This window comes from Myotis daubentonii, chromosome 18, assembly GCF_963259705.1.
Source record: "Myotis daubentonii chromosome 18, mMyoDau2.1, whole genome shotgun sequence".
Taxonomy (NCBI): domain Eukaryota; kingdom Metazoa; phylum Chordata; class Mammalia; order Chiroptera; family Vespertilionidae; genus Myotis; species Myotis daubentonii.
In genome coordinates this window covers 1,150,498-1,392,832 of record NC_081857.1, presented here as the reverse complement: position 1 = coordinate 1,392,832, position 242,335 = coordinate 1,150,498, and the positions used below count along the sequence as shown (strand labels likewise).

At 52.4% G+C, this 242,335-nt stretch overlaps 6 protein-coding genes, 1 non-coding gene and 2 pseudogenes across 13 annotated transcripts in view; 1 reads left to right on the top strand and 8 right to left on the bottom strand.

Moving 5' to 3' along the window:
* Positions 1-20,568: 20,568 nt before the first annotated feature.
* Positions 20,569-42,109, top strand: OLFML2B (olfactomedin like 2B). 2 transcript variants are annotated; one of them, XM_059675473.1, is made up of 8 exons: positions 20,569-21,121; positions 22,890-23,153; positions 24,491-24,598; positions 31,239-31,418; positions 35,530-35,761; positions 36,977-37,483; positions 40,416-40,592; positions 40,993-42,109. In XM_059675473.1, exons 1-8 carry the CDS (start codon positions 20,948-20,950, stop codon positions 41,592-41,594), a joined length of 2,244 nt encoding a protein of 747 aa, XP_059531456.1. In that variant the 5' UTR covers positions 20,569-20,947; the 3' UTR covers positions 41,595-42,109. The 2 variants fall into 2 exon arrangements, with proteins under 2 accessions (XP_059531456.1, XP_059531457.1); XM_059675474.1 differs by having other exon boundaries at positions 20,570-21,121; positions 35,536-35,761.
* An 11,391-nt stretch (positions 42,110-53,500) lies between these two features.
* ATF6 (activating transcription factor 6) lies at positions 53,501-200,640 on the bottom strand. Of its 4 annotated transcripts, none has more exons than XM_059674200.1 (17): positions 200,521-200,640; positions 199,479-199,771; positions 181,651-181,727; positions 176,394-176,481; positions 173,195-173,302; positions 171,041-171,172; positions 170,044-170,244; positions 161,673-161,791; positions 151,645-151,830; positions 150,945-151,036; positions 134,115-134,246; positions 121,577-121,690; positions 119,359-119,458; positions 112,945-113,012; positions 110,851-110,965; positions 68,362-68,446; positions 53,502-53,894 (listed from the first exon to the last, which is right to left on the bottom strand). In XM_059674200.1, the coding sequence occupies exons 2-17, from the start codon at positions 199,528-199,530 to the stop codon at positions 53,689-53,691; spliced, it is 1,875 nt and encodes a 624-aa protein (XP_059530183.1). In that variant the 5' UTR covers positions 199,531-199,771; positions 200,521-200,640; the 3' UTR covers positions 53,502-53,688. The 4 variants fall into 4 exon arrangements, with proteins under 4 accessions (XP_059530184.1, XP_059530183.1, XP_059530182.1 ...); XM_059674199.1 differs by having other exon boundaries at positions 53,503-53,894; positions 110,851-110,962; positions 161,571-161,791; positions 171,041-171,170; positions 173,196-173,302; XM_059674198.1 differs by having other exon boundaries at positions 53,504-53,894; positions 161,571-161,791; positions 171,041-171,170; positions 173,196-173,302.
* LOC132221038 (uncharacterized) lies at positions 84,295-89,624 on the bottom strand (annotated as a pseudogene).
* On the bottom strand, positions 114,982-115,910 carry LOC132220422 (TCF3 fusion partner-like; annotated as a pseudogene).
* A 1,686-nt stretch (positions 200,641-202,326) lies between the features above and the next one.
* Positions 202,327-208,697, bottom strand: DUSP12 (dual specificity phosphatase 12). Its single transcript, XM_059675358.1, has 6 exons — positions 208,383-208,697; positions 205,769-205,882; positions 205,569-205,687; positions 205,101-205,197; positions 204,714-204,900; positions 202,327-203,569 (listed from the first exon to the last, which is right to left on the bottom strand). The coding sequence occupies exons 1-6, from the start codon at positions 208,631-208,633 to the stop codon at positions 203,408-203,410; spliced, it is 930 nt and encodes a 309-aa protein (XP_059531341.1). The 5' UTR covers positions 208,634-208,697; the 3' UTR covers positions 202,327-203,407.
* LOC132221440 (small nucleolar RNA SNORA42/SNORA80 family) lies at positions 204,387-204,519 on the bottom strand. Its single transcript, XR_009449989.1, has one exon. It is a non-coding gene; the product is annotated as a small nucleolar RNA SNORA42/SNORA80 family (small nucleolar RNA).
* A 16,328-nt stretch (positions 208,698-225,025) lies between the features above and the next one.
* On the bottom strand, positions 225,026-228,996 carry FCRLB (Fc receptor like B). Its single transcript, XM_059673375.1, has 6 exons — positions 228,889-228,996; positions 228,162-228,182; positions 227,609-227,863; positions 226,323-226,589; positions 225,622-225,894; positions 225,026-225,486 (listed from the first exon to the last, which is right to left on the bottom strand). The coding sequence occupies exons 1-6, from the start codon at positions 228,917-228,919 to the stop codon at positions 225,086-225,088; spliced, it is 1,248 nt and encodes a 415-aa protein (XP_059529358.1). The 5' UTR covers positions 228,920-228,996; the 3' UTR covers positions 225,026-225,085.
* A 2,721-nt stretch (positions 228,997-231,717) lies between these two features.
* On the bottom strand, positions 231,718-236,706 carry FCRLA (Fc receptor like A). The gene is made up of 5 exons (XM_059674971.1): positions 236,652-236,706; positions 233,896-234,138; positions 233,366-233,632; positions 232,800-233,084; positions 231,718-232,143 (listed from the first exon to the last, which is right to left on the bottom strand). The coding sequence occupies exons 1-5, from the start codon at positions 236,704-236,706 to the stop codon at positions 231,842-231,844; spliced, it is 1,152 nt and encodes a 383-aa protein (XP_059530954.1). The 3' UTR covers positions 231,718-231,841.
* A 2,932-nt stretch (positions 236,707-239,638) lies between these two features.
* Positions 239,639-242,335, bottom strand: part of FCGR2B (Fc gamma receptor IIb) — a 10,644-nt gene continuing 7,947 nt past the window's right edge. The window contains exons 5-8 of one of the 3 annotated variants that reach the window (XM_059673274.1): positions 242,226-242,335; positions 241,508-241,555; positions 240,043-240,083; positions 239,639-239,970 (exon numbers count right to left, since the gene is read on the bottom strand). The exon at positions 242,226-242,335 is cut by the window's right edge and continues 13 nt beyond it. In XM_059673274.1, coding sequence (XP_059529257.1) covers positions 239,884-239,970; positions 240,043-240,083; positions 241,508-241,555; positions 242,226-242,335 — 286 coding nt within the window. In that variant the 3' untranslated portion in view covers positions 239,639-239,883. The remainder of the gene's footprint in view (positions 239,971-240,042; positions 240,084-241,507; positions 241,556-242,225) is intronic. The other 2 variants (XM_059673275.1, XM_059673276.1) reach the window with 2 other exon arrangements.

The window sequence follows — 242,335 nt, the reverse complement described above, 5'->3', positions numbered from 1 at the left end:
GGAGCTGCTCGGGCACGGCTGACTCTGACTGTCAAAGGGGTTTTAATATGATCACAAGGCGCTCTCCAAACCTGGCCCAGGGAGCCCAGCCGCTCAGGGGCCGCTGCACCGAGTAACTGCTCCTTCCCTCTCACGCTCCCCCCGGAACCCAAACGGCCTTCTTCTGGACTGACCTGGGTCCCCTGGACTGACCTGGGTCCCCCTGGACCGAATTGCCACAACTTCTGACCGAAAGCGACACAGTTTGCTGACCAGACACACAATCAGCGGAGCCCGGAAGTATGTCAGGGTCTCATACAGAGGCGCCCACGTAGTAGACACCCAATAACTCGCTGTGCTTTGTCTGTGGCGGGCATTGTTCACCTCAATTAACATTCACAACAGCCCTAACGTTAGCTCCATTCTTTTTTACATTTTTTAAATCCTTACCCAAGGCTATGTTTTTATTGATTTTTAGAGAGAGAGGAAGAGAGAGTTTAGAAACATCGATGTAGAGAGAAACATCAGCTTCCTCCGTATGCATCCTGACTGGGGATTAAACCCACAATCTAGGTGTGGATGAAAGGGGCCACATGCTAACCTGACTAGTTCAGGGAAGGCCTGCATGGCGGTTGTGCAAACTCAAAAACCACAAAAGATGGTCTAAAAATTAAATATTTAACTACAGACAGGTTATAGTGGGTAGTCATATCCTAGGCCAGTGATGGCAAACCTTTTGAGCTCGGCGTGGCAGCATTTTGAAAAAACCTAACTTAACTCTGGTGCCGTGTCACATATAGACATTTTTTGATATTTGCAACCTTAGTAAAACAAAGACGTATATTTTTGATATTTATTTTATATATTTAAATGCCATTTAACAAAGAAAAATCAACCAAAAAAATGAGTTCGCGTGTCACCTCTGACATGCGTGTCATAGCTTCGCCATCACTGGCCTAGGCCAGTATTTTCCCTGACAAAGATCAACTTAGACCTTTAGTGAGCCCATTTGTCTTTTTGCCTCTAAGATAACACATCAGTGAAATGTCTGGGTAACTTGTAACTTCCCTTTTCTCCAGACCCCCAGGGCACAACAAATGGCATCTGGACATTCCCTCATTGTTATTGTTATCAAGTTAATTGACTTGGTAACAATGAACTTGATAACAATAACAATCAGTTGTTGTTAGTTATGGAAAACTATCCTGTACCCATCTGTGTAAAAGAAGCACATGTCCATCATTTCACTTTTTATCCAAACCCAGAGGTTTCCCCCCTTTGCTTTCTCCCGCCTCCCTAATCCATCACCAATGGAGTTCATGTAACCCACCTACGTCCCTCCTTTGACTGCAATGTATAAATACAGATGTCACCCGCCATTCTCCGGAGCACTATCTTACTTCATTGAGGTTCTGCTTCCCGGCATATGTCAACAGTTTGGCTCAAATAAACTCACAAAAATTCTTTACAGGTCTCAATGGTTTTTTACTTTAACATAGGTATGTGCCCTGACTGCAATCAAACCCGATACCAACTGAGCCGATTGGCCAGGGCAGGTTAGCCCCCTTTTTTTTTTAAGAAACTGAGCACAGGGGCGTTACATAACTTGCCCAAGGACACACAGTTAGGGAGAGAAATGAGCCAGAATTCGAACCCAGCTCTGCCTAAAGGCGCTGCCCCCAGGCCCGGGGTGCCATGAAAGGCTTCTTGCTGTGGCCGAGGTGCAGCCAGACTCAGGGACGGGGGTGGCCCAGGCGCGTGTTGCTGCTGAGCTGTGCTCGTGCCGCTTCAGCTGGACGGAATGTTCCAGAGGAGACGCCTGCTCTCCGCTGGGGCCTCCATCTGCTACGATATCCTTCTGTGTTGTAAACTCTGTACAATACAATTTTAATTTGATTAAAACTGGTTAATTTGCCAAAGCACACAATACTTCCTATGTTAAATTTTATTAAAACTTTGTGTTAAAATAAATTCAAAAAATCATAAATCGCAGAACTTGACAACCGGAAATTGGTCAGAATGGCACAGGCGCAGAACGCCCTCCTCCAGGAACAATGGCATGTGGAGTCATTTCCTTTTCCAGCAGTGACTCCAATCTTGTTTTTGCACCTTTCAATATAATTGACCATTTCGCCCAAAGCATTTTCAAATCTATAAAAAAACAAATCAAGTTTTATTTCTTTTTTTACATGTCTTTACTGATTTCAGAGTGAGAAGGGAGAGAACACTGATCAGCGCCTCCTGCACGCACCCACTGGGATCGAGCCCACAGCTCAGGCAGTGCCGGGACCAGGACCCAACCGGGACTCCTGGTTCCTGAGAGGATGCTCAACCAACTGAGCTACACCAGCCAGGCAAGATTTATTTCTTAAAGCGAATGACAAGTATATATATCATTTTCCATATCCTCTTGTATTTTAAACTTTATATAATACAATTTTATTTGAAGTTAACATTTGGTTAAAATATAAATTGCCAAAGCACACAATACTTCCTATGTTAAATTTTGTTAAAATTTTTAAAAATCCTAAATCACAGAACTTGGCAACTGGATGCTACTCCGTCATCCTCCAGCTCCTTCATGATAAAGACAGAAACGAGGAAACTCGGTAACTTTCCTGGACACTGGGCTGGAGTCCGACCTTGCAGTCTGTGGTCACAGCGATGAGCTATAAACTCTTCGGCAGCACGCTCTACTTTTCGCCCATGTTGGCGTGAGAAAACAAATTCACCGTTTAGCATAAAACGCCTGCTTTGCTGGCTGAGCACTTCCGGGCAGGGCACGTGACCACATGAGGCCGGTACACAGGGTTCCACTTCCCAGAGGCGGACACTGGGACTGTGGAGGTTTCAGAGCAACAAGCCAGAGGGACCTGCCAGGGGCAGGACCAACGAAGAACGAAGAGTGTGTCAGCTGGCTGATCCCCCTCAGACACTCACGAAAGAGCTCACATCTTTTTATAAACAGTAGTTTTAAATGTTAACAAGCTGTAATGATTTCCTCCCGTTAGATAAAACATAGCCCCCAAAACTTCAAATTTTTATCTCATGGCATCATTTATACCTGAGTCACAAGAGTGAGAGTCATGAGCCCATTTGAAAAGGTGGCACTAAAACTATTAAGTGATTTCTCTGCAAAAATAGGTAGGTAGGCAGGTAGACAATAGATAGATAGATAGATAGATAGATAGATAGATAGATAGATATCTGGATGGATGGACAACGGAGGAACAGACAGACATAGGTAGATAGGTAGATAGATGATGATAGATAGATAGATAGATAGATAGATAGATTTCTGGATGGATGGACAACGGAGGAACAGACAGACATAGGTAGATAGGTAGATAGATGATGATAGATAGATAGATAGATAGATAGATAGATAGATAGATAGATTTCTGGATGGATGGACAACGGAGGAACAGACAGACATAGGTAGATAGGTAGCTAGGTAGGTAGGTAGATAGATAGATAGATAGATAGATAGATAGATAGATTTCTGGATGGATGGACAACGGAGGAACAGACAGACATAGGTAGATAGGTAGATAGATGATAGATAGATAGACAGACAACGGACTAACAGGTAATCATAGGTAGGTAGGTGGACAGATAGACAGGTAGATAGATAGACAGACAGGTAGATAGAGAGCAGCCCCTGTCACTAAAGGTCTCTAATCAGAGTTTGGTTGATTATGGAATTTTATTACATGAGCAACAATTTGGGATGTCCTCCCCACAAGAAAGATCACGGTAAAAGGTATTACAGATTCTGATGCTCATGCTGACCTACATGCTTTTTCACATATTGACTGAAAAATAGAAAGAAAGAATGTTAGATAGGTAGATGATAGACAGACAATGGACAGACAAACAAGGGGATGGGTGGATGGATAGATAGATAATAGATAGAATGATAGATAGATAGATAGATGTTAGACAGATGGACAGAGAGACAGGTGGGTGGATGGATAGGGAGATAGACAGATGATAGATAGAATGAGAGATGATAGACAGACAGATACATAGGTGGGTGTGTGGATATATAGGTAGACAGCTGACAGATGATTGATAGGCAGAATTTTATTAAAATTTAATTTCAATAAAGAACACAGTAGCAGCAGCGCAGAAGAGGTGGAGACAGGGTCTGCAGAGACACGAAGCTACACAGGGTTGGGGGCAGGATGGAGGGTTCTGGGCCAGGTGGTGCAGGCCAGCCGCTGGGGACTGCAGGCAGCTTCATGGCGAGACATCTGCCCTGCGTGGGAAGTGTCTGTCCTGCGTGGGAGGTGTGTGTCCTGCGTGGGAGATGTGTGTCCTGTGTGGGAGGTGTGTGTCCTGCGTGGGAGATGTGTGTCCTGCGTGGGAGGTGTGTGTCCTGCGTGGGAGATGTCTGTCCTGCGTGGGAGGTGTGTATCCTGCGTGGGAGGTGTGTGTCCTGTGTGGGAGATGTGTGTCCTGTGTGGGAGATGTGTGTCCTGTGTGGGAGGTGTGTATCCTGCGTGGGAGATGTGTGTCCTGTGTGGGAGATGTGTGTCCTGTGTGGGAGGTGTGTATCCTGCGTGGGAGGTGTGTGTCCTGTGTGGGAGATGTCTGTCCTGCGTGGGAGATGTCTGTCCTGCGTGGGAGATGTGTGCCCTGCGTGGGAGGTGTCTGTCCTGCGTGGGAGGTGTGTGTCCTGTGTGGGAGATGTCTTTCCTGCGTGGGAGATGTCTGCCCTGCATGGGAGGTGTGTGTCCTGCATGGGAGATGGGTGGAGGATGACTAGGTCCTGATTCAGAAAGATGACCCGCCCACGCCAACCCTGAAAAAAACAGAGAAAAGGAAAACAACATTCGTTCCAATTATTTCAGTTACAAGTGAAAAGTGTCGGCTCTGAAGCCGCCGATTGGAGCTCCCGAAGACGGAGAGGACAAGCCCGCCCTCCACGGCGCTGTTCCCGCCCACAAGCGCTCGCCATGGATGGAGACTGGGCAGCCTCAGTGGCCCCGTCCATGGTCCCAGGGCCCCGCCGCCGGCGCGCTCTCTCCCTGCTCTCCCCCCCATGCCCAAAGCCCCCTGGCCTGGGCCTTCTCCTGGTGACAGCTACACGGTCAGGGCCGCCGGGCACAGAGCTTGCGAGGAGTCTCCCACGGAGCTGAGTGTAGGACCTCCCTTTGCTCCTCCGCACTTAGCTCTCTATTCTGAAATCTGGGACTATGTCCATTTCTTGTCTATTTAAAACCCAAAGCGAACCCAGCTGTCGGAGCTGGAGCGCCTCTGCTCAGCTAAATCTGTCCCGTCATGGCAGGGGGTCCTGGCTCCTCGCTCTGCACCCCACATTCTTGAGGCATGAGGGTGGTGGAAAGGCGATGGAGACACTGGGAAATGCGCCCTAAGGACAGCTTTTATTTTCAGATCTCTCTTTGGAGATATAAAGCTCTGTAACTGCTTAAAAAATAACGCTTCCTTCAGAGCCTCCACTAGAGGCTTACAAAGAAACAAGAAAGAAAGAGAAAGAAAACCACAGACGTGCGTGCGCGCAGGTGTGCTTGGGCATCGGGTGCTCCCGCCCAGGTCCTGGGGCGCGTTCCGGGAGCGGAGTTCCAGTTGCCCGGGCTCCAGTCAGCTAACAGATCCTCTCGAGGCTCTGACCTTGACCTCTGAACCCACGGAGTGACACAAATGTCATTTAAGAGTGACAAGCATTTCAGGACGACGGGCGACGTCAGCGCTGCCTTCTCCAGACCGGCTCCGAGGTTTTCCTCATGCGCAGCTTGTCTTTCCCGTAAAAGGTCTTGACATCTCTGCTCCGCAGCCCTCGGCATCCGCTGGCCCTCTCCATGCCCTCGGAGCGCCTTTCCGAAACAGGGCACAGCGCCTCCGAAGCGCCCGCCTCTCTGAGCAGCCTCGGTGCCAGCGTGGGCAGAGGCGGCCTCCGTGACGGGCGCTCCACACACAATAGCACTATCACCACAGCCAAGTCTGATTCAGAAGAAAGGTTTTCCAAGCCTGTGCCCTTGTGGGAACGCAGTCGTCGAACAGCGAGAACGGAGCGGTGGGGTTTCTTAACCAAATCTGTTGTCCATACTAACGTGCTGGCCTGTCACTCCCGTGCCCCAGGGTCCAGCCATGGGCTACCTGCTGGCCTGTCCCTCTGTGAGAGGGGGCACCGTCCCCATCACTGACTAGGGTGCACCCACCACACGTTCCCAGGAAAGTCCTTCATCACCAAGCTGTTGTCCAGCTGTCCGTGTCCTGCTTGTGGGTTTGCCGATGGGAACAAGGAGTCTGAGCGAGCCTGCTGCTGACCAGATCCTTGTCCACCAGTGTCCGCAGCAGCAGGGGTCCCAGGCGCCAAAGGTGAAAACACTCAAATGTCCATCGACAGGTGATGGACAACAAAATGGGGTCCATCCGTTGGTGGACTATTACCCGGCCTTAAACAAGGGAATTCTGACCAGGCTGCACCACGGAGGACCCTCAAGGACATTATGCTGAGTCACAAAAGGGCAAATGCTGTGTGATTCCCTTTGTCTAGGACACCTGGGCTGGAGGAAGGTGGGGGTCAGGGTTTAGTGAGGGTGATGAGAGAGTTCTGGAGACGGTGGTAATGGTTGTTACCAACCATGTGAATATGTTTTGTGCCATGAACTGTACATTTTTAAATGGTTTAAATGGACCACATAAAAATTACCACCAAACTACAGAACAACCATCATTCAGAACTGCCTGAAATCTGGCTGAATGGAAGTCCTACAACTAGAGAATTAAAGAAGAAGCCATATTGAGACTGGTAGGAAGGGCAGAAGTGCCAAATGTGGCGTGTTTTTAATCAGGAGGAATATCTTGGCTGTGGAGGTCTCCTGTGAGGAGCCACGGGTCCCAGCCACATACCTCCCCCAGCCCAGGGTTCCAGAACTGGGAAGAGAAGTCCCCATAACTTCGGGCTATAAAAACCAGTGGGGATTGTGGCTGAGTGACATGGAGGCTGCTGGCGCCCCAGGCAGTTCCTCTTAAAAGGCCAGCACACAAACTTGTTTTCTCTGAGCTCCAGCGCTGGGGCAGCAGCTTGAAAGGATCCAGGAACATACAGGAAAGAACTGGATTGTCTGGCATCAGGGCAAGAACCCAGGGGCAGCTTTTTCCCAAACAAAAGTGCTCGCAGAGATCACTGTTCCTCTGCTGAGGCCTCCCCATCACAGAGCTGACTGGCAGGGGCCAAATCTGAGTCACCATCAACCTGGCTCACACTGTTCATCCTGCCCTAGTGACTCACTGAGACACCGCTCCATTCAATTTGCAGCTCCACCCAAACTGTTTCCAGTGGTCTTACCATGTGAATGGCCTGTCCTGACTCAGGCTTTAGACTTTCCTAAAATCTCTCAAACAAGTAGCAGCTGGCATCAGTGTGCCCCATACCTCTCAATAAGAGACCCAAGCAAGACCTGGCACTAGCAAAAGCCTGCCTTGTTCACAGCTTGGCCTCTCCTGGGCACCTCCAAGCCCAACATAAGGAGCAGCCATCTGCAGATCGCTCTGTAGCTCCTGACAGGTGGCCCCAGGCAGTGGCTGGCTTTGCACCTCCTGGGAGGCCTCAGAGCCAGTGCACCAGGTGGTCAGACCACACCAGATCACAAGTCTACCACCAGTGACACACTTGAGGGGCAGACCCAGTGAGCACCAAAGCCCTATTGAAGCAAGTCCTGTTCCATAGGAGTGTCTCCTGCACAGCAGTTCTTTCAGTATAGACACAGCTGTCCTCACAGCCAATTAGCCTGGAGGTCAATTCCTCCCAGTGACACCATCAGCAATCAAGGCTCAACTAAAAGACTGTGCACACAGTCTACACAGGGTGCACCTAGAGTGCCCAGCTCAGGTGACTGGGGAGGCTGAGCCACTGGGTCTTATAGGACACATACTTCACAAGGCCACTGTCCCAATTCCAGGAGACATAGAGGCTCTACCTAATACATAGAAACAAACACAGGGAAGCAGTCAAAATGTGGTGACATGGAAACAAATGAAAGAACATAAGATATCTCCGGGGAAAAAAAACAAAATGAAATGAAAGCAAGCAAACTACTAGAAACAGAATTCAAACAATGGTTATAAGGATAATCAAGATCTTAACAAGAGCTTCAAGGGCCTCAGTGAGAAAGTCAAAGACAGGAAAAAGGACCAGTCAGCAGTGAAGGATACACTAACTGAAATGAAGAATAATTTATGGGGAGTCAACAGTAGAGTAGAGGACACCACAAATCAAATCAGCAATTGGGAGGAAGCAATATGAGGAAGCAAAAAACACTTAATCAGAAGAGAAAAAAGAAAAAATCCAAAAATATAAAAATAGTGTCAGGAGCCTCTGGGACAGCTTCAAGCATACCAACATCCAAATTATCGGGGTGCCAGAAGAAGAGAGAGAGCAAGATATTGAAAACCTATTTGAAGAAATAATGGCAGAAACTTCCCCTACCTGGTGAAAGAAATAGACTTACAAGTCCAGGAAGCGCAGAGAACCCCAAACAACTGAAGAACCCAAAGAGGACCACACCAAGACACATCATAATTAAAATGCCAAGAGCAAAAGACAAAGAAAGAATCTTAAAAGCAGCAAGAGAAAAACAGTTAGTTACCTACAAGGGAGTGCCCATAAGACTCAGCTGATTTCTCAACGGAAACTATGCAGGCCAGAAGGGAGTGGCAAGAAATATTCAAAGTGATGAATGCCAAGAACCTACAACCAAGATTACTTTACCCAGCAAAGCTGTCATTCAGAATTGAAGGTCAGATAAAGAGCTTCACAGATAAGAAAAAGCTAAAGGAGTTCATCACCACCAAACCAGTATTGCATGAATGTTGAAGAGTCTTCAGAAGAAGAAGAAGGAGGAAGAGGAGGAGGACAAGGAGGAGGAGGAAGAGGAGGAGGAGGAGGAGGAGGAGGAGGAGGAAGAGGAGGAGGAGGAGATAGAAAATATGAACAATAAAGTGGTAATAAATATACATCTATCAACAATTGGATTTTTTAAAAAACTAACAAGAAATCTACTGAACAAAATAAACTGATGAATAAAATAGAACCAGAGACATAGAAACATGGCAGAGACTAAGGAATTTCAGAGGGAAGGAGGGGGGCGGGTAGGAAGAGATTAACCAAAGATCCTACATGCATGTACGCATTACCTATTGATACAGACAGTAGGATGGTGAAGGCCTGGGGTGGGGCGGGAACCAGGTGGAGGGAGGAATGGGGAGGAGACATTTGTAATACTCTCAACAATAAAGATTTAAAATTGGAAAAATAAAATAAAATGGTTTTTAGAAAATATATTTCTCTAGCTATCGTAACACTCTGCATAAGGTGTTTGTTTCTGGTGGAACTAAAGGGTCACTGGTACAAATATCAGTAATTGTTCTGCTGGTGATCGGAAAAGGTCTGGGTAATCCCACGTTCAAGCAGGATGAACCCATGTGACGCACGCGCTCCGCTCTGGGAGAGGTCAGGGTCTCTGGGACGCTGCGTGCTGTGGCCAGTGGAACTTGCACTGCCCTCTGAGGCCATCTCATAGCGACCCCAGGCAGATTCTGCAGTTATTTCCATGGGTGGCCCACACTTTTAGAACGTGAGGGTCATCTGATTTCCATCGGAATTTCAGGGTAGGGATGGGGTCTTACATGTGCCAGCTGCAGGGACAGGTGTCCTGTCCCTGGGTGTGCATCTCCCGGGTGCCAGTGCTGTGAGGTCCTGCCTCCTCCCAGCAGTGCTGGCTGCTGACTGCGCATCCTGTGAGCAGCTCTACACAGTAGAAACCAGAAGCCCTGTTCTCAGGGCTCACTAGTCTATCAGGAGTTAAGATAGGCATTCAGACGTGAAAAGAAAAAGCAATAAGGTGCCTGACACCACGAGGGCTCTGAGTGAGGGAACCCCTTTGTTTGCAGGAGGGGGTGCTGGTGGAAGGTAGGACAGGCCAGGGCAGCTTCCTCGAGGAGGCCCTGAGACTTGGCGCCAAAGGCATCTGTTCCTTCCGTGGGTAGGACTGTAAGAGGACAGCCAGGCAGACCCCCAGGCCAGACTGCTGACCACACTGCCACAGGGCCCCATCCTCTGCTGGGAGCCTGCTGGGTTCTACAATGGTGCCAGGCCCTGAAGTGAGCCTCCACACCCACCCTCCCCTCTGCAAGGGGAAGCCCGTGCCTGCACTGCCTGGGGAAGGGCCGCTCTTCCCGATGGTCCTCAGGGAGCAGGCTCCTCCCCCGTCCTGGGCTGGACTGACCCAGGTCCCACAGGCTGCCCTGAAGGCCAGGCATGAGCGTGCCCACGTGCCCAGCAGGACAATGAGGGTTCCAGCCTCCCACACCTCCTGCTGCCTCCCTCTGCCTCCAGGCTTACAGCTTGGGGCCACCCTCCCCCTGCCCACGGGTCTCTTCAGAGGTCTTGGAGGCGACCTCTGGGTATCGCCGGCCTGCCAGCAGCACCGGGGCCAGTGGACTGGACCCCAGTGACCAGCCACCACGTTCTCCCTGCCCAGGAGGAGACCAATCCTCAGATGAACCATGTGCAAGTCAGAGGTGCCTTTCCTGTCCTTGCAGCCCGACACCCGACTCAGAGCTCGCTCCTTAGTCATTCGTTCCTTCCTTCCTTCCTTCCTTCCTTCATTCATTCAGGGACAATGCTACCTACATGCATGTCATGTCCCACCCCAATGAGTGGGTGTGAAACAAAACATCACGCACGATGTGGATGTGGAAATTGTGAAGGAAAGCGCACCTGTGCCTCAGAATACCACGGAGACCACGCCCCGGGCCACTGAGCCGCGCCCACACTGCTGGGTACGTCTGGGTCATGCTGAGCTCAGAGCCACAGCTTCATACACAGCAGGGCGGCTTGAGAGCCCGTTCCGGCTACAGAGAGGCTGTCCGTGCCCCCAGAGCCTGCTCCCAGTGTTGGTTGGGCTCCTGGGTTCATGATTCAGCATGGCAGCGGGGCTGAATCACTGGAGTGGGGAGGCATTTCCCCACCTGAAAAGGAAGCATTAAATTGAATGTTTGCTGCCAGACAGCTCAGGGCATCTTAATCTACATGTTATTGCCTCCCACTGGCCAAACACCTGAACAGCCGTAGGCAATTCTTCCAATCTGACAATGGACTCTGTATAGAAACCCTGACCCTTTGAAGTGTATATCTCTGCCTCCTCTCAGGACAATTTGTGTTAATAAAAAGCATGGGGCCCTGAGACAGGAGATCTTAGTTTCTTTAGCTGGGCTCCTCTGACCCCCAAATGCCTCTCAAAATTATGCTTCGTCTCTGGACTCTTGATTAAGTTACACACAGCCCTTCTCCAGATTGCTGAACCTTCTAGACGCCGGAACGAGAGCCCCCGCAGAGCCCCCATCCCATTTCTCTCCTGGGCCTCATTTCCCGCCTTGTTACTCACGGCCCTGACATTACCTCCGGCCCTGACATTACCTCTGGCCCTGCTTCTTGCTCCTGGTCATGCTGGGGCCTGTGCCTGGGGGGGTGCACTTTCAAGGTTCCAGGATATAAGGATCTCTAGTCTATCGTGTCTCTGTTTCCCTTTGCATTTGGAGCAATTCAAAGCACTGAAGGGCCCGGACAGCATGGCTCAGTGGTGAGCATCGGCCCATGAACCAGGAGGTCACAGTTCAATTCCTGGTCAGGGCACATGCCCAGTTGCGGACTCGATCCCCAATGGGGAGCGTGCAGGAGGCAGTCGATTGATGTTCCTCTCTTGGATGTTTCTATCTCTCTGTCCCTCTCCCCTACTCTCTCTAAAATCTCTCTAAAAGTATGTATTTTAAAAAATCACTGAAGGAAGACACGTACTGGACCAGCTCCTTCCACACCATCCTTTTCCAGAAAAGGAAGTAAAACCCAGAGGCTGAGTGACTTCCGAACAGCCACACAGCAGCTGACAGCCCAGCTAGAGCTTGAACTCAGGCTCCAGTTCCCGTCCTGATTCCAGGAACACGCTGCCCTCCACCTGCTGTGCAGAGCTCACCAGGGCTGAGCCACGGCCGAGCAGGCGTGGGCTGCTCAGGGTCACACAGCCACCGCCACCGCCACCCCCAGAACCTGTCTGGTTTCCAGCGTAGCCTGGCAGCTGCAAAAAAGCGGTCTCTGCTGCCCTCAGCTGGCAGAACCGAGTCATGGCGGACTGCGCCGCCCACAGGCAGGAACCCCATCCATGCTCCGGCACCCACTCCCGCAGACGGCCCCCTTTGTTTTAAGTGCCGTGGAGGTGCTGGCGGGCACCGAGATGTGTCTGAACACAAACTGTCCTGTTGCTCCCAGGGCCTCTCCACACCTGAACTTGAAATATGTGAGCGGAGGAGGCTGTGGCGGGATGGCTGTGGGAGACGGGATGTGGGCGTCCTCCCTCTGCTCCCGGACCCCAGCGCCACCCTCTGGTCAAGGACAGGAGGGGACCCTGTCAGGGCACAGAGGGCAGAGGGGCCAGGAAGGGGGTTGCTGGCGGGCGGGCGGCCGGGGCCGCTGGAGGACTCAGGAGACCTGGGAGTCCTGGGAGCAGCTGGGGCCGCAGGGACACCCACGCTGGGGGCTGTCCTACCTGCGGCCCGGCTGTGCTTGTTGTGAGCGACAGCCGGACACTGTGGCCTCTCTCTGCTGACCACCAACATGGGCGAGTTGTCGTGTACCTGTTCCCACAGCCGTTTGCACACTTACCTATGTGGCAGCTTCTTGCCGATCAGGTTCTCAGATTCCCCACTTGGACCAGATGTATCCAGTGCCTCCACGGCCAGCGCTGGGAGAGCGGTCAGCACGGAGCTCCCGGCCAGCAGGACCGTGGGCAGGGCCATAGGGTGCTGACTGTGTCAGGTCTGGACTCCTGGCACCAGGCTTGCTGGTTGGGAGTGTTGTCTCTCAGGTGACCGGCGGGCTGCCCTCGTTGGCCCCCCGTTGGTCCTCACTTCACTCTGAGGAGGAGGCTGCACGAGTCGGCGCAATTGAGTAGCTGCTGTAACAGCCCTCGGTCGCCAGGCACCGGAGAGGCGGTTCCTCAGCGCGGAGCGGGCGCTCCCCTGGCAGGCCCGGCAGCTGTCTTCTGAAGGGCTGGCGCGGCCCAGGCTCCTCCTGTGTGCAGCCAGGAGCCGGTCAGAGAGCCCACGCGGGCGCATCCTCCCGCTGCCCAAGGCCCCTCCCCGCCCTCCGGGGGCTGCGGCCCGGGTCTCTGCTGGACGCTGCGTGTTGGCAGGAACTCGGAGGGGAGCACGAGGGGGGCTGGCCACCGCTGCCCCACAGCACGTGAGGCTAATTAGGCATTGAATGTGTTTAACCGTGATTGTTGAAAGTATTGCATCTGTCCCCTTTCTTTCCCCACTGACCCCCAGCGCCCTCCCGCCCCTGCCTCAGGCCCTCACCACCCTGTTGTCTGTGTCCATGGGCCATGCATATACGCACACAAGTTCTTGGGTTGATGTCTTCCCACCCGCCCTCCCCCGCCTTCCCTCTGAGATTCTGCACTCTGTCCCCTGCTTCCATGTCCCTGGATCTACTTTGTTCATCAGTGTATTTTGTTCATTACATTCCCCATGTGAGTGAGATCATGTGACACTTGTCTTTCTCTGACTTATTTCCCTTAGGATAATGCTCTCCAGGCCCCTCCGTGCTGTCCCAAAGGGTAAGAGATCCTTCTCTTTTACTGCTGCATAGTATTCCCTGGTGTAGATGTACCACAGCTTTTTATCCACTCATCTACTGAGGGCACTTGGGCTGTTTCCAGATCTTAGCTATTGTAAACTGTGCTGCTATGAAAACAGGGGTGCATATATCCTTTCTGATGGGTGTTTCAGGTTTCTTAGGATATATTCCTAGAAGTGAGATCCCTGGGTCACATGGCAGTTCCATATTTAATGTTTTGAGGAAACTCCGTACTGTTCTCCACAGTGGCTGCACCAGTCTGCATTCCCACCAGCAGCGCACGAGGGCTCCCTTTTCTCCACATCCTCGCCAGCACTTGTCGTTCGTTGATTTGCTGATGGTAGCCATTCTGTCCATGCATTGAGTTTCTACTATGAGAGATAACAAAATAAAAGGAACTGTTGTCCGACTTATAAATTCTTAATTCTGCAAAGTCTAGGAAACAACGGGTCCTGGGAGTGTGTGCAGGTCTGGGCGCACCCAGGGCCTCAGCCACCAGCACCCGAGAGCTGCGCTCAGGGCCACCACACGATGAAGCTGGGACCTGGGCACCAACTGAGACGGGGAAGGACAGACTGAAAGGAGCTTGATGGCCGACAGACACTCCCTGTGCTGCCCTGGCCTGTCAGCAGGAGCGTGCCCCCTCCTTCCACCCCTGAGCCTTGGCCTCCTCTTCCTCCGCCTCCTCGCCTCTCTCACCCCGAGGGGCAGGGCAGCAGCAGGCTGGCGTCCAGCTGACGGAGGTGGGGCCTCAGTGTCCCTGTCTGTAGTGGGTCAGCGGCGGTGCCCACTGTGAGCTGCGGGGAGGGCGCTACTCCTTGTGAAGCAGAGCCAAGCCTCCGCCCTGGCCGCTGCCCTGCCCACCCTCAGCCCCGCGCTGGACAGTCTTCATCTCTGTCCATCAAAATGATGGTAGCCATTTTCTCTCCTTCTCTCAAAAGAGTGGTCCATGCGAGAGGAGCAGGAAGCCGGCCGGGAGGGCAGCCTGGGCCGGTCATGGGCTGGCTGAGGCCATGGCCTTGGGGAGGGGCTGTGACCACGGGCAGAGGATCGGCGAAGCCGTATGGCGGGCACATTGATCAGGCAGTTTCGGGCGAGAACATGGGAGAGATGAATTTCGGAGCCAAAGGGAGTCAGGACACACAGAGTCATCACAAGTGCAATGAGCGGTTTGGCGGGGGTCGGGCCGCAGGAGAGAGAGGCTACTGGTGACGCCTGGTTGCAGGCTGTCTGTGCCCGGACAGGGGAGTCCGAGAGGCAGCGCTGGTGGGACGGAGAGGGGAGCTCAGGCGGGCCGGCAGGGTTGGAGGGATGGCACTGGACACCAGGTGTCACTGTCCTCCCTCTCTGAACATCGTCAGGCAGCCAGGGAGGCACGGCCCCAGGAAAGCTGAGCGGCTGCTGTGTCCTTGCTGACTCCTGTCCGGGCCCCACGCCTCGGAGCTGGCTCGGAAACCCACACGCAACAGGCCGGTGTGAAGACATCGCTGGGCCGGCGACCCGGGAGCTCTGGGCTCTGGATTCCCACCACCAAAGGCCCGTGCTCTGGGCCTTTAAGGGCTCTCATCGTGGGCAGGTAAGACCTGAACCAGGGGTCACCGGCCTTCGTGCCTTCAGAGGCCTGGCGTGACCAGGATGGCGTTATGTGGAGAGGCCAGGGCTGTGCACACACTCAGAGATTAAAACAGCCGCTGTGCTGGCCAAATTGAATGCACCTGCAGCCAGACAGTGTGCAACTGTCCTGTGAGCTTCTCACGCAAGGACAGCGACGGGTGCGGAGAGCCGTGCGGAGGAGCCGCGGTGGCGGGCGGTGCTGGGGGAGCCAGGCCCTGGCCAGGAAGTCTGTGTACACAGCCGGCCGATCGGTCAGTCGGTCTCCCATTGAAAGGGCTCCGAATGCCAGAGAGCTGGCTGTGTGCTGCGCGCTGTGGGACCGCGGCGTTCTCTCTGACTCTGGTCCCTGACCGCAGGCCCCTGTGAAGTCCCCACCTCCACAGCTCTTGCCAGATCACCTGGACTGACTTAACGCTTCCCCTAAACACACCTTCAATCAATGCACCGTTTACTTGGACATTCCCGAGGCAGTCTCCATGACACAGCGAGCTTTATGTGTCGTGTTTTTCTTTTCTTTCTTTTTCATGGAGAAATGATATTTTTAACGGCACCCTTGAGAGCGGGCGCCCAGTGAACAGGGTCACCCATGGGGCAGGGGACACAGCCTGTTTATTTAGTCCCTCCCCCGGCTCCTCATTGGCTGAGGACTATTTGGTCACCTGTTTTTTTAAATTTCTTTTTCTTTATTGATTAAGATATTACGGGTGTGTTATTACTGCCTCACTGCCCCCCACCCCCCACGCATGCCCTCCCCCTTCCCCCGGTGTCTGTGTCCATTGGTTATGCTCATCTGCACGCACACAGGCCTTTGGCTGATCTCTCCCCTCACTCCCACCCTCCCCCGCCTCCCTCTGAGGTGTGATGGTCTGATCGATGCTTCTCCGTCTCTGGATCTGTTTTTGTTCATCAGTTTATGTTGCTCATCATATTCCACAAATGAGTGAGACCATGTGATATTTATCTTTCTCCAACTGGCTTATTTCACTTAGCATAATGCTCTCCAGCTCCATCCATGCTGTTGCAAATGGTAAAAGTTCCTTCCTTTTTACTGCAGCATAGTATTCCATTGTGTAGATGTACCACAGTTTTCTAACCCACTCATCTGCTGATGGCACTTAGGCCATTTCCAAATCTTAGCTGCAGTGAATTATGCTGCGATGAACATAGGGGTACATATATCCTAGGATATGTGTCCTGCTTTTCTAACACACTTTAAAATAAATAACTATTAACATTGATGACTATAGTGTAGAGGAATGTGCCATGGAAATCACAGACTGTCTCCCCTTTCCATGTCTCACATATCAACACTGTCAGTGACTGGGGACTCCCGGCGACACACAGAACCACTGCTTCCTGTGGCAGCTCCGCCAGAGCTGTGTCCCAGAGCAGAAGGACCAACCGGTCACACTGCACGGTCAAACCGCACGGACCGAGGAACTCAGAGCGCCAGGGCTCCAAGCCGCACCCTGGAACCCCTCATTCAACCACTTCTCTTGGCAAACAGAAGCGGAGGCCGCGACTTCCCGGAGCGGCAGGGGCTCCCAGCTCCCGGGCAGCTGCACTGGCAGCGCTGGGACTGGATGCCAGGCCACCCAGGTGGGACCTCCTGCAGCCTGGCTCTGAGGGAGGGTTTCCCGCAGGCGTGCAGGTCCTGGGGGACAGGGCGGGGGGAGCGGCTGATGCCGGGCTATCGGAGTGAACTGTGGGAGGAGGCTGTGACTAGCAGCCTGCGTGGTCGGACCGGCCTGCGTCCGCGCCAGCTTGGCCCTCGCGGCCGAGTGCTTTTTGTCTTTGGACACGCTGGGCAGCCTCGCTGCCTGCTGCCTCCGGGGCCTCCCTGCAGCCCGAGGGTCACCGCTTCACTGCAGGATGGCTGCGAGGACCAGATGACCCCAGACGCTCGCACCTGGCTGTAGCGGGTGCTGACCCTTCTTGGCCCAGGGACACCACTCACATGGGACGGTCCCCGGGGCCACAGGGGCAGAGCTACAGGACACTCGTCCCAGGTCGGGAAGGAGTGAGCTCAGACACAGACTTCCTGGGGAGGAGTGGGAGGCGTGAGCAGCCGGCGGTCAGGGCCCACACCCATCCCTTGCAGGTTACAGCTTCCTCCTACCCGAAGGAGCGGGGCGGGGGGAACAGGGCGGGCGACAGCAGGGAGGTGAGGCCGGTTAGGGACCACGGCAGCCGGCGGGAGGGCCCAAGGTTACCTGGAACAAGCTTGAGGGGTTTAAAAGGCAGAAGGCAGCTTTCAGAGGAGGGAAGTGTCGGCAGGAGCTGGGATGCGGGGGCTGGCCGCCCTGTCCGTCACACTGCTGTCTTAGGGTGTCCTCCCCCCATGGGAGCGGGGCGTCCTCCCGTCGGAGAGGTCCCTTGGGTTTTCACTTGGGACTCCATGTCAGGCCAGGGGTTGCTCCAGACGGTGCCACCTGTCCTCCCAGGAGCCTGTCCCGACCCCTCCCCACTCAGGCAGCATCCCCCGGGCAGGCGGTGCCCGGCGGGGCCCGCAGTGGCGGAAGCCCAGTGGCCACGGGCACCTCCGAGCTGCTCGGCTGTAGGCTGTTGCCTTGCTAAAGTTTAGCTCCTGGAACACAGCAAACCCCCAACATTGAACACCTTGTGCACCTAAGTCACAGGAGCAGAATCAATATGGCCATTTCCTCTTTCAGGAAAGGGAACCGAGGCTCTGAGAGAATTCTAAGCTCATAGCAAGTCAGAAACAGGAACAGTGATGCCCTGTTTGATAAATGATTAGTCTCTTACGTCATTCAACATTCACAGACACGCGGCAGTGGGACAGGAGTGTGCACATCCCGCCTCCACAACAGCCCGTCGATCACTGAGGCCCGTGGGAGAGAAAGGCCCGATCGCCCGCAGACCAGCGGCCGAGTCCCGCTGCGGATGGAGGCGCCGTCGAAGCTAGGACAGAATCCTCTCCTGTTCCCAGTGCCCTCACCTTGCGTGCGTGTCTCGATGCTCAGCCCAATGGCCCTTTGTGAAGCCTCCTGTGACCTTTCCATGCTCACAATCTGTAGCCTCGGGATTGGGGGCCGGGTCATGCACGGGAGGGTAAGGAGAGGACGCGTGGTCACACACAGCAGCAGGGATATTTGTGTGGTCCCCGTGTTGGAACAGAGAGACCGAGATTCCCAGAAGTTGAGTGACTCACCCAAGTTCCACAGTAAGTATGGTAAAGCCAGATCCCATAACCAAGCTGTCTGATCCCAAAGCCACGGCTCCACCGTGGCTCCAGGCTGCCTGACGAGGCTAAATTTAATTGACATTGTCAACTCATGGTGCTTGGCGCTGATTCAATGCCAACAGGAACCCCCAGTTTGGAGAGCTGCAGAGAAGGAAATTTTGTTCAGTGCAAACAGCTCAGTTGTGACAGAGCACAATTATGAGAACAGCACGGCTGTGCAGCAGCTCAATAGTGCTCCAGCTCAGTGACGAAGCAGCAGGGCTGTGAGGCAGCCGGGCCAGGTGGCCCTCTGGCTAGACAGCTCTGCTCTGCAGTCCAATCTCTCCACTCTGCTCTGCCCTGGGCTGCTCTGCCCTGGACTGTCTGCCCTGGGCTGTCTGCTCCACTCTGCTCTGCCCTGGGCTGCTCTGCTCTGGTGAGAACCGTCAATGTTTCAGCTCCAGCCGAGGGAAAGGGAGAACACTGAAGGAGCCAGAGGAGAGCTGGCTTATGTAGAGAGAAATCTCCGCCCCTGGTCCCTGATTGGTTTGCCCTCATGCAAATGAGGACTCTAAATATTCACAGTTTGATTTGTCCAAAGGGGCCATCCTAATTGGTCCAAATGGAGCCACTCTGATTGGCTGGTGAAGATGCTGATGGCGATATAGCTGTGCAACTCCAATTAGATGGGGAAAGTCTCCATCCTATTGGTTAAAGTCCAATTCCAGGAACTCTTTTATAAGAGCTTGCTCAGATGGCAACTAGCATGTGACTTGTACTCAGCCAGCATTCACCACTTAATTGAATTGAAAACTGTATTTTACAGATGTTTACCCCCATCCAGTTTCAGAAAAGATTTGATAGCTTACATGGGGAAGGGAACGTGGCGGGGGGAGGACATTTCCACAAGCCGGACACCCAGATCTTGGGTTATTAATTCTGTCAACTGTGATCACCTATTTGAAATGAAGTCTCCTTCAAGTAGGTCAGTGGTTCTCAACCTTCCTAATGCCGCGACCCTTTAATACAGTTCCTCATGTTGTGGTGACCCCCAATTTCATTGTTACAAATTGAATATAATTAAGCATAGTGATTAATCACAAAAATATGTAATTATATATGTGTTTTCCGATGGTCTTAGGGGACCCCTGTGAAAGGGTCATTCAACGCCCAAAGGGTCGTGACCCACAGGTTGAGAACCGCTGGAGCAGGTTCTCACAACCCTGTTCTTTTTTTTTTTTAATATATATTTTATTGATTTTTTACGGAGAGGAAGGGAGAGGGATAGAGAGTTAGAAACATCGATGAGAGAGAAACATTGATCAGCTGCCTCTTGCACACCCCCTACTGGGGATGTGCCCGCAACCAAGGTACATGCCCTTGACCGGAATCGAACCTGGGACCCTTGAATCCACAGGCCAACGCTCTATCCACTGAGCCAAACCCCTATTCTTGAGCGGAAGAGGCAGGTGTTACACTCCCTCAAGGATCCGCAGTGACACCTTTCACATCTTTGAAAGTGTCTGTTCAGTGCCCCCGGGTGGCGGCTGTGCCCGAAGGGTGCTGGCCATCTCGCAGTGTTGACAGTGGGCACCTTGAAGATCGCCTGGTGGCAGAGACCCTGAGGCTTATCAGGACCAGGCTGTTCCCTTTCGACCACCCTCTGACGGGCGCAGTGTCGGGTTTCCCGCGAAGCCGCCTGTTTCATCCTCATCCGCCGCCAGCGGGAGCTCAGCAGCTGTCCTCTGGGCGGCGGTGCCACCAGGCCCGGAGCTGCACTGGACAGACCGCGGCAGCGCCAAGTTTAAAGCTGCGAGTCCGGTGGGAGCAGAGGCCCCTGCTTCCCCGGCTGCGCCAGCAGAGCTGCCGGCCTTCGGACCCCTCTCCCCACAGTGGGTGCCGGGGCCCCACCTGGAGAGCCGGCTCACGGTCATTTCTCTCCCTTCTTCATTTGCAGTCAGATGAAGGAAAGGGCCCCCTTCCGACGCCACCCCACCCCCGGGGCGAAGGCCAGAGCCCCAGGGCGAGTCAGGGCACCCGGGCTTCTGGGTCCTCCTCCCTCCCTCCCTTTCCTCCTCCCCCTCCGCTGTCACTGGCTGCACCTCCGAGGCCTGCACAATAGAGGCTCCGCCCTCCCTCTGCGAGCTCTTCGCCCGGTCCGCTCCCAGCAGTCGGCCCGTCCTTGCTCCCCAGGTTCCCGGCAGCCCGCGCTGGGCGACCTCGGGCTGCCCGCTGCTGCCCGGTGCACCGCCGTTGCTGTCGGACCCCATCCTCCCGCCTGAGGACGCCGGGTCACCTCCCCCTTCCCTGCGCCCAGGGCTGCTCGCGCCCATCCGGACGGAGATGACCAGGGTCTCGGGGGCGCCTGGGCCACGCGCGCTCGGCTGCACCCGGCAGGGGAAGGCCCTCTGAGCTCCGCCCTCGGACTCCAGCCAGGAGACTCTGGCCCAGTCGCCGCCCGGACCGTCCCCAGACGTTCCAGGCTGAGCCCCTTCTGTCTCGCCCTCATGGCCCAGCCTCTGCTGCTGGTTCTCTGGCTGGCTCTGGGTGTGGCCCCCGGCGGCGTGGTCGGTGTGGCCCCTGCCGGAACCAGCGAGCCCCCTACCGCGCAGACAGTGGCACCCACGGAGGCCGAGACCCTGCAGAACGAGGCAGACAACCAGGAGAACGTCTTGTCTCAGGTAGGCGCCATCTGGCCACCTGCCTGCCGCACCAGGTGGGCCAAGGCCAGGAGGGCACTTACCTCTCATCCATCGAATGATTCCTTAGGGGCGTGGGTCCTCCTCTCGAAGTCGGGGTCTTTCAGGCGATGGGACCAGGAGAAGAGGAGGCAGGGGAAGAATGGAGACCCTGGCTCAGGGCTGGGAGGAGACCCCTCTGGTCTGTGCGGCTGTTTGTGGGAGCCGGAATGTGACCCGGCGCGTGCTGGGCAGAGGCGGGTGGCGGGACCCCTGGCAGATGTTCCACCACAGGAGTGAGAGGCCGGAGCAGATGGGGTGAATGTGGGCAGTAAAGGACTGTCCTTGCTTCAGGGCTCAGCCCTCACGCCCTAGTCCCAGTTTTCAGCGGAGGACCATCAGGCGACGGTTAGAGCGGGGCGGGGGGGAGCGGGGCAGACCCCTCTCCTCTCGGGGCTCTCGGGGCTCTTTATTCCATGACCCGTGGCGGACGGACGCCGAGCCGCTAGCTGCCCGCACTCCACAAGCCTGCACTGGGCTCGCAGCGAACACGGGTCTCCTGGCCTTCCCGTCATAGCTGTGCTAACACAGGCCGAGTACCAACCTCAGCCTCACTCGGACCCCGACATTAAAGAGACAGAAGCGCCTGACGTCGGAGCCCTGCGGGGCCATGGGCACAGCTTCCCGAGAGCCGAGCCTTGGGAAGGAGGGCTGCAGGGGTCTCCGTGCGGTCAGGGCGGGGCGGAGGGCAGGCGGCGATTGCGGTCAGCCCAGCCGCTCCGTCACCTTGAACTACGACGCCTTCGTCGCTGGGTTTGATCACAGCCCTGAAAAAATTAGTGTTAGAAGAAACCCACCCTTTGCAGGAAAAACATGACAGCCTGTTCCCCGCCAGCACCCAGGAAGGCTCCCCCACAAGCTCATGGCCTGCCAGCGGCTCACAAACTGGACGAAAGGAGCCCCTCTCGGTGCCCAGAAGGGAGCTGGTGCTGGGGGTGCAGGGCCTGCTGGAGAGCAGCTGGGAGAAGCCTGTTCCCCCAGCAGGGGGGCTCCAGAGGCTGCCCTGTGAGCTGGCAGACTGAGGAGGAGCAGAGAGGCTGCCAGTGCGCGCTGAGCTTTGCCTGGACTCTGGGTCCAGAAGCTGCTCTAGGAGCCAACTCAATCCTTAAACGGAGGAACCCTTACCAGTTTCTCCCTGCAGTTCCCTTTCTCCAAATCTAACCCGTGCTTCGAAGCCCTGCGCAAACACCCCCTCCTGGAAGTCTTCCTGGTGCACTGTGGGCTGCGGCCGTGGGAAAGCCACCTCACCTCGCTGGGCGCTGGGTGCGGGGCGCGGGGCGCGCCCTCTCCCTCTGCACTCTGCCTGGCGCATGGGCCCCCAGCGCGGTCCCGGGAGGCGCTCACGAGTGGAGGGTGGTAAGTGGCGATGGGAAGGAGCATCTTCAGGTCCGAGTGTGGGCAGCGGCCCCAGCAGGCCGGTCTCCTTTCCTTCTTTACTCTAAACCCGGGCTCCCGCTGGGGCAAGGCCTGCTGGGAGGATGCTGGGGCTCACTGGTTTTCCTTAAAATGAGGAAAGGCTGAGGCCCCGAGAAACACACAGCTTCCTCGGACAAGAGGCGGCGGCCCGCGGTGCCTGCAAGGAAAGGTCGCGGCCAGCAGGCGGTCTTGCGGTGACCATGAGGGCGGTCAGGCGTCTGAGGTCTCCGGCTGAGCGGTCCTCAGGGGCCTGTGTCCACACGCTCTCCCATCCTCTCTCTGTCTGTCTGTGCAGTTGCTGGGAGACTATGACAAGGTCAAGGCTGTGTCCGAGGGCTCCGACTGCCAGTGCAAATGTGTGGTGAGGCCCCTGGGCCAGGACGCCTGCAGGAGGGTCAACGCCGGAGCCTCCCGGAAGGAGGACTTCTACACCGTGGAGACCATCACCTCCGGCTCGTCCTGCAAGTGCGCCTGCGTCGCTCCGCCCTCCGCCCTCAACCCCTGCGAGGGGGACTTCAGGCTCCAGAAGCTTCGGGAGGCTGACAGCCGCGACTTGAAGGTGGGGCCTGGTGGGGCGATGCCTTGGGTGTGGGGGTGCCCGGGGACCTCAGGCCTTTGAGTGAGGGACCTGCTTTAGCCTTTACGCAGTTGGTCACTTTCAGCCCCGACATCCAAGGGGCTGGTGAGAGCCAAGTCTGCCCATCTTGCCAAGGGAGCCAGGGAGGCCGGGCTGGGGCAGCTGCCAGGCCAGCAGCTAAACGTGGCCCGCAGGCCCACCGGGGCGGCTCGTCTGGCTCTGGCCGCCGGGCGGTGGGAGGAGCTGGGTCTGGGAGTCAGACGACGGTTCCGGTCATCGCTCGGCACCACTTGCATCATCGACTGCGGTGACTCCCTTGTCTGGCCGCGTCCCCTGAGCGCACAGCGGGAACGTCTTCCCGGCGGATTGGCCCGAGCGCTGGTGACGGCCGTTGAGAGTGCGGGCACCGCCTGGACGCGTGCTGCGCAGTGACTGCCCGTAACGTGCCGCTGGCGGTCAGGCACCGTCGGCAGAGGGGCGTTTAACAGGCAGCGAGCGACCCCGCTCAGCCCACCCCTCGGAGCCGACGCTCTGCCCTGAAGCTCGTTTCTGGACGAAGGCACCGCCCGGCCGTAGGATGGGGTGCCGGGGCCCCTGGAACGGCAGCAGAACTTCCTACCAGGAAGCGAAACGTCATCACAGCACAGAGAACCGACCCCTCCGCGGCCCGGCCCCGGGGTCGCTGCCGGCGCCGGTGGGAGGACGGAGGCCTCGCACACAGGTTCTGTCTGACTCGAGGCTGGAGCTGGCGGGGCAGAGGCGCAGACCGGCGTCCAGCAGGCTGTGCTGGGGCCTCAGCAGGAGGCTCCGGCGAAGCACCGGCCTTCTGCCCGCTCCTGCCCCCCGGCCCGGGATGTGTCAGGGCCGCGGCCTCCTTCCCCTGGAGGACCTGAGGCTTCGGTGCCCCTGCCAGCTGCACCTCAGAGTGGGGTCCCAAGGCGCTTTCCCGCCTGGGCCGGTGCTCTCAGTGCGAGGAACCCACGCCGCCTCCAGGGCTCTCCGCAGGCGGGGGGGCGCCCCAGGGCAGCGTGCCAGGGCCGCATGCACAGGTACTGAGGCTCCAGCCACCCCCCTGGGTGTCCACAGACCCCGCCGGGCAGGTGCTGTGCTGACTGACAGGACTGACAGCCTAGGAGGAAAGACAGACGAGGGAGCTTCACCAGGGTCCCCGCAGGCGGGTACACTCACGCATTGCGTCTGCCTGCGTGGCTGCCAAGACAAGTGCCACCTCTGAGGCCACCTCTCAGTCCCTGGGGTTTCCCTGTGGGCTCGCCCTGGTCCGTTGGCCTAGCCCTAGACTAACCTGCCCTGTTCCGCAGCTCGCCACCATCATAGACATGCTGGAGGGCGCGTTCTACGGCCTGGACCTCCTGAAGCTGCATTCGGTCACCAGCAAGCTGGTGGGGCGCGTGGACAAACTGGAGGAGGTAAGGCGCATGCTGGGTCTCCGTGTCTTTCACCTGACCAAGCCCAAAGTGTATCGAACTTCCCAGCGTGTTGACAGAAGACACATTGCTGGTGGCCAAGAGGACCAGTGAAATGTAATGTCATTGCCTTCTTTCCATACAGAAGAACCATATACCCCTGTGGCTATAGCGCAGAGGCCTGTGCTCCAGGGCACAAAGGTCCCAGGTCGCAGCCAGCACCTGGCCCGGGCTAGATGCTCATCAGCCATCTGCTTGGGGAGCAGCTGGCCTCGGCAGCTGGCGGGTCCGCCCAGGCCGGCTGCCATCTCTCAGCTGTGGTCAGAGGGACGGGGCCTCGTCCTGCCTGTGCTGACAGTCTGAACACCCGCTGCTCTGGGGGCTGGAGACAGCTGCCCGCCGGGGTGGCTGTCCCTGCCCACCTGGTCCTCGATGGGTCCTGGAGGGCTTGGAGTAGGGGGAGGGCAGGCTGAGCTACCAGCCCTCCCCCGGGGTCCAGGGGCCCCACGCTGGTTCACGTCACTCCCACAAGGAAGCCTGCTCCCTTCACCCAGGCCCTACCGGCTCCCGGAGGGGGGCCCACAGCCTGCTGCCTGCCTGGGGCTCCAGCTGCGGGGTAGCATGGCCTCCTCCATGGCTCGGGTCCCCACCCTCTCCCTGCCCCCGGGGGGCCCTCCCTCCGCTTCGCCCACAGCTGCCAAGCTGCAGCCTCACCATTGTCCTGCCCAGGCCTGGGGAGAAGGCAGGTGTCATCACTCCTGCTTGTCCGGTGGGCGCCAAGAGGCCGCCTCTGCCTGTGCCGGGGTCGCCCCTGGTCTCTAAAGAGCACCTTCCGCACCCCCGCCTGTTCCTGCTGTACCCTCACCTCCCCCAGGTCCCCACACTTCGGCTTAGACTCAGCCAGGCATGCACACACCTGTCCCGCCGCCGGGCGAGGTCAGACAGTCTCCACCAGCCTTGGACCCCAGGGCCACTACATCCAGTCCCCTTGCCCGGCAACCCTGCCTCATCCTCACGCTTCCTCCCTCCCGAGGGGCGTCTGTGCACAGGCCCCCAGCACCTGGCACCTGTTCTGTGCACACCTTCCTGCCCCTGCTGGGCCTCACCCAAGGGCTCAGAGCAGACTGCCCAGGCCTCCCGGCCCATGGCCTGTGCCAGCCCGTCGCTCTCCTCCTGGCTTCGCACACTGCTCTGCCCAGGGATCCTCAGCAGGGACCGGGGAAACGCTCACCCCGCCAGATAGGCCCCCACAGCACCGCGTGGCCCGGGACCCAGCCGCACACGCCGTACTCGTCACGGCCCCAGCTGTGCCGGGGAAGAGCCTGAGGAGGAGTCATGGGGCCTCCCTCTGCCAGGGGAGATCGAGAGTGCCCGTGGGGGTCATCCCCAGCCCCTGAGAAGTGCCCCACATAGGCCCTGGGTAGGAGAGGACTGAGCCAGGGAGGAGACCTGGGGGCGGCTGACGGGTGATGCCACTGCAGCCTGGCATTTATTTAGGTGGTGGACAGGCTCTGCCGTTCCCGTGAGGGGTGACCTCTGCCGCCCTCTGGGCTCTGGGGGCCGGGCTACCTCCATCCTGCCCTGTGCAAACCCAGACGGGCCCCTCACCGGCCCGAGGGGCACCGAGGACTACAGATCAGTGCGGGGGCATCCAGGGGCCCAGCGACCCACGATGGGGCCCCGCCAGCACATGGCAACGCCGCCTCTGGCTGCCAGGAGCGTGAGCCTTGTGTGGGTAATGAGGCGACTGAGGCCGCGCCACTGGGGTGCCCAGTGGAGCCCTGGGCCCTGTGGGCAGGAAAGGGACGCACCTCAGTGCCCCCAGGCTGTGCGCTGGCGGGGGAGGGTCAGCACCCGCATCGGCCACGTCACCTGACGCACTGTTTTCCTGGGTGGACCCTTGTGGCTCATCTGCTTCTTGCAAACTTCCCCTCCCAGGAGGGACGTCACAGAGCAGGGGCCTCCTTGGCCTGGCTGACCACTGGCCCCTCACAGAGTGCACTAGCGATGCAGCGCGTCACACCAGACCCGCGGCCACAGAGACGCTGGGCCGCTCTCCAGAGGTGCGCACCGAGGCACAGCCGCCCGAATCCACCAGGACCTTTCTGTCCGTCCCGGCAGCTTGGCCTGCCCCACCGCCCGGCCCAGGCCCCCCTGCCCGGCCCCGGCCCCACCGCCCGGCCCCGGCCCCCCCGCCCGGCTCAGGCCCCTGCCCGGCCCAGGCAGCTGCAGTCCCTCCGCGTGAAGAGCGCCTGGGCTTGCCAGGAGGCAGCTCGGATCACAGGGTCTCTAACCAGCTTCCTGGCGGTAGCACCTGCTGCTGGCCTCTGGACCGACTCAAGCAGCAAGGATACCCTCCCTGTCCCCGCTGGCGTCCTCTGAGCTGTGCAAGAGCTGGCTGAGTTCTTAGGGATCCAGGAGCCAGGAGGCTGGGGCCGGGCTCCACTCTGCCATTTGTGGTTGTGTTTCTAACCTTTATGTTGAGAGTATTACAGATGTCCTCCTTTGCCCCCCTCACCCGGTTCCCAACCTGCCCCAGCCTTCACCCCACTGCCTGTGTCCGTAGGTAAGATCTTTGGTTAACCTCTTCTCGCCCCTACCCCTTCCCTCTGAGAATCGTCAGTCTGTTCCATGTTTCCATATCTCTGATTCTATTTTATTCACCAGTTTATTTTATTCGTTAGATTTCTTGCTCATTTATTTTGATTTTTAGATTCAATTGTTGATAGATATGTATTTACTGTCATTTTATTGTTCATATTTTTAAACTTCTTCTTCTCCTTAAAAAATACCCTTCACATTTCATATATTACTGGTTTGGTGGTGATGAACTCCTTCAGCTTTTCCTTGTCTGCGAAGCTCTTTATCTGACCTTCAATTCTGAATGATAGCTTTGCTGGATAAAGTAATCTTGGTTGTAGGTTCTTGCTATTCATCACTTTGAATATTTCTTGCCATTCCCTTCTGGCCTGCAAAGTTTCTGTTGAGAAATCAGCTGACAGTCGTATGGGTATTCCCTTGTAGGTAACTGACTGTCTTTCTCTTGCTGTTTTTAAGATTCTCTCTTTGTCCTTTGCTCTTGGCATTTTAATTATGATGTGTCTTGGTGTGGGCCTCTTTGGGTTCCTCTTGTGTGGGGTTCTCTGCGCTTCCTGGACCTGTATGTCTATTTCTTTCATCAGGTAGGGGAAGTTTTCTGTCATTTTTTCTTCAAATATGTTTTCAATATCTTGCCCTCTCTCTTATCCTTCTGGCACCCCCATAATGGACATGTTGGTACGCTTGAAGTTGTCCCAGAGGCTCCTTACACTATCTTCATTTTTTTTTCTTTTTTCTTCTTGCTCTTCTGATTGGGTGTTTTTTCCTTCCTCATATTCCACATCGTTGATAGGATCTCAGATTCCTCTGCTCTACTATTGAATCCCTGAAAGTGATTCTTTATTTCAGTTAGTGTAGGCTTCATTTCTGATTGGTCCTTTTTCATATCTTTGACTTTCTCACTAAGATCGTTGGAAGTCTCATGAAGATCCATGAGTAACCTTATAACCATGGTTTTGAACTCTGTATCCAAAAGTTTGCTCTCTTCCATTTCTGTCGTTTGTGGCATGTTTTGTTGTCTCCCCATGTTGACGCTTCCCTGTGTTTGCTTCCATGTATGAGGTAGAGCTGCTATGTCTCCTGTGGCTGTGAAGTATGTGTCCTGTGGGGCCCAGTGGCTCAGCCTCCCCAGTCACCTGAGCTGGGAGCTATAGGTGCGCCCCTGTGTGGGCTGTGTGCACTGCCTTGTAGTTGAGTCTTGATTGCTGTTGGCGTCGCTGGGAGGAAGTGACCTCCAGGCCAATTGGCTATGAGGACCAGCTGCGACTACAGTGGAAGAGCAGCTGTACAGGAGACACCCCTATGGAGCAGGACTTGCTTCAGTGGGGCTTTGGTGCTCACTGAGTCTGCCCCTTGAGTGGTCGCTTATAGGCGTGTAGAGTTGTAATTGGCTATGGTTGAAGCTGCCCACTGGGTGCACCGGCTCTGGGACCTCCAGGGAGGTACAAAGTCAGCCACTGCCTGGGGCCACCCCGCAGGAACTACTTGTATTGGGCATGGAGGTGCCCAGGTGAAGCCCAGCTGTGAAGCAAGACAGGCTCCTACTAGTGCAGGGTCTCGGGCCTCTTGCTGATAGGAATGGGGCACACTGACACCAGCTGCAGCTTGCTTAAGAGGTTTCAGCAAAGTCTGAAGCCTGAGTAAGGACAGGCCATTCATATGGAAAGGCCACTGCAGACAGGTTGGGCGGGCTGCAAATTGGATGGGGCAGGGTCTCTGGGAATCACCAGGGCAGAGCAAACAGATATTACCCCTGCCAGTCAGCCCTGCAACCAGAGAGGTCCCAGCACAGCAACAATGACCCCTGTGAGCACCTTCATCTGGGAGAAAGCTGCCCCAAGTTCCTACCCGGATGCCAGACAGTCCACTTCCTCCCCGTACCTGTCTGGGCCCCCCAAAGCCACTGCCCTGCGCCGGAGCTCAGAGGAAGCGGGACCTTGTAAGTTCATGTGCGGGGCCCCTTTAAGAGGAACACCTAGAACTCCAGCAGCCTCTGTGTCACTGACCCCAACCCCCTCTTTTACAGCCCAAAGTCATGGGGACTTCTCTTCCCAGCTCTGGGAGCCTGGGCTGGGGTCTGGGGGACCGGACCCCTTGTGCCTCACGGGCGGCCTCCGCAGAGACAACCTCCCTCCTGTTTAAAAAATGCCACCTGTGGGTGCTGGTCCAGCCAGTCTGTGCCTCCTCCGTCTCGGTGTGCTGTCTTTAATTCTCTAGTTGTAGGCCTTCCATTCAGCCAGATTCCCGGCAGTTCTGGGTGCTGGTTGTTCTGTATTTAGTTGTAATTTTGACGTGGTTGTGGGAGGCAGCGAGTACAGGCGTTTTCCTACGCCACCATCTCGGCTCTTCCTCTGACACTTGTTTTAAAAGGTCCTCAGGCAAGTCGCCTCCTTGCTGCGGGCCTCCATGTCCTCACCCTGCAATGAAAGGTTAGGCTTGAGCTGTGGGGTCCAGGCCAGCTCTAACCTTCTATGAAAACTCACAGCCACTCACATGAACTCGTTGACCCACCGTAAGAGCCACAGGGAAACTGCCAGGACTTCCCCGTTCACATGTGGACGCTGGTCTGGCAACAGCCGTGGGCCAGGAATCCACTCTCCTAATGGGGCATGTGGCCGCCCCACCCTGTCAGGACTGACCCACCCAGAGAGAGGGCTCGCTCTGGGCCTGAAACAAGACCACTTTCCCACGGGCTCTTGCCCGCACAGTGAGTTCTGCGCAGTCAGAGAGGCTGCGTGGCCTGCGCCCGGGGACCCCGAGCCCTCCCACGGCCACACGTGGCCGGATCGGCCGGAGCCCACACCAGGTGTCTGTGTCCCGCCCCCCCCCCCACACCCCCGGGCTCCTGACTTCCCTCCAGGACACAGCCTCATCACAGGCTGCCTCGTCTGTGTGTCAAAGAAAGACAGGAAGCAAATCCGGCTCCACCTCACCTGCTGGCTGCCCCTGCACACACACGGCCTGGCCCTAGGCCAGTGATGGCGAACCTATGACACGCGTGTCAGAGGTGACACGTGAACTCATTTTTTGGGTTGATTTTTCTTTGTTAAATGGCATTTAAATATATAAAATAAATATCAAAAATATAAGTCTTTGTTTTACTATGGTTGCAAATATCAAAAAATTTCTATATGTGACACGGCACCAGAGTTAAGTTAGGGCTTTTCAAAACGCTGCCATGCCGAGCTCAGAAGGCTCGCCATCCCTGCCCTAGGAGGACAGAGCGTGGGCAGTTCAGAGGCTCGTGGGAACCTAGAAGTGGCCAGAGTGGACAATGTGGACCGCAGTGCAGCTCAGGGCTCTAAACTGAGGGGGGAAAGGGCGCCTCGGAGCCGGTCCATGGCTGCCCGTGACTCAGACCCCACGGCGCCACCCCTCAGGAAGGGCCCCTGCTGCCCGGTCCGCGCCCCTCCTGGGCCCTGGGCACTCACAGGTGCCATGCCCAGAGCTCCTCTTCCCCCTGCGTGTGGCCTCCCTCCAGTGGGGGTGTCCTCTCCCCCCTCCCCAGGACGAGCTCCCAGGAGTACTCAGTGCCTTTCTTTCTGCCACACTTGACCTTAATCACACAATTAGGTTGGGAAAGCCAGGCTCCAGTGGGGCTGCTGGAGCCAAGCATCAGAAATACTGCCTGGGACCCGGGGCCTGGGATCTGGGGCCTGGGATGTGGGATCTGGGGCCTGGGATGTGGGATGTGGGATCTGGGACCTGGGGCCTGGGATCTGGGGCCTGGGATGTGGGATCTGGGATGGGGGATCTGGGATGTGGGGCCTGGGATGTGGGATGTGGGGCTTGGGATGTGGGATCTGGGATCTGGGGCCTGGGATGTGGGATCTGGGATGGGGGATCTGGGATGTGGGATCTGGGATGTGGGGCCTGGGATCTGGGGCCTGGATGGTTCCTCAGCGCAGGGCTGGACACTCAGGGCCCAGTGGCTTCTGGGCCGGTGCCCCGCCTGCCTGGCAGGCCTGTGCTCTGAGCAGATGGCAGCGCCTCCTGCTAGTCTTCAGTGCAGTGGTGAACCCTCTTTTTAAATGTTTTCTCTCAGGAAGTTTCTAAAAACCTCACCAAGGAAAACGAGCAAATCAAAGAGGACGTGGAAGGAATTCGTGCCGAGATGAGCCAGCGCGGCAAGAACTGCTCCCGGGACGCAGCAGCCGGGCTCCCGGAGGCGGAGGCAGGCTCCGCCCTGCAGAGGGACGCGGCCGCCGCCTACGCCCACCCCGAGGTACCGTCCCCCCCCCAGCATGAGCGCCTGGCAGGTGCACTGAGCTCATCCCATCCTGTCGCAGGCCGGTCCCTGTCCCTCGGCTCCTCTGAGGCCCAGAGAGGCTGCGGGTCAGTGTTGAGGGCAGGACTCCGCTGGCACGCGGGCCGGGCCGGCAAGGAGCCAGAGCCAGGAGAGCTCGCAGTCGCCCTGGCTCAGCGGGAAGTGGCGGTGGGGGTCCCAGCACACCGTCACCCGTGTAACGGACACTGTCTGACGCGACTTGATCGACATCCAACGACCCACTTGTTTCACGTTCCTCCCATTTGCGACCCGTTTGCTCCGGCTTCAGTTCCTACGCTGCGTTCATGTGCTGGGGTGACACGTGATACCATTTAATGTGTCGGGTTGTCCCCTAAATGGATGACCAAGAAACAGCATGAACTAGGAAGCCCCCCTGAATGAGTGGGGGACCAGCGGGTAACGGGTGCAGACGCCGCCAGGCCCAGGGCAGCGGGGGGAGGCGCTGGCCCCGGGAGGGCGGCCGTGACAGCGCCTCACGTGCTTCCTGGGGCCACGCCAGGTGGGCGGCAGAGGGATTCCAGGTGCACCACGCAGGGGCTCCCCAGGCAGCCAGGCGGGGCGTGGGCGGGGCAGGGCCGAGGCTGCGGTCACTTGGGAGGGCCGGGCGGCATTGTCCATAGGACGCTGCTGCCTGGGTCGCTCACCCCCCCGGCCTGGGACTCGTAGGCAGAGCAGCTCCTTCAGGGGTGCTGGGCGGTTTGGGGAACCGGGCACATGTGCTCCGAGGGCAGGACAGCAGCCAGCTCAGCCCTGTGGACAGTATGGCGCCTGCACCCTGCCCAGTTCGTGACTCAGAACAAACCCGTTCCAAACCAGAGAACAGGGATGAGGAAGGCCTCTCGTTTCCTGGCTTTGCCCGTGACGACTGCTGATGCTTGGGGAAGTATCACATTCCTTCAACCATCACACACACCCCATGTCGGGCCGACGTGCTGCTGCTGGGCCGCTGGAGCGGGTCTGAGCTCGGAACCCAGGGGAGGACGTTCGGGCTGGAAGAGAACCTGGGGGCACCTCCGTGGCCCTGGGCGCCCCCGCCCGCCTGCTGCCCAGTGTGGGCTGCTGCCACCCTGCCCCTGCCCCGGCGGCCAGGCTGAGCTCTGAGCTCGCCGTGGTCTCGGTGACACATCGTGTGGTGTGAACCAGCTCGGGTTTCCTGAGGGCAAACAGCAAACCAGCCAGACTCCCAGATTCCCTCCTTGCTCAGCAGAGGCCTGTCCCCCGCAAGGCCCAGTCATCACACTGCGGTCAGCACAGCCGTGGGGACAGAGCCAGGACCAGCGAGGGAGGGGCCCCGCTGGGCTCGTCCTCTCTCACCCGCCCCTTCAATGAGCCCGGCTGAGGGGTCCATTGTAGACGATTCTCGGCTTCTCAGAATGGGGGGGCGGGGGAGGCAGTCGGGAGGCCTCTCGCCAAGAAGGTCCTGGCCTGGAGGTGGTGAGGGCTCTGGGCGCGGGCGGGGAGAGGGGACAGCCAGACGCCAGGAACTGAAATCACACGCAGAGTCTTGGATAACGGATGAGGGAACCACGGCGGCCTGAGGCCTGTGCCAGGAATGCAGGGGTGACGCTTTCTGGCCGGGCCAGTGCGAGGTCGTGCTCTTCCCCGCAGCTCCCCTCAGAGCCCGGAATTAAAGCCGCTCCGGAGGCTTGCCCCAGGGGGACGGGGGCTTTTGAGATGCAGAGGGCACCTGGGCCCAGCGATACAGGGGCAGCTCGCAGCGTCTGAGTCAGGGGTGGGGCAGCACTGGAGTCAGGCAGCTCTGTCCAATGGAAACAAGGGGTTCCCCAGGCCTGCGGGCACCGGGGATGCGGACCAGGTTCTGGAGTCCGGGGTCACGCTGCGGGCCTGTGGGTCCCGCAGGCAGAGCCTGGCTCCGGGGCAGCCGCCTGACCTGCGGAGGCTGTGGACTCAGGAGCCCCACAGCCTCTGACTGGCTGGCGTTGGACCAGACGGCTGCTCGGCCGGCGCCCCCCAGAGCGAGCACGGTGCCGCCTGCAGAGCGGTGGTGAGACAGACACAGGGCACGTCTGACCTCACGAGGTGCTCACGGAAACGTAGCCCTGGCACCTCTGGTCCTGACTCCCCGGTCACCTCGACAGCCAGAGACAGGAGGCGGGGCGGCAGGGGCAGTGCCTTCCAGGGCTCGGTCTCTTCATGCCGGGAGCCAGGGCGCGTGTCTGTGGCTGGGAGGGCCCAGCCTCCTCCAGGCCAGACCTTAGTCAGCAGAGGCCTCCTGGGCAGTGAGGCGGTGGCCGCCAGCCGCTCAGTGACTCTGAGGCCGCTCTGCCCCTCGGGCTCAGGCATCTGGGGCAGAGGCTGGTTTCCAAGTGGCTCTGCTCTCCCTCCGCGCCGCCTGACGGGCCCCAGGGGACGGGCCGTGCCTCCTCTTCGGAGGGGCCTTTTGGGGCTTCAGTGGCTGAGAGCAGGGCTGGGCCACACCCCGAGGCCCCCACCACCTCCTGGATGGGCCACTGCCCTCAGGAGCGGGAGCCCTGGGGCCCTGATTTTGAGCGCCCTGGCCCCAGCCCAGCTCAGGAGCCTGTGTGCCTGTCTCCTGATCCGTGAGTGGGCTGATGGCCCAGCCCCTGCCTCGGAGGAGCCACCAGGCGAGTGAGCTGGTCACGGTGCAGAGACAGGAGCCCTGGCTCTGAGACGAAGGCTGAGTCTGTCCTTGCTGTTGCCTGGGCTCCAGTGCTGCCCCACCTGACCTGCCACTGTGTCCCCTGAGCCTGACCGGTGGCCTGGCCGCTGTGTCCCCTGAGCCTGACCGGTGGCCTGGCCGCTGTGTCCCCTGATCCTGACCGGTGGCCTGGCCTCCCTGTGTCCCCTGAGCCTGACGGGTGGCCTGGCCGCTGTGTCCCCTGATCCTGACCGGTGGCCTGGCCTCTCTCTGTCCCCTGAGCCTGACCGGTGGCCTGGCCGCTGTGTCCCCTGAGCCTGACCGGTGGCCTGGCCGCTGTGTCTCCTGATCCTGACCGGTGGCCTGGCCTCCCTGTGTCCCCTGATCCTGACCGGTGGCCTGGCCTCCCTGTGTCCCCTGAGCCTGACCAGTGGCCTGGCTGCTGTGTCCCCTGATCCTGACGGGTGGCCTGGCCGCTGTGTCCCCTGATCCTGACCGGTGGCCTGGCCGCTGTGTCCCCTGAGCCTGACCGGTGGCCTGGCCTCCCTGTGTCCCCTGAGCCTGACCGGTGGCCTGGCTGCTGTGTCCCCTGATCCTGACCGTGTGGCCTGGCCTCCCTGTGTCCCCTGAGCCTGACCGGTGGCCTGGCCTCCCTGTGTCCCCTGAGCCTGACCGGTGGCCTGGCCTCTCTCTGTCCCTCTGAGCCTGACCAGTGGCCTGGCCTCTCTCTGTCCCTCTGAGCCTGACGGGTGGCCTGGCCTCTCTCTGTCCCCCTGAGCCTGACCGGTGGCCTGGCCTCCCTGTGTCCCCTGAGCCTGACCGGTGGCCTGGCCTCTCTCTGTCCCCCTGAGCCTGACGGGTGGCCTCGCCTCTCTCTGTCCCCCTGAGCCTGACCGGTGGCCTGGCCTCCCTGTGTCCCCTGAGCCTGACCGGTGGCCTGGCCTCCCTGTGTCCCCTGAGCCTGACGGGTGGCCTGGCCTCTCTCTGTCCCTCTGAGCCTGACCGGTGGCCTGGCCTCCCTGTGTCCCCAAGCCTGACCGGTGGCCTGGCCTCTCTCTGTCCCCCTGAGCCTGACCGGTGGCCTGGCCTCCCTGTGTCCCCTGAGCCTGACGGGTGGCCTGGCCTCTCTCTGTCCCTCTGAGCCTGACCGGTGGCCTGGCCTCCCTGTGTCCCCAAGCCTGACCGGTGGCCTGGCCTCTCTCTGTCCCCCTGAGCCTGACCGGTGGCCTGGCCTCCCTGTGTCCCCTGAGCCTGACCAGTGGCCTGGCCTCTCTCTGTCCCCCTGAGCCTGACCGGTGGCCTGGCCTCCCTGTGTCCCCTGAGCCTGACCGGTGGCCTGGCCGCTGTGTCCCCTGATCCTGACCGGTGGCCTGGCCGCTGTGTCCCCTGAGCCTGATCGGTGGCCTGGCCTCTCTCTGTCCCTCTGAGGAACAGTATGAAGAGAGGTTCCTGCGGGAGGAGACCGTGTCCCAGCACGTCAACTCCATCGAGCTCCTGCGGACACGGCCACTGGCTCCACCCGAGCTGGTGCGACCACAGCAGCCCGTCCAGAGGCAGGTGTCCCTGCGGGGCCGGCCGGCCTCCAAGCCTGCCATCATCCGGGGCATCACCTACTACAAAGCCCAGGACCCCGAGGACGAGAACGACATAGAGGAGCAGCGTGAGTGGGGCCAGCAGGGCTGGGGCCGGGGGGCAGCCGTGTCCCCCGAGAAGCCGTGTCCCCCTGGGCCGTGGGCAGGTCCCTGACCTCACGGGCTTTCAGAAGACCGCGTGGCAGCGAGGAGTCACTCTCCTGCCTGCCCTTCCCCGGGCCTGGCCTGCCTGACACGCGGCGCTCCCGCCTCTGACTCCCGGAAGCCCTGGCTGTCCCCGGTCTCTCCTGCTTCCTGAACCCTGTGCCCCTCCCCGCCCTCCGCTTCCCACACACCGAAGGGTCCAGTCCGGCTCGTCCCCAGCTCTGCTCACCCAGTTGCTGTCATAAGCCTTTTGCCCATTTTTAACTGTTGTCTTTTTGTCATTGATTTGGGGAGGCGGGCGTATTTGGGGACAAGTGCCTTGTCAGTCACGTGAGCTGCGATGCCGTCTCACTGCCTGCGGCTGCACCCGGGTGCCTCGATGAGCAGAGATTCACCAGCTCACCCACCAGTTCCGTGGGGCCACACCTCTGGTCCCTAGGAAAGCTGCCTCCCACCTTCCTTCTCCACTCAAACCCTGCTCACGCGCCCATTTCACTCAGGATAACAACTGAAGTCCACGTGCAGCACCCAAGCCCCCCCCACCGGCTCCCATGTCCCTCTCCCTCACCTCCTGCTACCCCCACCTCGAACCCTCCTCTTTGTCCACATCGGCCTCGCAGGCATGTTCCGGCCCCAGGGCCTTTGCACGGCTGCTGTTTCCCCCAGCGCACTCTTCCCTGCAGCTGCTCGGCTCCCTCACGTCCTCAGGCCTCTGCTCATCTCCCTTCCAGCGAGTAGAGCTGACCACTGTACCCATCACGCAGGTCCCTGCTGCTGCTCCCCGACCCTCCACACCCACCAGCTTCTCTCCATACACTGCCATGTGCCCGGCCCGTGTCTGCTGTCAGTGTGTCCCTCACTAGGTGGCTCTGGGGGGCAAGGACCTTACTCTGCTCACCGTTGTCTGTGCCATAAACACGGGATGAGTGGGCGGATGGGTGGGGCCCGGGTCCTGGGGGAAAGCCTGTCGGGCAAGGCCTTCGCTCTGTGCCCCCTCCCGCCTTCCTCTAAGCGCCCATCCCTGACTCAGTGCGTCGTTTTGGGGGAAGAAGCCTTCTTATCAACCCGCCACGGGTTGTCTGCTCTGGGTCCTGCGCTGGCCGTTCTCTCCGAGTCACGTGAGCCTGTTTGCTCCCCAGAGGACCAGTTCTTCAGCGGTGACAGCGGAGTGGACTTGCTGATTGAGGACCAGCTGCTGAGACACAACAGCCTGCTGCCCACTGTGCCCCGCAGGCCGGCAGCCACCCGTCACGGCGCTGCTGCGACCACGGACGTGGGCCCCGCGGCCACGGCCCCGTCCTCCCCATGGCCTCAGGCCTCCCCCCCGGCCCCCCATGTCCCTGCCGCCTCTGCCTCCGCCCAGCCAGTCCCCACACCACCGCCAGCCACCGTCCCTCTTGCCCCCGGGGGAGAGGCGCTCCTCCCACCTCCCACGCGGGCCTCAGCCACCACCACGGCCCACACGGCCACCCCCCCTCTCCCGGCCCCAGCTGCCCTGCCGGTGGCTCCTGGGGACACACACGCGTCCCCCGTGCCTCCCACCGCAGTCAGGACAGACTCCCTGGGGAAGGCCGCGCCTGCTGAGGGCACAGCCTCCGCCAGCCCCACCCTGCACCCGGAGGAGGACGACATCCGGAACGTCATAGGTGAGCTCCCGCCACCTGCCCGGCCGGTCCGCTCAGGTGAAAGGCTGAGCCTCGCGACCGTGGGAGCCGGAAGCTCGGGCTGAGCCACAGGAACGGGCCTGTGTCGTGCCCTTGGCTGCGACCAGCTTTGCACCCGGGTCCATGGACCCGAAGGGCCGTCCTTGGTCAAGTGCATGGGAGCCAGGGGGGCCACGGCCTGGCTCCGCGAGGTCTGCAGCCACGTGCCCGGCGCTTCCTGTCCTGGGCTGTGCGGGGGCAGTGGCGGTGGCAGTGGGTCTCGGGGCCTGAGGTTTGCGGAGGCCCAGCAGGTGAAGCCTCCGGGTGACGGCCGGACGCAGTGGGGGGCCCAGGAAATGCCGCTTTCTTCTCCCCTTCCTGCGGGGGGGGGGTGGGGGCGGCAGCTGGCCGTAGCTGGGCCGTCCCTCCGCAGGGACAGCGTGAGGCTGCACCTGCTCAGCTCCTGCAGGATGCCGGGACCTGAGGGAGGCCATGGCCACCCCGGCCGGGGGCAGTCCCTGAGCCCAGCGCCCACAGTCCCTTCTGCCATGGAGTGAGCGCCCGGGCCCCCTTCTCCACCGCGTCACCTTCAGGCGGAGGGACAGTTTGCCCCTGGGCCTCCGCCGCGGCCCTCGCCCGGCTGATGGTGTTTGCCGCCTGGAGCCCCTTCCGTGGCCGCCGTCTCCGCCACCCGCCCGGCCTGGCCCCACCCGGGCCTCTGCCCGCCCCTCCCTGGGGGTTGCCACTTGTGGGTTTTCTGGTGTGACCCCAACTGGGTCCTGGGGCTCTCCGCTCCCTCCAGCAGTTTGGCTGTCAGGGCCGCGGTGAGCGGGCGGGAGGGGACATTCTCTCTCGTTGGTCAACGCTCTGTTCAACTAGAGGGGCCGCTCCAGGACCGCCCGCCCGCCCGCCGCCGGCGCTGCCTCCTGCATCTTCCGTTTCCCTTAACCCGAGGGGAGGTCGCTGTGGGGGTTGGTTTCTGGAGTCACCGTTCACTGCCCGTCCCTGTCGAGTGCCCATCGCTGGTGGGGGTGACATTCCCTTTCCAGAACCTTCTCTGCAGGCCCGAGCCTGTGCCTGGCTGCTTCAGACCACCCGGGCTGCAGGCCCGGCGCCTCTCACGTGGCGTCATCTGGTGGCAGTGGCAGTGGCCCGGCCACTGGGTGCTGCGCGACGGCCGCTGGCAGGCGGCGAGCCCGGCGGTTCTGACTGGGGCTGGGCGTGTGGCTACCATCCTGTCCCCGGTTTCCAGGCCGACCCTTTCCTCAGGGAAACTGAAACCAGAGAAATTCCAGAACCGGCCTCGGCTGTTTAATGAGCGTCAGGCGGAGCCCGGCTCCAGGCGGAGGGGAGGCCGTGGGCACAGGTGGGGGCTGCGTGGGCGACGCCGGAGGAAGCGGCTGTGCCCGGGGCCCAGGCAGCGGACAGACCGGGAGGTCGCCAGCTCCTGGCTCGGTGGGGCCGGGTAGGCGGCGCAGAGACAGTCGGCGTGACAACAGCAGGGCAGCCTGGGTCTCCACAGGCTGGGAAACCCCATGACCGTGATCTGGGGAGAAAGTCTCCCCACCAAGCACCAGCCTGGGGAGGGGGGTACGCCCGGACAGGGACCCTGCTGGGCACCCAGACCAGAAATGCCCTCGTCGCTGCCTAAGTCCCCTGCCCAGCAGCTCCTCTGGACCCGGGCTCGCCTGGACACCTCACGGCCCCGCGAGCCAGGCGTTGCCAGGCGAGGATGGCGTGTGAGCAGTGCCCTCCCTGGAGGGGCTCACCCCAGGGCACAGGACACCTGGCTTCCCCGCTGGCTGCCAGGGAGCCATTTTACCATTTTATTGTCGAGCAGATGAGCTCGGTCGGGGGACGAGGCTTCGGCTGGTGGTTCTGCTGATGGTCTTAGGGGGGCGGGCCCCTCTCCACTGGCCTGGCTGCCCCATCCTGGCCGCGGGCTCCTTCCTGGACCGCTGGTGGGGAGCAGAGCCACGGAACAGACGGGGGGGGGGGGGGGGGGCAGCTTGGAAGTGGGCGTGGCCTGGAGTCCTGAGAACCTGGAGCTGAGTGTCAGGGAGCAGCTGTCCTGCCCCGGCGCCGCCGTGGCCCAGCCCTGGTGGCGGGTGAGGCGTCCTGGGTCTGGTTGCCAGGCTGGCAGTCTGACACCGGCTCTCCACCTGCCTTTCCCCGTCGGCTCAGACGCACGGGTGCAGCACAATGAGCGTGTGCCTGTCATCATGTGTGCCCTGTCACGTGTGCTCTCTGTCATCATGCGTGGCCTTGGACATTCAAGCTTTTCAGGCTTTCGCTTGGCCCAGAGCCAGCTTGTCCTCGTGCTGCGAGGCCTCGATTGGGCCCCAGGCTGCTCCAAAGAGCCGCGCGGGGCATTGCTGAGCTGCTGGCCCATGGAGGCAGACTGACCTCAGCAGGAGCCCAGCCCAGAGCAAGCCGCTGCCCACTCCCCGTGCAGAGCACAGGCTGGAGGATCCAGAGGGCTGGTCTCTGGGCCCCAAACAGCCTGGGCCGAGCCTCTGGGGCAGCTCAGGGGCTGTGGACGGTGCTCCTGGCCACCATAGCGTCCTCGCTTGGGGCACCGTCCTGCTGCCCTGTCCTCACCGAGCCCCAGGTGTCGGCCTGTGCGGGGCGACCTGCCGAGATGCAGGTGCCTGTAAGAGGAGCACCCCGCGCCGTGGGAGAGGTTCTGGCATCGGGAAAGGACACAGCGAGGCCCACAGGGACGGGTCTGAGGGGAGAAGTCGGAGGCAGCGGCAGCGAGCGCTGGGGACAGCGGCCCGGGAGGCACAGGCGCAGCAGAGCCCGAGCGGAGCCAGGCAGAGCGCGTCGGGGCCGGTGACTCGGGGCTGAGCCGGCTCCAGAGTCCAGACTCCAGGAGGAACTAGCCACAGGCTTGGGGGGCCTTCTGCCCTCACCCGACCTCTCTCTCCCTCAGGAAGGTGCAAGGACACGCTGTCCACCATCACGGGGCCCACCACCCAGAACACATACGGGCGGAACGAAGGGGCCTGGATGAAGGACCCGCTGGCCAGCGACGAGCGGATCTACGTGACCGACTCCTCCTACGGCAGCACCCTGGTGGAGTTCAGGAACCTGGAGAACTTCAGACAGGGTGCGTGCGGGCCCCGCGCTCTCCCTCCTCTGTCCTCTGCGCAGTCACGCTGGCCTGGGTGTGCCGTGCACGAGACGGGGCCTTCTCCCCCCACCTCCCTCCCCCCCCCCCCCCCCCCGGCCTCAGATCTCACGTCTGCCCTCCCTCACGCCCTGGGACGGGGCAGCCTGGAGTCAGGACCTCCTTTCCCGCGGCCCTGAGAGCTCGCCACCACGCTCCCCTGGGGCCGAACCTGGGCTCCTGGAGCAGCATGAGGCGAGTGGCCAGAGCCATTTCTATGGGCCGGATGAGGCTGCTGGGCCGTGAATGTAGAAAGTGGGGGAGCAGACAGACCGGGGTGCAGACCCCTGCTCGTCCCGCACCCTGGGCACCGCATGCTGAGCCCGCCTGTTCCCCGCAGGCCGCTGGAGCAACTCGTACAAGCTGCCCTACAGCTGGGCGGGCACGGGGCACGTGGTGTTCGGGGGCGCCTTCTACTACAGCCGCGCCTTCACCCGCACCCTCATCAAGTACGACCTGCGCCGCCGCTACGTGGCCGCCTGGGCCCTGCTGCCCGACGCGGCCTACGAGGAGGCCACGCCCTGGGGCCGGCAGGGCCACTCGGACGTGGACTTCGCCGTGGACGAGAACGGGCTGTGGCTCATCTACCCCGCCCTGGACGAGGAGGGCTTCAGCCAGGAGGTGATCGTGCTGAGCAAGCTCAATGCCGCAGACCTGAGCACGCAGAAGGAGACCACGTGGCGCACCGGGCTCCGCCGGAACCGGTACGGCCACTGCTTCGTCATCTGCGGGGTGCTGTACGCCGTGGACAGCCACAACCAGCGCAACGCCAACATCTCCTACGCCTTCGACACCCACACCAACACGCAGATCGTGCCGCGGCTGCTGTTCGAGAACGAGTATTCTTACACCACCCAGATCGACTACAACCCCAAGGACCGGCTGCTCTACGCCTGGGACAATGGCCACCAGGTCACCTACCGCGTCATCTTCGCCTACTGACACCCGGCCGGAGCAGATGTGCCCGGGCCACTGCACCTTGTATGTGCATGTGCACGTGTGTGTGCACTGCACGTTTGTGTGTGTGCACGAGTGTATGCATGTATGTGTGAATGTGTGTGCGTGTACATGTGTGCACGTGTGTGTGCGTGCAGATGGGTAAGTGCTGTTCAAAAAATATATATTATTTTGTATAATGTAAAGTGACAGTTTGGGTCTATTTTTTTATATGGATTGTAGATCAATCCATACATTATGTGCTGGCCTCATCCTCCACAGTTTATATTTTTGTGCAAATGAACTTCTCCTTGGACCAGTGACCACCTTCCTTCGAGCCTCCGCCCCTCTGGCTCCCGCGTCTCAATGGCGTGGTCTCCATGTGGGTCTTGCGGCCGAGGCACCTGCAGCGGGAGCGAGGGAGGCAGGAAAGAAGTGCTAAGGGGCAGGAAAAATTATGTGCTGGAGAAGTTTTTAAAACCCAGAAAATGCTTTTTTAAATAAAGAAGGAATTTAAAATGGCCCCAGTGCGTTTCTGTTCAGCGCTGATGTCTGTCCGGGGCGGGGCCCTCCGGGGAGAGGCATCCACCACGTGGGAGCCTGTTCTTCCCGTCCGTCCGCCCCCCCTCCCCGGAGGGAGCTGGTGCTCGCTCGGAAATGCACAGCTGAGCAGTGGGGCCTCGTCCCTGCACCCCCTAAAGCTCGCCACCCATCACTCACTGCTGGTGTCCCATAGTCCCCTCCTCACCTGACCCTCCGCCAGGCTTTCCTCCCTATCCCCTCCGAGCAAGACGCCTGCTGCCCTCAGGCATGCCCCGTCCTCCAAGTGCACAGACCGGACAGAAAGGGACTCCTGAGGCGACGGGAGGCCAGGCATCGCGTCCCCACGGCCCCGCGGCCCCACTCCCTGCGTCCTGCGCAGACCTCAGTGGCCTCCCACGACACCCCTCCACGAACAGACCTGAGAAGGATGCCAGTTTTCGAAGTTCGGTTTGTACGTGACTCCGTAATGGATCCAGTTTCTTTGTTCATGCCAGTGCCGGAAGCTGAGGGCCAGGCATGGCCGCCGTGGCAGGCACAGGTTGTCCTGCTCCTGTTGTCTCTGCCTCTCTCTCGTCCTATGCCAGACTTTTCATGCCCCTTTTTCTCTGAGTGGCCGTGGTTTTGTTTGTTTGTTGCTTGTTTTCCCAGCTCTGCAGGAATGCACTGTGTTCCTACAGGAGCTGCGTCTTGATGCACGGCCAGGCCACACACACGCTCCCAAAAGGTTCCACAGCAATCCCACCTGTGTGTGGGGGGGGAGGGGGGCCGGGGGGGGGGGGACCGGGACAGGGAGGCTGGCGGGGCTGGCGCAGGGCAAGGCCCTGGGGGCTGTTTTCCATGTGACCTGGCTGAGCTCTGGCTGGAGGCCGTGCCTGGCTGAGCACCTGGAAAGCCTGGCAGTGCCTGGGGAGCTGAGCCGCAGGGCCAGGCCTGGGGCGGAAACCTGGGGCCTTCCCAGAGGCACACAGAGCAGGGGGCTGGCAGCTGTGGGTGAGGCTGGGCTGGAGGGAGCAGGAGGTCCGCCTGCTGCCTCAGAACCAGCCCCCCCCCCCAAATTCCCTTCCCCACCGGAGCACAGAGGCTCCCAGAGCCAGAGGCAGGAGGGTGGACTCCTCTGTCACCTGGTCAGAGGTCAGAGGCCACTGGGAGGGAGTTGTAAGGATACAGGCCATGCTGCTGCGGGGGGGTGGGGGGGGCACCGTCCCCTCTGGGACCCGGACGGCATCTCCACCCCTTGGGGCACTCAAGCTGCCCGTTTCTCTCTGCCCCTCGCCCTGCATGTGCCCAGCACGGCAGCTCAGCTGTGCAAGGAGCCCCCGCAGCTCGCCCTCCTGTCTCCCACAGGCCAGCGTCTGCCGCCACCCGTCAGGGTGCGTGGAAGTGATTCCTGTGCGGGCTGAGGACCCGAGGGTGTCCAGGCTGCCCCGCCCAGGGGTGCTGCAGAAACACCACCCGCGGCTGAGGAGCCACGTGGGTTGCTCAAAGCCCGTCTCAGCCAAGTGGTGCTTTGAGATGCAGAAAGTTCCTGGGCACCGGGGGCCGCCCTCAGGGCCTTCCCGGCCACCCCTCCCGGAGCCCCCTTCCCTCTGGGGAGGCCTCCCTGGCCCGCCATCTCTCACCTACTTGCTCCTGTGTGTGGCCAGCCCGGGACCACGTTCCCACAGGAAACCACGGCGGGAAATGGGGGGAGCAAGCCCTGCCACGGGCTAGACAGGCGGCAGCTCTGAGGGTCCTGAAGGAAGCCGTGGCTCCTCCGTGGGCCCCACCTGACTCTCAGAAAGCAGCTCCGATGGGAGTGCTGACTGCAGAATTGGGGGTTGTGCCTGACACCCCCACCGTCCTGTGCCCTCTGCCAGTGGGCTCGGGCCCTGCCTGCTGCTGTGCCCGCTGGGTTGCCAGGGCCACAGCATGTGACCCGCGGGCCTGCTGTGCAGATGGCATGTCCCCAGCACGTGGTAATGGTCACGCCCGGTCAGGAGCCCCAGGGACTCGGAGCTGGCGGGTCTCTCGGTTTTGTCTGCAAGGCTCTTCCCAGGGACTCAGCACAGGGACGCTGTCCCAGAGGGAAGCTACCAGGGCAGACCCCAGACCAGAGCTGCCCCTCCCCTGCCCAGCCGAGAGGGACGGAAGGACATGCAGGAGGGCAGCCCTGCTGAGAAGCTGTCGACCTGCCAGGAGCCACACACTGGTCCCCCCCTGCTGCCTCGGGTCACAGCTCCTCCTGCACCCCCTCCTCCACCCACTCGGACCTCCCTCTCCCCTTTGCACTTCTCTCCCATCTTCGTGTTTTTCCACTTTTCCAGAGACCAGAGGCTTGGGACCAAATCTCTTGTTCCTGGCTGGACACCCTGCCCCCTCCTCTTTCTCCCTTTCCCCTCCCCTTCCCTCTTCGTACAAGAAAATCCATTTCACAGGAAGTTCCATATTCACAGCCAGTTATTTTCAAGCATTTCCCCAGTTCTGACATCTCCGCCAGCTAGTCCAGTCCTCACGCCCCGCCCACCTCTGCTCTGCCCCGCCCACCTCTGCCCTGCCCCGCCCACCTCTGCTCTGCCCCGCCCACCTCTGCCCTGCCCCGCCCACCTCTGCTATGCCCCGCCCACCTTTGCCTGCCCCATCCCTCCTCTGCCCCGCCCCTGGCCCAGCTCTTTGCTGCCCTGACTCTGAGGATTCACACACAGCTTTCCGGTTCCCTGCTCCGCCTTCCACCTCCAGGGCCCTGTTGCTCTGTGAACTGTGGAGCACAAGCTAGGTCTTGGCCACAAAAGACTTAGCTCCTGTGGAACTTCCCTGCAGGCAGCAGTCACCCGGGGGGGGGGGGGGGAGCGGCGGGGGAGGGGGGGTTGGCAGTCCCACGGCCTGGTCACACTCTAGACCAAGGAATCGAAATGTGGGGTGGGAGCCAGGCAGCAGCATTTTTAAAGAGCCCCCTCCCCCCATGACTCCAGCAGCAGCGTTTGGGACCCACGGACACAGTGCTGCATGAAGGGGTCAGACTGACCGGTCTTCAGAGCCTCGTCCTCAGCCCGGCCAGGAGCCTTCTCTGGGTGCTGCCAAGGGCACTGGGCTCTCAGGGCCTCTTGGGGCAGACCTGCTCCAGGGAGGGCTGACAGGGCCCAGGATACCCACCACCGCAGCAGGCCCGGTGCTGGTGCCGGGCGGACAGACACCGCCTCCCCTCCTCCCTGGACACAGCCCTAGCTGTGAGGGCTCACCTCTGATTCCTGCCCTCAGCTGGGTGTGCAGCCCCCTGAGCAGCAGGAGGCAGTTGATTCTCAAGATGGACCCTGTGGGCCTTCAGAAAGAGTGACAGGCAATACTGGTCACCCTCAAGCCCAGGCCGGTGCCAGCAGCCACCACCAGGCCCGCCTCCGGTCTGACACTGTCCCTCAGCCTCCTCTCTGACAGGTGCCTGCACGGTGCTTCTCACACTCAGATCCCATCCGATGGCTGGGCCACCTCAGGCTGACTCCGGAGGCCTGAGTCGGGCCAGAGAACTAGCGGTAGTGAGTTACAGGTGCTGCTGCAGATCCGCTGGCCCGGGCCTCCTCCCAGGCCCACGGCCACTGCTCAAGGCGGAGGTCTCAGTGATGGGACCGGGGAACCGGCGGGGAAGGCCCCGTCTGCCTCCCGAGTCCCCACAGTCCTGCCTCCGCACTGGGCAGCGTGTCCGTGGGTGGGTGCATGTGGTGACAGGGCTGCCACACCAGGCAGACGCCGGGAAAAACGACATCTGTCTGTGGCTTCCTAAACGCTCAGTAATTCAACTCAACAAGAAGTATCGAGTTAGCTAGGATGCCCGAGCCATGCCGGCCCGGGGCAGGGCCTGGGAGGGTCCGGCCGCAGGGTGAGACACCGCTTGCTCCGGGGGGGAGGGGGGGGCTTTTGGAAAGGAGGGCTGGGTTCTGCTCTGGGAGCAAAAAAATCCCACTTCCTGCGGTGTTTTCCCTCCGGCCCCTGCACACCCTGCTTGTGCCAGATGGTGAATCTCGGGAAGGTGGGACGAGCCCGTGTGCTGCCAGCTGTGGTCGCCCGAGGCGACCCTTGGGGCGGTGGAGGCCGGAGGTCCAGCGTTCCCGCCTCCTTCCTGCTCACGCTGCGGGAGAATTCGGGCCCTGCGGAGCACAGCCTGAAAACAGCAGCAGGAGGGCCTGGGACGCGGCTCCCTCAAGGCCGCCTGCGGCCGAGGGCAGTGTGTTGTCTGAGGGAACAGTCAGAGCAGGAGAGAATCCCAGCGTCGCTGGGAAACCAGAGATGAGGGGGTGAAATTCGCCATCTGTGTCCTGGAACCAGCAGCCCGCGTGCGGGCGCGCTCCACGGCCACCCGGAGCTCCCGAGAGCAGCTGCGTGGGGCAGCACCCGGCTCTCGGGCTCGGGAACCCACCCTGGAGCTGACCCTCACTGTCCTGTGGGAACATGGGCCCATGGAGGGGACGTCATTCACGTGTCCAGCTTCCCTCAGGTCCATGGTAGACGTGCAAGGTTAGTGCACACGTAGCGTCTGTGGCAAAGGTTCCAGCTCCGGGGCCATGGCCTGCAGCCCCGTCTGTGCAGCCAGTCTGCTCTGGGTTAATCCCAAGTCCCCCGCAGGCCTCGGACGCCAAGCAAGGCAGCTAAGAAATGAGAATCAGGGTGGCGTGGAGGCCCTCGGTCTCCTGTGCGGCCAGCTGATGTTTGCAGGGACAGGCTGGGCCCGTGGTCAGCCGGAGTCGTCCGCCTCGGGTCCCTGCACAGGCCCCGCCTGCGTAGTCTTGCCAGACGATCCATGTCTTAATGCGGGTGAGGCATCTGCTTTAAAGTCCTTTACTTCTGGACCAGAGCGTTTCAGTGCTGGGTCTGGAGATGAGTGATCTCAACACCAGCCTCTCTCACCATCTCCTAGTCCAGCGTCCACGGTGGTCTCAGGGCCAGCAGCGGCACCCCGGGACCGGGTGGAATGTCAATCCTGGCAGCAGCCAGCTCTTCACCCCTCGGGGACGCACCTGGATGGGTCTGAGGTCCAGGGGAGAACCAGGCAGCAGCCCTGGGCGGGGCCTCCCACACTGCCCTCAGCACACGCCTCTGAGGGGACGATCTGGCCCCAGAACCTGAGCACTGGCCCTGGCCATGGGACCCCTGGCCCTGAGCGTGTCTCACACCCACCCCCCAGGACGTGTGCTGCGTTCCTCGCTGCCTGGTGTTCCCTTCCAGCTTAAAGGCCGGACAATGTGGCACAGGAGAAAGGGCGTGGCTTGAAGCCAGGACAGCTTGGCCAGTTGCCCATGTCCCCACCTGGGACACGGGGACAGGGACCCATGTCATGAGGCTGTGCAACGTCTAAGGTGCCACACAGGTCAGCGCTGGGCGGCGCCCCAGAGCTTCCTCAGTGGCCTCGCTGCACCGAGACGACCGGGCGAAGGGCGCGCTGTGGGCCCGTGGGAGTTCTCACCCGAAGCACAAAAAGAGTGGACGCACCACAGACACAGGAAGTGGCCCCGTGCCAACAACGGAGGCGCCGTCAGATAACTACAGGGTACGAGCCAGAAGAGCCTCCTGTTGACGGCACCATGGATGGTGCAACCAATGCCACTGTGGTTGTCCTTTGAGATCCCAAATTTGCTACAACCACATCCACATTCAGTGGGAAGTCCCGCGGGGCAATGTTGTGGGACCTGGTGGCTGGGTCAGGGGTGGTAATGGGAACTGGTCAGGGCGGGGAGGACCTGGTCAGGGCAGGGTGCGGGTGGGGAGGACCTGGTCAGGGCTGGGTGCGGGAGGGGAGGACCTGGTCAGGGCTGGGTGCGGATGGGGAGGACCTGGTTGGTCAGGGCTGGGTGCGGGAGGGGAGGACCTGGTTGGTCAGGGCTGGGTGCGGGTGGGGAGGACCTGGTCAGGGCTGGGTGCGGGAGGGGAGGACCTGGTTGGTCCGGGCTGGGTGCGGGTGGGGAGGACCTGGTCAGGGCTGGGTGCGGGTGGGGAGGGCCTGGTTGGTCAGGGCTGGGTGCGGGTGGGGAGGACCTGGTTGGTCCGGGCTGGGTGCGGGTGGGGAGGACCTGGTCAGGGCTGGGTGCGGGTGGGGAGGACCTGGTTGGTCAGGGCTGGGTGCGGGTGGGGAGGACCTGGTTGGTCCGGGCTGGGTGCGAGTGGGGAGGACCTGGTTGGTCCGGGCTGGGTGCGGGTGGGGAGGACCTGGTCAGGGCGGGGTGCGGGTGGGGAGGACCTGGTTGGTCAGGGCTGGGTGCGGGTGGGGAGGACCTGGTTGGTCCGGGCTGGGTGCGGGTGGGGAGGACCTGGTCAGGGCTGGGTGCGGGTGGGGAGGACCTGGTTGGTCAGGGCTGGGTGCGGGTGGGGAGGACCTGGTTGGTCAGGGCTGGGTGCGGGTGGGGAGGACCTGGTTGGTCCGGGCTGGGTGCGGGTGGGGAGGACCTGGTCAGGGCTGGGTGCGGGTGGGGAGGACCTGGTCAGGGCGGGGTGCGGGTGGGGAGGACCTGGTTGGTCAGGGCGGGGTGCGGGTGGGGAGGACCTGGTTGGTCAGGGCTGGGTGCGGGTGGGGAGGACCTGGTCAGGGCGGGGTGCGGGTGGGGAGGACCTGGTTGGTCAGGGCTGGGTGCGGGTGGGGAGGACCTGGTCAGGGCGGGGTGCGGGTGGGGAGGACCTGGTCAGGGCGGGGTGCGGGTGGGGAGGACCTGGTTGGTCAGGGCTGGGTGCAGGTGGGGAGGACCTGGTCAGGGCGGGGTGCGGGTGGGGAGGACCTGGTTGGTCAGGGCTGGGTGCGGGTGGGGAGGATCTGGTGGCTGGAGGGACAGGGCAGTCATCTTGTCCCCTGTTCATTGTTGCTTTGTTGGCTCTTCAGTTCATGAATTTTCCTGCTTTGCTGTTTCACAGCTTTCCCTTCTCGTCACACCTCTGAACCCCACTCCCAACACTTCATCCCCAGCACAGCTCTGACACGAGCATTTACCGAAGCTGTGGGGCCACGAAGAGGGCTTGTCCTCCGGCCACGGGCTGTGTCTGCTGGCTCTCTCAGAAGAGCTGCCTGTGCCTGGCTTCCCACCGTCTCACCACGCCTTGGGAACGAGTGTACTTGTGCCCTAAGGAAGCCTGGTGTCCGTCACTCACGTGTCTGAACTTGTACTGGAACTATATTCATGTGTCTGGCTCACGGACGACCATGAACTCAGGAGGCTGGGCAGAGGCCTGGGTGGGACTGAATCACCCAGCGCCAGGGGAGGATAAAGGATGAGTTTTTAGATCATTTATTTTCCTGCAAGGATTGTAGTTCAAATATCTGGACACAATAAAGGGAACTCTTCCGTCACCAGTCAGCGGCTTGAGGCTTTCTGCCTCCTTACTAATCACTTAACATGGAAGACGCATTTGATCTTTTATCTTTTTACAGAACAAAACAAGGCAAGCTTACAAATTCTTTATTTGGCTTTCAGACCCAGATCAAGTGTTGCCTTGCCAGGATGCCCGGCAGCACGTAGTCTGTCCTCAGGGCCTCCTTGTGCTGTAACCCAGCAGGTGAAAGGGAGACACCCGCCTCCCCTCGCCCTCACCCGCTCGACAGCACCGCCCTCGGGGCTTCCTCCTCGGGCCCGACCTCCTCGCCTGACGCCCTGGGCGGCCCAGCCGCTCTGCCGTGACCAGAGCAGGACACTGGCACCCGAGGTGCCGGGCGGCTGGCGGCCCACCTGGAAGCCTGGCTCCCGGTGAGTCGAAGGTCCCAGGTGCATCTGCTGAGAAGACGGACCTGTGATCCGTCAGGATGGTCACAGCGGGACAGGCCACGCCTCCTGGTTTAACTAACGGCCACCAACCTCAGGGACCAGCAGCAAAACGGGGAGCTTGTGACCGTGGCAAACGCTAAACTGTGGCTCTCAAGGTGCTGACTCTCTAATGCTCACGCCAAACCCGTGCGGAGCGTGCCAGCGCCTGGCAGGGCTGACAGGTCCCACCGGCGCAGCCTGCCAGAGCCCTCCTCACACGCCTTGTCCCACAGGACGCGGACACCACGCGCACCGCCGGGTCCTGGTCTCACCCGAGCGGACCTGCTGGGGCCACCACCAACCATGTCAGCCAGCAGGACACGCTGGGCCCTCGGGCAGGACACGCTGGGCCCTCGGGCAGGACACGCTGGGCCCTCGGGCAGGACTCCGGGGGTCCGTGGGCCAAGTCAGGATTCTGCTTCCTAGAAAATTAAGAACAGTCTCACACCCTGGGGGAGGGCCAGAATGAAAATTTCTTACATCCCATGGTCTTTCTCTCAGGCCTGGTTCTTGTTTTTAAGATAAAAGTTATAATTAGTGTCCGTATTAGCAGCAAGATCCGTGATGTCTGTAGGTTAAAAGGACTCATTACTTACAGAAGTGTCCTTTTTATAGAAGTAATGAGGGGCCGTGGGGACAAGTGTCTCCGCTCGGAGGCCTCAGGGGACTCATCTGGAGGCCAATGCGGGTGAAACAGCGAGAACAAAAGGTCATTTCAAAGCCAGTGAGTCCCTGGGGGCGGGGACTGACAGTGGCCAAGGTGTCCCTCTGGCCCTTAGTGGTTATTTCTAGGAGGAACTTGGAGGCGGAGGTCGCCTGGACACTTCGATGTGTTAGAGACTCATACGCGGACAAGCTGGTCCCTGCAAAGTTTTCCTGCCTAGTTTCCCCACGTGAGCTTAGGAGGAGGGGGGCCAGGTCAGAGCCGAGTGCGCTGTCGCTCCCACACCAGGGCTTCGGCGGAGGCAGAGCCGGCAGCTCAGGCGGGAGAAGGACGGGAACCGGAGAACCGCTGAGTCCCAAGTCCCCTGCCTGCTGCTCAGACACCCGGGAGACTCGGATCCCTTCGCTGCCCCCAAACACCTCTGTGCCTCCTTTTACCAACAAGACACAAAGCACCGCCCGCATCGCAAAGATGAGAGGGTGCTGTTTGCCCGTGCGCACGAGCCCCCATGACCGGACAGAGGTATATAGCGCGGCGAGTGACAGATGCCTGGCGGACGCCGGGGCGTGGAGACCAAGCCGCAGGGCCTCCCTCAGTTTTCTGGGACCCGACTCGGCAGGCAGTACAGGGCGCCCACCCGTCAGTGGAGCCGGCACACCTGGGGCTTGTGCTTCTCCAGCGGCTGCAAGGCCGCCCCACTCGGCAGCGCTGGCACCCAACGGGCCCAGCCTCCCCCAGAGCACGCCTCTGCTCCGCGCAAGCATGCAGACTCCACTTAAGAATGTGATCACTTAGACCATTATATGCATACGTATCCCCCAGAGTTCCTGGCTGCCTGAGGGGTGTGCCCTCGTCTCAGAGAGAAGGGGCTCCCAGCCATGGGGACTGGGGACAGGGTGCAGCCCTCTGTCCCACCTGCCCTCATCCTGACACCCCAGCCCCCACGTGAGGAGGTGCTGCCAGCTGTGGACGTGCCGCTGTCTTTGGTGGAGGAGCACGTCCTGAGCACCTGCGGCCGGGCATGGACAGAGCCGGCTGGGCACGGACAGCGCCGGCTGGGCATGGACAGCGCCGGCCGGGCACGGACAGCGCCGGCCGGGCACGGACAGGGCCGGCTGGGCACGGACAGCGCCGGCCGGGCACGGACAGGGCCGGCTGGGCACGGACAGCGCCGGCCGGGCACGGACAGGGCCGGCTGGGCACGGACAGAGCTACGGGGAGGGGAGTGGGAGGGGGAGGGGAGGCAGAGCTCTGCGAGGCTCAGTGCAGAGGAGGAGCCCGAAGACCACAGCTCTTGTCCAGCTCGCTCACATGACAGAGGACGAGGAGCAGGGCCCGGCGGGCACCCCGAGAAGTCAGTGCACCCCAGGGGGAACGGCCCTGGGGCATCAGCCAGGATGCCAGGTCAGAGGGTGTGCACAGACTCCAGTGGTCAGCACTGGGAAAGGGCACCGTTGATCCCTGCGTGTCACACACCAGCTTCTGAGGAGCCCATCCCCTCACAGGGCTAAACCCAGGCACCCACCGGGGTGGCGGTGAGCTTCAAAACACGGCATCTGAGCCGCCAATTCCGGCAACAGAGCCCCTGCTGCTGGGTCCCCGCAGACTCTGAATCTTTCCTTTCCTCTCTTAAGAGGGGGCACTGGTAGTGTGGGGGAGGGAGGGTGTGGGGGAGGGGAGAGTATGGGGGGAGGGGAGGGTGTGGGGGGAGGGGAGAGTATGGGGGAGGGAGAGTGTGGGGGAGGGGAGGGTGTGGGGGAGGGTGGGTGTGGGGGAGGGGAGGGAGTGGGGGAGGGGAGGGTGTGGGGGAGGGGAGGGTGTGGGGAGGGAAGGGTGTGGGGAGGGGAGGGAAGGGTGTGGGGGAGGGAGGGTGTGGGGAGGAGAGTGGGGGAGGGTGTGGGGGAGGGAAGGTGTGGAGGAGGGGAGGGAGGAGGGGAGGGGAGGGTGTGGGGGAGGGAAGGGTGTGGGGGAGGGAGGGTGTGGGGAGGGGAGGGTGTGGGGGAGGAGAGGGCTGAGGAGGGAGAGGTGGAAGCGGCCGTGCGTGTGGAGGAGCTCCGTGTGGAAATAACATTCCTCGGGAGGACAGGAGGGAAGACTCACCGTAGGAAAGGGCAGAAGTGAGCAGAGGAGGCCCAGCGGTTACAACTCAGTCCACCAGGGGCGGGCGGGAGGACTGAGCTCTGCACTGCCTTTTCCCTGGAGAATGAACATCATTGCCATCTCCTGGATCCCCATCTCCCGGATCCCCATCTCCCGGATCCCCATCTCCCGGGATCCCCATCTCCCGGATCCCCATCTCCCGGATCCCCACCTCCCGGATCCCCATCTCCCGGATCCCCACCTCCCGGATCCCCATCTCCCGGATCCCCATCTCCCGGATCCCCATCTCCCGGGATCCCCATCTCCCGGATCCCCATCTCCCGGGATCCCCACCTCCCGGATCCCCATCTCCCGGATCCCCATCTCCCAGGATGCATCCGCAGGAGCCCAAGCCCGCCTGTCTGCACCGGGTCTCGGAGTAGAAAACCCGCTGCTTCTCACAGGGCAGCAGAGAAGACCCAGCACGGACGCTCAGCTCTGTGGCTCGAGCCACAGAAGACACGGGCGCTGTGGTCTGACCTCGGGTGTTGGGTGTCTCAGTGCCACTGAGCCTCCATCTCAGGCCCTCCGGCGCCCCGCCCGGCCGCCCTGTGTGGTGAGGTGTGGACGTGGTGGACGTGCAGACAAGCCCCGCCGGAGGGCTCTTCCCCGGCTCCCGGGCTCTGCTGGGGTGCGCTCGGCGCCTGGTTGGAAACCCATCTGCGACACGCAGCGCGCACAGTGGGTTTGCACTGGATGCGTGAGGAGCGGCGTGGCCGTGGGCGCTGCAGGCTGGAGCCCAGTGTGGGCAGAGGGCGCGGGTCTGACGGGAAAGGTGACACACACACACAGGGAAGCGCAGCTCAGAGGGTGCAGAGAATCTACTTGAGGCCACACGGGAGGGGACAGGGGGCTCGCCCAGGAGAGGGCAGTGGAGACGGAGCAGGTCCTTTTCTCTCTGTCCCCAGACTCCACCACGAGGAGCTCTCGGAGCCACCTGGCGGGCGGAGGAGCACCTGCTGCAGCTCGGGGTCCCTCGGCTCCCACGGCTCCCAGGCAGCGGGTGCTACTGCAGGGAGCCCGGGAGGGTGCTGAGCACGCGGGCGGCCTCGGCGGCCGCGGGCGGGGAGCTGAAGGAGCTGGTCTGGTTCTGCTGCTGGGCGCGGAGTGGAGGCGGCACCGAGGAGCTTTTGATGTGGAGGACCCTGGTGTCCATCACCTGGCAGTCGATCTGCATCATCACCTCGTAGTCCTGCCCGTTGATCACGTTCTCTGTGGAGGGAAACAACAGGTGAGCCACAGCCGGACCCAGCGAGACACAAAGGAGCGCAGGGCGCGAGCCCTCACCTCTGAGGCCCAGCGGCACCGGTCACCGAGCTGCGACACTGCCTGGGGCCTGCATGGAATGGCCTGGTTCCGGGTACAAGCAGACCATTTCCGGTGGGGACTTCAGGGCCTTGTAGGTTAAGTACAGGCTGTTGCAGGGGGAAACGGGAAAGCCACACACACATCTGCACGTGTGGGGAGACCACTCGTCAGGAGTCAAATGCGCAGGCGCTGCCACCGCCACGCTCCCTTCCAAAGGGGACGGGAGCTGCTCCTCTCGGGGAGGGGCCCACGCACCTCCTCATCCGGACCGAGGACCACGGTCTAAGGCAGGGTCCTCACACTGCGCCCGCGGCCACAGGCAAATACAAATACTGCATTTGTTCCCGTTTTGTTTTTTTACTTCAAAATAAGGTATGTGACGTGTGCATAGGAATTTGTCCATAGTTTTTTTTTAAACTATAGCCGGCCCTCCAGCGTCTGAGGGACAGTGAACTGGCCCCGTTTAAAAAATTTGAGGACCCCTGGTCTAACGAGTAGTGGGCGACGTGGCTTCTCCACCGTGAGGATGACGGACAGACATGCGCCCCTGCCCAGCTGGCCGGCCCAGCGCCTGAGGGGCTGTGTCAACCTGGACAAGCACTGGGCGGCCACGTGGCTCCTCGTCTGCATTTCCATCTGCGAATCCAGAGCTGGGGCGGGGGCGGGGGGGATCGTCCTGTGAGCCTTTGCAGGGAGAGCACACGGGGCACGGGTTTCAGACACTAAATACGTGGGCTCCGCGGGACCAGAAGGGAAGTAAAGTAGATTCTTTCTCCTCCGCTACGTCCTCTACTGTGGCCTGTGCTGCCCAGGGCGACACGTCAGCAGGGAGAAAGCCTGTCTGCCTCTGAGCGTCAGCGTGGGCTCCTGGAACCAGGGTCCTCGGAAGGGTCTTGTGTGCGGCTCTGGGAGCCCGCACTCCCTGAGCTGCAGGTGCAGTTCTGTGAGAGGCCCCCATCATCTCAGGGGGCCCGCACCCCCAAATGTTAAAAACTAATCAGATCTCATCATCCACAACTTGGGTCTTGAGCAGATGCTCGTTTAAAGCTGACGGAAGACATCATTCCTCCACTTTATGGGTTGGTTATCTGTTCCAATTTTTAAAATAGTCCCACGGCCGATGAATTCCAAGTCTCGCACAGCTTCTTGTTAGTCCGGGCTCTGCTGGCAGCTGCTCTTGGGGCGAGCCAGCCTTTCCCCACCTTCAGAGGATGCAACCCCGAACGCCTGTAAGTGAGCTAGGTTTCCTAGCAAAGTGTTTCTTCCCCAAAAAGGAGGAGATGAAAGAAAGACAAGCTGCTGATGTGCTTGTAGTCACTTAATTCAGGACATGTGACGGTTCAATTTCCAGGCGCCACACGGTCATCTCCCTTTAGAACCACGGCCCCTCCCATTTTATTCTATTTCATTATTACCTTTTTATAATCCTCACCCAAGGATATTTTCCCATTGGTTTTTAGAGAGAATGGAAGGGAGGGAGAAAGACACACAGAGAGACATTGATGTGAAAGAGACACATCAATTGGTTGCCTCCCTCACGCGCCCTGACCAGGGCTAGGGATGGAGCCTGTAATGGAGGTCCGTGCCCTTGACTGAAATTGAACCCAGGAACCTTCAGTCCTTGGATCGACGCTAAGCCAAACCCACTAGGGTGCCCCTCCCATTTTAGAAAAACTGAAGTTGTGTATGTGTGTGCGTGCATGTGTGTGTGTGCGTGTGCATGTGTGTGCATGCATGTGTGTGTGTGTGCATGTGCACGCACTGGAACACAGGTGACCTGATGATGGAAACACATGGATGAGAGGTGTGTCACACACTAATTTTACTGCTTCTGCATGGCCTCGAACCCAGACAACTGCTTCAGAGCCAGGCGGCACCCGTCCAGGCCGTGCCTGCGGAAGTCACTGGAGCCGTGTGCCCACCACGGTGTGAACGGGCGACCAGAGCTCTTTAGTACCTTAAATATCAAGAGAGATGGCGAACCGGAACAACAGCTCAGATGCTTTGAGGAAAATGAAAGCTGCAACGATTCCAAACCCAGGAGTCCCAGCTGTGGCCGGTGGCCAGGAGGAGGCTGGGCTGGGACAGTGGCTGCTTGGAGACGGGCTCCATGCTTAGCTCCTTCCTGAAGGCAGCGCTTCAGGGCCAAGGCAGCCATCGGGGTTACGCGGAGGAGAGGGAGGACGTGTCCGCCTTGAGCTGAGTCCAGGAGCCCCTTCTGGACAAGCTGGACCCTCGGCTAGGAGAAGCCCCGTTAGCCAGCGCCTCCAGGACCGCAGCGGCAGGGCTCAGCCTCCCGCAGGACTCTGACCGACGGGTGTGCCAGCTGCACCCCTGGACAGGCGGGCGGACCAGCTTCTTGCAGCTCTTCCTTCCTCAAGGGCTCTGGCACGGCTAACACCACCCAGGCTGGCGGGACGGCATTTCCGAGTGTCGCCTCTGGCCTGGGCCTCAGTGGGAGCAGAGGCGTCCAAGCAGCACTGACAGGGACAAGGACCTGCGGCTCTGGTGGCTCAGGCAAGACAGGGTGGGGGCAGGCGTCGGTGCCCCACCAACCAGAGAAAACGCCAACGCTGGAGGCTCCTGCAGGAGTGTGAGGGCCGACGGGAGACTGGCTGCTCTGTGGACGGGACGAAAGGACAGTGGCCGCTGGAACAGCGCAAGCAGAAGGAAGAGAACGGAGTGAAGGGAGAGGCTGACGCGCCCCTCTCCTGAACGGCAGGCCTCCGGGTGAGCAGGGTGACCCCGAGTTGGGAGAGGAGGAGACAGGAGCGCCGCTTAGGAGCCTCCGGCAACTGGAAGGAAGGGTGTGTGACCCGAGGGCACAAGGGCGCCCACGCCGTACACCGACGCTGAGATGACCACACTCGCCCCAGGGCCCTGACCACAGCAGAGCTAACGTGCAGGGAGTTCTGGGAAGCAACAAGGCTCCCTGTGCTTTGGAACCAACAGGGCCCCGAGCTGAGCCCCGCGAGAGGACGTCGCTGTGTGTGTGAGGCCGGCGTGGGCAGTGACCGGCGGAGGGGTCTGTGCCCATGCCCAGCAAGGTGTGTGGGGGAAATGGAAAAACCAGGCCCCAAAAGGGTAGGGAAGGGGGACAAAGCCGCAGGAGGGCCAGGAGGAGGGTCCGTCCTGCTGTTCTCCCTCCTGCTCTGCAGGGCCCAGGGAGTCCTCTCCAATGAAGAACCCATGAACCACTCCCGGCGCATTTCAAGGCCCACCTCCGAGACCCTCCCCGAGGAGCCAGGCGGTCTCTTCCGCAGGGCGCTCCCCCGAGGGCCGCTAAGAGTTGGCTCCTTGAGGAAACAGCTGGCGTGTCTCGGGTGTCAAACGGGAACCTCCCCATCAGCCGGGAAGAATGTTAGCGAGTCATGCTGCTCGTGGCAACGGAACCTTCTGGAGACCCAGGGAGCTCCTAGCAACCAGCACATCTGCCTCTACCAGAAGGAGTTACAGCTGGAGCCTCTGACGGGGAGGCGGGCGGAGGTGTCACCCGTGTCCCTGTAAGACCGACCAGGCTCGCTCCATGCTCATGGCAGCGGGGGTCAGGTCCGAGAGCTTCCGCCGTTAGAAGATGGTAAAGACTTCACACACAGGAGTGCGGCCCCGCACACAGGGTAAAACCACCGAGCCTGGTGCTTTGGCTGGGGCTCAAGCCTAGAGATGGCCCACTTTCCTGCGTCTCATAACTAAGCCGCTGGCACCAGGGCCCATGGAAACTGGATCAACGTTCAGAAGCACGTCCCTACCAAACCCCAAACCACCCCCTGCCGGCAGAGGACAGCCCGAACCTCAGAAAGCGGCTGGGCAGGAAGGTGGTCTCTGGGGAGAAGGCGGGTGGGACTGTCAGGGAACCTGGGGCAGCGCGGACGGAGGCCCCGGGGAGCCCGAGCAGCCCGCACGGCCTTTCCTCTCCGGACGGGTTCTCCCCGCCCGCGTCGGTACCGCGTGTCCTCAGTGAGAGCCCTGCTCGTGGAGCCACCACACGGGACCGGGTGAGGGCGGGCGTGGCTGGCTTAGGCCTTCAATATTCCTAAAAGACGCCGCCTTTCCCAGGGTTTTCTAGAAAGCAAGACTTTAGAACAAGGAGGCTTGGCCCCTCCCCGCCCCTCCTCGGGCGGCTGAGCCTGTTACTTACGCCATGAGCTCCCCCACAGGACGCCCCTGCCTGCACTGCCGGGCACGGTGTCGCCATGACAGGGCCGCCAGGCTCACCTTGACCCGCTTTCCATGCGGGGACTCACTGCTGCCTCGCAGCCCGGCTGTCAGCGAGCAGGGCGCCTGCGCCTGCGGTCAGCCCGGCTCGGATGTCACGCGGCAGCCGCCACGCGCCGGCCCCGAGATGGCAATGCCGCCGATCAAGGCCAGCTACGGAAACGGGGCAGCACGGTCTTGGCGACATTTAAGTGTGACGGGAACAAAGAGAGAGACAACCACCGAGTGGACGGGGCGTGCCCTCTGGGCGGAGCCTGCACCTGAGACCCCAGCCCAGCGCAGAGCACAACCCGCACCGCATGTGGGACCTGGAGCCCGAGGCCCAGCGAGGCCCGCCCGGTGCTGAGCCGCTGACACTACCAGCCGCTACCGGCTGTTCGAAGCCACTCGGTTTGGGGTGATTTGCTGCAGCTCGATCACTAATACACTGAGCTGCCCGAACATTGTAATGAGCAGTGGGTCGGCTAAACAGTGGCCTAGCCAAAAGAATTTAAAGCGTCTGATGTGTACATTTAATCATGTTGTAATAAGCAAGTTTACCTTTACAATATTTCTTAAAGTGTGACTAATACTACAATTGGTTCAAAAGAGCCAGTTCAAAGGGTTGTAGCAGCAAGAAGATTTGGTCAAAAGCTCAGAAATTCCAGTGTCAACGAGGCAGAGCTCTGACAGAGGGAATGGCTGGTCCCAGCGGGTCCGAGGACACCTGGGGACGGTGCCTGGTGAGGAGCGAAGCTGTAAAATGATCCTATTTTTGAGAGATGACAGTGGGATATAAACACACAAGATGAAACGGAAACACTGGGCAAGGACACACGCACGGGCACCACCTACTGTGCTTCCTGGCTTGGCCCTGCCCTTCACGCCGTTCCTCGCCATGTCGGAGGGCCACGGGACCGCCAATAGGAGGCCAAGACAGCAGCACAGTGCGTGGCCACGGAAAACCACCCACACGTGGTTCCTCTAGCAATTACTATTTCCTGTTATGTCTTAGACCAGCCGTGGGCAAACTACGGCCCGGCCCGTTTGAAATGAATAAAACTAAAAAAAAAAAAGACCGTACCCTTTTATGGAATGATGTTTACTTTGAATTTATATTAGTTCACACAAACACTCCATCCATGCTTTTGTTCCGGCCCTCCGGTCCAGTTTAAGAACCCACTGTGGCCCTCGAGTCAAAAAGTTTGCCCACCCCTGCAGACTCTAGCCCTACTTTCAAAGAATTTCACATTACTTCACAACTCGAGGCACTGAGAAAATTTAGCAGAAAGTTCCAGAAACCGAAATTTCACCTGAGGTGAGGATAAGACTTGTCAGGGGAGAGAAAAGACAAACCCAAAACAGAACATTTGCAAGGCATATACTTGAGAAGGAGCTTGTCTCTACAGCACACAGAGGACTCCTATGGCCCAATCGCAGGCCACAGGCACATTTCTAAATGGGCAAACGCGCGGCAACAGCTCTCCAAAGATGTGCAAGGAGCCGGGCACCGGGGAGAGCCAGCATCCTGAGCCCAAGGTAAGACACGAACCAGGACCAGCTCGGACGCAGCCCCTCCGCCCGGGACGCTGTGGTCAGGACGGACAGTGGTCAGTCAGTGCTGCTCGGACGTGGAGAACACGGGACTTCGACACAAGTGCTGGGACGCACAAGGTGCAGCTTGCATTTATTGACTGATTCATGTTATTTATTTCAAACGCACAATTGACTACCTTTCCCATCAATGAATCAACTGAATTGAAACAGGAAAACAGCTGACCAGTGAATAGAGAATGTCTCCAAAATTCTCTACTTCATAACCAATGTGAAGAATCTCGTATTCCAGAGAGAAAAAACTGTTTTTTAAAGAGACAAATTATCATAAATGCAATTTAATCCGCAAATGTTAAATAAGGTTTGTTATGGCTTAAAATCTTCTTGAGAAATAGATTGAAACAGGAACTTAAAACAGCTCTCATAAAAGCAGACGCCAAGAACAGCAATGACGAACCCCACTGGCATTTCCCCTGCTGCAGCCGCGCTCCCCGCACCGCGTGGGAAAATGCGCTGTTTCGCACTCTCTCTGCGCTGGCGTGGGCGGCAGCTCTCTGGGTTCGTGGGAGTTTACTGTCATCAGAAACCAAGGTCATCATCTATCTTCTTTCCGAAACACACAGTTTAAAGACATGCTGCCAGCCCGCGTGTAAGGTCAGGGCTTCCGAGCCATGCCCGCCTCTCCCAGGGAGCGTCCGCTGAGCTGAGCTGTGTGCGCCGGATTCCTGCGCGAGCCCGTCAGAGAACGCGGCACTCGGTCCAGGACACACCGTGCTTCCCCGCCCCGCTGCCAAGAGCCACAGACTCTCCCTCTGAAACTTCCTTGGACTCTGTCCCTTCCTCTCCGTTCCAGGCCTGCAATGACCTCACCCGCTGCTGCCACGTCTCCCCGCTCACGCCTGCAGCTGCCAGGCTCTGGTCTTCCTCCGGCTCATCTTCCCTCCCGACCTCAGCCAGATCAACAGTCTGTTACCAGAGCTGCCACGGTGCTGTTTTGTTTAACAGGCTAAACTCACTCCCCGAGCTCACCGAAGGGCCTAAGCCCCCCGGCTGCACCCTCTGCACGCCTGGTTTGTTCCTCTCCACCACGGTCCTTTCCGCGGTCTCGCCCAGACCCCATGCTCGGCCCAGCTCAGGGCTCATGGTGTGTGGCAAGCAGCAGCTGCGCATCCACCGCCTGGCACCGTCATCTCCATCCTAAGAGGGCTCCATGCCTTTTGCACATCACAACATGCCCAGTTCAGTAAGACAGAACATTCCTGAGCCTCCCTTGAGCTGAGCGTAAGCAGTTTACGTCCAATGAGACATAAGCAGAAGTCTGCTAGAAATTTCTGGAAAAGGTTACTTTCCTGACAGATGCCATGCCTCACCCCCTTTCTGTCTAAAATACAGATATGAGGCTTGAGCTGCAGCAGTCACTTTGGCATCAGCCGGGAATGGCCGCCACAAGGGCAGCAGCCTTGGTCCTGGCTGGCATCCTTAAATCGCTGCGTCGTAGCAGCACAGCGCTGGCTCACTGCATGGACGTCTCAACATACAGGGGATGAATCCAGGGCACTTCCGCCAGGAAACAGCAAGGCTTTCCCTTACGTGTAGCTGAACTCAATCCTTATGCAAATATCTTATCCTCTCCTCATCCTTACACTCTTAGATTTCCTTTACAGTCAACGTTCATCTCCCAGCGTACCAACTGACATTGACATGACCACCAAGATTCTGTCATCGATCACATTCTTCTCATTTTTTTGGTTAATCCTCACCTGAGGATTTTTCCATTGATTTTTAGAGAGAATGGAAGGAAGGGAGACAGAGAGAAAAATCTGTAATAAAAGGGTAATATGCAAATCGACCAAACGACCCAACAGCAGAACGACCATCCAGATGACTTTTCAGACGACCACGCAATGACACGCACTGGCGCAAGGCCAGCCAAGGTGGGTGCGATGTGATTCGTCAGGGGGCCCCATCACCCCATGACCGCCCCGCAGAGGGAGGCCCAGGCCACTGGCCAGTGACGCTGTGGCGGGGGCAGCCAGCAATCGCCCTGCAGAGGGAACCCAGGCCAGCCAAGTGATCGCACCCTATGCCTGTCACCCGCAGAGGGAGGCGACCAGTGGCGGGGGGCGGGGGGGGGGGGCAGCTGCCGGGGGAAGGAACGCCCCGTTAGGCCCTCATTGCCAGCCAGGCCCAGGCTGAGGGCCACCGCCCCCCACCCCACCTCCATGCACACATTCCATGCACCAGGCCCCTACTATAGATAAAAGAGAGACACAAATTGGCTGCCTCCTCCACGTGCCTGACCAGGCCAGGGATCGAACCTGCAACTGAGGCATGCGCCCTTCAGTCCACAGGCCAGTGTTCTATCCCCTGGGCAAAGCCGGTAGGTCCTGTTCTCCAAATGTCTGATCCTATACCAAAAGCATCGGGTTTATAACTACCAGGGCTGAACTGATCTCTCTTTTAAAAGCCAAGCAGTGCACTGTTTCTGGAGTAGAACTAAACCATCACTGAGGGCCCAGGCCCACCTGGTAATTCAGCCTCCATGAGGCTGAGCCACAGGACCTAAGGACCAAGCCAAGTTTAACCCCAATTCTACAGACACCCAGTCAGACTCTGCCCCTAGAGCAGTGATGGCGAACCTTTTGAGCTCGGCGTGTCAGCATTTTGAAAACCCTAACTTAACTCTGGTGCCGTGTCACATATAGAAATGTTTTGATATCTGCAACCATAGTAAAACAAAGACTTATATTTTTTTATATTTATTTTATATATTTAAATGCCATTTAACAAAGAAAAATCAACCAAAAAAATGAGTTCACGTGTCACCTCTGATACGCGTGTCATAGGTTCGCCATCACTGCCCTAGAGACTCTCTTCTCCCGGAAAACTGCCGCCGGCACTCAGGCCCTGCGTGCCCGTCAGTGGGTGTGGGTGCTGCGTTGCGTGCATAGCTACACATAGTTAACAGAGCGGGTGTCTTTGGAGAGAAAACTTCTTTTTCTCAGATGACTACTGACCTTTCTCCTTTTCAGTGTGGGGATTTTCCTACTGCCTTTGGCCGAGCGTCAGAACTCTGGCCGCTACCCCATCTGCAATAACAAACTAAAGCACGGTTTCGGGAGAAGGTTCCATTCACTCGACGGTGTGGATGCAGTTACACGACATTGAGATGGAATGCACTTCAATGAAAACACAGCGCTGTGCCTACGCTTAGGAAGCAGCGGACCTGCAGGCCTTTAGGAGGAACGGGTTTGTAAGGGCAAAGGCACGTCAGGCACAAGCCTCCGGCCCCAGCAGGGCCGGTTCCGCTCTCTGACCACTCGGCCCGCGCTGCCGCCCGGCGTAGCCTCTCCCACTAACCAGGCGCTCCACTGCTCAGAAGTTCTCTGTCTTCACGTGGAAATGACTTGGAGACTGAAGGTAACTGCTGTGTAGCCTTGAAGTCGTTCGCTCACCTACTTGGGCCTTAGTAACGACCGGGTGGACCCCCCGCACCTCGCTTTATTTACTCCCCGGGCCGCCTGCTGCGCACGCAGGCACATGTGGGAAGAGCAGCTGCTGTCGGTGCCCCGGCCTGACGGGGGGCTCCACACAGGAGCTGCCATTTAAAAGCTCCTCCAGGCTCTGTTTTGCTGAGTTATTCATCAAGACTGAAAGGAAAAGAGCAGTTTGGACCAGTGATGGCGAACCTTTTGAGCTCGGCGTGGCAGCATTTTGAAAAACCCTAACTTAACTCTGGTGCCGTGTCACATATAGAAATTTTTTGATATTTGCAACCTTAGTAAAACAAAGATTTATATTTTTGATATTTATTTTATATATTTAAATGCCATTTAACAAAGAAAAATCAACCAGAAAAATGAGTTCGCGTGTCACCTCTGACACACGTGTCATAGGTTCGCCATCACTGGTTTAGACTCCATCAGACAAAGAAAGACCTCCTTGCAGCTCACTAACCTGTTCTCAATCCTCTTATGACACAAGGAAATTAAATAATACAGAGAATGCAGAAGGAAGAACAGTTAATTACAAACCTACACAAGAGAGCGGAGTGGTGTGACTCGTGTTTTCTCATGGCATTAGCTTCACAACCATGTCCTACTCTCTATCTAGCTACCTCTTCTGTAGACACCTTCCCAGCTCAAAGCCCGACACTGACCTGGGAATCGAATTTACTTCGCTAAAACGGGAAGGTCAAGTCCCTCTTCCCAAATAGCCTCTCGAGGGTCCTACACGCAGCAGCTACTCAATAAAATCTGACTTCACCTCCTCCGCCACCCTCTCCAAATTCTATAGGCTCCCCTACGTCAGAGGGGGGCAAACCCACAACTCGCTTCTTTCCAAGTCACGTGGGACTTTTAACTCAAAAACGGCAGAAAAGATACTGTAGTCACCTGTGCCCAGTCCGCCCACGGCTCGGGGTGAACCGCTGGTTCCAGAGCTGCCTCCCGCGGGCTGCTCTGTCGTCGGTGCTGACCAGACTCTCTGGGCCTATCCTGTCCTCTCCAGACCGTAAGTGACGTAATTTACATCATAAAGCATCACGCTCATACGCCTCACAAGCCAGACCTCCCTCTGGGGCTCGGAGCGTTCTGTGTCAGCTCTCACATGGGTTTTCCTTTAAGAGCAATTCTGGGAAGGACATTAACCATTTCAGTTCACCCTTCACTGTGAATTTCCAACCCCAGCAACGCGGTGAGAGAAAGGCAGCCGGGCACACAGGCCCATGACTTCACGTTCGCAAAGATGAGGCGGAACCGTGCTTGCCAACTATTTTAATCACGTAAAGAATTAAAATAGCAAAATCTTCAAGTGACCACCAAGTAATGACCGAGTGAGGTTTACCCTCCTCCTGTCCCTCCACAACGCTGCCCGCCGGAGCCAAGCCCGGATGCCGCGGCGCCCCCAGGACTGGCGCAGCCGTACAGCGGGGACCCAGCGCACAAGGCCCACCTGAGTCTGCAATATCCGCACGAGATTGTCTTTAACGACGTAATTGATGGGAACGTATTTTATACGTGTGTGTAGCCCTGGCTCCTGCTACACGTGTTGTGTAAATGGCAGCGGTCACTCTGAGCTTCGATGTCTCACCTGTGACGTGGAGACACAGAGCGGACGGACAGCAGCATGCCATCCGGGAGCCACAGCCACGTCTGGGAGAAGGGACATCAGACACACCTGGAGGGCACAGGACATCTGTGCAGCAACGCGGTCACGCCACAAGCGGGTGGTGGCATCCCAGCTGCTCACGTGGGTCAGAACCCCCCACGGCTCGCACAGAGCACCCTGGGGGCTCACCATGTGCGAGCCGGCACCTCGCGTGGGACTAAAGCACAGTCTGTCACCAGAGCAAGGGGCTGTCTAGGAGCAGGGCCCGCGGAGGCGTGACACGCGGAGGCCACGCAGGACCTGCCTGGCCCGTGAACCCTCCCCAAAGCCAGGAGAGAATGCGGGCGGATGTGAACTGGACGATGACGGCGCAGTAAGCTGTGCTGTGTCAGCATTAGGCTTTCTAAAGGGCGGCCATGCTGCTGTGCGGATGTAGGACGGTATCCCTTTCTGGGAGACACATGTCCATGTGTTTAGGGGGTCAAGTGTCAGAATGTCTGTAATTTACTCTCAGTGGTTAAAAACACATGAGTGTTGAGAGAGAAGCAGGTAAAGATGAAGCAAATGTGGAGAAATGTTAACAAGAGTAAGTCCAGGTGGAGGGCCTGCAGATATCACTCTACTCGTCTTCCAACTGTTCTGTCGATTTGAAATTTTTAAAAATAAAAACTGGAGGACTGACAGAAGGAATCCTCGACCGTGCCAACCTGCTGAGGGCAGGTGAAGGACACAGACGTGGCCTCTGGCTTTGGCAAGAAACTAGCCAGCAGTGACCCCTTTGTGGGAGCATTTTGGGGGAATGGAGGGTAAACGCAGAGCGGAGTGGGCTGGGCAGGAGGGCAGCAAAGGGGGCGATGCAGGCAAGCGGCTCCTCGAGGCTCCGCTGGGCTGCGCAGAGGAGAAAGGCCGGCGCCAGTGCCCCCGCAGAGCCGAGTGACGCCGACGGTCCCGCAGGGGCCAGGATGCTGGGCCCGCAGGAAGGAGTCTCCACAGAGGATGGCGGTGATGACGGCAGCCTGTAACCTGGAAGCAGCCGGCACTGCCGACGCCGTCACTCACTGAGCTCTCACAGCAGCTGGGCCGGCGGGCAGAGTCCCCGCCAGCAGCAGGGAGGCTGTGGTGCAGATGAGGGCATCGGCGGGGCGGGGGGGGGGGGGGGGGGGGAGGGTAGATGAGGAGAGAAGGAGGGGATTTACAGGCAGGACTGGGTGCTCCTTGGGTTAAGGGTCATGGACCAGAAGTGACTCTAGCAATTTCCAGCCGCAGAAAGGATGGCTGGTGGGACCTAAGAGAAAAGGAGCCTGCGGGTGGGGGGCAGGAGGGACATGGAGTCCAGCTGGTAAGGAGGCGTGTGTGGAGGCGCCCGAGGGTGCAATGGACACAGAAAAGGTGGAAGGGTCAGAGGACAGAGGTCATGAGGTCAGGAATAGCTGGAGGGGTAGCAGGGAGAGAGAAGGAGCAATCTGAGTGGAGATGGTCAAGGCAGTGCGTTCCTGGGGGCCCTGGGCGCCGATGCAGAGCGAACGGCGAGTCCTCCACGTGGCACAGAGCCGCCCAAGCCTGGGGTGAGCAGGGCGGGCAGAGCACCGCCACCAGGAAGGTCCGGGGGAGGTCACACACGGAAGGCCGTGCGGGGCCGTGGGGAGGGCGGGGCTAACCGGAGGCTGCAGTGGGCAGGACACTGGCCTCCCTCCGCGGCTCAGGGACCTCGATGGAAGAAAGTCCGGCTCTAAGGTGAGAAGCAGCCTTGGTCAGAGTGAGAGGGACACGTGGTGTGCACGCAGCCAGCAATCCTGCCTGGGAATCTTAATGTGCTTAGTAGTTTACTATGTCCTAAAGCACAGACCATTTACAAAGAAATCCAAACCAGATTAAAAAGGAAATGATCCTCCAACGATTATACTTTCAAACCCATGAAAGGCTCATTTTCAAAATGAGTCCCCCGGCCAGACACACAGCAGCGTCGGAGTTTTCCGGGCGCACAGCCGCAGGGAGCCCAGCCAGCACCACAGGCCCGTGCGCTGCTTGGTAGCGGGTGAGGACGCCAGCCTTTTTGAGCACAACCTGGCCACACGGGAAGGGAAGCCGGGCGCCTCTGGGGTGAGAATGAGGGCACTTCTTCCTCAGCTACTGCAGGAGCGACACGCCCGCTAACAGAGGAGACGCTCAGAGCTGCGCCTTTCCTGAAGGGCAGGCTCCCGAGGCCGCTCTCCATGTCTCTGTCAGAGCGAGCAGACGGTGGAGCCCTTATTTACGTCTATCAAGGTGGCCCTCACATGTGTAGTGAGCTCTGTATGCAGCTCACTGAAAACGCACAGCTCTCCAGAGCAGGGTCCTCAAACTGCGGCCCGCGGGCCACATGCGGCCGCCGAAAACATTGATCCGGCCCGCCGGGTGTTTTTGCCACCGCTGTGTGCATAGGAATTTGTTCATAGTTTTTTTTTTTAACTATAGTCCGGCCCTCCAACGGTCTGAGGGACAGGGAACTGGCCCGTTTAAAAAGTTTGAGGACCCCTGCTCTAGAGTCTTACATGTACAGTCAACATCTAAGACGTGTCCCTGAGACTAAATTTCGCTGCGCTTTATCTGGAGCCCTGATGTGCTGTTAGCTGTATTTGACGGTTTCACCAGGACCATCAGGAAGAGAGGCCTGGTCAGCCCCCGGCTCACTCCCGGCCTCCTCAGCCCAGGGGCCTCCTGCACTGGCACCGCGCCCAGGCCTGCGGCGGTGCTGCCCACCACTGTCCCTGGAGCCCAGCACGATGTGTGTGAGAAGCAGGGTCAGCGGCGCACTCCCTCCCGCACAGCACCCCGGCACAGGAGGAAACAGTCCTCTTCCGTGAAGAGCCAGCTGAAGTCATCTCCCCTTCACGCAATTTTTCTCGTGCGTTTTCTATTCCTGTGGGACTTCCGTTCTGGAGTGCGATGTCTGTCTTATTTTCCCTTCTCGAGTATAATAAGCAAGCACACGCCGCCTCACCATCTTTGGATGGTCCTAAAGTGCTTCAGTGTGACGTGTTTTATTTAATACCTAGCCCCAGAGAACAAAATGCAGCATAATGCTATCAATACCCAATTCATCAGTGTCAGACTGACTACACACAGGCTCCCAAGGTTTGGTGCACAGTCACACCACCATTCACGGAACGCGGGTCGCTGCTCTAGTTCCCAACCCCACTTGCCAGCCCCGCTCACAGCCTCTTACTCGGCACGCACCCCAGAGAGGCCCGGCCACAGGTTTACGGCAGTTAAGACGCTGACTTTTCCAAGTTGACAAATAAAAGAGAATGAATTTTTCTATTTAAAATACAGTAATTTAAAAAGTAACTTCAAATCTTTTCATTTTTAAAAGGAGTATAAAATTTTAAAAATAGTATTTTGTCAAAATAGTGGGAAATGTTTCAAAATTAATGCATGGATATATACCAACCAACTGAACCTTTTAAATTTAGTTAATTCAGAGAATCGCAGTTAAACAAAGCAATCTCGTTCGTAAACCAAAAGGTCACCTTACCGTTGATGTTTATTGCTGGCAATACAATGGACATCTTTGGTCTGGTGGTCTTGTTATGGGTGGTCGCTGGTAGCAGCAGGTGGTCCTGAGATTGACAGAGAACAATCTGTTAAACGTAACAATTGGCTTAGCTCGGGAACAGGCCATAGCCAGCGTGTCTAAGACCCCAGTGTTCAGTGGGATCATAAAAAACGGCAATTTTTAGTTGAATTTGGCCTAGAGTTATCTATCCAACAGAGTCATTTTCAAACTTTTTTTAAAGAAGAGAAACATTTTCCCCCAAAAAGCTTCTGTTCCCAAATTAACACCACACACGAGAGCCGGAAGCAGGGCCGCGGCCTGGCCAGGCTGCTCGGCCTCCTCTGTCCCGCTGAAGTGGCCACAGCTGCGCACATTCTCCGTGAGGTCCATATGGACTACAGATACATAGTTCTTGCTCTTAAAAAGCATACAGTTTAGTAGGAGAGTTTAAAAAATTAAGGACGCATGTCGAGCACAATTAAATGTAATCCTGCCAGCTTCTGACGATCCAGGTGGACTGCTAGCTGAGGGTTCTGGTTCCCAACCACACGGATACGGGAAGCAAGAGCAAGCCAGGAGGAGTGTGACTTCTAAAGGTTACAAGGTATGTACCTCTGTCGGTATTCCACGGTGGATTATGACCTACTAGAGGCCCCGAGCACCGGTGGGGTCCTTCGGCCTGGCCTGCGGGGATCGGGCTGAAACCGGCAGTCCAACATCCCCCGAGGGATCCCGGATTGCAAGAGGGAGCAGGCCAGGCAGAGGGTCCCCACTGGTGCACGAATCCACGTACTGGGCCTCTAGTATGCATATAAGATCTTTGGTTAATCTCTCCTGCCCTCCATCTTTCCCCTTCCCCTGAGATTCATCAGTCTGTTCCATGTTTCCATGCCTGTGCGTTAAGCGTCTGCTCCCTGGTGGTCAGTGCATGTCATAGCTACCGGTCGAACAGTCCAATGGTCAGACGGTCGGTCGCTTAGGCATATAATACACACACACACACACACACACACACACACACACACACACACATACACGAGCAGTGGTTCTCAACCTGTGGGTCGCGACCCCTTTGGGGGTTGAATGACTCTTTCACAGGGGTCACCTAAGACCATTGGAAAACACATATATTATTAAATACTAGGGGGCCGGTGCACGAAATTCGTGCACTGGGTGTGTGTGCGGAGGGGAGTGTCCCTCAGCCCAGCCTGCCCCCTCTCACATACTGGGAGCCCTCAGGCGTTGACCCCCATCACCCTCCAATCGCAGGATCGGCCCCTTGCCCAGGCCTGATGCCTCGGCCAGAGGCGTAGACCCCCATCACCCTCTGATCGCCTGATCGGCCCCTTGCTCAGGCCTGACGCCTCCGCCAGAGGTGTCAGGCTTGGACAGGGCACCCCCATCTCCCCCTGATCACTGGCTCTGGCCCCCGCCCAGGCCTGAGGCCTCTGGCCCAGGAATCATGCCTGGGCAGGGGACCCCCATCTCCCTCTGATCGCTTGCTCCACCCCCCGCATAAGCCTGACGCCTCTGACCCAGGCTTCAGGCCTGGGCAAGGGGACCATCATATCCCCCCAATCCCCGGCTCTGCCCCCCACCCAGGCCTGATGCCTCGGCCAGAGGAGTTGACCCTCATCACCCTCCGATCACCAATCACCGGATCGGCCCCTTGCCCAGGCCTGAGGCCTCCGGCAGAGGTGTCAGGCCTGGGCAGGGGACCCCCAGCTCCCCGCGGTTGCAGGCTCTGCCCCTGCCCAGGCCTAACGCCTCTGGCCTAGGCGTCCGGCTCAGGCAGCGGGGACCCGCAGCTGCAGCGGCCCCGCGATCGTGGGCTCCGCTTTAGGCCCAGGCAAGGGACCCCTAGCTCCCGGGACTGCCAGCTTCGACCGTGCCCAGCTCCCATCGCTGGCTCCACCCCTACTTCCTGCTATCACTGACCAGGGCGGCAAAGGCGCCTGATTCTCCGATCATGGCTGGGGGGCAGGGCAAAGGCGGCCCCAGGGCTGCCTTTGCCCTGCCCCCCAGCTCTTAACTCCCCCCTCCGATCACTGTCAGTGGCAGGGGGCTTCTTCCTGCTTTCCCTTTCACCTCCCTGCATTGTGCCTACATATGCAAATTAACCGCCATCTTGTTGGAAGTTAACTGCCAATCTTAGTTGGCAGTTAATTTGCATATAGCCCTGATTAGCCAATGAAAAGGGTAGCTCGTACGCCAATTACCATTGTTCTCTTTTATTAGATAGGATTGTTTTTGTGATTAGTCAGTATGCTTTAATTATGTTCAATCTGTAACAATGAAAATACATCCTGCATATCAGATATTTACATTACAATTCATAACAGTAGCAAAATTATAGTTATGAAGTAGCAACGAAAATAATTTTATGGTTGGGGGTCACCACAACATGAGAAACTGTATTAAAGGGTCGCGGCATTAGGAAGGTTGAGAACCACTGCATTAGAGGCCTGGTGCATGAAATTCGTGCACTGGAGTAGGGGGGTCTCTCAGCCCAGCCTGCGCCCTCTCACAGTCCGGGAGCCCTCGGGGGATGTCCAACTTATGGCTTAGGCCCGCTCCTAAACCGTCAGTCGGACATCCTTAGTGCTGCCACGGAAGTGGGAGAGGCTCCCGCCACCACCACTGCACTCACCAGCCGTGAGCCTGAGTAGCGCTCCCCCTGTGGGAGCACACTGACCACCAGGGGGTAATTCCTGCATTGAGCGTCTGCCCCCTGGTGGTCAGTGCACATCATAGCGACCGGTTGTTCTGATGTTTGGTCAATTTGCATATTAGCCTTTTATTATATAGGATAGATGACTTGGATATTAACTACTGTTTTCAATAACTCCCTTTTCCTAGCAAAAACAGGAATTGTCACAGAACAAAGAAAAAGACAAAAACGTACATTCGTGTTTCCATTTGAGGGAGCAAGCTAACCCGAGGCGAAGCAGAAGTGTGAATTTAACTCTGGCTTTCTTGTTCCTTTGTTCATCTGTCTCATCATTCACTCAACATACTCCTCTAAGAAAAGGGTCCTCAAAAAGCCAGCCGAGAGCAACAAAATTCAATGCAACTTAGTTCACAGTCAATGTGATTATGAAACGTAATTGCCACCAAAGCTAAGAAAAAGTCTAGAATGTGAACAAACTGAAGTTAATGTAATGTGAGCAGAACAACATAGAAAACACTTCTAGTAACTGCCTGCTTTGTCTACCTCGGGGTGACATCTCCCAGAGAACATGTTCTGTAAAGGGGGAGGAGTCCAGCAGCCCTGAGAATCCCAGGCTGCAGAAAGAGAGTTTTTTTAAACACATTGTTAGACACAGAGATCACAAGTTTCTGAGAGTATGATAACACATAATAGCCAAGAAAAAACCAAATTTGCTGATCTTCATGCCATGAAACTTACAAATACTATAATTAAAATGTTGCTTCGGGGTCCCCCAAAGTAAGGCCATGATAAAAATAAACACGTTTAGATGCCACTGGTCATGGGTGAAGGCCAGGCTCAGACCTCAGTCTGAATTTCCTGCTGCGATCTGGATGCCACCCTAAACTTTGTTTTTAAATTTCCTTTTCTGGACATAATATCTCCTACTTTCTCTCTTCACTGAATTTCGAACAAAGTAGTTACTTTTGCAGCAGAAAGCCAGAAGAACTTACAAAAAAGAAGAGTCACATACTGAATGCACAGATGTCATCACAGTTCCCCTGCCTGCCTCTCATTATTAAAGGCTTGTGAACTGGGAAGAAAGCCTGCATCAAAGTGCTCATTCCCAAGAGGCCTCGCGACAAGAACTGCAGGGGATTGAGCTGGTGTGCCACAAACTGTGATGGTGCTTATCTTACGGTAAAGTAGTTCACACGCACGAATGCACACACACGTGTGCACACATGCACACACAGCCCTGGACAGTGCAGCTGTTGTATTGAATGCCCATGTTCACTTCCTCAAATGGAATGTTCTTTGCCACAACCATGACTCTTGAGTCCTTTTCCTCTCCACTATGTTCACCTTACTCCTTTTCAGTGCCTCACTGAGCCCATCAGCGACATCTGCAGAAACAAAGGACTTCGTTTAACCTCTGCCCATTCGTTAAAGAGCTGGTGCGCAGGGACTGCCTGTACTCAGCACGCACCGCAGAGCCTGTTCCTGCCGAAGCTACAAGTCCAGGCTTCCATTCAGTGGGGGAAACAACGCTCACTGTGACAGAACCTGCCATTTGTGTTCCAGGTTTAGTTGGGCACAAAGCTACCCAGAACCCCGACCACATTCCCAGCCTCCTCTGAGGCGATTACAGGAGGCATCCTCCACCCACTTCTGCAGCTGAAAGGCAGGCGCTACCGCTAGCGCGGGCAGCCCTCTGGGACCACGAGGAGGGGCAGCGTGGCAGAAGGAACCACACATCCTGCCGATCGAAGCTGCCACAAGATCTCCGGGACCGACAATTATAATCTGCCTAAGACACTATTATTTTGGATTTTCTGTTCCTCGTAGCTACATCTACAGCTAATTATTAGTTGTATTAAAGATTTGCGAAACAGCACTAAAGGTATTTAGTCAAGAGGGGTTTCAATGAGGGTTCCTCGGAGACAGTTACTCTTTTTTAACTGCATAAAAAATTTTATTATTTAGCCTTCTTGATATACTCCCCTCCCGTTTTTACTTATTAAAGAACTTGCAGAGGAAATTAAATCCTGGAAAAGTAGAGATATCATTGGATGAATTTGAACGAAACTCTTAGCTTCCTATTAAGTCAGTTAAAATAATCCAGCTGCAATAAAGATGAAGCTACTTAAAAATAAAAAGGACAAGAGAAAAGAAGTTGCCATAGAGATAAATATGATGCATTCTGGCACTGTCACTCAGAACTATGTCACTCAGAAGGTGTTAAGACATCTTAGCAGATTCCGCAGAGCCGTGGCCAACTGAGGGCCAAGGCCTCTGCAGGGAGCGCCATGTGGACACAATCAAGGCCCTCCCGCAGGCCCTGCAGCCAGAGAGGCGCCGTGGGAAACACCCACACATTCCACCAGGGGAATGGAGCATCAGCTTTCCAACATTAGGCAATGCTGTGCCTGAGAAAATATGCTATTTTCCTCCAATTCTCCCAGTTCCCTCTTCCAGGCTCGCTGTTAGAAAAAGACAAACTGTTAGTGCGTAACAGCATCCCAGGCCGTTTCCTCTCTTTTTGGAGACCAATTTACCAAAAGAACAGAACCGCATCTTGCTCAGCTGGAAGGTGGGAGGGGAACTCACAAGGAAACTGAGGTCCTAGGAAGTGCTGTAAGTGTGGGTTCCATGTCGGGTAGAGTAGAAAAGGGCCCCATTTAAGCTGACTTGCTAGAGTAAATGGCCGTTTTGCCCCCAAAACTCACTGACCGACGCCCGCAGCACACTGTTCAGCTCATGAATGGATTTGTGTTTTTTCCAGAACTATTGCTATTTGTGTTTGTTAGTGTAATTGTGTAATTTAATAAAATATTACATAAACTGCTAAAATACAGTGTGAAAAGACACCAAGATTTAATAAAAGTGAACAGTTAAAATGTTTCTGTCATTGCAAGACTGGGAACCAAATCGTAGCCTTGTGCATTTAGAGTGCCGTCCAAGCATTCAGTTTTTGTTCTAATTTAGAGTCATAATTAAACCTGGAAATTATGGTTAATGCATTAAGCATCGTTTTTGTAGGAAAAGCAATAAGAAACTCTTGTGAAGAGGTATTAACCCTATACCACATTTGGCGAATGAATGCACATTCACATAATTAAACGAAACATGAAGATAGACACTCTGACCCTGTACTTCCTAGGACTTTGTTCAATAGCACGAGCCCCTTGCAGTTGCAGTTGCTGTGAGCTACAATGCAGAGCCGTTTCCCAGGCTGGACAGCGTGATGCAGGGAGGCGGGAGGCCCCCGGAACTCGCTGCCAGTCATGCTCGCTGGTGCCAGCAGCCAGCAGTCCAAAGAACGGCTTCTGAGGGAAAAGCATCCAACAGTCACTCCTGAAGAGCCGGGCCACATGAGGACTGTCAGGCGGACTGTTCACGAGATGCTTCATTTTAGAAATTCACTGTACTCGGGGCCACGGGCAGGAGGTGAACCTCCTGAAGGTTAAGTTGCATCCTCGACATGGTAGCCAATGAACCGCAGGCAGGCGGGCAGGGAGGCTGCAGAGAGCTGAGTCAACAAGCTCCCTCAGGAAGAGGTCACAGGAAATGCTTCAAGGGAAAAGTCAAATACAGATATCAAAGGGAATTGCTTTACTTTTTGTTGGAAAAAATGGGGGAAATGCTGGGTTGGAACAAAAAATAATTTTTTAAAGTTCTAGGCAGACGCTGTAGGAATGGGGTAAACCTGCCCAAGAGAAGCCTCAGATGTCGTGTATGTGTGTGCATGTGCATGTGTGTGTGCATGTGTGTACTGATGTGTGCTTGGGGCGTGCTGTGTGAGTGTATGTTTTGTACAGGTGTGTGTGTGTGTGTGTGTGTGTGTGTGTAAGCAGCACGGCAGCGAGGGAAGGGGCGTGGGAGACACTGTTCTAGCTGACGGCTTTGTATCGGTGGCCGCACAGCTTTCTGAAGGTGAGAAGACAGGTCCTCCCTGACCTCGGTTCTAAGTCCGCTCTCCTTGCAAGAGTCTCCAGGTCTGCCTTCCCCCCAGTCCCCACCCCCCCCCCCGCCCCAGCCCGTCCTCCCTAGAGAGCATGATCCTTTTCTTTCCAAAGCAACCTTGATCTTTTTGTTTCACACACAGAGACGGGGGGCTGTAAAATCTCCCTAAAGTACGTGTTAGGAAGGGTTGGTCCTGACAAGGCGAACTACCAAGTGGAAGTAAGTACATCCCTTACATTTCTTTTAATGTCCTGGTTAAAATGTCAGAGTAAATTAGTATAGAAATCAGTGGTTTCAAAAAGACTAAATAAAATAAAGGGATAACTATACCCTGGCGTTAATTCATTAAAAGGAACGCCAGTCCTAGCCGGTCTGGCTCAGTGGACAGTGTCGGCCTGTGGACCCAAAGTCTCCTGGGTTCAATTCCGGTCAAGGACACAGGCTCAGGTTGCAGGCTCGATTCCCAGTGGGAGGCGTGCAGGAGGCAGCCAATCAATGATTCTCTCTCATCATTGATGTGTCTATCTCTCTCTCTCCCTCTCCCTTCCTCTCTGAAATCAGTAAAAATATAAAAAATAATGATAATAATAATAAAAGGACACCAATCTGCCTCTTATAGAAACATATGTTAATGAAATGCTTAAATTAAGAGATCAAACAGCACTACTGTGAAATAATACTAAAAACTTCAAATTTATTTTCTAGGCAAAACTTTTAAATTAAATATTTTTCAATAAAGTGTAATGATTTCTGAGGTAGGAATAGAAGAACTAAAAGGAATGAGTAAAATAATATTTCTTTCTATGATAACTCACATAGCCTCTGCTTTTATCAAAGTTTTCATTTTTCAATTCTCAAATGTCATTTTTAATTTTCAAAGTTTTACATTTTCCGAGGGAGCTGGAGACGGTGGGTCCTGCACACACTTCGCAGCAGACACATGCCTCACAGTGCACAGGCCATGTCTCCGTGTGCCCTTACAAAGCAAAGGTTAGGAGATATTCTTTTAAGAAACTATTATTGTTTGCTTGCTTTAATCAAGGTGTTCTGATTTCATCTTGTTGCCAATGCTCTTAATCTTCTTTTTAAAATTATAAACAGAAATTACCAAAAAATTTACAGTTCTAAATAGTGTTTTTTGTTGTTTTTTTAATGATTTTTGTTTGTTTTTAATGTTTTTTGGAGAGAGGACGGAAGAGGGAGAGAAAGAAACAGGGAGAGAGAAACATCATTGACCAGCCGCCTCCCACATGCCCCCGACTGGAGATCAAGCCTGCATGCCAGGCACATGTCTCAACTGGGAATCGAATCAGTAATCTCTTGGTTCCTGGGTCGATGCTCAACCACTGAGCCACACTGGCAGGGCTCTAATTAATATTTTATTCTTCCTACCACAGTTTGGTCTTCAGATTGCTTTTAATGCGATGCAATAATGTGGAGTTTAAATGCAAAAGATCATATTCTATTTACTGGCTTCTTACTGAAGATACTAACCCCCAGCTGGTAAGGCTCATAAAGTGGCCTTCTAAGAGGCCTTTTTCATGCCAGCTATTAGTTATTTATAAGCATAAGCTGGGTAGCACTCCCCCACGGAACAGTGGCCATGCAGTCTGCCAAATGCCTTCAGTTCAGGACGGGTGCCTGGCAGAAGTACTGAAGGAAGATGTTAAATATATAGGAATGGGTTCAATAATTCTGACTGATCTCACAGCATAAAATGTAGAAACTAGCAGAGAAAGATGCTCACACAGGAGAGAAGCAGGTGTCCACACGGAACTCTATCTAAACGGCTCAAAACCACGAAGTAACTTTTACCCAGATGTTTTATGTAGATTAGCAAATAAAATCTACAAGAATTCCTTCTTAAGTATTTAGCAAACTCTGCCCCTTTCACACACTTAAGAAACTAGTGTTTAACGTTGTAAGCAGAGAAACCTGGCGGGGTGAATTAAAGCACTAAGTCCACGACCACATCGCCTTGAAAAGGTGTTTCGGGACTCCGCTCTCTGACACATGTATTTGCCTATTTCTAACTCCTGGTTGGAGGTCCCAGGCGAACAATGACGCTGGGAGCTTGCACAGCAGGAGCAGCCATCGTGCTGAATGGAATCGCGGGGAACGTTGAAGGAGAATGGCCAGAGCTACTTTAAATCGTTTATTACACTGGGTTACGAAGCATGTTAATTAGAAGCCTCAAAACGCCTTCAACCCTGAGCCAGGTTTCTAGGACGCTCAGCTGCAGGGAGTGCCTCGCGCCTATGTCTTGAAGTAAAGGGAGAAATGTCTCTTTAGTTTGATCCAACTTCAGTTCAATTTAATTCAAAATACTTTATAAACTTACTATTTGCAAGACACCGTAAGGGATAAAGAGTACACTTTAAAGCCCTCACTTTTTTGAAGTTATCTGGGGGATATACTTCTCCATAAACATACACCAGGAAGCGTGTTCTGTCCCCCCGGTGCCCCCAGCCCCACTGCTGGCACAGGGAGCCCCTCCTCGGAAGGGAGGGCTTGGGCCAAAACCCCTGGATTTTGTGTAGTCCTGGGTCATCTTCATGACCAAAATTGAGTTACATTTAACATAAACTTAGAGATTATTTTTTAATAATCTAATATTTAATTAAAAATATGCCAGCCAATTCTGGTTTAGAAACATTTTAACTTCTCTTAAATTTCACAGCATAAAATAACTTCGTAGGGATATGTTAATTTGTGGCACTCTGCTGGTTTGCATATTTCTAGAAAACTTCCCTTAACCTCATCTTATTAACTGTGATGAGGAGGTGGTGTGGGTGTGGTGGGAGCGCCAGCCTGACGGAAGGTGCTTCCTCACATGCAGGGTGCGTGACGCCACGTCACCCGCTGGGTCTGAATTCTTCCTCTAAAATTAAGGGGGCAAAAGTACATCCCTCTATCGCAAAATCTAAGTTGAAAATACATATTTACTCAAGAATTTCAAAATGCTTTACACTTTGAAAGCAATAATGTAAGGGCAGCTTAACCCAACCTCTGCAGCGACAGGGTGTTTGCTCACCTATAACCAGCCTAACGCCGCCTGCGGTGCCACTGACCAGCGTCCTGGAGCAGTAAGTCTGCAGGGGCTTTGAGCTGAAGCCGAGGCCGCAGGGCGGAGCACTGGTGTCAGCTAGCTGGCTGCCGCAGCCCTGCCTCACAGAAATAGCTTTTACAAAATAGAACGTTAAAAACCACACTTAGACCCAGAAGCAAGAAACAGAAGCTAGGGCTCTAAGACTGGGCTCAGCAGAACTGGGGGGCTCAGCTTTGGGAACTGACCCCTGAGCTCCGGCACCGGTGTGCCTGAATAAAGGTGAACTTCTGCACCTTCCGAGTGCTTGGCGGTCTGCCTTCCTGTCTCGCGGTTACTCTGCCGTAACAATATTACTTGAAGCAAATTTTTATTCTCAACATAATGTTGTGAAACTTTACAAAAGTGAGATTAATTAATGATGCCAAAATAAATGGCCAAATTGTGAAAGGAACCTAATTCTGATTGTAGGTTCACTTCCTGTTCATCAGCTCCTGCTAGCTTTTCTCCAGAAGAAAGAATAACACACCATTCTCTGTATGAGAGAATTCATTAGCTTCATTACCAGTGCAACTTTAAATTTGAGTTGCTGGGATCACTAAGCTAAGGGAATCTAGAGCATGAGGACTCATCTCAATAAAGAAGCAGAGAGAAAACATACGCGAATGAACAGTCACCCAACACACAGCGCTGAGATGCGTCCGCGGACAGTCAGCCTAGGCCAGTGATGGCGAACCCTTTGAGCTCGGCGTGTCAGCATTTTGAAAAACCCTAACTTAACTCTGGTGCCGTGTCACATACAGAAATTTTTTGATATTTGCAACCATAGTAAAACAAAGACTTACATTTTTGATACTTATTTTAACTAGAGGCCTGATGCACAAAATTTGTGCAAGGGGCTCGGCCCTCATAGCCGCAGCAGCTTGCCTCGCCCTCACATCCCGGGCTTCATCCCGAAGGTCGTCAGGAAGGTCATTCGGCTGTCCAGTCTGATTAGCATTTACGCTTTTATCATTATAGATATTTAAATGCCATTTAACAGAGAAAAATCAACCAAAAAAATGAGTTCGCATGTCACCTCTGACACGCGTGTCACAGGTTCGCCATCACTGGCCTCGGGAGCGAGCCTGGCGCTAGCAGCAGTGCTCTGACGCAGGCAGCAAGGGTGGTCCGGCACCTGTTTCTCTAAATGACTGAGTCCTTTGTCTTTTCAAAAAGATAAGTAGTTTTGTAAAAAGCCTAGATGTCAGCGCACAATAGTCTCTTTCAGAAATGCTTAAACATGGCCGGGGAAGTGGGGTTTCCTCCTACTCACTCCAAACCATGTGAGCAGGAATTGTTTCCTTATTTATGTTTTACAGGCAATTAAATGACCTTTTGGGGGGTTTGGGGGGGAAAGTACTAAGTAATAAAATGATCACAGTGCCCGACTGGTGTAGCTCTATGGTTGAGAGCGGAGCCAGGAGCCAAGAGGCCACCAGTTCAATTCTGGGTAGGGGACATGCCCAGGTTGGGGGCTTGATCCCCTGTGGGGGCGCATGGAGGAGGCAGCTGATCGGTGATGGACGTTTCTCTCTCTCTCTATCCCTCCTTTCCTCTCTCTCTAAAAAATCAATACAATACATATTTTTAAAATTATCACAGATATATGGATGATCCCACTACAGAGCCCAACTCACAAGCAGAGTGAAGACCTATCGAAGTGCCCAGATGTTCTCAGCATCCAGCACACATCCTCCTGGAAGCCTCGTCTCCTTTCTACACTTTTGTCCAAATCCCTGCCTCTGACTGACAGTCTCACAGTTACCTGCGGGAGCCTGGAGAATCCTTGGAAGTCAGAATGAAAGGGAGGTTTCTCTATCTGAAGATATCAGTCAAATGAAATTATAATATTGGTAAGACTGTATTTAAATGTTTATCCTCTACAGAAATATGCATAGTCTACGTTGCAGTGATGTAAAAACATATGTGTATCATTTTAAATAAATGAAACCCACATGTCCATTTCAATAATTTTGCTGAACTAGTGGGTTATGGGTAACTTCCTCCTGTTTATTTTTCAAATTTCTGAGCATTGAGATAGTCCTTTTAAAATTAAAAAACATTTAAAATTTATCATAGTTATCTATCAATGGTTGAGACCATTTGGTAAGAATTCTATATAAACATGAAAACCTCATAAAGACTATTTTTTAAGTGTTGCCTTCAACAACCAAGCATTTATAAGCAATTCGGTAATCTGTAAAAGCTCGAAGCTCCAGCTTAAGAACTTGAAGATTAAGCCTCTTTTACACCATTTGTGTGGTTTAAGAAAGGAATTCCACTGAGTTCTAAAGCCACATCTACCCATTTCAGAATTTCCAATCAAGATCTGAGTAGCTGTCATGAATTGCAAAAAGAATTTAAACTAAATTTATTTAATTCCAAAATGAGTTTTTAAAACCATTTCTTAAGAGCAAAAATCAAACACAAACTCCTGATTCAGCTGTCTTTTTAAAAGGAACCAAAAAAAGGATTTAAGTACTAATTATAGGCAAATGAATTCTATTGGATACCATGTTTTGATACAAGTTTGTATGGTACGTTTATTATAAAAGCTTTTGCAACCATTTGTAAGAAAGGGGGAAATCACAAAGGGCTTGATTTTTGCATAAATTGGGACTTTAGAAAAATACTAGAGGCCCGATGCACAAAATTCATGCAAGGGGCTCGGCCCTCACAGCCCTGGCTTCGTCCAGGTGGTCATGCGGATGGTCGCTCTGCTGTTCGGTCTAATTAGCATATTAGCTCTTTATTATATAGGACTGTAGCTCCTATTTGGCTTGATATAGTGTGAGAACAGGTAGAGAAATGCAAATACCAAACATCTTTAACTACAAAGGACATGCATATTCTCTTAGTCAAAGACATGCCTGGGTGTTAGAAACAATTTATTTCCATCTGGCACAAAATTTGACAGCTTAAGAGCAAAAGGAACAAGCAAAAGATGATGGTTATATTATGTGTGGAACAGGTGTGTGTTTTTTATTGATTTCAGAGAGGAAGGGAGAGGGAGAGACAGAAACATCGATGAGAGAGAATCATTGATTAGCTGCCTCCTGCACGCCCCCTTCTGGGGATCGAGCCAGCAAACTCAGGCATTTGCCCTTGACCAGAATCGAACCCAGGACTCTTGAGTTCACAGGACAACACTACCCACTGAGACAAACCGGCTAGGGCTGTGGAACAGATATTTTAAATCTTAGACAATTAACTGTGGTTGAAAACTAAGCAGCAGGGACTTCCCTCACTGTCCATATCACACTGTGTGCAGTTAGACGCTGCCAAGCGGTCTGAACGGAGCAGGGCTCCTGGCACTCATCTGAATGAGACACAACCAGGAAACACAGAACGCTTGCGTGGGGGTGTCAACTGCAAACAGATGTCCTTCTATTAGGTAATATTTTGTTGTTTTAAAGACTCAAGCTTTTCAAGAAGTTCAGCAAAAGAATAAAGTTGTTTTGCCATATCATTTTTCAGGAGTTTACTTTGAAAATAGTTTCCACTAAACCAGTTTACAAATCTTGCTCCTCTCTATAGGTTAGAATGGACAAATATTCATACCCATTTGAGTAAGTCTGAGGTACATTTTCTAGATATAACTGCAGATGAAATACAAAAACAAAGGCGACTGAAACGGAATGCCTGTGATACTCTTTCCCTGCCTCAAGTGAGGCAGATGAGGAAGACAAGAAAGCGAAAGAAATGCCAGGCAGCATTAGGCTCGTGCTGGACACACAGTGGCACCACCTCAGAAGAAAGCCTCCTTCAAGTGACGTGACTTATTAAAGGGCAAGGGAGACGGATGGTCAGGCCCAATTAAGAGAAGGAATCATCATGTAATGACTACCTCTAGCCAGATCTGAAGTCATAATTTCATTTATAGCAAAGAATACATCCTTATGAAGACATGGCAAAAGGGGGAAGGTAGAATTATAAGTAAGTCTGATAATACACCTGACTCATATGGTCATCTAGTTTCAGAGGTTCTTATATTATGTGGAAAACATTTCAATGGGAAATACATTCTCATTTCTCACAAAGAATAAATTTAATCCCTCAGAATTTTCCCACAAACTCATTTAAGAAAATTATTTATTGCTTGATAGTATTACTATAAGATAATTAAAAGATTAAGATCATAACTTATGTATACATGCAGCCTCCAAAATATTGAGAAGATTGAGACACAGATGGTGGGAATAGACGAAGCTGTCAGTTGTGTACAGGAATGACCTCACTCCTACACCAATGCCTCTGAACAATAAAGGTTTGAGATGCGCAGGTCCACTTACATGGGTGTCTTTTTCAATATAACTGAAATATAATTTCTCTTCCTTGTGATTTTCTTAACATTTTTCTCTAGCTCACTTTTTTGTAAGAATACAGTAAATACTACTTACAACATGCAGAATATGTGTTCATATCAACTGTGTTATTGTCAGGCTATTTGTCAAGTTTTGAGGGAGTCAAAAGTTATACAGGATTTTCAACGGTGCGAGGGGTCAGAGCACTGACCCTGGCGCTGCTCAAGAGTCAGCGCTATGTAACAAGACATCAAAAATACCTCCCCCACTGATGCTTTGTCCAGCTTTGTATCACTAACTTCCACAAATGATTCTAATACAAAAACAATAAAAGGTACTTCAGCTGGCCCAGTATCTTTTATCATAGAAAAGATACAATTCTGAACAAAAACCATCAGACTGCATCACAAGTGAGAATTCTCTCCGCAGCATGAGGCGACCCCAGGGCAGTGACCGACCTGCAAGTGAAACCTGGAAAGGCCAAACTTGAAAAATACCAACAGGAGAGCTTACTGCTGAGACGAGAGCAGGCAGGAGGAAAAGCCCCGTCACATTTAGTCTTTAGGGTTAAAGAATGATCCATATAACGTGAGAGGAAAACGTTAATGAAGGAAACATCTCAAGAGACAAAAGGAGACCAGAAAGGCAGATCAACTGAGAAAAAAAAAGGTGTGCTGTACAGCATGAGGGGTTCAGCAGGGACTCATGAGGCACACAGAAGGAAAGCTAAGCTGGAAGATACTGAGAGGCTAGGCAGCCGTGGGCAAACTACAGCCCGCGGGCCGGATCCACCCGTTTGAAATGAATAAAACTATTGAAAAAAAAGACCGTACCCTTTTATGTAATGATGTTTACTTTGAATTTATATTAGTTCACACAAACACTCCATCCATGCTTTTGTTCCGGCCCTCCGGTCCAGTTTAAGAACCCATTGTGGCCCTCGAGCCAAAAAGTTTGCCCACCCCTGGGCTAGAGGCTGTGCACGCAACCATTTCACAGACTCCTCTCCATGCTAAGGGAGGGACGATGTCCACTTCTTTAGAACATCTAAGGTCTGTTTCTCTTTACGTGCTCATTTTTCTTGTGTATCAGAAATGGAAAATAACAAAGGTACGGTCACAGCCCAACTGAGAAGGGAAACTAGGCATCTGAAAATTGAAGTTCAGATAGGCACACTTAGGGCACCATAAAATGCTAAAACCAGGTTTATTTCAATCTGCTAACCTGGAGGCATACAAATGATCTAAACACATCCACTTAAACTCCTATCCTTGCAAAAAGACAAAAATGATGGTGTAAAGGAGCATTTTTGAGGTCTGAACAAAGTAACACATAGCACAATCTTAGGAAAAATTGCATTTAATCTTCTTTTAGAGTTTTTTTAGTAACCCCTGACCATTCAAAGTCACCAATATCATTTAAAAAAAAAAAAAAAGGCCCCTTGGCAACACTTACCTATAAAGCTGCTTTTTAAAACGACTGCCTGGCCCAGGCGCGTTTGGCTCAGCGGACAGAGCAATGGCCTGCCTGGAAGGTCCTGGCTGGATGCTGGTCAGGGCACAGCCCCAGGTTGCGGGCTCCATCCCCAGTGGGGGGCGTGCAGGAGGCAGCCCACCAATGATTCTCTCATCACTGATGTTTCTATAGCTCCCTCTCCCTTCCTCTCTGAAATCAATTTTAAAAATATATAAAAACAAATAGAACGACTGTCTTTTCTCCTGGGCCAACCCTGCGGCCTGGCACCAGACAGTTTGTCCCCATTTTCTCCCTCAAAGAAAAATCAACTGAAAATGACACCAAAAGAGATCGGGCATGAAGTCTTCAGGGGCAGTGACGCGCTCCCAGCTGTGCCTGCACTTGGGGGGGGGGGGGGGGGTCACTGGTCACCAGCCTCCCAGCAGAGTCTAGATCCAGATGTTTCTGGGGATGACGTGGCGCAGGGTCGCACACTGGCAGCAGGGTCTGGCGCGCACTCGGTACCGTTCTCGTCCACCTCTGGGTCGGCACCAGCTTGGAGGGGAGAGGGCGGGGGGGGGGGGGGGGGGGGGGGAGAAGCGGCCCAGGTAGAAGGCGGCGGTACTCTCCACGGTCCACAGCTGGTCCACCGTGTCTCCAAGAGCTGTGGCCGTCCTCCATCCTCCATCGTGGGGCCAGCGGCTGCACCCCATGCGCACGGCGCCGCCCTTCTCCCAGGGCAGCTCCATTGCGGGCTTGGCGCACTCCACCCGGTGCTGGTGCGGGTGACGGCACAGCGGCCTCCGGGCGGCACTGCGAGCGCTTGGACCTTCACACCCACCCCCGCCCCCCACGTCGAGGGCGGCGGGCGGAGCTCCTGGACCCGGCCGTCCAGCTCCCACAGCTTCTGCAGGAAGAAGGTGGACACCAGCCTCGGCCTCCTGCGCCCACCTCGCCCGCACATCCTGCTCCGATGGCAGCGGCGGCACCCCGAGGCGCCAGGCACGTGCTCCACCGGCACCCTCCCGGCGCCCGCAGCCCACAGCCCCGCTTCCAGGCTCCGACAGGCCCTGCCCACCGCACCGGAAGTGCTGTCGGTGTGGGGTCAAGCGCTTGAAAATACTTCACTGCTTTCACCCCGGACGTGCGGAGAAACCTGAGATCGGGCACAGGCGCTGCCGGGCCTCCCAGGGAGCGGCCTCTCCCTGGGCACCTCGGGCAGGGCCCATGGCCACCTGCTCCCCCAAGTCCTTCCCTCGGCAGCCATGGATTCGGCACCGACACCCCGACCGGCGTTTTCTGTGAAGACCTGGTTCAGCAGGAGGCCTACCCAGAGCTGAAAGGTTGAAAAACGGATTTCCCAGCCCCGGCCCCCAGGGGCGGGTCCCAGACACGGGAAGCCAGCGCCAAGGTCACGGCCACCTCCGAGCAGAACCTTCAGCAGCAGCCTGGTCGTCACAGTCTTACAAATTACCTAAGGGGAGCGGCTGGGCACGGGTCTAGACTCCCGACTCCTGGAGCTGCTTCCTCGCGCGCACAATCCTGGCGAGCACCATTGGGGGACAGTGGGCCCTGCGCCCGGCTCTCCAGCGGGAGCCCACTGGCTGCCTGGACAAGGGGCGCCTCTTCACTTCGATGAGGAAACCGTTGATGTGCGGGCACTCGGGTCCTCTTTGGCTGCCTGAGTTCCTGGGGCCACCAGCTCCCCCTCCTGGAACTGATGAGAGGAGGGGGCACCTACCCTTTTCCTGCGCCCCCAAACAGCCCTCATCAGACCCAAGCTTTCCTCCTGGGTCCAGGGGACCAGCATCACCTTCCCTTGACAGTTGTGACTTCACAAAGACATGCCACTGTGCTTTATGTTGATTTCCACTTTATCTGTATAATACTATTTATATTTAATTTGTACAGTTATTTGCTTTTGTAGTTGTAAAACGAGAAAGTCTGTTTCCAAGTTTGACGTCTATATGAACTTAAACATAAATCAATGCCAGAGAAATTCCTCCTTTAAAAGTAAAAGTACTCTTCCAATGCCTTGTGCAAAGAGGGACGCGTTTTCTTCCTAAGGCGCATGTCTGCTCCTCTCTTCTACAGGACAGACGGGATTCCTGCGCCTCGTCCTGGTTCCTCCTGATGGGAGCCCTGCGGCCTTTATTTCCAGAACCTGCTCTGCTTCCAATAGCATGTGCTCTGGAATGCTACGTACCTCATCTTCCTCCCACGCTCCACCCGCTACAGTCAACTCAGGAAAACCTCTCGAAACCACCCTCCCCACAAGTTGCATAGTGCAACAACATCCACCTCATAAAGCGTCCGACAGTAAATGCGTCTAAGGTAGCACAGATCCTGATGATAATAAACGTTCGATGAACACCTACTGAGTGAATAAATGAATTAATGAAGCAAAATCAGATAAAATTTATCCGACAAGACCTGAGTAGCAGAAGAGAAAGGAATCTCAAGCAACCTTTTCCTTTCCCTGAAAAATCGCTGAGCTATAAAAACCCACGATGGAGACCTTTCAGAAGTCTTCTGAGCTGAACTAATATAGGAGAGGTAGGAATCATAGTTCTTTTTTCTCCCACCAACAGCATGCAGTTTCACATTCTGCTTTTGACGTGGTAATATGCAAGGAAGAATTCCACTAGTCACAGTTTGCTTAGTTCTAAAAGCATCCATAGTAACTGAATTAACTGCAGTTGGTCTGTGGAACAGTAGTTATGCAGTACTTCATGTTTGTGCAAAAAGAACATATCAGGGGCTACCAGAGAGGTACATATGAAGAATGAGGGTGATGCTAGCCCAACTCGTGCTCCTACTGCTTATTGATAGCTTTTTGTTAGTATGGGGTTTGTTTTATTTGGCAAAAATACAAGACCTCAACTGACTGAGAGAAAAGATGTAAGCAGATGCCTAAGAATAAAGCTGCTACAGCTGAACAGTCATCTTGTGCTGTAGCAACAGGTTCCCCAGGGACAGGTGCAAGCTGAAACCACTCCAGAATGACAAATTTTATGAGATGCATACTTTATTGCTAAAAATAAAGTGGTGATTAACTAAAGATTTTATTCCTCCATAGTCACATCCACTATAAATGTTACATTCACTAATTGGGACTAAATTTTTAGATTAGCATACAAAATACATATGCTGAGTTTCTAAGTAATTTTCACCAACAACAGTAAAAGTCAAAAGAAAAAAAAGAGAGCTAAAGAATGTATATGCTTCACCCTCAAAAAAATGCCCTTTCTCAATGTGCATTTAAAACTATGTCTATCCTCTTTGATTTTTCTTCTCAGCACTTAGCACAAACTGAATCCTCGTCCATGTTCATTTGTGTATTTGTTGTATCTGTCGCTAGGACATAAAAGGCTTTGTTTGGTTTGTTTATCAATGGATATTTTTGGCAGTGAGAACAGCCAGGAACATAATGGCTCCTCAAATACTTTGTTGGATGAATGACAGAATTTAATAAAATAAAAATTCTTTGAGGATAGCTGCATTAAGAACTTATTGTAATTATAAAAGTAAAGCAATTATTCAAATAGGCACACCAGCATAAATACAGTTTTTTAATAATAAAATTCTTAAAAGGTCTGAAGAAACCTTTTATGCTCTGAAGATTTGTCATATTTTTATTTTCTCTTAAAGAGCAATGATAGGCTCTACTTGTTTTAAAAATTTTGGATTTTGGTATTAATTACTACCATTTACCTTTTTTCTTTTTTTTAATCTTCAGCCGAGGATATGTTCTCATTGATTTTATTCTACTGAGAAAGAGACAGACAGACAGACATCGATATAAGACAGAGAAACATCGACCAGTTGCTTCCCGTATGTGCTCCTGACGAAACCTAGGTATGTGCCATGACTGGGAATTAACCTGCAACCTTTTAGTGTATGAGAAGGATGCTCCAACCAACTGAGCCACCTGACCTTCTTAATATAGAATTGTCTGTTTCAAAAAACAATTGAGTCTGGACTTGTTTGAGTTCTAATAAGTATTTTGCTTAAGGAGACACTATAGTCTCCCTAATCTAAGTGGAACACAAAATTGGTGAAATTATCCTAAGAAGATAATAGCTTTAAAATAATCAGCAATCATGTATGCACAGAAAACAAGTTGACCACTTCTTTCTATGTGGGACTGTATTATATATACTTACATTTTTACTAAAAAAAATATGCACAATAAGCTTTATAACTAAAAAACTGACCCCAGAGCCTCAGACTTAAGTGAAGTTGTTTCATCAGAATAGACTTGACCTACTACTTTATTATCTGAATTCAAGTAATTTTATCATTAATTTTTATCCTCTTACTAGCCTATGGACATCTATTTTATATATAAAAATGTCAGTGACAGGCTTCATCTGAAAATGAGGAGGAATCACAACCGTGTTAAACATCACTGACAATTAACAAACTTATACTGATGTCGTTTTTAACCCTTTGAGTGCCAACCAATATCCTAGGAACTATGCTAAAATTGCCAAGGCATTTTTGCTGATTTTATAGCAGTTTAGGAAAAAAATTATGAATTGCAAGTAAATAAAGTTACATATTCAAAAACTTAAGGAAACCTTTACTACATTTGTTTGTTTTCATCTTTGACATATATTGTTTGCTGATTGTATTATAAAATACTAGTAGAAAAAAAAATTGCCGATAGTGCTCCCAGCACTTTTGGTGAAAGACAGGAGGAGCGCGATTGCGCTCCCCAGCACTAAGAGGGTTAAATTTGTATATGATTATGTGTATGTGTTGTTAATACTTGTGAGGAAGCACTGGCTTTATGCTACAGATGAAAATAATGCTTATTATATTTTATGGATGAATTCATGACTTATCAGTCATATGGTTTCCCTCTGATATTGATATGGAAAAGTCAGATTAAGGACTACAGAGTTTCTTTTCATTCATCATCTGATGTCACTGAATCCATCAAAATCAGTGTGCTACAATCAATCTGAATAAACCCTGAAAACTGCAGAAAACTGCCGTTACTCAGTTTCTGTGTGTGACCTTAGTCTCTAGTCTCTGTCAACATCCGTTAAATGAACACTGAACTAGAGTCACACGGGAAAGACGTGGAAGAGCTCTAGTCCGTGAAAGGCTAGGACTGCAGTTATGGTCCCTGAGGAGATCCTGGTTGCCTTTCTGCTTGAAAGGGGCTCCTCCTTTTCAATTTGATCCTATTTCTCCCAGAAAGGAAAGAGGAATATACACACATTCATACCCACATAACACATATATTTTAAAATATTAATTCCAAACCAAGCCTTCATGAACCTAGTTCGATAATAGCTGTGAAAAGCCACAGCTGTAAAACCTTGTAGATGTGCTGATTTTCTGTCCTTTGGATGATAAGAAAAATCATAAGATTAAAATGAATATGGGGAGTTGGGGGTGGGGATGCATCTTAGATGATTATGCTACATCTGATGACAAGCAAACTCTCTCCCTTATCCTACCCTTTATGGGTTCTTGAAATGAGCCGTGTGCTTTCGAGGTCAGCCCTGATGAACACCCTACTCTGTTTTATTGCTGTGCTAGTGCTTGACTTATTATTTCATTTCAACTTCTTAACCTACGAGAGAGGTGACTATTGCTATTCCTGTATTAGAGAAAAGGGCGTTGAGGCTCTGAAAAGTGTTTCCCTAAAGTCAGAAATCCATGTTCTCTGCCCCTCAGCCTAGGTCTACATGGTTGCCTACAAAAAGTGCTGTATCAGCCCCCAAAAGCGATTTTCTCCACAAACCAGAAAGTAATGACGCATAGCCGCGTGGGAAAATGAGTTTCCTCATTTCTGATGAGGCGGCCCAGCGCTCCAGGATAAACCAGCTCTGTGCTGCTTGTCTACTCTGTAAGCCAATGCCCAAGATCTTGTATATATACATAACACATATATTCTTAAAAGGTTAATTCTAGGGTCTAATTCTCTTTCATTAAATAAAGAAAAAACCCCATCAGTAGATCAGACAAAAGCAGCAGAAAGCTCTAATTTAAAGAACTTTATTTTCAGTTCCTCTTTCCTTCCTTTTCTGTGTGTTTCCAAGCATGGTGACAGAGAGCGGCACATGGTGTGTTTATTTCATCTGGGCTCCAGAATCTTGGTTTGGCAATATTTTCTGCTACCCATTACATTTTTACTATAATTATCTACAGTATATGTTATGTTTCCAAAGAGGATATAAATAACATTTCATTGGTTAAGTATAAAGACTAAAATTTTAGGTTGAAGTTCAGTCACAGGATACTTCTTAAGAGGTTTCAGCAAAATGTACAGCTTAACAAGAAATTTAAGGATAATGCACAAAAGTCTGACAGCCTGCCCTGGCCGGTGTGCTCAGCAGTTAGAGCGTTGGCCCACAGACTAAAGGGTCTCGTGTTCGATTCCTTGTCAAGGGCATGTACCTTGGTTGTGGGTTTGATCCCCAGCCCCCATCAGGGTGGTGCAATCGATGTTTCTCTCTCCCCTCTTCCTCCCTCCCTTCCAACTCTGTTTGAAAATCAATGGAAAAAATATCCTCAGATGAGGATTTAAAATAAATAAATACATAATCCTATATAATAAAGTGGTAATATGCAAATTGACCCTCACTCCATCACGCCATCAAAAGATGGCTATGCCCAGAGAGGAGGCAGGGTTCCCGTAACACAAAATGGCTGCGCCCACAGCTAAGGCGGGGTTCCCCGTAACGAGCCATAACAAGCGATCAGCAGGGACCTGAGGTTGCATGGCGCCAGGCCGGGGCGCGGGACCTGAGGCTGCACCCCCTGCCCAGTAGGGCTTGAAGGGGGACCTCAGGCCATGCCCCCCACCCCAGCGAGGCTTGACAGGGGAACTCAGGCCATGCCCCCCGCCCAGCGGGGCTTGAAGCGGGATCTTAGGCTGTGCCCCCCGTCAAGCAAGGCTTGAAGCGGGACCTCAGGCCACGCCTGCACCCGGAGGGGCTTGACGGGGGAACTCAGGCCGCGCCCCCCACCCCAGCACCGAGCCGGGGGACCTGAGGCTGCATCCCCCACCCCGCACTGGGCCGGGGGACCTGAGGCTGCACCCCGCCCAGCAGGACTTGACGGGGGACCTGAGGCTGCGCCCACTGCCTGGCGGGGCTTGATGGGGGTGGGGCCAGCAGGGTCTGGATCTTGCCCAATGGGGGTGGGGCCGGCCAGGTCTGGGTCTCACACGATTTCAAGGTGCACACAGGTGGATGGGGACTTGACTCTGGGTCCCACGGCATGCCCCAGACTCTGACAGGAGGAAGATTTTCATATACATTTTACTAATTTTCTTTCATCTCTGACACTTCTATTATAGAGAAAGGGCAAATAGCAATATTAAAATATTTCCTCTAATTCCCTTTTAAAGTGCATGAATTTCATGCACTGGGCCACTAGTAAATAAATAACTTATACACCTGGCTTTACTTTAATTCTTCTAATAAAAGCTACTGGATTAGAACACAACATTAAACATCATACAATACTGGATATCCATATGCAGACAATGAGCTCTGATCTGTCCCTGCACTGTATACAAAACTAACTCAAAATTAATTATGGAGCTACATGTAAAACTAAACCTATAAAAATTCAGAAGTAAAAATGAGAACATCTTTGTGACCTTGCGTTAGGCAAAGATTTCTTGGGACAACACAATCCATAAAAGAAAAAGCTGATAAATTGAACTTCACCAAAATTAAGAAATGCTGCTCTTTGAAAAGCACTGAAAAGACAAGCAACAGACTGGCAGAAAATAGGTCCAAATCATGTGTCTGACAATGGACTTGTATCTAGAATATATAAGAGACTCTCAAATCAATTACAAGAAAACGAACAACCCAATTAAAAATGAGCAAAAGATTTGAACAGATACTTCACCAAAGAAGAGAGATGATGGCAAATAAGCACATGAAAAATGGTTAAAATCATTAGTCATCAAGAAAATGTAACTGAAGATAGCCAACGTGGAAGACTGGCCATGTCAAGTGTTTAGGATACGGCCTCTGGACTCTCAGCCACTTTCGAGAACAGTTTGGCAGCTTCTTAAAGTGATAAACACACAGCTACCATGTAACCACACCAATCTGGTCCTGGGATTCTACACAACAGAAATGGGGGCACGTGTCCTACAAAGTCCTGTACCCAGACAGTCGTAGCAGCCTCACCGGTGGTAACCCAAAGTAGAAAGTGAACAAACTCCGCCCACAGTGCAGTGAGCCACCGCTGCAGCCCAATGTGGATGACCTGACAATTAGGTCAGAAGAAAAACTGCATCATGTAGGACTCCTTCATATCAAATTGTTTTTTGTTGTTGTTTTTGTTTTGTTTTGTTTTTTTAATATATTTTATTGATTTTCTACAGAGAGGAAGGGAGAGAGATAGAGAGTTAGAAACATCGATGAGAGAGAAACATCGATCAGCTGCCTCCTGCACATCGCCCACTGGGGATGTGCCCGCAACCCAGGTACACGCCCTTGACCGGAATCGAACCTGGGACCTTTCAGTCCGCAGGCCGACGCTCTATCCACTGAGCCAAACCGGTTTCGGCTAAAATTGTTTTTAATGTAAACGATTTGTAGTAACAGAAGGAAGATCAGTGGTCACGATGATGGGAGAGAGTTGGAAAAGGCAGACACGCTGAGGGTCTTGACTGTGGTGATGTCACAGACATACAGACGTGAAAACTTATAAAATGTGTAGTTACGTATGTGCAGTTTCTTACATGTCAATTATACCTCAATGAAACTGTTTTAAAAAAACTAACCCATCATGGAAAACAGTAGGGAGGTGCCTCAAAAAATCAAAAAGAGAGCTACCATCTGATGGAGCAACCCCACTTCTGGGGATACATGTGAGGGAAATGAGGTCACGGCCTTGAGCCACACCTCAGGGACTGCAGGCTCCTCCCGCGGCTTCACAGCAAACTGACACCAGCTCCAAGCACACTCACTCTCCACAGAGTAAAAGGCCCTGAATTCCTTTCAAAAGTAAATGGAACTGGGCCCTGGCTGGTGTGGCTCGGTGGATAGAGTGTCGGCCTGAATACTGAAGGGTCCTGGGTTCGATTCCAGTCAAGGGCACATGCCTGCGTTGTGGACTCGATCTGAGTAGAGGGCGTGCAGGAAGTAGCCGATCGGTGATTCTCTCTCATCATTGATGTTTCTATCTCTCTCTCCCTCTCACCTCCTCTCTGAAATCAATAAAAATATATATATATTTTTAAAAGAAGTAAATGGAACTGGAAGAGAAATATCTATAAAACTTAAACTGAATAACAGAGGCTGGTTTATTCTGTATCATGTATTTTAGTCTTAGTTTTAAGATTTATTACTAGGCATATTGTAATCAGACATAGATGGCTAAAATTATTCACAATATAGGCTCTGGAAGATGTAACAGTTTACGCTGACAAGCTCTGCGTGGATGCCTCCCATGATCAAAGCAAGCACAGTGCAGGGGACAAATGCCGCACTGCCCACCGTCCGCACACCGCAGGCCCTGCATAGGGGGTTCCGCAAGCACAGCGCTTGTTCAGTCTGCGCTGACTCCCTCTAAGCCGTGGTTCTCAACCTTCCTGATGCCGCGACCCTTTAACACAGTTCCTCCAACCATAAAATTATTTTCGTTGCTACTTCATAACTGTAATTTTGCTACTGTTATGAATCGTCATGTAAATATCTGATCTGCAGGATGTATTTTCATTGTTACAAATTGAACATAATTAAAGCATAGTGATTAATCACAAAAACAATATGTAATTATATATGTGTTTTCCAATGGTCTTAGGCGACCCCTGTGAAAGGGTCATTCGACCACCAAAGGGGTCGCGACCCACAGGTTGAGAACCGCAGCTCTACAGCCTATGGGGCACTGCAGTCTGGTTAGTGTCCTTACTTAAAGTTCTCTTTCCCCAGGTACACAGGCCTTCCTTGCCTGCAAATGGTGCCTAGCCTTTTAAAAACGTACCTGAAGTCACTGGTTTTCAAACACTGATTCCTAGATTGACCCTGAGACACAGATGGCCCTGATACAAACACTCCAGAAGCGTGTCTATTACAGATTCTCCATCACGTCATGGTGCCGGTGTAGACTAATTTAGAATCTGTGTAAAACTGATGGATCTGGCATCCGTTCATTTGTGGGTCCTCGCCCTCAGTACTTCCCACCTGCTCCATGCCTGGATGCTGGGCACAGAGTGATGACTAAGAGGGTCCCTGCCCTCAGGGTGAGTAAGGCCTGGCAGGGGAAACGGGCATTAAGTAACAATCCCCCATTGTTAGTGCGACCAACACCATCCTCCCAGCCGCAGCAAACCCAACCGTCACCCGGCTGCGTGTGATTCTGAGCTACGGACGGAGGCTCCTCAGAGCCCACCCACAACAGGCCCTTCATAGCTTAGCATCCAGGCCTGGAAATTCATGTCACACAACTAAACACCAAGTAAGTGTCAGTGTCCAGATTTGCTGACGGCGTCAAAGTTAAACAAATCAGAGTCCAAAATGAACAAATCACCATGTGGGGGAGGGGAGGAAATGACACAGTGCTTCAGACCTTCATCCAGAGTCAGGTCATAAATCACCACTTTTCTAAGGACCATAACCGCCACCTCCTTAATTAAGCCTGTGACGTCAGCTAAAAGCTCACACCAAACCTGGCTGACTTAACAGGCTACTTTGCTAGTTTTCTGACTTTATATGAGGAACAACTCCAAGACCATCTGTATATAAATTTAATTAAAAATAGGTCTATTGACCTTTATATTTTTAAAACTCTACCATTATTAAAAGCCAGGTCCTTATGTAAGATTTAGATGACTTTTAATATCTTAAGCAATATTTTAAATATGCTTTTATTTTTTAAGATCTGGTTTTAATTCCTTCCATACTTTTATTTTGTTGTAGTCCCACTACTGCAAATAAACAAAAATTGTTCTCGACTTCTCAGGCTTTGTTTTAAAAAGAAAATGTTAGTTCAGATGAGGAACAAATACAGACTGAAGCTCCTTTAGAACATAAAATATATGCTCTGCTCTGTTTCTATAGGTAGAAGTAAACCACAGTGGTCTCTATTTACCTTACACTTTACCTTTATATCTCTCTGGCCTTAAACACACACACACACTGTCCACGAGCCCCGTCCCTTCCAGACCAGATTTGCCCAACCCCCCACGTGACTCCCTCCACAGCCTCACCCAATGCTGCTCAGATTCTGTCCTGACTTCTCTACTGTGACTGTGGTCTCAGGTCACCACTGACCAGGCTTATACAGACAAAAGGGTTTTCTCCTTTCTCCTTCTCAGTGCGTTCTGACAGCCGACGCTGCTGACAGCCTCCTTTTTAAACTCTTCTCCTGACCTCCATGTTTTTAAAAAAAACAAGTCTTTTTTCCCGTCCTCCGTGGTACACCATCCAAACCTCTCCTACACCTCTAATGGCTTCCTGCGGGCCCTTCTTCCTCCCATAACATTATTTTTAAGTTACATGTGGCTCCATTTCCACAGGGCTCTGTCTTGTTCTCTTTGGGAAATAAACCTAAAACAACTCAAAGTATGTTGTGAGCAGAAAGATCAATGGAATTAAATTCCAGGCTAAATTCTTAGAAAGCGAAGACATTTGGATATCAAAGTTCTGAAAGGGCAGTGCTGGGAAGTGGTCAGAGAAACATAGACCCTGGAGCTAAACGTTCACTTCCGAGCTGTCTCCCTGGACATGGGCGCTAACCTCTGTGCCTCCGGCGCCCCCTCCTTAACAGGGTAAGCACGGCACCTGCCTCAGAGGGAGACTGTGAGGAGAGGCTGGCACCTGTGAGCACTGTGAAAGGGGTCATTGAATACATTCTGATATCACCAGCTACTAAAGACTCAAACTCGTCAATTTATGGGCCCACCTTGTAACTTGACATTTTGTTGTTTCATTATGGTTGTTTTTCAAAACCCTTAAAGTGCACTAACTCCATTTGGTTGAATCACTTTAGTGACTCGAGGTGTTTAACACGACATTACAGATCGCACGCATGCAGACACGCAGTCAGAATGACAGCAGCCTCTGGAGCTGACGAGCAGCACAAGCCTCTCCAGCTGCATCCTTTACACAGCAGGACCCTGAGCAGGGGGGCCGAGATGTGCCCGCAGTCACAGGGTGAGTGGCAGAGTCTGGGCAGGTCAGGGCTCCAATGTCTGCAGAGACGAATTGTTTAAAAAAGCATTTTCCGCCCGGCCGGCGTGGCTCAGTGGTGGAGCATCGACCTACGAACCAGGAGGTCACAGTTTGGATCCCAGTCAGGGCACATGCCTGGGTTGCGGGCTCAATCCCCAGTGGGGGGCGTGTAGGACACAGGCAATCAATGATTCTCTCTCCTCATTGATGTTGCTATCTCCCTCTCTCTTCCTCTCTGAAATCAATAAAAATATTTTTTTTAAACATTTTCCTTCACATATTCGTGATGTGAAGAATTCTTTCTGAGAGTGCAGATCTGCTTCCAGGAAATGTCTCCTTCCTCAGCACAAGTCTGAGCTCTGGTAAGGAAACCAGCAGCACCCCTTGCCTGCAGGGGACGGGAGTCTCAGGAGGGACTGCTCTGCAGCTCAAGTCCATCCACATCAAATTACAGCCAAACCAGCTTTTAACGTTGATTGTTATTCAAATTACAAAAGTAATTTTAAACATCACTGAGGAAAATGTCATTTGTTTCCGCAAACCCCAGCTCTAGTAACCTCTGAACCGTAGGACCCAGAAAACCATGTTCCAGGGCCTGAATACGACAGCGAGCGCCAGCTCCCAGGGCCTCCTCACGGCCGCGGGCCTCGGCACAGACCGCCACGGGCAGCTCGTCCCCGGCGTGCAGCCTGCAGATCACTCAGAGAGCCCGGAACTGCCTGAGGAGCCCGAGACTTCACAGACTCGAGAGTGTACGGCCGTGTGCCCGGGGTATTCTACACACAGTCTAGTTACAGAGCCAACTGAACAGTTCTCTCTCAAACATCCAAGTTATTTTAGAGTTTGCAACTGAAAAGTCCAAATAATTGATTCTTTTTGTTACCAGCAGTCTGTTACAGCGCCAAGGAACAAATGACTAAATCCCCCAAAACCACAGCAGTAACTCACACTTAACGAGGAGCTTCAGATCAAACACTCCTCATCTCAGGGATCTGGCCGCCACACACAGGCCCTGTCATGGGATGCCTGCACACACGCACAGGACCACACTGCACTGAGAAGTTCTGGAGACTGATCTTGAAGTAGTGACCATTTTGGCTAAATTACTTCCTTATTAATAACAGCAAAGATATGTTTTCCAACTGTTTTAAAAAGAAACCAGAAACTCTCAAAGCCTATCAGTCCTGTTCCTTGTCTGGAATCTTTCAGACCTTAAGTGATTGTACGGTTATGCAAGTGTAACCTAATCAAGTGCATGATCTACAATCAGGAGATTAGCAGACAGAGCGCATGTCATCGCCCCGCAGGAACGGCACGGCCGCCTGCGGGCCGCGTGGCTCTTCTGTCACGGTGAGCTTGCAGGCAGCCCCAGAGGCAAGGAGAGCCACTGGCTGATCACAGCAGCTCGGTCACTGCCCAGCTGCCATCTACCATTTGTGTCCTCAACTAGCCCTCCATGTCCCTTGCCTCATCTTTTGTCTGTAAACAGGACTGGGAATACGCACTTCACTCCCTGTAAGGGACTAACAGGGTGCCAAAGGTGAAAGAGGGCTGTGAACCACACAGCCTTATGGAAGGTGTCGGTGTTTGAATAAACTGAAACGAGACAGAAAGGGACAAGAGATGTCACCGATGGCGTCGGGAAGGGCACCGTGGATGCTGAGACAACGCTGCACTGTTGTTGATAATGTGCTTTAGACCTGAATGAGAGTGCATTTCAAAGTAACTAAAACATTAATTAGCAGCTGTCAGAGGGGAGGAGGCTGGGGGCTGGGTGAATAGTTGAAGGGATTAAGTAAAAAAAAACACACACACAAAAAACCAAATTCATAAACACCAACAACAGTGTGAGGATGACCAGGTCTCAGGGGATGGGGGAGGCAGGAGAGGGCCAAGGGAGGGTAAATGGTGACTGAAGGAGACTTGACTTGGGGTGGTGAACACACAACATATGGATGATGTATTATAGAATTGGACCCCTGAAACATGTATAATTTTATTAACCAATCTCACCCTAATAAAGTCAATAGAAGTGGAAGGAAAGAAGGAAGAAGGAAAGAAGGAAGGAAACTCAAACTCACAAGTCAGAAAGGAAGTACAAATCAAAATAGTAGTTTGGTAGCATTTTTTACCTATCAAACTGGGAACTCTTCTTATCACAATACCTACAGTTTTTGGATTTAAGTAAAATAAGTAGTTTCATAAGCAAAATTGATAAATGAGGGACAATATTAAAATATATATAAAAAGCCAAAAAAATTAGCAAAAAGCCTTCTAAAAGTCATGCTTCTTAGATAAGACATTTTTTTAAAGCACATATCTTTCAAAACTCATATATTCACATTTTTCTCAAGCTAGAGGAAAAATTTGACTAAAAGGCCATGAAAGTGCAGATAACAAAATGGCCAAACTTCAGACCCAAGTAAGCTGTAAAGTTTCAAAACAAGAGGTCTGTGTCCCTTTCAAAGGAGACTAAAGAAATTATTCTTGCCTCTCAAGATTTTGCATAAAGGTATATATACTAAACAGAAATTTCCAATAAATAAATAATATGCCTTAAGAAAATAAACCATTCTTCTAAGCATGTCTTAGATATTTATCGAGGCATTACTTTAGGAAATACCACTGCTATTTTGCTTTTTTTAATAGTTATTGTTGAAGGTATTACATATGTACCTTTTTTCCCCCATGGACCTCCTCCAGCCTGCCCCCATCCCAGGCCCTCGCTGCCCCACTGTCTGTGTCCATGGGCCATGCATATATGCATACAGGTCCTTGGTTGACTACCTCCCACCATCCCACCCTCCCCTGCCTTCCGAGATTCCGCACTCTGTTCCATGCTTCCACGTCTCTGTATCCACTCCTTTCATCAGTTTATTTTGTTACAGTGGGGCCTTGACTTACGAGTTTAATTCATTCCAAGACCGAGCTCGTTAAGGAGCTCGTTAACTCAAATTACTCTGTCAACTCAATGCAAAAAATCTGCCTCGAGACAGCTGGTATCTCAAAAAACTCGTTAGTCGGGACACTTGTAAGTCAAGGCCCCTCTGTATTTAGATTCCATATATGAGTGCGATCATGTGATACTTGTCTTTCTCTGACTGACTTATTTCCCTTAGGATAAAACTCTCCAGGCCCCTCCGTGCTGTCCCAAAGGGTAAGAGAGCCTTCTCTTTTACAGCTGCATGGTATTCCCTGGTGTAGATGTACCACAGTTTTTTATCCACTCATCTACTGATGGGCACTTGGGCTGTTTCCAGATCTTGGCTATTGTACACTGTGCTGCTATGAACATAGGGGTGCATACATTCTTTCTGATGGGTGTTTCGGATTTCTTAGGATATATTCCTAGAAATGGGATCACTGGGTCAAATGGCAGTTCCATATTTAATTTTTGAGGAAACTCCATACTGTTTTCCATAATGGCTGCATCAGTCTGCATTCCCACTAGCAGTGTACTAGGGCTCCCTTTTCTCCACATCCTCGCCAGCACTTGTCATTTGTTGAAGTGCTGATGGTAGCCATTATGACAGGTGTCAGGTGATACCTCATTGTCCTTTGAATTAGCATCTCTCTGATGATCAGTGACATTGAGCATGTTTTCATCTGTCTCTTGGCCTCTGTATGTCCACTTTGGAGAAGTGTCTACTTAGGTCCTTTGCCCATTTTTTACTTGGATTGTTTGCCTTCCTATTGTTAAGTTGTATGAGTTCCTTATATACTTTGGATATTAAACCTTTACTAGATGTATCATTGCCAAACATGTTCTCCCATACAGTGGGCTCCCTTTTCGTTTTGTTGGAATGTGCAGAAGCGTATGTATTTTGATGGAATTATTATTTTGATGTAGTCCCATTTGTTTATTTTCTCCTTAGTTTTCTTTGCCTTAGGAGATGTATCCATAAACACAGTGCTAAAAGAGATGTCTGAGGTTTTGCTACATATGGTTTCTTCTAGGATTTTTATGGTTTCACAACTTACATTTAAGTTTATTATCCATTTTGAGTTATTCTTGTGTATGAGGTAAGTTGGTGGTCTAGTTTCATTTTTTTGCATGTATCTGTCCAATTTTCCCAATATGTATATTTATTGAAGAGACTGTCTTGCCTCCATTGTATACTCTTGTCTATTTGGTCAAATATTAATTGGGCATAATGTCTTGGATCAATTTGTGGGTCTCTGTTCTGTTCCATTGATCTGTATGCCTATTCTTATGCCAGTACTAGGCTGTTTTGATTACGGTGGCTTTGTAGTATAACTTGATATCTGGTATGGTGATTCTTCCAACTTTGTTTTTTGTTCTCAAGATTGCTGCAGCTATTTGGGGTCCTTTTTGGTTCCATATGAATTTTTGGAGTATTTGTTCTAGATCTGTGAAATATGCTGTTGGTATTTTAATAGGGATTGCATTGAATCTGTGGATTGTGTGGGGTAGTATGGACATTTTAATGATGTTGAGTCTACCAATCCATTAACATGGTATATACTTCCACTTGTTTATATCTTCTTCTCTCTCTCTTTTTACAACGTCCTGTAGTTTTCTGAATACAGGTCTTTTACCTCCTTGGTAAAGTTTATTCCCAAGTATCTTAATTTTTTTGTTGCAATGGTAAATGGAATTTGTTTAGTTTATCTTTCTGAGAATTCATTATGGGTGTATAAAAAAACATCGATTTTTGGGTGTTGCTTTTGTATCCTGTTACATTGTCTAATTCATTGATTAAATCTAGTAGTTATTTGATGGAGTCTTTAGGGTTTTCTATGTGCAATATCACGCTGTCTGTGACTAATGAGAGTTTTACTTCCTCCTTTCCAATTTGGATGCCTTTTATTTCTTCTTCTTGTCTGAACACTGTGGCTAGGACTTCCAGTACTATGTTGAGTAAGAGTGGTGAATAAGAGTGGACATCACTGTCTTGTTCCTGTTCTTAGGGGAAATGGTTTTAGTTTTTGCCCATTGAGTATGATGTTCGCTGTAGGTTTGTCATATATGGCCTTTAACCTGTTGAGATATGCTCCCACTATTCCCACTTTGCTGAGAGTTTTTATCAAAAATGGGTGTTGGATTTTGTCAAATGCTTTTTCTCTATTGATATGAGCATGTGATTTTTATCTCTCAATCTGTTTGTGATGTATCACATTTATTGTTTTGCAAATATTGTACCAGGTCTGCATCCCTGGAATAAATCTCACTTCGTCATGGTGTATAATTTTTTTAATATATTGCTGGATGCAATTCGCTAATATTTTGCTGAGGATTTTAGCATCTATGTTCATCAGGGATATAGACCTGTAATTCTCTTTCTTTGTAGTGTCTTCATCTGGTTTTGAAATCAGGATAATGCTGGCCTCATACAAAAAGAGCTTGGAAGTGTTCCTTGCTCTTGGATACTTTGGAATAGTTTGAGGAGGATAGGTGTTAGTTTTTCTTTGACTGTTTGGTAAAACTCCCCTGTGAAGCCGTCCAGACCCAGGCTTTTGTTTGCTAGGAGTGTTTTGATTACTGCTTCTATTTCATCAGTTGTTATTGGCCAATTCAGGTTTTCTGATTCTTCCTGATTCAGTTTTGGGAGACGATTTTTCTAGGAATTTTCCCATTTCACCTACATTGCCCCACTTGTTGGCATATAGTTTGTTCATAGTATTTCCTTACAATCCTTTGTATTTCTGTGGTGTCAATGGTTATTTCTTTGCTTTCATTTCTGATATTATTTATTTGGGTCCTCTCTTTGTTTCTTGATGAGTCTGGCTAATGGTTTGTCAATTTTGTTTATCCTTTCAAAGAACCAACTCTTGGTTTCATTGATTTTTTTATTTTTGATTTTTTTTTTGTCTCTATGTCATTTATTTCTGCTCTAATCTTTATTAGTTCCTTCCTTCTACTTACTCTGGACTTTTCTTGTTATCTTTCAAGTTGTTTAAGTTGTAGGGTTAAATAGTTTATTGTTTATTTTTTCTTGGTTTTTGAGGTAGGCCAATAGTGCTATAAACTTCCCTCTGAGGACTGCTTTTGCTGTGTCCCAGATATTTTGGGTCATTGTGTGTTCATTTCATTTGTTTCCAGGAAGTTTTTTATTTCTTTCTTGATCTCATTGGTAAACCATTTATTGTTTAATAACATGCTACTTAGCCTCCATGTGTTGAATGTTTTGTGGCGTCTTTACTGTAATTGATTTCTAATTTTATTCCACTGTGATCTGAGAAGATGCTTTATATGATTTCAATCATCTTGAACTTGTAGAGACTTGTTTGTGTGCTAACATGTGGTCTATCTTTGTTAATGATCCATGTGCACTTGAGAAGAAGGTGGTATATTCTTCAGTTTTGGGGTGAAATGTTCTATAAATGTAAATTAAATCCATTTGATCCAGTGTATCATTTAGAGTCACTATTTCTTGTTATGCTTTTGTCTGGAAGATCTAGCCAGTGAAGTCAGCGGGGTGTTAAAGTCCCTACTCTGATTGTATTGTTGTTGATCTCTCTGTTATAGGCCTCTAGAAAAAAAATATTTTATACATTTAGGTCCTCCTAGATTGGGTGCATATATGTTTACCAGGGTTATATCCTCTTGTTGGATCAATCCCTTTAGTATATGGAGTGCCCTTTGTTGTCCCTTGTGATGGCCTTCATGCTAAAGTCTATTTTGTCAGATATGAGTATTTCTACTCCACCTTTTTTCTTTCCCATTTGCATGGAAAAAAATTTTCCATCCCTTCACTCTCATCCAGTGTGTGTCTTTTGTTCTGAGGTGGGTCTCTTGCAGATAGCATATAGTTGGGTCATGTTTTTGTATCCATTCAGCTACCCAATGCCTTTTGAGTAGAGCATTTAATCCATTTACATTCAGGGTTATTATTAATAGGTACTTACTTATTGCCATTTTAATTCTGTATGGCTAGGATTCTCTCTCTTTCTTCTCATCACAGCAGTCCCTTTAGCATTTCTTGTAATGCTGGCTTGGTGGTGATAACTCCTTTAGCCATTTTTTTTTGTCCGGGAAGCTCTTTATTTGACCGTCTATTCTGAATGATAGCCTGATGGATATAGTAATCTTGGTCTCAGATCCTTGCTTCCTATTACCTTGAGTACTTCATGCCATTCCCTTCTGGCCTGTAGAGTTTCTGATGAGATATCAGGTGTCAGCTTTATGGGGGTTCTTTTGTAGGTAACAGTTTGCTTTTCTCTTGCTGCCTTTAAGATTCTTTGTCTTTAATTTTTAGCATTTTAAAATACGAAGTGTCTGGGCATGGGCCTATTTGGGTTCTTCTTGCTTGGGGTTCTCTGTGCCTCCTGAACTTGTGTGACTTTTTCCTTCACCCGGTTAGGGAAGTTTTCTGCCATAACTTCTTCAAACATGTTCTCTATCCCTCCTCCCTTTCTGCCTCTTCTGGCACTCCTGCTATTCAAATATTGTTATGTTTCATGTTGTCCCATAGCTCCCTTACGCTGTCCTCCTGTTTTTTTCTTTTTGGTTCTCTGATTGATTTTTTCAACCCTGTCTTCTAATTCACTGATTTGATCCTCAGCTTCCCCTAATTTGCTGTGTATTCCTCCAATGTGTTCTTTATCTGTGCTATGGCATTCTTTATTTCTGTTTTCATAATTACTATATCTTTTCTCATGCTGTTGAGCATCTTTACTTTATTCTGAACTCTGTATCAGAAACATTTCTTATCTCCATTTCATTTACCTCTTCTTCTGGAGAATTCTCTTGTTCTTTCATTTGTGGGTTGTTTCTTTGTCTTCTCATTTTGGCTGCCTGTTTGGGTCTGTGACTATGTATTAGGTAGATCTGCTATGCCTCTCAATCTCTAGTGCAGGACAGTGTCAAACGCTCTTTCTGACTAATTAGGTTAGGCAAAGACTCAAAGCCTCCAGAGGATGCCTCTGTCTATAGACTGATAGGATTCCATCTTGATTTCCTCAGGCAATCATCCTGGTGGGGCAATTGCTTCTGCCTGGAGTCTAACTATTATTCTCAGTCTCTTAATTGGCCTCAGAAACGTCACATCGTGGGGTAAGGTGTTTTCTAAAAGGGTGGGTCAACTGTCTTCCCCCCAGGCAAGGTCGCCTGTATAACAAATGTCTGTGTGAGAAAGATGACCTCCACAGCATGAGGAATGACTTAGCACAGGAAACCAGGGTGTCTGCCTTCTGAGCTCTGACCCCAGAGCCCCTGATCCTGGCTTTCTGCTCACACAGCTTGTCCACTCTGCCCTCCCTCTCCAGGAGCACAAGGTGGGTGGCTCCGCAGGGAATTTTGTACTTTGGCCCTTTAAGAGGGTGCCTGAGTTTCCAGCTGTCTCTCCCTAGCAGACAGCAACCCCGCTGCTTTACACAGCCAGATGTTATGTGGGCACCCTTCTCAGTTCTGATGCTCTCTACTGGGGGACCCAGCTTGGGGATGAGACCCCAGAGTTCTCAGTGGCAATCCTCCATCACTGAGGTATCTTTCTGGAACTTCAGTTGCTGTCTGTGGGAGCTCGGCCAGTCTTTTCGTGCCTCCGCCCCTCCTACCAGTCTCTATGCAGTCTCCACTTCGGTCCTCGGTTATTAGGGTTCTCTCCAGTGAGTCTGTTGGTTATTCCGGAAATTTTTCTATATTTTAGTTGTAACTCCAGTTTGGTCCTGGGAGTGTGTCCATGCAGCATCCACTTACTCCGACACTATTTTTAATCTCTCTAATCCCACTGCTATTTTGTGACATTCTTCTTGATGGATTTAGATGGGGATGAACTTTTGAACCAAGAACATCACCATCGACCTTCCTGCACCAGGTGGAGCCTTTCCTGCACTCTGTCTGAAGTTTGAAGTGTCAGGCTCCCACTGCCTGAGTCCACACAGACACTGGACACCACCCTTCTCCAAAAAAGAGAGCAGTGAGCTCTAAGAAGAGTCCATGCCGAAATGTTTTTGCCAAATATTAAAAACTGAGATTGTCAGCACCACACACTGTAGGGACAGACGTGCATTTCACAGGGTGACGCCCACGGCTCTGAAGCTGAATTCAGAGGCAGGAACAGGCCGGCCACCTGGTGGAGCTGTGCTGGAACCCAGCCTTGCCTCAGCTACTGCATGGACCAGTCAACAGGTTCACATTTCTTTACACAACTTAGATGTGAAAATACCCATCAAATGAGAGGATAGAAAGCGTCAAACTTCATCACTGTGACTTCTCTTAGTCACACACACCGACGGTTGTCCTGAGGGGCGGGCACTGCACAGAGTGTCAGGGGTGGTAATGAAAGAGCATGTGGCACTTCCTGCCTTTTTTTTTTTTTAAATATTTCTATTGATTTCAGAGAGGAAGGGAGAGGAAAACAGAGATAGAAACATCAATGATGAAAGAGAATTATTCATCAACTGCCTCCTGCACACTCCACACTGGGGATCAAGCCCGCAGCCCAGGCATGTGCCCTGACCAGGAATTGAACCATGACCTACTGGATCATAGGTCAGTGGTCAACCACTGAGCCATGCCAGTTAGGCTCATCCTGCTTTTAAGAGGCTTGTGAGATGAATGAGAAGACAAGCCCTTTAGATCGAACAATCAGGGCCAAAAAACGCAAAGTTCTTTAGAACCAGGGTTCAGAGTGTAATAGACAGTTCAGGAGGCCCTAAGGGCTGCTGCCCTCACTCATCAGAGGCAAGGCCCAGGCTCCTGGCCCCAGTCTGTTTCCTGCTCCAGAGGAGTGGCCACGGATCTCACAGCAAGTCTGTGCATGAGGCAATAACCAGACACACGGTCAGGTGCTCCTGCTGCTGGGGAGCCTGAAGGAGCCACGTGTGAAAAAGAAGTGGACTTGCCTGGGGCTGCTACTGAGTCAGGAGTGACCACAGCGGCTACAAGGACCAGGGCACATGCCAGTCATGACGTAGGAGACAGAGGGATACTTCCTGTGCGGCCTCCATTACAATAAGACCCTACTACTTAAGATTACCCTTCGAGTCCGCACATATGATACATATAACGAATTTTTATAAGAGACCAAGAAGGGATACAACACCCAAATATGGCACTTTCTCTGGAATACATAAAGCACTCATGAAGTGGGGAGAGACATCCCCGAGGCAGGCCACAGCTATGGCTCAGGTTCTCATGTGTAGCTTCCATTGTGTGTATATTTGAAACAGATGGAAAGGGACAGGTGCTGGAAACAGAGGTTACAGAAGTCAAAAGTGTTCCCTAGGTAGCATCCATCTCAAGGAAAGAAGCATGGAAAGGAGTGAGGATGATGCTAACGTGGCCTCTATAGTCACCAGAACCAGAGAGCCTGCTCTTGATGGGAAGCAGCCAGGGGAAGGCTCCCTTCTCCAGGGACCAGTGGGCTGGACAGTCTTTCAGTGTGTGCTGGGGTCTGATGAAGAAATGCCCTCCTCCCACCTTCTTGCCTCACACTCTGCAGGCACCTGCATGTCCGACCAATTACAGCTTCATTCGTGAATATCTGTGTCTGAAACCCTTCTCCCCTAAATACACTAAATGCTTTCTCGTACAGAAAGCGTTAAGAGAAAATACGCCTTAAACTTGACTGGACTTTTTCTTATTAATGTATCAGTTATACCACATTCAACATGACTTGGAAGAAAAGTTATATTTTACCACCCTTCCCCCAAATCACAGTAAAACAGTCAGAGAGAGGAGAGAAAGAGAAGCTATGACAGGAGACAAGCTGGGATTCCCGGAACTAAATAGAGTAGGGGAGGGTACCGAGTGGGGTGCCACTTCCAGGAGCGTCAAAGGGATGAGCCGGGCGAGGTCTGCAGGCCCACGGGGGCGCAGGAGCACCCTCTCCCTCGGGAGCAAGCCTGTGCTGGAAGGCACTCAGCTCTACTGTAACGGGATCAGGCAGGACGGGGGTGAGGGCAGGCGTCTGGGAAAGCGGTTCATTAACTATAACAATTAACACTAAACAACGGACTGTTGCTTCAAGAAGCATCACTTCTTTCATTTTCATTTCAGCAAGAACAAAAGAACAACCCAGGATTTAAGAACCAAATTCCTTTCCCATGCATAGTCTATGGTCGTCAGAATAAAATTAACTCCTTGCCCCACTCTGAAAACAAACCAAGAAAGAGAAAAAGGATGTTGTCTCTAACGACTGTTACCTAATGAAGTTCACCAAGATGTAATAATCAGTCATCAGGAAATGAATCCAAACAATGAGAGTCCTAATAGTTCCCCGAATGTGAGAAAGACTGTTTCTACCAGAACGTGAACGTTACGGGGGATCAACAATTCTCCAACAGCACTTTCCACTAATGGGCACTAGCTCTCACACATGCAGACGTGTAAACTAATGGGCACTAGCTCTCACACATGCAGACGTGTAAACTAATGGGCACTAGCTCTCACACATGCAGACGTGTAAACTAATGGGCACTAGCTCTCACACATGCAGACGTGTAAACTAATGGGAAGTAGCTCTCACACAGGCAGACGTGCAAACTAATGGGAAGGAGCTCTCACACAGGCAGACGTGTAAACTAATGGGAAGTAGCTCTCACACATGCAGACGTGTAAACTAATGGGAAGGAGCTCTCACACATGCAGACATGTAAACTAATGGGAAGTAGCTCTCACACATGCAGACGTATAAACTAATGGGCATAGCTCCCACACATGCAGACGTGTAAACTAATGGGCATAGCTCCCACACATGCAGACGTGTAAACTAATGGGCACTAGCTCTCACACATGCAGACGTGCAAACTGATGGGCACTAGCTCTCACACATGCAGACGTGTAAACTAATGGGAATAGCTCCCACACATGCAGACGTGTAAACTAATGGGCATAGCTCCCACACATGCAGACGTGTAAACTAATGGGCACTAACTCTCACACATGCAGACGTGCAAACTAATGGGCACTAGCTCTCACACATGCAGACGTGCAAACTAATGGGCACTAGCTCTCACACATGCAGACGTGCAAACTAATGGGCATAGCTCCCACACATGCAGACGTGTAAACTAATGGGCACTAGCTCTCACACATGCAGACGTGCAAACTAATGGGCACTAGCTCTCACACATGCAGACGTGCAAACTAATGGGCACTAGCTCTCACACATGCAGACGTGTAAACTAATGGGAATAGCTCTCAAACATGCAGATGTGTAAACTAATGGGCACTAGCTCTCACACATGCAGACGTGTAAACTAATGGGCATAGCTCTCACACATGCAGACGTGTAAACTAGTGGGAACTAACTCTCACGTGCAGATGTGTACACTAGTGGGCATAGCTCTCACACGTGCAGACGTGTAAACTAGTGGGCGCTAGCTCTCACACATGCAGACGTATAAACTAATGGGAAGTAGCTCTCACACAGGCAGACGTGTAAACTAATGGGAAGCAGCTCTCACACAGGCAGACATGTAAACTAATGGGAAGTAGCTCTCACACAGGCAGACGTGTAAACTAATGGGAAGTAGCTCTCACACAGGCAGACGTGTAAACTAATGGGAAATAGCTCTCACACATGCAGACGTGTAAACTAATGGGAAATAGCTCTCACACAGGCAGACATGTAAACTAATGGGAAGTAGCTCTCACACAGGCAGACGTGTAAACTAATGGGAAGTAGCTCTCACACAGGCAGACATGTAAACTAATGGGAAGTAGCTCTCACACAGGCAGACGTGTAAACTAATGGGAAGTAGCTCTCACACATGCAGACGTGTAAACTAATGGGAAGTAGCTCTCACACAGGCAGACGTGTAAACTAATGGGAAATAGCTCTCACACAGGCAGACGTGTAAACTAATGGAAAGTAGCTCTCACACAGGCAGACGTGTAAACTAATGGGAAGTAGCTCTCACACATGCAGACGTTTAAACTAATGGGAAGTAGCTCTCACACAGGCAGACGTGTAAACTAATGGGAAATAGCTCTCACACAGGCAGACGTGTAAACTAATGGGAAGTAGCTCTCACACAGGCAGACGTGTAAACTAATGGGAAATAGCTCTCACACAGGCAGACGTGTAAACTAATGGGAAGTAGCTCTCACACAGGCAGACGTGTAAACTAATGGGAAGGAGCTCTCACACATGCAGACGTGTAAACTAATGGGAAGTAGCTCTCACACAGGCAGACGTGTAAACTAATGGGAAATAGCTCTCACACAGGCAGACGTGTAAACTAATGGGAAGGAGCTCTCACACAGGCAGACGTGTCAAGCATATACTGAAGAACTCCATCCCCTTCCTCCATAAGAACAGTCCCTGAACAAACAGGTGTGTTTCTCCCTAACAAGTACGCATTCTCTTCCCTAGGAACCCACTACTCACCCGACTTCAGCCCGTGGCTGCACACCTGCTGTTCCTAACAGATACTTTCCTGTTCTGATGAAATGGCAAAGTTATCCTGAACCTAAGTGTTCAGTATCTGAGTGTTCAGACATCCCTCTGGAGTAACTTCTGTCGCATTTACTTCAATGCGTTCATCCTCACATCCCCCAAGTGTCTTCTTCACGGTGCTGGACCCCGTGTTTAAGTTCCCTCTTACTCCACTTTGAACAGAACTGTGTGGGCCCTGAAGCAGGTGCCTGGTCTCACCAGCCAGCAGTTGCTGAGTGCGTCTGGAAACCCACTCCCGACTGCCCCCTGCTGCTGAAGTGACTGTGGCTGCTGCTGTGGCAGAAACACAGCCCTGGGTCCTGAGGCCAAAAACACATGAAAAGCTGATTTCCCTCATCTTCAAGGGTCAAGTCTCTGCTCCTAGAGTCCCGGGCGCCTGGGCAGTGACACCTGAGGAAGAGAACAGGCTTCCTGTTCAGTGGTGACAGCAGCAGACAATGCACTGTGGACTCCACTGCTGGAACACGCTTATTTAGATCCATAACCTTCCACATTCTTAAAGCAATAAAAAATAAAAATAAAAACCTAGGATACAAACCAGCAATTCTAGCTCATTCATTTGTTCCTGGTTTAACAGAGAGCACAGAAATATTCATACGGCAACTCCACGAAGAATATGTTTTTGTTTTGTAGTAAAAATGGAATAAACTGTGATGTGTTTTTCCATTTGCTTTAACATGTAACATTCAGAAGTGCTCGTATAAACACTGACTTTTACATAACCTGACTAGTATCTGACACGTCCTTCACCAACAGGAGTAAACATTTGCTGAAGGAGAGAGAGGAACAGAACCTCAGGACCCAGAACCAAACATCCCAGGACCACTGCTCTACCCCGCCCACAGCCACTGTACTACCCCGCCCACAGCCACTGCACTGCCCCGCCCACAGCCACTGCACTGCCCCACCCACAGCCACTGCACTGTCCCGCCCACGGCCACTGCACTGCCCCGCCCACAGCCACTGCACTGTCCCGCCCACGGCCACTGCACTGCCCCGCCCACGGCCACTGGACTACCCAGCCCACGGCCACTGCACTACCCCGCCCACGGCCACTGCACTACCCCGCCCACGGCCACTGCACTACCCAGCCCACGGCCACTGCACTAACCAGCCCACGGCCATCCGAAACCCACTTGTGCGACTTCAATTTCTCATTAACCGCTGGGTATCCCATCACAAGCCTAAACAGAAACCTGTATGTTTTTACCTCCCCTTTGGTTTTAAACAAACAGTATGGCTAAGGGATGACAACATCAGCGAGGAGTTTATGTTGCCTAAAGACACAGTCCCTGCCTGGCACCAATCCCACACTCACCCTCACGGCGGCAATGGGTCCGGCAGGTGCCGCAGCACTGCGCCAGCTCCATGCGTTCCCACGGCTCCCTTCACAGCCTTATCCCCCAGGGCTCAGCCCAACACCCTGTACAGAGCAGGTGCTCAAAAAGGTGTCCTTTATCCTTCCAAATGCACTTACCCTTCGAAATGACACGACATAAAACGTGTCTCCCCGTCTGTGGATGGCATCAAAGAAGTCTTGGTAGCTTCGGGGGGACGCGTAGTACACCTGGAGCTCCCTCCCCGAGGGCCTGCTGAGAGAGGAGGCGGCGTTCTTACACCACAGACTGTCACAGCGTCTCAGAAGCATCCATTCTAAGCCTGCGTCTGCCTATGGGAATCTCAACCAAAATATGAGCAGCCTTTCAGCAGTTTTCTAGAAGAGTTTGAAAGCCCAAGGTCGGAGAGCTGTAAGATTCAATTCACTGAGGCTGACTCGCTTCTGAGTGGAGGCTCAGGTAGTCACGTGCGCTGGGAGGCATGGGGAGGTCACAGGAGCATCAGCCAGCAGCTTCCTGCACCGGCGTGCGTGCCGCTGGGTCTCTGTGAACAATGCGTCTGACAGCACCGCTCCCCACTGTCAGCTTAGGACTCGAGAACACGCCGGCCTGGCTGTGCCTGCCTGCCCTCCTCTTCCAGGGCGTGTCCTTGGTGAGGCCCAGCTCTGAGCAACCCTGGTTTCCTCGCCAACAAAAGGACTGCAACAGGTGGAGGCTGATAGGCGTGCATGAAGCACCCGGCCTGCTCGGCGGCACTGCTCAGCTCCGCTCTCTGCCACCTCGCTGCAGAGCCAGGACAGAGCGCCCAGCACCTCCGACCACGCCCGGCCCAAGATCCACTCAGACGACAGTGACACAGCTCTCAGCAATAAGCTAAGATCTGGAAACAGCCTCAGTGCCCATCAGTAGATGAATGGATTAGAAAATTGTGGTACATCTACATGATGGAATACTATGCTGCTCTAAAAAGGAAGGAACTCTTACCATTTGCAACAGCATGGATGGAACTGGAGAGCATTATGCTAAGTGAAATAAGCCAGTCAATGAAGGAAAAATACCACATGATCTCACTCATTCATGGATAATTGAGACCATTATAAACTTTTGAACAATAGTAGATACAGAGGCAGAGCTGCCTCAAACAGATTGTCAAACTGCAGCGGGAAGGCCGGAGAGGGTTGGGGGGCAGGAGGTAGGGGGGTAAGAGATCAACTAAAGGACTTGTATGCATGCATATAAGCATAACCAATGGACATAAGACACTGGGGGATAGGGGAGGCTAGGGGACTGTCTAGGGTGGGGGGAAAAAATGGACACATATGTAATACCCTTTGTAATACTTTAAGCAATAAATAAAAAAAATAAAAAAAATAAAAAATAAAAATAAAAATAAAATAAGGGTCTTTCACTGTTTAGCACAATAAGCCAACACACATAGGTTAAAGGAGAGTTAAAGAAATAATGCTTATTTTTCTCAAAAAAAAAAAAAAAGCTTACATGTTTTTTTCTACATTCTTCTTTTGTGTTTTCAATGAATTTATTTTTTTTCAATTAATTTTTGTTAACTTAGGAGGAGAAAAGAGTAGCCTAAAAGGAAATTAATTATAAGTGAGTCCTAAGAACTTCCTTTGAAATAATTCCATCTGCTCACTAGGCCATTTCTGACTAGAGTGTCTTGAATATACAGTCAATTATTACTCATGACATTTATGTTCTGTGGACACTGACTCAGCAAACAGTGAACCACTCCCCTAAGGGACAGCAGGGTCAGCAAGCCCCTGGCTGCAGTGCTGTCATCGACTGACCAACGTGTCACCTGGTTTTCTGTGTTCTGTTCAGATACCTTCTGACCATGTACTGTTTGCTCGCTAACTCTGACCTCGGGTGGCTCTGGTCTGACTGAAGCTCCCCCAACAAGCCGTTTCTACCGGGTCACCGATCCGCCCTCCAGCGCCGGGAACATCAGCACTCCCTGCACTTGGGCCATTTTAAACAGTGAAACTGCCAACCAAAAGCACAGGGATGTGGGGACCATGGCACTGACACCTGGGAAGGACACCTGCCCCAGGAAGCAGGGCGCTGCCCTGGTGACCTCACCTGGGAACAGCTACGCACATTTGCAAACGACCATGAAAGCAATTTGCGTATGGATTTGGGGGTCACAAGGACATCTTAGCAAGCAGGTGGGTTCACAGATACAGAATCCATGACCAGGTGCGGCCACACTCTCTCACCTGATGCTGGTGGTCTCTGTGTACTGGACAGCTACGAGCTGAGAGCCGGAGCCCTGTCCCAGAGCGCCCTGGAAGAAACAAAGGACTCAATGTAATGAAATCATATGAAGACCTTCCGATACTGACTCATTCTACATTCACGTCTAATGAACTCTCATTAAAGCATTCATATAGTTTTTTTCATGAATAGTGTGACATATGGAGTTTATGTGACTCAGCGCCAACACAGAAATCAGAACTCCTGTGGTCTCATTCTGGACTGAGGGGTGTGTCCTATGGAGGTTATGACATTTAAGACACTTCCCATAAAGTTTTTTTTAAAATAGCCCGAAAGCTTAGTCCAAGCATCACAAGTTTTATGACAGGTCATATAAGTATTATTGAAAATATAACAATTTATGCTTGTTAAAATAATTATTTTCCCAATGAAAAGTTCCTGAAGTACGAAAGAGCCTTAATAAAGCGAGATCCTACTGTTTACTGAGTTAAACGCAAAAACCTTCATGCCTAAATACAGCTATGGATGAAGCCATCATTAAGGAGAGTTCCCCAAAATAAGCAAGACTTGTCCCTAGACTCAGACATGACCAGGCTGTAAAAAGCTGACTCACACAGACATTAGGCAAATAGAAACTGGACAAGCCATGTAGCTATCAAAGACTTAACACCAATTAACATAGAAACCTCTGAAAAACTGGTAGAGTTTTGACATTAGTAGTTACAGGGATTGGACAAAAGATCAAAATCAGCAAAAATGTGAGTTAGACAGTACCATGGAAATGAGATTTTACATAACGCTTTCAGTTTTGTTGTAGATTTGTCCACTTGTCACGGTTTGCTTTATGTTGAAGCTTTGTTATTAGGAGCCTATGTATTTAGAGCTCTGTCTTCTTCATTAAGCGTACTCTCAGCACTATGAAATTTCCATTGTCACCTCTTGTAATATTCTCTGTCTGGAAGTCTACTTTGTCTGATTAATGTAGCCACAGCAGCTTTCTAATACTTAATGTTTGCACAGTATCACACTTTTTCACCCATTAATTTTTCATCTATGTGTGCTTATATATAAAATGAGAGGCCCGCTGCACGAAATTCATGCACTGGGGGGGAGGGAGGGTCCCTCAGCCCGGCCCGTGCCCTCTCACAGTCCAGGACCCCTTGGGGAATGTCTGACTGCCGGCTTAGGCCCCGGGGGGGGGAGGGGCGGGGATCAGGCCTAAGCCGGCAGTCGGACATCCCTCTCACAATCTGCGATCCCTCACTCCTTACCACCCACTTGCTCGCTCCTTATTGCTTGGCTCACTGCTCCTTAGCGCTGCTGTGGAGGCGGGAGAGGCCCCCACCACCGCTGCTGCACTCACCAGCCGTGAGCCAGGCTTCTGGCTGAGCCGCTGCTCCCCCTGTGGAAGCTCACTGACCACCAGGGGGCAGCTCCTTCATTGAGCAACTGCCCCTGGTGGTCAGTGCGCATCATAGAGACTGGTCGTTCCAGCTGTTCTGCCGAAATGGTCACTTAGGCTTTTGTCCTATAGACTAGAGGCCCAGTGCACGAAAATTCGTGCACACGTAGAGTCCCTAGGCCTGGCCAGTGATAAAGGCCTACCAGGTTCCCCGCCTGCCTGCCTCCCCGTCGCCTCCTTCCCTCGCTCCCTCAGCAACTTGCCACAGCTGCTGGTCACGTGCCATGTTCTGTGCCACCCCCTGGTGGTCAGCACACATCATAACGAGCAATCAAACTCCCCGTCTCCCAAACTCCCGAGGGGACACTTTGCATATCAGCCTTTTATATATATAGACTGGAGGCCCAGTGCACACAAATTTGTGCACTCGGGTGGGTCCCTCAGCCCGGCCTGTGCCCTCTCGTAGTCTGGGGCCCCTCGGGGGCCCCTTCCCCTGGCTGCTGGCACCAGTTTTCCTCAGGCGCCCGGAACCCAGGCCTTCGCTCTTCGCCGGGAGGGGCTGGCGTGGCGGGCGAGGGGCTTAGCTTTTTTTTTTTTTTTTTGCCGAGGGGAACATGGGGTCCGTTTATTGGGGGGGTCAGTCAAAGGAGGGGCTGGCTAGGGTGGGGTAGGGCAGCAGCTTGTCTGGCCCCCCGAGAAACCCAATTTGAGTCCAGGGCCTCGTCCGCTTCGAAGCCAAAGTCTTCCTCCACCTTTATCTGCACGGAGGCCAGCTCCAGAGTCAGTGGGACTCCCGCCCGGCGCCATTCCCATGGTGCTCGCTGCTTCTTCCACCCTCTGGGCCCCTCACCAGGGGCCAGGCTGCTGGCTTCTGTGGGCGCTGGCGTCCTCCTGGGCGGGGACAGCCCCTCTTTCTCCGGAGGCTTGTTCTCCAGTAAGATGGTGAACTGGCTGGCCCGGTAGTCGTCGCCGTAGGAGTCCAGCACCTTCATGAGGAACCTCCGCTCCTGCTGGAGTCTCCGTGTTATCCTCTGTACCTGATGGAGCCTGTTCAGGACCCGCTCATTCACCTGTTCGATCTCCCTGCAGCACCGACCCAGCACCTGGTACTTCCTGCGACTGAGGCCGCCGCCGGCCTCGGGCTGCCTCCCCCTCTTCGTCTCGCCCCCGGAGGCTGGAGCTGCCCAGACCCCCAGACACAAACTCCACTTCGGACTCAAGCTTGCTCTCCAGGATGTGACCACCGAACAGCAGAGGCAGCACCAACTCCGTGCCGGGAGGTGCTGAGAACTCCTCAAAGCCCACAGCTGCCGTGGACCCCTCTCTCTGCTCCAGCTCCATTTCTCCCCGGCTCCCAGCACAGAATTTCCAACCCTGCAAATCTCTAGGTTAAAGTGGCTCACAAAACGACACGCCCCATCCGATTCCACAGCCAGGCACCCGGCCCCGGCCACTAAGCCTCCTGGGAGTTGTAGTTCTCTATTTCCGGCTTGCCTCCCTCGCCGCACCCCCACCCCGAGTCCTGGCTGAAAGGCCCTGCTCGCTGGTCTAACGCCACCGCCAGACGCCAGACGTCTGAGTCACCTCCTTCTTTATTCTGGTCCCGACACCATGCCGTCTGACCACGGAGACTCTCTGCTTGGGAGGCCCGGTCCTCTCCGCGGACTCTCCGCGGGCACCGGGGGTGTGGCAGAGGCCGGCGTGGCGGGCTTCCCTCTTTGCTCGTCGCTCGCCACGCCAGCCTTCGCTTGCTGCTCCTGTGCCTACATATGCAAATTAATCGCCATCTTTGTTGGCAGTTAATTTGCATATCACCCTGGTTAGCCAATGGGAAGCGTAGCAAAGGTACAGTCAATTACCCTTTTGTCTTTTATTAGATAGGATGTTATTTCTTGCAAACAGCATATAGTTGGGTCTTACCTTTAAAGAACCTGGTTTGACCATCTTTCCCTTTACACTGACGGGTTTATTTACTCTATTACATTTATTGCGAAGGTGGCTGGGCTTACGTCTACTATCATGGTCTGTATTTTCTATTTGCTGTTTATGTGTTTGTTCTCTGCTGCTTTCTTTTGGTCAAATACATTGTTTAGTGTCCCAGTCACATCTCCTGTGCTGGTTCATAGTTTTACTTCTTTGTGTTAGTTCTTACAGGTGGCTCTTGAGACTGTACTTTGATCTTTAAGTTACCACAGCCAACCCTGAAGTATGATTTGAACATATAAAAACTTTGTAAGAGTACATTGTATTTACTACCTCTATACCTTTCTGTTCTTATTGTTGTATATTTTACTCCTACATAACCTGTAAACCCCACCAAAAAACTGTTCTGAATTTTGCTTTAAAAAAAAACACAAGTCTCCAAAGACATTTATATGCACACAAACACAGAATAAAGATACTTAAAGGGGGCATTTATGTTCACCAAACATTCACCAATCCTGGTGCTCCTCCTCGTGCATCAGGGCTCTACCTGAGAACATTTAGTCCAAACATCCTCCTTTAGTATTTCTTGTCATACAGATCTTCTAGAGAGAAAGTATAATAGTTTCATCCATCTGGAAATATCTTTATTTTGCTTTCATTCTGAAAAATATTTTCACTGATTTGACCCTCTAACTTTTCTAAAAACTCAGTCTAGGAAGAGGTAGAATTATAAAATGACACAAGCCAAATCATGTATATAATGCTTAGAAATGATAGAAACTTCAAAGAAATGTCAACTCGTCAATATACAAAATAGCTTAGTGTCCATCTAGCATCCCAGAGGGGAGATGTGAGGGGAAAGGCTGAGAGGAGAGAGGAACTAGGCAGCGCAGCTGCAGGCTCAGTGCTGAGGGCGAGTCAAGGAATGCTGTGAGCTCAGGTGTGGACAGCAGCCTGAGCGAGGACCCTTCTCCCTCCTCTGACTGAATGGGCCTTGTCCCCTCAGCTAACACTGGTCCTCCCCACCCCACCCGTCTTTCCTTTCCCTGTGATAGCTTCGTGTCCCACATTTCTGACCTCTATTCACACTCACACAGACAGACATGCACCCAAGATGCAGAGAAAGGGACAGGAGTAAACTACAAATCTCCCTCAAATGTTCCAAGGCTGCGAAATTACACAAGATTATCTTCATTGCATTAAAATTCCTTCCAGATTATGGAACATCAACCACCCTTTACACAGTAAATTCTATTTATTCCTCTAATAAACAGAATACAATCACAAGAAATTATATCAAAAAATACAGCAAAGCAACTCATTCAGGCCAAGGATTTTAATCTAGATTCATGAAGCCCATGCATCAGCTGTGGAATTCTCCACTCCTGCCACCCTTCGCTCTTCCCTGCACAACAAGGACATACGCCCCAAAATGATGTTGCCAAACATTTAGCCCCCAGGGTTCTGGATTCTATTTTGGTCCTGCCCACAAGCTGTGCTCGATGCACCAGATCTGGAAGCGCAAGGAGACGGAGCACTTCTCCTCTGGCCACGGTGGCCAACGTGCAGCTGTGGGAGCGTGAGTTCCCGCAGGACTGTCTGCTGCACACCATGCCATGAGCAGCTGTGGGACGCTGCGCTGCCTGGGACACTGGCAATGATGCCAGTAGCCTCCAGAAGTCCTCGCAACCAATAAAGTTGCCATGATATGTGAACAAAGGGTATTGGGGAGGCCAGAGAGGGACACACTGGACAATCCTAGACACTAAGGATGTTGGAACCTGAGCTCCTCTAGACCTGGCCTCTGGCCTCCTCACTCACTGCTCAGAGGACACCATGGGGATGTGCATCAGACTGTGAGAGTGAGAAACCAATTCTTATTCCATTAGGCTACTGATAATTTGAGGCCAGATGTTACAATTGCCAGCGTGAATTACCTTGCCAATACCTCCCTCAAGTGGAATCTCTCTAGAGCAGTGGTCGGCAAACTGCGGCTCACAAGCCTCATGCGGCTCTTTGGCCCCTTGAGTGTGGCTCTTCCACAAATACCACGTGCGGGCGCGCATGTACGGTGCAATTGAAACTTTGTGGCCCATGTGCAGAAGTCAGTATTTTGTGGAAGAGCCACACTCAAGGGGCCAAAGAGCTGCATGTGGCTCGAGAGCCGCAGTTTGCCAACCACTGCTCTAGAGCAGTGGTTCTCAACCTTGGCTGCATATTAGAACCACCTGGGAATCTTTTTAAAAATCCTGATTTCTGGGCCTCATCGTCCGGAAATTCTGTTTCTTTGTTATGGGGTGGGGCCACAACATTAGTAACAAAGAAACAGAATTTCCGGAGGATGAGGCCCAGAAATCAGGATTTTAAAAAGATTCCCAGGTGATTCTAATGTGCAGCCAAGGTTGAGAACCACTGCTCTAGAGCAACCTTCTCTAAACACCCACCTTACAACAGCCACCAGGCCCCAATTCACTCTCCCCTCTAGCCTGCGGCTTCTTTTGAGAGCACATCTCACCCTGAGGTCACTGAAATATTTGTCTGCTTGTTGATTGTTTTTCTCTCCCACCAGAATGTAAGTGCCTCGAAGGCAGGGACTGTATCACACTCACTGCTGCAGCCCCAGTGTCTGGAAAAGCACCTGCCCTGTTGCCACCACCACAGGAAATGTTTGCCGGGTGCTGTGATGAACAGCTGAGGATGATGAAGTGACAATGAACACCACCAACTACACGGGTCCTAAAGAAGTTCAGGGACACCTCCATGGGGAGGGCCTACCCTTCCAAGCTGCCCTGTGCTTCAACACCCTCTTTTTTAAAAGCTCTAAGAAAAAGAGACACAGTATTATCTGTTATTTCGTTCGTGCCCAAATATTTGGTATGGATGTCTTGAAAGCAAGTTTGGGGGAGAGAGCAGGAAAGGCAGTGGGCCGCACAGGAAATCTGAGGGCATGCAGCCTGACCCAGTGCTGGCGATCCTGCGGAAGGGGCAGCTAAGGGTCAGGCTTCCCAACCTTCCAGGGACAGAGCATCCAGCTGAGGGAAGCCTCCCCACAGACACCAGCCCCATGGGAGCACACGCTGAAACCCACCTGAAGAACGCGTGTTTTCTGCTGAGTGTTCATCATTCTTCTCGACTTGGTCCTCTCCACCTCGTGTCTGTGAACCCACCCTCGAAGTTCATGGTTTAACCTGTAAAACAGCTTCATTAATTTCGTACATTACACAGAAGTAAATGTCTCACACCTGTTTAGAAATAAGTTTAACCACATTCCATAGATTCCAAAGTATGCCAAGTGCCTGAGGATTCAACATTGCTTTTTGAATTGAAAAAGCTAAGATACTTGAAGCTCAGTTGTTTTTAATAACACATGAATTGCTATATGCTAACCTCCTCAGTCATGAGATCAAAATTCAAAGAAAACCATAGCCAAATACCTCCCACATAGAAACGGAGGATGAAAGTGTTTCCTGTTCCTGAGCCACTACAGGTACAGTGGAGGCAGGTGCAGTGGAGACAGACAGGCGCAGTGGAGACAGACAGGCGGAGTGGAGACAGACAGGCGCAGTGGAGACAGACAGGCGGAGTGGAGACAGACAGGCGCAGTGGAGACAGACAGGCGCAGTGGAGACAGACAGGCACAGTGAAGACAGACAGGCGGAGTGGAGACAGGCAGGCAGAGTGGAGACAGACAGGCGCAGTGGAGACAGGCGGAGTGGAGACAGAGGTTCTGTGGAGACAGACAGGTGCAGTGGAGACAGACAGGCACAGTGGTGACAGACAGGCGCAGTGGAGACAGACAGGCGCAGTAGAGACAGACAGGTGCAGTGGAGACAGGCAGGCGCAGTGGAGACAGGCGCAGTGGAGACAGACAGGCGGAGTGGAGACAGACAGGCGCAGTGGAGACAGACAGGCGGAGTGGAGACAGGTGGAGTGGAGACAGACAGGTGCAGTGGAGACAGGCGCAGTGGAGACAGACAGGCGGAGTGGAGACAGACAGGCGCAGTGGAGACAGACAGGCGGAGTGGAGACAGACAGGCGGAGTGGAGACAGACAGGTGCAGTGGAGACAGGCGCAGTGGAGACAGACAGGCGGAGTGGAGACAGACAGGCGCAGTGGAGACAGACAGGCGGAGTGGAGACAGGCGCAGTGGAGACAGACAGGCGGAGTGGAGACAGACAGGAGCAGTGGAGACAGACAGGCACAGTGGAGACAGACAGGAGCAGTGGAGACAGACAGGCGCAGTGGAGACAGACAGGCGGAGTGGAGACAGACAGGAGCAGTGGAGACAGACAGGCGGAGTGGAGACAGACAGGCGGAGTGGAGACAGACAGGAGCAGTGGAGACAGACAGGCGGAGTGGAGACAGACAGGCGCAGTGGAGACAGACAGGCGCAGTGGAGACAGACAGGCGGAGTGGAGACAGACAGGAGCAGTGGAGACAGACAGGCGGAGTGGAGACAGACAGGCGGAGTGGAGACAGACAGGCGCAGTGGAGACAGACAGGCGGAGTGGAGACAGACAGGAGCAGTGGAGACAGACAGGCGGAGTGGAGACAGACAGGCGCAGTGGAGACAAACAGGCGCAGTGGAGACAGACAGGCACAGTGGAGACAGACAGGCGCAGTGGAGACAGACAGGCGCAGTGGAGACAGACAGGCGCAGTGGAGAAGGCACAGCTCCCAGCAGCAGCAGTGTGTCGCAGCCTTTGAAACCCATCCTCTTGTGAGAAGGAAAAGGATGAGCTCAAATGCTTGGGGGAAAAGGTACTATAACCCCAGTTTTCCACCCGGCAGCGTACGGAGCCTGGTTCTGCTGGAACTGCACTCTGTTGTCCTCCCTCGGGAGCAGCTGCGCAGTGTGACCACGTCTACTTAACTACAGTGGTCACTACTAGTCACATAAAAACGCTAGCAGTTTCTGAAGTTCAAGGGTAGGATCCAAAATCACAGAGAAAAAATAAGGGAGAAGCAGGTAAGTGCTCGGTGGGGAAGTGTCTGCAGAGTCACGTGTTTTCTTTGGTCATCTTCCTCATGAGGAAAAGGGCCCTTCTGCTGGGGGGTCACCGCCCGCCAGTCTACCACTCACCTGGGTTTTTATATTAACATCACCCTGGTTTCCAAAGGAGAAGTCTCAAGTCTGCACTCCCAATACCACCACATGGAATGAGCATACCACCTTGATCCGTTGGTGGGATAACCAGACACCTGAAATGCCTGTGGTTACCTGACGAGCAACTGAGAGATTCTCCCAGCTACTCGATCTGAACCGATCCTTTCCTGGGTCCTGAAGCAAACACAGGCCCACTGACCTGAGGGATTCTGTGGTGTTGATGAGCGGCTGGCACGGAGGGGGCGGGAGGTACAGCACTGGCTCCTCACTCAGCACCATCAGGGCTTTGTCGTTGGAGACAGAATGGTCGTAGCTGAAACAAACAAACACACACGTGTCTCCTTGCACCCTAAACTCCCAAGAACTCTGCGATAAGAAAACTATCACTAGTATTAACTTTTTATGAAAACAAGAACCTAACAGACAGAACATACTATAAGATAGAAGCAAATGTAACAGAAAAGGAGGGAAGTATAAACCACACAGCACGAATGTCATTTTGTAAACTGTTTATCCAGACACCATTTATTGAGCAATTATTATGTGCCAGAGCTAGGGGTACAGTAATAACACGTGGCTCATGTGTGCACTGAGCTCGAGGCGCACACAGTGCTGCTGGAACAGAGGTGACACCGTGACGGGGAAACTGGGGGAAGTCCCTGCTGACTGACAGGAATGACAGCATCATGTACTAGGACTGAAGTTCTGTGGTCACTCACAACCTGTGACAACGAAACTGAACAGTCTCCCTGATACAGTGTGTGGTGGGGGAGGGGAGACACAACATACGTGTGTTCAGGAGAAAACTGAAAGCACCGAGAAGCTGAGCATAAACTCTAGACCGTGAATCACTGACAAACACGAGGGTGACGTTAACCAGGCACTCCATTAGCTTAAAGAGCAGACTTCCTTGAGTGTTCCCCTGACCTTCCCCTTAGGAATTCATACCCGGGGCGTGCTGGAAGCAGAGCCCAAGGGGAAGAGAGAACCAGAACGGGGGCATCACTACGGGTCAGGCTCCTCGGTTTGCTCTTTAAACCCCTCCTCACTAAGAATCTCAGATCTGTCTGGAGTTTCTCTACACATGATGCTCTGGATTTAGAAAATTAGATACGCTAAAACCAAGAAAGGAAAAATATTAACACAAAATTGGACGTGGCTAGATTCATATTTTTCATTAATTCATCCAACAAATATTTACTAAATACCAGCTCTGTGCCAGGTACTGTGCTGGGTGCTAGGATCCAACTGGAACCATGAGAAATGGGGTCTCAAGCCTCAAGGCCTCGATGTGGAAGATGGGTCAGATACAAGAAAACAAACATCCAAGCGCTGGGCGGACGAGGCGGTGGGAGGAGACCCCTGGCAGCCTCTCCTCTGGAGAACACGGTCCAGGAGGGAGAAGGAGCACCGCAGGGGGTTCAGAGCAGCCGGTGGGAAGAGGGCGAGCTTAAGGATGCAAAGGAGGCCACCTGCCCGCCAACAGCTGAGCAAGTGAGGGAGGCACATATGATAAGGAATTACTCACCTACGGAAAAGCCACAAGAGGGATTTATTTCCATTTATGTCGACTCCTCACCACTGTGTCAAAGTGGATTTGACGGAGACAAGGCGGGGTGGGAGACCGTCAGAAGAGAACTGCGGTGAGCCAGGCGGGGGCTGAGGACAGATACTGAGGGTGGCAGAGAAGATGAAGGCAGGTGCCCAGTCAAGGTAACTTTTGGAAACTACCAACAGCACTTGCGGACTTGCGGAAAGGGAGGAAGCAGGGTTTCTGCTGCAGGAAGTGGCTGGGGGCAGAGCGTGGAGAGGACCGAGATCTGAGATCTCCACAGTGCGTGTGTCCACCCTGCGAGGTTAACCCTTTGAGTGCCAGGGAGTGCGAGCACGCTCCTCCTGTCTTTCGCCAAAAGTGCCGGCAGTGCTATCGGCAATTTTTTTTTCTACTAATATTTTATAATACAATCAGCAAACAATATATGTCAGAGATGAAGACAAATGTAGTAAAGGTTTCCTTAAATTTTTGAATATGTAACTTCATTTACTTGAGATTCATAATTTTTTTCCTAAACTGCTGTAAAATCGGCAAAAATGCCTTGGCAATTTTAGCATAGTTCCTAGGATATTGGTTGGCACTCAAAGGGTTAAAACAGAGAAGTCATGGAAACTGCTGCCCGCAAGGGTGCGGAGACTTGGAAGTCTGGAGGGAAACCAATCTGCGAGTCGGACACAGAGGCCTGGACTGTGCTCGGTCGTGGACAGGCACCCGGGCAAAAAGGAAACAGAAGAGTTCACAGCCCCGCACCCTGGGGCCTGGACAGAGGTGGTGCCACAAGAAGACTGGAACTGGAACACGCAGCAGAGCACACGTCTCAGGGAAGGAGGGTCACAGCCGAGTGCAGAGGGAAGACCCAGACAAGTTTCCATGGACTTTGGCAACGCTGGCCCGCTGGCCCCCTGGACAGAAAACACTTGGCCGAGTGGAAAAGTAACTGAAGGCAGCCTTCCCTGCAACATGACTCACGGCCTTTCTTCTGCCTGCCGGTGGTTGTTTGGAATAAAACAGTGGCCTGCACAGGCAATGGCTGTACTCACAAAGGTGATCGGCCCGAGTTCAGTTGTAGAGGGAGGAGAAAACGGCTGCCTTGGACTTGGTAAATTCCCAACGCCAGCAGAAGCTGTCCGCCACCCTCACAACCAGAACAAAGACCCGTCACATGTGCGTTATTTCAGAAACCAGGTCTGCACACTGACAGAAGTACAAATGCTGCCGTCCATCAGAAGAGTCCAAAACAGCTTTGGAAAATACATTTCTGATTTATAATTGTATTTCCATGTGATAAACTCTAGTAATGACTTCTGCACATCTGTGCTGCCTGGCTTTGTTCTATCAGCCAAAATATTCTTTGGAAAACAAAGAAAAATCCAATAGAAGAAATACCAGGAAAGAGTCTGGGTGGAGCTGAAGGGGAGGAAAAGAGACACTCAGCCAGCTTCCATCTGGAGACAATTAGGGCCACACAACCCTGAAGTGGCCTGAGCTCCAGGTGGCTGGTGAACCACTCGATGGTAAAAATCTCAGTACATAAAGCTCCAGAGTCCAGGGCATTGCAAACAGAATTCCTCAAGTCAGGGAAGGTCCTGGCTAATGCCTTCTCTGGGGGGACAGTCCTGACTGGAACCCAATGTCCTGGCATAATTATTACTAGCACTACTTTTCATTCTAAAAAGTGTCCCAATTTGGGTGACAAATCCTATGGTCACCTTATTCTATACCACACATTTCTTTTTTCCTAACCTTGATCCAAGGAAGGAGAATATTTTTTCCCATTGATTTTTAGAGAGAATGGAAGGAAGGGAAGATGAGGGGAGAAAGGGAGAGGGGGAGGGGGAGAGAGAGAGAGACAGACAGACAGACAGACAGACACTGATGTGACAGAGACACATTGATTGGTTGCCTCCCACATGTGCCCCATCAGGGGGAAGGAATGGGACCTGCAACGCAGGTATGTACCCTTGACCAGGAATTGAATCCAAGACCTCCTGGTTCTAACCACTAAGCCACACCAGACAAGACACCAAACATTTCTAAGACTGAAAAAACATATGCAGTTAACTATTAAATGACAGGCAAATACAACATTTATTATAAATTATGGGAGAAGTCTACTTTTTTATTTGAATCAGTTCTCATAACGCATCTGAAAACAAAAAACATATTATGAAATAAGCTGCACTAAGAAATAAATAGAGATTGAAAATTGTGGGAGTAAGTGGATGCTACACAGACACACTCCCAAGATCAAATTGGAATTACGACTAAAATACAAAACAAAACAAAATCCTGAATAATCACCTGAAGACTAGCTGGAGAGAAGCCTGATAACCAAGGATGGAAAGTGCAGACCACACAGAGACTGGTAGGAGGGGCAGAAGTGCAAAAGGGCTGGCGGGGCTCCCACAGAGAGCAGCTGAAGTCCCAGAGGGATAGCCCAGCTGTGGGGGGTTGCCACTGAGAACTCTGGGGTGTAACCCCCAAACTGGGCTCCTCAGCCCAGAGCACCAGAACTGAGAAAGTTGCCCACATAACACCTGGCTGTGAAAAGCAGCAGGGCTACTGTCTGCCAGGGAGAGATGGCTGGAAATTCAGGCACCCTCTTAAAGGGCCAACGCACAAAATTTCTAGTGCAGGCACTCACCCTGGGCTCCAGCAGAGGGAGGGCAGAGTAGACTGGAGCTGTGTGAACAGAAGCCAGGGTTGGAGGTTGCTAGGGTAGAGCTCAGAGAGAAAACACCCCAGTTTCCTGTGCTGAGTCGTTCCCTCAGCTGCAGAGGACAATTCTCTCAGGCAGAGCTTTGCTGTCCAGGTGGTTTTTGCCTGGGGGTAAGACAGTTGCCCCACCCTATTGGAAAACCCCTTGCCACAATCTGTGGAGTTTCTGAGGCACATTAAGGGACTGAAAATAACAATTAGCCCCCCAGGCAGAAGCAATTGCCCCACCCTATCGGAAAACCTCAAGTTCCACCTGTGGACAATTGCCTTCAGCTACTCAAGACTGATTACAATCAGTGTGCAGGCAGAGGTAGGTCTCTGGAGGCTTTGAGTCATTGCCTAATCTTTGCCTGAGTCAGAAACAGCATTTGACACAGCAGTGCACTAGAGGTTGGAAGGTATAGTAGATCTACCTAATATATCGTCACAAACCCAAACAGGCAGCCAAAATGAGGAGACAAAAAAGCAACCCCCAAATGAAAGAACAACAGAATTCTCCAGAAGAAGAGCTAAATGAAATGGAAATTAAAAACTTATCAGACATAGAGTTCAGAGTAATGATGACAAAGATGCTCAATAGAATGAGAAAAGTATTGGTAACTATGAAGAATGACATAGCACGAATAAAAAAGACAATGGAAGGAATACACAGCAGATTAGGGGAAGTTGAGGATAGGACCAGTGAGTTACAGAATGTGTAGGAAAAAATCGCATCCGGAGAACCAAAAAGAAAATACAATTAAAAAACAGGAGGACAATTAAGGGAGCTGTGGGACAACGTGCAATGTAAAATTATTCGCAGAACAGGTGTGCCAGAAGAGGCGGAAAGGGAGAAAGGGACAGAGAACATGTTTGAAGAAATAATGGCAGAAAACTCCCCTAACCTGGAGAAGGAAAATGTCACACAAGTCCAGGAGGCACAGAGAGTCCCAAGCAAGAAGAACGCAAACAGGCCCACACACAGACACATCATCATTAAAATGCCAAAAATTAAAGACAAAGAGAGAATCTTAAAGGCAGCAAGAGAAAAGCAACTGTTACCTACAAAGGAGCTCCCATAAGGCTGACACCTGATTTCTCATCAGAAACCCTACAGGCCAGAAGGGAATGGTATGAAGTACTCAAGGTAATGGAAAGCAAGGATCTGAAACCAAGATTACCATATCCAGCACAAATCGTTCAAAATAGATGGTGAAATAAAGAGCTTCCCAGACCAAAAAAAAAAAAGACTACAGGAGTTTATCACCACCAAACCAGCATTACAAGAAATGCTAAAGAGACTGCCTTAATGGAAGCAGTACAGAGAAATATAGGCATACAGAATTAAAATGGCAATAAATAAGTACCTATCCTATATAATAAAAGGGTTACATGCAAATTGACAGAACAGCAGAATCAACATAGGAGCTGCCCTCTAGTGGTCAGTGCGCTCCCACAGGGGGAGCGCCGCTCAGCCAGAAGCCATGAGCCAGGCTCACAGCTAGCAAGCACAGTGGCAGTGGCGGGAGCCTCTCCCGCCTTCGCAGCAGCACTAAGGATGTCCAACTGCCGGCTTAGGCCCAGCCAGCAGTGGGACATCCCCCAAGGGCTCCTGGACTGCAGAGGGCACAGGCCGGGCTGAGGGACCCACCCGAGTGCACGAATTTCATGCATCGGGCTTCTAGTCAATAATAACCTTAAATGTAAATGAATAAAATGCTCCAATCAAAAGACATAGGGTAGCTGAATGGGTAATAAAACATGACCCAACTATATGCTGTTCAGGAGAGACCCACCTCAGAACAAAAAAGACTCACACAGGATGAGAGTGAAGGTATGAAACAAATTATCCATGCGAATGGAAACAAAAATAAAGCTGGGGTAGCAATACTCATATCCAACAAATCGACTTCAAAAATGAAGGCCATCACAAGAGACAACAAAGATCACTACATAAAACTAAAGGGATCAATCCAATAAGAGGATATAACACTGGTAAACATATATGCATCAATATAAGAGCACCTAAATACACGAAAAAACTGGTAGACGACATTAAGGGAGATCGATAACAATACAGTCATAGTAGAAAACTTTAACCCCCCACTGACTTCACTGGATAGATCTTCCAGACAAAAACGTAACAAGGAAATAGAAACTCTAAATGACACATTTTCAGATGGATTTAATTGACATTTATAGAACATTTCACCCCAGAGCTGCAGAATATACATTCTTCTCAAGTGCACATGGAACATTCTCAAAGATAGACTACAAGTTGGGACACAAAACAAGTCTCTACAAGTTCAAGAAGATTAAAATCTTATCAAGCATCTTCTCAGATTACAGTGAAATGAAATTAGAAATCAACTACAGTAAAAACACCCAAAAACATTCAAAATCATGGAGGCTAAATAGGATGTTATTAAACAACTACAGGCCTGATGCACGAAATTCGTGCAAGAGTAGGCCTTCCTTCCCCTGGCTGCCAGCACCGGCTTCCCTCTGGCACCCAGGACTCGGGCTTCCCTCACAGCCCCAGCTTCATCCACAAGGTTGTCTGGGAAGGACGTCAGGCCTAATTAGAATATTATGCTTTTATTATTATAGATGAATGGATTACCAATGAGATAAAGAAAGAAATTTCCTGGAAACAAATGAAAATGAACACATAACAACCCAAAATATCTGGGACCCAGCAAAAGCAGTCCTCAGAGGAAAGTTCATAGCACTACAGGCCTACCTAAAAAACAAACAAAACAAAAAACAAAAAAAAAAAAACAAGAAAAATGAACAAAAGCTACTTAACCCTACAACTTAAAGAACTCGAAAGAACTCAAATAATGAATTATCAGAAAGAGAAAATAAAAGCCCAGAGTAAGTAGAAGGAAGGAAATAATAAATATTAGAGCAGAAATAAATGAGACAGAGACTAAACAATGCAAAAGATCAATGAAACTAAGAGCCGATTCCTTGAAAGGATAAACAAGGTTGATGAACTGTTAGACTAATCAAGAAACAAAGAGAGAGGACCCAAATAAATAAAATCAGAAACAAAAGTGGAGAAGTAACCACTGACCCCACAGAAATACAAAGGATTGTAAGAAAATACTGTGAACAACTACATGCCAACAAGCTGGACAATCTCCCAAAACTGAATCAGGAAGATCAGAAAACCTGAATAGGCCAGTAACAGCTGATGAAATAGAAGCAGGAATCAAAACACTCCCAATGAACAAAAGCCCTGTCTGGATGGCTTCCCAGGGGAGTTTTATCAAACAGTCAAGACCTAACTCCTACACTCCTCAAACTATTCCAAAAAATCCAAGAGGAAGGAACACTTCCAAGCTCTTTTTACCAGGCCAGCATTATCCTAATTCCAAAACCAGATGAAGATACTACAAAGAAAAAGAATTACAGGTCAATATTCCTGATGAACACAGATGCTAAAATATTAGCAGATCGCATCCAGCAATATATTAAAAAGATCATACGCCATGACCAAGTAGGATTTATTCTAAGGATGCAGGCTGGTACAATATGTGCAAACCAATAAACGTGATACATCACATAAACAAACTGAAAGATAAAAATCACATGCTCATATCAATAGATGCAGAAAAAGCATTTGACAAAATCCAACACACATTTTTGATAAAACTCTCAGCAAACTGGGAATAAAGGGAGCATATCTCAACAGGATAAAGGCCATATATGACAAACCTACAGAACATCATACTCAATAGGCAAACACTAAAACCATTTCCCCTAAGAACAGGAATAAGACAGTGATATCCACTCTTATTCACCATTCTTATTCAAGACTACAGGCCCAGTGCATGACATTCGTGGACTGGGGTATGGGGGCGGGGGGATGGTCCCTATGCCCGGCCTGCGCCCTCTCGCAGTCCAGGACTCTCGCAGTCTGGGACCCCTCGCTCCTTACTGCCCGCCTGCAGCGGAGGCAGAAGAGGCTCCCGCCGCCGTCAACAATACACTCGCCAGTCCTGAGCCCTGCTTCTGGTTGAGCAGCGCTACCCTGTGGGAGTGCACTGACCACCAAGGAGCAGCTCCTGCGTTGAGCGTCTGCTCCCTGGTGGTCAGTGCGTGTCATAGCGACCAGTTGTTCTGCTGTCCGGTCGATTTGCATGTTAGGGTTTTATTATATAGGATAGTACTGGAAGTGCTGGCCACAGCGATCAGACAAGAAGAAAAAAATAAAAGGCATCCAAATTGGAAAGGAGGAAGTAAAACTCTCATTATTCACAGACAACATGATATTGTGCGTAGAAAACCCTAAAGACTCCATCAAAAAACTACTAGATTTAACAAATGAATTTGGCAATGAAGCAGAATACAAAATCAACACCCAAAAAGCGATGGTTTTTTCATACACAAATAATGAATTATCAGAAAGAGAAAATAAACAAACAATCCCATTTACCACTGCTACAAAAAAAGTAAGATAAAAAAAAAAGTAAGATACTTAGGAATAAACTTAACCAAGGAGGTAAAAGACTTGTACTTGGAAAACTACAAGATGTTGAAAAAAAGAGATAGAAGAATATATAAACAAGTGGAAGAATATACCGTGTTCATGGATTGGTAGAATCAACATCATTAAAATGTCCATCCTACCCAAGGCAATCTACAGATTCCATGCAATCCCTATTAAAATACCAACAGCATATTTCACAGAGCTAGAACAAATACTACAAAAATTTATATGGAACAGAAAAAAGACCCCAAAGAGCCGCAGCAATCTTGAGAAAGAAAAACAAAGTTGGAGGAATCATAATACCAGATATCAAGTTATACTACAAAGCCAGTGTAATCAAAACAGCCTGGTACTGGCACAAGAACAGTCATATAGATCAACAGAACAGAACAGAGACCCCACAAATTGACCCAAGCCATTACGCTCCATTAATATTTGACAAAGCAGGCAAGACAGTTTCTTAAATAAATGGTGTTGGGAAAATTGGAAAGATACATGCAAAAAAATGAAACTAGATCACTAACTTACCCCATACACAGGAATAAACTTAAAATGGATAAAAGACCTAAATGTAATTCGGGAAACCATAAAAATCCTAGAAGAAACCATAGGCAGCAAAATTTCAGACATCTCTCATAGCAATATGTTTACAGATACATCTCCTAGGGCAAAGGAAACTGAGGAGAAAATAAATAAATGAGACTACATCAAAATGAAAAGCTTCTGCACAACAAAAGAAAATATCAACAAAACAAAAAGGGAGCCCACTGTATGGGAGAACATATTTGGCAATGATCCATCTGATAAAGGGTTAATATCCAAAATACATAAGGAACTCATACAACTTAACAAAAGGAAGACAAACAATCCAATTAAAAAATGGGCAAAGAACCTATATAGACACTTCTCCAAAGTGGACACACAGATGGCTAGAAACATATGAAAAAATGCTCAAAGTCCCTGACCATCAGAGAGATGCAAATTAAAATAACAATGAGGTACCACATCACACCTGTCAGATGGCTACCATCAACAAATCAACAAATGACAAGTGCTGGAGAGGATGTGGAGAAAAGGGAACCCTAGTACACTGCTGGTGGGAATGCAGACTGGTGCAGCCACTACAGAAAACAGTATGGAGTTTCCTTAAAAAATTAAATGTGGATCTGCCATTTGACCCTGTGCTCCCACTTCTAGGACTAAGAAACCCGAAACACCAATCAGAAAGAATGTATGCACCCCTATGTTCATAGCAGCACAATTTACAATAGCAAAGATCTGAAAACAGCCCAAGTGCCCATCAGTAGATGAGTGGCTAAAGAAACTGTGGTACATTTATACTATTGAATACTATGCAGCAGTAAAAGTGAAGGCTCTCTTACCCTTTGGGACAGCACGGAGGGACCTGGAGAGTATTATACTAAGGGAAATAAGTCAGAGAAAGACAAGTATCACATGATCACACTCATACGTGGAATGTAATGAACAAAATAAATTGATGAATAATATAGATTCAGAGACATAGAAGCATAGAACAGACTGAGGAATCTCAGGAAAGGCAGGGGAGAGTGGGTGGGTAGGAAGTGATCAGCCAAAGAACTTGTATGCATATATTTATGCATAACCCATAGACACCGACAATAGGGTGGTGAAGATCTGGGGCATGGGGCAGAGGAGGGCTAAAAGGGGTCAATGAGGGAAAAAGGGGCATACATGTAATACTTTCAACAATAAAGATTTTAAAAGGAAGGAAGGAAGGAAGGAAGGAAGGAAGGAAGGAAGGAAGGAAGGAAGGAAGGAAGGAAGGAAGGAAGGAAGACAAGTGTCCTGGCAGAATACAAAGAAAACACCTAAAATTTTGTTAAAAACAAATTCATATCTCAAAAGTTTTGCAAACTTTCAGTATTTCTTATTCAGCATTTATAATGATAAAAGCAAGAACATCAACTTACTGAACTGATATCTAGTTAAATCTCCCAAGTTGCTTAATAATAATCTTAAATATTTCAAGAGACTTGCCTGTAGCAAGAAAATCTATAATCTCTTTCATTTTTAACCACGACCTATATAACCCTACTCCGCACGGGCAATGGTGACGTTGGTGGGGTCAGAGAGAGGGCTTGCATTTCATGTGCTACTATGAAAGCTGTCAGTTACCTGGAAGTCATCAAGACCTGCAGGTGGAACTAGGGTGACCTGAGCACGCCTTTCTGGGAGCCACCTGCTCCAACGTGGACAACAGGTGTGAAACAAGTCTTGTAAAGGTCACCTGACTGTGACGTCAAGTATCTAATCAACAAGCTACACATACCTAAGGGACACAACTCTCATAAATCTAAAGACCATGAAGTTTAAAAATGTCACTTTGATGTATCTCATGTAGACAACACAACTCGAAACTGCAGAGCATGTGTGGCAAACTAGAAGAGATTACTTAGTAAAGTTAAAGACACTATGAAGCCGTAACCGGTTTGGCTCAGTGGATAGAGTGTCGGCCTGCAGACTGAAGGGTCCCAGGTTCGATTCCAGTCAAGGGCATGTACCTTGGTTGTGGGCACATCTCCAGTGGGGAGTGTGCAGGAGGCAGCTGATCGATGTTTCTCTCTCATCGATGTTTCTAACTCTCTATCTCTCTCCCTTCCTCTCTGTAAAAAATCAATAAAATATGTGTTTTTTTAAAAAAGACACTGTGAAACTCTAGCAATGCCAGGGCCACTGTTCAGGGGTCAGAAGTCAGGATTCCTGTATGTTCCACACGGTGGCATCTGTCACGTTTCTGCTGCGCTGCAGTGACCACCATGCCATTCTCCGGATCCTCCGCCATACACAGCACAGTACTGTACACACCACAGATACCTGAATAAATGAGTGCTAGCATTTTCCCAAGAAGGCTAAACAAAGAAGAGCCTGCAGAACCATGGAACTGCAATGGTGTGGGTGTAACAGTGAACATCAGCAGGACTCCCTATGGGCCTTCCCGGGACCACCTCAGAGAGGTCAATGGCCATCAAGCGTCAGTCATTTGCTGTCAGTCAAGGACCTGGCTCCGTTTAAAAAATAATAATAATAAAATTTAAAAAAATAAATAAATGAAATAAAATTCCAAATAACACAGGGAAATGCTTACTGAAAAGTTTACAGCTCTGAAAATGTCACTAACTCCACTAAGTGGTTAACTTCTAGTTAACATAATGTAGAAATTCTATTTCCAAAAAATTATGTCTTTTACTATTGGAAAGCTACATGAAAATTTACCAAGACAGTATTAAATTGTAACAAAGGAGGAAAATTCAACAAAGATCATAATACACAAGCAAGAATGATTTTGTCTGATAATTAAAAATAGGTTTAACCACATCATTCCACCACATCACATCACATGCAGGGGAGATGATACAGCAGCAATTAGATGCATTATATGTGTAAAATCTATATGTATAAAAGCCCAGTGACCAGAAAGGCGGAATGACCAGAATGACTGGTGGCTATGGCCTACACTGTGGAGCCAACCAGCCTGATCCGGGCCCTGATTGGCCCTCCACCCCCAGCCGGCCCAGCCCCTGACTGGTCTCCAACACCCTGATCCAGGGCGGGCCAGCCGGCGAATCACCCTCAGCCCCTCCCCCAGGCCGGCCGGACCCCACCCATGCACGAATTCGTGCATCGGGCCTCTAGTACAGTAAATAACATAACTATGTTAAAGTCATCACATATAATTTAATGTATATACTGTGTGTGTTTCAAGATGTATACCAGTGCAGGAAAACTGAGACTCTAAGAGCACATCTCTACAAGAATTCTAAAACAGGGAAAGGTTTCAGAAAGCAAACTTGCTCCTAGAACCAATCTTAACAGTGAGTGAAATGCACGCCTGGCCTGTGCCCGCTCACTCTCCTGATTAAACTGCATACAGTGGCCCACGGGTGAGCTGTGCTACCCGGCCTGCTGCAGCCTCACTGCAGTGGCTCAGCACACACGCCATCTCACCTGTGGCTGTCTTTCCGGATGACGCTGTCAGGCGGGTCTTGCGCCTCCTTAGCGGAAAATCCAAGAAGGTGCCTCCTTTGATTTGCAGGGTTCACACTAGGATTTGTTCTCCTGGAATCCTGTTCCAACATGCTAAATGTTTAAAAATGCAAAACAAGAGGTAAATAAAAATATGCACACATGCTACATGTAACTCTGAAGCACAGCGGAGCCCCTGCGCAGGTCCCAGCACACGGCAGGAATGCTGGGCACAGAGCAAGAACAGCACGCTGAAGTGGTCAGACCTACAGCCCAGCACCCTGAACATATGAAAACCAAATCTGAAAATGAACTTTATAGGTATAAAAGTACCTTATCTATAGGCTGTTTAAACAAGGTCAGTATTCTACATCCTTTCAATACCCATATTGCTATATATACACGTAGAAACAAATATGCCATGCACAGAAGCAAATTCTAAACTCAGATAAGTGAAATCAGAAATTCTCCAATGAGGAGATACTTCAAATGAAATGAGAATTACTCAGTATATCAAGAACCAAATGCATTAGCCTTTCACAATCCCAGAAAGCAGGCTATTGAATAAAGCTAACAAAAATTATTTTAGCAAATACTTCTATTTTTATTTATGTGTAAAAATTTCCTATTTAAGCCCTGGCCAGTGTGTTCCACATCATGCCATGGTTAGAGTGTCGGTCCGTGCACCAAAGGGTCATGGGTTCAATTCCTGGTCACGGGCACGTACCTCAGTAGCAGGTTGGATCCCACAGCCCTGGGTCAGGGTAAGTGCAGGAGGCAATTGATGTGTTTCTCTCACATCGATCTCTCTCTCTCCCTTTCTCGCTCTCTCTCTCCCCACCCCTCCTCCTTCCCTCCCTTCCACTCTCTCTAAAAAGCAATGGAAAAAGTATCCTCAAGTGAGGATAAATGGACAAATAAATAAATAAATAAAATTTCTTGTTTACTTCTTTGTCGCCGCTCTACCCATAATACTTTCATTCATCAATGTACGTTCTCTTGATGGGCCTAAAGTATTTGGAGGCAAACAAATACACACGCATACACATGCACACACATACCAAATATTGCAATAATTATTTTAACACTTCTAACACATTAAACCATTAATCGTGGGCTTAGAACAGGGGTGGGCAAACTTTTTGACTTGAGGGCCACAATGGGTTCTTAAACTGGACCAGAGGGCCGGAACAAAAGCATGGATGGAGTGTTTGTGTGAACTAATATAAATTCAAAGTAAACATCATTACATAAAAGGGTACGGTCTTTTTTTTTTTTTAGTTTTATTCATTTCAAACGGGCCGGATCTGGCCCGTGGGCCGTAGTTTGCCCACGGCTGGCTTAGAAACTTGGCTCATCAGTACCTTATTGTGCAGGTGAGCTTGATTCGATTCCCCAGGCACATAACCCACATTGGTTATAAGCCTCAGGGAAGCACCAGAGGAGGGAGACCAGACCTCAGGGAGGAGGGGAGGGCCAGGAGGCTGGGGAAGAGGGCAGTGGGGGCCTGTGGTTCCTAAGAAACAGTCATTTGCCTCCAAATGCGAGGAAAGGTACAATCACAGTGGCCATTTGCATGGTGTATGGATGATTAATAATTAAGTCAGTACAGAATGATTAATACTTGGAAGTTTTAAAGAGCCCTTGTACTGATGGCTGATCCGGCACATCCCTTCTCAGCTGCGGCTGTGACAGGCAGATGCCCTGAGTAGGGGCCAGTTGGGTCCACTCCAGCTCACCTGGACCCTAGTCACCACTCAGCAGCCGCACCTGGAGTCAGCTTGCTGCTGACTGTTTGACAGTGGTCGCCGCTTCCTCACGCGGTAATTCCTGACGACAACACCTCACCCACGGCTACTGCAATCACTTGACTCTTTCAGCCAAAGGGCTCAGCTCTCACTCAATGAACTTCACAGCACTTCACTGCAGAGTCAACAAAGTGTCGTGAGCAAGTGTCAGTGACAGGCAAAAATTAGGGTCCAAACAGCCTGAGTCTCACCTTCATTATCCACCCATTGGCCCAGGATATAGTTTTGAAAGGCTATATAGCAAGAAATTTTACAAAGAATCTTTTAAAGTTTTTCACTTATTTTTTAAGTTGCTTTTGTCATTTGGCCTCCATTCGCTGTACTTTCTATGTACTGAAATGAAATTTCTCTTAAGCTAAGTTAAGGGTAAGCTCAAAAAGCTGTAAATGCTTGAACCCTAAGAAACGGCCACACAAACTAACTTAACCATCTGAGTAACAACAGACAAGAGAATATGAGACAATTAGTGTTGGTGGGGACTTTTAGATTCTTGGCATGAGTGTTTTTACATCATTGGATGTCCCCTTTTGCTAATTTGGGGAAAATTAAGTGTCCAATAATGCAAAGGGATGATTTGAGTCACAGGAAGGTTAGGGTAATGGTCATACATTCATTGATGACAGTTCATAATACTAATAAGTCAATCTAATCAAACTCTTCATGACTAGCTTAACTCTGGTCTGTTCAGTATTTTTAATAAATACGAGGAAAACAGAATGTCTCTAGGACCAGAACATGCTGCTCTTCACTCCTCAGAACCACGAGAGTCACAAAAGTTTTTTTTATATATATTTTTTATTGATTAAGATATTACAGAGAACCAAGATGGCGGCATAGGTTAACGCCGGAGTTTGCTGCTTTGAACAACTACTTCAAAAGTGAAACTAAAACACGGAACGGACATCACCCAGAACCACAGGAACGCTGGCTGAGTGGAAGTCCTACAACTAGGAGGAAAGAGAAACGCATATGGACACTCAGAGGAGGCGCAGTGCTGAAGTCAAATTCTGAGGTGCGGAGTGTGCGGAGCGGGCTGGCGGCGGAGGGCGCGGTTGGCGTTTTCAATCGGGAGGGAGTCGCAGACTCTGAGCTCCAGATCCGGGCGAGTCTTTAGGGACCCAGACTCAAACGGGAGAAGCGGGACTGTCTGGCTTCGGTCAGAGCGAGTGCAGCTTTCTCTCCCAGCTTTGCAGGGGGTGCTGGGACTCAGAGAGGCAGAGCCCCTGGGGACAGGACTGAGAGCCGCCATAACTGCTCTCTCCGGCCCACCCTGTTGATCCTGTGCGACCCGCCCCGCCCAAGCCCTGCACAGAGGCATTTGCCGGATAGCCTCAGGCAAAGGCTAGATTAGCACCTCCCTAGAGGACAGAAGTTCTCTCACTGCTGACACAGCTGATTCTCATAGCCACTTGGCCTGGAGGTCAAACCCTCCCTGGAATTAGCTACAACAATCAAGATTTATCTATAAGACTGCGAACAAAGACCACTAGGGGGTGCACCAAGGAAGCATAACAAAATGCGGAGACAAAGAAACAGGACAAAATTGTCAAAGGAAGAAATAGAGTTCAGAACCACACTTTTAAGGTCTCTCAAGAACTGTTTAGAAGCTGCCGATAAACTTAATGAGATCTACACGAAAACTAATAAGACCCTCGATCTTATATTGGGGAACCAACTAGAAATTAAGCACACACGGACTGAAATAACGAATATTATACAGACGCCCGACAGCAGACCAGAGGAGCGCAAGAATCAAGTCAATGATTTGAAATGCGAGGAAGCAAAAAACATCCAACCGGAAAAGCAAAATGAAAAAAGAATCCAAAAATGCGAGGATAGTGTAAGGAGCCTCTGGGACAACTTCAAGCGTACCAACATCAGAATTATAGGGGTGCCAGAAGATGAGAGAGAGCAAGATATTGAAAACCTATTTGAAGAAATAATGACAGAAAACTTCCCCCACCTGGTGAAAGAAATGGACTTACAGGTCCAAGAAGCGCGGAGAACCCCAAACAAAAGGAATCCAAAGAGGACCACACCAAGACACATCATAATTAAAATGCCAAGAGCAAAAGATAAAGAGAGAATCTTAAAAACAACAAGAGAAAGAAACTCAGTTACCTACAAGGGAATACCCATACGACTGTCAGCTGATTTCTCAACAGAAACTTTGCAGGCCAGAAGGGAGTGGCAAGAAATATTCAAAGTGATGAATAGCAAGAACCTACAACCAAGATTACTTTATCCAGCAAAGCTATCATTCAGAATTGAAGGTCAGATAAAGAGCTTCACAGATAAGGAAAAGCTAAAGGAGTTCATCACCACCAAACCAGGATTATATGAAATGCTGAAAGGTATCCTTTAAGAAGAGGAAGAGGAAGAAAAAGGTAAAGATACAAATTATGAACAACAAATATGCATCTATCAACAAGTGAATCTAAGAATCAAGTGAATAAATAATCTGATGAACAGAATGAACTGTTGATTATAATAGAATCAGGGACATAGAAAGGGAATGGACTGACTATTCTTGGGGGGGAAAGGGGTGTGGGAGATGTGGGAAGAGACTGGACAAAAATCGTGCACCTATGGATGAGGACAGTGGGTGGGGAGTGAGGGCGGAGGGTGGGGCGGGAACTGGGAGGAGGGGAGTTATGGGGGGAAAAAAAAAGAGGAACAAATGTAATAATCTGAACAATAAAGATTTAATTGAAAAACAAAACAAAAAAAAGATATTACATATGTGTCCTTATCCCCACGTTACCCCCTACTTCCCCCCCCCCCCCGCTCATGCCCTCACCCGCCCCATTGTCCGTGTCCATTGGTTAGGCCTATATGCTTGCATATAAGTCCTTTGGTTGATCTTTCCCCCTTACCCCCACTCTCCCCTACCTTCCCTCCAAGGCCCGACAGTCCAATCAATGCCTCTCCGTCTCTGGATCAGTCCTTGTTCATCAGTTTATGTTGTTCATTATATTCCACAAATGAGTGAGATCATGTGGTATTTATCCTTCTCTGACTGGCTTATTTCACTTAGCATAATGCTCTCCAGTTCCATCCATGCTGTGGCAAATGGTAAGAGTTCCTTTTTCTTCTTCCTCTTCTTAAAGAATACCTTTCAGCATTTCATATAATGTTGGTTTGGTGGTGATGAACTCCTTTAGCTTTTTCTTATCTGTGAAGCTCTTTATCTGACCTTCTATTCTGAATGATAGCTTTGTTGGATAAAGTAATCTTGGTTGTAGGTTCTTGCTATTCATCACTTTGAATATTTCTTGCCACTCCCTTCTGGCCTGCATGGTTTCTGTTCAGAAATCAGCTGACAGTTGTATGGGTACTCCCTTGTAGGTAACTGGGTTTCTTTCTCTTGCTGCTTTTAAGATTCTCTCTTTGTCTTTTGCTCTTGGCATTTTAATTATGATGTGTCTTGGTGTGATCCTCTTTGGATTCCTTTTGTTTGGGGTTCTCTGCTCTTCCTGGACTCGTAAGTCTATTTCTTTCACCAGGTAGGGGAAGTTTTCTGTCATTATTTCTTCAAATAGGTTTTCAATATCTTGCCCTCTCTCTTCTTCTGGTACCCTTATAATTCTGATGTTGGTATGCTTGAAGTTGTCCCAGAGGCTCCTTACACTATCTTCATATTTTTTGGATTCTTTTTTCTTTTTTGGTTGGGTATTTTTTGTTTCTTCGTATTTCAAATCTTTGACTTGATTCTTGGGATCCTCTTGTCTGCTGTTGGATCTCTGTATATTATTCTTTATTTCAGTCAGTGTATGCTTAATTTCTAGTTGGTCTTTTTTCATATCCTCCAGGGTCTCACTAAATTTATCGGTGGTTTCCATAAAATTCTTGAAAAACCTTATAAACGTGGTTTTGAACTCTATATCCAGTCGTTTGCTTTCCTCCATTTCTGTCATTTGTGACCTGTTTCTTTGTCTCCGCATTTTTTATGCTTCCCTGTGTTGGTAGAGTGGTTTTGTGTGCTAGGTGTCCTGCAGGGCCCAGTGGCTCAGCCTCCCCAGTTACCTGAGGTGGACACTCTTGGTGCACCCCTTTGTGGGCTTTGTGCACAGTCTTGTTGTAGTTAAGCCTTGATTGTTGTAGGATCACTGGGAGGAATTGACCTCCAGGCCAATTGGCAGTGAGAATCAGCTGTGTCTGCAGTGGGAGAACTTCTGTGCTGAAGACACCCCTCCGGGGCAAGACTTGCTTCAGTGGGGTTTTGGTGCTCACTGAGTCTGCCCCCTGAGTGTGTCCCTTATGGATCTGAGGAGTTGTAATTGGATGGTCCCACTCTGACCACCGAGCACACTGGCTCCTGGATCTAAGGAGATGCTAATTTTGCCTTTGCCTGAGGTTACCCAGCAGGAGCTACGAAGAGATCTGCAGATTCCTCTTCTTTGTTTGGGGTTTGGAGGTGCCCAGATGAGGCCCAGTTGTGAAGCAATGCAAGCTGCTGTGGGGCCTTGGGCCTTCTCTTGGAAGTTCTGGGTCTGTCTGGCCCAGCTGCAATTTGTTAGGTAATTTTCAGGTTGCAAAGGGCCAGGGCATTCATATGCAAAAGCCTCTGCTCAGCTTGCGTGGGGCGGGGTCTCAGGGAATCAAAGGGCAGAGCAAGCAGCTATGGCTGATCCTCAGCCCTGCCCTAAGGGGCCCGCATCTCAGTGTCATGGTAATCGCTGCAAGCACCTCTGAGAGAAAGCCACCCTCAAGTTCGAGTTCTGCCTGCTGCCAGACAGTCCAGTTTCTCCCTGTATGAGTCCTGGGTCCCCAGAGACTTCCCGGAACCGGAGTTCAGAGCAGTCGGGGGCTTGTGACTCCCTCCCAATTCAAAAAGACAGCCGCGGTCCTCAGGTGCCAGCCCCTTTCCGCACACGCGCCTCTGTACCTCTGCACTTTACTTCCGCACCTCCTCTGAGTCTCAGTGTGCTTTTCTCTTTCCTTCTAGTTGTAGAATTTCCACTCAGCCAGCCTTCGTGTAGTTCTGGGTGATGTCCGTTTTGTCTTTTCATTGTATTTTTGAAGTTGTTGTGGGAGGCAGCAATTTCCAGTGTTTACCTAAGCAGCTATCTTGGTTTCTCTCCAAGTCACAACAGTTTTAAGCCACAAAACAATCCTCATACCAACAAACTTGTTCATGTTATGGGCCAACAGGTCTGGAGTGCATAGATTAATAAAACACAAGTAATTCCAATTTCCCCCATGGTCTGGAAAAGTATTATAAGAATTGTTACTTTTCTTTTTCATTTGTGAAATGCTAAAAGCCAACAACTGTTTTGGATTATTTATGAAGCCACTTAATCCTTAAGATATGATTTGATACCCAATTTCAATACCAAGTAGCTGAGCAAAACATGGCACAAAACCCAACCTATTCCGCCCTTTGCAAACCAGTTTTCTTACGGCTCAGCCAAGGAAAGTTTAAAGTCCAGCCACCACAGCAGGTAAGAATCAAACTGGTTCTCGCTCGTCCCCCAAGCAGCCCACATGTGGCCACTGCTGCTGACCTGAGAGCCGCACATGAACTCTGAGCACAGGTGAGGCTGACCTTCCGGCTCAACGCAGAAGAGCGGGGAGAGCACCGAACCCGGAGCCAGAGGCCTGGTTCAAGGTGTGGCTCTGAACCACTGCCCCCACCGCACGTGTAAAACAGGGGAAACAAATATCTCACAGGTTTTCAAAGGTCCAAAGGTCCACGTGTCCCAAAGAGGGCACAGGAGTGAGTGGCGGGGCTGCTCTTCCCACCTGCCAGGTGCAGGGCCTGCTGAGATCTCGGTCAGACAGTCCTGTGCCCCTCTGCTCGGCCTTGTGGCGGCTCTGCACCGTCCTGGGAGGCCTTCCGAGGACAGAGGCCTCCTGCCCTTGACTCCTCCCTGCACCGGAGCCCCGGCCTCGTCCCACCTGCGCACTCCCCTCACCACATGGGCTTCGTTTTCCTTCACAAGCTGCACACGGGCCCCAGCCTCGCCTGGCTGTTCCCACTGCAGGAAGGCCCCTCCCCACACGCCCTGGGGAGCCGTCTCACCTTGAAGCCTTGGCTGGTTCAAACGTCCACTTCACGACGATCACTACTTGCAACTATAGTTCCAGCAACCCCTCAGCCTGGTAAAACCATTGCCTACTTTAACCCTCTGCTAACAGTTTACAGCTGTATCATTTATTTGTATTAAGTTACTGTCTGTCTGTCCTCACTGGAATGTAAGTTAAGGAGTACGGGACCCCTGCTTTGTTCTAAGAGGATGCCCAGCCCATAGGATGCATTCCTTTTTACTCTTTTGAACAACAAATCAATGAATTCGTTGTGCCATTCTACCTCACACCAAGAGAAAAATCCAGATCTTTATTTTAGGAAGACTCACCCCAAACTGAAAATGACAGGTAGTGATCTCATTACTCTACCACCTCCAGATCCAGGAACGGGAAATTGTGTGACCTTTCGCTACAACTGAGGTAAAGACAGAATTCTCAGGGGGATTCTACAAACCTTAGCTGCTTCTCTGCACACCAGGGCTCACAGGTGACTTCTGCAGCCAGCAGTGCCGGGGTAATTTACTAGAAGCAGAAGCATGACTGAAAAAATAGATCTTCAACTCAAGATTAAAAAACCAACCCTCTAGCTCTGGCCAGTGGTTAGTGTCAGCCCACGCACCAGCCAGTCTCGGGTTCGATTTCCAGTCAAGAGCACATACCGGAGTTGCAGGTTCAATCCCCGGCCCCGGTCAGGGCATATGCAGGAGGCAAGGAATCAATGTGTCTCTCACATCCATATATCTCTCCCCCTCCCCAACTCCCTCCTCTCTCCCTTTCATTCTCTTTAAAAAACAATGTAAAAAATATCCTCAGATGGGGATTAACAACAACAAAAAAAAACAATAAACCCACAATCCTCTAAACCAGGGGTCGCCAACCGGTGGTCCACGGGCTACTGGTGGTCCGTGAGGTCAGAAAGGCGGTGCTCACTGCTCTAAGCAGCCGTTTCCAGCACTAGGGTCACCAGGCCCCGAAATGAGCCTCTCCTCATCTCTCTCTCTCTCTCTCTCTCTCTCTCTCTCTCTCTCTCTCCAGTGGACGGTGACACAGCAAGCAGTCTTCCTTCCCCCAGGTGGTGCTCACTCCTGAGCCCAGACGCCACCCTGTGAACACAGCCAGCAGCGTGCAGAGGCCCAGATGAAGACCCTGAGGCCCCCGGCCCAGAGCCTGACTCGGCTGCTGAGTGCCAGCACCCACTTGCTGGCCATGAGGACTCAGCCTTCATGAAAGTGGGTGCTCCAACTGAGCCACCCCAGGTGACACGCCACGGAGCAAAGAAGAGCCTCCCCAAATTGCAGGTGCTGTATTCGCAGAGGACTGTTGATTTAAGCCTTTACAGCTCGGGTGGGGTTACATAGCAACAGACCCCTAACACACAAGTCCTCGATGCCCTCTCGTCCCACATGTGGGAAAGGCGGTGTGAGCTGGCGTGCCGGCTCTCCTCTGTTACATTTTCTGCCGTATCTCGTTCCATCGCGCTTTGCTTACTGGCACTTGGCAGGTTCTGCATGTTTTAAATTGAAGGTTGTGGCACCTGCGGCAAGCACGGTGTGGCACCGTTTTCCAGGCATGAGTGAGCCGGAGGAGGGTGTGTCTCCTGGATGAGCAAAGGGAGTGGTTTCCTAGGATGGCACCTCCCGGTGGTCGTGCCGGGAAGATGTTGAAATGACAGCAAGGGATTTAGAATCTCCTGTAAACTGGGCTGAGGAAGAGCAGTGGCAGGGGTGAGAGGACTGGCCCCACTTTGGCGAAAAGTTCTTCTGTAGGTAAAACGCTACCAAACAGCATCTCGTGCTACAGAGAGATCGTTTGTGAAAAAAGAGTCAGCCCCCTTCACTGCTGTCTTACTCTTAGAAATGGTCACAGTCACCGCCTTTAGCAAGCCCCGCCCAATCAGTCCGCAGCCATCACCATCGAGGCAGGACCCGCTGCCGGCAAAAACACTGACTGGCCGAAGGCTCCGGGGATGGTCAGCATTGCTGAGCAAAGATGTGTTTTTATTGAAGGCAGGCACATTGTTTTTTAGACATAACACTATCACTACACACTTAATAAACTACAGGGCAGCGTCAACACTGTTTGGACTTGAACTCCCCATGTCTCCAAGGTCTGCCTGTACAGCAGTCCAGTCAATTCATAAGATAAATGTTTTCTCCTTTCACAGTCGATCCTAACTGCTAGGGGAACGGGCAGAATTACTGGATTTTTGCCCCAACTCCTCTGTCTATAAACACCGACTTCTCCGGCGAGCAGCTGCTGCTCTCAGTGGCTGCGGCGAGGGCTCCAGAGACTGACTGTGAATCAACCCCAGCTCTGCCACACACCAGCTGTGACCTCAGTGCTGCTTACAGCGTGGGGACAGTCACACTCACCTTCTAGTCCTGGGAGAAATTATTTATATAAAGTCCATAGACTAGTACTTGATGCATAGTGAGAGTTTGATAAATAGCTTACCAGAACAAACACACAAAAACCTCTACCAACCCAGCACAGATGGTACCAACACACAGCCAACCTGTATCATTCTAGAATACAAGTTATCAATAATAATTACTATGAACATGAATATTAGTCTGCATATTTTCCCTTTTATTCATCTTCTTTTCCTGATTTATTTCCATTTGTCTCTCATTTTTAAATTCACACAAAAAATGGGAAAGAAAAATGACAGCAAGTGAGCTCTTATTGAGAACCTGGTGAGAGGGCTGGGAGCCACGTAGGCACACAGGTATCTGTACTTCCCTCACTGCAGCTCCACGGAGACATGTCGGCTGTGGACATGGTGCCAGTGTGTGTTCAGGACGCACAGACACAAGAAGTCTAAGCGTACAGCACACAGCTCTCGCTGACATTCATGGTGACGCACTTGAAATAATGTCAAATGGGAACTGAAATAACTAAACAGCTCAAACCTGGAGACAAAAAAAAAAAGGCATTAAAGGCACTCCTCTAGAAGCTGGAGCAATGTGTAATGACTGCATGTACATTTCACACACTCAATGCCGTCCCGCACCCCGCAGGCTCGCTGGACCGCTCCCCGGGAGCATGGGCATCCCGCGCTGCCAGGCCTGCATTTCCCCGGGGCTCCGCCGGCAGACACGAGGGCCTGAGCACGGCGCTGGGAAGCCACTTCAGCAAACCACGGACGGGCCCATCTGTGTGAACAGAGATTTGTGGTCTTAAGAAAATATCAAAGGATCCAACGTACACTCAACAGTTTTCTCATCCGGCCTAGTTTCCACTGACCCTCTCCCCAGACAGAAGGCGGCAGAAGTTCCCCCAATGTCTCCTTTCGTCGCTGAGCACAACACTGACTCCTCAAGGCAAAGAAGGAAGTGAGCGAAGGACGGAGGGTCCTCACTCAGCTGCCTTTCCCTCCGTCACAGCAACTCGGGTGTGGGGAGAAGACAGCCGAGCGCCAGGTGACAACGGCACAGACTTTCCCGATGAGCCCGCTACACACACGTGACAAAGCAGGGACACTCCTGAGGAGCCTCCTACACATACTCACACGAAGGCAGAAGCACAGAAAGGCAGCCCAGCTCTGCCCTTGGTAGACGCTAAGCCACATTCTAAAACCCAGGATGAAATCTACGAGGCTAAAAGGAAAGGGAAGCGACTGCTGCTGACCGGTCTGAAGAGCGGGAGCAAAGGCACGCGGAGAGGGCTGCCCGGACGGCAGCCGGCAGCCGCGGGTGGGCTCCGGCGCTCCGGCACGCGGACTGCTGCATTCCTGCCGTTTGCACGTCACTGTGATACTGTGGGCGGTACTGCTGGCCAGGAACTTGGATTAGATTTCATTTAAAACTTGGCTGAACAAAACCATGTAGAGTTGATGGTTTGAGTTTTGACAGGTAAGTTACGACAGTACCTTAACCCACAGCCAACAGTGACATCATACACAAAATGTGCTCAGCAAACGAAAAGAAAAAAAGAACTGCAGCCAGATTTGGGGACAGGCTCATCAGGATAAGAACTAGAATTCTTCCTGTGAAACAACAGGCAGCGGACAGACACATGGGACACGGAACAGAGACCGCTTCTACCCAGTTCCAGACAATCGGACTCAGCGCCACATCCTGCGAGGTCACCTCTCCTAACACCGTCTTCTAAGAAAACAGAGTGTGACTCCCCTCCTCCTCCCAGTCCGATGTCTCAAACTACAGACTCTGACCTGGGAGGGGGCAGCACCCCCCCCCCCAGAACGAGCCAGAAGAAGGCTCAGCCAACCCCCACCTCTCGCCACATCCTGAAGACCTAGCATGTTTCAAACCTCCAGCAGGTGTCGCTTCGTTGTCTGTGGGAAGGGCGACGACTGCAGGGGCCGCAAAGCAGAGCGGGGACACCTGGCACAGAGGTCCGCCCAGGCCGCCCCGGCGAGGAAGTCCCTCGCTCAGGCCATGCTGGGCTCCTGTTCTGTCCCAAACGGAGGTCAGGCACTTCCTCAGTTATACAGACAAACCTACAGAGTGTCTGTCTAGCGATCCAGTAAAATTTCTCCTATATTTAATCTAATTCACTGCGTAAGTGCTCTGCCAACGTATAGGAAGAACGAAAGACCAACCTCTGCAGCAGTTTAGGGCTGGACACACTGCAGGGCCACCTGAGGGACAGAGTGCCTTCAAAACCAGGGACCCGGGCCCATCCCATCAGATCCCCCAGGTCAGAGTCCCTGGTGACTATAACGTACAGCCACGGATGGAAACCAAAAATGCCACCCCGACTGGTAGGGAGGCAAGGAAAATAAAACATCCAACTTTTGTGATCAAAGCTATAGCCATTACTCAGCCGTTAACACAGCTCAGCACATAACACGCTGACAATAAGCAACGGCTCGCAGGTGAGTGCAGACCCGCGTCTCCAGCAGCTCTCAATCGTCCCGTTTTATAGAGAAGGACACATTTTCAGCACAAGCTGTTCTTGGTCAAACTTCATGTTGCTGACAGAACCTTTTGGAAGTTCTGTTTTCCATCAACATTAATCTATTTTCCCTTTCTCTTCCCTTACACCCCCCACTTTTCTTAAATTAATTCAACTTCCTTCCACAAAGAAATAGTTTACAAGCATCTCAAATGAATGCCGCTCCTTCCCCGCCAGCCCACCTCCTGGACATCTCAGCAAATCTGACACTGACAGTCCTCAGAGTCTGGAGCACGAGTTAAACTGGCCTAACGCCAAAATGGTCATGAAGACAAACGAAAACCACCACAGAGCTTACAAATCGAAGACATCAGCACAGAGCGCAAGGACACCACGCCTCCGGAGCACCCGGTCAGCAAGGCTCTGAACACGGCCCGAAGGGGGCAGGGCACCTACACACACCTTGGGTTTGTTTTGGGGGTCACACCAGGAGTATAAACCCAGGATCACACCTGCACGAGTTAGGCTTCTGGTAATGAATTCCTGGGGGAGACTGTCGCTTTATTCCACTCTACCAAAGCCAACTCCCAGCTGGGTTCTTAGGACTCTCCGCCTTGTTTGGGAGCCCCAGCTCCATGGGGTGGGGAGGAGAAGGGCCCAGCTGTGACTTCCTACCTCGTCTGGTTCCAGAGCTTTCCTTCCTGGACTCTAGGCCAGAAGGGTCAGGAAACCCCTGAAAGATGAGCACCGCCTGCAGTGCAAGCTCACCGTCAGGCTCACGTGACCTTCCTGCTCTGGCCTCCAAGCAGCCCTTCCCCAGCTTCCCTTCGGGCACTACCAGCGCTCTGACCGCCGCGGCCCAGGCCTCCTGGTGGACGGCACTGCCGGCTGCTCTGCACCTCGAGCCACCATGTTGCCAAAAGCAGAGTCCTCGGGGCTTCTTGCAGAAGGGTGAAAGGAAAACACTTTATGGTTTCCAGAGAAGGCGGTTTTTCAGGTTAATTTTTTATGAGAGACCGGATTACATTTTAGTTCCTTCAAGGATAAAATAGGATTAATACTCACAGAATCCACCCCAATGAGTTACACAGGAGAGGGTTATGCACAGTTGAGAGTCACTACTTCTCAGGCCACCCGGAGCGCCCGATCCTGGAACCCTATGCCAAAACCAGCTCGCTGCCTCCTTCACCACCCGCACAGCAATAAGCCAGAAAGCATTAGCCCTGAGCCTGGTGACTCCTCTCCTCCGCATGACTATTCATAACCCAAACTTTCAAACAAGTCAGTGATGCTGCCCATGACCTCCACAAAACTCTCCCTTTCGATGTAAGATGTATTTACATTTCATCACCAAATGCCTTCAGGAAATGTTGCCTAAGGCATACCCATATTTGCCAGACTTGTGGGTTATGTATTTTCTCACTTGGACCCACAGCAATAAAGCTCACAAATTCAATTCCGCACTGAGCATCTGAAACATGAACTTTCTATGGTGATGTGATCTATTTGGAGAGTTCAGGTTCCTACATGTCAAATGCTTTGGAAATCTGATTAAATCTCGTTGTCTGACCAGACTTAGTTTTGTGATACCTGAGGAAAGTTCAGTTAGAACTCACAACCTGTTGTTAAAAGCCCACAGTTTCTGCGCCAATTAAACATAGTTACACTTGCCTGCAAAAGGCCAGATGTGGGCGGTGTTCGATCAGTATCCTCCAAGTGGCACAGCCGGGTTCCACTGGGGTTCCTGCTCCCCTGGCCGACCCCCCCCCCCCCCCAGGAGCCTCAGTGAAGAGGCCACAGCAGCGGTCCACACGGAAACACTGCCCATCCAACATCAGGTTCAGGGCACGGCTCCGCGTGGAGAATCGCTGCTGTTGTCCCGGGGCTTCGAGTTCTCTGTGTGTGCATTTGCTCGGGAAGGAGCAGTCCCTGCTCGTGTGAGTTCAGGGCCAGTTCCCCTCCTGTCTCCTTCTTGGGACCTGGAGGTGCCCCAGCCTGTCAATGCTCTGATTCCGTCCTTCCTTCCAGCTCTTCTCACTGCTGCTTCTCTTTGATCTAAGCCAGCTGTGGGCAAACCACAGCCCGCGGGCGAATCCGGCCCGTTTGAAATGAATAAAACTAAAAAAAAAAAAAGACCGTACCCTTTTATGTAATGATGTTTACTTTGAATTTATATTAGTTCACACAAACACTCCATCCATGCTTTTGTTCCGGCCCTCCGGTCCAGTTTAAGAACCCACTGTGGCCCTCGAGTCAAAAAGTTTGCCCACCCCTGGTCTAAGCTGTTAACATGCTTTTAGATCTGAACGATTCCTAGTGTCTCCACTCCACCACCGCCTCCCCTCTCCTGGGGCTGCTCCTCAGGAGGCAAGGGTTTAAACTTGTCCCACTCCTTTTCATTTCAATTTACCTTTATTGCTGAAAGTATTACAGATATCCCCTTTGTTTCTTTCCTAATTGACCCCTCCACTCCACACCCGGCCTTCACCACCCTACGCTGGTCCCACTCGTACCTCCCCTCTGCTCTGTCCCTGTCTCCCACCCAGACCTCACTGACAGTGGAGCCGGCTCTCCTTCCATAGGGACCAGGCTGCTGCTTGTGGCAGTGAGACCCGGCCCCTCCCCCACTCCGCCCCTCTGCAGCCGGGGGACCATTACTTCACTCAATGACGTGGTTCCTCCCTTTTCTTTCAAATCACTATTGACTCACGAGGGCTCCCAACACCCCCAACACCTCCCAGCTCGTGGTCCGCTGGCTCATCGGAAGGCCGGCCACCGTCAGAGTCACTGTTACTCCTGGGCTCCTTCACAGGTACGCCCATCTCTCCCGTGACATCCAGGGAGTCCCTCCTGGTACTCCAGCCGTTTCTGCGCGCCTGCACCCCTGGCTCCCTGCTCAGGACCTGGCAGGCAGGGGCGCTCCCGAAGGACCCACTGGGTGTCTGAACACATGAGGGAGTGAGCACCCACGTAGCCAAGGTGAGAAGGTGAGTGGGGCTGTGGAGGAGAGAAAGGCAGAGCAGGTGGCATCGGCGGAGGCGGCCCAGGACACGGCGCAGACAGCCTCGGGTGAGCACTCGGGCAGTGGGGACAGAAACGTGCTCTCTGCTCAGTCCAGTCCTTTCCAGATGCCACCCGAGAGCTCCTCCCAGCACACATGCTGACTGCGCAGCCTCTCCTGTCCACACAGCGTCCGAGGCCCATTACCTGGACCCACCTGCACCTCCAGCCCGATTTCCCTCCTGCACGCACCCACGTGCACAGGCAGTGAATTTTCACTGTTTCTGAAAGTGCAAGACCACTTCATCGCTGTGCCTTTAACAGGCCTGGTGTGCCTTTCCCACGCGTGGCACCTGGAAAACTGCTACCACGCCTCAAGACTCAGCTTCCTCTGTGGGGTTTCCCTTATCACTGCCCTTCAACCAAAGTGTCCGCGCACCTAGTCATCACACCAGCCTGCACACACCCTGCATGCCTCTCCTCCTAGGGCGGCATGGGCCTCGGAAGCGTGGCCCTGCTGACTTCTCTTTGACCCCTACGCCAGGGTGCTGGGGGGAGTGTCGGATGTGCCACAGCAGGTGGGAATCTGAGATGACCTCTGGGATCGCTCTGAACTCGTCTTCTGACTCCAACCTCAAAGCAGTGCTTCTCACGTGTGCTGAGCTGAAATCCTGTATCATCCGCTGGGATGCTCACAAATGCTGATTCTCGCCCACCTTTCCAAGCCGGCAAAACCGGAACCGGGACCACCGGCCTCGCTGCTGATTTTCTCGCTGGGCAGTGGGCTAGCCTAGCGCCACGTCAGCACTGATGCCCGAGCCCCCAGCACAGAGGCAGGTGAGTGATTATTATTATCCCACCTGAGGGCGGGGAACCGAGGCTGGGAGACACTCAGCTACTTGCCTAAGACAACGCAGTCACGGGGCCAGGAGGCAGTGATTTCATTGTTCTGCTTCCCCAGCAATCTGCTTGATAACTTACGCTTCCTTCACTAGAAATCACCAACTCTATCCAGACCTTGGCAAAGAAGAGACAGAGGAACCAACCTTTCCTCTCCCTCGTCTCTGAGAATAAAACAAATCCATCCTTCTCTAGCTTATGACCACACACTCACCTGATGGGTCCGTAGTTCAGGAAGACAAACGCCAACAGCACCACCACACAGATGGCTCTCCGCTTCGGACTGGGGACTTTAAGCCTTTGGTTCTAGGGAAATGACCACATGAAGTACAATTAGACTACACCTCAGCCTCACAGAGAGCATCGAAGAGAAGAACGCTCTTCCTCAGGTATAGGAATGCTTCACCAACAAACAGAACTCAAAGGGGAGCAAACTGTTCCGACAGGAGCAGAGACCTCCTCGCCCTCCCATGGGGAGTCAGCCAGTCTGCGTCCCCTTGAGAGGTTCCTGCCGTCGGTCCCTGTCCCCCCAGCACCGTTTCAGTCATGCAATGGGCTGTTGCCGGGCGGCAGGCAGGCGGACAGGAGAGAAGCCCGGCGGAGGCAGAGGCGCGTTTGGTTGGGGACAGCCCTGCAGGCCCGGAGCACCAGGCCTCAGGACAGGCCCGCGATCTGGGCGCGGCCCCGCGCGTGCACGGGCAGGTGCACGAGGAAAGGAGCCTGAGGAAGCGGGGAAGGTGAGGCCCGGGGCCGCAGGGTGCGCACACTCAGAAGCCCCCGTGCAGACGGGTCAGGGCTCACCGCGCCCCCTTTCCTAGCACTGTTCTTTTCCAACTTAATCTGAAATGCAACATTCCCTGCTGACCTTTCAGAAAGAAAGGGCACTGCCCGAGCCCGGCGCCCGGCGCCCTCACCTCTGACACCACGTGGTCCAGCTGCCGCTTCAGCGAGCCGTTCTCCTTCCGCAGCCTCTCGTTCTCCGACAGGGCCGCCCGCAGCCGCGCCTCCAGCCCCAGCAGGTACTCCTTCTTCTTCTTGCGGGACTGGCAGGCCGACTCCCGGTTCTTTATCATCCGCTGCTGTCTCCTCAGCACAGCCATCTAGCGAGAGTGAAGATGAACGGAACACCTCGAGTCCAGAACCCAATCAGATCAGATCTTCACAATTAATTTTAAACAATTGTTCAAAACATGTGTTACTGGTTGTTTCAACTAGGTTTTTAAAATACTACTCAAATTGAGGTCCGATGACTCAGTCAGGCTTCTCAGACCTAAATGTTCCGTAACTTCCTCTCCTGTCTTCAGGCTCCTTCACTGCCTTCCCACTCGCCGCTGGAGACTCGCCGAGCGCCTGCGGTCCCTGGCGCCGCACACCCTCAGGCTGCCTCTAGGTCCCAAGTCACTGGCTATTTCCCAGAACCACATCCCGGCCGCCCATCGGGCCACTCAACTGGAGCCACCACCGCTTCAGGTTCCTGTGTGACACGCACGGCCCCTCCCTGGACTGTCTGTCTCCATCTTCTGCGGGTGACACCAACCTCCCGGGTATACAGGGAGAAGCAAGCACTCACTCACTTGTCCGCCACTCTGCACTGACGCCCTCTGCCCTCTCCTCACCCGCTCAGCAGCCACTGGCCTGTGGTCCTCCCGCCCACTGCTGCTGCTCTCCCTCCCCCAAGGGCTCAGGGTCCACCCCTGAGCTTCTGCAGCCGCCTCCACCATCCATCACAGGGATCTCCTCCTGTCTACCATTGGCTCAGAACACTTCCCCCGCAAAACCATGCCCATGTTGCTACTGTATTGAAAATAAAAAGATAATCATGCATCTCAGCTACTACCTCAGCTCTCCAGGCCTTCCAGACCATGACCGCCCAAACATCCTGCCCTCACCCCACCCCCTGCTCTTTTAAAAGGCTGCCCCAGGAGCTCCACACACACCTAACTCATTCCGTCATTCAGACCGTTCACTCCAACGTCGATGCTGTGCACCTAATTGTCAGGACCCTGCAACCCCAATCCTGCCCAACCAATGGGTGTTTGGATTTTCTCTGAATTTCTTATGCCCTTATCATTTGGAAGACACACCTCAACACTCTCAAGGTCTCCACTGTTTCATGTTAACTCTCTCTCCACCTACATTTTGTACCAAAGCCATATAATACTACTTTCCTTTACTACCCACAATGTCTACCATAGTGAAACTTACCGAGCAAAATTCGTTTTATCATATCTTGTAAACTACGTTATAAACCTGTTTGCTACAGCATTAGTGTAATTTATTTGGGGGGAGAGGGTGAGGTAACAAAATAAGTACATAAAAAGCACCAAATAACAGGCTGATGACTGTAAGTACTAAACCACTGACTTCTACATGTAATGACCTTAAAAACAAACATTCTATGGTGGGGTGTTCAATAACTCTTAATGAGACAGTCAATAAAATTAAATAATTTCATACAGATTTTTAAAATAACAACCCAATTCCCACCCCACTACATTTCCTAGAAACAGAGCTACACCAAGCCAGTCAAGTGGTCCTGGCACCAAACACAGTCAACAGCCTTCCAGCAGAACCCAGAGAAAAGAACCACCACATGAGGGCTCAGAAAAGGGTGTTTTTCCCATTTTTATCCTTTCTTACAAAATGTGACAAGAATGCTGACTTACCTAACCATCCCCTATGACATTCCCCCGTGAAGTAACTGCCCTCCCTTCAGGAACGCGCGCGCGTGCAGCAGGCACAGCCAGGCCGGGCTGCTCCCCGGTGTCCAGCTGCTCTCTGGACAGACACTTTGTTCCGTCCCTGCTGCTCTTCCTGACGTTCCGGGTCAGCGCACCCACAACTAGGGCTCTTCCGGGCGCACCCTGTGCACGGCGCCTGGACGGGACACACAGGAGCAGGTTCCGGGTGGAGGAGTTTATGTACCAGTCAGACAAGGAGCCTACTCCGACGGCTCAGTGTCTATGGAATTTGGAGGCTCACAGATGGACACCACTTAGTGAACTTCCAACAAGGACGGGGGGTTTCTGTAAACAATGACATGAAAGCACCTGCATGTTCTATGCAGCATTCGTCTCACAGGCTGTCAGTGCACAGGCCTCATGCTACACAAGGAAAACCACCTGTGGCCAAGCAGTCACTTCTTCCCATGGAAAAGATACAGTAGTGCTGAATATCTTCAAGTAAGTACTCAAAACTATCAATAAGTACAAAAGATGAAGAGTGGAAACAAATGAAACCCAGAGGAATCCCAAACACAGAGTCCCAACTGTCCTCTCAGCAAGCTATCCGAATATGTTGTGTTTGAAGTGTTCTGTGCCTCCGAGGCAAGAACCATTATGATGCTCAGACTAAACACACGTGTGGGAGGCGAAGCATGCACAACACTGGGGAGTGTTGGAAAGGCATAAAGAATAAAGACACTTTCCTTCAGAATGCACAGCCCACGGTGTGAGCCACAGAAAACTCCCCTCACACTGCTAATCCTTGCACATCACTCTTTAACCAACCCAAAGTGCTCTTTTGTTAACAATTAATATTCTTCCACATTTTTGTAAAATAGTAGCTTTCAGAGGGCACGCTCTTCAAGAATACACAGCAGTGATCCTTTCGTTGAGAAAACCGCCATTGCCTTTTTGTACACAGCATTTTGTCCATCTGATTGTTGGGTTAACTCGCATTTTTCTGAATGACTTGTAAGTACTCTTTCTATATTAAAAATGGTTTTAAAAAACTATCAAAACCTGTACACGAAAGTTCAAAGCAACATTATTCACAATAATCAAAAAGTGAAAATGCCCAAATGTCCAGCAACTGGTGAATGGATAATCCAAAATGTGGTGCAGCCAAACAATGGAATACTATTTGGCCATGAAAAAGGATTAAGTACTGATACATGTTACAATATGAATAGACCTTGAAAATATTATGGTGAGTGACAGAAGTCATACACAAAAGGCTGCATCATGTGTAAATCCACTGACATAAACGTCCAGAAGAGGCAAATCCACACAGACAGAAAGTGGAGCAGTCATTGCCGGGCGGGGGAGAGGGGGTGAGGGGTGACTGCCAATGAGCACGGAGTTTCTTTTCAGGGTCCTGAAAACGTTCTGGAATAGACAGCAGTGATGCTAGGTAGCACTATTCTAAATACACCAAAACCACTGTACACTGGAAAAGGTGACCTCTATGGCATGTGAATTTTATTCCAGTGATGCTATTAAAACAACAACAGAAACAACTACATGGGAAGCTATGGACTCACCCCAAACAAACACAGAGCAGGACAGCCAGTCACAGGAGGAAAGAGACACGGCGAGGGGAACACTGAGACCCACGAGGGCCCCATCCAGCAGCCCAGGGACCGGCCTCCACACGCAGAGGAAGACCAGGGAGAAGGCCTGCAGAGCCACGGTAACAGCCAGCAACACGGAGAACCACAGCTCCGACTCCAGGCGTCTCCTACGATGTATTTTTACAGGAGCAAAACAAGTAGCCAGTTACTCAATGGAGGAATGTTTATAAAGAAAGACTGCAGAACTCTTAAATCACTGTGGCAGCCTCTACGCTAGACAACCCCCAGCAGGCAAAGGGATGGGCCACCCCGTGTGAACTGACGCAGAAGCTCTCTGAGGGCCACACCTGAGGAAGGCATGCAGGACCACAGCGCAGCAGGCGCCAATTCTGTGCCGCAGGTAAGACTAGTGCTCCGCATAAAGAACTGCTCGGGAGAACGCACAGGCAGCCAGCACCATGGCTGCCCTGGGCGGAGCGCGTGGCCAGAAAGCACTCATTCTCCCGAGATGAGTCTGCAGGTGCTGGTTGCAGAAGAGAAATCAGAGACCAGAGAAAGTATTTCTGTATTAAGCTATACACTGAGTGGCCAGATTCTTATGACCACCCATCAGTGCTTCATTGGGCCACCTTTTGCCTTCAATACTGCGGCGATTCTTCTTGGCATTGACTCCACGAGAAGTTGAAAGGTGATGCGAGGGATCTGACACCATGCCTGATGAATAGCACTGTCCAGTTCTGTGAGATTTGATGGCTGTGGAACCAGCTGCCTGATGGCTCTTTTAACTTCGTCCCACAAATGCTCAATTGGATGGAGATCTGGTGATGGTGGGGGCCACCTAAGCAAGGTAAAGTCTCCCTCATGTTCTTGAAACCACTTCTGCACAATACGAGCACCGTGGCATGGCGCATTGTCTTGTTGGAAGAAGCCATTGGGATACACCATCAACATGATAGGATGAACTTGATCAGCAACAATACTTAGGCATGTTGTGCTATTCAGATGTTTATAATGATCTGGCCCTCTAGCAACTTCAGCACGAAATTATAGCTAATTTGCCTACAAACATCAGGTGGTCATAATAATCTGGCCAGTGTAAATCAGCATGTCTTTAAAAAACAGTTATTTTTTAACCTTATCAGGATGCCAAACTGAAAAACACAGAATAAAGTGGCCACAACATCAACCTAACCTAAAGCAATACATCAGAAAAAACACCCACCCGCTTCCCTTTTCAAAGCTACTGTAACCTTCTTGCCAAAATTCTTGTTCAAGATAAATTTTGAGAAGCCCCAAACCTCCACCTCAAGTGAAACTGCAAGTATTTTAACAAAGCATGTTTCTCTTTTATCTGCAAGAGTCCCTGATGGCAGGAAAGCCAAAAAACAGTCAGCACAGAAGTAACTTTTTACTGAGTTCTGATGGCTTTTCAGATCTCCAGGTCCTTGCTGTTGTATTTGTTCTGGTGGGTTCCTCTACTTCACAGCCTAAAAAATACCATGATTTCCATGCTTTTTGTTAAAAATTTCACTTACTAAAAAGTAGTATTGGCTGTTTATCTCCTGAGCTCTAAGCTGGCCCACACCTGGACCCAGCAGGGGACCCAGTCCAGGTCTTCCAGCTGGAGGCTCAGCAGGGCATGCTTTCTTTGTGAAACCGAACACGGGCCTCTCCATTCTTCTAGGAGCTTTTGGCAGTGCTCCGCGTTGTAAACAGGTTATTTTACACTCACATTTTTCTTTTTTCTTTTTCTTTTAATCCTCATCCGAGGACATTTTCCCATTGATTTTTAGAGAGAGTGGAACAGACAGGGAAAGACAGAGACAAACATTGGTGTGAGAGAAACACATTGATTGGTTGCCTCCTGCATGTGCCCCGACCAGGGCCCGGGCCGGGGAGGAGCCTGCAATGTGCCCTTGACCAGAATCGAACCCGGGACCCTTTGGTTCACAGGCTGACGCTCTACCCACTGAGCCAAACCGGCCAGGGTTCATATTTCTCTTGAAGGACACTCCTGTGGGTCTCTGGCACAGGCCTGGGCCTCTACCCAGGCTGTCTCTCAGGGTCAAGTTTCCAGCGAGAAAAGCTGAGAGATGAGGTAACGCCTCCCTCTGGACATGAGGAGACTTGCTTCTGGCTTCCTGTAGAGCAGCAGGCTCCCCAAGCTCAGCACCCCTCCCACTACAGAGGCCCACACCCAGCTGAGCCTCATCGGCCCCTCCACACTCACAGCACTGAGGCTGCTGAAATCTTGAACTTCACTGTACAACACTGACTCCAGGAAAAAAACACAAGCCCCGGTCTGGTCTGCCAGGGCCATCCCCTCCGCACTATGTCCGACACCTGCGGGTACCTCGTCCCTGTGATGACTCTGGTGACCCAGCACAGGGACTCCCAAGGGTGGGGGCTGGGATGGGAAGGGTCCAGATTACTGAGCACAGAATTAGAAAGAGGCGCAAGGCAAGGCAAGGAAGATGGGTGGATGGAAGACCCGGGCCCCTCGGAGCGGCTGTTCCCTTTACCCATGGCCCTCTGAGGCTGCTGGGTCCTTCTTCCCACTGTCCCCACCTCCTGATTCCCAGGAAGGGCCTTGCTGCCCCTGGCCCGCCATGGAAGATGTACAATATAATCTCACCACTTTTTTCCTGGCCCTTTGCCCAATAACCAAAACAATGTACTAATAAGCCAGGGCCGCAGTCTCGTGAACTTCATGGAGTTGCTGAGAGAAGGGGTGGTGGGCAGTGGAGGGCTGGAAGGTGCCCTGCAGGTGGAAACAGGTGCTGGTTTGCAAGCCTCGGTCGGGGTCTGAAGCCAGAGGAGCCAGCTCTCCGGGAGGCACCTCCGCCCCTGGCTCGGGGCGTGCGTGAGAGCTCCCACTCGGAGACAAGGACGTGCTCACTTTTTCCATCAGGATCGGAGCCAAAAGCAAACCATATTTCCTGAAAACTTAGGTGAGGTTTCCAGACTTAAACTGAACACATTTACCAGCAAAAGGCAAGAAGAGAGAGAGATAATTTGAACCAGGCAGCGGTCACAGAGACAATGTGCAGTCGGTGCAGCCTGCAGAGCATGGAGCGCCAGGCCCGCACCCGGGCAGCAGCGGCCCAGCACGAAGCCGGCCAACAAGAGAACACAAAGGTAGGAAAAAGGGCTGTGCCAGCATCACAAAGTCACAAAAACTTCTTCTTCCTTTCTTTCTTTCTTTCTTTCTTTCTTTCTTTCTTTCTTTCTTTCTTTCTTTCTTTCTTTCTTTCGTTCTTTCACTACCTTTATTGTTTAAAAGCATAAGAAGCACCTAATGAAAATTTTTCTCTTTGGCCATTTTTAAACCAGGAATTTACACTGACCCAAGTGTTCCTGACTGAGCAGGACTCCATCAGCAGACACGGGCAGCGGCAAGGTGGCCCAGGGAAGGGTTCACTCTGGGTTCCTGAGTGGCTTGGCCAGCTGATGGGCCAGACTGATGTTTCTTTACTTGAAATAAACATTCAGTCAAAACCTCTACCAGCAAACTCACCCTGAAGAGGCTCGGCTCACTCCCTGATGTGCTGGCCATGGAAAAATAAGCACAAAATCCTCAATGCAGGTTGGCCAGGAAATTCATTCTCATCGTCTGTGTCTGTTGCATTGGACACAGTACTTGAAGCTTTCCTTGCAATATTGTCAACTGTAAATTTGGAAAGCAGTAAGAATGCTAGCCAATAAATATGCTAAAAAGACAGTCCTTGGTTCTGCACTTTCTCCTCTGCCATGTCCCCAACACCTCGTGCCCTATGTGCACGCTCACAGCACTCTCGCAGCACGGAAGCGGGAGACGCGTCTTTCATACCAAGAACCTATACCAGTAACGGATGTCGGGCTAACAGACCAACAGACAACCCACAGAAGTGCTGAGACCACAAAGGGGCCAGCAGCACATTGCGGGGCTCGTGGTTCAGACAGCACGTACAAGGACTGGGTGAAAGCCTCTGAGGGTTAGAGGGAAGCTCCCTGGCCCCGCCCCGCACCTGTGCCAGGAGTCCACTTGGCATAGGACAAGTCAGCCTCTCCCTCAGTTCGCTGAGTCACGCCCACCCTAACCATTCTCTTCCTGGGAAGCGTTTCTCGACTCCTCTCCACCTGGCGAACCCCCTAGCCTACCCTTGATCGGCTGCTACAATTCCATGAAGGCACACTAAGGTTACATCATGTGTCTAACAACTGTGACATATTGCTGATCTATGGTTAAAGTTCTAATAGTCATTACTTCTCATGTCTAAAATGTTGCCGAAACCAGTTTGGCTCAGTGGACAGAGCGTCGGCCTGCGGACTGAAAGGTCCCAGGTTCGATTCCGGTCAAGGGCATGTACCTGGGTTGCGGGCACATCCCCAGTGGGAGATATGCAGGAGGCAGCTGATCGATGTTTCTCTCTCATCGATGTTTCTAACTCTCTATCTCTCTACCTTCCTCTCTGTAAAAAAAATCAATAAAATATATATAAAAAAATAAAATGTTTCATAATAAATATTTTAAAAGTCCTAACATTATTAAAAACTGTGAACATTTTCTGTTGCTGGTTCCATTTGGAAGTATTACAGGGAAACATTCAAACTCATAAATGAAAGGAAATTTGAAGGGATCATTTTTTTTTAATCTTTCATCATTTTTACCCTCCACAGTCTCTTGTGAAAAGAACATTCTTTTTTTTTCCATTGGTTGTACAAATTTTTAATTAAAATAACAAGGAACAGCCATGGCCAGTGTGCTCAATGGTTAGAGCATCAGCCCACACACCAAAGGGTCTTGGGTTCAATTCCCAGTTAAGGGCACATACCTAAGTTGTGGGTTAGCGTCCAGCCCCTGACTGGGGTGCATGTGGAAGGCAATCAGTCGATGTGTCTCTCTCACATCGATATTTTTTTCTCTCTCTCTCCCCCACCCTCCCTCACTTCCACTCTCTCTGAAAAAAAACGATAGAAAAAATATTCTCAGGTGAGTATTAACAAAAAAATATATAAATATATATATTCACAGATATGTATTTATATATATGTATGTATGCAAGAAATATTTTGATTTTTGTTACTGTTTATTTACTTATTGTAGAAATTTCCCCAAACACTCAAAGAGAAAGATTACACACCCAACTTATCACATTTGCCCGTCTTCTCTCTTCCCGCCTGTGCTCCTCCCCGCACCTACCCTTCCATCTCCCCCTGAAGCGCACCCTCGTGCTGCTGCCTGCTGTGCCAGAGCACCGTGCTCTCACTCTCCCAGTCTTCAACATAAACTTACACAGTCAAGTCTAGTTCGTCCCACCTATGTCTGCTCCAGACACTCATGCTCCTCCCTGAGCCTTGGCACGCTGCCACAGTGCCCGACAGGGGATGGGAACTGCTGGAGGGCCTCCACTCCCCACCTCCCGTCCTTTCGATCGATCGATCGCCACTACACTCTGACTGAGGTTACTGCTGGTGTTTATGCAATAGTGGAGCAATTTCACACCTACATGGGCTACTGACATGCTTGTTACATTCTGGTAGACAGAGCACCAGTAGTCTGATAAACAACCCTACAAAATTCACAGGATTTTAAATACCTTTGCAACTCCTAAGAAAGGTGAAGTAGCAATATTAACAACCATTGATACCCCCCTTTTTTTTTAATAGTTTATCGATTTTTAGAGAGAGGAAGGGAGAGGGAGAGAGAGAGAGAAACATCGATGTGAGAGCAAACATCGATCGGCTGCCTCCTGCACATCCCCTACAGGGAATCAATCCTGCAACCCGGACATGTGCCCTGACCGGGAATCAAACTGGCAACCTTTTGGTGCACAAGATGATGCTCAACCAACTGAGCCACACCTGCCAGGGCAATACCCACTTTTATTTGAGAGAAAACATATGGTATTTCCTTTCCCAATCACAATTTTAGAGAATCTACTGTTAGCCTGATCATTTGACTTTAACTTTCATTAAGCTTTCAACTACTGTTTAATACATGACATGAGGTATTTTATTCACTTTTAAAGAAGGCAAGAATTAGCCAGTAAGTGCTGTAACTGGTTTTAGGGAGTGGCGGATTTTAGGACACTTTCTGTGATTTATAAAGCATAAAAAATTTCTACAACATGCTAGGAAATTTGAAGGTTTGTAAAGATGGGAAACTATCAAGTAATCATGAAGAGACAGAATCCCCAGAGTAGCAAGCCATTTATATGCAGAGCTGAAAACCCTTCTATAAGTCAAGAGCAATGCTAAATATACCGATTAAGAACTAGTCTACAGACTAGATTCTGATTTGCCAAACGCACTTCTATCAGGAACTATCAGAGACTAGAGGGCTCAGGAGGCAGAGGAGGAAGGCACGCGCACTTACCAGACTGTGCAGACCTGATTAAACCTTCCTGTAGATTCTCACACCACAAACCCCACCCTAACTTTCCACTACAGATTGGAGGTGCAATTTCAGCACACTGAAACAAACTTTAAAAAACAAAAACAAAAATGTGCTTTGTCCTTGTTTTTAAATCAGGCATTAAAAAAGCACGAAGTGTCAAAACTTACATCTGAACCCACACTTCTCACAGTACTCTGCAGGGCAGGTTTAGCCACAGAAAGTTTTCCATTTATTGGGCTACTGGCCACAGGGGTTGGTACCACACTGACCACGTGATTAGGGAGCGGTGTGGCTCCCCCACTGACCGCCAGGACAGGCTGCGGAGAGGGCAGGACCCCGGACGCCTGCAGCTGTACCAGGGCAGGTTGAGACAGCACCACGGTCTGACCTGGTGGAGAGAAAAGACAGGGGTCAGAGAGCATAGCACTTTGTGGCAGGAAGAGCTGTTCAGCACAGAGATCTGATGTGCAGGTAGAGTGAGAGGTGAGCTCACACTGAGGAATGTGAAACCACCAATCGAGCACAGGCAGCAGCAGCACACATGTGTGCCTTCCCGTGTCCTGTTTTAATGAGCCCAGCTAGATTCCTTCCCTTTCAGGTTCCCATTAACAGTATAATCCCATGTATTTTTCCTCAACTACATACATATCAAGTTTGCTAAGTTATACACAGATTTCCCTAAGTACTAACCCCTGAAATGTATTAGTGCTAAAAGGATTTTTCATATTATAAATTTTAAAAAAACCTTTTATACTGACACACCCAGACCATATTTCAAATGTATGAGTTTTAGAAATACAACCACCAAAAACTACATATATAATAAACAGAGATTCATTAATTCAATGCTTGGATAAACACAGGGCTACAAATATAAAAAATGTTAAAACCATTTGAGATGAATTCTTAGCCAACAAGCACAGGAAATATAAATCTGTAATTTAAAATAGTCTGTAGATGGAGGTGGGGTGGAGGGGGTCCATGGGGGGACAGGGGGACTTCTGTAACACTTTCAGCAATAAAGATAAATTTTTAAAAATTAAAAAGTGAAACAGATTTTCATCTTGAAGGGTGTTTGCTGGTTTCCGTTGTCCAAGAGCTGCATTTAATACCAGATAAGACTCATCATGATCCCGTTTTCTCAAGCTTCCGACCAGAGGAGCTGGTTGCTGAGAATATGGCAGGGATGGTTTCCCCAGGATTTTTACAAACGTATCTCATTTTTAAATATTGGATTAAGCATTCTCCTACTGGGAATTTCTATGGAAGCTTTCTTATCGAGTTATATACCTTTTTCTCTTGCAATGATAATGGCTGTTTCTGGAGTTGTTTTTGCTGTTATTGTTGTAATGTTCATTTTCTATGAGGCTTGCCAAAACTCAGAAGATTCACCTTTCACCTTAGAATTATCAAACCTTAGAAACACTCAGGGGCGCAGAAATATCGATTGTGAAATGGAGGCATGGGCAGCAGGCATTAGACTATAACTTCTACTAAACCCAAATATCTTTTGGCCTTTGGACCCCTGTACACATTGTTTTAAATAGAAATAAACTCTGGCTTATAATAAATAGATAGATAGGTAGATAGATAGATAGATAGATAGATAGATAGATAAAAAAGTGAAATAGTCTGTAGATCACTTCCTTTCCCCTACAAATCTTTTCTTAATCTTCACAGTTAGCATTATCTTAACTAGTTAAGTGCCACGATATTTTGAATTGAGCTCAAAAAGGTCCGCTGCTGTGGCGTACAAATGGTTAAAACGATGCTAATCTGAGCAGAATCAGGATCAACAGCCTAAAGAGGACTTGCAGCACCTAACATGGCTCGTACAGCTTCCCTGGCTGCTGGCGCTTCTTTCCGAGCCGGCCCATTTATCAGGTGCTCAGGCCTCGCCTAACAGCCGCAGCTGCTGGCGCCCACCTAGCAAAATAAAGGCCCTGCAGCAACCGGCAACCAAAATGTCAGGTGCATGTCTAATTGCCTTTAAGGGGAAGCGTTACCCTGTCAGACAGTGTAACAGGAGCCTGCAAAAGTCAGCACCACGTTTCCAAGGAGGAAAACTAAAAATCTGCGCCATGCTTCAGAACACCTGGTTGTTAAGAACATCTGTCTTTGCTTAAAGAAAGAAAATCACTTCTATACAAAGTATAGTTTCAGACGGCCTCAGAAAGCATGCTAAAAGTAGCAGGATTTAATAGCATTTTGTCCCAGATAAATTAGTAAAACACATCTAAGAATAATTTCTAACATTTGTAGTATGTATAATTTACTTAAGCATAAATGATCTTATTTTCCCCTGGAATAGCTTCTTTTATGAAATAAAATCATAAAACAAGGAAATGACTCATAAGCTGACATAAATACAATTAGGCCAAATGCGCAAATAAGGATAATTAATAAATAAATTAGCATATGACCAAGTGTTAGGCATTTTAATAACACTTCCTAAGAAATTAGTCAATCTGGCAGGATGAAGAGTCATGCTCATCACAAGGCAGCCTCACACGGGCCCCGCCCGGAACCCAGCCGCCCTCGCCTCCCATCACAGACACCACATCCCCCACAGTACGGCCCCCACGGTCGCGACTGTCCTTTCCATTTCTTTGGATTGGCAAATGCGTGATGAGGAAAGCCCAGTAAGAACTTAGTAGTAAGTTTAAATGGATCTCAGCTCATTAACCGGAAGGGCAGCCACAAACCTGAAGCCAGCGGCACGGAGACTCAGGAGACAAAGCGCCGCCTGCATCCCAGCGCAGGCTGAGCACCCGGTGGCCGCCTCGACTTCGCTCCTCCTGCCGCCCCAGGGTCCCGGTCTACGGGGAGACCACGGACTCTCACCAGTCCTTCCACAGGGCATGTCAGGAGCACATGCTAAGTCTTCTCGGTTTAAAACTTACACTGAAAAGACCCCAAAAACTCAGGGCGTGGTCACCATGGAGAACAGAGTCCTTTCAGACAGGCCCTCCTTGGGCTCACTCACAGGGGTAGGGCTTTGTCCTATGGCTCTAAACCAGCGGTTCTCAACCTGTGGGTCGCGACCCCTTTGGGGTCGCCTAAGACCATCGGAAAACACATATATAATTACATATTGTTTTTGTGATTAATCACTATGCTTTAATTATGTTCAATTTGTAACAATGAAACTGGGGGTCACCACAACATGAGGAACTGTATTAAAGGGTCACAGCAGTAGGAAGGTTGAGAACCACTGCTCTAAACGCATGCAGAAAAGCAGCCCACACCGTCCTCTCTGTGGAGCTATCGCTGTCTCCTTGCTGACAGCTGCAGCCAGGGGCCGGCCAGGCAGCCCCTCCAGGTCTGGGGCCACATGGCTCCGAGTCCTGCCAGCCTCACTGCCTCCTTTTCTCCACAGTGCACATCAGGCCCTTTAACCACAGTGCCCAGCTACCCTCAAATCAGCCAGCATCTAAGTCAAGGATCAAGACAGAATGGGGAGAAACAACTACATTTCTATACAGTGGGTTTCAGAAAACACTAAAAACTCTCATGGTAGCTCACTAGTCACAGACATGCTCACCAGATCCACACTGCTGTTTGGGGCCTAAAGAGGTAGCAGCTGAAGTTAGTCACCACTGTTCCTAAGGCGGACGTACCCCAGGCTGGTCATCCCCTTTGGCAGCTCAACTTCCCCTCAGGGGTTACCTGCAAGTCCCCGCGATGGGACGCCACTAAGCGTGACTCTGCTCGGTGGCAGTTCCTCCTTTCCAACTGTCTGCAAAGATTTCAAACGATGTAGGAAACATGCACCGCACGCCTAGCATCGCCATGTGACTCTGGGTAAACGCTCTGCCCTGACTTTCCAGCTGTACAGGGACAGGACAACAGCACTCTCCTCAGAGGGGATAGAACAGTGATGGCGAACCCATGACACGCGTGTCAGAGGTGACACGTGAACTCATTTTTTTGGTTGATTTTTCTTTGTTAAATGGCATTTAAATATATAAAATAAATATCAAAAATACAAGTCTTTGTTTTACTATGGTTGCAAATATCAAAAAATTTCTATATGTGACAAGGTACCAGAGTTAAGTTAGGGTTATTCAAAATGCTGACACGCGAGCTCAAAAGGTTCGCCATCACTGGGATAGAAGGCGTCAATAAGCAAACACACTTAAGCACTCAGGTCAGTGTCTGGCACAGACTGGAAACCTACACGTCAGCCATTATTTTTATGAACATCCACCTAGAGAAGAGCTTCCACAGGGCACTGCAGTATCATCATCCACTAGTTCTCACAGTCGCTGTTATTTGATTGTTTACATAAACTTGCTAACTCCCACCTCCTGAGCACAGTGGCCACAGCTCAGCATCCTCCCAGAGGCAATGCAGAGCCTTGATGAAGGCCCGGACTCTGAGCCAGCCACCAAGCTCCAGGCTGATGCTGCCTGTCACCAGCAGAGTGACCTGAGCAAGTACCCACCTCTACCCCCTCCCAATGGTCCGCACAATCTTCTACCGAGAAAGCCCATGACGGGACACCGTCCTCCCTGTTCCTGTTCCCTTCCACATCGTCCAATTCCCAAAGCTCTGGGATTCTACTCCCCTCGCCATGTCCAAGGAAAATCCAGGTCTCCGGCACCTCTCACCCACAGAGCTCACACAACCTTAATGGACGCAGAGGACTTAGGTGTGGAAGTGGCAAAAGCTGTTCAAGGCAGAGAGAATGGTATGAGCCAAGAAACTGGGAAAAACAATTTAGGGACAATGGCCAGATGGGTTGGGTAGAAGAGGGTTTGTAGAAGAGGAGGCTGCTATTATACAAAAAGCGAAAATTAAACGGGGCCAAACCAGGACGGGCCTTACATGCCAGGCTGGAGAATCCCAACTTGATCCTCCAAGAATTCCTTCCTGTGTCCAATGGTAAGATGTTGATCACGGAAGCTCACATCATCACCATGAAACGCTTCTCCTGTATCCCCTCTTCCTCCCTCTCCATTCCCGAATAAATGGGAGGCAGACACTGCAATCTGTGCATGACGATGACGCCTCTCTGGACCCACTGGAAGAGCAGACAAGGGCCTGATCAGCACATGCCCCCAGAACAAGCACCACCTGCAGAACCTGGGAAAGCTCTGGAGTTCTAGGGATGCAGGACTCCAGTTTCTGACACTGAAACACAGTCCGGAAAAGAACACAGTGTCTTCTTGCTACAGGTAAGACCTACTACCTTTAAACAGCCAATGGTCTACGAAGAACAAGCCCTTAGACTAGCCCTTGCTTTATACACTAAACCCTGGTCATGTTAGACTTTTACTTCGTATATGTGCTCTAACTGCTTATGGACTACAATGAGGTTCTTCACAAGTTTAAATTCTTAGCCTTTGGGGGGAGAAACCAAGATGGCGGCATAGGTAAACACCGGAGTTTGCTGCCTCCAACAACCACTTCAAAAATACAACTAAAAGACGGAACGGACATCATCCAGAACCACAGGAAGGCTGGCTGAGTGGAGGTTCTACAACTAGAAGGAAAGAGAAAAGCATACCAAGACTCAGAGGAGGCACAGTGCGGAAGTAAAACACTAAGGTGCGGAGGTGCATGTGGAGAGGGCTGGAAGCTGAGGGCACAATTGTCGTTTTCAATTGGAAGGGAGTCTCAGGCTCTGAGCTCCAGTTCTGGGCGAGTCTCTGGGGACCCAGACTCATACGGGAGAAGCGGGACTGTCTATCATCGGTCGGAACTCTAGGGCAGCTTTCTCTCAGAGGGGCATGCAGCAATTGCCCAGACACTGAGAAGCAGAGCCTCTGAGAGCAGCCATAACTGCTAGGCCTGTCCTGTTGATCCCATGGGACCCGCCCCACCCAAGCTCTGCAGGGAGGCTTTTGCTGGATAGCTTAAGGCAGAGGCTAGATCAGCACCTCCCTAGAGATCCAGGAGCCAGGAGCCACCCAGAGGTCAGAGTGGGACCATCCAGTTTGCAGCTCCGTGGAACCATAAAGGACACACTCAGGGGGTAGACTCAGTGAGCACCAAAGCCCCATTGAAGCAAGTCTTGCCCCGGAGGGGTGTCTCCAACACAGAAGTTCTCCCACTTGCAGACACAGCTGATTCTCACAGCCAATTGGCCTGGAGGTCAATCCCTCCCAGTGATACCTACAACAATCAAGGCTTAACTACAGCAAGACTGTGCACAAAGCCCACAAAGGGGTGCGCCAAGAGTGTCTACCTCAGGTAATTGGGGAGGCTGAACCACTGGGCCCTAGAGGACACTTAGCACAGAAAACCACTTTATCAACACAGGGAAGCATAAAAAAATGCAGAGACAAAGAAAAAGGACACAAATGACAGAAATGGAGGAAAGCAAACGACTGGATATAGAGTTCAAAACCACACTTTTAAGGTTTTTCAAGAATTTTCTAGAAACTGCCAATAAACTTAATGAGACCTACAAGAAATCTAATGAGACCCTCGAGGTTGTGATAAAGGACCAACTAGAAATTAAGCATACACTGACTGAAATAAAGAATAATATACAGAATCCCAACAGCAGACTAGAGGATCGCAAGAATCAAGTCAACAATTTGAAATACGAAGAAGCAAAAAACACCCAACCGGAAAAGCAAAATGAAAAAAGAATCCAAAAATACGAAGATAGTGTAAGGAGCCTCTGGGACAGCTTCAAGTGTACCAACATCCGAATTATACGGGTGCCAGAAGATGAGAGAGAGCAAGATATTGAAAACCTGTTTGAAGAAATAATGACAGAAAACTTCCCCTACCTGGTGAAAGAAATAGACTTACAAGTCCAGGAAGCGCAGAGAACCCCAAACAAAAGGAATCCAAAGAGGACCACACCAAGACACATCATAATTAAAATGCCAAGAGCAAAAAACAAAGAGAGAATCTTAAAAGCAGCAAGAGAAAGAAACTCAGTTACCTACAAGGGAGCACCCATACAACTGTCAGCTGATTTCTCAACAGAAACCATGCAGGCCAGAAGGGAGTGGCAAGAAATACTCAAAGTGATGAATGCCAAGAACCTACAACCAAGATTACTTTATCCAGCAAAGCTATCATTCAGAATTGAAGGTCAGATAAAGAGCTTCACTGATAAGAAAAACTAAAGGAGTTCATCACCACCAAACCAGTATTATATGAAATGCTGAAAGGTATCCTTTAAGAAGAGGAAGAAGAAAAAGGTAAAGATACAAATTATGAACAACAAATACACATCTATCAACAAGTGAATCTGAAAATCAAGTGAACAAATAATCTGGTGATCATAATAGAATCAGGGACATAGAAAGGGAGTGGACTGGCTATTCTTGGGGGGGAAAGGGGTGAGGGGGATGAGGAAAGAGATTGGACAACAATCGTGCACCTATGGATGAGGACAGTGGGTGGGAACTGGGTGGAGGGGAGTTATGGGGGGAAAAAAGAGGAACAACTGTAATAATCTGAACAATAAAGATTTAATTAATCAAAAAAAATAAAAATAAAAAAATGGATAAATTCTTAGCCTTTGGGAAGACAGTTCTTTGGAGGCCCTGAGGAAGGTTTGGAGACTGCAGTGTCCCTATGAAGGTTCACATATGGAGATACACTAAATCTTGCACTTTATGCCACGGAGCTCACAGACGCTTACCGTCATTCAGACCACAAGAACGCCTATCCCACAGGAATGCCACTTCCCACATGAAGAGGCAGCAGTTTGGACCCTGCACCGAGAGGGCAGGCACTTCCGGTTTGCTTGTGCCCCTCCAGCCTCTCACCTAGCTCTGCTTTATATCGATGTCATACTGTCTACGACTGAGGAACAGAAGAGAGAATCAAATTTTTGACCTCGCACTCATTAAAACCAGAGTCCAAAGAAATGAGCTAATAAGCAACCGCTGGAAATGCAGCCATAAAAGCAAATGCAACATTGTGTTTGACAACCCGTACCCCACTGACACCTCGTCCTCCTGGGAGTCCACAGCTAAACCCAGGAAAGGCCCTGCATAGGTGTCCTGGACTCGTGTGGATACGTATGGGCATGAGGGTGATGATGAGTCACCTTTCAGAGCGACAGGAAGGGACGATGATTCCTAAGGCTCAACAGTACCAAAGCCTCAATCATCTCTCAATACTGACTTCAGCTCGGTTCTTAGAGAATCCAGTATGTGTGGCCATCTGGTGGGCGAAATGTAGAAACACACACAGTCTTAACTCCGAAGACAGAAGTCAGGACCCCCAAGGCTGCTCCAGGCCAAGCTCACGCCTCAGAGAGGAAGAGCCTGATTCTGTTGCCAAAACACACGCACTAGACCTGAGACGCGCCCTGTTGTCTCAATACTGACCTCACATTAAAACAAAAGTTCACAGACACAAAAGTCTAAGGATAAAATGTCACCAAAGAAGTTTCGCAGATTTTGTTCTTCATTACGAGTGGCTCCATAAACCACAAGCCCTTCATAATGAAAACTGTGAGAAAAGACATAGGGGATATGCTGATCTAGACAGCCGCTCCCCTGCTGGGACAGGAACCACATGTTAGCCATCGGCAGCATCCCAGAACCAAGGCCAATTCCCCACACACGGCAGGTGCTGGGAGGTGACCACCTGAGTTAAACACCATGTGGCGTGAGCCTGTGGCTGCCAGTCAGTCCCACGCAGCTCGAGCTGCACCTGTACCTTCAGGGGGTGCGGGGTGTATCCTGATAACCGGCTGCTTGGCCACTGGCACCAGCGTGGGCAGCGCCTGAATAACAATGGCTTTCGCAGGAACGCAGGGGTTTGTTTGAGTCTTGGGTGCTGCTGGGAGCAATAAGGGCTTGGGCTGAATTGAAGGTTTGGAATTCATCTGAAGTTTTTTCTTTGGAGTCAGTCCATTTTCTGGAGAAAAACCAAACCACAAATCAATATGAAGACAAGCAAATCTCAGAAAACAGGTTCTATTTTACACCTTTCTCTACACTCTGACCTCTACAGTCGGTTATCTTGAGCTTATGACCTCTGAGTAACAGTTTAAGTATAGTTTAAGTATAGCTACTCCATACCCTAATGAACTGAAGAAAAGTCCTTAATCTGAGGACTGCCTTCCTTACATTGAGGAATAATTGACATTTAACGTTATATTTGTTTCAAATGTACAACATAATGATTCAATATAATATCTGTAGCACCAAGTGATCATTACAGTAAGTCTAGTAACATCTGCCAACATACAGGGACAAGTTATGTTTCTTGTAACGAGAACTGTTAAAGTCTATCTCCTAGCAACTTCCAAACGGGCAAGACAGGGTCACTAAGTGCAGTCGCCATGCTGTCCAAGAGGTCCGGGCTCGCTCATCCCATGGAGAAATGCGGTCCTCTTTCGGACAGCTCAGCTCTGGGTGGAGGGGTGCAGCACTGTGAGGTGCTTATAAAACCCCCGACCATGACCTGCAGGCAACGAGGTCACAGATGTCCCCCCACGGCCCTCACATCCAGCCCTAAGCGGAGGTGAGGGGCTGAGACTACTGTAAGTCTCTTTTGCCTCTAGGGACTGAGACCACCAAGAAGAGGGCTCCTTCCCTGTCCTCTCCCCCTCGGTCCTCAGAACGAACCACACGCTCCCTCCCGCGGTTCCTCTGCGAGTGGGACCTGAGCTCAGGCGAGAGCACGGCAGCTCATCGAGAGGGAATAATACCGGATTTGCTTCTGGGACCCGGGAGGGGCTTGTCTTCTTTCGGTGGCTCAGCTGAGCAAGGACGATTGGCACTTTCTCCATAGAGGGAGAGGGGAGACATCTGGGAGGCGGAAGACAAATCCAGCTCCTCCTGTAGTGAAATCAAACACAAATCACACAGAAGAACACAATCCTTGAGCAGAAAATCATTTAGAAAGAGAGGTAAGACCCACACAGAAACAGAAATACTTCAAGACAACCTCTAGGCAAAGGTGTGATGTATCAGAACCTTTCTAGATTAAGTACTGAGACACTACAGATAAAGCAACACTTTCCACCGACACTGCAAGAACAATAACAAAATACAGCTCTCCGTTAGGAACGCTCACAGGGCTAAGCAAGAGGGTGTGCAGGTGGGAGACTCTGTGAGAAACAAGGCTGCGAGGGAAGTCCGGCCAGGCATGAGGGCCCAGCACATGGAGAATGTGAATTTCACCCTCAGAAGGGTTAGAAGTCACACAAAGGTTTTAGCAAAGGACTGACACAATCAAATGTGTGATTTTGAAAGATTTCTTTGAAGATTCCTCTGTTATGAAGGTTTGGGGAGCAGGGGGCAGAGAGACCAGTTACAATCCTATTGACTTGATGCAGGTGAGATGCTGATGGCCTGGCAGGGCCAAGAAGATGAATCCTGGAGACATGAAGTCCCCGGAACCATCAAGGTTTCATAAATGACGAGATACAGAGCCCGCCAGATATAATGGCCAGAAATATTCATTTGAACTTTTCTTGTTATATTTTCCTTTTCCTCACTTCAAAAAGTACCTAAATCCTTTGGTATTTTCTTTTCCTGGCCTCAGAGCTTTTATCTGGATGGAGAGCACAATCATTTTTAAGGAGCGGCCAGACTTCTGTAAAAATCTCAGTCATCTGAGTACTGTCCCCTACACCAAAAGGTCAAGGATTTGATTCCCGGTCAGGGCACATATCCAGGTTTCGAGTTCGATCACCGGTCAGGGTGTGTACAGGAGGCAACTGATGGATGTTTCTCTCTCTCTCTCTCTCTCTTTCTCTCTCTTTCTTTCCCCTTGCTCTCTCTCTAAAATCAATAAAAACATATCCTCCCCAGGATTAAAGAAAAAAACCTTGGCCATTTCAAAGGCGGGCTAGGCATTGCTCAACTAAGAAGACCATTCATTCCAGGTTCATGGCTGAAGAGTTACAAAAGCAACCATCTTGCCCTGGCCAGTTTGGCTCAGTGGATAGAGCCTCGGCCTGTGGACTGAAGGGTCCCGGGTTCGATTCCAGTCAAGGGCACATGCCTGGTTTGTGGGCTCGATCCCCAGTAGGGAGCATGCAGGAGGCAGTCAATCAATGATTCTCTCTCATCATTGATGTTTCTTTCTCTCCCTCTCCCTTCCTCTTGGAAATCAATAAAAATATATCCTAAATAATAAAGAGGTAATATGCAAATTGACCATCACTCCAACACTCATGATGGCCGCCCCCATGTGAACACAAGATGGCCGGCACAAGATGTCCAGCAGGGGAGGGCAGTTGTGGGTGATCAGGCCAGCAGAGGAGGGCAGTTGGCGGGGACCAGGCTGGCAGGGGAGGGCAGTTAGGGGTGACCAGGCCAGCAGGGGAGCAGTTAGGCGTCGATCAGGCTGACAGGGGAGTGGTTAGGGGGTGATCAGGCTGGCAGGCAGAAGCGGTTAGGGACAATCAGGCAGGCAGGCAGGCAGGCAGGCGAGCAGTTGGGAGCCAGCAGTCCTGGATTGTGAGAGGGGTCCCAGATTGGAGAGGGTGCAGGCTGGGCTCAGGGACACACCCTCCGCCATGTGCACCAGGCCTCTAGTTTTTAAATTAAAAAAAAATAAAGCAACCATCTCAGTCTTTTGTGTCTTCAAAGAATATCTGTTCCAACCAGGAGAGAAGGTGGCAGGGAGGAAAGACAGTAAACAATAAATGAAAAATCCTGAATCCTGGGAAAGTGCAATGAACAAATGAACCAGGGCAAAACCAGGGAAACTCAGCTTTCAGGATCCCAAGGCCCTTCGTCAAGACTCAGTTTCCACAGGATCAGAAGAGATGATGAGCACACTTATGAAATGTTAACTGCCTCCCCTGTACACCACTGTTCAGGCAGCACTACAGCCAAGAGACTGCTACTCACGGGAACATGCTGAGTTGAAGACCAGGAGTCCACTGACTGCGGAGATGACACTGAGCCACTGGAGGAGGCCGGAGAAAGGGGCTGAGGTTCTGCCTTAATATCTTTAACTGAAAAACACAAAGTAAAAACTCAATAAAGTCAACAAGAAGGAAGGTAAAGTTTACTCTTAAAACTCAAACCTGGGGAAGCTAAGGCCACCAAAGTTTATTACCGAGTGAAACTCCGAGATGAGAAAGCAGTCTACCTGCACTCGGACGCAAACCCTGCCACCTCCCCACCTAGCAGTGAGCGTGCTCCCCCTCCGTCTGAACCGAGGTGGGCTCAGGGCTCCTTAAGCAATAGTGCTGTGTGAATTCCTGTTCGTGTGCCAGGCACTCCCACTTGAGCCTCTGAAGCAGACAACCATGAGATAGCATGTGTGAGGAAGGCAAGCTACAGAGAAAGGCCACAAGTAGGCACTCTAGTGGGCAGTCCTCATCTCCAAGACGAGGTCTCCGACAAGTGAGTGAAGAAACCGTAAGAGACTTCTAACCCTGAGATGTCAGGCTGCCCGGCCTTCAAATCTTCCCGCTGAGGCCTGCGCACCATGGAGCTGAGACTTTATCCAGAACCACAGAAGCCCTTCCTGGTGCGCCTGTCCAAACTCCTGACCCCCAGGTTTGAAAGCCGTGGTTTTAAGCCTCTACATTTTAGGGTCATCTATTACATAATAGTGACCAGAACACTGGCCTTGTGCAGCCCACGTGCTCTGAGGGAAGACAGGCATTGAGCAAGATACACAAATACACAAAATGAAGGGACAGGGAGGTGTGGGGAGGGGAGGACTCCAGTCTGTCTCCAGCTCCAAGTCCACCTCCTGTGGTCTGTGATGCAAATCACTCATGCAGGCCCAGCTGGCTTCCGTTAGGGCTGTCAGTGGGGACCCTAGAAGGGTTCTGACAGGCAGAAGGGGAAAAGGGCTTTTCATCCTTGATCATCTTCACTGAAGTGACAGCGTGCCACAGGCCCCAGCTCTTGCCTACACACCCGAGCTCCCCTCCCCAGCCAGGTAGTGCCTCTCCTCAGAGTACATAGCCACACGCATGGGCCCTACACCACGTTCCTAAGTTCTGGTAACCCCAAGATTTTTCCTTTGACTCCCTAAGTCTGTCTGGTTCTCAGGTTAATCTCTTACAGAGATACTAGGGGCCTGGTGTGTGAAATTCATCCACAGGTAGTGTCCCTAGGCCTGGCCAGCAATCAGGGCCGATGGGGGCCTTCCATCCCCTGGCTGCCAGCCAGGGTCTTCCTTTATTCAGCGCTGCCCCCTAGTGGTCAGTGCACATCATAGCGAGCGGTCAAACTCCCAAGGGGGAAATTTGCATATTCGCCTTTTATTATATAGGACTAGAGGACTGGTGCACAAAAATTTGTGCACTCGGGGGGGAGGGGGTGTCCCTCAGCCCAGCCTGTGCCCTCTCACAGTCTGGGACCCCTCGGGAGATAACGACCTGCTGGCTTAGGCCTGCTCCTGGATGGCAGAGGGCAGGCCCAAGCCCTAGGTGCAGCCCCTGGTCGGGCTCAGAGCAGGGCTGATTGGGGAGTTGGGGCACCGCCCCCTGTCATGCACAGAGCAGGGTGGATCGGGAGGTTGCGATGCCACCCTCAGTCACGCTCAGGGTAGGGCCAATCGGGGGGTTGGGGCACCGCCCCCTGTCACACTCAAGGCAGGGTCCATGGGGAGGTTACGGCGCCACCCCCTGTCATGCACAGAGCAGGGCCAATCAGGGGGTTGGGGCGCTGCCCCCTGTCACTCACAGAGCAGGGCCCATCAGGGGGGTTGGGGCTTCGTACCCTGTCACGCACAGAGCAGGGTCGATCAGGGGGTTGGGGAGCTCCCCCATGTCTCGCACAGAACAGGGTCGATCAGGGGGTTGGGGCGCTGCACCCTGTCACACTCAGGGCAGGGTCGATGGGGAGGTTATGGCTCTACCCCGTCACCCACAGAGCAGGGTCGATCAGGGGATTGGGGCGCCGCACCCTGTCACACACAGAGCCGCAGGGTGATCAGGGGGTTGGGGAGCTCCCCCCTACCAGGCACAGAGCAGGGCTGATCAGGGGGTTGGGTGCCTTCCCCTGTCACGAACAGAGCAGGGCGGATAGGGAGGTTGTGGCTCCACCCCCTGTCATACACAGAGCCGCAGGGCGATTAGGGGGTTTGGGCACTGGCCCCTGTCACGCTGATCCTGGTGCCGGGAGGCCTTGCTGCTCTGCTGATCCCGGTGCTGGGAGGCATATTACCCTTTTACTATATAGGATAGAGGCCTGGTGCACGGGTGGGGGCCGGCTGGTCTGCCCTGAAGGGTGTCCTGGATCAGGGTGGGGGTCCCCACTGGGGTGCCTGGCCAGCTTGGATGAGGGGATGATGGCTGTTTGCAGCTGGTTACACCCCCTTCAGGGTGGGGGTCCCCACTGAGGTGCCTGGCCAGTCTGGGTGAGGGGCTGAGGGCTGTTTTCAGGCTGGCGGGTGACTGAAGCTCCCAACCACTCCTTTTCTTCTTATTTTTTTTATTCTGGGCCAGCTTTAGCTCTGAGGCTTGGCTCCAGCTCTTAGGCCTCGGCTGCTGAAAGGAGGTATCTGGTTTGTTTGGGTTCTATAATCGAAACACTGTTTCAACTCCAGCTCTGAGATACCAACAGGCTGAAAGCAGGTTTCTGGGGTTTTGTTTAGCTTCAATATTTGTAACATGTTTCAAACTGCAAGCTCAGAGGCCGGCAACGGCAGGCAGGGAACACTGGAGTCCACCGTCACTGAAGCAAGCAAGCCTCGTGTTCGCTTCAAGCTGCCTGGCTGCCGGCCGCCATCTTGGCTGGCAGTTAATTTGCATATCGCACTGATTAGCCAATGGGAAGGGTAGCGGAGGTACGGCTAATTACCATGTTTCTCTTTTATTAGATAGTATTATATATGTCAAAATTAATATTTCTGATATGAATTCTTTACTTGTGTATGTGACTGAAACATAACTATGAAATTATGATCTACGTTAATAGCAAGAATTTTATGTATGCACAGCCATACAAGGAGTAGGATATACAATCCCTGGAATTTTTTAACCCACCAAGGTAGCCCAATAACCACACCTCATTTTGACTATTACCAAACTACAAAATAAAATGAATCCATTTGAAGTTTTTACCAATGAAGTACATCATTACCTGTGCAGAACTGGTTGTTGATGTCCCAAATGCCTGTCTCCCACGCCATCAAATCCAAATCAAAATCAAGGTTATCAAAACTGTTTTCCTGTAAGTTTCAAAAGATATTAGAAGAATAAAACATATACATCTAGAAATCAAACTATCGCTGCAATTTGCCATATGTAAAATCACTGCTATCACCAAACTTAGTAAGAATAACTTTCTGTTGATTGGTTCACCTTGAAGCCTCACCATGGAGAGACCAGAGAAACCAATGCAGGTACCGAAGCACAGCAGTAACAGCTGGGAAGACCCCCAGGCCCCATTCTTTTTAGTGGGAACAGACCATTACAAGAGTCACATATGTCTCTGTCATAAGAGAGATCCAGCAAAATAAAATAAGTTTTCCCGTTGCCATTAAGGAAAACGACTCAAAGCCAACGCCTACCTGCAACACTGTCTCTATACACAGTGAAAGAGCACAGGCATGCCAGAGACCAGCAGGAATCACAGGGCTCTGCCTGAACCTTCAAATTTACCAAGTGAAGTGGTGATGCATGAAGGAAGGGCCCACAGGAGGACAGGCCACTTTCTTCTTTTGTGGACTGCCCTGTACTTCTCAAATTTCTAAATTTTTTTTAATCCTAGAAGGCAGAACCTAGTTTTTCGGTCAGGGTCACAAACCTCTGAAAGGGACTCTCAGTCTCTTTTCATTCAGATTATAATGTTTCCTTACAGATGAGCACACTCAGGCCATCTGGATCCCCACCCAGACCATATATAGGAATGGGTCTGCCCCCATGATTTCAGAGCCCTCCTGTGAGCTGGAGGCCAAAGTAGTGCCACTGCTATTTACAGTGTCTGGGGTGAGGAGGCAAGAACAGAGTGAAATTAATACACAAACAGTGCAATCAGGTCAAAAGGCAGTCAATAGTAACTCAGTGTGACAGACAATAAAACAGCAGTTAGAGAGAAAGTAAGCCTCAAGCAAAAAATAAAGATTAACCTAGTAATTATTAACAATCATTTGTTTATTGATTGATTGATTGATTGATTGATTGATTTCAGAGAGGAAGGGAGAGAAACATCAATGATGAGAGAGAATCATTGATCACCTGCCTCCTGCACACCCCATACTGGGGATCAAGCCCACAAACCTGGGCATGTGCCCTGACCAGGAATCAAACCCAAAACCCTTTAGTCCACAGGCCAACGCTCTATCCACTGAGCCAAAAAGCTAGGGCATCAACCATCCTATATAATAAAAGTGTAATATGCAAATCGACCAAACGGCAGAATGACCGGTCGCTATGATGCGCACTAACCACCAGGGGGCAGACGCTCAATGCAGGAGCTGCCCCCTGGCCGTCAGTGCGCTCCCACAGGGGGAGTACTGCTCAGCCAGAAGCCGGGCTCACAGCTGGTAAGCACAGCAGCGTTGGTGGGAGCCTCTCCCGCCTCCACTGCAGGCAGGTGGTAAAGAGTGGGGGGTCCTGGACTGCGAGAGCCCCGGACTACGAGAGGGATGTCTGACTCCCAGATTAGGCCCAATCCCTCTAAGATGGCAGGCAGATATCCCCAGGGGTCCCGGACTGTGAAAGGGCGCAGGCCAGGCTGAGGGGCTCCCCCTCCCCCCAGTGTACAAATCTCGTGCACCAGCCCTGTAGTTTGGGAATAATTTCTAGAATAACATTTCAAAATGTCTCCCATGTGGTTTATTTTTACTGAGAATGTAACAGAGGGAGAAGGGAAACTGCTCTCTTATCACACTGCCTATCAGTGAGTAAATACTGTACAAGTTCACATGAGAAGAAAACACTACTTAGGTCATGAAAGAACCACTTTTTAAATCAACCTCCTTTGCTTTTTTCTCTTATTTGAATCCACACATCAAAAACTTAGGCAGCCTGTACTTGTAGCACCAAAGCTCCCCACACTTCCCAAGCCTGCCGCCTGAGCAGCGAGGCTGGCCTGAGCGAGGCAGCGCTCGCTGACATGCAGGCCCTGCCTCAGACTTTCTGTCTCCAGCCAAAAAGACTGTCCTTTCACAGCATAAGGACAGTGAATTATAAAGTCAGGACCATATTTCTCTGGATCTTTCCAATTTAGTATACTGTTTCTTGATGGTTTTAGGCAGCAGAGGTTGTAAAAGAATATCAGTTGCTTAGGCAACCAGCCAATATTAAGTTAATTTAATCAACAGACCACATTCTAAGTGTCTCACAAAAGTAATAAAAACCATTAAAATCCCATGCAGATTATAAAATATATCAAGTGTTTTTACTCTCTCCTTCATAGTAAAACAACTGCTAAACCACCTATATATACAAAAACCCAGCGACCACTGCAGGGAACGACCAGGACGGCCAGAACGACCGGTGGCTATGACACGCACTGCGGCAGCCAACCAGCCTGATCCAGGCCGGGTCACCCCCACACCCTGTCAGGGCGGGGCCAGCCGGCAACCACCTTGGCTGGCAGAAATGTGGAGTCTGGGGACCTTGGCGGTGCTGTCTCGGGCAGCTGTGCAGGGAGAGCTTTCCTTTGGTGGGCGGGCGGCTTGTCCCTCTCCCGGGCCGGGCTGCAGGTGCAGGAGCAGGCGCAGCCGCTGCCTCCCTGGGATCAGGGCACCCGGGATCAGGGCGCCGGAGTCAGGGATGGGGTGGGAGGCTTTCCTGGTGGCCACAGCAGTCCCCGTGGGCCACGCACAGCACCCAGGCGTCCGGTCGGAGCAGCGGCAAGAATAGGGGCCGCAGGGTGAAGGGCGCAGCAGCACACAGGAGCCAGGAGGTGCAAGGCCCAACCTGGGCTCTTATCCAGCAGCACCAGCAGGGGGGCCATGGTGTGCGGCAAAGCACTGGGCCGCCAACCGCCAACCAGAGGGGAAGCGAGCCAGGAGGGCAAGGCCCCGCACCAGCCAGAGCCCCGAGCAGCGTGGGCAAGGCCGGAGCTGGAAACCCTGGCAGAGTGGGCAGGGCTGCAGCCCCACGCCTTTTGGGCCTTAGCCTTGGAATTCTGTGGGCAACCAGTGTACTGCCTACCAGCGCGTCAGTGGTCAGCCCCGCTTCAAGAGAGAGGACGTGGCGGAAAGTGGCAAGGCCACAGGAGGGATAGGAAATGTTGTGGCCATCTTCAGGAAACACAGCTGCCGTGGTCTTCAGTAACTGTGAACAGATAATCTTTGGTCTCCGTTCTACAGAAGAGGAAGCTGAGACTCAAAGAAGGGAGCCTTCCGCAACACCTCACCCACTTCTCAGACCTGACCCTGTGCAGCATTGTTTTCATTGAAAGTAGAGGATCCAAAATGTTTTTAGATCTTTGCTATTTTAGGCAGGAAAGAATTTAGCACAGGGAATTGGTGCTTGGGAAATCATCGGAAAGCTGGAGGAGTGGGTATTAGGCTGGGCCCCCAGGAAAGACTCCCTGCCCAGTGGGAGGAGCTGCCCTTCAGCCACAACTGAATTCTAGGACACTCTGGCACAGCTGTGACCCGGGGATCAGGAAACTGCTGCCCCCACAAGTGCCCTCCAGCTCCCACAAAACAGGTCACTGGGCACTGCCTCTGCCACACTGCCTGTGCACAGCCTGGATTCCGCTGCAGAAAACCTCCACATCTCTGCAAACATGATCACCAGCAGCAAACAGCCCAAACTGCGGGAAGATGCCTCTGCCCCACTTCTGCCTTCAAAATATTGTGCAAGCCCATCCATTCGGCAGAAACGAATTCATATCCCGACACCTAGCTGCAAAGGAATTTGGGCAATTTCAGACTTTCGTCTAGGAGTGAGATCTTGCCAATGTACCTCATATGCCTGGTATTGATAAAAATGGGGCCTGGCTGGTGGGGCTCAGTGGTTGAGCATTGATCTATGAACCAGGAGGTCACAATATGATTCCCAGTCAGGTTTCAGGCTCAATCCTCGGGGGTGGGGGGGGGGGAGGTGGGGGAGGCAGCTGATCAATGATTCTTTCTCATCACTGATGTTTCTATCTATCTCTCCCTCTCCCTTCCTCTAAAATCAATAAATATATTTTTAAATGGGGTCATGCTGTATATATGTGTTATAACGAGTTTTTCACTTCATAGATCATTAATGTCTTTCCTGTTAAAACCATACTTATAGAAATTATTTATTTATCATTCATTTTAATTGATCTCAGAGAGAAGAAAGGAGAGAGAAACATTGTTCTGTTGTTTCCTACACTCACTGGACTGGGTATTGAATCTGAAACCTGGGCATGTGCCCTGACTGGCAATCAATCTACCACTTTCTGGTGTATGGGACAATGCTATGCTGGTACCCTGACCCCAAATCCAGCCTCCCGAACTGTGAGAAAAATACATTTCTGTTGTTTAAGCCACATAATTTTATGATATTTTGTTACGGCTGTCTGAGCTGACTAATCCTACACATTAAAAGCCCAGTGACTGAATGGCAGAACAACTGGAACAACCGGAACAACCACGGCCCTCGCCCTAGCTGGCCCCGCCCCCAATCAACCCCCATTGGGGCAGGCCCACTGGACCCCACCAGTGCACGAATTCGTGCACCGGGCCTCTAGTTCTTTGAGAAATGTCTGAGAAGCCCACTGAGAAAGCAATACATATTTTTATACTCAGGTTGATAAGGGCTAAAAAAAATACACTTATCAACCTGAGTATAAAAATATCCAACCCAATTGATGTGTACATAAAATCACTCTGTTCATGTGAATTATTTCCCAACTGAAACAGCACCACATCCACTAAAGACAAATAAAAGTTCTCTCAGCCAGTGTGCTAACACAAATGTTCAAATCCAGGAAAGAAAATCTAAGGTATTTTTGAGGACTCAAAATACTACAATAGCTTTTACATAGACTTCCACCCACTCACAGGCAAAAAGTAAGGACACAGCCAGGTGTCCGAGCATTCTACACTACCGATACCTAACCTTCAAAAAGTAAGTTCTATTGACTGGGTCTGTGGCTCCATCACCATCTCCCTGGTGCATCAAGTTACCTATAGAAACCAAGAAGCAGGCAGCGAAGGGACTTTCTAAGGTCACCCACCCCTGAGCCAAATGTGGAATTAGAATACAAGTCTTCTCACACCAAGACCAATGTAATTTCTACAATCCTAAATATACTGACTACAAAATGCCTACTAACTATCACACTTAGTGCTATTTAAACTTAACTAGTCTAAACCTGTTATCCTGAAACCTTCTTGCAATAATTAGGGTAGAATTGAAATCTCACACCCTTCACTGATTCTCCTCTCGTGGGTACTTACCGGAGCTTCATTTTCTGCGCCCAAGTGCAGGTCCTCGGTGTCTGTGAAATAGCCAAGTTCAGCAAACAAAGCAGAATCTTAGAAGAAAAGAACAGAGATGAACTGTCAATTCCATGTTCTGACCCATGGATAACCACTGTATCCCTATGCCAGATCTCTCAGGCTTAGGCTGACAGAGCTGGCATAACTATTATTGGTAACTAGAGGCCCGGTACACGAAATTCGTACGCGGGTGGGGGGGTCCCTCAGCCTGCACTGCACCCTCTCCAATCCGGGACCCCTCAGGGGATGTCCGACTGCCTCTTGCAATCCGGGACCATTGGCTCCTAACTGCTCGCCTGCCTGCCTGCCTGATCGCCCCTAACCACCTCTGCCTGCCGACCTGATCACCCCTAACTGCTCCCCTGCTGTCCTGATCACCCCTGACCCCTCTGCATGCCTGCCTGATCACCCCTAACCACCTATGCCTGCCTGCCTGCCTGATCACCCCTAACTGCTCCCCTACCAGCCTGATTGCCCCTAACTGCTCCCCTGCTGGCCTGATCACCCCTAACCGCCTCTGCCTCGCTCCACACCTGGGACCCAGGATTCCCTCCTCCAGCAGGTTGCAGGCACCCAGGACCCAGGCTTCCCTCCCTCTGGCCGGCTGCAGGCACCCAGGACCTGGGCCGGCTTCACCCGGACCAGCCGCAGCCTCAAGGGACCATGGGCAGGCAGCTTCACCCAGGCTGCAGCCGCTGGCACCCAGGACCACGGGGTGGGCGGCTTGTTCCTCTCCCGGGCCGCAGCCTGGCTGGTCCCCATCCCTCTCTCGTGAGCTCATTTGTGCCTCGCTGGTCCACATTCCTCTCTCGTGAGCTCATTTGTGCCTGGCTGGTCCCCATCCCTCTCTCGTGAGCTCATTTGTGCCTGGCTGGTCCACATTCCTCTCTCGCAAGTTCATTTGTGCCCTCAGCCCAGCCTGCCCCCTCTCACATACAGGGAGCCCTCAGAGGATGTCCTGGTGAAGGCTTAGGCCCGCTCCCTGCTCCCCTTGGGGAGAGGGCCTAAGACGCAGTCTGGCCTCCCTTTGTGGGAGGCGACCGGGCTGATCAGGGGAAGGCGCCAGCCCCATCACCCCACTGCTGCAGCCAGTGCCAGTCACCGCAGCCAGCAAGGTGTTTTCATCAACACGGACTCGAGTCTCTTCACCATGAAAAAATGACAACTTTCTTTAGGCATTTCCAAGATGTGGCTTTCATATAATAATAATTTCTTTCTTTTTTTTTTTTATCCTCACCTGAGGATATGTTTCCATTGATTTTTAGAGAATGTGGAAGAGAATGGGAAAGACAGAGAGCAACATCAAAGTGAGAGGAACACTTTGATTGGTTGCCTCCTGCATGAGCCCTGACCTGGGCCCTGGCCAGGGAGGAGCCTGCAACCTAGGTACATGCCCTTGGTCAGAACTGAACCCAGACCCTGCCATCGGCAGGCCAAGGCATTATCCACTGAGCCAAACTGGCTAGGGCAGGATATGACATTTCTTAGCCCTCCAGCAACGGACCTTCGTTTTTTTCGCCAGGTGTGTGGTGAAAAACCCTAGATCACCTTTTTGGATTCTTATTACCCAAGTTACTAAGAATATTACCAGTGGCATACAGTGAACTTAGCCAATGAGCGGTCAGAAAAGGTGTTTCCTCTGTAGTTCACACCGATCACCGGCTTGCCCCACCCCCATCCCGGCCCAGGTCTGACCCCCATCTCCCTCTGATCGCCGGCTCCGCCTCCCACCCAAGCCTGACGCCTCTGGCCCAGGCTTCAGGCCTGGGCAGGGGACTCCCATCTCCCCCCGATCACCGGCTCCACCCCCCACCCACGCCTGATGCCTCTGGCCCAGGCATCAGGCCTGGGCAGGGGACCCCCAGACCCCTCTGATTGCCGGCTCTGCCTTCACCCAGGCCTGACGCCTCGAGCAGAGGCGTCGACCCCCATCTCGCCCTGATCACCAGCTTCTGGGCAGCTTCTGGGCGGCTTCTGGGGCCAGCCTGCGGCCCGGGATCGGATCCGATCACTGGCAGCAGGCAGGCGGCTTCTGGGGTCACACACAGGGGCCTGGATGGTGGCTCTCGCGCTGGCAGCTGCGCTGTCCTGCCCTGCCTCCAGTATGCAAATTAGCCGCCATCTTTGTTGGTGGTTAATTTGCATGTCACGCTGATTAGCCAATGGGAGGCATAGCAAAGGTACGGTCAATTACCATGTTTATCTATTATTAGATACGATATTATCACCAATTACTATCAACACTAATAAAAGAGAAAAATGGTAATTGGCGTACGAGCTACCCTTTTCATTGGCTAATCAGGGCTATATGCAAATTAACTGCCAACTAAGATTGGCAGTTAACTGCCAACAAGATGGCGGTTAATCTGCATATGGGAGAACCAAGATGGCGGCATAGGTTAACGCGGGAGTTTGCTGCTTTGAACAACTACTTCAAAAGTGAAACCAAAAAACGGAAGGGACATCACCCAGAACCACAGGAACGCTGGCTGAGTGGAAGTCCTACAACTAGGAGGAAAGAGAAACGCATACGGACACTCAGAGGAGGCGCAGTGCTGAAGTCAAATTCTGAGGTGCGGAGTGCGCGGAGCGGGCTGGCGGCGGAGGGCGCGGTTGTTGTTTTCGATCGGGAGGGAGTTGCAGACTCTGAGCTCCAGATCCGGGCGAGTCTTTAGGGACCCAGACTCAAACGGGAGAAGCGGGACTGTCTGGCTTCGGTCAGAGCGAGGGCAGCTTTCTCTCCGAGCTTTGCAGCGGGTGCTGGGACTCAGAGAGGCAGAGTCCCTTGGGACAGGACTGAGAGCCGCCATAACTGCTCTCTCCGGCCCACCCTGTTGATCCTGTGCGACCCGCCCCGCCCAAGCCCTGCACGGAGGCATTTGCCGGATAGCCTCAGGCAAAGGCTAGATTAACACCTCCCTAGAGGACAGAAGTTCTCTCACTGCTGACACAGCTGATTCTCATAGCCACTTGGCCTGGAGGTCAAACCCTCCCTGGAATTAGCTACAACAATCAAGATTTATCTATAAGACTGCGAACAAAGACCACTAGGGGGTGCACCAAGGAAGCATAACAAAATGCGGAGACAAAGAAACAGGACAAAATTGTCAATGGGAGAAATAGAGTTCAGAACCACACTTTTAAGGTCTCTCAAGAACTGTTTAGAAGCTGCCGATAAACTTAATGAGATCTACACGAAAACTAATAAGACCCTCGATCTTATATTGGGGAACCAACTAGAAATTAAGCACACACGGACTGAAATAACGAATATTACACAGACGCCCGACAGCAGACCAGAGGAGCGCAAGAATCAAGTCAATGATTTGAAATGCGAGGAAGCAAAAAACATCCAACCGGAAAAGCAAAATGAAAAAAGAATCCAAAAATGCGAGGATAGTGTAAGGAGCCTCTGGGACAGCTTCAAGCGTACCAACATCAGAATTATAGGGGTGCCAGAAGATGAGAGAGAGCAAGATATTGAAAACCTATTTGAAGAAATAATGACAGAAAACTTCCCCCACCTGGTGAAAGAAATGGGCTTACAGGTCCAAGAAGCGCGGAGAACCCCAAACAAAAGGAATCCAAAGAGGACCACACCAAGACACATCATCATTAAAATGCCAAGAGCAAAAGATAAAGAGAGAATCTTAAAAACAGCAAGAGAAAGAAACTCAGTTACCTACAAGGGAATACCCATACGACTGTCAGCTGATTTCTCAACAGAAACTTTGCAGGCCAGAAGGGAGTGGCAAGAAATATTCAAAGTGATGAATAGCAAGAACCTACAACCAAGATTACTTTATCCAGCAAAGCTATCATTCAGAATTGAAGGTCAGATAAAGAGCTTCACAGATAAGGAAAAGCTAAAGGAGTTCATCACCACCAAACCAGGATTATATGAAATGCTGAAAGGTATCCTTTAAGAAGAGGAAGAGGAAGAAAAAGGTAAAGATACAAATTATGAACAACAAATATGCATCTATCAACAAGTGAATCTAAGAATCAAGTGAATAAATAATCTGATGAACAGAATGAACTGTTGATTATAATAGAATCAGGGACATAGAAAGGGAATGGACTGACTATTCTTGGGGGGAAAAGGGGTGTGGGAGATGTGGGAAGAGACTGGACAAAAATCGTGCACCTATGGATGAGGACAGTGGGTGGGGAGTGAGGGCGGAGGGTGGGGCGGGAACTGGGAAGAGGGGAGTTATGGGGGGGGAAAAAAGAGGAACAAATGTAATAATCTGAACAATAAAGATTTAATTTAAAATAAAAAAAAAAATCTGCATATGTAGGCACAATGCAGGGAGGCAAAAGGGAAAGCAGGAAGAAGCCCCCTGCCACTGACAGTGATTGGAAACCCAGGGGGGAGCTAAGAGCTGGGGGGCAGGGCAAAGGCGGCCCTGGGGCCGCTTTTGCCCTGCCCCCCAGCCATGATCGGAGAATCAGGTGCCTTTTCCGCCCTGGCCAGTGATAGCAGGAAGTAGGGGTGGAGCCAGCGATGGGAGCTGGGCATGGTCGAAGCTGGCAGTCCCAGGAGCTAGGGGTCCCTTGCCTGGGCCTAAAGCGGAGCCCACGATCGTGGGGCCGCTGCAGCTGCAGGTCCCCGCTGCCCGGGCCAGATGCCTCAGCCAGAGGCGTCCTGCAGGAGCAGGGGCGGAGTCCGCCAATCGCAGCACCTCCCGCTGCCACTGCAGGTCCCCGCTGCCCGGGCCGGACGCCTAGGCCAGAGGCGTCAGGCCTGGGCAAGGGGCCGATCCTGCGATTGGAGGGTGATGGGGGTCAACGCCTGAGGGCTCCCAGTATGTGAGAGGGGGCAGGCTGGGCTGAGGGACACTCCCCCCCGCCACCCAGTGCACGAATTTCGTGCACCGGGCCCCTATTCTATAATAATAAAAGCATAATATGCCAATTGACCAAATGACCAAACAGCAGAATGACCATCTGACGACCTTCCGGACAACCTTCCAGACGACCATGCTATGACAAACACTGGCACCAGGCCAGCCAAGGCGGGTGCGATGCGATTAGTCGGGGAGGCCCCTGCCATTGCCCCACAATCACCCCACAGAGGCAAGTCCAGGCCACTCTCTGCAGGGCGATCGATGGGGGGGCTCCGTGATTAATTGCCCCAAAGAGGGAGGCTCAGGCCACCCAGCTGGCAGCCACAGAGAGAGACCCAGGCCACCCGGCTGGCGGTGCTGCAGCAGGTGGGCAGGGCCTCCTCTGCAGGACAATCAATCTGGGGGCCCCACAATCGATCACCCCACAGAGGGAGGCCCAGGCCAGCCAAACAATCGCACCCCATGCCTGTCGCCTGCAGAGGGAGGCAACCAGTGGCAGGTGGAGGGTGAGGCAGCGCACAGATGGCAAGCAGTGGCAGCAGCGGGGCCAAGGCCAGCTGCAGGCACCTGGGGGAAGGAAAGCCCCGATAGGCCTTGATCGCCAGCCAGGCCTAGGGACCCTACCTGAGGGGTCCCAGATTGTGAGAGGGCACAGGCCAGGCTGAGGGACACCCCCCCCCATGCACAAATTTTGTGCACCAGGTCTCTAGTCCTATATAATCAAACCCCAATATGCAAATCGACCGAACAGCAGAACAACCAGTCACTATGATGCGCACTGACCACCAGGGGGCAGATGTTCAATGCAGGAGCTGCCCCCTGGTGTCAGTGCGTGCCCACTGGGGGAGCACCACTCAGCCAGAAGCAGGGCTCATGGCTGGTGAGCACAGCGGTGGTGGCGGGAGCCTCTCCTGCCTCCACTACAGGCAGGCGGTAGGAAGTGAGGGTCCTGGACTGCAAAAGGGTGCAGGCCTGGCTGAGAAAAAAAACGCCCCGCCCCAGTGCAGAATTTTGTGCACCGGGCCTCTAATTATTGATAAACTCCAGCAGTGTGAATGACAACCAATTCAAAGCTGGTTTCTAATTTGTGTTGTTGTCCATGTAATTTTTATCTTGTGAACTCAATCTTACACCAGGGATTTAAAAACAGGTTTCATGTCACATCACGTTGGACGAGTTGGTAACGACTTTCTGGAGCATCACTAATCCCAATTCAGAGGCCCCTATGGGGTCAGCATGAAGAGGGACGTGGGTGCTCAGCCTGAGGACAGGAGAGAATGGGGACAGCACATGCACTGGGTGTCCGCCAGCCACGCCAGAAGTTAAGAGACAACCAATTTCCTATCTAAACAGTAAAGAACTCACTCATCTAAACCAGCGGTCATCAACCTTTTGGACCTCACGGACCACCAGTGGTGACTACCGGTTGGTGACCGCTGATCTAAACCATTAAGTTTATTTCACCAAATCTAACTATATTCCAAGTTCCTAATAAGATTTCGTTATAAACCAAGAAATTTGTGGCCACAGAAAATATTCTTCAATAAACTAGGGTAAATTTCCTGTAGAGAAAAGTCAAGATGCTGAATACCATACAATGCGTCTATTCTCCCTAACGTCTCAGTGATTCTCAACCTTCCTAATGCCGCGACCCTTTAATACAGTTCATGTTGTGGTAACCCCCAACCATAAAATTATTTTTGTTGCTACTTCATAACTGTAATTTTGCTACTGTTATGAATCGTAATGTAAATATCTGATATGCTATATGTGTTTTCCAATGGTTGTGACCCACAGGTTGAGAACCGCTGGTCTAGAACAAGGAGGTTAAACTCACAGCCTGTGGGCCACATGCACCCCCAACAAATATTTCTGTGGCCCAACCAATATAACGGTATGTAATAAACGTTTTAATAAAAATTTCGTAAATTTTTACAACATCCTGTTATAATCTATATATATAAAAGGTAATATGCTAAGTGTTCAACCGTCTGACCAGTCGCTATGATGTGCAATGACCACCAGGGGGCAGACACTCAATGCAGGAGCTGCCATGACGCACATTGGCCTTTTACAGAGAAATGGCACCGCGGACCTGGCACCCACAACACTCGGCTTCCCCCAAGTGGGACACAAGCCCGGAGCAACGGCCCACCAAATCGCAGCCAACACTGCCAAAACCCTATGACACAAAATGCGGCCCACAGCCCAGCCCAGCCTGGAAACAGTGGCTTTGGGCACTGGATAATGACGTCATGTAGCAACACCTGGCTTCCTCTCCCTAGCGACTAGCCTCCTTGAAGTTTCTTCAACCCAGGAACCCAACTTGCTTTATAGCCAGGTGGAAACATTTTACACACAAATGTCTGTGAAGCATTTTCCCGTGCCTCATCTCATTTGATCCTCACAGAAGTCCTGGAGTAGGTAGATAGGAGACTCGGTGGAATCCTATTTTCTTTTCATTAGCCGGAAAACAGAGATTTAGAAAGCTTAGAAACATGACGCAACTGAAAAGAAGTAAAAAATGGTGGACCTTGAAAATGACTTCAGGTTTTCTCACTGCGCAGAATATCAGGTGTACCAGTTAATAATGCCGATTTTGTAATCAAAGAAAACATGGTAATTTCAAGAGAAACATCAAAAGTGCTTTATCCAAAGTAAAGTCCATCGCTAGCTACACATTTCCTCCATCTTTCAGGTAATTTGTGGATACCGTCCCAATTGAACTTTTCTTGTTTTGAGGCAAACCATTCAGAGATCCAATTTTCCACTTCTTCGTATGTTTTGAAGTGCTGCTCAGAAAGCATGTGTGCCATCAATCGGAACAAGTGGTAATCTGAAGGAGCAAGGTCTGGTGAATACAGCGGGTGGGTTCATACTTCCCAGGCAAGACCTTTTAACGTGTCTTTAACTGGTTTGGAAGTGTGTGATGGTGTGTCACCATGAAGCAAAATTACTTTGCCGTGTCTTCTGGGCCATTCTGGTCATTTTATTATCAACGCGTGGTTCAAATTGATTATTTGTTGTCAGTAGCGATCAGTATTAAGGGTTTCACCTGGTTTTAGAAACTCATAATACACCATACCTTCCCGATCCTACCAAACACAGAGCAGTGTCTTCTTTCCGAAGTGATTTGGCCTTGCAGTTGATGTTGATGGTTGACCTGGATCAACCCATGATTTTGTGCGTTGGGGATTCTCAAAATAAATCCACTTTTCATCCTCAGTCACAATTCGATGCAAAAAAGACTTTCTTTCATCCTATTGAAGCAACATTTTACTGATGACTTTTCAGTTTTCCATTTGTCTTTCATTCAGTTAAAGTGGCACACATTTTCCTTCCTTTAAAATCTTTCCCATTGCTTGTAAATGACCGGAAATTGTTTGCTGAGCAACATTTAATCTTTCTGCAAGTTGTTTTTGAGTTTGACATGCATCTTCATCCAATAATGCTTATAATTGTTGGTCTTCAAACTTTTTTGGTTGACCGACGTTCTTTATCTTTCACATCGAAATCATCATTTTCAAAGCGTTTAAACCAGTGTTCACAAGTATCTTGAGATGGAGCATATTCACCATAAGCTTCCCGGAGTATACAATAACTTTCGGCAGCATTTTTCTTCAAATTAAAGTAATGAAGTAAAACTTCCTGCAAGTGCTCTTTTTTTGGCATGAAATTCGACATATTTAAGCATAAAAATATCTATGATGTTAACACCTTCAGAAAATTTGACATATGAAGTTTTGAAGCTTGCTGTCAATACAACAAAATAGCATACATATTAAATAGCATATATATCAGCATATGTGTAACTCCATCTTCAGAAAAAATCCACCTTATTAACCAGTACACCTGGTACAGTCAAACACTGCTGCAATTAAATATTTTACCCTTCTTTCTCCCTGAGTGATCTATAATAATCCTCTACTTCATGTTGATATTTACTGCTGTGTTGCTGACAATTACCTGAAAGAGAAGTTGGGGTGCTTCACTGGGCTGGAAAAACTTTAGCTAAATCAGAAAGCAGGTCTAATTAAGCAAGTTTATTCAATACTAGAGGCCCAATGCACAAAATTCATGCAACAGGCTTGGCCCTTGCAGCCCCGGTTGCCTCGGCTCTCCTAGCCCCGGCTGCCTCAGCCCTCGCAGCCCTGGCTTCGCCCGGAAGGTAGTCCGGAAGGTCTTCCGGACAGTCATTCTGCTGTTCGGTCTAATTAGCATATTAGCTCTTTATTATATCTACTAGGGGCCCGGTGCATGAAATTCGTGCACTGGGTGTGTGTGGGGGGGAGTGTCCCTCAGCCCAGCCTGCCCCCTCTCACATACTGGGAGCCCTCAGGCGTTGACCCCCATCACCCTCCAATCGCAGGATCGGCCCCTTGCCCAGGCCTAATGCCTCTGGCTGAGGCGTCCGGCCCGGGCAGCGGGAACCCGCAGCTGCAGCGGCCCCACGATCGCGGGCTCCGCTTTAGGCCCAGGCAAGGGACCCCTCGCTCCTGGGACTGCCAGCTTCGACCATGCCCAGCTCCCATCGCTGGCTCCACCCCTACTTCCTGCTATCACTGGCCAGGGCGGAAAAGGCACCTGATTCTCCGATCATGGCTGGGGGGCAGGGCAAAGGCAGCCCCAGGGCCGCCTTTGCCCTGCCCCCCAGCTCTTAGCTCCCCCCTGGGTTTCCAATCACTGTCAGTGGCAGGGGGCTTCTTCCTGCTTTCCCTTTCGCCTCCCTGCATTGTGCCTACATATGCAAATTAACCGCCATCTTGTTGGCAGTTAATTTGCATATAGCCCTGATTAGCCAATGAAAAGGGTAGCTCGTACGCCAATTACCATTTTTCTCTTTTATTAGTGTTGATAATAATAAAAGTGTAATATGCTAACTAGACCAGACAGCTGAACAACCTTCCAGACCTCATTCCGGACATCCTTCCGGATGAAGCCATGGCGGCAGGGGCAAGGCAGAGGCAGTTAGGGGCAATCAGGCAGGCAGGCGAGTGGTTAGGGGTGATCAGGCAGGCAGGCAAGTGGTTAGGGGTGATCAGGCAGGCAGGTAGAGTGGTTAGGGATGATCAGGCAGGCAGGCAAGCGGTTAGGAGCCAGCGGTCCCAGATTGCAAGATGTCCGACTGCCAGTTTAGCGGGCCTAAACTGGCAGTCAGACATCCCCCGAGGAGTCCTGGATTGTGAGAGAGGCTGCAGGTCAGGCTGAGGGACACCACCCCCATGAATTTCATGCACTGGGCCTCTAGTAGGATATATAAAAGGCTAAGTTGACTCGTGCATGCACGATACATATAAAGCTCTCGCTGGCGCCAATCCTACATGTGTGTTTCAATCTATCATTGTCGATCGTGAATTTGGTTGACACTTCTATTATAGAGAAAAGGCAAATAGCAATATTAAAATATTTCTTTTAATTAATTTCCTTTCAATGTGCGCAAATTCGTGCAACGGGCCACTAGTTATTAATAACGAACTACAACATTCACTAATGACTGATTACTAAAATCATGTTGCATTCATTTCCCTTACATGCCTAGGCACACCATTTCTCTCCACTAATACTAGCAGTGAATATTTTAGCAGCTGATTGCCACGTCATTAATCTTGTACTGACTTGTTTGGTGTGCGCAACAGGAAATATTTCGCTTTCGAAGAACAAGGAAAAAAGGTTTATTTGCATTATGCTTACTAATTTGTGCAATTATTCAGTGTCTGGTAAGTTAATGTTCAAGAAAAAATATTAATTTTTATTAAAATGTTCTATCCTATCTAATAAAAGAGAAAAATGGTAATTGGCGTACGACGATACCCTTTTCATTGGCTAATCAGGGCTATATGCAAATTAACTGCCAACTAAGATTGGCAGTTAACTGCCAACTAAGATTAGCAGTTAACTGCCAACAAGATGGCGGTTAATTTGCATATGTAGGCACAATGCAGGGAGGCGAAAGGGAAAGCAGGAAGAAGCCCCCTGCCCCTGACAGTGATCAGAAACCCAGGGGGGAGCTAAGAGCTGGGGGGCAGGGCAAAGGCGGCCCTGGGGCCGCCTTTGCCCTGCCCCCCAGCCATGATCGGAGAATCAGGCGCCTTTGCCGCCCTGGCCAGTGATAGCAGGAAGTAGGGGTGGAGCCAGCGATGGGAGCTGGGCATGGTCGAAACTGGCAGTCCCAGGAGCTAGGGGTCCCTTGCCTGGGCCTAAAGCGAAGCCCACGATCGCGGGGCCGCTGCAGCTGCGGGTCCCCGCTGCCCGGGCCGGACGCCTCAGCCAGAGGCGTTAGGCCTGGGCAGGGGCGGAGCCTGCAACCACGGGGAGCTGGGGGTCCCCTGCCCAGGCCTGACACCTCTGCCAGAGGCCTCAGGCCTGGTCAAGGGGCTGATCCGGTGATTGGTGATCGGAGGGTGATGAGGGTCAACTCCTCTGGCCAAGGCATCAGGCCTGGGTGGGGGGCAGAGCCGGGGATTGGGGGGATATGATGGTCCCCTTGCCCAGGCCTGAAGCCTGGGTCAGAGGCGTCAGCCTTGTGCAGGGGGTGGAGCAAGCGATCAGAGGGAGATGGGGGTCCCCTGCCCAGGCATGATTCCTGGTCCAGAGGCCTCAGGCCTGGGCGGGGGCCAGAGCCAGTGATCAGGGGGATATGGGGGTCCCCTGTCCAAGCCTGACACCTCTGGCGGAGGCGTCAGGCCTGGGCAAGGGGCTGATCAGGCGATCGGAGGTTGATGGGGGTCTACGCCTCTGGCCGAGGCATCAGGCCTGGGCTGGGGGCAGAACCAGTGATGGGGGGAAATGAGGGTCCCCTGCCCAGGCCTGAAGCCTCTGTCAGAGGCGTCAGGCCTGGGCAAGGGGCCGATCCTGCAATTGGAGGGTGATGGGGGTCAACGCCTGAGGGCTCCCAGTATGTGAGAGGGGGCAGGCTGGGCTGAGGGACACTCCCCACCACACACACACACACACACACACACACACACACACCCAGTGCACGAATTTCGTGCACCGGGCCCCTAGTTATTTTATGTTAACGATGACTCATTTATTTCAGCCCTTTGTATTCAGCATGTCTCTATCGAAATAAACCTATGTTTCTATGCAAATGGAAGCTTTTGGTTTTTTGCAGCCCATATACACTTACACCTTGTTTATTCGGCCCGTGCTAGCCTTTGAGTCTGACATGCTTGATCGAGGACTTCAAGAACTTTGAAGAGTTTTGCCCTTTGTACTCCCATTACCATGCCGCTGAGACTGCTCTCTCCGGTCTCCTCACTTCAAACATAGGAATTATACTGCCTCTCTATTACTAACTGGACCAATAACAGGAACCGTTCACCAGCCTTACACCAAAGAACGCATATGCAAGCATTTGTAGGCAGTAATGATGAAAGCTCTCAGAAAAGGACTACCTTTCACTGCAAGGCCCTGACAGCAATGACATGAAAACACTGTGCTCAGACCTTGAACTCAATGCCATCATCCACTCAATGGGAGTCCACTAAGGAGTTCCTTGAAGAAATGGCTCATTCCATGGTTGAAGCAGGGAAAGTACAAGATGAGGCTGAAAATGTTGTGACAGAAAATAAGGAAAGTCTCAGAGAATGATGAGGATGTCAAAAGAATAAAAGAGCTGGTATGAATGGACTCCCACTGGTCAAATCTGGGAAAATCTGGCATCAAAGTAAAATGAGAGTGATCACAACCCACTGGATCAAGCAGGAATCAGTGAGTCAGCATTGACACACACGCACATAACGGAGGCTCGCCTCACAGTACAACATCGATTACAAATGGCGACAATGGCAGAGATGACCCCCTCGGTGTTACAGGAGGAGCTGGTGGAGGCTGCAGTTAGCAATGGAGACCAGGGTGCAGGCTTACTAAGGAACAGGATATTGGCATCATGGCAGCTTGTCTCCCCGAAACAGTGACCTGACAGTGGAGAAACCTGGCAGACACCAACCTGACTATACCGTCAAGGTGACCGTCACCGCGGGACAGGCCCACGGCGTATGCCTCCAGATGCAACGCACTGAGAAGAGCAGTGTCGTGTCCTAGCAGCCCACCATGACGCACGCCTGACTCTGATCACGAGGAGACAGTGGACAGACCCAGGGTCACCTGATAGAAAAAAAGACTGTGCTCTTTAAGACTGGAAAGGCCACGAGAGACAGGAAACGACTAAGGAACCAGTCCAGCCAAGTGAAGGCAAAGCATGTTTGCAGAGAGAGCCCCGTCAAGGAAGGAGAAAGCCACCAAAAGACAGATGGCCAGAGCTGAACGGTGGCGTGCCCTGGACAGCGATACTGTACCAACGTTTATGTCCTGGCGGGGAGGAGTGTATGGCTGGAATACAGGAGTGTCCCTGTTTGGGGAGAGGGAGTATAAACTGCAGTGTTTAGGGGTCATCGGTCAACACATCCCTCAAGAGAGAAATGGGGCAAATGCGGTAAAATTTAACAATTAGGGGATCTGTGTGAAGTGGTATTTACACAAATGCAAGGGAGGGGCAGGGAGAGAGAGCAGGAGGAGGAGAGCGGAGACACACAGATGACTTCATAAGCACATGACAAAATGCTCCATATCACCTCTCGTCAGAGAAAGGCAGATTAAAGCTGCAATGAGATACCATGACACACTTCTGAGAATGGCTAAAATCCAAAGCACTGACAACACCCAATGCTGGCAAGGATGTGAAACAACAGGACTCTCACTCATTTCTGATGAGAATGCAAATGGTGCAGCCACTTCTAAGACAGTTTGGAAATTTCTTACAAAACTAATCGTACTCTTACCGTTGACCCAGCAATCATGCTGTTGGTATTCACCCAAATGATCTAAAACCGTAGCTCCACACAAAACCGGCACGTGAATATGTACAGCAGCTTTATATATAATTGTCAATAGTATTTTAAAACAACCAAGATGTCCTTCAAAGGGAAATGGATAAACAAACTGTATTATGTGCCACCAACATCTATACATTAAAGTACTAAGCCCCAATGTGACTACATCAGAAACAGGGTGGTCTTTGGGGGCACCTAGGTTAAATGAGGCCCTAAGGGTGAGGCTCTAACTGATAGGACTGTGGCCTTACAAGAGATCTTCCTCTCCTTTTCCCTCTCCCACTACACCTCACCTCTCACTCTCACTCCTCTCTCTCCATCTCCTCCCTCTTCTCCCACCTCCCAACTGTAAGATGTTCTGGAAATGAGAGAGGCAGTGAAAAGATCAGTGGTTGCCCAGGAAGAAGGGAGGAGGGTGAGCGGAGCACAGGTATTTGAGGGCAGTGAAATTGTTCTCTATGATACTCTAATAGTGGATACATGACATGACACATGTGTCAAAATCCACAGAAGGTACAGCTCACAGTAAACCTTAATGTAAACGATGGACTTTAGTTACTGGCTCATCCATTATAATACCGTAAATGTACTACACTAATGCAAGATAATGGGGGTTGGGGAGTGTAATATGGAACTCAGTGTACTATCTGCTTATTTATTCTGTAAATCTAAAACTGTACTAAAGATAAAGTCGATTAAGCATTAAAAATAACTGTGGCCGAAACCGGTTTGGCTCAGTGGATAGAGCGTCGGCCTGCAGACTGAAAGGTCCCAGGTTTGATTCCGGTCAGGGGCATGTACCTTGGTTGCGGGCACATCCCCAGTGGGGAGTGTGCAGGAGGCAGCTGGTGGATGTTTCTCTCTCATCGATGTTTCTAACTCTCTATCTCTCTCCTTTCCTCTCTGTAAAAAATCAATAAAATATATTTTTAAAAAAAATAACTGTGAAATTCAAATTCCAGTGTCCACAGTAAAGCTGTCATGCTGGAGTCCAGGAATTGCGAGAGAGACCACATGACCTAAAGTATCTGCTATCTGGACCTTCACAGAAAATGTTTTCGAAATCGCGCTCTAAAATTTCATCACTCAAGTTAAAGTAGGAAGAGCACTCCCCATCACAGCTGTTCTGAGCTAATCAACTCTTCAATTACTCAGTTGCTAGGGTCACAAGAAGTACTAATTATATAATCTGACCCTTTAAATAGAACTGGTCAGCTTCCAAAAAAAAAATCAAATCAGTTAAGTACTTCCCAGAAATAAAATGCATATTCTACTGAAAAATGCTAGCAGACAGAAGCGTTTCCCTCTAGTGCCCACAAAATCTATCCTACTTACTGAACACCTAAGGCATCAGAATTACAGTGTGAACTAAGAGGGGACTATTGACAGCTTGAAAAGAAAGCCTGGGAACGGCACATTCAGGGGGGACAGTGACCGACCACAAGATCTGAATGCTCTTTAATGAGAACATGGAGATCAGTCAGGAAAGTGCAGCCTGTGTATCAGAAGAAAAATGTAGCCGAAACCGGTTTGGCTCAGTGGATAGAGCGTCAGCCTGCGGACTGAAAGGTCCCAGGTTCGATTCCGGTCAAGGGCATGTACCTGGGTTGCGGGCACATCCCCAGTAGGAGATGTGCAGGAGGAGGCTCATCGATGTTTCTCTCTCATCGATGTTTCTAACTCTCTATCTCTCTCCCTTCCTCCCTGTAAAAAATCAATAAAATATATTAAAAAAGAAGAAGAAGAAAAATGTAACGATGCTCCCAGGAAGTACCCACAGCTATAGCTTAAGGAGCAGCATGAATATTTATTTAGTCGTTTACCAGCTGAGAAAACAGTCTTAATGACCTAATATAACTGAGGGATCTTGGTAAGAATCTAGTCGGTAGAAATAATTCGGAGAAGCAGCACAGAACATCGACTGGAGCACAGACTTGGGAGGTAGACCAACCTGGTTCGGATCCTGCTTCTGCTTCTCTCTAGCGCCAACACCGAGCATTCCTTCTCTCTCAGCCTCAGTTCACTCACTTGTAAAATAACAACCTCACTGGACTGTTGGGAGGATTTAATAAGATAAAGCACCTGGTGTGTGTGACTCTGGTTGAGGGTCCAGCTATGAACCAAGAAGTCACAGCTAGATTCCCGGTCAGGGCACACGCCCAGATTGCAGGCTCATCCCCAGTGGGGGGCGTGCAGGAAGCAGCGGATCCATGATTCTCTCTCATCACTGATGTTTCTATCACTCTCTCCCTCTCCCTTCCTCTCTGAAATCAATAAAAACATTAAAAAAAAAAAAAAAAGACAATACAGCCAGCACCGGTTTGGCTCAGTGGATAGAGCGTCAGCCTGCGGACTGAAGGGTCCCAGGTTCGATTCCGATCAAGGGCATGTACCTTGGTTGTGGGCACATCCCCAGTGGGGGGGGTGCAGGAGGCGGCTCATCGATGTTTCTCTCTCATTGATGTTTCTAACTCTCTATTCCTCTCCCTTCCTCTCTGTAAAAAAAATCAATAAAATATTTTTTTTAAAAAAAAGATAATACATGCAAGAGTTCAGCAGGGAACCTGACAATAAAATGCTAAATAAATGGCAATTGTTCTTATTTCTGTTATATTTAGCTTGGGAAAATACTCTTGGAGTAGATGGTCTAAAGCAGCGGTTCTCAACCTGTGGGTTGCGACCCCTTTGAGGGTCGAACGACCCTTTCTCAGGGGTCGCCTAAGACCATCGGAAAACACATATATAATTACATATTGTTTTTATGATTAATCACTATGCTTTAATTATGTTCAATTTGTAACAATGAAAATACATCCTGCATATCAGATATTTACATTACGATTCAAAACAGTAGCAAAATTACAGTTATGAGGTAGCAACGAAAATAATTTTATGGTTGGGGGTCACCACAACATGAGGAACTGTATTAAAGGGTCGTGGTATTAGGAAGGTTGAGAACCACTGGTCTAAAGTTTCTCCAGCAACTCACAGAAAATCTACCCAAGGGTTGAACTAAATCTCTAACCGTAATTTAAAAGAAGTTCTGCCTTTGGAAAATCAAGTGAAACTTTAGTTCAATAAATGGAACTGAGATTCCACTCTTGCTGCTGAGAATGATGGTCCAAGAGGAAAGATGAAGACGCTCTGGGTTCCCCCCAAATTCCAAAGCTGGTGAATGGTGCAGGCTCAGCACAGGGCCACTCCAGAACCTACACAATCCCAATTCCCACTAAAGCCCAAAGAAAGTACTGTACTAGCATCAGTTCTCGCACTCCCAGGCGGGATCAGGTTCCTCTAGAGATGACAATACTTCTCCACCTCAGTCCCAGCACATTCCTCTCCACCGCCCCCCCCACCACCACCACCACCACCACAAAGGGAACTATCCTAGCAAGGAAACCTACAGCTGTGTCTGGAGAACAGTCAGGACTACAGGGCTTGTGGGTCCATCCAGGTGAGCGGGTCCTAAGGCAGTGCCGGGGTCTCTGCTTCTCTGCTACACTGACAGACATCAGCCCAGAGCAACAGTGGATGCCGCAGGATGAACATGTGTTGCACACACATTTCACGCACACACACACGTGCATGTGCACATACACAAGTGCACACACTGACAAACACATGCACTGACAAATATACATGTGCACACACATACACAGGTACACATACACAAGCGCCGCACGTACACAGGTACACAGGTACACACGTGCACATACATAGGTACATACATACACACGGGCACACAGATGTACACCGGTACACATAAGTGCACGCACGTACAGACATACACACGCATGCGCACAGGCACATACATACTCACGTACACGCACACGTACACACAATCCGGCAGCTATCCGGTCCCACGCTCCACCGAGGCCTCCTGCGCTCCGCGCTGGACCACGCCGTCCCGCCCCACAAAGTCCCTGCCTGGTGCGCCCCCAGGGGGACAGCGACAACCGACGGCCATTCCCTTCGGGAGTCGGCAGCACCCTCGGGAGCACGCGAAGCCCTCGTCCGGCAGACGTCCCACCTGTCACCGCCGCGGGCGGGCGGGCGGGGAGAAGGAAACCGAGCCACCCGGGCCTTTCTGGACCCCACTTACCCCAATCCTCCTCCGGCCGCGGGGGGAGCCCCGGGCTGAAGGGCGAGGCCATCGTGCCGGCAACGCCGCCCGCGCCCCCAGGCACACGCTCGGGGCCCTGGGACTCGGTGGCCCACACGGGGGCGGGGATGGCGGAAGCGGGCGGACCGACGCAGCGCACGCCGAGGCGACGGTGGCCGAACGCGGACAAACTGCCTCACTGCGCGAGGTCCCGCAGGACCCGAGAGGGACGTCCCAGACCGCGGCGACGCCGACTGCGCCCCTCCGCGCTGGCCGCGCTTCCTGTCCCGCGGCTGCAAGAGGGAAAAAGACACGCGAACCGGCGTCAGCGAAATCAAGGATCGATGGCGCTGACGGAGAGGCAAAGCCCCTGCCGTAGGAGCCAAGCCGCGCGGCGGATCGGCCCCGGAAGGGCCGGCGACCGCTTCACATGCCACCGCCCTGCGGTGCACCTGCAGCCAGTGCAAAATAATCTCGACTGTCCACCGTAATGGGAAATTTTGTAAAGTGAAAACCAAAAAGGGCCCTGGCCGGTTTGGCCCAGTGGATAGAGCGCGGGCCTGCGGACCGAAGGGTCCCGGGTTGGTTTGGGTCGGGGCACCTGCCCGGGTGGCGGGTCGATGCCAATTGGGGGGCGTGCAGGAGGCAGCCGATCAGTGATTCTCTCCCTCTCCTCTCCTCTCTAAAATAAATTTTAAAACATTTTTTTAAATCAAAAGGGAAAAGTGATGCCGGTCCCGAACAACTGGCGGGTCCCCCGAACACCGTCAGCAGGTCTCAGGGCAGCACCGGAGCTGAGAGCGCGATCCGGTGTGCCCGGGCCGCAGACCCGCGGGGAAGGAGCGCCGGCGCGGGCCCGGGCCGGCCGCGGGGGGACGCTCCGGGACCCGGGCGGACGGGCGGACGGGCCAGTCCCTGCGCCCAGAACCGGAGAACGAGTCCCCGCGCGCCTCCACGACGGGGGGCACGCCCACCCTTTTCAGGACGGAAACCGACCCAGCACTGAGCCTGGCGTCGGAGACGTCCCCAGAAGGCGACTCACCGGGATTCGCGCCTCGCGTCTTCGCAGGGCGCTGGCGACGCCAAGAACACGTCTCCCCACGGCGCCCCAAGCCCCACGCGTCCCAGCATCCTCCGCGCCGCCGCGCTTACCGCGGGTTTCGTCACCCGCACCCCGCACGCAGCCCCGGCCCCCACCCCCCCAACAACACACACACACACACACACACACACACACACACACACACACACACACACACACACCCCGGCGCCAGGTCCCTTTCCCGGAACGTGACTTCTGCCACCATCGGTTATGACAGCTTTCATTTGGATGAAGTTCCTAACACTATTCTCACCCAACCGCCAATTCAAAAATTGACATAAAAACTAAAATAAAACCGGCAAGAGCTCTCTATTCTATACCCACCATATACACTTTTTTAAATCACCGTGACTGAATTCCATCAAGTTTTCAATTTTCCATTTTCAAAACTTTTACCTTTTACTAAAAGGGCCAGAGCCCTGGCCAGTTTGGCTCAGTGGCTAGAGCGTCGGCCTGCGGGCCAAAGGCTCCGCCCCAGGCGGGACCCTGTCCTGGGCTCCCCTAGGAGGCAACCAACCATGTGTTTCCCTCACTTAGATGTCTGTCCCTCTCTCCCACTCTCCCTAAAAGTCAATGGAAAATACCCTCAGATAAGGACTAACTAAAAGAAGGGGGGGGGGGGGGGGCAGATGATTATGAAACAAGCATTTGTGTACTTATCACCAAAAATAAATATTAACATTTTCCATTTTCACTTTAGATTTTTCATAAGAAATTAAACATTATGAAGTTGAACTCCACTTTTCCCTCCATCCACATAGGCAATGTTTATTATGAATATTATAGGACTCATTCAAGTCCATTTTTATTTTTTATTTTACATGTTTAAATGTTTGTAGATACATACACTTAGTGTTGTTTGGGGTTTTTAATATACATAAAAGTATTGTACTCTATTTTCCAAGTCATTCAACATTACTTTTTGGTATGTGTTTGAACTGTTTTTAGTATTTATTTGAAATTATATATATATATATATATATATATATATAAACTATTTGTCCTTTCCCTGATGGACATTTAAATTGTTTCAATTTGTGTGAGTCTCCTTATTTACATGTGCAAGCATGTCTAAGACATATGCCAGGTCATAGAGGAGCATTAATATTTGCCAAATTACACCAATTTACTCCCTGGCTAGCAGTGACAGGTTCCCTTTGCTCTTTGCCACTGTGAAAGGTGTCTATAATTTACATTTTTCTGACAAAGTCATGAGGCATCCTTTTTGTGTTTATTAAACCTTATTTCCTCTCCTGGGAATGTCCCATTCCTATCTTTTATAAAACTTGCTGTTGAATTTTCTTCCTCTCAATCATGTGTACCTCTCGACGGCTGACTGTTCATTTCACTGGTGCATATGCTACAGAGAGCTTCTAGGCCAGTGATGGCGAACCTTTTGGGCTCGGCGTGGCAGCATTTTGAAAAACCCTAACTTAACTCTGGTGCCGTGTCACATACAGAAATTTTTTGATATTTGCAACCATAGTAAAACAGACTTATATTTTTATATTTATTTTATATATTTAAATGCCATTTAACAAAGAAAAATCAACCAAAAAAATGAGTTCATGTGTCACCTCTGACACACATGTCATAGGTTCGCCATCGCTGTTCTAGGCCAACACTTGTCTTTGTTTATGGAGTTTTTATCCTGTGAGTTTTCATTTCAGTGACGTCACATTTATCCATCCTTTTTGTTTGTGATCTCTGCTTTCTGTATCTTGCTAAAGAAACCCTTCCCACTCCTGAGGTCAAGATCTTTTTAAATTTCCTTTTAATAGTTTTACAGTCTTGATTTACAATTTTTTAATTCAGTTACTCCTGGGGTAGAGTAATTATTGATTTTTATACAGCAATCTTGTATCTTAAAAAGCTCTAATTGCCCTGACCAGTGTGGCACATTGGTTAGAGCAGAGCCTGCTCCCTGAAGGGTTTCAGGTTGGATTCCTGTCCAAAGGCACGTACCTGGGTAGCAGGTTTGATCCCTGGCATGTGTGGTAGGCAACCAAATTGATGTTTCTCTCCCTAACCCTTCCTCTTTCTAAAATCAATAAAAACATTTTTTTAAAAAAAGGAGTCTTAAACACACTTTTCTAGAATTTTAGATACCTGGACTTCCTGAACAGTGACAGAAAACTACACCATAGTCAGTGTTTTCCTCATAGCCTTTCCATCTACATTTGCAAGAAAAATCCAGACATGTAGATTTACTAGTATCTCTAAAAAGAGATTTCTAGAAATAAAAGAATATCTCTATTTAAATATGATAGTTTCTAATTTTTACATACTTTTGTTCATCCAGATCTTAAGATCACATAACTAACATTCTCAAAACCAGAACTCTTTAAAATACATGAAATAGAGGAAGTATCTGGGGTATAGATTTTAATATCAAATAAAGTGTAATTTACATGATGAAGAGGTTTTGAGCCCTGGCTCAATTGGTTGGAGCACTGTTCTGTGCACTGAAGGGTCAAGGGTTTGATTCCCGGTCAGAGCACATACCCAGGTTTCAGGTTTGATCCCCAGTCAGGGCTCGTATGGAGACAACCAATTGATGTTCCTCTCTCACATCAATGTTTCTCTCTCTCCCAAATCAATAAAAAAAAGTATCCTTGGGTAAGGACTTAGGAGGAAAAAAGTTTTTATTTCCATATGAAGTAGTCTTTATACTTAAACAGTGTCCAAGGCACATCAAGTGAGTGCATCTTCTCACATTTCAAATGAAACGCTGACAGTCTAACGCCAGGATGCCGTGTGAGCGATGAGAAGCAAGTAGCATGTACCATACAGCGAGTTTCTTTTTCAGATATCAAATGTCACAAGTTCACATTTTTCTCGTTTGTGATCCCAGAACCAGCAGCGCTTTCGTTTCATCCACTCTGTTCTTATGGATTTGAAAAGCAGGAGTTATCCACCTACCACAGGAGCACTGGTCGCCATACCAATTGAAAGAACCCAACTTGGCATTGCATTTGGGGCACAGAAGCTGAAAAAAAAGCAAATTCCCTAATTCATTCATTCACTTTTGTACAGAACAATTATCTTTGGCAACAAAGAATATAGAAACAAGCCCTAGCCGGCTTGGCTCAGTGGATAGAGCATCGGCCTGCGGACTGAAGGGTCCCGGGTTCGATTCCGGCCAAGGGCACATGCCTGGGTTGTGGGCTCCATCTTCAGTGTGGGGTGTGCAGGAGGCAGCCAATCAGTGATTCTCTCTCATCATTGATGTTTCTATCTCTCTCCTTCTCCCTTCCTCTCTGAAATCAATAAAGAAATATATTTTTTTAAAAAAAAGAATATAGAAACAGGACCTGGGCCCCACCTTCAAGAAGTTCAGATCTAACCGATGGATGCAATGGGATAGCAATTTACTACAACAGCTGTGTTAAGAATAAGAAGGATGTTGTACCCTAGCAGGATCAAGAGGAACAGATTAATTCCAGCACAGGGGGAAAGGTGAAGCTTAAGACATGGAGTAGAATGTTTCACAGATGTGGCATGCGTGCTGACTTTTCAATCAGTCGGCAGCTTAAGATTTCAAACCAAAACATGGTAGGAAAGCATGTTAGGATTCTCATGTTCTGTTTCTGATATTCAGAGCCTATAGTTAGGCCTCAGATTCCTGCCTATTTAAAAACAAAACAAACTAATACTCTAGTAAAATAGATAAGTCCAAAAATGCTTAACAAGTCTACTGTATTTTCTGCTAATGTATTTTTAGCACTAAAAAGAACTAAGTTAGACCAACACCTCTCAGTCAAAAGTGTTTCACTTTTTATTTATTTTATTTTATTTATTTTTTCCACTGTGCAACCTGCTTCAGTGCCTGCAGCCTACGGGCAGAGGCCAGGCAATGGTTCGAGACCACAGCTTGCTCTGGCCTGGGACCTATGAGAGACCCCGGGGGACGGGCCTGCCATCAACCCAAACCCATGCAGAGTGGTTCACTATTTTAGAACAGCTGGTTTTTGCTTAATTTTTGATAGATTCTTGTCTACACTAAAAAGATATAATCTTCAGAAAGAAAGTAGTTAAGATGGAGTAAAACACTAGAAAAATATGGTTTAAAATGCAACAAGGAATAAAAGATAGATGATTTAATGAAACTAGAAAATCAGGTGTGTCCTCACCTGCCCATCCATCACTCCCAGCAGGGCGGGTTCCATCCACTGCACAGGTTCAATGAAATAGGATGTGCACTGAGCCCGACTCCCCGTGACAGGCACGAGGGATGGTGCCCGTCTCTTGTGGGCAAAGGCTATGGAGCCACTTCCTTCATTATGATCCAAAATGCTCGAACTTCGAAATAAAGACCTCCTGCAGCCTCCAAACAAACAAAAGCATTAATGACTTCCCAAGTAATAAAAAAAAAATAGATGGAATGTGCAGTTATTTCTTAAAGGGTTACTTTACTTTTCAGTAGTCTCTACAAGTAACTTGATTGCTTTACTACTAAGGATTTACATTCTTGGAAGCAGATTTGAGATAAAATCTCCAGAAAATAGGAAATATTTTACCTGCACTTTCTACATTTGTAGAGAACCTCCTCTTTCGATCCTTGTGGAACCACGGTTGGGTCAACAGCAAAGAGTTCCTGAGGTAAGCTCTGCAGTTCTGCATGACAATGACAATGTATCTACTGGTTACACTCTGCACTTTCAGACAAAATTCAGTTCATGTCGAACTGAGGCAACAAGCGCTAACCTCGGAAATCTTTTTAAAAGCACCCAGCGTTGAGAAGGCAGGATGTGGTAGGAGATCCCTTGGGTTCTGGGCAGACTGCCTGAGTTCAAATCCCAGACCCACCACTCACAATCCATGTGACCCTGAACAAGGTATTTCTTGCTAAACCACAGTTTCAAAAGGAAATAAAGGAACTGTCTCAAGGGGTTGCTGGGAAAGTGAGATAATACACCTGCGGTGCTTGGTGTCAGAGTAAATAGCATCTAGAAAGGTCCCAGTACAGAAGAGCGATTATTACTCACCCGGATACTTCTCTGTAACCTTTTGCAAACGATATTGCTTATAAATTGCACTACAGGTATCGACTTCACATCCCATGAGCTGGTATAATTTCAGTTGCCGCTCAAAACCCTCATTCATCCTGTAAAGACAAACAAAATTAAGTTTTCTTGAAATAAGTAAAATCACAAAAACAGAATGATTACTCTAACAAACAACTCACTTGGCCTCTGGTTTGATAGTCTGGAGGTTTTCATAGGCTTTTTCAAAGGTAAGTTGGTCAGTCTTCATCAGAAAAGCAGTCATTACAGCCACACTGCGGCTGACTCCTGCATGACTTAAAATAGCAAATAGCAATTAAAACAAAAAGCACACAAAAACCTCAGCCCCTCTTAATGGTCAAGTTCTGCTTCAAACTCTTTGCTTCTGAACTACCCGTGTGCAAAATAATTATTCCTTTATTTCCTTATTCTTCTTAAATTCTGAACCATGTGAATGTCTTACACGCCCAAATAGGATCTACGGAATCTAAGATTTTATGCTTGGAACAACGCCAGACTCCTTTGCTCTTGGCACGAAGGGCCCCAGATCTGGTCTCAGACGGCTTTCCTATCACTGCCTGCTGCCCTGACGCCAAGAATTTAAACTGTGGTTATTACATGCCATCCCCAGGCCACTCTTTCCGCCTCTGCGGCCGCCTGCTCCTTCCCCTGAGCAAGGCTCGCGGTCCGAGGGTCCTAATCCACGCGTCTCTCCCCGACTCCGCTGCACCAGCCACACGTCCCGGCACCCAAACACGCTCCTCCGGAGCCGGCGCTGCCCGTGCACCCGCGGCGTCAGGTACCGCCGGGGCCCTGTCTGTCCACCTGACGATCGCCCCCCCAGCACTCTCACTCCCGCCCGCACCCCCCGCCCAAACAGAGGAGCTGCAAAGGCCCAGCCTTGACGGCCGGGAACCAGGAGGTCGCGGCTCAGCCCGATGGGGAGCGTGCAGGAAGCAGCCCATCGATAATTCTCACAGATGTTTCTCTCTCTCCCTCTCCCTTCCTCTCTCTTTAAAAACAAAAACATTAAAAGGGGAAAAAAGGCTGCAAAAGGAACCCATGGAACCGTGAGTGAATGCGGGCAGGGCCGCCAGGCGCCCTCTGCCCTCCGCCTGCCCACCAGTGCACCAGCCCCGCCCGCCCGCCAGCCGGCTCACCAGTGCACCAGCGCCGACCGCCCGCCAGCCGGCTCACCAGTGCACCAGCACCGCCCGCACGCCCACCAGTGCACCAGCGCCGCCCTCCGCCCGCCCACCAGTGCACCAGCGCCGCCCTCACACCAGCCCGCTCACCAGTGCACCAGCGCCGCCCGCCCGCACGCTCACCAGTGCACCAGCGCCGCCCTCACGCCAGCCCGCTCACCAGTGCACCAGCGCCGCCCGCCCGCCCACCAGTGCACCAGCGCCGCCCGCCCGCCAGCCGGCTCACCAGTGCACCAGCGCCGCCCTCACGCCAGCCCGCCCACCAGTGCACCAGCGCCGCCCTCACGCCAGCCCGCTCACCAGTGCACCAGCCCCGCCCGCCCGCCCACCAGTGCACCAGTGCCGCCCGCCCGCCAGCCGGCTCACCAGTGCACCAGCGCCGCCCGCACGCCAGCCGACTCACCAGTGCACCAGCGCCGCCCGCCCGCCCGCCCACCCGCCCACCAGTGCACCAGCGCCGCCCGCCCGCCCACCAGTGCACCAGCGCCGCCCGCCCGCCAGCCGGCTCACCAGTGCACCAGCGCCGCCCGCCCGCCAGCCGACTCACCAGTGCACCAGCGCCGCCCGCACGCCAGCCGACTCACCAGTGCACCAGCGCCGCCCTCACGCCAGCCCGCCCACCAGTGCACCAGCGCCGCCCGCCCGCCCTCTCACCAGTGCACCAGCGCCGCCCGCCCGCCCGCTCACCAGTGCACCAGCGCCGCCCTCCGCCCGCTCACCAGTGCACCAGCGCCGCCCTCACGCCAGCCCGCTCACCAGTGCACCAGCGCCGCCCGCCCGCCCACCAGTGCACCAGTGCCGCCCGCCCGCCAGCCGGCTCACCAGTGCACCAGCGCCGCCCGCACACCAGCCGACTCACCAGTGCACCAGCGCCGCCCGCCCGCCCGCCCACCCGCCCACCAGTGCACCAGCGCCGCCCGCCCGCCAGCCGGCTCACCAGTGCACCAGCGCCGCCCGCCCGCCAGCCGACTCACCAGTGCACCAGCGCCGCCCGCACGCCAGCCGACTCACCAGTGCACCAGCGCCGCCCTCCGCCCGCACGCCCACCAGTGCACCAGCGCCGCCTGCCCGCTCACCAGGGCACCAGCGCCGCCCTCCGCCCGCCCACCAGTGCACCAGCGCCGCCCTCCGCCCGCCCACCAGTGCACCAGCGCCGCCCTCATGCCAGCCCGCTCACCAGTGCACCAGCGCCGCCCGCCCGCACGCTCACCAGTGCACCAGCGCCGCCCTCACGCCAGCCCGCCCACCAGTGCACCAGCGCCGCCCACCCGCCAGCCGGCTCACCAGTGCACCAGCGCCGCCCGCCCGCACGCTCACCAGTGCACCAGCGCCGCCCACCCGCCAGCCGGCTCACCAGTGCACCAGCGCCGCCCGCCCGCACGCTCACCAGTGCACCAGCGCCGCCCTCACGCCAGCCCGCCCACCAGTGCACCAGCGCCGCCCACCCGCCAGCCGGCTCACCAGTGCACCAGCGCCGCCCTCCGCCCGCTCACCAGTGCACCAGCGCCGCCCTCCGCCCGCTCACCAGTGCACCAGCGCCGCCTGCCCGCTCACCAGTGCACCAGCGCCGCCCGCCCGCCAGCCGGCTCACCAGTGCACCAGCGCCGCGCGGCCCTCGGCGCGGGCCTGGCCCAGGAAGGCCACGCAGCGGCCCAGGTGGCTCAGCAGGTCGGTCTCGGGCTCGTCCAGTGCGGGCACGAAGAGCCGCCGCAGGCCCTCCACCTGGAGGTCGGGCTCCTCCGCGTCCACCGTCAGCACGGCCGTGACTCCCGCCTCTCGCAGGCGGCCCGGCTCCGCGGCGGCCGCTCCGCCCAGGTACAGCCCGGGCCGCACCTGCAGCATCTCCGCCGCGCGCACCGGCGTCCAACGCGGTGGCACCCGGCCCAACGCCCGCCACCGAGCCGGCGGGCTAGAGCGGCCCCCGCGTCCGCCACCGAGCGGGCGGGCTAGAGCGGCCCCCGCGCTCGGCCAGCTTCACAGCAGCGCCCTCGGAGGACCCGGCCGGCGGCGGAAGTGCGCTCCCGGGAAAGGGCTGTTGGCGCCGCGGAGACACGGCCCCCTCCTGGTGGAGTCGGGCTCCGGGGCTTCCCACGAGGCAGCCGAAGCCAAGTTCGAAGCGCTGGTTCCGCGGCCGAATCAGCCGCGTGATCGAGCCTCTGAAGCACAGAGCTTGGCTCCGACGTGCGAACTCGGTGTGTATCCCCTCCGGGACTGCTTTTCCTTTGTTCTCCTTCGCCCAGTCCCCACGGCGTGTATTCTAAGCAATCAGTCCCGTGTCCTCAAGAAAGAAGGGACTGCAGCCAGAGGGAAGCCGGAGTTGAGGGACATGTTTCTTCATTTTTTAACAGGAACGACTTGAACCTTTTTAAAGTGCGGGGAAGTATCAGGAGAGAGGGCGAAGCTAAGACACAGAAGAGGGGACCGGGATGATGGAGGGGGGTGCAAGGTGGCACCCGGACCGAGGCGGGTCTGCCAGCGCAGGGTGGGTGCGGGGCCCCTGACTCCCGCAGGACAGGCGTCGGGGTGGTAGAGAGACGTCTGTCTGTTAGAGCTGGGACAGTGACGGGCGGGACAGGTGCGGGAGGCGTCGGGTGGGTAAAGCCGGGACAGCGGGGCAGGGGGGCTCCGGACAGAAGAGGCGGACCAGCCACCGCGGGAAGGAGTCGCCGCCACGGGCAGCCAGCGGGGCTGCGGGGCTGAGGCCGCAGTGGCCCAGGAGAGGCCCGGGGAGCCCGCTGCCTCCCGGGTTGCAAGTCTCTGCAGACCTTGGAGCTCCTGGCGGAGGGGAGGCGCCTCTGAATTGTCAGCGAGCCCCGGGAGCCCGAACACACCGGAAACTGCGTTGTGCTCGTGGCCACGAGGTGGCACCGTTTACCCTTCCGGGACGTGTTTTGTGTTCCCCGTGACCTAGCCCAGTGATCAGCAAACTCATCGGTCAACGGAGCCGAATATCAGAACAACGACTGAAATTTCTTTTGAGAGCCAAATTTTTTAAACTTAAGCGATACAGGTAGGTACGTTGTTATTAACTTAATGAGGGTGCTCCTAAGCTGGCCTTTGCTAAAAACGTCCTCAATCTGATTGAGGTAGTTCGCTGAGGTCGACCCCTTCCAACTCGTGCATGAATCGCCGGCTGCTATCCCGTCTCCCTTCGACCTACCCACCTCTTCTAACCCCACTTCTTCCAAATAGGCCCTCCCAGCCGAAAACCGACTTCTGCACATGGGCCACGAAGTTTCCATTGCCCTGTACGCACGCCCGCACGTGGTAGTTTGTGGAAGAGCCCACTCAGGGGGCCAAAGAGCCGCCTGTGGCTCGCAAGCCGCGGTTTGCCAACCACTGACACAGGGGGAAATGAATGTGGGAGCCTGTAAGAAAGGCAGGTTGGGCCTAAGGAAGGACATGGTGTGTTTAGAGAAGTGTCTGAGTTGCTTCCTATCAAGAAGAGAAGGGCCCTGGCTAGTGTGCTCAGTGGTTAGAGAGCCGGCCTGATTCCCTGTCAAGAGCAAGTACTTCAGTGTCAGTTTTGCTCCCACCTCTGGTCCGGGTGCTTGTAGAGGCAGCCAGCCGCTGTGTCTCCAACATAGATTCTCTCTCTCCCCCACCCTCTCTCCTCCCTCCTGCTCTCTTTGAAGAGCAATGGAAAAAATTTCTTCAGGTGCGGATTAACACACACCAAAAAAGAGAGAGAAAGTGGAAAAGGGCTCTGTCCTCGGATTGGCGCACACACACACCAGCAAACCTGCGACCGCGATGAATATGGATTAAATAAAGATGCGTGTAATTGCTAAGAGATCAGCGGCGATGTGGCAGCTGGCATTTTGAGGAGACACCATTTTATGTAACCTGACCTGGACGTCTCCCACACTTCCTACTCTGCGGGTGTTCCTCACAGCTTTCGGATGTAGTCACATGTATGATCCTCGTGTTCATTTCCATCTTTTCAAAATATTTGCTGAGAAGCAAGCAGGGAAATTTCCCCTCCTCTGCCCCATCCCGGCCCTCACGGCCACATGTTCCTCTTTCTGTCCAGCGTGTGGCCTGTGCCCCACACCCAGTGAGCCGGAGGGAAGGGTGTGGAGTTACGCTCCGGGGCACTTAGGAAGGTACACATGAAGCACGCTTTAAGGCCTTCAAATTGAAATTGTATAAATAAGCAATAACAGCATAATTATTTTTTATTTTTTTAAATATATTTTATTGATTTTTTACAGAGAGGAAGGGAAAGGGATAGAGTTAGAAACATCAATGAGAGAGAAACATCGATCAGCTGCCTCCTGCATACCCCCTACTGGGGATGGGCCCGCAACCAAGGTACATGCCCTTGGCCGGAATCGAACCCAGGACCCTTCAGTCCGCAGGCCGATGCTCTATCCACTGAGCCACACCGGTTAGGGCCACAGCACAATTCTATCGTTTTTGTCTGTGTTAGTGAGCAGAAGGCGGGTTCTGGAGCGTGGGGAGTTCCAGTTTGTCTCCAGGCGCACAGTCTGAAGCCGGAGCAAACCTCGGTCTGAATGCAAAGCTGAGTCTGCCCGGCCGCTCCGGGCAGGCCTCCCCGTGCCTCCAGAACATTCTGTGACTTCTCCAGTCTGTTTCTTCGTCTGCGGAATCAGAAAGTGTGGCCATGTAGCAGCGTTCTAATTAGAATTAACTTGTCAGCAGGTCCTGTTCACGGGAGAAAGGCATCCCAGGCTGAACCCTGCACCAGCAGCAGCAGCTGGGCGGGGCGGGGCGGGCTGAGGCTGAGCAGGGCGGCAGAGGGAGGGGCGCTGCTGGGGACTTCGGAGCAGAGCAGCCCCTGCGCCTGGCCAGGTGGACTCACACCTGCGCTGCTGCGACCACATCCCTGAGCCTGGCGACTGGCTTAGAGTCTGTGTCCCTGTAACCGGGTGTCGCGGGGGATGACCTCAGCTCCAGCGACGCGGGACAGGAGGACGGGACGGGGGGACGGGGCAGGAGGACGGGACAGGGGGACAGGACGGGAGGACGGGGCGGGGGGGGGGGGGACGGCGCGGGGGGACGGGGCGGGGGGACGGGACAGGACGTGCCTGTTGTGTAGGGACAGCTTGGTCAACAGGCTCAACATCTCCCTGCCTGACCCCAGCCGGGGCCCAACATTTGCCAAGTCACCGTGCCGTGTGGCTGTCGCTCTGGTAAACAGGGCGGGAACGGAACGGGCTGGGATTTGTGGGTTATGCTTTCAGTTCCTTTTCGATTCGAGGAGAAACTGGCCGACAGCCAGCTGAGTGGGGACGGAGTGCGTGCCAGGGGCTCCGCGCCCCAACCTTGCTCACACCCTTGGAGCTCTCTGCTGCCCGTTGTCAGTCCTCCGAGCTGGAGCAGACGGAGCGCTGACGGTCACGCACGCCCTTGACTTGGGTTCTGGCCTGTCGCATGTGACTTGTATCAACTGGCCGAGCCCTCTGAACCTCAGTGTCTCCACCCAAAAACGACGAGGTGAGTGATGCCTACCTGGCATCCCCTGAAGGACTTGAAACTGTAAAATCAGAAATCTATAAACATCTGGTCAGCGCACGGAGCGTGCCAAACGCTTCCAAAAGCTGTTCCCTGCCCTTCTGACCACCAGATCGTGGCTTCTTGTAGGCGTCTCGCCTTCGCTCTCCCCTCTGCCAGGAAGTGCTTGTGTTCACTCCCGCCAGTGCTGCCCCGGCCCCTGCCACCAGCCTGAGGACAGATGGGCTGGCCACTGACGGCATCAAGGTGGCAGGAGGAAACTGCCCCGAAGGGGAAAACGCTCGCTTGGCATGTTCGGTGGAAGTGCTTGTGTATGGGCCCAAAGCAATGCATTTCTGAGCATTTCTTCACAACCCCTCCCAGCCCATGATTTTCATCTCAATTCATTAGCCCTTGTTCAGCGCTGGGGATACAACAGGAATAAGATGAAGGTCAGACTTCACCACGTAGACCAGGGTGTGTACCTGAGCCACGTGCTAACCTGGCGGCACAGGCAGCACCCTGGGCACAGACGCAGCATTCGACTCTGGCCGGAGGAGCCAGGGAAGGGCTCCGGGAAGGTGGCGCTGGAGCTGGCCTCTCCCACGGGCGAAGGAGACGATGGAGTCCGGGTGAGGAGGTCAGGAGGCGTGAGACCACAAGAGGCCACAACACGAGATGGTTTCACCAAGTGCGCCTAACGCCTCTAGCAAAAGTGATGACGTCTAACCAAAGAGACTTCACAAGCAGCGGGCGGAGCGGCAGCCTCTGGGAGGCCAGTGGCTCCTGCGTGGCGCTCAGAGGCCTCGTGTGTCCACAGCCCCCGTGGCAGGGCCAGGAGACCCTCAGTGGGGGCCGGGGTCTACGCCAGTGATGGCGAACCTTTTGAGCTCGGCATTTTGAAAAACCCTAACTTAACTCTGGTGCCGTGTCACATATAGAAATTTTTTGATATTTGCAACCATAGTAAAACAAAGACATATTTTTTATATTTATTTCATATATTTAAATGCCATTTACAAAGAAAAATCAACCAAAAAATGAGTTCACGTGTCACCTCGGACACGCGTGTCAGAGGTTCGCCATCACTGACCGATGTGGATGAGCCCCCCTGTTTCTCTGCCGTCAGGCTATCAAACCCGTAAGCTTGCCTCCAACCCGAAATGATATTGCAGAGCAGGTTACCGCAGGAGTGACTTGTCAGGCTTATAAAACAAGCAGCTTTATTAACTATATATTAACCATGTGGTCACTTGTCAATCCTGTCTTGCATATTTGAAAGTTCCATAGAGAATGGATTTTAAAAGTTCTCATCACAAGAAAAAATTGTTCGCAACTATGTGTAGTGATGCATGTTAACTAGACTTAGTGTGATCACTTCACAATATATATAAATATTGAATCATTACATTGTGCGCCCGAAACTAACGTTATTTGTCATTGTGTCTCGTGTACAGAAGCAGCGGTGTCCACCAGGGGGCAGCACGAGCTTGCTCAGCGTAGTCCCGTCCTGAGGCGCGCTCTCTCAATGGCAGGACTAGACGGCCAGGACAGATCGCCTGTGGACAAGGATGGCGTATGGGCTGGATGCTGGGGCAACTGAGTTAGGGACATGCTTACTGTTGAGAGACAGGACAATGAGATCTGCTCCTCTAAACTGAAAAAGACTAAAGTGGGAGCTACCAACTCTTTATCCTCAGGTGCTGGCTGAGCCGGAGAGGCACAGCTATATGAGACCAAGGGTCTTTGCAGGAGTCGTGACTGCAGCACAAACTACACCGACCGGAGAGAACGGTACCCAAGTTCCACGTGGCTCGTGGGGGGTTGGTGAAGAGCTGGGGTAATCCGGCTTAGAACAGGAGTTCCACGTGGACAACGTCCACGTCCAATAAGGAAGTGTAGTCAGGAGTGCATTTCCCTTAGTCACTTGGAAACTAGGAGGTGGGAATTCAGAAGGTGGGTTAGCATTTCAGCAGAGGCACTGACCAGGACTGCTGCTGGGTGGCTGCTTCGCCCGAGGGTGTAATGCTAACAAGATCCACTGGGGGCACCCAACAGTGCAGAAAGCGTCAGGAGGTCTAATTAAGAACTAAAAGTGATGATGCGCTCTGCTGAGGAGGGGAGGGGAGACAAGTTCTCTCATGCAGAATTAGTGGAACTAACTGCACATTGGTAAATATCTTTGAGGGGTCATTTGACAACGTTAAAAATTTAAAAACTCGTGTCCTTTGACCCAGCAAATCAACTTCTAGTTTATCCCACAGACACAGTCAACTATGTGCGTAAGGGTGTAGAACAGTCATTGCAGCACAGTTTCAAACAGGACACATTTAGAAACACCAATAAGTCCATCAATCTACAGGAAGAGATTTCTGAACCCCTGTGTTGGGCTTAGGGTCCCTCCTCAGTGCTTGTAAGCACCTCAGCGTCCCCTGTCTTAAAGCCTCTAATAATGAAAGAATCTGCCGTGTCTCTCTCACCCTGCACATCAGGAAGCTGGGCGCAGGAGGCCCGTGGGCCACACAGGATGAGGCACAGAGGTGTGCATGAGGCTGGTGTGCTGGGGAGGAGCACGGGGCCCTGGCAGCCACAGCACAGGCAGGATGGCTCCATGTGCCATGAGAGGGAGCCGGGAGGATGGGCTTATCCTAGAGGATGGATTCAATCCCCTAGGGAAAAGTCCTAATGTAGAACCCAAGTGCTCCCTCCTTCCATAAAGTCTAGATAAGAAACTGAGGCTTGGTAATACATCATCACAAACCCAAAAAGCAGCCTTAATGAGGAGACAAAGAAACAACCCCCAAATGAAAGAACAACAGAATTCTCCAGAAGAAGAGGTCAATGAAATGGAAATTTAAAACTTATCAGACATACAGTTCAGAATAATGATGACAAAGATGCTCAACAGAATGAGAAAAGTATTGGTAACTATGAAGAATGACATAGAACTGTGCTGGCGAACCTTTGAGCTCGGCGTGGCAGCATTTTGAAAAACCCTAACTTAACTCTGGTGCCGTGTCACATATAGAAAATTTTTGATATTTGCAACCATAGTAAAACAAAGACTTATATTTTTGATATTTATTTTATATATTTAAATGCCATTTAACAAAGAAAAATCAACCAAAAAAATGAGTTTGCGTGTCACCTCTGACACGCGTGTCATAGGTTTGCCATCACTGGCCTAGAACAAATTAAGAAGACAATGGAAGAAATACACAGCAGATTAGGGGAAGTTGAGGATCAGATCAGTGAATCACAAGATGGGTAGAAAAAAATCATGCATCCAAAGAACCAAAACGAAAAAACAATTAAAAAACAGGAGGACAACTAAGGGAGCTGTGGGACAACATGCAATGTAAAATTATTCGCAGAACAGGTGTGCCAGAAGAGGCAGAAAGGGAGAAAGGGACAGAGAACATGTTTGAAGAAATAATGGCAGAAAACTCCCCTAACCTGGAGAAGGAAAATGTCACACAAGTCCAGGAGGCACAGAGAGTCCCAAGCAAGAAGAACGCAAACAGGCCCACACACAGACACATCATCATTAAAATGCCAAAAATTAAAGACAAAGAGAGAATCTTAAAGGCAGCAAGAGAAAAGCAACTGTTACCTACAAAGGAGCTCCCATAAGGCTGACACCTGATTTCTCATCAGAAACCCTACAGGCCAGAAGGGAATGGTATGAAGTACTCAAGGTAATGGAAAGCAAGGATCTGAGACCAAGATTACTATAACCAGCAAGAATCATTCAAAATAGACAGTGAAATAAAGAGTTTCCCAGGCAAACAAACAAACAAACAAACGATAAAGGAGTTCACCACCAAACCAGCATTACAAGAAATGCTAAAGAGACTGCTGCAGCCCTAGCTGGTTTGGCTCAGTGGATAGAACGTCAGCCTGCGGACTGAAGGGTCCTGGGTTTGATTCCTGTCAAGGGCACATGCCAAGGTTGTGGGCTTGACCCCAGTGAGGGGCATGCAGGAGGCAGCCAGTCATTGATGCTCTCTCATTATTGATGCTTCCAACTCTCTCTCCCTCTTCCTTCCTCTCTTAAATCAATAAAATTATATTTAAAAAAATAATAATAAATAAGGGGACTGCTGCAATGAGATAAAGAAATAGAGAGAGAAACTTAGGCATATAGAATTAAAATGTCAATAAATAAGTACCTATCTACACTAATAAAAGAGAAAAATGGTAATTGGCGTACGACGATACCCTTTTCATTGGCTAATCAGGGCTATATGCAAATTAACTGCCAACTAAGATTGGCAGTTAACTGCCAACAAGATGGTGGTTAATTTGCATATGTAGGCACAATGCAGGGAGGCAAAAGGGAAAGCAGGAAGAAGCCCCCTGCCACTAACAGTGATCGGAAACCTAGGGGGGAGCTAAGAGCTGGGGGGCAGGGCAAAGGCGGCCCTGGGGCCGCCTTTGCCCTGCCCCCCAGCCATGATCGGAGGATCAGGTGCCTTTGCCGCCCTGGCCAGTGATAGCAGGAAGTAGGGGTGGAGCCAGCGATGGGAGCTGGGCACGGTTGAAGCTGGCAGTCCCAGGAGCTAGGGGCCCCTTGCCTGGGCCTAAAGCGAAGCCCACAATCGCGGGGCCGCTGCAGCCGTGGGTCCCCGCTGCCCGGGCCAAACGCCTAGGCCAGAGGCATCAGGCCTGGGCAAGGGGGCGATCCTGTGATTGGAGGGTGATGGGGGTCAATGCCTGAGGGCTCCCAGTATGTGAGAGGGGGCAGGCTGGGCTGAGGGACACTCCCCCCCGCCCCACACCCAGTGCACGAATTTCGTGCACCGGGCCCCTAGTCAATAATAACCTTAAATGTAAATGGATTAAAAGCTCCAATCAAAAGGCATAGGGTAGCTGAATGGGTACAAAAACATGACCCAACTATATGCTGTCTACAAGAGATCCACCTCAGAACAAAAGACTCACACTGGATGAGAGTGAAGGGATGGAAAAAAAATTTCCATGCAAATGGAAAAGAAAAAAAGCTGGAGTAGCAATACTCATATCCGACAAAATAGACTTCAAAATGAAGGCCATCACAAGAGACAACACAGGTCACTACATAATACTAAAGGGATCGATCCAACAAGAGGATATAACCCTGGTAGACAGATATGCACCAATATAGGAGCAGCTACATATATTTTTAAAACTTCTAGAGGACTTTAAGGGAGAGATCAATAACAATAGACTCATAGTAGGGGACTTTAACACACCGCTGACTTCACTGGAAAGATCTTCCAGACAAAAAATTAACAAGGAAACAGTGACTCTAAAGGGCACACTGGATCAGATGGATTTAATTGACATTTATTGAAGACTTCATCCCCAAGGCTGCAGAATATACCTTCTTCTCAAGTGCACATGACCATTCTCAAAGATAGACAAACAAGTCTCTACAAGTTCAAGAAGATTGAAATCATATCAAGCATCTTCTCAGATCACAGTGAAATGAAATTAGAAATCAACTACAGTAAAAACACCCAAAAACAGTCAAACTCATGGAGGCTAAGTAGCATGTTATTAAACAATGAATGGATTACCAATGAGATCAAGAAAGAAATAAAAAATTTCCTGGAAACAAATGAAAATGAACACACAACAACCCAAAATATCTGGGACCCAGCAAAAGCAGTCCTGAGAGGGAAGTTCATAGCACTACAGGCCTACCTAAAAAATAATAATAATAATTAATAATAAACTACTTAACCCTACAATTTAAAGAACTAGAAAGAGAACAAGAAAAGCCAGGAGTAAGTAGAAGGAAAGAAATAATAAAGATTAGAGCAGAAACAAATTAGAGACAAAAAAAAAAAAAACAATGCAAAAGATCAATGAAACCAAGAGTTGCTTCTTTGAAACAATAAACAAGATTGATGAACTGTTAGACTAATCAGGAAACAAAGAGAGAGGACCCAAATAAATAAAATCAGAAACAAAAGTGGAGAAGTAACCACTGACCCCACAGAAATACGAAGGATTGTAAGAAAATACTGTGAACAACTACATGCCAACAAGCTGGACAATTTGGATGAAATGGACAAATTCCTAGTAAAATACAATCTCCCAAAACTGAATCAAGAAGAATTAGAAAACTTGAATTGGTCAATAACAATGAGGAAATAGCAGTAATCAAAACACTACCAGCAAACAAAAGCCCAGGTGCGGACGGCTTCACAGGGAGTTTTACCAAAGTTCAAAGAAGAACTAACACCTCTACTCCTCAAACTATTTCAGAAAATCCAAGAGGAAGGAACACTTCCAAGCTCTTTCTCAAAGGCCAGCATTATCCTGATTCCAAAACCAGATAAAGACACTGCAAAGAAAGAGGATTACAGGCCAATATCCCTGATGGACACAGATGCTAAAATCCTCAACAAAATATTAGCAGATCACATCCAGCAATATATTAAAAACCAAGTGGGATTTATTCCAAGGATGCAGGCTGTTACAATATCTGCAAATCAATAAACGTGATACATCACATAAACAAACTGAAAGACAAAAATCACATGCTCATATCAGTAGACGCAGAAAAGGCATTCGACAAAATCCAACACCCATTTTTGATAAAAACTCTCGGCAAACTGGGAATAGAGGGAGCATATCTCAACAGGATAAAGGCCATATATGACAAACCTACAGTGAACATCATACTCAATAGGCAAACACTAAAACCATTTCCCCTAAGGACAGGAACAAGACAGGGTTGTCTGCTTTCACCACTCCTGTTCAACACTAGAGGCCCGGTGCACGCCCCCAATGCCCTGGTGGGGGGCATGGCCTGTGGGAATTAGCCCGCTGTGGGAGAGCCGCTCATCCTTGACAGCCGAGAAGTTGTGGACACACCCTCTGAGCAACTGCTCCGGTCAGCTGAGTGGCCCTCCCTGTGGGAGTGCACTAACACCAGGGGGCAGCTCCTGCGTTGAGTGTCTGTGCCCCCTGGTGGTCAGTGCTCATCATAGTGACTGGTTGACCAGTCATTCTGGTATTCTGCTGTTCATTCGCTGGGCTTTTAAATCCTGTACTAGAGGCCTGGTGCACAGAAATTCATGCACTGTTGTGGAGGGGTCTCTCAGCCCAGCCTGCCCTCTGCGGGAGGCGACCAGGCTCATCAGGAGAAGGTGCCACCGGGGCTCACGGCTACCTGAGCCCACAGCAGCCATAAGCCCCAGGCCTCACAGCCGCTGTGGCTTTGTCCGGATGGACGTCCAGAAGACGGCTGTCCTAATTAGCATATTACCCTTTTCTTAGTATAGATAATAAAAGCATAACATGCAAATCAACCAATCAGCAGAACAACCAGTTGCTATGATGTGTGCTGAACACCAGGGGGCAGACGCTCAATGCAGGAGCTGCCCCCTGGTGGTCAGTGTGCTCCCACAGGGAGTGGGCCTAGGCCAGTGATGGCGAACCTATGACATGTGTGTCAGAGGTGACACACGAACTCATTTTTTTGGTTGATTTTTCTTTGTTAAATGGCATTTAAATATATAAAATAAATATCAAAAATATAAGCTTTGTTTTACTATGGTTGCAAATATCAAAAAATTTCTGTATGTGACACGGCACCAGAGTTAAGTTAGGGTTTTTCAAAATGCTGACACACCGAGCTCAAAAGGTTCGCCATCACTGGCCTAAGTCATCAGTCAGATATCCCCTGAGGGCTCCCAGACTGCTAAAGGGCATAGGCCGGGCTGAGGGGATCCCTCCACCCCCCCCCCACCCACCTCCACCCTCCACCCCCCACCCCCCACCCCCATGCACGAATGTCGTTCACAGGGCCTCTACTATATAGATAGTACTGGAAGTCCTAGCCACAGTGATCAGACAAAAAATAAATAAAAGGCATCCAAATTGGAAAGGAGGAAGTAAAACTCTCATTATTCACAGACAGCCTGATATTGTACATAGAAAACCCTAAAGACTCCATCAAAAAACTACTAGATTTATTAAATGAATTTGGCAATGTAGCAGAATACAAAATCAACACCCAAAAAATCTATGGCTTTTTTTATACAACAGTAATGAATTCTCAAAAAGACAAAATAAACAATCCCATTTACCATTGCAACAAAAAAAGTAAGATACTTGGGAATAAAGTTAACCAAGGAGGTAAAAGATCTGTACTTGGAAAACTACAGGACGTTGTAAAAAGAGAAAGAGGAAGATATAAACAAGTGGAAGAATATACCGTGTTCATGGATTGGTAGAATCAACATCATTAAAATGTCCAATCTATCCAAAGCAATCCACAGATTCCATGCAATCCCTATATCCCTATTAAAATACCAACAGCATATTTCACAGAACTAGAGCAAATACTCCAAAAATTTATATGAACAAAAAAAGACCCCTAAGAGCCGCAGCAATCTTGAGAAAGAAAAACAAAGTTGGAGGAATCATAACACCAGATATCAAGTTATACTACAAAGCCAGTGTAATCAAAACAGCCTGGTACTGGCACAAGAACAGTCATGTAGATCAATGGAACAGAACAGAGACCCCACAAACTGACCCACATCATTACACTCAATTAATATTTGACAAAGGAGGCAAGAGTATACAATGTAGTCAAGACAGTCTCTTCAATAAATAAATGAGACTACATCAAAATGAAAAGCTTCTGCACAGCAAAAGAAACCATCAACAAAACGAAAAGGGAGCCCACTGTTTGGGAGAACATATTTGGCAATGATACACCTGATAAAGGGTTAATATCCAAAATACATAAGGAACTCATACAACTTAACAAAAGGAAGACAAACAATCCAATTAAAAAATGGGCAAAGGACCTAAATAGACACTTCTTCAAAGAGGACATACAGATGGTCAGAAACATGAAAAAATGCTCAAAGTCCCTGATCATCAGAGAGATGCAAATTAAAACAATAATGAGGTACCACATCACACCTGTCAGATGGCTACCATCAACAAATCAACAAATGACAAGTGCTGGCGAGGATGTGGAGAAAAGGGAACCCTCATGCGCTGCTGGTGGAAATGCAGACTGGTGCAGCCATTATGGAAAACCGTATGGAGTTTCCTCAAAACATTAAATATGGATCTGCTATTTGACCCAGTGATCCCACTTCTAGGAATATATCCTAAGAAACCCAAAACACCAATCAGAAAAAAAAATGTATGCACCCCTATGTTCCTAGCAGCACAATTACAATAGCTAAGATCTGGAAACAGCCCAAGTGCCCATCAGTAGGTGAGTGGATAAAGAAGCTGTGGTACATCTACACCAGGGAATACTATGCAGCAGGAAAAAAAGAATCTCTTACCCTTTGGGACAGCACGGAGGGACCTGGAGAGTATTATCCTAAGGGAAATAAGTCAGTCAGAGAAAGACAAGTATCACATGATCACACTCATATATGGAATCTAAATTACAAAATAAACTGATGAAGGGAGTGGATCCAGAGACATGGAAGCAGGGAACAGAGTGTGGAATCTTGGAGGGAAGGTGGGGGTGGGTGGGTGTGTGGGAGGTAGTCAACCAAAGACCTTGTATGCATATATGTATGGCCCATGGACACAGACAATAGGCTGGTGATAGCCTGGGGTGAAGGGGGGATGGAGGGGGCGATGGAGGAAAAAAGGGGACATATGTAATATGCAATAATGAAGATTTTTTAAATTTTAAAATAAATAAATAAAAGAAACTGAGGCTGGAGGAACACAGAACGAGGGATGGGGCTGACACAGAGGGGACTGGCCAGGCCCTTTTCTGCTCTCTCATGGAGGACACTGGTTTCCTTGTCTGCTAACCTCAGGCGTGGGTCTGAGACACAGAGCTGCTTCTGTCTGGTTCTGCGATCAGCTCTGCTCCTCCCAGCTGCCAGCCTTTTGCTGCCATCCTTGCCACTGGGGAACGAGCCAGCGTGAGCCTGGCCTGTCTCCTAGGTGCCTCTTGGAACCTCGGTGTGGAGGAGTACGGCCAGCAAGAGCAGGTCTTCCTGGGAGTCCGAGGTCTGCGAGAGCTTAGACAGGGGGTCTAGGGGCACGAAAGCCAGTATCCACCCCACCCCCCACCCGGTCCACAGAAACGTTGGGTCGGAGTGACTTTCATTCTCACCCACCAGTCTTCATTGTCCGCCCCACCTCCGTCCCGTGCCCCCCCAACCACCACCACCATCTTCAGTTCCCATTGGACATGGGTGGCTGCCAGGAAGGATGCACTAGCTCTCCTCTGAGGGCTAGTTCACCTTTTTGATGTCTTACAAAATGACAACTGATTCTTTCATTCCTGAGACCCTTCCATTGCTAAGTGCCAACGCTAGAGGAGGGGTGGCCGAGCCTCAGGGCGGACAGTCCGGAGGAAGGTGTGGAGTGGGGCTGCCGGGAGGGCTCCTGGGAGCAGGCTCTCAGAGGTGAGATGAGTCTGCGCAGGGAAGCTGGGAATCAGAGCACAAATCCCTGGACACCCAGAACCTCAGAGCCGGACGCAGGGGCCTGGACAGACCTCTCAGGCATAAGCGAGCACCCGCTGAGATCAGTGTTTGGTTCTTCGCTTCTAATTAGAAACGAGCACCTTCTCCAGGAGGCTCACTGGTGCCCAGGAAGGAAGGCTTCGGAGTGCCAACCCAGGACCCTACGAGGACTTTCCAACAAGACTTCCCTGTTCTGCTCCCTTTCTACTCCCCGTGACCATCTCCTGCCACCTCTCCCTGAAACACCCCGCCCCCCCACAAGCACGCGCCGTTCTCCAACCTCTCCCAGTTATCTGCAGCCCCACACGCACACCAGGGTCCTTCATGTCTCCGTGAAAACGGCGGCATCCACATCTGCTCCACTTGGCCTCTTGCTTGTCCTTCACGCCTGCTTCCTCCTCCGGAGCCGAGTGTTTCCCAGAGCACTCGCCTCCCCAGTTGCCCAGCAGCTCTGGCGAACGCCACTGGGAAGAGCATGAGGAAGGATGCGGACGTTTTTCTGGTTAATTGCCCCCAAAGACATAGGAAATTGGGTTGTGGCTGAATATCAAGTGCAAGCGAAGAGGGGTTGGGCAGAGTTGCTGCCAGTTCTAAGGGAAGCTCACTGATGCCTAGGCCTGCGGACTGATGGGTACAGGGTTCGATTCTGATCAAGGGCACATGCCTGGGTTGCCGGCTCGATCCCCAGCAGGGGGTGGTGCAGGAGGCAGCCGATCAATGATTCTCTCTCATTAATGTTTCTACCTTTCTCTCCCTCTCCATTCCTCTCTGAAATCAATTGTATACTAGTGACCCAGTGCACAGATTCATGCACACTGAAAGGAAATTAGTTAGAAGGTGGCTGGTGGGGGGCGGGGGTCCTGGGCGAGACGAGCTGGACACACCCTGGAGCCAATCGTCCACGCTCCCTCCCTAGTGTCTGCAGAGTGAGCAAGTCCCTCTGCAGGTGGGGTCCCTCAGCCTGGCCTGTGGGGATCAGGCTGAAACCGGCTCTCCGACATCCCCCCCCCAGGGGTCCGTATGCGGCAGACCAGAGGTAAACCAGACTTGGGGCCCACAGTGCCCCAGCAACAACATAGCCCACAGCCAAAGGTGGAATCGCCCGGCCCTGCGAGGAATGGGGCTCCCTCCTCTCTGGTTTTGCGATGCATCACCCGAGAACCGCCGCTGCCAAGTCATCACAGCTGGGCAGCTACTGCACTGAGCGTCTGCCCCCTGGTTGTCAGTGTACATCGTAGTGACCCAGGCGGATGGGCAGAGGGACATTTAACATATTAGCCTTTTACACACACACACACACACACACACACACACACACACACACACACTAGGGGCCCCAGTGCATGAATTTGTGCACCTTGAAAGGAACTGTGGGCCCTGAGGCTGCGGTGGGCACAGGGGTGGGTCTTGGCCCATCCTCCACGCCCCCACCCCCAGTCCTGACTGCCAGCAGCCCTGCTCCCACCACCCTACTCCCATGCGCTGATGGCCCCACGCACTGAGGGTGCTGGCCTCACTTGCACCCGCTGACAGCGCCGAGGGTTTGGGACCAGCGCCAGGTGCCAGCAGTGGGTGCAAGTGGTGGCTCCAGCACCAGCAGCAGGGCGAGCGAGCAGGGCCGGCACCGGCAGCAGGTGCAAGCGCCTGGTGGGACTGAAGTGCGTGGGAGCAAAGAATTTTTAGTAACCACCAGAGGCTCACCCCATGACAGTGACTTGGTCTGGCTCCCCCGCTCACCTGCTCCACCATCCCGCTGTGGCCAATGTGCACTTGTTCAGTGCTCTGCCACCTGCCTCTGACGCCCACCATGTTTCGCATGCAGCCCCTGGTGGTCAGCGCATGTCATCGGACTGGTTGTTGGGTCTGTTTGCATATTAGGATTTTATATAGAGATTAGATAGATAGATATAAATACAAATAAGGGAAGCTCACTGGTGAAGGGCATGGACCTCCTGGCAACCAGCCCTGCAGGGAATCCATGCTCCCGACTCATTAAAATTAGCATTAAGTTAATTATCTTTGATTACAACCCTTCCCTAACACTCCCCAAGGAAGGGCTGTTTCCTCCGTGCCCTTAGGCACCAGCTAGCGGTGTTGAACTCGCTGCCAGAACCCAGCACCCTCCAGGCTCCCTCCTCCTGGGTTCTGGGCGAAGGGTGGGGGAGCGGAGCGGAGAGGACGGAGAGGAGGGGGCGGAGAGGAGGGGGCGGAGAGGAGGGGGCGGAGAGGAGGGGGCAGAGAGGAGGGAGCGGAGCGGAGAGGACGGAGAGGAGGGGGCGGAGAGGAGGGAGCGGAGCGGAGAGGACGGAGAGGAGGGGGCGGAGAGGAGGGGGCGGAGAGGAGGGGGCGGGACGGGCCAGCCCGGAGGGGCGGACGCCGCTCAGCTCCCCGCAGCGCTGGTCTCCGGGGACTCCGCCCAGGGGGCCGCCGTCCCTCGCGCTGCCCCGGGCTCGGGGGTGGCCTGCGGGCCCCTCATTCCCAGGACCACCCGGCTCAGCAGGCCTTTGAGCAGCCGAATTTCTCGGAGCAGCAGGTCCACCTCGGGCTTCAGGGCCCCCGCGGCGGGTTCCAGGGGCGTCTGCGGGGCGCAGGCGGCAGGCGCGGCGTCCGGTGCTCTGCCTGCGGGTGCCCGCGGCCCGGCGGAGGTGGCGTTAGGGGCGGAGATGACCGACGGCGCCGACGTGGACGGCAGGGCCTTTCGGGAGGAAAGCGGCTGGTTCCCGGGCGCCAGGGGCGCGGCCTTCGGGCCCTGGGCGGCGGCGGCCGAGTCGCCGGGCGGCCCTGCGGGCGGATGCACAGTGGGGTGGAGGGGGTCAGGGGGAGGCGGCCCGGAGCGCGGGGGGTCAGGGAGAGGCGGCCCGGAGCTCTGGGAGACGGCGGGGCGCGTGCACAGCGGGGCGAGGGGCGGCCACTCACCGCGCCCCGGGAGCTGCGGCCATGCGCTGCGCTTGCGGACGCTGCGGGAGGCCGTGGCCGCCTCGCACCAGTGCGCCTCCAGCTCGTCGGCCTCGGCCTCGGGGACTCGGTACTCGGCCGCCCAGTCGAAGCGGCGCACGGTGCGGCTGTGCTTGTAGAAGGCGAACTGCAGCGGCACCGAGCGCCTCCGCGGGTGCAGGCGCGTCTCGCAGCGGAGGACCGCCCCGCCCGGCCCCGCGCGCTCCGCCCTCAGCACCGGCGCCGCGAACAGCTCTGCGGGGAGGGCAGGCGGGCCGCCCGTGAGGCCCGAGCCCGCGCCACCCCGACGCCGCGCCCTCTCCATGTCCGTGAGGACGCCTCGCCCCCAGGAGGCCAGGCGCGTGGGAGGACGAGCTCCTGAAACGCGCCCACGCGCCCACGAGGGAGAGACCAGTTCGGCCTTTGCCCGGGAAGGGGTCTCTGTGCCCGCCTCGCCCCGTCCCGCAGGATCGCCGCCCCTCGGTGGACCCTGCTCGGCATGAGAGCTGGGGGGGCGGGCGAAGGGACCCCGCCCCACGCAGGCTGCCGCCCAGGCGCCTCCACTGCGGAGCCGGAGGGGAAAGCGCGCGTCAGCAGAGACATCCGCTCCTCCGCTCCCCGCCGTCCCCGGCCCCGCGCTTCCCCTCCTGAGCCCAGGGCCGCCCTCGCGCGCTCGCACCCACCTCGCACGGTCACGGCCACCGGCGCGGAGAACATGGGCGCGCTCTCCACCGGGAGGCGCATGGTGCCCGAGCACTGGTAGCGCCCGCTGTCGCCGGCACGCGCCTGCGGCACCGAGTAGTTGGCTCCCGAGCCGAAGTAGCGCACGGCGCGGCCGTCGCGGTAGTAGTGCAGCTTGTGCACCGCCTTGTCGTACCAGCCGCGGCAGCGCAGGACCAGCGGCTCGCCCTCGAACACCGGCGCGTAGGGCACTTGCAGGATCAGCCAGTCTGCGAGGCACCGGACAGCGACTCCAGAGGACCCGCCCGGCCCCCTTCTCCGCCCGCCCCCACCCGCAGCCGCTCACTCCGCCCACTGAGCGCCGGCACCCAGCCCCGCCCGCGGGTGCGTCAGGTGAGTGGGAGGGAAGGGGGAGCGAAGAGGCCCGCGACTCGGTTCCAGCCTCAGGGAGGAAAGACGTCAGGGTGCCGGCCGCTTCCTCAGGTGGCGCAGCGCCTGCCTTCCTGCCCGTCCTGCTCCCGCCCCGCCCGGCTCCCGCACTCCCTCGCCCGTCCCTGTGCGGGCGCTGGGGAAACTGGCCCCGTGTTTAAACCGAGAGGGAATGGCCAGCGGCGCTCAGGTCTGCGAGCTGCGGCCACTGGCTAGCGCGGCCGCTACCTCACCTGCACTCACTGTACTTTCCAACCAAGAAACACAGAGTGGACGTGAGGCGTGTAAGTGCCAGTTGAGCACTGAGTGGCCGTCATTAAATTCTGAACACAAACTGCGCCCTACGGGTCCCCGGTGACGTCATACCCCACCCAGCAGCCAGCCTGGCCCGAGGAATGCATTTCTGTTGTTCTCGGCTCCTGTTTTGGAGCCTGTAAGTGTCCCCAGGCCAGTGTCTCAGTGACCCCTCAGGGCACACAGGGCCTGTGAGGCGGAACTCCGGCCTCCTGCACAGCCGGGCGCTGCTGTTCTCTTGCTGAGGGGCCCCAAGGAGCCCCGTCCAGACTGACTGCTGTGCGGCCTGCCGCCCGGCCCTGCCCTGCCCGCCCGGCTTCTCTGGCCAGTGTCCCAGGTGCTCAGGGCCTCTGCTCTTTGGAGCCAGTCTCGTCAACAAACAGAAATGCCCATTTGCCACCCACTGCGGCAGGAGCGGAGGGGACCTTTGGGGACGGGCCAGCCTTACTGCACCCAGTGCCATGTGCCCCCCTTTCCTGCCCCAATGGGAGTGGCCCGGTGTCCTTCCCACAGGATGACCAGTACCCCGAGGAGCCTGTGCCCACCCCCTGGGGCAGACACTCACCATTGGAGACAGAGAGGTGGACAGGGTCGCTGACGGGCGCTCCCCGGGTCTGGCACCGGTACACCCCTGGGGTCTGCACCTCAATGCTCCTCCCGTGCGAGGGCAGCAGCAGGTGGCCCAGGTACCAGAGGGTGCTGACGGGCCGGAGCTCCACGACCAGAGGGTGGTGCCCGTCACACTGCAGGGTCACCCGCTCCCCCTTGAAGATGGTGGTCCAGGGTGGGTGCAGAGACAGCGTGGGCTTCTCCAGGGCCACTGTGGGGGGGGGGGCAGTGTGGAAGGGGTCAAGGCGAGGTGCCCACAGGTGTGCTCTGAGGTGGGGGATCTCAGGAAACCCCAGCCCCCGGGCCACCCCTCGACCTAACCCAGCCTCGGGGGAGGGCCCCTGGGCTGCGAGATGTCAGTCCCTCAGCACCAGGTCTAAGCCGCAGGCGAGCTGTCACAGGACGGGGTGGAGTGGGAAAGACACTCCCAGAACAGGCAGGGGGAGGCCCACGCAGGTCACGGGGCTGGTGGAAAGTGTCAACACTGGTGAGGGAGGCGTCGGACTCACCGGCGTGTCCACTGCTTGGCGCTGCGAAGCAAGGATGAAAGAGAAGGAAGGAGGAAGGTTGGGCTGTGAGGGGAGCAAGGGGCTCAGCGGGAACCCGGCCCTGGCTTTCCCCGCCTCTTCACCCTCCAAGATAGTGGACTGTGTGGAGTCGAGGGTTGCACACCCCCCATGCCTCACCCCCCGACACACACACGCTCTCCCCACACACACGCTGTCCCCACACACACGCTCTCCCCCCACACGCTCTCCCCCCACACACGCTCTCCCCACACACACGCTCTCCTCACACACACGCTCTCTCCCCCCACACACGCTCTCCTCACACACACACAAACACACACGCTCTCCACACACACACACAAACACACACGCTCTCCCCCCACACACGCTCTCCCCACACACACGCTCTCCCCACACACACGCTCTCCACACACACACGCTCTCCACACACACACACAAACACACACGCTCTCCATACACACACGCTCTCCACACACACACACAAACACACACGCTCTCCACACACACACGCTCTCCACACACACACGCTCTCCCCACACACACGCTCTCCACACACACACGCTCTCCTCACACACACACAAACACACATGCTCTCCACACACACACGCTCTCCTCACACACACACAAACACACACGCTCTCCACACACACACACAAACACACACGCTCTCCTCACACACCCATGTCCCCTGCTCCCTGCGACTCACCCAGCAGCAGGAAGGCTGCCAGCGTCCACATGACGACCTGATGCGCCGCTGCCCAGGGCTGGAGACGCTGCCGAAGGGGGGGGCAGTGCTGCCCACCGAGCTCCGCGCCCCTAACTCCTGGAGATGTGGCTGGAGGAGCAGGGGATGGGCCTCTGTGTGTCAGCCTCCGGGGCCACCTACCGCCGGAGAGCACCTGCGTCTCAGGCCAGCCCCAGAAGACCCACTGCGCACAGCCTGCCCCGCCCCCGGCTCCCAGGCTACCCCCTCCCTCCCCGTCCAGCTGCCCTGTGAGCTTCAGGTGGGGAGACACGCCCTCAGGGCCTCAAGGCCCCCCAGGGCCTTTCTCCTGCGGCCTCCCCAGGACAGACCTCAGTGTGAGGCTGTGAGGTTGACATGGGGGACCCTCCCAGGGCTCACACCTCCCACAGGTGAGCAGACAGGAAGCCAGGCCTCCAGGGTCCACCCTTCTTTCTCCCTTCCTGACCCCCAACCCTCAGGAGTCAGAAAACCCTTCTCTCCTACCCACCGAGTGCCTTGCCCGGTGGCACCGCCACTCACTGGAGCCCTTCTTTCTGTCCTTCCGGGCACCCCAGCCATGCATGCAGCACCCCCCCAAGCCCAGGGCAACCCCTCCCCACCTGCAGCACCCCCTCCTTGCCCGCAGCACCCCCTTCCCGTCCGAAGCACCGTCTCCCTGCCCGCAGCACCCCCCACACCCACGGCACCCCCCACACCCATGGCACCCTCACCTGAGGCAGAGAAGCCACTGCCTGGGCCCTCAGAAACTCCTGGTCCCACCTCCACCTCTTCCTGAGCCACGTGACCCAGCCCTGAGCAGCAGCGGGCAGCTGCGTCCTGGGTAAATACTTAATGAACTTTCCACCGGATAGTGTGTCCCCGGTGCCTCCGAGACTGCGGAGCCGGGAGCACCTCCTTCCCTGGGGACTCGGGCAGGAAAGAGATTCTCCTACAACTCGGTTAAGGTGGTCCCTTCCCCTCTGGCTCGGGACACCCAGAGCCCCTCCGAGCATTCCCTCCGCGCCCTAGGGTGCCGTCCTGTCAATAATGCAGCTGCCTCTTGGGAGAGTGCGATGGGTCGATGGGTCGACTCAGTCACGCTGGCCTCGGCAGGTCTGTTCTGAGAGCAGCTTTTGATGGAGAGAGAGCGTCAGCGGGTCTGGGAGGCAGGGCAGTACCTGATGAGGTGTCCAGGGGCTGGGGGTCGGAGTGGAGGGGAGAACAAGGTCTGGGAGCAGAGACCATGAATTGCCTGCTTTGGGACCGCACCCCCAGATCCCACCTGGCTCCTCACTCTGGGGCCAGTGTGGGCGCCCACATGCCCGCGGCCTGCGCAGAGGCCTGACTCCTGGCCAGGTCCTTCTCTGTGACAGCATGTGACACCCGTCAGCCGTGCCTCGTCCGCACCAGCTGGCATCTCGGCCTCTTCACCGAGCTCCACGAGAAAGCCCACAGAGCATGCCGTCTCCCCCACGGTTCCCAGAACCCCGACAGGGCGCCTGTCATACGGTGCTCGGAGTTTGACCTGAAAAATCCACCCTCCCAACATTTCTGTATTCCCGGCTCTTCCACATCCTCCCACCACCACCCCCGCCAGGTCGGGTGTTTTCCTGCGTCCAGGACTCCCCCCGGAATGTCTGACTCTTCAGCTCCATGCCTCACAGAAACGTATCAGTTACCACGGTTACCGGAGCAGCTATTTGAGGCCCATCGCGTCCTAATTCCTGGACAAGAGGAGCCATCAGCTGACAGTCGCCTAAGGGGCGGACACTGCGAGCGGGAGGGGTGGCCCTGCCACGGGCTTCAGACTTCGCCAGGGAGCGCCCGCTCTCGCGTCCAGCAGGGCTCCCCTCCCTTGTTTCTTTTCTTTTCTTTTTTTTTTAATTGATTAGAGAGAGAAGCTTGGATTTGTTGTTCCACTCATCCACGAATTCACTGGTTGATTCTCATGTGCGCCCTGATGGGCGTCAACCCCCAAACCTTGGACGACGCTCCAATCAACTGAGCTCACCGGGCCAGGGCCCTCCCGGTTTCCTGCGGCAGGTCCGGGAGGGCACAGATGCATCTTCTGTAAATCTCTGTGGGTTGAATCGGCACAGAGAGAGGAGGGGACAGTGTCGCACCGGGCGTGGAGCAGGATGGGGTGCGCTGCAGCGGGACGGACTCTGCCCAGGAGCTGCTGGGAGCCTGTCGGGCGCTGTCACAGCCTGAGCGCTGACAGCAGCGTCCCGCACAGGAAAAGTGTGATTATGTCCCCAAAGAGTAACGCAAGCTTTGAAAGGAAAATAGTTCCGAGACAGCGGCCTTGCGGCTCCGGGACGGCCGCTGCACCAGAGCTGCTGCGTCCAGGGGAGCCTGTGGGCGGCGTCAGCTGTGCTAGAGGCAGAGACGCGTTAGGAGGAGAGGCCACAAAGGCCGGCGTCTAACCAACTGATATTCGCTGAGTGAGGCCAAGCGGGGGAGTGAGTCGAAGAGGCAAAGCCCCGCTCGGACACCACGCATCCCTGTGGCTGGGTTTCCTTCCTCACTAGTGACGTTCAGAGAACGCTCTGTGGGGGCTGCTCTGTGTCACAGGCTGTTAGCAGCACCCCTGTGTTCTACTTACTAGACGACAGTAGCACCCCCCAAACTGGCAACCCAAGTGTCCCCTGGGCAGGTGGGGTGGTCCCGCCAAGACTGCCACCCAACCCGCCTGCTTGCTCTCTCGCCCTGGGCTCTGCTGGGCAGCAGGAGGCGCCTGGTGGGCTGGAGAGGATCGGCGGCCAGGTTGAGAGGGGTGCACAGCTCCCCTTGGTGCAGTTATGGAAGCGCCTGCCTCCGACTCTAACAAGACTAGAAACCTGGAGAAGTCTCTGTGCGCATGTGCAGGACAGAAGGAAGGAGATGGGGAGAGCTCGGTTTATTGGGGTGCTGAGCAACACTGCAGGTGAACTGCTCACACCTGCTTGGCAGTGCCCTTCCTGGTCTCCAGCTTCAGGTGGCCAGACAAGTCCCTCAGCTCCATGACCAGGTGGCCGAGAAGCACGCGCACATCCTGCATCTGTCTGAGGAGAAGGCCTATCCGGTGGTGCAGGTGGGGGTCGGAGGCCTGCAGGGGAGAGGGGGGCGCTGGGCCCCCTGAGGAAGGGCTGGGTGGCGGAGGCAGAGGCCTGGGTGTCTCCGCAGCAGGCATTCCTGGAGCTGCGGATTTCGGAGGAGCGGGGTTCAAGGTAGGTGGTGCACCAGAGCTCGAGGGACCTGGGTGTGGGGCGGGGAACACACTTACAGTGACTTCGGAAGCCCGGCTCCAGCCCGCCTCCCCTCCCCTCCCCGGCTGTCTCTCCTGCGCTCTGACTGCCCAGGGCGGAGACTCAAGGGCCCCGCGTCCCTCCTGGCACATGGGAAACCCTTCAGCAGGGAGGCTGGTCAGTGAGGGGTGTGGACGTCAGGGATCCTCCCGGTTCCCTGCATGTGGGTGGCACCTGCCCTGAGGACAGGACGCAGCCCTCTGGGCGGGACCTTCATGGAGCTGGCCCCACCCCGTGCGTGAGCCACTGCCCGCCCGAGAGCCTCCCGTCCCTCCCCAGATCCCTGCCACGTGGCTCCCTGGCTCCCCGGACCCCTCTTCTGTGTTTCACGCCAGGAGCAGCCTTCACGGTGGGGCTCCCAGAGCCAACACGGTGCTGTCTGCCTCCATGTGCCCAGGCCCCTGGCAGGAGCGTCGCCCGTGAGCAGCAGCTGCGGAGCTGGCGTGGTCCTGGTGCGGAGAGGAGCCCCTGGTCTAGGGAGAAGTCCCTGTCTGTACTCTCGCCATCCCCAGGGACCCGGCTCCTGGCTGCTGCCTCCGCTGTGCCTCTGCTCACACTGAGCCCCGCAAGGGCCACCCTCCTGCCCCCCCTCCACACACCACTCACCCTGCACCCTGATCTCCAGCCGGGGGCTCCTTTTCCACACGTGGTTGTCCTCGGTGGCGGCCTCGCACCAGTAGGACCCCGAGTGGGCCTGTGCGGCCGCAGGGACCTGCAGCTCTGGGGACAGGCCCCGGCCACGCACGGCCCGGCCCCCCTTGTGGAAGGAGAAGAGGAGGCGGGTGGCCGATCTCTGCGGGGGCAGCTTTGTCTGGCAGCTCAAGGTCACCGCGCTGCCCTCTTGGGGCTCTGGCGAGGGCGTGGCTCTGAGCACCGGAGCGGGAAACAGTTCTGGGAGAGACGGGACGGGAAGGGCTCAGCTCGGGCTCACACCCTGGGGGAGGTCTCAGGAGAGCTCCATCTGAGCCTCAGTGCCGGCTTCACTGGCCTGGACTGGAGCCGATCTAGTGCCGGGGCATCGACCAGGATGCGTGGGATAGAGGGGCCCCCGGGACTCGGAGGGCCGAGGAGCTGCAGCGCGTCTGCCTGCCTCCCCCATCCCCCCCTCCCCCCGTGAGGAGGCTTGTCTGCGCCCCCTGCTCTGCCACGGCGACTCCGCCCCGAGCCCTCACCTTGGACGGTGACCGCCACGGAGGATGCCGTTTCTGGGCTCCCAGAACCAGGGCTCCGGAAGATGGCGCTGCAGTGGTAATGCCCGCTGTCCGCCTCTCGAGCCACGGCGATCGAGAATTCCCTGCTAGGTCCGGGGGCACCCAGAGCAGAGCCATCTCGGTAGAAGGTGACCTGGGCCAGGGGCCAGCCTCGCCAGGCCTGGCAGCGCAGAATCAGAGGGTCCCCTTCGAAGATGGGAGCGGCCGGGCCTTGGAGGACCAGCCAGTCTGCGGCCAGAGCGAGAGCTGAGTCACCCGCCGCCCGCGGCAGCCCCCCGTGCGGCCCACAGCGGACCCCGCAGCTTTCTCTGGGGATCCAGGGAGCTCTCGCCCCCAAAACTTCTAGGGCCTAGGACTGAGGGCACCGGGTCTGTGGGCCGAGATGGAAGGAGAGCTGTCATCGGTGGCCAGTTCCTGCGGCACCTTCCCGCGGGGGCTCTGGGCTGAGGGGGGGCTGTGGGAAGTGGGAGAGGACCCCCCCAGGACCTTACCGTAGGACACGACCAGACGGATGGGTCGGCTGAACGTGTAGCCCCTGGCCAGGTAGTCCACTTCCCCGGAGCCCGCGTCATCCCCGGGGCGGCAGCCGCTGTCCCAGGTGCTGACGGGGCCCTCGCACTGCAGGCTCTCAGAACTGGCGGCTGAGGAGGGCGCGGCCAGGAAATGATGCTGAGACGGGGAGAGCAGGAGCGTGCCCTCCAGCGGGGCCTCCGCCTCCTCCTCAGGGAGTCTCCCTTTTAGAAGGAGAATAGGAAGACGCCAAGGCCTTTCCCCAGTAGACCCCCGGGGTCTCTCAGAGGGTCTTAGACGTGACTCACTGTGGTTTGGGGAAGAGGCAGGGGAGAGAGTGGCCAAAGGGTGGACTCACCCGCATGACAGCCAGCTGCTGTGGGCACAGGAACCAGAGGCCACGGCCATCGGCCCCGGAGCGGTGGACACAGCACAGGAGAGAAGGGAGAGGTCAGCTCTCACCCCACTGGGTGCGTTACCTGCCTGAGGCTCGGCTCTGCCTCACACCCTCTATTTCATCATCACAGGGTTCCCAGGTGTGACTGCACCCCGAGTTTCTAAATCTTTAAGAAACGGGCTTGGAAACCCCAGTTAACTCACCCAAAGTTTAAAAGGGGGTGGGACTGCAGCAAGAAAACTCGGTATGTCTGAGTCCAGAGTCACCATTTAGACATGACCTACTGCAGTCCTCAGCTTTCCTGAGGACTCTTCCTTATTTCCATTGTCCCAACTCATCCTTGACGATCTTACCCACCAGTGTCTCCTCCTTCCTTGCCTCGACTTTCATGTCTTCATTTTTCAGCCATCTCTACCCTGATGTCTGTCCTCTGACCCTTGAACTCTCCCTCCCTGTCCTTCTCCTCCCGATCCTCTACTCCCAGTCCTGGCAGCGATAGAGCAGCTTTTTGCTTCTGGGTTGAGAGGTAGAGTTATGGATTTCTCAGCATTCTCCTCACCTGCCTCTTAGCTCAGGCGAGCTAATTCGATTCTCCCACCTCCACCCCTCCCTGGCCCTCCCTGGTCCTGTCCCCTCCCAAAGGCCCCACACTCCCCGTTGACCTTGTCATTTCCCTCAGCGAGGCCCCTCCCCCTTCCTGGTTCTCCTCCATCTGTCCGTGTCCATCTGTCCGTCCGTCAGGCCCAGGTGCAGTCCTCAGAGCCTCTCCGCCTCTGTCCCACCCGGCTGCCCTCTCGGTTCCTCCACCCGCCCTCGGTGGCTCTCAGCTTCTTCTTTCACACAAAATCTGGTTGGGCTACCAGACACTTTCACTCAGAAAACGGCCGGAAGGTATCGTCACTCTCATTTTGTGAAGAGGGAAACCAAATCCAGAGATACAAAACGTGACTTTTTCAAAGAAACACCCTCGGTGGAAGAGGCGTGGAAACCAGAATGTCCGACCACCCGTTGGGAGCTCTGGCCACGCACTGGCCGTCCAGGGCTGGCTCTGTGTTCAGTGAAACGATCAACAACATGACTACGGGCCAACGCGGTGCAAGAATTCAGACAGATCAGACGAGGTTAAAAGACAAAAGGAAAGGCCTCGTCCCTTTGGTCTGGTGGACGGCACAGGCGCGTGCGCACAAGGTCTCTGCGGGAGGGAGAGTGACAGGAGAGAGGCGCCAGGCAGCCCAGCTGCAGGCAGAGGGCTCCCGGACAGCTCCAAGGGCAGGGGCCGCCTCACTGCCGAGGGTTTGGATGCCCAGAGTTTGTGAGCGAGAGGGGAACGGGGCCATGGGGTGCTCTTTTCAGCAGGAGTAGAGTGAGCAAAGCTAGGAGACACGTCAGAGTGCAGCGGGAGAAGGTGTGAATCTAAGCAACTGGGGTTTGCGGGAGCGCCACCTGCTCAGGGGAGCCCAGAGGTCGCAGAGGTTACCTGCGGGCCAGGTCGGCCGAGTGCAGGACTATGAAGGACACAGGCTGAGACAGGTCACTCAGCTGGGAGGTCACGGGCGCAGCCCAGGTCAGAAATGACGAGGGCTTGTCCAGCATGGCATTCCTTATGTTTCAGGGAAGGGGCCATTTCCAGGGACGATAACTAGTTGTCTGCAGAACATGGGCAGAAGGGAATCTGGCTTGTTCGCCAAGCCCCTGTCTGGGTGTCCGGTGGGAGGTGGGATGGAGAGAGACAGGAGGGGACAGTTGGTTGGGCACCAGCCACGCGGTGCTGGGAGACCTGGAGACACGTGGGTGGGTGTGTCCTGTGCGAGGCTGGGTATTTGAATGTGATGCTCAAGCACAGGCGTGGGGTTGGAGATGCGATGCAGGACTCAAACCACTCAGCTGTCCCGGGAAAGATGAAACCGACAAATAAGCTGACTGGGGAGGCGGCGTGAAGAGAGAACGGCAGGGAGCAAGGACGGCACCAAAGGGACCCAGGGGGTCGAAGGACCGGGGGCGTGATGCGTGGGGGCCGGGGAGCGGAGGACACCAGCGGGATGAACGCCAGCAGCAGCCAAGCCCACCAGGGTAGGAGCTAGAGTGTGGGAAGGCCCCTAAGGCCAGATGCGGCCCGCGGCCCGGTGACGGCCAGACCGTGAGCACCAGCGCGCAGGGGAGCTCCTTGCTGCAGGGCCGTCGCCCAGGGGCTGGGGCGGGAGAGGCTGGGAGGTTTTCATGTCAGGCCCCCACTTCACATCCCCCAGCCCCGCCCCCTCGGAGGCCAGAGAAGGTCCGGGCACCTTCCCGCTGGGCCTCCCGCAGGCCACCCCTGCCCCCCAGCGCAGGCGTGTTACTCACCCAGCAGCACCTGGGCTGCCCAGAGCACGGGAGGCGAGAAGCAGCCCGGCTTCATGGTGACTGTGTGAAGGTCTCCGCAGCCTCACACCCCGACTTTCAACATGAAACCTCTCAAATTAGAAAAGAGGAAGCAAGTCTAACTGTCTTGTCTCCTCTTCAACTCTGATTGGCTTCCATCCTTCAGGCGCCAGGTCATCTGCGTGGAGGGCTGTGGGGGAAATGGTGGTCCAGGTCCCCGTGGAGCTCAGAGAGCTGCCAGAGCATGTGCTGCCTGCCGTGTCCCCGCCTCCTGCTCCTGCTGGGGAGGGTCCCATGGCCTCCTGCTCCTGCTGGGGAGCTGGCTGACCGAGGCGGAAGCTGCTGGAGGCTACAGAACCTGGTGGGCCCTCTGAGAGTTCAGGGGCCTGCCCTCTGCCCTCCCTTTTCCATCCCCCCGCAGCACCCCTCCCCCCTCCTCTGCTATGTTTCTAGAGCCTGGGCTGCGGCAGGACACGGGAAGAGGGCGGTGACGGCACCATGTCAGACATAGCTGAGTCCTTCCTGGGCTCTGACCACCCAGTTTCTCGAACCCGGTCTCAGGACTCAGCACCGGAGGCTGTGGCTCCCTGGCTCCAGGAAAAGGAAAGAGGAAAAGAGAAGTTTCCAGAGGACTCAGCAGGGGGTCAAGGCTCAGGCTCAGCCCAAGGCCCTGGTCCTGAGGAGGCTGGAGACTCCCAAGGAGACCCAGAAAGAGGGCGACAGCACCTCCCAGCTCTGGGGGCCTCCCAGAGCCACTGTCCCTGCCTCAGGATGTCCCCTTTGAGGCGGGTCCCAGGGGCACAGCCACCCCCCTTCTCACAGGGTCACCCCCTCCTCCTATTATCCCCCCAGGCCCTCGTGGTTGCCCAGAGGTGAGAGGAACCATCAGAAATGCAGAAGGGAAGGCCTGGGCTTAAAGGCAGGGCGGGTAGGGGGGCCTGACACCCCCCCACCCCCCAGCTGTGCAAAACCACAGGGCGGAGCATGCCCCAGAGGGCAGATAGCTCTCAGTCTAAAACCAGCATTTACAGGAAGTCTCCATGTCTGAGAGGCTGTGTTCCTGTGCAGATGGCCCCCGGGACCCAGGTGGGCGAGTGTGAGCAGGAGGCAAGGAGGTGTGAGCCTGTCCCGAGAGGCCACAGGCCCGGAGAGGAAAGGGGTCTGAGCCAACCCGATGCAAATCCGAAGCAGGAGGACTTGAGTCGGACCTACCCCAACACTCCCCTCACACAGAAAGCACTGAAACTGAATCAGGGACTTAAATATAAAACTATAAACCCTTCAGAAAAACACGGGAGACATTGATTTGGGATCCAGTGCTAGGCAAAGAGTTCTGAGACTTGATACCCTATTAATGATCTATTAAAGACGAAGGTTCCCCTGGGTATGTGGAAATCATAAATCGACGGGTTTACTTGACTTAAAGTTATAGAAATGAATGTTATAAGACATTTGATGAGAAGTTTTACGTAATCTTGTTGATATAAATTCCTGTATAATTTAAATATTCTGATGAAATTGTGCTTTCCTCCAAAATAAATTAAGAGAAATAAGGAAGATGTCATTCCAGTATACACAGGAGGACAGTAAAAGATCATCTGGTGAGGAAAATATCTTAGGTGACTTTAAATCTACATGTATTTCTTGATTTTAAAAAATGCAAAAGTATCAGAAATAAGAAAGGGGATATTAGTCAAGGCTTAAAATTATTACAATGTGCAAAATGGAAAGCAAATATGAGAGAAGGCCGATCAGAAAACCAAAGCTAATTTTGTGAAAAGAGCAATAAAATACACCTTTGGCGCGTCCGTCCGACGAGGATAAAGGGGTTAAGAGGCCAAGGTGTCTCTAGCATTCAGCCACGGAGCAATACTTTGTTCAAAGCCCACACAGGAGCGCTGGGATGCCCACAAATCTTGATCGTGCTGTCACGGGAAATTAAGCTGCAGGGAACTGCGTGCATGTCCGTAACGAGGGGACTGCTGATGAGAAGCCAGACAATTCCCCTGGGGCCCGGGGGGCTCAGGACGCAGGGGACCATTGTCAGGGTCAGGAATGGCGTTGAGGACGAGAGCAGAGCTGGAAAGGGCGCCTCTTGGGCCTTTCTCCTACCCAAGGGGCGTGGTGCTTCCGGGTGACGCTCCTCCCACCATCGGTCAGTGCTCAGTGGAGTGTCATACCACCCCGTGAGTGTGAAATCTGACTGGGAATAGGAAGTGCATCCCAAAAGCCATGGCAACCACCCAGCCAAGGAATCTGCCCTGTCCTGGTGGCAACGCGGCTTACGGTGATCTGTCTCGGGGTCGCCGGAAAACAAGGCCCCTCCAGGGCGCCCACCAAGCCCCGGGGCTGTCGGGCGTATTCCAGCAGCGGGACGGCCTCTCTGCGGCCACAGCCTCTGGTGCCGGCAGCAGGCACAGCGGCAGGAAGCGTCGCAGTCTCTCCGTCCGTCCGTCCGTCCATCGTCCACCCGAAGCTCGGCTTGCTGAGAACTGGGTTACAAAGCAAAGTGGTCCTTTATCTGCCGCAGAGGAGGAGGAAGAGGATGGAGACAAGAAGGCAAACTCACCGGGAGAAGAGCTCTGCCTTAGGAGGCGTGGCCCCCAGCCTATCCCGGAAGGGCAGCAGCCCAGGGCGGCTTACAGGCCAACCAGTGCAGCCTCGAAAAGGGAGGGCCCTGGCCGGGGCTCAGTTGGTTGGAGCGTCACCACATACCTGGACTGGGCACAGGCCTAGGCAATCTGTCTCCATATGTGTGCATCTCTCTGTCTAAAGGGAGTGTCGTTTTATAGTGTTTATTATAAAAGCAACACATGCTCTGTATAGAAACAGAAAGGAAAAGCACCCTGAAACCCCCACTCGAATATGTTGGCATGTGTTGCTCTGTTTCAACATTTCTGAGACCATGTACACTAACGTAACTTTCCCATGCGAGCTGCAATATAAGCATCTCCCATGTGGCTACAATCTCTTAATAAAAGCAAGTTTTATTGTCTGCGTGGACGTGGGACAGAGGACGTGTGATGGCGAGAAGTGCTGGGGCTCAGGGCTCAGTGTGGCTGTCATCAGGGGCCACAGCTGTGCTGTCAGGACAGGGAGCCCAGGATCCCCGCGGGTGACCCTGGAAGAGCGCCCCCACTTCGGAACGGCAGGCATCCTGCCCGAGGGGGTGCGGCCAGAAGACAGATGGGCCTGCCTGGCTCTGGCCCCGCAGCTACATGTTCTGGTAATCCGAGGGCGCGGCGTCTTCCTCGGGGGCTTCGGGGTGCAGGAGGAGGGAGTAGGTGATTGTGTTCTCCACCTGGAGAAAGCAGGGGTCAATGGGGCCACAGAGAAGCCCCTGGAGGGGGGCAGGCCACGGCTGGGGGCTCACCTCTGCTTTGGCAGCTGTGTCAGTGTCCTTGGCGATGCTGGCTGTGGGCGAGAAGCACAGTCAGCAGGCCCTGCTGCGGGGCACTGCACGGCTGCCACCCCAGGCCAAAGCCGCCGCCCGCGCCCGCCCGCGCCCCCGCCATGCTGGCTAAGGGAGGCGGGCATTTGTGCGGCGTGGCAAAGCAGGCAGCTTCCGGGGTCTGAGATGTTGAGACAAACTTCAGGTAGAGAAGACGTCGGCCACTTTGGGCCGGTGAGATGCATCCTTGTTGGGACTTAGAGGGATCTGGTGACACCATGATATACACGGAAAGAGGGAGAGCGAGGAGGGAGGGAGGGAGGGACCAAGCAGCAGCCAATGCAGTAGGACAGCCAGTCCCTCGTGCCTTTGCCGGGAAAGCACCCTCAGTGTCTGCAGCAGCAGGCAAGGTCTGAGACAACACCGGCAGGTCCTCCCGGCCCCTGGTCGCAGCACCCCCCTTTGCCATGCCCCAGACTCCGGAACAGACCCTCGACCAAATGCTCTCTCCAACCTGGCCACACCTTATGGCAGCCCCAACCCCAGGCCTGGCTTCAAAGTAAATGCCCTGTGAAACACATCTACGCAGTGGAGACGGTCACACACCGGGTGGCCAGGCGTGGTGACCAGGCTCCTCTCAGCGTCTGGGTCCTCCCCCCACCCCCAGCCTGGCCAGGACGTGGCTGCTCCGAGCTGCTCGGGCTCTCAAATCTGCTGCTCTGCTCTGCGTCACCCCGTCCCCTGAGGGTCCCCGGCCTCTTTGACTGCAGGACTGCTGGCCGGTGCCTTCATGCTCTGGCTGTGCCAGGAACCACGCTGCACCTGGGCAGGGCCAGGCGGCCACTGGCTCAGTGTCAGACCTGGAGGCCGGCTTCCTCGGCAAGGAGACTGAGCCACGGGGGAGGACTTGCCGAGGTTCCTCTGCCCAGTGGGGACAGGGCCCGGGCATCCCCAGGCAGTGGCCTGGACCCGAGCTTGGTCCGTGGAGCCTACGAAGGCCGCTAGAGCCCCAGAACTTTCTCGTGTTCCTCTGGGAGCTGAGCCCAACAACCCAGGCGCCATCACTTCACGGAGCAGACTCCTCAACAAACCCAGGTTGTCCCCCAGGCCTCCTCCCTCCCTCCCTCCTAGAACCCAGCCCCGATCCTATTCTCCTCATCTTACATCTTTGAACTGCTGCCCTGTGCCAGCTCTGCCAAAGCTCCCTCTCATTTCGTGCTCTGGAAATTTCCCAGCGTTCCTAGTCCTGGGAGTTCCGACGCTGGCGAACCCCTACCTCTACCTGGCGCGGTGTTCCTCTCCTCACGCCCAGTGAGGTCTCTTAGGCCCAGGAGTTGTCTCAGAGCTGCCAAGCCACCTGAGCCCTGCCCGCCACACACAAGCCACCTGCTGCTCCAATTCACCTGGCCGCCCAGGCGGGGCAGCCGGAGCCCCGGGCTGCACTCACCTGGTTCCTCGGGTAGGGTCTCTCCCCTTTCCCCGTTCTCAGGGGTTCCTGGGAGGGTTAGGAGGGCACACGGGAGGGAGGTTAGTAGATTACAGGGAGGGGTCTGAGTCCTCAGGACCAAGGGTCAGGGTCAGCATTGTGTTAGGACCAACACAGGCCTTCAGCATTCAGAGGCGTCCTCCTCCCTCCCCGCCTCCTGCCCAGACTGCAGAAAGCCCGGTCCGGGGAAACCGCCCCCCAGGCTGCGCAGGGGCGCCTGGACGCTGGGAGGCCACACACTGCTCTTCCCCGGGCCGGCTCTGCCCTTTAAAGCGCCGCTTCCTCCCTCCACCCCACCCCCCACCCCCCACCCCCCACCCGGTTCTGTGGGCTCTTCCGTCCCTTCCCCCCATGGCCTCGCATTTCTCTGTCGTTCTCTCATCCCTCTGATCATACGATCTGTTTGCGCTCCTGTCTTCCTGCCTGCAACCCTGCGAGCTCTGCGAGGGACAGGCCGGACTCTGTGTCTGGGTGCGCCCACGGCGTCTAGCATGGTGCTCCACACGGAACAAGTTTGGCCAAGCCTCGGGAAGGAATGAGCTAGCGAATGCATGAAGAACTAAAATGCCGGGCCATGTCTGAACGTGAGGATTCTGTAGCCCACAGAGAAGGGTTCTGGCAATGTTTTAGGGTTTTGGCCGGGAGGAACTGATAAGAGAAACCAAGAAAAGCCACAAACCTGAACTCTGGTGTCGCCTGAAGCAGACCCAGGCCACCACACCAGCCACACCAGCCACAGCAACAATGCCGGCCACCCCGGCCACCACTGCGGTGATCACAGGCGGGAAG

Excerpts from the sequence above, each read along its gene's own strand:
- OLFML2B (XM_059675473.1), top strand. The coding sequence starts at position 20,948 with ATGGCCCAGCCTCTGCTGCTGGTTCTCTGGCTGGCTCTGGGTGTGGCC. Across the intron at positions 21,122-22,889 it reads AGGAGAACGTCTTGTCTCAG|TTGCTGGGAGACTATGACAA; the intron begins GTAGGCGCCATC and ends CTGTCTGTGCAG. Across the intron at positions 23,154-24,490 it reads CTGACAGCCGCGACTTGAAG|CTCGCCACCATCATAGACAT; the intron begins GTGGGGCCTGGT and ends CCTGTTCCGCAG.
- ATF6 (XM_059674198.1), bottom strand. The coding sequence starts at position 199,530 with ATGGCCTCGCCCTTCAGCCCGGGGCTCCCCCCGCGGCCGGAGGAGGAT. Across the intron at positions 173,303-176,393 it reads CAACAACCAGTTCTGCACAG|TTAAAGATATTAAGGCAGAA; the intron begins GTAATGATGTAC and ends TGTGTTTTTCAG. Across the intron at positions 119,459-121,576 it reads AACACCACAGAATCCCTCAG|GTTAAACCATGAACTTCGAG; the intron begins GTCAGTGGGCCT and ends GCTGTTTTACAG.
- DUSP12 (XM_059675358.1), bottom strand. The coding sequence starts at position 208,633 with ATGCTGCAGGTGCGGCCCGGGCTGTACCTGGGCGGAGCGGCCGCCGCG. Across the intron at positions 204,901-205,100 it reads TACAAATGTAGAAAGTGCAG|GAGGTCTTTATTTCGAAGTT; the intron begins GTAAAATATTTC and ends TGGAGGCTGCAG. Across the intron at positions 203,570-204,713 it reads TGGGAGTGATGGATGGGCAG|CTTCTGTGCCCCAAATGCAA; the intron begins GTGAGGACACAC and ends CTTTTTTTTCAG.
- FCRLB (XM_059673375.1), bottom strand. The coding sequence starts at position 228,919 with ATGTGGACGCTGGCAGCCTTCCTGCTGCTGG. Across the intron at positions 226,590-227,608 it reads CCACCTCTCTGTCTCCAATG|ACTGGCTGATCCTGCAAGTG; the intron begins GTGAGTGTCTGC and ends GGTGCCTCGCAG. Across the intron at positions 225,487-225,621 it reads GCCGCAGCTCCCGGGGCGCG|GGCCGCCCGGCGACTCGGCC; the intron begins GTGAGTGGCCGC and ends ATCCGCCCGCAG.
- FCRLA (XM_059674971.1), bottom strand. The coding sequence starts at position 236,706 with ATGAAGCCGGGCTGCTTCTCGCCTCCCGTGCTCTGGGCAGCCCAGGTG. Across the intron at positions 234,139-236,651 it reads GGCAGCCCAGGTGCTGCTGG|GGAGACTCCCTGAGGAGGAG; the intron begins GTGAGTAACACG and ends TCCTTCTAAAAG. Across the intron at positions 232,144-232,799 it reads GCTGGAGATCAGGGTGCAGG|GTCCCTCGAGCTCTGGTGCA; the intron begins GTGAGTGGTGTG and ends CCCCACACCCAG.